The 288,358-nt window shown below is 48.1% G+C and overlaps 1 protein-coding gene across 1 annotated transcript; it reads right to left on the bottom strand.

Moving 5' to 3' along the window:
* Positions 1-82,711: 82,711 nt before the first annotated feature.
* On the bottom strand, positions 82,712-248,463 carry ANGPT4 (angiopoietin 4). The gene is made up of 9 exons (XM_069650935.1): positions 247,263-248,463; positions 178,106-178,261; positions 165,739-165,860; positions 137,969-138,201; positions 93,050-93,162; positions 90,133-90,234; positions 89,057-89,223; positions 87,965-88,095; positions 82,712-86,839 (listed from the first exon to the last, which is right to left on the bottom strand). The coding sequence occupies exons 1-9, from the start codon at positions 247,551-247,553 to the stop codon at positions 86,679-86,681; spliced, it is 1,476 nt and encodes a 491-aa protein (XP_069507036.1). The 5' UTR covers positions 247,554-248,463; the 3' UTR covers positions 82,712-86,678.
* Between the last annotated feature and the right edge of the window lie 39,895 nt (positions 248,464-288,358).

The raw sequence follows: 288,358 nt of genomic DNA, 5'->3' as shown, positions 1-288,358 counted from the left end.
CTGCAGGTGTCAGCATTTCAGATTACAAAAAGAAAAGGCTTTTATTTTTTCTAGTCCCAAATGCTAACACCTGAAGTGAGCCGTGTAACCGAGTAGAGCTTCAGCTAAACCAGCAGGAGGATGACTCTTTATTCAGAAAAAGGAGGAGGCTTACTCGGAAACAAAAGGAGAGGCTGCCGAACCCAGCCCTCCTCCTGTTTCGGAATAAAGAGACATCACGCAGCAAGCAGCCCATTGTATTCAAGGAGCCGTGTGGTTAAAGGGGTGCCTGGGAGGATCAGCGAGCGGCCCCTGCCCCCACACCACCCAACCCCCCCCCTGGCAATTCTTTAACCCAATGCAAGGGGCTGGGAGAGGTTCTTGTTGAGGACTCTTATTGGGGTAGTGCCCCCCTAACGAGAGCCCCCTCAATGTACCACCCCACTTAAAGGTCTATGAGCCTCTTCACAGCAGTGCCTTGCTTCTTCCTGGCAGTTCATTGTCAGTGCTGAAGAATTCCAACAATGTGCGCTTAAGGAGTGCCCCATCTGTGATCCCAGAATCCCCTATTATTGTGTACTTCTTTTAGCGGTGCCCATACACACACGATGCACACGGGGAAGGCTGGGTGCTACACGCGCGAATCAAGCCAGCGCATTGGAGTTCAAGGAAAGAGGCTTTCTCCTGCCACGAACAAAAGAGCTGTGGGCGTTCCGTAGGCTTCAGAACATCACAAGGCAGGGCACATGGGGTTTGCTTTCCCCAACGAAAGCCTGTAAAGTATAACCGTCTAGTACCGGAACATATGCACTGCAGCCAAATCACCCATGCACGCATGTCAGGAAATAGTTAATAGTTAACAGCTCAGCCCTGATGAAGACGAGGCAGGTGGCAAATCGTCGAAACTAGCCAGACACTCCGGCTATATGTGAAATGACATGGGTGGATATTTTTAATGAGGTTGCACAATGAGATATCTGCAAGTTGGCACTGTGGCATGGTGGAAGGGCACGCTGGGCACTTTAGGTCCGCCAATAAAAGGCACTGGCCCTCATTACGACCCTGGCGGAAAGCGACTGACCGGAGCGCCACAGCGTAAATAGCGTTTCCGCCATTGCACGAAGGAGCAAAGTGCGGCCCATTCCGACCCATCGGGCACGAGCACCACGCCACGGCGGAAGTGCAAAGTCCGCGATGGCGGAAATGACCCCAAAACGGCCCACACCGCCGCCGTACGGCGCCCTAGGTGCAATACCGCCACCCCTCTCAGCGGTCACCGCAGTGTGCGCCTACCGTAAAGTACGGGGACCGGAAATATACGGAAACGGAAGTTAAAACATGGGCCCGGAACGGGAAACATCCCGCCGTACACCTATAAAAACACTAAAACCACACAACCACTAAAATTACCACCCTGAAACACACCCCAACCCGTCAACCACCCTAGCGAAACCAAGTAAAATGGGAAAAGCAGCGAAGAAAGCGTGCGACCGCAAGCGGCAGGTCCACTTCTCCCGTGAGGAACTCACCGTGCTAACAGAGACCCTCCAGGAGAATGCTGCCGTCGTCTTCTCCACGCAAATGACCAGAACGGCACTTGCAAACAAGAAGGCCATATGGGCTCTGGTGGCACAGCGGGTAAGTGCGGTGGGGACCGCACCCCGCACCCCACAGCAATGCCGCAAGCGATGGGACGACCTGCGGATACGCGTCCGCAGCATACTCTCTGCCAACCACAACATTGCCACAGCCACCGGGGGAGGTCCTGAATCACCCATCAAGTTGACCCCCTGGGAAGAAATATGTGCCTCCACCATCGGAATGGAGAGCATAGAGGGAGTCGGAGGGATGGAGAAAGGAGTGCAGACATCCGAAGAATCAGGTAGGTGGGCCAGATAAAACAATGCCAAATCCACACAGACCATCCATGTGAAGTACCATGCGTCCACATAGTGCAACAGAAACACATGTCCTGGAGAACGTCCACACACATCGGCCTGATAGCGCACGTTAAAACCCACAATAAATACACAAATAATTAAAAACCCCTAAAACACGCACTACACGTGCAGCAGGCACACCCTAACTGCAGGCTGCCAAACAACTGCACCCTCACTCCACACACAAATCAAGCAACCTCCAAGGCCCCGACCCAAATCACCCTCAGGTACCACCCCAATGCATGTGATACATTGCCATTCCAATTCCCACAGACCCATCAATAACCCTCGCCCTCCTTTACTCCACCACAGGGTCCGATCCAAACGACGAGCTACAGGACACCCCTACCAGCACACCTGCAAAGAGGGCCAAGACCAACGGCCAGAGACCCTCCACCTCAGCTGCACGCATCAAGACACGGCAGCAGCACAAATCAGGTGGCAGCACAGAGGAGGGAACATCAACAGGCACCCCAGCAGCCAGCATGCCCACAACACCACCACCACAGGTCCCCCCAATGGATGCCACAGAAGGCACTGCCTCAGGTGGCAGCAGCACCATAGGTGACACCCCATTGATGGCAGCATGCTCGGACACAGAAAACGGGGATGCCGAAGTCAGATCCATCCATGACCTGTCCCAATCCCCCTGTCTGTCCCATCCCGTACAACCTGAGGATACCACGCAGGGGCACCCACAAGACGACGACTGGCCATCCCCCACAAGCCCTGTGGCAAGGCAACATGAGGACAACAGCCCCTCTGCGACACCCCCGCAAATGGCCATGGCCCAGCAGAGGCAACAGTCCCTCGACCAGTTGATCGAACAACAGCAGCAACTGGCCACACTCCTCAAGGACCATGCCGATGAATGTGGGGGCACTAAGGCAGACATAGAAACATCAACTGAGACACTTAGGGCAGAAATGGAGAGAGGCACAGAGACGCTAAGGGCACAAATTGAGAGAAGCACCGAGAGCCTGAGGGGGGAACTGCATGCGACGTCCAAAGACGTATGTGCCGAACTTGCCGCAGTGCGCCGCGTGCTCACTGAGCTCTCGCAAACCCTTAGGGACATGCATGGACGTGAGCAGGCAGACACATCATCCGTTGCAAGTTCCGTCCAGGGCAGCCCCCAACGTAGATCTGGGAGGAACCTGCGCTCCACAGGCAGGGGTGCCCCTGATACCCGCAGAGGGGGCAAGCAATAGCGACAGCCCACTGACAATGAGCATCTTTGGACACTGGTGTTCGGGGGGGAGGTAGGAGGGTGGAGGGGGTGTGTTGGGCTCACTTGGGTGGCGGGTCGATAGGGTGTTCAACATGACATCACATATGCCATAAAAAGTGCACGATAAACCAATGAGATGTGTGGACATTGATCCTTGTGTACTAGGCCATCATAGGCGTACAGTCCATATTGTGCATGTCCCAGACACACGCAGTGCCACGAGTCCCGTGTCCATGTATCAGCCACCAGGCGTGAGTGCTAGAAGCATACATCAATGAGATGCTGACGAATGTCACGGGCCTCCGGTGCCTCGCAGGCTCCATGAGGTGCTGCCACATCCCCACCCTCATCATGACCATCATCAGGTGCTTGCAGTTCTGCGCCAGGGGGCATGGGCACATTTCTACGTACGCACATGTTGTGGAGCATGACACATGCCATGACCATCTTTGCAACCTTCTCATGGCGGTACAGGAGTGCCCCGCCAGACCTGCTGAGGCAGCGGAAACGAGTCTTCAGTAGGCCGAATGCCTGTTCTATGACTACACGGGTACGTGAGTGGGCATGGTTGTAGTCCTCCTCATGCTGGTCCCGTGGGTTCCGGACTGGTGTGAGGAGCCATCTCTTCAGTGGATATCCAGCATCACCTGTATGTGGACGAGAAACGTATGATGTGGAATGCCATTGATACGTACGCACACCCCCCCGCTTCCTGCCAGTACATTGCAAAATTAACATACCCCACATCATCATGCATGTAATGAGACTCACCGAGTAGCCAGGATCTGTTCCCTGCGTGTCGCTCCATGTAGCGTGGTATTGTAGAGTTCCTCAAGACCATAGAATCATGGGTTGATCCAGGGAATCGGGCACAACAATGTGTAATGATCCTGTTGGAGTCACACACCATTTGTACATTCAGGGAATGAAATTGTTTTCGGTTGCGGTACTGGGCCTCCATGGCATGTGGGACGACCAATTCAACATGGGTGCAGTCGATGGCACCAATGCAACCCGGTATGCCGGCAAGTGCATGGAATCCCACTTTTGTGTTGGTAATTTCCTGCTCCGAGCGTGGTAGGGAGATGTAGTCGTCTGCGTGCTGCAGGAGGGCATCGAGCACTTGCAATAGTGTCCGTGAGAACAGTGGCTGAGAAATGCCATGCAACTGTCCGACTGTGTGCTGGTAGGTGCCTGTGGCCAGGAAGTGGAGTACAGACACCACCTTCAGTAGGGGTGGGATGGCGGTTGGGCTATCTATCATGCTGACAAGGTCAGCCTGTGTCATGTCCACAATGGCGGCTATGGTGTCCCGGTCCAAACGGTAGAGGGTGTGGATCTGCTCATCAGTGAGGTTGAACGGATGTGCTCGGAGGCGTGGGATTGCGGGCTGCCTGCGTGGTGGTAGTGGCTGTGCTGGCGGCCCTTGCTGGCCCTGCCTTGGCCTCCTCCTCCTCCTCCTGCGTCTCCTCCGTGCGGCCGGTTGTAGTTGGCGTTCGTCTTCTTCTTGGAGTCGGAGCACTTGCAGTGCTATCAGGTCCCCCAGGGCCAACATCGCGAGTCCTGCCGGTAGCATTTCGGTGTGGTTGTGGGAGGAGACTGGCTGTGCAATTTATGTGTTTCCAGGCTGTATGGCCTCCACCTGTGGTGATTAATTCCACCTGTGCAAACTGCTCTCCCCTTTGGCCGAGCACGTCCCGCGCACAACGCTGCAAATCGGGGAATGGTATCTTGCTATTGCAATCATGTATTTGTACCCGATGGCCGTGTAAGATTGGTTGATATGTTCATTCTGCTGTGGTCCCATTGTTTCACATACTATCTGTGCAGTCGCGAACAGACTTGTGAAGGGTCAGTGGAACGTAGTATTCGAGTAACGGTGGGCCCTCATGCAGCACTGTACCGAGTTGCAACGACGGGCGGGGCGTCCCATTTGTGGGTGAAGGCAGTTGCCATTTTCACACACAGCCGCACTCGATGGAATAATTAGTGATTTCAAACGGCCACAGGTGCCTTTTCGACGTGATGTTGCAAATGAGGAATTCGAAGGGCGGCGCTTTCGGTTTCCAGCTGGCGAGGAGATGCCCACAGGTCTGACTGCAAATATAACGTTCTCTTGTTCTATGTCCTTGAGACAGGGCCCATGGCGAGGGGGCAATGATTGATATGAATAGTTTGGGATGCGCAATAGCTACGTGGGCGATGAGGCAGGCCGTTCCCAAATACATGTTACTTCACAACACTGGAATTACGGGCTGGGGCACTGTGGATTTAGCAGGCTGCATTACGCACAGACTCAATGGATGTTTCTAATGTTATGTGAGTAATTATTCATGCCTTTTGATCCCGGGATGAGGGAATGATGAATGGATGCATGGGCAGGTGATTTGATACAGGGTTTGCCATGTACAGGGCTTCTTGGGATCTATCCGCCTCCCCTGCGCTATGTGATGCAGGGCTGCCATAGTGGGACCATCGTCTATCTGGCCTTGTTGAGCCCTCCCTGTCTCGACGCGCCCTCAGACACTTGTGTCCATGCACGTTAACATTCCCATCTGATGGATTCTGTTTTGACAGACGCATGCACAGGTACACACGTTTGTGATGGTGTTTGCACCTCGATATAGATGGTCATGAGTCGCAAGTGGTTTTGGGGTGGTGATGGTCCTTTGGAGTGGGCTAGCATGCATATGGCTGTGGATTTCGTGTGATCATTGAAGTGAGTTGATCGAATGTAGTTCTGATGGCCATTCTGTTCTTGTTCTTTTCTTTTGGTTGACAGGTATCTCCTCCCCTTTTGCCACTGCCATCTGTATGCCACTCCTGCAGATGGCTTTTACTCCCGACACCTGCTGCTTCGTGTTAATCAGTGGAGCAGCATTACGATCTTATGGGACGATCGCCAATGGGCCACATGCCCTTACGCAGTACTGGTGGCTCGGAGCAACATTTCGGCCTTTCAGCTGGACTAGTGCCTCCCCATTGGGTCGGCCCTGCGGTTCTGTGCGCTTCCATGTTGCCTTTTCGTACGTGAATGTGGCTCTGTGTACCATGGGGGAACAGGGCGACACACAGGTAGTGGCTGGTCATTTCTTGCGGATGCAGCACACAATGGTGATTAGTGTTTTGGAGTTCATGGCCTGATGGCTGTGTGGGCTTGGTGACTTTGATGTGCATTAAATTTCTATTCTGATTTGGCCCGTGTAGCGTTTTTCTTTGCAAGTGATGTGGCATATGCCTATTTGGGGGGCGATGTATTGTGAGGAGATCTGCATTGGGTTCCTGCTTCGGGGTTTAGTTGCGTGGTACTGTGCTGGGCGCGTTTGCCTACGAAGCCCAGTGAGGTCAGGGATGGGGGCTGGCAATATGACTGTTTGAATGTTGTCATGCTCAGGGGCGGGGGATTGGGTTTTGTGTAACAGATGCCGGTCAGCCAGGTGGACTGGTGGAATGATGTGATTTTCGGAATATTGCTGGTCACAGGTGCCTGTGTTTGCGTGCGTTTCTTGGTGGGGGACTGTGGTCATGTCCATTGGGATGGCTTCTGTATTCGTGCCATCTGTGCCCTGCAGCTCCCATTGGCCCCTCTTGTGGTTCTTTTGTTCGTTGCCATGCAGGGGTGACTTGTACATTTCACTGGTTGCATTGTGACTTCATTGCACCTACGGGGGGTTGTACTTTGTGGGCAGGGAGCGGTGTACAGGCACTCAGTGGGGCCGTTTACGGTTGATTCGCGATGCCGTACTTCTCGCCATGGCGGATTGGTACATTACGCCATGCCTGATGGCGTTAGGTACATGTCCGCTAGGGTCGGAATTGGCGTACCCTTGCGCCATGGTGGTCTTTGCGGTTTGGCATGGCGCGCGCGCGTGCTTGGTGCAGTTAGCGTTGGCGTTCACTACGGTGTCGCTAATGGCTTCGTACTTTCCGGTGACGGGTCATAGTCGCACCGAGCGCTATTCGATGGCGGAATTGCATTTCCGCCATCGTTTTCCCCTTTCCGCCAGGGTCGTAATGAGGGCCACTGTATTGGACAATTCTGATGGGATGATGTGAACTTTTTATATATTCAGGGTTTGTTGTATTTTGTTTGTAGTTTATTGTATGACCAAAAAATATCTAGATGATGTGTGTGTTTGACAAGATCTGTTGCATCAATGTGATTGGTTGACAAGTGAACTGTAGAAATGAATGAAAGAATACAAATTCACTATTAAGAAACGTCCAAGTACAAGGAGATGTTGGAACAAAAGAAAACATTAGGGCTTGTACATAAACTGCATTCCGGATATGAAGTCATGTGTATGGGATACAATAAGACGTGATCACAATTGTGAAGTTCAACTTTTGGTCATATTACCTCCTAAATTCAACTGTCGAGAGTATGTATGGGCGTATGAATGCCAAAGTAATGTGCAACTGAGTCAGTAACCCACGTAGGGTTTGTGAATGTTACACCTTCTGTGCTATGGAGCACAAGCAGTGTCACCGCCTTGGCACTGTTAGGCCATGTTGGTGGTGACTGTTACGGTAAGAAATTAAACTACATATGTACATGTGTATGCATGTGTAAGTGTATTATGTGTGTATGTGTGCATAGGCGTGTGTGCATATGTGTATATATATATGCACATGTCTATACACTAGGCGGGGTAGAGTAAAAGAGCTCTTGCAGGCATCATTGTGCATCCCTAGACCCAGCTTACACATAGCACAGGCCTTTACCAAATGATGTACACTGTCTACTCAGATGCCGGGTTTGCTCAATTTTCAGGGAGTTACAGACATCTTCTATGCATCGCAGATCCCCTGTTGACATGTCTCTGCTGGTTTAGCATGAGACAGGAGGGGCTCTGGATGCATAAAGCAGGGCTGTTTGTGCCCCCGGTGTATCATTTAGCTGTGGCACAATTAAGGAAACCCCCCTCAGGCCCTCACCTAGCAAGGGGACATAGAGACTGCAAACTTGATATTGCAATGTCCATGCTATCCCCCTCCATGCCACCCCCCTTTCTGTTACTGCCAACATACTGCTCTTTACCATAGTGCAGTCGCCACATGCCGGCCCCCACCTTTAGGCCAAGGTGCTGCATTTTTTCAGGAATCCACACTGCCCTTCTTGCGGAGTTGCAGCATCACTCTGATACCGAAGACGAAATGCTACTCCAACATCTGGTGAGTTTTGGCCGTTTGGAGAGGGGGGGATTCCACTTTGATTTTGGTCCCTGTGAAAAGAGTTTGGTGCTTGTGTGAGACAGCAGTGTAGACTTCTGGGAGAAACTGAAAGGGATTCCGGCCCCTGCCCAGACCAATGTCTGACAAACACCTGGCAAAGGCCTGGCCCGGACTCGATGGGCAAATGTCCGAGCAGGCCACTGAGCAGAGCACCTGAGCACGCCCACCGCCCGTGATTGGTTACTGGGCTTCCGGGCCCAGGGTCTAGCGACTCGCGCTGCAAGCGCCCACTGCCTCCTAAAAAATCATCGGCAGGTGAGTGCTTGCGGCCCCCGACCTCCATTTTGCCCTGCTGACCCCCCCTTCCCACCGCATCCCGCATCCCTCCCCGAGCGTGTCCCTGCTCCCTCCCACCTCCCAACCCACCCACCGCCCGTGATTGGTTACTGGGCTTCCGGGCCCAGGGTCTAGCGACCCGCGCTGCAGGCGCCCACTGCCTCCTAAAAAATCATCGGCAGGTGAGTGCTTGCGGCCCCCGACCTCCATTTTGCCCTGCTGACCCCCCCTTCCCACCGCATCCCGCATCCCTCCCCGAGCGTGTCCCTGCTCCCTCCCGCCTCCCAACCCGCCCACCGCCCGTGATTGGTTACTGGGCTTCCGGGCCCAGGGTCTAGCGACCCGCGCTGCAGGCGCCCACTGCCTCCTAAAAAATCATCGGCAGGTGAGTGCTTGCGGCCCCCGACCTCCATTTTGCCCCGCTGACCCCCCCTTCCCACCGCATCCCGCATCCCTCCCCGAGCGTGTCCCTGCTCCCTCCCGCCTCCCAACCCGCCCACCGCCCGTGATTGGTTACTGAGCTTCCGGGCCCAGGGTCTAGCGACCCGCGCTGCAGGCACCCACTGCCTCCTAAAAAAAATCATCGGCAGGTGAGTGCTTGCGGGCCCCCGACCTCCATTTTGCTCTGGTGACCCCCCCTTCCCACTGCATCCCGCATCCCTCCCCGAGCGTGTCCCTGTTCCCTCCCGCCTCCCAACCCGCCCACCGCCCGTGATTGGTTACTGGGCTTCCGGGCCCAGGGTCTAGCGACCCGCGCTGCAGGCGCCCACTGCCTCCTAAAAAATCATCGGCAGGTGAGTGCTTGCGGCCCCCGACCTCCATTTTGCCCTACTGACCCCCCCCTTCCCACCGCATCCCTCATCCCTCCCCGAGCGTGTCCCTGCTCCCTCCCGCCTCCCAACCCGCCCACCGCCCGTGATTGGTTACTAGGCTTCCGGGCCCAGGGTCTAGCGACCCGCGCTGCAGGCGCCCACTGCCTTTCACCAACCAAAGCCCGCAAGGGCGACTCCAACAGAGGCGACTCCAGGAAGTGGCAGCAGGTGTCTGCAGGGGAAGCCACCCCAGTGGCCAGCTGTCAACCAGCGACTACAAGGACCAGTAAGGTAGGAGGGCCGGGGTTGGGAGAGGTACAGCTTTACACCAGATACCTAACCTCGTTGCTCCAAACTGCATTTGATAGAAGGGCTGCCGTGCCCATATTGCATTTTCTTTTCTCCAAACTGCACTGATAGGCTTTTCTCCCACTATACAGGTGTCTCAAACTTAGCAGGGCCACCGCGCCCAAATTGCATTGTCTGTTCTCCAAACTGCATTGATAGAAGGGCCGCCGTGCCCAAATTGCATTGTCTGTTCTCCAAACTGCACTGATAGAAGGGCCGCTGTGCCCAAATTGCATTGTCTGTACTCCAAACTGCACTGATAGGCCACTCCCACACTACACAGGTGTCTCAAACCTAGCAGGGCCGCCGCGCCCAAATTGCATTGTCTGTTCTCCAAACTGCACTGATAGGCTTTTCTCCCACTATACAGGTGTCTCAAACTTAGCAGGGCCGCCGTGCCCAAAGTGTATTGTCTGTTCTCCAAACTGCACGGATAGGCCACTCCCACACTGTACAGGTGTCTCAAACCTAGCAGGGCCGCCATGCCCAAACTGCATTGTCTGTGCTCCAAACTGCACTGATAGGCTTTTCTCCCACTATACAGGTGTCTCAAACTTAGCAGGGCCGCCGTGCCCAAATTGTATTGTCTGTTCTCCAAACTGCACTGATAGGCCACTCCCACACTGTACAGGTGTCTCAAACCTAGCAGGGCCGCCGTGCCCAAATTGCATTGTCTGTTCTCCAAACTGCATTGATAGGCCTCTCTCCCACTATACAGGTGTCTCTCAAACGTAGCAGATAGAAGGGCCGCCGTGCCCAAATTGCATTGTCTGTTCTCCAAACTGCACTGATAGGCCACTCCCACACTATACAGGTGTCTCTCAAACGTAGCAGATAGAAGGCCGCCTTGCCCAAATTGCATTGTCTGTTCTCCAAGCTGCATTGATGGGCCTCTCTCCCACTATACAGGTGTCTCTCAAACTTAGCAGATAGAAGGGCCGCCGTGCCCAAATTGCATTGCCTGTTCTCCAAACTGCACTGATAGGCTTTTCTCCCACTATACAGGTGACGCAAACTTAGCAGGGCCACGGTGCCCAAATTGCATTGTTTGTTCTCCAAACTGCATTGATAGGCCTCTCTCCCTCTATACAGTTGTCTCAAATTTAGCTGAGCCGCCGTGCCCAAAGTGTATTGTTTGTTCTCCAAACTGCACTGATAGGCTTCTCCCACACCGTATAGGTGTCTCAAACTTAGCAGGGCCGCCGTGCCCAAATTGCATTGTCTGTTCTCCAAACTGCACTGATAGGCCACTCCCACACTATACAGGTGTCTCTCAAACGTAGCAGATAGAAGGGCCGCCGTGCCCAAATTGCATTGTCTGTTCTCCAAACTGCACTGATAGGCCACTCCCACACTATACAGGTGTCTCTCAAACGTAGCAGATAGAAGGCCGCCTTGCCCAAATTGCATTGTCTGTTCTCCAAGCTGCATTGATGGGCCTCTCTCCCACTATACAGGTGTCTCTCAAACTTAGCAGATAGAATGGCCGGCGTGCCCAAATTGCATTGCCTGTTCTCCAAACTGCACTGATAGGCTTTTCTCCCACTATACAGGTGACGCAAACTTAGCAGGGCCACGGTGCCCAAATTGCATTGTTTGTTCTCCAAACTGCATTGATAGGCCTCTCTCCCTCTATACAGTTGTCTCAAATTTAGCTGAGCCGCCGTGCCCAAAGTGTATTGTCTGTTCTCCAAACTGCACTGATAGGCTTCTCCCACACCGTATAGGTGTCTCAAACTTAGCAGGGCCGCCGTGCCCAAAGTGTATTGTCTGTTCTCCAAACTGCACTGATAGGCCACCCCCACACTATACAGGTGTCTCAAACCTAGCAGGGCCGCCGTGCACAAATTGCATTGTCTGTTCTCCAAACTGCACTGATAGGCTTTTCTCCCACTATACAGGTGTCTCAAACTTAGCAGGGCCACCGTGCCCAAATGGCATTGTCTGTTCTCCAAACTGCACGGATAGGCTTTTCTCCCACTATACAGGTGTCTCAAACTTAGCAGGGCCACCGTGCCCAAATTACATTGTCTGTCCCCCAAACTGCATTGAGAGGCCTCTCTCCCTCTATACAGTTGTCTCAAATGTAGCTGGGCCGCCGTGCCCAAAGTGTATTGTCTGTTCTCCAAACTGCACTGATAGGCCACTCCCACACTATACAGGTGTCTCAAACCTAGCAGGGCCGCCGTGCCCAAACTGCATTGTCTGTTGTCCAGACTGCTTTGACAGGCCTCTCTCCCACTATACAGGTGTCTCAAACCTAGCAGGGCCGCCGTGCCCAAATTTGCATTGTCGCTAAGGGAGACGGAGACTAAAGAGAGCCACTGTTAGAACCGAACTATATAACTATACAACCCTTAACTCCACCCTTACACCCCGAACAAGACAACAACTAGACTAAAACAACTCGGAATCGTACAATGCCACGCAAACGACCCACCCAGAGGGAAAGAAGAGAAGAAAGAACAAACACCCCGAAACTTCAACTAAGAACCGCAACAACAGAACACACCCCCACAGACAGGTTCAAAGATCGGACCAACACTGAAAGAAGAGACAAATCCCTTTACCTAACTCCATACCTCACTGAGACCTACTCACCAGATCGAACCAACGCGACGCCAAAACCAACTACACTGAACAACCTACCAACATCACGAAGAAGGACAAACCCCACCAGATACAACAAGCACACAACTGAAGCAATAACACCATACATCACCAAAGCAAGAAGAACCCCCAAACCACAACCATGTCCCCTGGAAGACGAACCAGATGAAAACAAAAACCCTAGGCTAAACCTAGAAGTACTACTCGAGAACGCTGACAACCTGAAACCTGCTCCTGAACAAGATCGGAAAACGACCCTAACAAAAAAAGGCAAACCAAGCTACACCTCTAAACTCCACTGCAATCTAATAAATGCAAGATCCATGTCAAAACACTCTACAGAGATCTTCGACCTACTCGACGACAATGGCATCGACATCCTCTTCATCACAGAAACTTGGCTGGACGACAACTACAAAATCACACTCCAAAGCTGCCTTCCAGCAAACTTTAAATGCCTTCAAATAAACAGGAAAAACAAAAAAGAAGGAGGCATCGCAATAGCATTTAAAGAGCAGCTGAAAATAAGAACAGACGAACCACTCAACATCCCCAACTGCGAGTCCATGGTCATACACCTAACAACTAGCCCAAAAACCAACATCACATTCATCCTGGTGTACAGACCCCCAACTTATGATGCATCCTTCGTCGACAACTTCATAGAAGCCATAACCAACATAGCCATCAACCACGAACACCTAATCATACTGGGGGATTTCAACATCTGGTTCGAAGACAGTCATGCCAACTCCCAAAACTCACTGATTGAACAACTCACCACCATGAAACTACGACAACTAGTAAAAGGGGCAACTCACTCGGCAGGACACACCTTGGACGCAATATTCGCAGAGGAAAAACTCATCACCATGGCACCGCCGATACAAATAGTGTGGAGTGACCATCTCATCATCCCATTCGTAATCACTGTGCCTACTCAAGTCTACATCCAACCTCCCAAAATCACAGCCACCACAAAAAGAAACTGGAAAGACGTCAAAAAAGGCAACCTATTCGAACAACTGGAGTTAACCCAGCCCTCAACAACAGAACTAGACCTAGCTGACCTAGACGGGAAAGCAGAGATACTACACAAATGGATTGCAGATACAATCAACAAGATGGCCCCAGAACAACCATTCACACTATCAAAAAAAAGAGCAATGGCAAAATGGTTTACCCCACTACTAAGCACCATGAAAAAAGAAAACAAAAAGATGGAAACGGAATGGAGGAAAGATTACAATCCAGACAAAAAAACAATGTTCCAGAAGCACATTCGTGCATACAAGAAGGAAATTCAAAAGGCAAAGAGAAAGCATTATGATGACAGAATCACAAATGCCACCAACACACAAAAAGAAATGTTCCGTATCATTAAAGAAATGAGAAACCCACCAGGCTGTGACAACACCCCAACCCCCTCAGAGAAACTATGCAACAACCTTGCAGACCACTTCAAAAAGAAAATCAATGACATCCGACAAACCATCCAACAGAGACCAACCAGCAGCGACTTACAACCAAACGAACCTAAATCAGAACCGCAGCACAAACTCAATAACTACCCTCAAATATCAGCAGAGGCATTCGCAATGCTGATAAAACACAGCAAGAAAGCGGGCTCACCGATGGATCCCTGCCCCCCGGACATCTACAAATCAATCCTCAGACAAGGAACACCAGCAGAATATTTCAGAAACCTTCTAAATCTATCACTTGCAACAGGAACAGTACCAAGGACCTTCAAATCGGCTTACATCAAACCACTTCTGAAAAACACAAGCCGGGACGTAGATGACCTCTCCAACTACAGACCAATCTCCAACATCCCCTACCCAGCCAAACTCCTCGAAACCTACGTATACAAACTAACCCAAGAATACGTTGAAGAACACCACCTGCTAGACCAAGCTCAAGTCGGCTTCAGACCCACAAGAGGTACAGAAACAGCACTACTATCCATCTGGGATGACCTAAAAACAAACGCAGACTCCAACACAACATCTGCCCTTATCCTGCTCGACCTCTCTGCAGCCTTCGACACAGTTAGCCATGACACCCTAACCAAAAGACTAGAAGACATAGGCATAACAGACACAGCGCTACGCTGGACTAAATCATTCCTAGCAGACAGAACTGAAACCGTCTGGATCAAACCCTTCATATCCACCCCTCGAGTCAACGACTGTGGAGTACCACAAGGATCCTCACTATCTCCACTGTACTTCAACATCTACCAAACCCCAGTAATCAGAATCTTCAAGAAACACAACATCAAATGCTACAACTATGCAGACGACACTCAAATCATCTACAAGATCGAAGACACCCAAGCCGATCATTCAAACTTAACCGACTGTCTAAAAGAAGCCTTCAACTGGATGAATGCCAACAACCTGAAAATCAACCCAGGAAAAAACGAAATCATGATCATATCCAAAGACCAAGAGAAGGAAACCACCATCCCGTGGCCAACGGAAATGGGATCTACACCATCACCATCTAAGGTAGTAAAAAATCTGGGAGTCCTGATGGACAACACCCTAACCTTAGAACTGCAAATAAACGCAACAGTCAAGAAATGCTTCTTCCTCCTCCACACGGCAAGAAAAATACTACCTTTCCTCTCCTTCACACACAAAACACTCACCATCGTCGACCTCATCATGTCAAGTATCGACTATGCAAACAGCCTCTACCTCGGTATACCGGAATACCTACTGAAGAAGCTACAACGGATCCAAAACACTGCAGCCAGACTACTCCTCAAACTATCCAGAAGAGACCACATCACCCCGGCCCTAAAAACACTACACTGGCTCCCAGTAAAACAGCGTATCATCTTCAAAACAATGTGCATAACGCACAGGGCAATCAGCGGACAAGGAGCAGAATTCCTACAAAAAAAATAACAATCTACAAGCCAACGAGACCGCTCAGGTCAACCAACGAAATCCGACTGGAACAAAAACCTTACATCAAGAAGAAACTCGGAGGCACCGCTTTCTACCACTTAGCCGCGAAAACCTGGAACAACATCCCAAAAGTAATAAGGAACACCAAAGACCACCTTAAATTCAGAAAATTACTAAAAACCTGCCTCTTCAACACCGGAGACTAAAACCGAAACAACAAAAAGACAAACGATTCATCAAAAAAAGGACATTGACAAACCCCTAGAACCGACAGGAGTACCCTGGGCACCAGTAGGGCTGACGCTGGACAAAGGGGTCCACACCCGCGAGACCCAGAGAAACGGATACAACTACTCCAGCCAACCCTTACCATTCCCCACCGCCCGTACAGCCACAACTAGGTTCCACGAGGCTGTGGAACGGACAAGATACCACCAATCACCACACAACCGGGTGTATGGACACTAGCAGCGGCGCTAGTCATGTGGAGGAGGTGAGGAGCATGCAAGGTTATTAAGGGAGCGGGCGGAGGGGACAGCTAGATCCTCAAACGGCCTCGAATGGAAAAACGGGCACGTACCTCCTGAGGGTCGGGTAAGATTACACAAGCCCAACCGGTTCAGTCCAGGATAGAGATGACTAACGAATACCATTAACAATTTCCTTCTCTGCATACACCTCTCAAACTCCAAACCAAACACAACCACAAACCTCTAGCGCAGCAAACCGCACGAACTTCACTACACTGCAACAACAAAACAAAAAAAACACATAGACTCGCACATCAGCACACGACGACTACCGGCCGCATACACCCCAGGCCCAGCCGACGGAACCACCGGGCTGAGGCTGCCAACAGCACATCACTGCAATCTTGCACTTTTCCAGCCTCCACCCACTAACCCACCCTCCCCCCCTCTTTCAGAGCCCCCAGAGCGCCAGGGGACCACTCCGGTGGTGATAGTGCGCGGTACAAATGATCTTTAACATTAACATTAACATTAACACGGTAGACTGTGGTTTTAGGCATCTCCGAGCCTGCAACCAACATACGAAAGTAATTGAAATGGGCGACTGTGGTCCTTGTTGGGGGCGGTTCGGAGCCCCCACGCTATCCCGTAAGCCCCCCCAACCTGAAGGACTCACACGGGCACCAGTCCTTCGTGTTCGGGCTTCCCGGTCTCTCTGCCGCGGCCGGGAATGCCCCCTTTATTTATACACACTGCGGCGGCGTGACACGTCACGCCGCCGCGTAAGCCCGTCATCGGGCAGCGCCACACTCCTCCTTTTCCGGGAGGAACAACAAAACAGATTAACAGTAACTTTATTAACCAGAAAACCACACATCTATCATAAACACTACTGCACACCCAAAACCCCTTTAATATCATCCACCCAGATCCTCTCACCCCAGTTCACTAACCAAGCGTCCCACAACATATTCGCTGAGGTAGGCAGGTTTCCCTCGCCCAGCCCTCTGGGGGTACCTCCTGCCTACCTCCGGCACGTGACGTCCTTCCGCCGCTTCTCCCCGGACTGGGGATTCGGGTACCTCGTCACAGAGGCCTCCGCCAGCAGGCATGTCTAGTGGATCAGGTTCGAGTGGGGTTTCAGTTCGTGGATCACCCAGCTTCTTAAAGAAACTCACATTTCGGGTGACAGCAGATCGTCCATCCGAGGCCGTCACCATGGACCCTTTCACTGCCACTACATCCAATGGCTCCGGTTCATAGGGGAGCGAGAGCTTCCCGTGGGGGTGTCGGTTGCGGATGAGGACCTCATCTCCCGGTTCAAGTCTTTGAGGTCGGAGACCCCTGCGCAGGTTTTCTTGTTCCGTTCGGACTTGCCTTTCAGCCTCCATCCGCTGACTATCAATGACCCCTGGTTCTTTCTCCCCAACCTCCGGCAACAGCCCCCGGGGGCACCTCTTGAATACCGCTTCTGCCGGAGCCACTCCCGTGGCGGCATGTGGGGTGGTGCGGTACACCCGCAGAAACTGATAGAGGGCGCGTTGTAATGATTGCCCCTGCCCCTGAGCAATTCGGAAGGTTTTGTTCAGAGTCCGCATCAGTCTCTCAGCGTCCCCGTTCGCTCGGGGCCACAGTGGGGAGATCTTCCTGTGCTGTATTCCGCAGCTCTCCATCAACTCGGAGAACCGCTCACTTTGGAAGGGCGATCCGTTGTCAGAGCATAGAGTGTGGGGAAAACCATGGGCCGCAAATATTTTCTCCATCGCCACCTGACACCATACGCATGCCGCCACAAAGTCGTCCACCCTTTTCTCCAACTCTGGAAACCAGACTTTCGAACGGAGCCGCGCCTTGGTCTTGGCAGCGCCCTGATGTCCATGGTGGGCGAGACTGATCATATCGCTCACCTTTGACTGTGGAATAACAATCCGGTCACCCCGGAGTAGCAGCCCTGAGTCGGAGAACGACAATCCTCCTTCACCTTCCACAACTGCTCCAGTGCCGTTTTGGCTTCTTGCGTGCGCCCGGACACAGCTCCGAGGATGGACTTCCAAGACCCATTACGCATTGAGTCCTTCAAGATTCGAAAACACTCGTCCTCAGCCGCAGCAGCCTCCAACTCCTCTAGGGACATCGCATTTGGTGTTGCCGCCTCCACCACCATTCGTACATAACTGTCCGCTTCTTCTCCGCAGGTGTCATGTCCCTCTCCCCAACCCACTCCCGGATGACGAGAAAGGTAGTCTGCGGCATTGTTGGCCCCTGGCCTATACACCAGGGTGACGGAATACTCGAGGAGGGCGAGCATCCACCTCTCGATTCTAGCCGGTGGTTTTGACGAGGAACCCACCAGTATCGGAAGCAGTGGTTTGTGGTCAGTTACCACCATCACTGGACGTCCCAAGACATAGAGCCGGAAATGTCTGCAGCCCCACAGCACCGCCAAGGCCTCCCGCTCGATCTGGGAGTACCTCTGTTCCGTTTCGGTGAGCGCTTTGCTAGCATATGCCACAGGTCGAACAATCCCGTTGCAGTCCACTTGAGTCAGCACTGCTCCCAACCCGAAAGGACTTGCATCGACCACAATCTCCGATTCCAAGGCGGGGTCGAAAAACGCCATGGTGTCCCCCGTTGGAGGGCACCCTTAATGTCCTCAAATGCGGCCTGTTCGAGAGGGCCCCAGTGCCATGCTGACTCCTTCTTGGTCAGCGCCCGGAGTGGTTCAGATCTCGAGGCTAAGTTCGGGATGAACCGCCCACAATAGGTTACCATCCCCAGGAAGCTCCTCACGTCCGTCACAGACTCGGGGGCTTTCGCCGCTTTGATGTCCTGGACCTTTTTCGGGTCTGGCGACACCCCCCCTCCTTGAATATGAAGCCAAAGAATTCAATAGAGGGGCACATGAATTCACACTTTTCCCTGTGAAGGGTGAGGCCCAACGATTGAAGTCGTTTCAGAGTCTTATCGAGCCTCTTCATGTGATCCACTTCGGTTTTGCCGAATACCAAAATATCATCGCTAATGTTAAGGACGCCCTCCAGATCTGCTAGGGCGCCCCTGATGATATTTTGGAACACTTCAGCAGCAGACGATACTCCAAAGCTCAACCGCTTGTATCGATACAGTCCCCGATGGGTGGTAAACGTTGTTATGTACCGGGACTCTGGATGAAGGACGACCTGGTGATACCTGGCTCGGAGGTCCAGTTTCGAGAAAACTCGAGCCCCCTGAACATCAGCAATGATATCATCGATCGTTGGTGTAAGATGTCGCTCCCTTTTGATCGCCTTGTTGGGGAGCCTCATGTCCACGCAGATGCGTACCGAGTCGGGTTGCTTGGGCTTTCTGGCCACCACGATCGGAGACACCCAGGGGGTTGGGCCTTCAACCTTCTCGATGATATCCAGGCTCACCAAGTTGTCCAGCTCCTTTTCGACCTGCTCCCTTAAATGGAATGGTACTCAGCGGTGTTTCAATGCGATGGGCTGCACCGACTCATCGATGTGTAGTCGAACCGGTTCCCCAGTCATCTTTCCGATCCCACTAAAGAGTGCAGCATATTTGTCGAGGAGATCATTAATGTCCTCCAGGTGGACGGAGTATGCAAAGCTGACAATACCTAAGGCCTCCGCAGCTGCACAGCTGAGCAAGGTATTACTGCTCACCGGGGTCACATAGAATCGGGCCTTGATTTGTGAGCCATCATGCTCCACATCTGCCACGAAGGCACCGTCTAGCGGTATCGGTTCCTGACCCCCAAAAGCAAATATGCGGGCCTTCGGTGTGACCAGACCTGGGAGGGGTTTGAGAGAGTCATAATGCCCTCTGGCCATCACATTGACTGAGGCGCCTGTGTCAACGAGCACTGGGACTGGGGAGTGGTTGATCTCCACCACACATTTTGGCTGTCTCCTGCTTTTTCCTTTGAGTATTCCCACACTTGAGACGAAAAAGATGTTCTCCTCGTCTTCCTCTTCGGCTCCTTCAGGATGGGACTCGACTTCACCCTGTTCTACCTGGGCAACACTGGGCTGTTGGCTCTGGCGCGGAGTCCACGTCCGTGCCCGACCTCTCGGCACCATCACCGGCATGGCTACACGACATACTCTCGAGAAGTGATCGGCCAGTCCACACCTCCCACAGGTTTTTCCAACCGCCGGGCATTCTGCCATGTGAGGGAGGTCGTACCCGCACTTCTGGCACGACTCCCCGGCTCTTCCTGCCCTGTCTCGGGGTCCTCCACCCGGGCGTCTCACTCCTCGGCCACCTCGCCACACGACACACACCTCCTCCGACCTCACTGACCGAGACCCTGCTTCCATCTTGTTGGCTCGGGCTTCTGCTACCTCGTGGCACCTGCCCAGCTCCAGTATGCGGGGCAGCGTGATGCCCGGCTCTCTCAGGACTTGCCTCCTGAGCTTGCCAGAGGAGCAGGCCTGGATCAGCATCGTGCGTATCATGTCGTCTGCATCCCCCCATGCGCATCCGAGGGAGAGGCGGCGTAGGCGAGCATAAAAAGTGTCCAGTGTCTCCTCTTCCTTCTGCTTAGCCGAGAGCATGACGAATCTCTCATAATCCACATTTGCAAGGGGAAGGAAATGTGCAAGGAGTGCCGCCTTGGCCACATCATAAGAGTTATTGATAGGTGTAAGCGATTCAAATATCTCCTGGACTGCCGGCCCTGCCGAGTACAGCATGGTGGCAATTCTGCTGTCGTCATCCGTCACCTGAGCAGCCCTGAAATACATGTCGAGGCGACTCACCCATCTTCTCCATCGGGGCCCGATGCATCGAACTCCGGGATGGGCTGCAAGGCGGCATGGGCCGCGGGTGCTCGTGCTTGAGCCATGATGGGAAGTCCTGGTTGTCCAGGTGGCGGTCCTGCAGGGGCTTGAATCACCGGAGGTAGGACGGCCTGTTGTTGAGCCGCTGCCTGGCCACGATCGCGGGGGAGTGACGCGGCTGCAACACCACTGTCTGAATCCTCAGAGTCACCCATGGGTTTGAGCGCACAGGCACCCCCACCTACTGTCCTGAGGGCCGCAACTCAAACTCCCACCATCATAGTGCGACTCACCCCTTCCTTTTTCGGGCACACAAACAGTTCAACCAGGGGGAGGCTTCCGGACAGGGCACCAATGGAGGCACAAAAGACTAAGACACCCAGAGCAGCCAAACTTGATGATGAAGGAGACAAAGAAGCCACGGCACTCTGATGATGAAGGGGACAAAGAGAACACTGTGGATCCACCTTGCCGTAATCCAAATGGACCTGGGAGTTCCAAAAATTGAGGTGAGGCGATGGATTGGCCTAGACAAGCCCTGTCATGTAAGTCCTTCTCCTGGCTTTCACACGACGTAGGAGTCCCAAAACTGGGTTAAAAAACACAAACCAGGCATGGGCGTGCAGGGTAGACTTCCTGCTATAAATGTTTCCAAAAATTAGGCCCGTGTTGTCTTCACGCTCCAAACCGGAGCCTCGTGAAGTTTCACGGCCTCCAAGACAAAATGGCCGCCGGCCGCGTGTGCGTCCCGCGACCCGGCCCGACGGCAGGTTTGCAGGTTCGTTTGACCTGTAAGGCCTACTCTCCTCTTCCCCTGACTAACTGACTCCCCCACCCCTAAAATATCCTACCAACTTCCACTACACACAGAAACCCACCACAGACATCTGCCATGGGCCTAGCCATTAGCACATCAACACTAACCGAACCATGTCCAAGCTTTCCTCTTTAGCCCTATCACGCTCTCCCACATCAGCGCCAATCCATACCAACAGCGTTGTAGTCTGTCAGTTCTTGGGTGCTTCCAAATGGATAACATACTCCCACGTTTCTCTGCCAATTCTGTATTAAGCCGATGGGCACTTGGGAACCAGATACTTCGGGCCTGCATTCACCAGCACTACAGGTCACGTCTGCCACTTCCACTGTCCCACTTATGACTGCCCCACCTCTTTAGTTTAATTTAGCGTCACACACAGCAAGGCCACCAATAGTGTCAGAATGATGCTACACAAGACCACTTATTTTCTTCCCATAGGACCACTCTAGTGTGCTCTTTTCCCTGGCACTGCCATGTTTGTACTAATGGAATCCTATGACATGCCAACCGTTTGAGATTCTCCCAGCAGTGTCAAGGCACTGCTATAACATACTTGCAGCATGCGCTTCTTCCAAGCACTGCTCTGTCAGTGCCTGAGATCTGCAGTGTGAGCTTCCTCCAGCAGTTCCCTGGCAGTGCTATTGGGGGTCTAGCATCTGAAATTCTGCCCGTGACCTGTCAGTGCTATTGTACTTCAGGATGCAGTGTGAAATCTCTCCAGGAGTGCCCTGTCAGTGCTATTGGGGGTCTAGCAGTCTGAAATTCTGCCCAACCGTGACCTGTGAATGTTATTGGACTGAAGTTCTGGTGACAGTGACCTGCAAGTGCTATTGAACGCAGTGTGAACTTCCTCCAGCAGTGTCCTGTCAGTGCTACTGGACTTCAAGATGCAGTGTGAACTTCCCCCAGCATTGGCCTGTCAGTGCTATTCGACTTCAGGAAGCCGTGTGAACTTCCTCCAGCAGGGAGCTGCCAGTGCTATTAGAGTTGTGGATGCAGTGTGTACTCCATCCAGTGACCTGGCAGTGCTATTGGACTTCCGGATGCAGTGTGAACTTCCACCAGCAGTGACTCTTCAGTGCTATTGGAATTGTGGATGCAGTGTGAACTTCCTCCAGTGACCTGTTAGTGCTATTGCACTTCAGGATGCAGTGTGAACTTACTCCAGTGGCCTCTCAGTGCCACTGGACTTCAGGATGCAGTGTGAACGTCCTCTAGCAGTGACCTGTCAGTGCTATTGGACTTCAGGATGCAGTGTGAACTTCCTCGAGTGGCCTGTCAGTGCTATTGGACTTCAGGATGCAGTGCGAACTTCCTCCAGCAGTGACCTGCCAGTGCTATTGCACTTCAGGATGCAGTGTGAACTTCCTCCAGTGGCCTGTCAGTGTTATTGGACTTCAGGATGCAGTGTGAACTTCCACCAGCAGTGACCTGTCAGTGCTATTGGACTTCAGGATGCAGTGTGAACTTCCTCCAGCAGTGACCTGTCAGTGCTATTGCACTTCAGGATGCAGTGTGAACTTCCTCCAGTGGCCTGTCAGTGCTATTGGACTTCAGGATGCAGTGTGAACTTCCACCAGCAGTGACCTGTCAGTGCTATTGGACTTCAGGATGCAGTGCGAACTTCCTCCAGCAGTGACCTGCCAGTGCTATTGCACTTCAGGATGCAGTGTGAACTTCCTCCAGTGGCCTGTCAGTGTTATTGGACTTCAGGATGCAGTGTGAACTTCCACCAGCAGTGACCTGTCAGTGCTATTGGACTTCAGGATGCAGTGTGAACTTCCTCCAGCAGTGACCTGTCAGTGCTATTGCACTTCAGGATGCAGTGTGAACTTCCTCCAGTGGCCTGTCAGTGCTATTGGACTTCAGGATGCAGTGTGAACTTCCACCAGCAGTGACCTGTCAGTGCTATTGGACTTCAGGATGCAGTGTGAACTTCCTCCAGCAGTGACCTGCCAGTGCTATTGCACTTCAGGATGCAGTATGAACTTCCTCCAGTGGTCTGTCAGTGTTATTGGACTTCAGGATGCAGTGTGAACTTCCACCAGCAGTGACCTGTCAGTGCTATTGGAATTGTGGATGCAGTGTAAACTTCCTCCAGTGACCTGTTAGTGCTATTGCACTTCAGGATGCAGTGTGAACTTACTCCAGTGGCCTCTCAGTGCCACTGGACTTCAGGATGCAGTGTGAACTTCCTCTAGCAGTGACCTGCCAGTGCTATTGGACTTCAGGATGCTGTGTGAACTTCCACCAGCAGTGACCTGTCAGTGCTATTGGACTTCAGGATGCAGTGTGAACTTCCTCCAGCAGTGACCTGCCAGTGCTATTGCACTTCAGGATGCAGTGTGAACTTCCTCCAGTGGTCTGTCAGTGTTATTGGACTTCAGGATGCAGTGTGAACTTCCACCAGCAGTGACTCTTCAGTGCTATTGGAATTGTGGATGCAGTGTAAACTTCCTCCAGTGACCTGTTAGTGCTATTGCACTTCAGGATGCAGTGTGAACTTACTCCAGTGGCCTCTCAGTGCCACTGGACTTCAGGATGCAGTGTGAACTTCCTCTAGCAGTGACCTGTCAGTGCTATTGGACTTCAGGATGCAGTGTGAACTTCCTCCAGTGGCCTGTCAGTGCTATTGGACTTCAGGATGCAGTGTGAACTTCCACCAGCAGTGACCTGTCAGTGCTATTGGAATTCAGGATGCAGTGCGAACTTCCTCCAGCAGTGACCTGCCAGTGCTATTGCACTTCAGGATGCAGGGTGAACTTCCTCCAGTGGCCTGTCAGTGTTATTGGACTTCAGGATGCAGTGTGAACTTCCACCAGCAGTGACCTGTCAGTGCTATTGGACTTCAGGATGCAGTGTGAACTTCCTCCAGCAGTGACCTGCCAGTGCTATTGCACTTCAGGATGCAGTGTGAACTTCCTCCAGTGGCCTGTCAGTGCTATTGGACTTCAGGATGCAGTGTGAACTTCCACCAGCAGTGACCTGTCAGTGCTATTGGACTTCAGGATGCAGTGTGAACTTCCTCCAGAAGTGACCTGCCAGTGCTATTGCACTTCAGGATGCAGTGTGAACTTCCTCCAGTGGCCTGTCAGTGCTATTGGACTTCAGGATGCAGTGTGAACTTCCACCAGCAGTGACCTGTCAGTGCTATTGGACTTCAGGATGCAGTGTGAACTTCCTCCAGCAATGACCGTCCAGACCCTTTCGCTGCCTGCCTGCCCGCCTTGCTGCTTCCGCTGTCCCCGGGTCTGCGATCAGAAGAGGCACGAGGAAGAACGTGGGGTTCGTTGCACCGGTTTTGGGGTAAGTACGCGGCAAGGTAAGGTGTAAGGTGCAGGGGGTCAGGGGGAGTCAGGGGCGGCCGAGGGGGTGTTTGACCGGCTGCAGAAGTGCTTAGGGTGGTGCTGGAAGTGCGGAGGGGGGCCGGGGGGCGCGACTTTTGGGACGCAGGGATTGTAATTTGTGATAACACTGTAGTTTTCTTTTTTGGGGATGTATTTACTTTGTTCACAGCATTTGGGGCAAGCGTGGGGCGCAAAGGGGGACTGCTACCTGGTGCACTCAAAATAACCCTTGGGGAATGAGTAATTGGCAGAGTGCGTGTTATGGGTGGGGGTTCCTTTGTCTGGTATCCTTGGGGTCGGGGGGGGGGGGGAGTAGTATGGCCATTTGGTGGCAATTTTGGGGGATGGCAAGTGGGGGGGCACAACATCAGGCATGGTGTCCCCCGTCAGGGTCTAATCTGCCACGTGCGGTTGGGCCACAGGTGGTGGGGGGGGGGGGGTTTATGGGAGTGCCCCCAATCCTGGGAGAGGTAGGGAGAAGGACGGGGGCAACCCCAGACAGTTGTGGGGGAGAGGGAAACACAGGTGGGTCATGTGACCTCACTAGCGACCCCTGTGGGAGCTGGGGCCACAGTAAGTCAACCAGTATCTGTGGGAGCAGGGCCACTGTTAGTCAACCAGTATCAGTGGGGGGGGAAGGGCACACCTGGATTAGGCGGGAAACCCGCTTGGGGTGACCAGTGGCCCAGGTGACTAGAGGGCTGGTGGGGGGCACAAGTGGAGCAGCATCACTTTCAGCTGACAGTCCGCCAGGGGGAGGACGGCAGTGACAGCCTCCGCCCGCCCCAGATCGGGCAGCTGCGTCAGGTATGCTTACGTGGCCCGTGTCACAGGACACAAATGAGAACATTTGGCAGGACGAGTACATTGACATGTTTTCCCTGCTAGATTACAGGATGCACAGATGGACTGGGGTACTAGGGCAATGGACCTGTAGGCTAGCTGCACAATAGTGGCACGCTCGACGTCAAGCATGGGGTTGGGAGCTCGGAGAACGGTGCAGTCCTTTCAGAACAGCCCAGGCCCTGGGGACAAGAAGGGTGCTTGCTGGGCCTTTAATAAAACGGCGTGCACAAATCCTGTCTGAAAGTTTAAGCACGTCTGTACTTTTTGCGGGATGTTGCAACACAGAGAAGCCAAGTGTGCAAAACACAGCAAAGAGCATAAATACGGTTAAGACCCTTAGGCAGCCCCCAACGGGCCTGCCTTGCCAGTGAGAGAGATGTGTTGAGAGCTTGGGCAAATGGGTACCATTGGGATGGGGATGCTAAATTGTTGATAGAGGGGTTTTCACAGGGGTTCCGGATTCCCGTTCAGGATTTTATAACTATGCTACTCACAGAGGATATGTTGTCGTCCAGAAACCGACCAGGATTATTGCTGAGCAGGGTTGATAAAGAGTTAATGTTGGGTAGAGTGCCGGGACCGTTCCCGTCCACCCCCTAATGAATTTTGTGTGCTCACTATTGGGCATTGTTCCTAAGAAAGATCCTGGAACGTTCAGATTGATCCACATTTTATTATTCGTTGGGGGGGGGGGGTGGAGTTCTCAGTGAATAATGTGATTGATTACAAATTGTGTTCCGTGAGATACGCTCTTTCGATGGGTCACTCGTACTACTGCAGCAGTTGGGGAGAGGCACATTGTTGGCAAAATCTGATATAGACATCCAATGGGATGCTCTATATCTTGCTCTTATTTTTTGGCTTCCATTACATTCCTGGAGTGGGCAACAAAGAGGGAGTGTAAGGCTGCACAAATGCTCCACTACTTGCATGATTTCCTGTTTGTGTGTAAACAGGGCACAGATCAGTGCGGGAAGGCGCTGCAGGCGTTTTAGAGGGTTGCAGAGGCACTAGGGGTACCCCTCACCACAGAAAAAACAGAGGGTCCAACTACATCTCGGTTTCCTGGGTATTGAGATTGATTCCAAAAGGGGTGTGTGCAGCATCCCGGACGACAAGGTTTGGGAATTTAGGGAGGCAGTAGCCACCTGCTTACGGACCAAGAAGGTAACATTAGGGCAACTAGAGTCTGGTGAGGCAGCATAACTTCGCCCTGCGGATAACCACTATGGGGTGGCCGTTCTCTAGAGCAATTGCAGGTGCCATGTCAGGGTTGGCCAAGACGCACCATAGTACAAGGTTCTACAGGGAGTTAAAGCAAGATCTGGTGATTTGGGAGACCTTCCTGGCTGATTAACAGGGTGCAGGTTTGGCCCACTGAGATGAAGGACAGTGCACAATTTGGGCGCTACATGGACACGGCAGGGAGTGTGGGATTTGGACCCATCTTGGGGAATAAGTGGTGTGGCCAGCGGTGCCCCGCCAACTGGGGGGAGAGCGGGCTGGCCAAAAATAACCTTCATTCACCACTTGGTGCTACTCACCGCTCCGGAAATCGATCACTGCCTGTAGATAGGCGACCTTGGAGACGGTAGTTTCCACAGATATTCACAAGACAGCCTCTGGTAACCCGACACCCCCTGAATTCTAAGATTCAGGCTTCCTCAAGAAGGGCTTTTTTCTGCGATGTGCCTCTCTGCTGTTTCAACCTAAACAGGCAGAATTGCCAATCGCCTAAAAGAGCGGGGAGAACACACACCACTAACCAATGCTGCAAAGGAATACAAAGATGGTTAGAAGAGCCAAGGTATGAAAGGAACGCACGAAAACAATAGTACTAAGGAGTACCTAGGCGGGGTTTGAGGAGTGGAATCTGCTATAGGAGTGCACTTATAAAAGAAATAGAACTATTACCCTATATGTCAATGTAGTAAACCAGATCATCCCAGAAAATGCATAAGTAATTCAAACACAGACCTGAAGGATGAGTTGGCAGGAATGAGTGAAGTCCAAATGGAGGGAAACAACGAAAGGATAAAATAAAAAAAGGAAGGTTAGTACAGGAGAGTAACCCGAGCGGCACGAGGGTCGCACTAGTGACGGGTGAGTGATTCACTGTGCAATGCTGAAGTCCCAAAAGATGCAGCAACCAAGTCCAAAAGTGAATATAAAGGCTAACGGAAGAACCCAGCAGAGAGGGGTTCTCTAGTATGAACAGTTCAGGATAATTGCAGGTGAAAATAGGCTCAAGAAAACAACAAAGAGACCGTGGACGAGTACAGAGGACAACCAAATAGAGCTTATGCTAAACGCAGCTTACCTTGTACAGGGGGGCCGCAGAGCTGTGGCTGTGTCGGCTTCTCACTGGTGTTTAGCCTGTGCGCATGCGTGTCGCATTAACTTGTTGTGGAGGCATTTGAATATGTAATGCTTTATTGAGCCTCCGCAAGTAGCAGTGGCCTAATGGACAGGGTATGCATACGGAATGATGCAGCTTCCATATGGCGTGGAGCTTAATGTAAAGGCCGTGCTGTGTACATGGATGTAAATAAATGTTATGATATATTGATGAGGATGTGGAGTTGTCTGCCGTGGTTGAAGACCAAAATAGTGCATTACAAACTAGTCTATTATGGGACACAATGTTTCATCACAATTGAAATGACGGCATAGTATATTAAATTGTGTTAAAATGTCCTTTTCACAATTGTCATTTTTGGTACTTATAATGGCAAAATTGTTGTAGCCTACTCATCACATAATAGGGCGTTGTACAAACTCATAAATTATGGAAAACAATATTTCATCACAATTGAACAGCCGCATAGTACACTAAGGGGCTGATTCATGGAATTATTTGCACCGAAAACAGGGATTTGTGCGCCATTCTGCCTGCAAATCCCCATTTGTTAAACAGGGATTTGCGGGCAGAATGTCTCACAAATCCCCGTTTTTCGGCGCAAATAATTCCATGAATCAGCCTGTAAATTATGTTGAATGTCCTTTAGACAAATATCATTGTTGGTACTTATAATGGCAAACTTGTTACACCGGACCACACTGTTGTTTGGTTCTTTGTCGTGGTGAAGACTAATCTAGTGCAATACAGACTCATATATTATTCAACACAATGTTTCATCACAATTAAAAAAAACACATAATGTATTGAATTGTGTTACATGTCCTTTTGAACAATGTTGGTATATATATATATATATATATTTTTTTTTTTTATTTGTTTCACAGATTTACACGGTTTTCCTTATTTTAAACCTTTAATCTGTTGTAGACAAAGTTTCAATTTTTTTGTCTACCACCTTTGTGTAGTTCATCCAACTTTGTTATTCGTTCCGTTGTCTGTGTCACTCCGAAGTCCTTCCAATTTTTTAAGTATTAAGATCACCATTCTTACAAGCGCTAAATTGATCTTCATTATTTCTCCTTCTATAAGGATCTTCCACCAGTCTTCCGCGCTCCTTGTGACATAGTTTCTAAGTAAATTGCTCAAACATTGCTCACAAGCTTCTCGTAGTGCTATGCAATAGAGTGTGAGATGTTTCAGGGTTTGTTTTTCTCCTTTGAGCTCACACACTCTACATATTGTGTCTCTGCTCATGACTTTCCTCCTTTGTAATATTTCTCCCGTTGGCAAGATGTTCAGTCTAAATCTTAGGAAGAGAGTTCGAAAGTACCAATTCGGGAAGAAGGTCAAATAGCTCGGAATCTAGTTCAGTTTTCTCGGTTGTGCCCAGAAATAGCCTTTGTATTTGCCGATGGCTTCCTGGGTTTCTATCCAGTCTGCCATGTACAGTTTTTTCTTGGTTTTGTTTGGGTTTATCCACAGATCATCTTCTGATTCGTTTAGGTTCACCAAAATCTCTCGGCACGCTTCTTGCCATTCTGTTAGTGTTGCATCTGTTTTTTCTTTTATTGCTTTGTTCAGCACTTTGAAACCTCCGGTTGCATTTTCTTCCAAGCATTTTCGATAGAAGGTTAGCGTTTTCCATATCACTATGGTTTTAAGCGACGTTAATGCCAACTCTCTCCTTATCAACTCTATTGGCACAGATTTGGGAAGTTGTAGCACTTTTCACCAGAATTGGCCTTCTAGAGTTGACCATGTTTGTGTCGATATGGGTCTTGGTGATTCAACTCCATATGTCAGGGTGGGCACGACTTTCATCCTATAAAAAGTTACCAATGGTGTTAGGTTAAATCTGCAGTATCTTTTCATCAGGATTTTCCCTTGAGTTGTTTGCTTTTCGTTTTAAACCTTCGATTCTTGTTTTTTCACTTTTGGTATTGTTTATGCAAACTCCCAGGTATGTCAGTGCCTCCACTTCCTGAATTTTTTTACCGTTCAGCAGCCAGCCTGACTTACTCATTTTGTTTTTTCTCCCTCCTGGGCGCAGCTTCAGGATCCTCGATTTTCCTGGATTAATTACCATGCTGTTTGTGTCCACGTAATGTTGCAACGCCGTCAGCTGTCTTTGTAGGCCTATTTGGGTCTGGTACATAAGGACGATATCATCCACATATAGTAGTCTCCCTATTGAGGTCCCTGCGATCTTTGGTGGAAAACAGCGTATAAGTTCGAAGGAGTCCTCGATATCCGATGTATACAGGTTATAAAGTTCTGGCGCAAGGGGACACCCTTGTTTTAAACCCGTTCTTATCGGAATTTGATCTGTCAGTGTTCCTGCTTTATCCAACCTGACTCTTATGCTTGTATCTGTGTATAGGTCTTTGATGTTCTCTACCAGTGTCTGCGGGCATTTCCAATTCTACAGTTTATCCCACAATTTGGCTCTTTTTATTGTGTCAAACGCTTTTGACAAATCGATAAAAGCTACACAAATTTCTTCATTTTTGTTCCTTGTAGTTCTTGCTTTCATCAGATTGATCAAAAAAATGTTGAGTCCAGTACCTCTCCCCCTCACAAAACCAGACTGCCAGGGGTCTTGTCGTCCGCTATGCTGTGCCCAGGTGGTCAGTGCTTTCAGCAAGGTTGATGCGAAGACCTTCCCCCCGACATCCAGCAGTGCGATTGGTCTGTAGTTGTCTGCCGAAGTTCAAAGACCCTTTTTGAAAATCGTCACCACTACCGCTGTCCTCCAGGAGTCCCGAATTTTCTCGGTATTTAGCATGTATTCAAACAGGAAGTGTAGGAACTTTGCTCATTCACTGGTATTGCTCTTTAATATTGCATTCGTAAGTCCGTCCGGTCCCGGAGCTCTTGAATCTTTTAATTTCTTTAAGATATTTCCAATTGCGTCAATACTGATGTCTATTATCGCATTTTCCTTCCTTGACACTGGTTTTCACTTAGATGTTGTGTAAGGCTCTTCTTATTGCTGTGTGTAATATTCACACCATGAGGTGGCACTTATTGGATTTGATAGGCTTGTCTCCTGGGGATGGTCTGCTCCATTAATGGTAGCCCATATTTCTGCAGTATTTTTAGTTCTTATTTTTTCTAACATGCTTTCTGCGTCCCGGTTCAGCATAGTTTTCTTATGTAAGTACAGCCAGTTGCGGTACCTCTGTTTTAACTTGTTTATCTCCTTACTCGATTGACTGTTTATTGTTTTTTTCGTCTTTAGTCTCCTGATGTTTCTTCTTAATTCTTTTGTCCTTTTCCTTATCTGGCTGTCATATAGATGTTGGTGGTTCTTGGTAGGATAATTACTTCCAGGTTTCCCTTTTGTCACAAAGGCTCTGAAGAGTGGTGTGTAATCAATCCTTTGTGTTTCTTGTTCCGTTTCGAGCAGTCAGATCATGCCTTTTAGTTTGTTATTTAACTGTTTGATTTTGTCTGGTCTCATCCTTATTTTCTTTCCTCCTTGGACTGTGACAATATCCTGGTTGTAGACAAAAATCTTGTTGTTACTGATGTTGTTGCATGTCAATTTCATCAGATTGTGGTCACTTTCTGTCGTTGTTATGACTTCCAAGGTCTGAATATTCTCTGACAGGTTGCTCGAGATGCAGATGTAATCCAGGATTTCTGCTGATTGAGCCCCTTTCCATGTGGGTTTAGCTGGTACATCGCCTTTCACCTGTCCATTAAGAATAACACAATCTCTTGATTGCAACATGTTGTTCCATCTTATTCCTCTTTTTTCCTTCGCTGTGGCGGTTGTTATCACCTCCTCTATTTGGCTATCTTTGTTCACGCAGGTACAATTTAGATCCTCCACCAGTATATATAGCGGGTCAGTCCCCTTCTCTCTCTGTTCATCTATCAGTTCAGATATTTCCTCCGGTAACCTTTCGCATGCGATGTTAGCTGGGTTCCAGTAAATTTTGATCAATATCAATACTCGCGCAGTATCTTTGTCAAGCTGTATCACTATCATCTGGATAAATGGGGTTGGATTCACTGCCTCCAGCACTTTCCAGTTCAAATCATTTTTTTTTTGTTTATAACTCTGTTTATTGAGTTCAAACAACACAACTTAAAGGAACAAACATGGATGAGACATGAATCATCGATATACATAGGATGAAGGCAGCATGGCAATAATAACAACTAGCATGGGCCCCCTGGGTCAAGGGCCGCGGGACGTCAATAGGCCAAGGCCGGCAAACAGTGCCAACAGTACTACCAATGTACCCCCACCCGCAGGTCTCAGTGAAGATCTAGCCATTTTCCCCATATTTTTTCAAATTTACGGGGGCAGCCCCGCTCTGTGGCTGCGCACCTGTCCAGTTCGTTGCTCTAGCGGTTTAGGCTCAGTGGGTCGGCAGATCCCCAATTGGCTGCGATAAGTCTTTTGCTTGCCCCCAACGCAATTGCCAGAAACAATTTCTCATATTTAGATAGATCTACTTCCCCCCCGATGCCCAAGAGTATCATCTTGGGATCCCTAGGGATTGGTGTCGCCAGAGCGGCTGAGATTGTGTTAATACAGTCCACCCAGAAGGCCTGTATCACCCGGCAGTCCCATATCATATGGTAGAAGGTGGCGAGTTCGTTTTTGCATCGAATGCATGTCCCGTCTTCTATTCCACCCCATCTGGCCATTACGGCGCGTGAGTGGTATGAGCGATGGAGGATCCTCAACTGTATTAGTCTGAGCTTGGATTCTATGCCAATTTCCCTGGGGAACATTAATGCTTCCACCCAATCTTCAGGTTCCAGGGGTCCTATGTCCCTTTCCCACTTTGCTTTGAGCCCGTCAAGCTGTGCCGCCCCGAATGAGTTAAGGGCCTGATAGAGAGTGGAGGTGACCTTAGAGGAGATGCGCTGCGGGAGAACATTGGTCTCAATGGGAGAGCAGGGGGGTATGATCGTCATGTCAGGGAATTGGGTGCGGATGGCGTGGGTCAGTTGCGCATGCCGAAACCGGTCCATGGGTGCAAGGTCGAATTGTTCTCGCATAGTTTCAAAGCCCAGGATGTGCCCCCATTGTATCACATGTGCTAGTGTGTGTATTTCCTTTGCTTGCCAGTGATCAAAGGAGCCCATTTTCACTATTTCCGGGAGGAGCGCATTGTGCCATATGGGTTGTGTCAATGTTGGCTGTCCTTTCCAGCCGATTAGCTTGTGCGCGTCCCGCCTGGCGCGCCGGATGTGGTGGGTCATTTTGGGCAGCGCTGGGAGTTGATCGTGGGTGGCATAGAGGATTTGCAGCAGTGTTAATGGGGCCATGGTCTCCAGTTCGATGCGGGTGTGCGGTAGTGTGTGGTCTGCGTGCATCCAATCATTCACCACCCCTATCTGTGTGGCCAGGTAATAAGTGCGTATGCAGGGTAACCCGATGCCTCCCTCCCATACTGATCTCTGGAGCGTATCAAGGGCGATCCTGGATTGTTTCCCACCCCATAGCAGTGTGCGCAGGTTCTTGTCAATGAGTGCGAAGGTTTCTCGAGGGATGGGAAGTGGGGCATTCTGGAGGACATATAACAGTCTGGGGAGGGTCATCATTTTGAATAGTGCGGCGCGGCCCATTAGCGACAGGGGGAGTGATTGCCAGTGGGGGGTGTCTCTATTAAACCGCTCAATTACTGGTTGAAGGTTAAGTTGAAGGAACCTTTCGAGTGTCGGATCAAGCCGTATACCGAGGTATTTAAGTTCCCTAATAGAGACATGGTATGGACATGTCTCCGGGATCGCAGGCTCGCCACCCTGAATCGGGAAGAAGATGGTTTTGGCATCATTGACCTTTAGGCCCGCAAAGCACTGATATTCTCTGAGGATGAGGGAGACAGCCGGGCACGAGATGCTCGGGTTACTGAGGTATATGACCAGGTCATCCGCATAGAGCGAGAGGCGGTCTTCTCCCCCTCCTGGCCAAGCAAAACCGGTCCAGTTGGTGCTAGCTCTAAGTTCAATTGCTAGCGGTTCGATGGCCAGGAGGAAGAGGAGTAGAGATAGCGGGCATCCCTGTCTCGTACCCCGACCCAAGGGGAACGATTTTGAGGATCTGCCGTTCACCCTCACCGTGGCCTCCGGGGATGCATATAGAAGTTTAACCCATGATGTAAATGTCTGCCCCAGGTTCATCCTAGCCATGATCTCCCACAGGGCATCCCATCCCACAGAGTCAAACGCCTTCTCAAAGTCCACCGCCAGGAGGGCGAGTGGGGCTGGTATTTCCTTTGCCCTGGACAGTGCCAACTGGACTCTGCGTAAGTTAATTCGGGTTGATTTATTGGGCATGAAGCCGCATTGGTCTGGGTGGACGAGGGTCTCAATAACCTGCAGTAGTCTGTTAGCGAGTGTTCTGGCGAGGACCTTTGCTTCACCGTTAATCAGGGATATTGGGCGGTAGGAGGCGCATTCGTCCGGAGGCTTCCCAGGCTTGTGTATAACTACTATGCATGCCTTCCTGAGATCTGGGGGGAGTGCTCCTAGTTCTCTGCTGCGTAGGAACATGCGGTGCATGTGGGTAGTTAGCATGCCACCGAGGTATTTCCATGTCTCTGTCGGGAACCCATTGGGGCCCGGGGTTTTCCCGGGTTGGAGCTGTGCCAGCGCCTCTTGCACCTCGGTATCAGTGATGTCCGCATTCAGGAGATCTGATTGGTGCTGTGGGAGTATCGGGATCTCGATTCGGTCGAGGTATCGTGAGGGTTCAACTGACGGGTTCCCGGTGGGTGGGGAATAGAGATGTTTGTAGTAGGCGGCGAATGCCTCCACTATGTCAGAATCCTCTGTCAACAGTGTTCCATCCTGAGATCTGATAACCCTTACGTGTCCCCTGCTTTGTTCGCGTCTCTCCAACCAGGCCAGAGTCTTGTTAGCTTTGTCGCCCCGTTCATATATTTGGCTTTGGACTAATTGGTGCGCAGTCCGTGCGTTATCTAGTGATAGATTACTAAGAGCGTCTTGCGCCGTGAGCATCGCCTCCTTTGTTTCTTGGCTGCTTTGAATTAGGATTTGTCGTTCACACTCCAAGACGCGTGCTTCTGCTTCTCTGACCTCCCGGACTTGACGTTGTTGGTAGGCGGAGACCGCTGAGATAGCCTCCCCCCGAAGGACTGTCTTGTACGCCTCCCAGATCGAGATCGGGCAGTCCACGGAGCCCTCGTTGAGTTCAAAGTATTCCACAGTCTTTTTTTCCAGCTCCTCAGCAATTTCAGGGAGACGGAGATGATATGTGTTTAGGCGCCAATTACGATCTGGGCGGCGGCAGGAGTTTTTGATGGTTAGAAGGAGCGGAGAGTGGTCTGAAATTCCCCTCGCGAGGAATTCAGCGTCGAGAAGCCTGTGGTCTATGTTGCGGGGGACGAAGGCATAATCAATCCTGGAGAACTATTTATGGACACCCGAATAGAAGGAAAAGCCTGTCTCGTCTCCATGAAGTGAGCGCCATGTGTCCGTCAGTCCCATGGCCTCGGCGAATGCAGCGAGCGGTGTGGAGGTGGGGCGTGTTCCAGATCTCCTATGGGTTCTATCGGCTGCGATGTCCATAACTTCATTAAAGTCCCCTCCAATCACCCACGCATCGGCTTCTTCTGCCAGGAGCAAACACTGCAGTTCGGAGAGCAGTTCTTTCGTCAGCGTGGGGGGGGGCATAAATTGCTGCCAGGCCCCATTTCTCACCCCAGATATCCGCTAGCAACACTACATAGCGGCCCCGGGGGTCTGTCCTGACCTTCCTAACCTGGAGAGGGATACGCTTGTGAATGAGTATCATTGTGCCCCTGGCACCTTTTGTGAATCCGGCATGGTAAGTGTGCGAGTAGTTGGATCTTTTGAAGAAGTTGGTGTTTGTGCCTATCAAGTGTGTTTCATTTAAGAGGGCAATGTCCGGCGAATATCGGTTTAGGTACTGGAGCACCAGTCTGCACTTTATGCTGGAGCCGAGGCCGTTGAGGTTCCAGGACAGTATGGTTACCTTGTTGGGGTGCATCTTATCTGCGTGAGTCCTTCTGGTGGGGCGTCTGGCAGGATGAGTGGCATTTGCACTTTTTTGGGGGCATGTGTCGGTATCTTCTTAGGGGAGACGTCCAGGGGCATCTCCGTACTGAAATGCCTGATGACCGGCAGACCATCACGTCCACGGTCCCGACCAAGGAGAGTGCATGTTTACCTTGCCTGCATTCGTCTGCTTCCAGCCTTCTTGTCTCGTGAATCCGTTTCCTTGGGTCCCCAAAACTCCCCCCACCCTGTACTTCCCCCCCAACTGGGAGCACCTGTCGCCCAAACATTAAACTTATAAGTTGGTGAACTGCAACTTCCTCGGGATGATCCGAACTCGGGTGGTAACCACTGCGGGATCACCCGGACTGCGCTTGGGACTGCGGTGCCTAGACGGTGGCGGCCGCAATAATGTAGTTGCCGTGGTATCCCGTGGCGAGTTCAGTTCTGTGGTGCCCAGACCTCATCCGTTCCCTGTAGTATTTTTGGTGGAATGCTGTGGCGATTCGGTTTCCGAGACTGTCTGAATGTGGGGTGGCGAGTTCTGCCCAGGTCCGGGTTTGCGAACAGACGGTCCAGAGGGCGAGCGTCGGGCCGCAGGCCCATTGAGGATCTGCGTTTCAAGCCAGTCCCATGCTTCTTTGGGGTTGTGAAATAGGTGGGTTGTGCCCTCGTGGTGGACCTTGAGCATCGCCGGGAAGAAGAGAGCGAACTTGATTGATAAGGAGTGGAGTTTCTTCTTGACCGAATCAAACGATTGGCGGGCCTTTTGGACCTCTTTAGTATAGTCCGGGTAGAACCCCACTTTGTAGCCATTGTATGTGATTGGACCGGAGGCCCGTGCCATCTGCAGGATAGCGTCTCGGTCCCGATAGTTGAGGAGACGTGCAATTATTGTTCTGGGCGGGGCTCCTGGGGCTGGTCGCCCGGTGGGTACCCTGTGTGCTCTTTCGATAGAGAAGAATTTCGACAGTTTCCTGGGGGTGAAGATGTGGGTCAGCCAGTCTTCTAAGAAAAGTTCGACACTGGGGCCTTCCTCTTTTTCCGGGATCCCGAGGATCCTGAGATTATTGCAACGTGCCCTGCCCTCACTGTCTTCGGCTCGGTATTCAAGTTGGTTGACTTTTTGGGCAATTATGGCAAGTTGTTGCTCCAACTGGCGGATGTTATCTTCTGTGTCCGACACTCTTTGTTCCGCTTCTCCGACCCTGGACGATAAGTTGCGGAGATCTTGGCGTAGGAGAGATACTTCCGTGGAGACTCCGCCTATTTTGAGTTCCAGCGATGTTCTCGAGTCCCCAATTGCCTTCATTACTTCATTCAAGGAGAGTTGGGGATCCTGAGTTTCTTCCCTGTTGCCTGGTTCCACCAGGCTATGTGTCTCCTGTCGCGAGGGGGCCTCCGCTGTGTAGAGGTCCATTTTACTCTGCAGGGTCTGCCGCTTGGCCTTGTCTTTGCCCATGTCCAGGGCAGTAGTTTGTGTGAGAATTTAGGCCTGGGTGGATCGCGTGGATGTCCCTCAGGGATTGTCGTGGAGGCCAAGTTGGGGTGGGCTTGTCGGGCGTCTATCTGTTGCCCCTCTGTCCTTGATCCTGAGCCCCGGTGATGCTATGTAGGTTGCTGAGAGCCAGTCCCCTGTTCCGGCTGGTCCGGTGTGCTCGATGGAGGGTCCGGAGTTTACTGGGGGGGGGGGGTTGTCTGTAGTTCACAGTGCGTGATCCCTCCAGGAGTTATTCCCCCTTTGTGGGGTCTACGTCCAGTGGTTTATGCCTGTGGGGCGGTATGGGCCTTTGCTCCCTCCGCAATCACGCCCCGAGGACGGTCAGTCCGCTAGGCTTTTGGGGAGTAGGTGCTTATTGGGGAGGGGGGTGTGCTTTCAGTCCCCGCTGCTCCTCACTGTTGTTATCTTGGAGTGTGCCGCCTCCCTCATGCGGGTCTCTGTCCTGCAATTCGCCGGATTAGGGGGGGGAGAGGTTGCCCTATCCTGCTGTTGCTGCTGGGGGAGCACGGCCTCGCGTTGCCTGTGCCTGCGCCGCCACTCCACCCCAGGTGCCGCCGTCTCGCTGATGGGGGGGAAGGGAGGCCGGAGGGGCTCCAGCTCCGCACCCCTTCTCAATTTGTGTGGCCCAGTCCAGCAAGTGTTTTTCCCCTCCGGCAACGGGGAGCGCGCTCAGCCCCCGTATGCCAGCTCCTCCGCGGGTGTACCTGTCGCGCCGCCGGGGGACACTGGAGAGGCACGGGACACTGTCCAGTTGTTCGCGGGGTTGGCGGGGGGGCTGCGCGTACCTTGTGATTTCGCCGCACTGCCCCAGGCCTCTCTCCTTCCCCACTGCGTCCCAGCCTCAGGTGTCGCAGTCTCGCCGCTCGGGGGTGGGGGGAACCTGTTCTGGTGCCCCCGAGAGGCCGCTCCGTGCTGCCAGCTCCCAGCCGCCAGGGGATCAAATCGCGATGGCCGCAGGCGCGGGATGCCAGCCGCTGTCGTGCCGCGATTCGGTGCCGCTTCTGGTCGCCACCTCGGATTCCAACGGTAGTCCGCAGGCGTGCTCTCGCCGATCGTGGTCCAGTGGTGGTTCGCTCCCCGGGGGGCCAAGGCCGCGGCCGTTCGAGGGGTGAGGGGCGGAGCAGCTGCTCACGTCCGTCCGGCAATGGCGGCAAGATTCGCGCCGACGGACTCCGGGGCGTATCTCATGATCCCGGGTCCGATTCTACCCCAGATTGCAGGGTTCGCCGCCTGGATGGGTGCACTGCCTCTGTGTTGCCCGAGGTCGGGTGTTTTCAAGCAATTACGGGCTTTTTTCAGGATATATTGTCGCGGCCACCGGGGGCTGATGCCTTTAGCTCCTCATGCGCGGCTCGCGCATGCGCAGTCCTCTCAAATCATTCTTAATGGCTACAAGTAGACCTGACATCGGTCTACGTCTAGGACCTTTTATAGCCAGATTTAGTAGTACCACGTATCCTTCCAGTGCTGGTTCTTGCCGCAACCATGTTTCCTGTAAGCACAAAACTTTCAGATTCTCCTTGTGTATCTCTCAGTTCGTAAAAAGGTGGTTTGAGCCTCTTGTGTTCCAGCTTCCTAGGCTCCACAAACCTGCACTTTTTAGTGTTTCATGTTATTGAGTGTTCATTTTGTCATCAATGAACCTTTTCAACCATTTCCATCTTGCCACTTCATTTTCTTCTTCTTGTCTTTTGTTTCTATTATCTGGGCTTCGAATGTTTTGTCTAGTGCTTTTTCCTGCTGTCTCTCTATTTGTCTTAGAGTTACCGACATTTTTGTCCATTTTATTGGTCTTTCTTGGTGGGTATTTCTCTACTTTTTCCTGCGTTTTTAAAGTTTCCTCGCTTTCCTGCAAATCAAAACCCATTGGTCTTAGTTGGGGTGCTTCTTCCAGGAGCAATTGTCTCACCAGGTTTGATCTTGTATGCAGGATCACCTTATCGGTGCAGGCCTCATCGACGAACTCCACAATTGCTAAATCGTCCGTATGGATTAGACCTAGTTCTGTAATATGGTGTAAAAGCCTTATTACGTTGGTTCTATTTAGGATTAGCCCGTCGTCATAATGGAGGATTCTTTCCTGGACCAGACCTGATTGCTTTTTAGAGTCTACCGTATAGACTTTGTTGTTCTTTTTCCACCTCATAAGTGTCTGTCCGTTCTTTTTTATCCTCTATCGCCATTCGGTTGTTATTAAGTCTCAGTTCTCTATCCCACCTTGTTCGGATTTGTGAACGCCCTGCTTTGTCACTGTTCTTTCCTAATGTTTGATCGTTCTTCTGTGCCCTCCTTGTTTTTTTTTCTGTCATTTCTGATTGTTCTTGTGGCATTTGGATATTTCGTCTTCTTCCCTTTTCCCCCTGTTTTTCTTGTTCCACAGATGCTTGCGTTACTATTGAAGTATCGCTCTCAGTATCATCAGAACACTCCTCTCTCGTCAATTCGTCTTCCACTTGTTTAATGTTTTCATGTTCTATTGCTTCCTGTTTCTCTTCTACATCTGATACGGTGTATGTCGAGAGGTCTAGCAGATCAACCTCAGAGTATTCATCATCTTCATATTCAGGTGTTGCACATTCTATGGTGTTCAATTCTACTCTCACCTTTTTCTTGTTGTTTATCAACTGTTCCATTATACTCGGTTGTTCTTTAGGTATTGTCAGGTTTTTGATGAACGCCCGAGTTTTACTGCTGGTGGAAGTCTTCGAAAGCGCTTGATTATTTTGTTTTTTTGTTGTGGCTCCTCTCCTCTGACCTCCTCCTATTTTTCTTTCTGCGTTCGCTGTTTGAATGTTGGTATTTACAATGGCAAACTTGTTGTAACATACTCATCACTTAGTAAAGCGGTGTACATTTTTACGAAATGTGATGACCTCAATTTGATAATTCCACATAATCAAATGCTTTGTAATGGCCAAATACATTTGTGGTATCCATCTTAGTAAGACATACCTAGTTAGCAACTTCATTTGACAATCTGTTAGACTATCGTTTCGGTTGGTAAATGAACCAGGTAGTACGCCGGACCACACTGTTGTTTGAGGAGGAGAGAGTATAAGTATTAAAAATGGGTCAAGGCAACTTCTAAACATTCCCCAAAGAATGAAATACAGTAATAGGTCATGTACTTGAATATAATAAGACCAGTGTGTGTCTCTCCTATGGTCATATAAGTTACAATTGGTCGTGGGTTTGTCTATTGTTTACAGTGATTATTGATATTCCCAGTTACTGGTGGGTGAAATTATCTAAAGAAAAGATTCCACTTGACACATTGAGGTCTTGTTTTACTGAATCTAGACGAAAAATCCATTGCTGTTCAAGTTTACGCAGAGCAAGATCTCTATTTCCACCTCTGAAAGGATTGTTGGCTGTTTGGAGAATAAACCTATAAATGTCATTGTGGCTATGCTTTATTTCTTGAAAATGAGCCACCATAGGTTTGTCTGGTATGGTGTTTTTAGTGCATCATCTGTGTTCACAGATCCACTGTCTTATTTCCCGTTTACTCTTGCCTATGTATAGTAGCTTGCATGGACACTGGATAGCGTAAACCCTCCATTTGCTTCTGCAATTTGTGAAGGTGTTGAATGTCCAGGTTTTTCCATTCAGGTACATGGATTTGAGGTCCTTAGTAAGGCTACAGACAGAACAAGCTCTGCACCTGGGGTGGCCTATGACTGGAGGTAGGTTCCACAGTGTTGGTTGTGGATTGGGTGGTGCACTTGGTTTGATGTAGGTGTTCACCAAAAGGTCTTTCAGGTTACTACTGCATTTGAATGCAAATCGAGGTTTAGGTGGTTTGAAGGATTCTGTGTTTAGAGTATCCCAGTGCCGAAGGATGGTTTTCTTGATTGAGTTGCTTAGAGGAGTATAGGTAGTCACACAGGCGATCTTATCTTTGCAATTTTCACGTGGCATTGAGCTAAGACATGTTTCTCTGCTGGTATGTTTTGCTCTCTTTCGAGCTCTATGGATAATGTGTCCGTGATAGCCCCTTGCCTTCAATCTGATGGACAATTCCTGACTTGTACTATCATAGTCCTCCCGGGTGGTACAGTTACTCCTTAAGTGCAGAAATTGGGCAAAAGGTAAGTTTTCTTTTAGACCCGCTGGATGAAAACTATGTAATTCTAGCAGTGTATTTTTTGAGTTTGGTTTCCTATGTAGGGTGGTTGCCAGGGTGTTGGTAGTTGTTTTATAGATAGTGAGATCAAAAAAAGGTATTGATGTTCGATCATACTGCATGGTGAATTGGATGCAGGTGTCTCGGCTATTCAGCCAGGTGAAAAATTCAAATAGCTGTGATTCATTTCATTTCCATATCATTAGAACGTCGTCAATGTAATGCACCCAGCAGCCGATTTGGATTTTGAATGGGTTGGTGGTATCATAGATGGAGTTCGTATCAAAGGAATCCATAAAGAGATTGGCTATATCGGGAGCAAAAGTTGCTCCCATGCTCGTTCCATGGCACCGTTAATAGAATGTTTTTTCAAAAATGAAATAGTTTTCTGTAAGGGCAATCCGGATGCATTCGCGGAGGAATGGTGTTGGTGGTTCCAGAATGGTTCTTTTTTCAAGGTATGAGGAGAGTACTGCTATGCATTCGCGTTGAGGGATACTTGTATAAAGTGATTCTACGTCAAGGGTGACTAGAAAATCATTCTGGTTGATGGTTAGTGTGTCTAATTTCTTGATCGTAGATGTAGTATCTTGAACGTAGGAACGCATCTGGCTGATGAAAGTTCATAGAAAGTGTCCAATGTAGATTGACAGTGGTTCTAAGACTGATCCAATACCGGCCACTATTGGTCTTCCAGGAGGGATTTGTGTGTTTTTGTGGATTTTAGGTAGAAGATAGAAGGCTGGTAACACTGGGGTACGGTTTATGAGGAAAAGTTTCTCGTTGTCGTCAATCCATCCTTCCTGGCACATTAAGCTTTCTATCTCTGAAAGCAATCGTGTTGTTGGATTGGTTTGGATCTGTCTATAGAACTTTGTATTAGAAATTTGTCTTTGTACTTCTGTGCCATAGAGGGTTTTACTCCATAGTATGATTCCTCTACCTTTGTCAGCTGGCTTTATAAGAAAATTGTGGTTACTTTCAAGGGTTTTTAGGGCGAGGCGTTCGCTTCTGCTCAAATTGTCAGGGTATCTGATGCTTTTGTCAAAAAGTTGGCTGGTTTCCATAACAATGCGATTTTCAAACGTTAAGATTTCTGGGCATATCATATGTGACAGTGGAGTGAACATTGAGGGCGGTTTTAGACCTGAGGATGTTGGGTGGTCTTTTTCTGGACTCTCTCTGAAGAAATATTTTTCAACTTCTGTTTTGAATCTATCTGCTGTTGTTGTCGGAATGAAACTGATCCCTTTGCTCAGAATGCTGATTTCATCTGCTGATAAATTGTAGTCACTCAGGTTGAAGATAGGAATAACCAGGTTTGTTTTGCCGGAGGTATCCATTGTTGTGCTCTCATTTGATATTGCCGTTGTTGTCTTGGTCTGCCACTTTTGCCACGTCCTTGAAAAAATTGTTGTTGAGGAGCTTGATTAGAAGTGGAGGGTGCAGAGTTTGTAGAATCAGAATCACTGCTGTTTGAGCTGTTGGAAAAAGTCACAAACTTTTTCTGAAAACAATGTGGATTTTGTCTGTTCTGTTGTGCGTTTTGATTAGCTTGGTTGTAGAAGCCAGGTACAAGGTACGGATATGTTTTTTCTTCTTTATAGACTTTTATATCCTTCTGGAGTTTCCATAGTTTCTTGTCTATGGTAAATTTATGAAACGTTTTTATTTCTTCGTCGATTTTTTTCAAGTTGTGTCTTAATATTTGGAATCACGTTTTCGTTTTTAATTTTTTCTTCCAAAGTTTGAAGTTCTGTTTTTTGGGTTTTAGTTTCTTCCTCTGCAGTTTCAATGACAAGGATGACCCAGTCGCGTGAGCACTTGTTTCCTACTCCACTGAATTTTGTCATAAACCTGGGGTTGTCCAAAAAGACACGTGGGATGTTTTTGACTTGTAACCCTTCTGGGATTACACCCGCTTTAAGGTATTCTAACATTAGTTGTCCATGTGATTCTGTTCTTATACATTTTTTTCTCTTTGCAAACAAAATGTCAAGGTCGTTGGATGCCGGAATTTGGGTCGGCATTTCTGTTGGTGTTTTGTTGCCAAATTGAGATGCTGTATCGAATAGTTTTTTATAAAAGTCATCAGAGAAACTGACGATATTCACGTTCTCCATTAATTAAGGGAGTTGATTGTGCCCAACAACCAATGGGTTGTCCAAGGAATAAGAGATCGGTGGGGCAATGGGGGACCCTCTTTTTTGTTTAAGGGGGGCCTGACTCGAGAGGGTGTGTCATGTAAGAGAGCAAAAGGAGTCAGAAGCTACCCCTGTTTGAAGACGCATTTAAGGGTGGGTATTATTGCTACTAACCCTCACTACAATGTATAGTTTACCATATCTTTGTGTGTGTTTGCCCTCATGGGCTCATGTATTTCTACTTTAAGGCCTTTTTTGAGTTACAGGCCTACCAATTTTAGATGTTTGTCCAAAAATAAATTTTGAATACACTTTGCTCTTTGTTTGACCATGTTTCCTGGCTAGTATTTGTTAAACATAGCTTTTTGCTCCAACTCGGACCCACCCTTAACTGCGTCTTCAAACAGGGGTAGCTTCTGACTTCTTTTGCTCTCTTATGTGCTCTTTTAACAGCCAGAAAGCAGCGTGTCCTATGGTATTGAGGTTATTGAAGAGATTGTTTTCATGTCTGAATGACAATGTGCATTTTCAAGCTAAACACGTGCCAGGCATTCATATCAATGCTGCTGATGCTTTTGTCCCCTCTTAAACTACAGGAGTTCTAGCATTGCCTACCGACAGCAGACCCGGCGATGACGTCTTTTCTCCGAGATACTCTGGGGACTTGATGCCGGACTTAGCCTCACTGATTGAGGGCTCTGTGCCCCAGAAGACCAGAAGAGTTTATGAAAAATCTCTCATGGAGTTGAGGGAGTTGTGAGGGCTGTGAAGGCATCATGAACGAGACACAGACAATGAGATAGAGGTTTAACGTATACACTTTTATTAACCAAAAAGGAGGGTTGGGAAAATGCCTAACTTGTCCTAAGCTAAGGAGGGATTTCCCTACCTAAATTAAACTTATGATAGTCTGTGTCAGGAAGTACAAAGCATATATCTGTCTGTGTCCAACCCCTACACCTGCCCTCACATCTAACTGAATACAATGTGTAGGGATGTCAGCATCCAATGAGAAGTGTTCCAAACAATAGTTCAGAGCTTCTTCCAGCTCTTAGGTGGAAAATGGTTTTCCCTTTCCCATGATTCAAATAGTTCACTTTACAACAAAGCGGTTCCCTTCCCCTGGATTTCAAGTCTTCCAATGTTTCAAAACAACACAACTCCTTGGGATAGTTATTGTTCCAACATAATACAGTTCCTTGTGATACTTCCCCAGCTCTTCAAGTTTGGTTACTTGTCAACAATTTCATGATCAGCTCATTAATCTCAGTTCATGTAGGCTTTCTTTATTTAATTGCTGTGTGGCTTTTCCTTAGGTGGGTGTATTCGGTCTAGGCGCAGTTGTTGGACCACATGGTCCACCCATTACAGAGCACACAACCGACACATCTTGGTTCTGTTTTATAGGTTTCTTGCCACAGTTTCAGCTTCAAAATGAGGCTTGACTCAATGTCCTTTCAACTGCCTTTGAATCCTTATTCTCACAGATTTCATTAACATTCACTTCTCCAGTAGCTTTCAGTTGCAAAACCAACAAATGCTTCACAGTACACTCTCCTTCTAGGAAACGCGGCTGCTGTTATAGTTCAGGTTTCACAATCCATCATATGCTTCCCAGTACACTCTCCTGCTAGGAAACGTATTCTCTTGCATACTAGTTTCGCTACTATTTTAGCTCTTGTGCTTAATTATTCTTGGCTCTTGGCTTGATCATTGAACTCTTAACAATGTTAGCTTACTTGACTATTATTAATGCCGGCTTATTTGATTCTTGTGAACATACGTATGGGTTAGTATCCTTACACTGTGCGCTATGACGACTTAAAAGTGTTATGCAATGGCAAGCTGCTTCACCTATTCCCCAAGGCCAATGCACAAAGGCCTTGATTAGATAGTAATCCCCTTTTGGAGTTAAGTAAGCTTGTGGTTGTTAAAGAAATGAGTCCTATATATCCTTTGAATAATCTTCCAATAAATGTTTTTTTAGCAAAGTAGGGCAGCTGACAAGTGTTTCGACCTTAGTCGTCCTGAAGGCCAATCTGAATCCGACACAAATAAATAGACCAATTATAATTAGCGCCTATACAGACGAGTACAAACTCATCTTAATGCAAACGCAGGCAACCCACATAAGACGTGACATATTAGAATTTGTAACGGTGCTTCAGAGCCAGTTATGGTCTATTTATTTGTGTCAGATTAAGATTGGCCTTGAGGACGACAAAGGTTGAAACACGTGTCGGCTGACCTATTTTGCAAATAAACCATCAATCGGAAGATTATTCAAAGGATATATAGGACTCATTTCTTTATCAACCACAAGCTTACTTAACTCCAAGAGGCAAAGCACGAGACACCCTTTTCCAATCACTCTGTTGTATTATTTGATTCTTGGCAATACTTGTTTTCCATTCACTTTTTCCTTATATTCAATTCAGATATTCAAACCAAATGTCTCTGACTTCAGAAGCGCCCACCCACTGTGTCCGGGCCCTCTTTTCACCCAGTTGTACTCACCGGCTTTCTTATGGTCGAATTTCCCTTTTTCTTGGCTTTTCCAGAGACTCGTCTCGATTTGCGGTCCGCTCATGTTGGTGCCTTCTGGCGTTCGGTATCCTCCACGACTTAATCACTTCACAGCTGCTTACTGCGCAACTGCGGTCCAGGAACCTTTGCTCTGTACCGCAATGCTTTCCCTGCTCTGCCGCAGACTGCCAACGAGACCCTCTCGCTCATTGCACCGGATCACGCTCCATAAACCTCCCAGCGTCTTCGGAAGGTGCCAGCTCGCCACCACAGCTTCTGCCGTGGAACTCTCCGCTGCACTTGCCGTACTTCCCCTGATAACTCTCAGCTGAGCCTGTTTTAAAGATCCCTGCTCCATGGCAGTGAGCCTAACAACTACATTGCTCATGTGTCTTAGTCCAGGGGAATATCAGGTTCATTTGAAAAGAGAAATGGGGGATACCATGTCTCACCCAAGGGTGCCTCATACCCACTCCCCAAGTCTCCTCCACCCATGTAATCCTCCTTGCATATCCAACCCCAGGGTCAGCATCCAAAAGCGACAGCCTTTCCCTGGCCACCTGGGGGGAGGATATATTGGGGAAAGAAGTGAGGACACCCTCGGGTTCATCACAGGGGCCAGAAATGCGAGGCGGACAACTTGGTAAAGGGTTTTCACAATCAGCCATTTTATTAACTTAAAAGGGTATGACAAATGCCTCACTATGCCTAAGCTAAAGAGGATTTCCTAACCTATTAAAAGCAAAACACTCTTAAAAAAGGAATCTTTTACTCATGCTTGTACATACATTAACTCATACAGGTTAGATATGACGTTTCAAGTTTAACATAAACAACAATTGTAATCAACATGAACCTGATAGTAATATATTCTTGTATCTCGGGTTGGATTTCCTTACCCAGGTTCACAGTAGGTTTTTCAACAATAGTTCCTAAGAATAAAGTACCTTTAAATAGCCAAGTTCTATTCATAAAGTTATTCGTACTTCAAAAGTCTTTCACTTGGCATTTAACAAAGTTATCACAAAACAAAAGAAAAGTCTTTATCTTCAAGTTGCAATATTTGTTTTTTCACTCCTTCATGATTTATGATAATGATTTGTCAGAATGGCTTTCTCCTTAGAAAACAAAGCACTGTCACAATTCTTCTGACTTCACATCAACATTTGTACCCAGAAGGTTTATATCACAGTTCATCAAACATCACAGTGGTCTTGCCACTTTCTTTCCTTTTTAACCTTTAACCCCACTACAGTACTTTTAATGTCTTCTTCCTGGTCCAATAACCTGCCAGGACTACCACTAACAATCCCTGTCCTGGTGTACTCCCCTGCCAGGACTAAACCACCTAACAGTGCTACCGGTACTTTGTGGTAAGGTTTTCTTCAACACTCTTAAAGTTCTTGACTTCAAACAATATTAAGATTCACATTTTCTTCAAAACAAACACAACACACATTGGTGTTGTTTGTTCCACTGACTTGTTTGCCACAGGCAATGCAGGTTATAATCCTTTCTTCCTTGATACTTCTTATAAGGACGGTTTCTCTCCTGCCACTCTTTGTTTCCTAATTTCACATCAGACAACTGTTGATAATGTCTCTCTGCCACATTTGCCCTTCCTTGTCGTTGGCAATGCTTACTGGTATAAGACTTAAATATTCCATCCTCCCTACTCTGGGAGTAGTGGTTACAATTCTCTTGTCATACTGTTTTCTGTTTATCTTGCCATTGTGGTCTCTTGGTTTCCAAAATTTTACCCCCTCTTTACATTGCCAATTGTCGTCAAATAATTTCACAATTACCCCTTCTTTGTCTAAGCAATCAAAAGTGTAAACATTTCCTTTCTTGCTTTCTTTTCAACAAAGTATATTGTTCAGGTAACTTTCTTACATTAGTTTGGTATTTAAAATAGTACACAGCGGGCAGCGTTTGACTATGGATCGCTTTCCGGGTTTTTCTATCTTAGGCAAACTTACCGGCTTTTCCACACATATCCGGTCGAGCTACTGCTGCTGTCTCTTCTGTGCTCATCTTAATGTCGGACTGCTTCAGTCTCATTTCCACAGCCCGCGCCACATGGGAAAGGAGCCTGCCTTGATCCTCCTACTCTCCGGTGCTCACGAGCCACCGGGATGAGGAACGATTAAAAAAAGAGCTTCTCTCGCTCACGGGACTGCTTCTTTGGTTACAACTTCCCACTAAGCAATCTCTGCAATTCAGGTTCTCTGCACTGAAGACCCTGTCTGTATTGGACTCTGTATTAACAACAGCGGCTGTTCTGCCGTCTTCTGTCCTCTGCTTCTGCAACTGAAACTTTGACTGGCAATTCCTCCACCCTCCAGTTCTTATAACCTGCACCTGAGGAAGGTTTATATATTCAAAAGTCCTGCTCAGGTGTGGGTCATTAGAACAACTATACTGCACTTTGCAGTTTTTGGAGACTGGGCTCCTCTTCTTTGTCCCACTACCTAAGGCATTGTGGGACTTGAAGTCCCCGATGTTTACCTCACAAATAAAGAGCCTTCAACTTTACTTAATTCACTCTGGGTATTAAATATACCTTTAGGTAAGGATTTTAAATTGGTCGATGATTGGTTGTGATTTAAGGAAGATCTAGCTTTATCAGACATCAAGCTGGTAATGCTCTGATTTCCATATTGATCTTTATAGTTTTCATTACCAACAAGGTGGATGGGTTTAGAGAGAGCTTACTTTGACATCAAGCCATTATATATTGTGGTATCACGTCAAACGTATCTTTTGAAGAAGACAAATACTGTGTCTCTCCTAAGGGAACCCTCCCAATCCCTTGGCCCTTCTCATCCCCAGGGTTAGGATCAGGTAGTGACTGCCTTCAGCTGGCCACCTGGGAGGGGACTTTAGGTAGGGTTTCTGTGAGGATTTAGCAGGGTTCATCACAGAGTTATGTGGGGTGCAGGACCTATTCCACAGGAATGCTGTAATTAAGTTTCTGGGATACATGCGAGTGCAGGGGGTATCCATGAGGGTGGCCAGAACTAAGTTGGCCACCATTGGGTTTGTTGCAGGTTTGGGGGGAAGGGCAAACCCATCCGCCGACTTTGTGGTAAGGAAGGCACTGATTGGCTGGAGGAGGGTGGAGGGCTATCGGGGGGACAACAGGCGGCCATTGGATCCTGAAAAACTGGCCTCTATCACGAGGGGCTTAGGGGGGATTTGTAGGGATGAATGGGAGATAGCCTTGTTCAGGGCAACTTTTGCCACTGCATTCTTTGGAGCCTTTAGGATAGGGGAATTGGTGGGTGCCTTCACAACCAATTGGACAGGAGGATTATCCATGGAGGACCTCTCCTTTGAAGGGGACAGTGTAATGCCCCTTTAGCTAAGAAGGCCTAAAACTGATCAGGAGGGCAAGGCGCTAGTGTTACGGCAATGGTCCATTGCAAACCCGAGATTTGTCTGTTAAGTTTAGTAAGGTTGTTTATGATTCATGGGGTGAGCGGGCGGCCCCGTTTGTCGGCATAATGATGGCTATTGCCTTTCAAGGTTTCAGTTCAGGAGGCTCTTCGAGAAGTCATTGGGTGGGTAGGGCTCAGGGGGGTTCGGGTTCACCCCTCATTGGCAGCCTCCAGCCTCAGACTGGGCTTAACGGCAATAGGGCAATGCCCAAAGAAAAAACCCAAAATGCTTGTGTGGGCCTGTTTTTGTTGGTCAAAGTGGGCCACTTTTTTGGCCCATATGGGGCAGTTTGATAAGTTACTTCATCATCCGGCTAGTAGTCAATATTCTTTAAAATGCACAATCTGCAAAACATTTGATCAAAAACCTCCCCCTTGGGTACTACTCAAACAGTCTGTCACAAAAGAAATGAATACCCATTTGCAACAGTGGGACACTTTTTCATTGGTGCCCGAGACCGTTTTATGCGCCAGTCTGACCCTGGCGATGGAAGTCCCGAGCTTACAACGGTTACATTGGGCCGCACTTATTATGTTGCAGAGCCTCGATCTCAGGGAACAAGTGGGGGGGCGGAGGGGGGGGCAGGTGTATGCATTCAGGTCACCTTCTTTTCTGTGTCTGTGTAGGACAGATGGCGAAGCCAGTGGTGTGGGTTGTGGGCCACTCGTTCATACGGTGAATGGAGCAGAGAGTGCGGCAGCACCCGGGACTGTTGGTGGACACGGCAGCCTTTGACATACACTGGATTGGTTCTGGGGGCTTGCAGGTGTGCCAAGTGTGCCCAGTGTTGGAAGCTCAAAGAAAAAAGAGGGGCTTGCCCAAACCGGATCTGGTGATCTTGCATGTGGGGGCCACGGCTTGGTACAGTTGGAGAGAAGGGTACTGGTTGAATGCTTGTTGTTACTTTTTGGTTGGTTTGGATGTTTCTGCCCGGGGGCATTAATCGCTGTGTCACAAATCATCCAGAGCTTGAACTGGGGGCAACCGTGTCCCGCACGCCCATTGAATATTTTGGCGCAGAAGATGAACAAAGAACTGGCTCGGCTTGCTGCTTTCTACAGGAACCTGCGGATTATAGAGAATGGCCTATTGAGGGGCCCAGGTACTTGTCACCAGGAGGGGGTTCACTTATCCCAATTGGGTACTGAACCTTTGCTACGGAACTTTTTGGCTGTGATTAGAACATTTGAGCAGGTGGGGGTGCCATGGACTGGTGGGTCCGCGCCCATGTGGTTTGTGGGGAGGAACATGTGGACGGAGGATGCCGGAGCTGGAATAGTGTGGAGGGGAGGTCAGAGGACGCCCCCATCATAAATGAACATTGAGGGTTTCCGTCAGGGGAGGTGGCAGGATCAAGGGGCAGTTTGGGCCGGTGACGAAGGGTCTGGCTCCTGGTATCGCCCTCCCAGAGACGGGCATGGTGGGGAGGGGACAGGGCCTCACCACCACGCGCTGCCCCGTGGGTGTGGAGCTCTGGTCCACATGGTTCATCTGTCAGTGTTAAGAACATTATTGTAGGGCATTTAAAAGTCGCATTTTGTGATCTGTCTAATAGAAATGTGTCCATAGTGGCATCCAGAAAGTGTGTCAACTAAGTGTGTTCACTGCCCTGCTGTAGAGCCCACAGCAGTGGCCCGTCAGTGTTACTGGACTTCAGGAGGCAGTGTGAACCTCCACCAGCAGTGGCCCGTCAGTGCTACTGGACTTCAGGAGGCAGTGTGAACTTCCTCCAGCATTGGCCCGTCGGTGTAACTGGACTTCAGGAGGTAGTGTGAACTTCCACCAGCAGTGACCTGTCAGTGCTACTGCACTTCAGGAGGCAGTGTGAACTTCCTCCAGCAGTGGCCCGTCAGTGCTACTGGACTTCAGGAGGCAGTGTGAACATTCACCAGCAGCAGCCCGTCAGTGCTACTGGACTTCAGGAGGCATTGTGAACTTCCTCCAGCAGCGGGCCGTCAGTGCTACTGGACTTCAGGAGGCAGTGTGAACTTCCTCCAGCAGTGGCCCATCAGTGCTACTGGACTTCAGGAGGCAGTGTGAAGTTCCACCAGCAATGACCTGCCAGTGCTACTGGAGTTCGGAGGCAGTGTGAACATCCACCAGCAGTGGCCTGTCAGTGCTACTGGACTTCAGGAGGCAGTGTGAACTTAGACCAGCAGTGACCTGCCAGTGCTACTGGACTTCAGGAGGTAGTGTGATCTTCCACCAGCAGTGGCCTGTCAGTGCTACTGGACTTCAGGAGGCAGTGTGAACATCCACCAGCAGTGACCTGCCAGTGCTATTGGAGTTCAGGAGGCAGTGTGAACTTCCTCCAGCAGTGGCATGTCAGTGCTACTGGACTTCAGGAGGCAGTGTGAACTTCCACCAGCAGTGACCTGCCAGTGCTATTGGACTTCAGGAGGCAGTGTGAACATCCACCAGCAGTAGCCTGTCAGTGCTATTGGACTTCAGGAGGCAGTGTGAACATCCACCAGCAGCGGCCCATCGGTGCTACTGGACTTCAGGAGGCAGTGTGAACTTCCTCCAGCAGTGGCCTGTCGGTGCTACTGGACTTCAGGAGGCAGTGTGTACTTCCACCAGCAGTGACCTGTCGGTGCTATTGGACTTCAGGAGGCAGTGTGAACTTCCACCAGCAGTGGCCCATCAGTGCTACTGGACTTCAGGAGGCAGTGTGAACATCCACCAGCAGTGGCCTGTCAGTGCTATTGGACTTTAAGAGGCAGTGTGAACACCCACCAGCAGAGGCCTGTCAGTGCTACTGGACTTCAGGAGGCAGTGTGAACACCCACCAGCAGTGGCCTGTCAGTGCTACTGGACTTCAGGAGGCAGTGTGAACTTCCACCAGCAGTGACCTGTCAGTGCTACTGGACTTCAGGAGGCAGTGTGAACCTCCTCCAGCAGTGGCCCGTCAGTGCTACTGGACTTCAGGAGGCAGTGTGAACCTCCACCAGCAGTGGCCCGTCAGTGCTACTGGACTTCAGGAGGCAGTGTGAACTTCCTCCAGCATTGGCCCGTCGGTGTAACTGGACTTCAGGAGGCAGTGTGAACTTCCACCAGCAGTGACCTGTCAGTGCTACTGCACTTCAGGAGGCAGTGTGAACTTCCTCCAGCAGTGGCCCGTCAGTGCTACTGGACTTCAGGAGGCAGTGTGAACATCCACCAGCAGCGGCCCGTCAGTGCTACTGGACTTCAGGAGGCAGTGTGAACATCCACCAGCAGTGACCTGCCAGTGCTATTGGAGTTCAGGAGGCAGTGTGAACTTCCTCCAGCAGTGGCATGTCAGTGCTACTGGACTTCAGGAGGCAGTGTGAACTTCCACCAGCAGTGACCTGCCAGTGCTATTGGACTTCAGGAGGCAGTGTGAACATCCACCAGCAGTAGCCTGTCGGTGCTATTGGACTTCAGGAGGCAGTGTGAACATCCACCAGCAGCGGCCCACCGGTGCTACTGGACTTCAGGAGGCAGTGTGAACTTCCTCCAGCAGTGGCCTGCCGGTGCTACTGGACTTCAGGAGGCAGTGTGTACTTCCACCAGCAGTGACCTGTCGGTGCTATTGGACTTCAGGAGGCAGTGTGAACTTCCACCAGCAGTGGCCCGTCAGTGCTACTGGACTTCAGGAGGCAGTGTGAACACCCACCAGCAGTGGCCTGTCAGTGCTACACTTCCACCAGCAGTGGCCCATCAGTGCTACTGGACTTCAGGAGGCAGTGTGAACATCCACCAGCAGTGGCCTGTCAGTGCTATTGGACTTTAAGAGGCCGTGTGAACACCCACCAGCAGAGGCCTGTCAGTGCTACTGGACTTCAGGAGGCAGTGTGAACACCCACCAGCAGTGGCCTGTCAGTGCTACTGGACTTCAGGAGGCAGTGTGAACTTCCACCAGCAGTGACCTGTCAGTGCTACTGGACTTCAGGAGGCAGTGTGAACCTCCTCCAGCAGTGGCCCGTCAGTGCTACTGGACTTCAGGAGGCAGTGTGAACTTCCACCAGCAGTGACCTGCCAGTGCTATTGGAGTTCAGGAGGCAGTGTGAACTTCCTCCAGCAGCGGCCCGTCAATGCTACTTGACTTCAGGACATAGTGTGAACTTCCTCCAGCAGTGGCCCGTCAGTGCTACTGGACTTCAGGAGGCAGTGTGAACATCCACCAGCAGTGGCCTGTCAGTGCTATTGGACTTCAAGAGGCAGTGTGAACTTCCACCAGCAGTGACCAGCCAGTGCAATTGGAGTTCAGGAGGCAGTGTGAACATCCACCAGAAGTGGCCCGTCAGTGCTACTGGACTTCAGGAGGCAGTGTGAACTTCCTCCAGCAGTGGCCCGTCGGTGTAACTGGACTTCAGGAGGCAGTGTGAACTTCCACCAGCAGTGACCTGTCAGAGCTACTGCACTTCAGGAGGCAGTGTGAACATCCTCCAGCAGTGGCCCGTCAGTGCTACTGGACTTCAGGAGGCAGTGTGAACATCCACCAGCAGCGGCCCGTCAGTGCTACTGGACTACAGGAGGCATTGTGAATTTCACCCAGCAGCGGCCCGTCAGTGGTACTGGACTTCAGGAGGCAGTGTGAACGTTCTCCAGTAGTGGCCCGTCAGTGCTACTGGACTTCAGGAGGCAGTGTGAACTTCCACCAGCAATGACCTGCCAGTGCTACTGGAGTTCAGGAGGCAGTGTGAACATCCACCAGCAGTGGCCTGTCAGTGCTACTGGACTTCAGGAGGCAGTGTGAACTTAGACCAGCAGTGACCTGCCAGTGCTACTGGACTTCAGGAGGCAGTGTGAACTTCCACCAGCAGTGGCCTGTCAGTGCTACTGGACTTCAGGAGGCAGTGTGAACTTCCACCAACAGTGACCTGTCAGTGCTACTGGACTTCATGAGGCAGTGTGAACTTCCTCCAGCAGTGGCCCATCAGTGCTACTGGACTTCAGGAGGCAGTGTGAACATCCACCAGCAGCAGCCCGTCGGTGCTACTGGACTTCAGGAGGCAGTGTGAACTTCGTCCAGCAGTGGCCTGCCAGTGCTATTGGAGTTCAGGAGGCAGTGTGAACTTCCACCAACAGTGACCTGTCAGTGCTACTGGACTTCAGGAGGCAGTGTGAACTTCCTCCAGCAGTGGCCCGTCAGTGCTACTGGACTTCAGGAGGCAGTGTGAACTTCCACCAGCAGTGACCTGCCAGTGCTATTGGAGTTCAGGAGGCAGTGTGAACTTCCTCCAGCAGCGGCCCTTCAGTGCTACTTGACTTCAGGACACAGTGTGAACTTCCTCCAGCAGTGGCCCATCAGTGCTACTGGACTTCAGGAGGCAGTGTGAACATCCACCAGCAGTGGCCTGTCAGTGCTATTGGACTTCAAGAGGCAGTGTGAACTTCCACCAGCAATGACCTGCCAGTGCAGTTGGAGTTCAGAAGGCAGTGTGAACATCCTCCAGCAGTGGCCTGTCAGTGCTACTGGACTTCAGCAGGCAGTGTGAACATCCACCAGCAGTGGCCCGTCAGTGCTACTGGACTTCAGGAGGCAGTGTGCACTTCCTCCACCAGTGGCCCGTCGGTGTAACTGGACTTCAGGAGGCAGTGTGAACTTCCACCACCAGTGACCTGTCAGTGCTACTGCACTTCAGGAGGCAGTGTGAACTTCCTCCAGCAGTGGCCCGTCAGTGCTACTGGACTTCAGGAGGCAGTGTGAACATCCACCAGCAGCGGCCTGTCAGTGCTACTGGACTTCAGGAGGCATTGTGAACTTCCTCCAGCAGTGGCCCGTCAGTGCTACTGGACTTCAGGAGGCAGTGTGAACTTCCACCAGCAATGACCTGCCAGTGCTACTGGACTTCAGGAGGCAGTGTGAACTTAGACCAGCAGTGACCTGCCAGTGCTACTGGACTTCAGGAGGCAGTGTGAACTTCCACCAGCAGTGGCCTGTCAGTGCTACTGGACTTCAGGAGGCAGTGTGAACATCCACCAGCAGTGACATGCCAGTGCTATTGGAGTTCAGGAGGCAGTGTGAACTTCCTCCAGCAGTGGCCCTTCCTCCAGCAGTGGCCTGTCAGTGCTACTGGACTTCAGGAGGCAGTGTGAACTTCCACCAGCAGTGACCTGCCAGTGCTATTGGAGTTAAGGAGGCAGTGTGAACATCCACCAGTAGTGGCCTGTCAGTGCTATTGGACTTCAGGAGGCAGTGTGAACATCCACCAGCAGTGGCCCGTCGGTGCTACTGGACTTCAGGAGGCAGTGTGAACTTCCTCCAGCAGCGGCCTGTCACTGCTACTGGACTTCAGGAGGCAGTGTGTACTTCCACCAGCAGTGACCTGTCGGTGCTATTGGACTTCAGGAGGCAGTGTGAACTTCCACCAGCAGTGGCCCGTCAGTGCTACTGGACTTCAGGAGGCAGTGTGAACATCCACCAGCAGTGGCCTGTCAGTGCTATTGGACTTTAAGAGGCAGTGTGAACTGACTCCAGCAGTGGCCCGTCAGTGCTAGTGGACTTCAGGAGGCAGTGTGAATATCCACCAGCAGTGGCCTGTCAGTGCTATTGGACTTTAAAAGGCAGTGTGAACTTCCACCAGCAGTGGCCCATCAGTGCTACTGGACTTCAGGAGGCAGTGTGAACACCCACCAGCAGTGGCCTGTCAGTGCTACACTTCCACCAGCAGTGGCCTGTCAGTGCTACTGGACTTTAGGAGGCAGTGAACACCCACCAGCAGTGGCCTGTCAATTCTACTGGACTTCAGGAGGCAGTGTGAACTTCCACCAGCAGTGACCTGTCAGTGCTACTGGACTTCAGGAGGCAGTGTGAACTTCCACCAGCAGTGACCTGTCAGTGCTACTGGACTTCAGGAGGCAGTGTGAACATCCACCAGCAGTGACATGCCAGTGCTATTGGAGTTCAGGAGGCAGTGTGAACTTCCTCCAGCAGTGGCCCTTCCTCCAGCAGTGGCCTGTCAGTGCTACTGGACTTCAGGAGGCAGTGTGAACTTCCACCAGCAGTGACCTGCCAGTGCTATTGGAGTTAAGGAGGCAGTGTGAACATCCACCAGTAGTGGCCTGTCAGTGCTATTGGACTTCAGGAGGCAGTGTGAACATCCACCAGCAGTGGCCCGTCGGTGCTACTGGACTTCAGGAGGCAGTGTGAACTTCCTCCAGCAGCGGCCTGTCACTGCTACTGGACTTCAGGAGGCAGTGTGTACTTCCACCAGCAGTGACCTGTCGGTGCTATTGGACTTCAGGAGGCAGTGTGAACTTCCACCAGCAGTGGCCCGTCAGTGCTACTGGACTTCAGGAGGCAGTGTGAACATCCACCAGCAGTGGCCTGTCAGTGCTATTGGACTTTAAGAGGCAGTGTGAACTGACTCCAGCAGTGGCCCGTCAGTGCTAGTGGACTTCAGGAGGCAGTGTGAATATCCACCAGCAGTGGCCTGTCAGTGCTATTGGACTTTAAAAGGCAGTGTGAACTTCCACCAGCAGTGGCCCATCAGTGCTACTGGACTTCAGGAGGCAGTGTGAACACCCACCAGCAGTGGCCTGTCAGTGCTACACTTTCACCAGCAGTGGCCTGTCAGTGCTACTGGACTTTAGGAGGCAGTGAACACCCACCAGCAGTGGCCTGTCAATTCTACTGGACTTCAGGAGGCAGTGTGAACTTCCACCAGCAGTGACCTGTCAGTGCTACTGGACTTCAGGAGGCAGTGTGAACTTCCACCAGCAGTGACCTGTCAGTGCTACTGGACTTCAGGAGGCAGTGTGAACATCCACCAGCAGCGGCCCGTCAGTGCTACTGGACTTCAGGAGGCATTGTGAACTTCCTCCAGCAGCGGCCCGTCAGTGCTACTGGACTTCAGGAAGCAGTGTGAACTTCCTCCAGCAGCGGTCCGTCAGTGCTACTGGACTTCAGGAGGCAGTGTGAACTTCCACCAGCAATTACCTGCCAGTGCTACTGGACTTCAGGAGGCAGTGTGCACTTAGACCAGCAGTGACCTGCCAGTGCTACTGGACTTCAGGAAGCAGTGTGAACTTCCACCAGCAGTGACCTGTCAGTGCTACTGGACTTCAGGAGGCAGTGTGAACATCCACCAGCAGTGACCTGCCAGTGCTATTGGAGTTCAGGAGGCAGTGTGAACTTCCTCCAGCAGTGGCCTGTCAGTGCTACTGGACTTCAGGAGGCAGTGTGAACTTCCACCAGCAGTGACCTGCCAATGCTATTGGAGTTCAGGAGGCAGTGTGAACATCCACCAGCAGTGGCCTGTCAGTGCTATTGGACTTCAGGAGGCAGTGTGAACATCCACCAGCAGCGGCCCGTCTGTCCTACTGGACTTCAGGAGGCAGTGTGAACTTCCTCCAGCAGTGGCCTGTCGGTGCTACTGGACTTCAGGAGGCAGTGTGTACTTCCACCAGCAGTGACCTGTCGGTGCTATTGGACTTCAGGAGGCAGTGTGAACTTCCACCAGCAGTGGCCCGTCAGTGCTACTGGACTTCAGGAGGCAGTGTGAACATCCACCAGCAGTGGCCTGTCAGTGCTATTGGACTTTAAGAGGCAGTGTGAACATCCACCAGCAGTGGCCCGTCAGTGCTACTGGACTTCAGGAGGCAGTGTGAACTTCCACCAGCAGTGGCCCGTCAGTGCTACTGGACTTCAGGAGGCAGTGTGAACACCCACCGGCAGTGGCCTATCAGTGCTACACTTCCACCAGCAGTGGCCTGTCAGTGCTACTGGACTTCAGGAGGCAGTGAACACCCACCAGCAGTGGCCTGTCAGTGCTACTGGACTTCAGGAGGCAGTGTGAACACCCACCTGCAGTGGCCTGTCAGTGCTACTGGACTTCAGGAGGCAGTGTGAACTTCCACCAACAGTGACCTGTGAGTGCTACAGAACTTTGGGCTGTGGTGTGAGCTTCCTTATTGCCTTAGAACCCCAGCCATGTGAGCATTCCACTCTTTCAGCAAAGACCTGTTAATGTTGCAGAATTCCAGCAGCGCTCTCTGGTGCTCTAAATGCAGCAATCTGGGAGATTCCCTCAGAAGCACTTTCTCAGTGGTGTAAGTGTCCAGCAATCTGTGAGATTCTCCCAGCAGAGCTTTGAGATTCACCCAACAGCGCTCTCTCAGTGCTGTAAATGTCCAGCAATATGTGCGATTCCACAGCAGAGCTGTGCGATTGCCCCAGCAGCGCTCTCTCTGCAGTGCTGGTGTCCAGCAGTCTGTGCATAGCTGTGCGATTGCCCCAGCAGTGTTCTCTGGGTGCTATAAGTGTGTAGCAAGCTGTGCGATTCCGCCAGCAGTGCGAACGTAATGTGTCCTAGATATTTACAAATGTGCGCAGTGGCGTTTGGAAAGCTGTGAAAACAACTTCTATTTTCTCCTGTCTCTATGTCGCCCCCCAATGGCTAAACCAGTAGCACTGGGTTGGGAGTGCAGCTCTTTAACAAAATATGGCAATTCGCATGACCGGCTGCAGTGGCTGCCAATGTCCAAAAAATACACCCCATTCCGGGACAATCGGACTTCGCCACACCGCCTCTTTTCCAAAATGTGAGCACACACTCTCCTCTCCTCCCGCCAACTCAATCCAATACTGCAGTACCGCTATTCCATTCAGCAAATCCTGACCACTAGCTGTCGCTTTGCATACGGTGGTTTCTCATGGCGGGGGAAGCGGGCGGCTGCCCGAGTAAAGGCACTTTGTTAGGGCTCAAGATGAGCTGTTCCCAAACAGCGCTGGGAGCCTCACTTCTGGGCACAGGTTGGAAAATCGTTGTTCTTGTTTATTTCACTTTGCTTTTTCAAGCACAAAGAACCCGTTTGGCATAATCTGTTCAATATGTGTTAACACATCGTTGTTTCAGCAGAGCATTTAAAAATGGGAAGGGATTGCTGCAGACACAGCAGTGAGTGGGGAACTGAGAGTGCCTATTGTTAGTGGAATGAGCCTTAAGCAGTGGTCGAGGTCTTTGAAAAGAAGTAGTGGAACTATATTCCCTGCTGGCCTGCCCACTCCCCACAAACCCCATTGCCATTCCCCCTACCACACGCATTGCAAACCCCCAAACAAATGTGCCTGCTGTTTAGGGGAACGTTCAGTGCAGTGCACTCAAGTGCACGCTTCAACTGCTTCTTACACTTTTATTTTAAAACAAAACCATTCTGGAACGGTTTCTTTGTAAAAAATACCAGTATAGGAGCAGTAAAATGTAATTTAAAATAGTAGAGGATCACCACTCACTCCCACCCACCCCCGACCACTGGCCGTAAGAAGAGCAAAGGTTGGCTGGTTATAACTAGGAATTGGTAAGAGGTGAATATGCTGTGTGTTACAATGACTGCAAATGGGTGACCTTGTGATTTTATTTGTTTGAGTTTTTGTGTTGTGTTTATAGTATAAAACATACCTTACAGAAATGAACAAACATTAAAATTGCATAACACATTTCATAAATAATTATAAAAAGACCAATCACTATACATCATCTTAAAAAAAAATCACTTGACATTCCGATGGAGACTCAAGTCACGACTTAATGTGCCCTCTCTCCATACTGCACATCCTAATATCAGAAATCATATGTTTAAAAATGCTACTAAAGCAATTACTAAAGAGACTTGTTCACCACTCATTAACCTTTCCCACACACTTTCAGTGATTACCGGTGACAGAGAGGTGACAAATTGCCACTGTTTACTGGACGGTGACTCTCAACTCAGGGAGTTCCTCACCTATGCCCCCAAATCCCCCGATCAAGGTATCGCACAACAAAGCGCTTAGCAGATTCAAATTGGGTTAGGCCTCCAACCTGTATAACACCATTCAGCAGATACCCTCTGTATCACCAATAAGCTAGAAACCAGGCCGGTGTATAGAATATAATAGTGTATATCTATTTAGATTCTACAATGAATAATAAACCAATCACAATAACACAAGCCACCAACTCTGTGGCACAACACAATGAGCACAAATGCAAATTACTTGCATCAATTGACTTACATGTATTCCTTAATAGACTTTCAGTTACCACTACCAACAGACAGGTTGAATATTAAGTCAAAACACACATAGAAGATATTTGCACATTAAAAGAGAGGACACTTTCCAAACACACAGTGATTTGCTTGGTTTATCACAATGCTCCTTTCTCCCAGCAATCCCCCACCCCCAGGCATCAGTTATATATGACTCCTTATTTTGAAAGTAAGGTACGGGGAGTGGGAATATAATGGGAATTTCGTTTAGGCTTTTTATTTGAAAGGCAAGGTTTGGGAAATGAACACAATGAGAAAATTGTTTGGGGAACACATTCAAATGAAATGCCGGGCTTTGGGATTCTGATTTGGGAATGAATGGTAATAAATGGGAAAATCCGTTTTGCACACTCTGCATCACTTGAACGGCATAGTTTTAGGATTTCCTATTTTGGGATTAGAAACACCCCGCTTCTGTAAGGAAGTCAGGAGTTACAGGAAAATAGGGTCACCCAATTATTTTATTGACTATAATAACTGCAACACACTGGGCATGAAATGTGTTAGATTCGAATTGTAACAAAAATCATCCCATGATCTTTTCTATATGGGAATTAATTGAATTAACCTTAATTATATATGCTATGGGTCTACACAGTTTCACCCCCTCACCCACAATTAAACGGAAAGGATTAAGGCAGGTAGTTGCCAACACAATGGATAGCTTTGGGGATATATCTACTTATATACGAGGTCTCTATTCTTAGCTCAGGAGGTCAGTCAGATTTCAGACCCTCTTTTGGGAATAGGTAGGCAGCGCACACCTCTGGTCTGCCACAGCAAGGTTCCTCCAGCCACAGGTCTCTCTCAGATAGGGTTCCCAGCTTCCAGGCCGAAGTCCCCAGCAGATGTCCCATGATCTCCTGTCTATATGCTCTCCTGGGTGTTAGCCTTTCTTTCTGTTGGCTCTCAGTTGTTGTCAGTCTTAGCTTATCCGTCTGCTCTCTTCTTTTTGTCCTTCTTTCCCCTTTTAGATTGAAAGCTGATATCATATAGTGCTGATGACACATATTATGAATATTCCCATGCTATGGATTGGACATCTCTCTTTCTTCCCCTCCCACCAGTCCACCACTGCCAGCTGATAGGGCAAGGAGTTTAGAGGACCGTATTATGGATAACGGGGAGGAGAAAAATGCATAATTTCCAAATGGCATGTTTGAAAAAATGTTGGTTCCCTCAAAATCTCACCCATTGCACCTACCTCCATTTTTCAGATAACTGCATAAACATATATATTTGTGAATTCTACAATTTATGATGAATCGGGGAATACTAATTTTATTTCGGCACAACCTTCCTGGGAGAAGCTGTTGTTTTCCCTGGTTTATACCTGAACTGAAGGAGTTAACAGCACCACATTTCACAAAACAAACACATTTTTCTTTTATCACCTCCCGAAGTTTCTGATTTTTCTGATTATTAGGAGTGTCACAAACCCATTTTAACCTCTAACTTGACTTAAACACAGGGCATATGGTTAATATTTACATAGAACTGACAGGCTTTTGTGATCTTTAATTTGAGTACTGAATGAGTTAATTGCGGCTAATGGTTCTACTGTTTTTTGAAGCCTCAGTTTCACATTTCAGAAAATCCAAGCGGTTTCATTTCTCACAAATCACATGACTTGACCAGCTGCTTATCAGTAAGTTATCAGTAAGATTTCTGGATCACAGTCTTGTGCTGCATTGAAGCCAATGTAACATGCTGCTATCCATCTTTTTAAGTGAAATTGTAGCTTTTCATATGTTATGAAAACAGCATTTGCAGCCACAACGGTCTTTTGCAATGTATTGGGCACTTCAGCAGTTTTCAGTTCTCAGGCCCATTTTCCTTCACTTGAGCGCCTGTCCGTTTTGATGAAGTTTAAAGAGGCCCGTTTTTATTCATTAACTAGGCCTTATGTTGGAAAACATTGTTTGAACAGGCTTTCATATTCCAATGGGTCTCAACATCAGCCAGCTTCATTCTCACAATAGGTGCCTTGTGTGGCCTCTCAGTTTCTGTCACGCTGGGGCTGAACTTGCACCCCAAAAAATCTACCAAGCTGGATTCTCCTCCGATTGGCCATTTCAGCACATTCCAACACCATATGGTATATAGTTTCATAAGAATTCGATTCACACAATCTGCATACCTTCTTATCTTTACGAATGCTTAAACAAGGTCCAATGACCTCTAGTGTAAGCAGACTATTCAACCGAAATTTCATATACCACATTCTGGTCTGATAGGAGTGACATTTCCTTAGATATAATCTCATTTCATTACACATCGTATACCAGTAGGACATATGTTTATATAATCTTACCCTAAGTAAATTGTCACCATCATCCATTTTATTATAGATTTCTAATGGTTGTTTAATCAAACCTATCCGTGGAACTGATAGATGTTCCCAAGTCTAGCATGTATCTTTCAAACCTTTGAATAAACTATTGCATGAATTTGTTGCTTTTAGTACTCATCGTCATCCCCAATTCAGCGCACAGCGCGGAACTCATTCCATTGCTCAATTTCGTGTAAAGACCTATGCACTTCCCTTTATATTTGGACCACCATGATTGTAGTCCCAGTTCTAATCTGATCAAATTAATAGGCCCTGACAATGGTAACTTTCCCTTCCAGTATGTCGAACCATCTTCGATTGTCAAAGGTAATTCGCTCCCATACAGGACCATGGCTGTGACCTTCAATCGATAAAAATCCACCAATGGAATTAGAAAAAATGCACAAAGCCTGCGATGCAGCACTTTCATAAGTGAGATGCATGCCAGCACCATAGCTTCCATTTTTCTTTTTTGCTTTTCTATTCGCTTACTTGTGGTGAATAGTAGGCCAAGATATATAATATTGTCCACCTTTTAATCCCTGCATTGTTTAATGACCACATATATTTGTTACTTTCTCTCTTGTGGGACACATACATTACTCTCAATGTATCTGCATTAATGACAAGTCTGTTTTCGTTTAGAAAATCAGCAGCCCCATTCAGAGACCATTGTAGCCCAACCTGTGTAAAGCCGAGGAGAATTAGAGCATACGCATTGGCAATGCAGGACACACTCAGATCACTCAACCGTGGAAGGCACCCTGGCCACTTTTCACATTCACTTCATAGATTGCACAGTTACAGGTTGAAAAGCGTTGGCGCCAGAATGCAGCCCTGGTGCAGGCCCCTTCCAACCTGCACCACGTCAGATACATTTCCCTCTGCGTCCAACCGCACCCATATCTCATGGTTGGTATGTAGTAGCAGCAACATATTCAACAACCCAGGATCCACCCCCCTCACACTGAGTCCGAAAGCGTCCATGGAACAATTGTAATACCCAGGCTCATTTTAGGCCCCTGTGAACACATATCTGTGCCAATATGTGGTGAAGCGCCTTAATTGCAGATTGGGTTCAAATCTCGTCTTCACCACTTAATCAAGTGGTGCAGTGCTGGGAAAATCATTCGATCTCAGCCTGCCTTATCTGGCAACATTGGGGGTCCCTAAGGTGATTCATTTCACTCTAACACTAAAAAGCCTTACTCTGGGCATAATGGACTATAGTGCAGAATTGACACAGCCAAAAATTATTGTTTGTCAATTATGAAAATGCTTTCTTTGTTGCAACAAATTCACAATACAGAGAAATAGTGGTTGTTTACAAATGTGTGTTGGCCTGAGGATCTTGGCTACAGTAGCTGTGGTGGTTGAGAAGAGTTTCCAAGCATGAAAAATTATGAAACATATTTAAAGTCTTTACTGGTTGAGGAGGGGCTGACAGCTCTAGTTTGTCTTTCAAATTAAAAATCTGGATTAGGCAGCAGCAATAAGCACACTTGCTGCTGCAGAATCTAAGGAAGTGTGCTTTAGACAGTAAACATATACATGAGATGATGAAAGTGAATTACTTTTGGTAATATTGTCTACCTTGCAGTGCCTTTTTATTATTTGTAAGTACTTTAATTACAAGTTAATAAAACACGCTTTTGTTCATATTCCAATGATTTTATAATGTTGAGATCAGTGCATGGTGGGAAGTATGGATGCTTTATTATCCCCCACCCCTCATTCCCCACCCCCAGGCTTTATGCCATGGCTCGGATCCGAATTGGGCCAGCACCGTTCTGCCAATAAACACCATTGCTGATTTACACCATTTTCTGTGATGACTCAATAATAGCACGCATTGACTAGCCAGAGAGTGCCTATTTTTAATCCCATTTGCAGTTTCCATTTCCCCAACTATAGGAATCATTTGACATGTGTACCCTCAACTGCCCAGGTAGGGCCATCATATGCCAGGAACAACCCTACATATGCTCACTCCATTTACAGTGGTGAGTTAGCACCCTTAGGGCCTCATCAGGAGTTCGGCAGTATCTGGGCTGTAATACCGCCCAACTATATAAGCGTTAGCGCCCACCCGTCCGGCAGGTTGGGTGCTAACTGTATGTCCCCATTCTGCATTGGGTCCTTTCAATGGGGAATTTTTGGTGCAATTACCGCACAGTAATACTGCCGGCCGTAAATGCGCCAAAAATGGGAATTTTCTCTGCGTGTTTATCCACAGCTAAATAAGCCAGACTTGTGATGGGGTCAGCCCTTAAACGCAGTGGCAATACTGTTACTGCCGTATTTAAGGGCTAACGCCCATCTCGTGATGAGGCCCTTAGTGTCCGACCCCGTTTTAGAGTATTTTTAATATTTTTGTGAGTTGTAACCCTCTCGTCCAGGCCACTTCCTGCATCTCGATCCCCACGCCAGCCTCCCATCCCACCCTCCGCTCCTGATTGGTCAGGTTAACATGCCTCGGCAGGGCCTGTGTTGTAGGCCTGCATCTGCATTCGGCAGGCACTTTGAAAGCAGCGTTTGCATTGGTGAATGAGCAGCCTTAGTGTCCGACCCCATTTTAGATTATTTTTGTGAGTTTTACTCTTTAATTTAACCTGAATGCCCAATTTGCGCTGTAACCTACTTTATGCATCTCGATCCCTGTGCCAGCCTCAATTCCCGTCCCCCACTCCTGATTGGTCCGTTAGACCCATTTAGGATATTCTCGCAGGGCACCCCATTAAAACTGACCGACCATTCTTATTACCTAACAGCTTGTAGTCCGAATCATGTAGCCCACAGTTGTATGTTAACCATATCTCTCATCTAGACAGACTCTGCTAGCCAGTCATATCTCACATCTAGACAGACTGTGTTAGTCAGCCATATCTCACATCTAGACAGACTGTGTTAGTCAGCCATATCTGGCATTTAGACAGATTGTCTCAGATAGCGATATCTCGCATTTACGCAAATCGTTTTAGTTAACCATAATATGCATTTAGGTCTACTGTCTACTGTGGTACTCCCAGTTAGGCATTTCTCCCCCTATCCAGGTGTCCCAAATCTTGTAGTTACTGTATCTACTGTTGTATCCCCACTTTCTGTGTTTCTCCCACTATCCAGGTGTTCCAAATCATGTAGTTACTGCATTTACTGTTGTCCCCCAATTTTAGGTGTTTCCACCACTATCCAGGTGTCCCAAATCTAGGTTTTACTTTGGCCCCCATTTAAGGCGTTCTCCCTCTACCTGTGTGTCCCAAATCTAGGTGTTACTGCATTTACTGTCTACTGTTGTACCCCCATTTAGGCGCTTCTCCCTCTGTCCAAGTGTCGCCACTCTTGTTGTTACTGCATCTTCTGTGGTACCCCCATTTTAGGTGTTTCTCTCACAATCCAAGCTTCCCAAATGTAGGTGTCACAGCATTTACTCTTCACTGTTGAGCCCCCATTTCATTTATTTATTTCTATAGCGGCGAATGCCTGCAGGCATCAGGGCGCTCAGATTGACAGGAATTGACATTTAAGGCGCTCTCCCTCTACCAAGGTGTCCCCGGGCCGGGGGAGTCTACACCTAACGGTGTCCCCCAGGTGGACGTGCCCCCCTTGATTCAGGTGTCCCAGATCTAGGTCTTTCTGTTTCTATAATTACTGGCCTGGCACATCACCCCTACTCCCACACTTGAACCCAACTGCACCAACCATACGTGTGGGACCTCCCTAGTAGGCCTGATGAGTCCCACCACACCGTAACCCATCTGACTACAACGCACAGCCCAACCCTCCCTCTCGTCTCGCAGCCCCCCTACTCCAAAACTCCAAGGTATACGTCCCTCCTCCATGCTTGTTCAATTCCCTCTTTCTCCCCACTACATCTTCCATGAAGATCTCACTCTGCACAATCAAGAGCAGCATGATGGAGAGTGGGAGTTGAAAACATTGATCCCCGGAACCTACCGCACCAGCCACCGACTCAGGTAAGCCAACCTTCCCACTCCACTACCTATTCACCAGCGCCGCTCTCCTCGCACAACATAGCACCCCACCCCCAACTTGTGCTTCCCTTCTCTTAGCGCAGCAAGAGCAGCCCTGGCCAAAACCCCAACATCCGCAGCTCGCCCCACTCTCACCCACACCCCATGGCCTGCCCGAAATTCAAGGAAAGGCCCCGACCTAGGCCACTTCCGGACCCACTTAACATCACCCATGCTCCAACCCAGACCCCAATCTCTGCCCCTCACTATATGGCTCAAGCCTCCCCATTGGCACCCAACCCGGTCTCAGCCCTTTTCCTCTCCTCCCCCATACCTCCTGGTGCTCCTCCACCCCCCACGCCCTCTTCTGACCACCCCTTCCCCCTACCCACCACAACTATTACCCCAGCCCCAAATGCCTTCCCCTGGCCACACCCTCCCATAACCACCCGCCACCTCCCCCTCCTTCACTCCCTCCCCTTCTATAATCCGCATCCCGACCCATCCAGCACTTGCAAACAAACCCCACTAAATCTCTTGCATCCTCATCAACGCCAGGTCAGTCTCTAAAAGCAAATTCAACATCTTTGACCTTATCACAGAAGAAAACCCAGACATCCTTTTCATCACAGGGACCTGGTTTGCTGATGATTATGAGCCCATTGCGCATGAAGCCTTCCCACCTAGCTACAACCTTACTTTTTGGAACCAATCAGAAACTGGTGGGGGCCTTACGCTACTACACAAACGGCAATTTCCACTACTTATTAAGGACACCTCAGCTACCACCACAGACTATGAATACCTTCTGGTAAAACTCCAATTCTCACCCTCCGCCTCGCACAGCTACCTACTCATTTACAGACCCCCCTGGCAACAACAAAAAGATCTGACTACTAACTTCAATCTACTTCCAACACTTACCCTCCTAGATGATTTCAACATCTGGTTTGACTCCCTTTCTAACCCTATGTCCCGATCCCTCACAGACAACCTAGAAGCCTTCAACTTGACACAACACATCTCCACACCAACCCACACTAGAGGCCACACCCTCAATGTGATCTTCACCACCACAAACATCATATCCCCACTGACTCCACGCCCCCTAACAAGGACAGATTACTCCGCAATCTTCTTCTCCGTATCACTCTCAACTGCAGCCCCTACTCTAGGGCACGCCCTACCACCACCAACCTCCACACCTCTCACACCACTCTGGAACAAAGTTGTTATCACCCATGATCTAGCCAACTCACTCCTCACCTCACTCCCAGCACACTCCATCCAAGAAAGCCCCCCCCCAATCAAACTCTTTGACCTCTAGCTCTCGATCGCCCTTGAACCTGTAGTGGGGCAGTTGCTGGCTAGAAAGCAGGTGCCCCCCTGCCTTCCCCAGAAAACACAGAATTATAAAATCAGAAAGAACACATTTGAAACTGCACTTTAAATCCTCCTAGAAATGCAGCTGGCACAAAGAATAGTTAGCTTTGCTAAACAAGTAGGGACAGATGAGGCACTGGCTTGCACAATTAGTGTGTTTTTTAACTAGAATAGACTAGATGGCAGGAAAGCGCATACACATGTAGGGGCAGCATAACTATAATAGGTAGGATCATGTTGCAGCGTACCCATAGGTAGAAAAATAATGTGTCATGCATGCACTAGGCCTCGGTAGGGAGCAAATAAATACAGAGCAAATGTGTGCTGCAGTAGAAACACGAGATGCCATTTTAAAAATTGCACCAGCAGAGAATTCACCTTTGCAACTTTAAGAAAGGCCTAGTTGAACATGCTTGAACAAATCAGGGAAAATGCTGTAGCCAACTGGATGGTGAATAGCCAAAGGAATGTCGAGGTCAAGCAATATATAATGGTGTTCAGTCAGCTGTCAGATAAATCAAGTTGCAAAGACACAGCAAACTGTTTCAAGTTTATAGCATCCCAGGAAATCCAAAAGAGGTGACAGATTAATGTATTCTGCGCTAGGCATGATGGGAGGACCAAGAAGTGGCATAAGAAAAAACAACATAAATGCTTTGATGGAATCTTAACAGGATGACTCGCAAAATAATTATTCATAAATCTGTCAAGAGCAGGATGGCGATTACATTTTGCGAACAAGACCTTGAGCCTCGGCACTCGTGGCATAGGAGATAAAACATCTGCTATTTGATTTAATTAAAATAAGGCAATGCACTTATCTTACCCGCTCTCTCACCTACACAAATGTGTCATCATGCATCCAGTTCATGGATAGTGTGACAGCATTGTACCCGATTAGCACATGTCTTTTTTCACCGCATAAGTAATTCACGGACTTCCAATTAATTTCCAGATATGATGATGTAGCACTTTTTCAGGGGAAAGACCATGGGCGGGGTTTTAGATAACGATTGTCCAATCCCTGGGTGCATACATATATGTTCCATATGTAGCTTAGTAGAGGGAGCCAATGAGCAGGAGCGATAGGTTTCCACAACTGTGACATCACAACACTCATTTGTACTATATAAACTCCTGTTGTCTGTTCAAATGTTGTAGAATTCTGAAGTGAGAGCTTGGCTTTTACCTTGATTTTTTTCCCCAGTCTATTGCAATAAACTGGTTACCTTGCATTCAAACCCGTCACCCCAACTAAACAGCCCTCTGAGAGATCAGGCCCCACACTCAGGTGGTACACTGTCAACCTCAAATCACTAAAAACCCTCAAGCACCATCTGGAACGGACCTGGAGAACCAAGCCAACCACCCAGAAAACAACTGCCCTAGCAAGACCAACAAGAGCATATAGATTGGAAATCATAAAAACCAAGAAAGCATTCTATGGGAACAGAATCTTACATTCTCGCAACCCGAGCAAGGATCTGCATAAAATCATTTCTGCATTCAATTCTCTATGCTGCTCGAACCCCCCTGCACCCAACTCCCAGTTCCTATGAAACGCCTTATCAGAACACTTCCACAACGTTGCTATCAACAGACACTCCGCCATCATCTCTAAATAAGAAAGAATGCCCCTGCCCCTTACCCCCATCCACAGGCCGAACCCTGTCCAAACCACCTCCAGATACAAACCTTCACCTCTTTCTCTCCAATCTCACACCAGGAGTTCCTCTCGCTCATAGCAGAAAGCCGCCCATCCGCTTCCCCAAGGACCCCCGCCAGCCCATCATCCTCAAAAACATCCTAGCCTCAACTTGTGCAGGCAGTATTACACGCTCACTCCTCAACCACTCCCTAACATCAGGAACCTTCCTGGAAGCCTTAAGAACTGCCTACATCAAACCCCTCCTCAAAAAACCTACACTCAACCCACGCCTCCCCCAGAACTACCGGCTCATCTCCAACTCATGCTTCATGTCCAAATTCATGAACCGCACGGCATACATGCAGCTCGCCCATTTTACGGATGCCAACAACCGCCTGGACCCTGCCCAATCTGGTTTCAGACCGCTCTGAGGAACGGAATGCACCCTACTGGGGCGACCTAAAAAGTACAGCGGATGCAGAAGGTTGCACTGTATTCATTCTCCTTGACCTCTATGCCTCTGTTGATGCCATCCACCACACCATTCTCCTAGGCATGCTACACTCTTTAGGAATCAAAGACACTGCCCTCTCCCGGATCTCCTCTTTCATCTCTAATCGCTCACAAATCATGCTCCTCCACCCTTTCACCGCTACCTCACAACCAGTTCCAAAAGGGGTCCCACAAGGAGCATCCCTATGTCCCCTCCTTTTCAACATCTATCTGAGCCCACTCCCTGCACTCATCCACTCCCACAATTTCACCTGCTACAACTACACAGACGCCCAGATCATCCTTAAAATCCCCAAATTGCCAGGCTCCAACCATCCAGATCTGTCAGCATGCCTCTCGGATATTGACTACTGCATGACGACCATCCACCTCATGCTCAATCCCGGGATAATGGAAATCCTACCCCTCCCTAACCCACCTGCATCCTCCACCTCAGTGAAACATCTCAGATGCACACTGGACATGGATGTATCCCTCTCCCAACACAACAACTGTGCATACTCAGGCCCTGCACATCCGTAACATTGATAATCACTTAGCATTCAGAAAGGCCCTAAAAACCTGGCTCTTCCCTTCCTCCTCTTGAAACCCTCTTGCACTCTATACTATTGATACGTGCACAGAGACAATTACCCAAACCCAACAACACACCTAGCCACCAGATAGCATTTGCAGCGGCACACCGTGATACATTTCTGCACCATCCCTCCCACCCCCTTACTGACAGACGATCGTACACCCCCTGCCCCACCACCACCGCCCCTGCCGGGCCCCTCCCACTGCTCAGACTTTCAATCTAGGGAGAACACAACTGGCGCGAACAACCAATCACGTTGGACCTAGAAAAAAACAACAACATTGAAGATGAACTCCATCCAAGTTTACAGTATGTATACTTTGCACCACGGCCGCATGGCCACCCATCCATGCACTATATAATGCAGCTATTGAAATTCAATTCCAGTCTAGCAGCTCGCATAGCCGTCCACATTGAAACCCCTGACGTACCTCAACACCTCTGCCACTAGTATACAGCGACAATCTACAAAACTTTTCAGTCTAGCTGGACACCTATCGCGTCTCCGGCACTAGTACTCCATCCTAAACCACCACCAGCACCCACCCACGTGCCTGACCTACGGGCTGTTTTCTGGAGCCCAGCCAACACTCCCAAGTCCTAACCTGGCAAAATGCACACTCGCATCTTTAAATTAACTCTTAGAATCTCCCACACATGGACTGCGGTCACCGTGGGCGTTCAACCACAAATCACATTGAGGCCATACAAACGGGGAACGGGCACTATATAAATGATGGATAAAATACAATACAATACATCTTCAACCAGCACATGCTGCATCACAGCTCCATATGCCCACATACAGTCACGAGTGCTAGATACCGCACACCTTCACTCAGAGCAGAGGTTCAACGGGACTACACAACCCACAATGCACTGTGTATACATTTCCTCACCAAAGTTCATGTCCTGCAATGCACTCTTCTCACGCCAGTGCAGAGGCCCTAAAGGACTGAATGTCCCAGAATGTACCCCAGACCTTGCATAGTACAGTAGCCTACCCAAAGCTTCCTGCCTCAGTACAAAGGCATTCACAGGAGTGCAAGGCCCAGAATGCACTCTGGCTCCCTAACTAAAGGTGACTCCACAGAGTTATTACAAATAATGCTCTCTAGCTCCTTCGGTACAGATACCCAAGAAGAACTACATGTCCCACAATGCCACCGTCTTCAGTTAGCACAGTTTACAATGAAGACTGCATTTGCCATCTGATAGTCTTCCCCTTTTTAGAGCAGAATCGCTGAAAGGACTACATACCCAGAACGAACTCGTGCTCGCTCACAGTTACACACATTCCTATATTAAGTGTGTCTCGCTCGCTAAAGATGCAGCCAATGCCAGCAGATCCCGTAAAGCACTTGCCACTTGTTAAATGTGTCCTGTGCCTATGCTAGAACACATATCATCGCGGACAGCAAATGTTGCCACTTTAGTATTCTCATTCCAGCATGGATGACTGGGCTAATGGGACTTCAAAGTTGTCCCCACACTTGCATAATCGCTCCCAAGGCTTGTGATTGTGATGAAGGGGTGGGAAAGACGGAGGGCATCCAGAGGGTCTTGGGGGTGGGGGGGTAGTTCTTCATTTATTTTGGCTCAGGGTGACCCTATAGTTGTCTGTTTCTGGGCGTCAAAATAAGTTAAAATGGCCCTCCCTTAAAAGCGTCAAACACAAACTCACAGGGAGCAGAGGGCGGAAAACAGAGCCTCATCTGCACTCGGTCTCCGCCTGGAGTTTGGTTTACGCGATTAGATCAAATAAAATGATTTCACAAATGCCTGCGCCTTCCTCGTATGCAAATGGAACCTGGGACCAGGGGCAACCATCCTGTTGTGATGTATTTCCCTTGCCTGACTGCAGGATGTTGTATGTTTTTGCTGCAGTGGCCAAGTGCACTCAGAAATCTCATCTCCACATTAGGAGCTCTTTCCCACCAGGAGACCTCGACCACAAAGGAAAGCATTGGGAGCCTCTGCAGAAAGACCATGCTGCTAAAACAAAAACCAGTAAAGCCCAGTAATATCTGCGAAATTCTCAGCTCCGACCCATGCAGGAGGCCTTGACGGGCCATCTGGTGGAAGGGAGGCTTCACCTTTAGTTTTTACAGATGCCATGTATAGGATGCACAGTACCAAACTGCTTGCATGCTTCAAACAATGACTACGAGCAGACTCCTCTCTGTTAGAAGTCTGAAAGAAGAACAGACATGCGTGGGGTAGTTTGCAGAGACCGCAAGTTGTGCCAGGTCTGGTGTGAAAAAATAAAAAGATCCCGGGTTTTAGGTTCTCTCTCATATTGCTCCTTGGCACATGTAGTCCTGCATTTATAATGTGCACACAAATAGGCATCCAGTTAAAATGTCGAAAACATTTTTTCGAATGCAATAATGTTGAAAAAAAGAATGCCGGAAAAAAAATGGAATCTGTTTTTTTTTTTTTATTTGTATGTTATTTTTTGGTTTAGCTAGTAAAGATAAATTGTAAATACAAAAAAAACAGGGGTTGGGGAGGGAACCCCATTAAAAAAAAAAAATCGAAATCATTTTTTTCCCGACATTATGGCATTCGAAAAAATGTCATTCGACATATTCACTATAAACCACACGAATACAGAATGGCACGTGCTAGAAAGCCCATGATTTCTAGGTCATGATTTGAGAACTCGGTCCTAGTAAGGTTTTAAGAAACAGGAGTGTGCATGATGGGGTGATGTTAGTTGAAGGAAAGGGGGTCTTGTTTTTTCTACATTTCCACATTTAGCAGGCATGTGCATTTTCATATTCAGCAGTTACTTTGCATGCATTTTACGGTTCTTGGCCAGAAGAAAGAACATGCGTGTGCTTACATTGTTCCAGGGCCAGCCCTTTCCTTTCTCTTTACACAGTCCAATCAACCCTGTCCCGCCGTGGATCTCTTCAAAGCTTAGCCCAAACCTCACTTACTTGCTAAAGAGGGCGCTCCCCCTGCCCTCTCCCCTTCCTCCCTACCTGACCCAATCACTCCCCTCAGTGCCGCCTAACAATGCAAGTTTATATAATTATAGTGTGCTCTTTTGTTTGAAGCACTTGCCCCCTTATGCTGATGTTGCCTATCTAAGTCACCAGTTTCTCATATATCCTTTTTTCTGTTTCATTTGTTTTGTGCCTGGTATAGGTCACACCTTTTTAAAACACCCCTATAAACTGGCTCACCCCTTGTTCATCATCATTGTGCTATTCTACAGGCACCCATCACGGAAATGCCTCTGCTATCTGTAAATGTGTTATTGCAAGTCATTGCCGATTGACATTGACATCCTAGTTCTTCCAATAAATACAGATAAAATACTAATGCAATTGATTAAATGAATACTGTTGACTCGGGTATTACTAAGATGTATCATGTTAATGTTAAGAAGCTATCAGTACTCACTATGATGATGTGAATTTTACTCCTTTGCATCTGACAATTCATTTTGCTAAGTGTGAATGTTTGGGTTAGTCACACTGCAGTAGATGCAACTGGTTTCAACCCCTTCCCCCATGAACCCCATTAAGTAATCTGATATTTTAAAACAACAAATTAAATCACAAATTAAACCCACTTTCCTTCTTTGTAGCACTTCAATGTTTTGTATAACAACACATACTGTATGCCCTTGTCAAGGACTACAAGCAGGTACCCTTATAACACTGTGTGTGTCTTCAAAATACACTTGTAAAACTCAGGGGAGACTATTTTTTGAGCTGACATTACTTCATGTTTTACGAATATAACAGTGTGCATTTTCATTGAATTGTATCTTTAAACTATTTTAAAGTATTCAGGGATTTGAACATTTCCAACTTTCCCAAATGGGTGAGAGAGATTTCTGCCCTAAAGGATCTCATGAAAACCAAGAGAGTTACTATTGCCTTGGATTTTATTTTTTCAAAATGTCCAGAACACTTTAATGTCCTGAACACGGGCGTCCGAAGCAAAGGGCAGACTAAGAAAAGGGCAATTCCTGTTTGGACCTGTCTGGACCGGGAAGATGCAGGAGCAGAACCACAGCTCCTCTAACATCAGGTAAGCTTCCGCAAATATGTGTTTCACCCGTCTTTCCCAAAAGCCCATCCCTACCATTACCACTCATCGTGAACCACACTGTTCACTACCAACATCAAAGACATTGCATCGCAGCAACCTCACTCGCTTCACCATAGACCCCATCAGCACTCCATCATTCACAACTACAACAAGATTATTGATTGCCAATGTCTGCTCAGCAACCAATCATTAAGCTGGCATCGCCGACCTCATTGCCACACATGACTTAGATGCCGTCTTCATTACTGAGACCGGGAAGACATCCACCTCCACCCATAACCCAGATGTCCTCATTCCCAAAATCTATCGAATTCTACAAATAGACCGTCCAAACAATGTCGGCGGAGGCATTGCCATCACTCACAAGGCAACATGGCCATGCATCCAACTGGACATCCCCACATTGGCTCTTTCAAAAGTCATTCATGCCACTTCCCGCTCTCCCCAAAGGACTGTCACTTTTCACCTCATCTACAGACCACCCAAGCCCAACCCCTCCTTCATCGAAGACTTCACAGACAAGGTCACCAACATGTCTCTCACACATGCCAACAACATATTCCTCTGTGATTTCACCATCCCTGGCAATCCAGCAACCAGGTTAATGAAAGAAAATCTCCACTGCCTATTCAACACTCTGAACGTCACGCAGCACACGAAAGACCTACCTCACAGGAAAGCTAATATCCTCTACTTCATCATCACTGCCCAGCTCACCCTCCATCACAGCTCTCCAATCCAGCTCGACTGGTCAGACCATCTGGCAATCCCCTTTTGACATTAGGCACACTACAACAGTCAAGCAAGCCCATTGGAAACCCAGCAAACATGCCTTCTGATCAAACGAGAATTCCCAGTGGAGGCCCTCACAGAAGACCTCGCCAAACTCTACTTTACATGGGCTGATTTACCCCTGATAAACCAGTACTGCGATTCGCTCCTCCAAGAAGTCAACACCACACCCACAACCAACATCAACCGCCATGCCACTGTGAAGCAATGTACCATCAATCCTAAATCTTCCGCACCCTAGTGGACTCAAGAACTCATCTCCAACAAATTAACCATCAGAAAACAAGAGACTTCGCGAAAATCCTGCAGCGCATCCGACCTCGCCCTGCTCCAGGACCTCTGTGCTACACGGAAATGACTGATCACCACTGACAATGGCAACTAATACCAAAACATCATAGCCAAGGTCAACAATAAAAGCAAATCCCTCTTCAAAACCATCAAGCACTGCATCAACCCTATGCCCTACCAACCCATACCACACTCCATCAAGAAAGCCACCGCCATCACCTCTTTCTATATCAATCAGATCAGCATGAACCACCAACACATAGACACCATCTGAGAGCACATTACACATCACATATCGCCAAACCACAACCAGCTGGACAACTTCCAAAACACTCACTATGGAAGACCTTACTGCCATTCTAGAATCCCTCAAGGCCACATCATGTGCAGCACAACATCCTCCCTTCCTTCATTCTTAAGAAACTTCCAACTGAAGCACTCCTCTGTTACCTGACAATCATCAACAGCTCCCTAACACAAGGCACATTCCCCTTGGCCAAGAACACCGGACAAATTCTCCCGCTTCTCAAGAAACCAACACCGAATTCTGGCAACCTCAGCAAGTGCCACCCTATCACCCATCTTTTCTTCCTACGTAGTATCCTTGAGAAAGCAGTAGCCACACAACTCCTCCAACACATTGAAGCCAACAACCTCCTTCAGTCCGACCAATCTGCCTTTAGACCCAAATGAAGCACAGAAACAGCTACCATCAAGGTGATTAACGATGCACTTAAAATCCTTGATGATGGCCATCCTTGCCTCCTGGTTCTCATAGACCTCTCAGCAGCATTTGACACACTAGACCACCAAACACTCACTGACCATCTACATCGCTGCATGGGGATCAGTGAAATCACCCTCAACCGGTTCAAACCGTACTTTGCTAATTGGCACCAGTTTGTACAGATGGATACCTCCCTATAACCAACTCTACTCATCTTCTGTGGAGTCCCGCAAGGATCCATCCTCTTCCCCCCTGATCTTCGATCTTTACATGGAACCACTTAGAACCCTCCTTGCTCCATTCAACATCCATATCCACCAATACGCAGATGACACACAGCTCTACCTCAAGATATCCTACATCGAAGACATCCACAGGCTCAAGGCCTGCTTCTCATTGATCCAGTCATAGATGTCCAGTGCTTACCTGAAGCTCATCACTTCCAAGACTAAATTCCTACTGCTGATCAAAAACACCAAACACCTGGACATCCATACCTGGCTCTCTACTATTCACCTCGAGGGCTTCACACTACAGCTGGCCACCTGCGCCAAGTCCCTTGGGTTTGACATTGACAGACACCTCTCCTTCAAATAGCAGGTAGCAAGGAAGACACAAACGGCTTGGTACCAACTTTCTCTCCTGTGCAAAATCAAGCCCTTCATCTCAGAAAACAACTTCAGATCTGCTGTCCAAGTCTTGGTCCTATCCACCTGGATTGTGGCAATTACCTTTTGGAAGGCCTTCCAGCAACTACACTGGGCCTCATTACACAGTAGGTGCTAAGGGATTACCGGCACCGGTAAGGTCACTGGTGCCGGTAATCCCTTACCGCCCTACTACGAGGTCCCTCAGCGGGTCCCATCCTTAACGCCTGGTCTGACCAGGCGTTAAGGATGGGACCCGCTGAGGGACTTCAGAGCTAATAACGGTACTGCAAATTGCGGTACCGTTATTAGCTCGTTCCGCATTCCCATTGAGCCCTATGAGGGCTCAAATGGGAATGGGGAATGGTATTTGGAATGGGGACTTACCGGGTCCTCCAGGGTCGGAATGACCCGGTAAGTCCCCATGCCGCCTACCCGGACCCGGACCTGGACCCGGCATGCAGTAAGGGAGTAGCCATGCCGCTAATAGCGGCATGGTTACCTCCTACCGTGTAATGAGGCCCACTGTCTCTCCTGAGATGTGTCCTGCATACTGCAGCGCAATTCATCAAAGGACTCTGCAAATTCGACTACAACAACTCGACCCTCATCTAACTGACTGGCTCCTGCTGTAAGCTTGTATCATTTTCAAATCCTGCTGCATCATCTACAAGGTGGTCATCCTGAAGTCCTAAAGCTACCTCACTGAGAGGCTCTGCATCTCCGGAGGCCTACAATAAACCAGAAGTAAAGACATGAACTTGGCCGGTGCAGGAAGGAAAAAAAACAGAAGACAGGCCTTCTCTGTCCATGCCTCATGTACCCTCCTCCCCATCAACATCCGACTTGCTCCCTCGCTTCTATAATTCAGGAAGGTGCTCAAGACCCACCTCTTCAAAGAATGGCTCCTCCCTAATACCTAGGTCCATACACCGTCCACTCCACCCTTACCTGAGACTGGGTGATCTGATCCCCACTTTTTACTCCCCGGAGTGATTTGTTGTCATGCATTCGCTTTCCTGGTGCTTGTCTGATCGAGATTCTTTCCTGAAACGCTTTCGCGTTGCGCCCCAATCCAAAATGGTGCTCAGACGTTCATACCACGCATTGCGTGTTTTGGAACACCTGCTATCCAGATATAAGTAGAGAGCTCACGGAAGGCTTGCTGCATTGCAATTGTTCTGAATTGCTCTACGCTAGTCTTCCTGCGACATTGTGTCTTACTCGCTCTCTCTCTCTCTTGTTTGTGAAATTCCTGGTCTCCCATTCCTTCGTGCTTCCCTCGTGTTGCGCTTGGCTTCCCTCTTCTGCACGGTTCTGCAGTCCTCTTCCCTGACTTTCCAAGCTTTTCTCACTCTCGTTCTCTCCCCTTTCCTCGCCTTCCTCGGAGCATCCGCTCCATTCATAATTGCTCAGCTTGTCAGCGGAGCTGCCCTTGCCTTCAGCTGGCTGCACTCAGTATCCACTCAGTATTACCCTCTTTGTTGGACCTTCAACAAGACCGGATAACTGGAGTCTTCTTCCCGATTTCTTCAAAGACAAATTCTTGGATTATCAAACTTCCCTGGAACATCTTTTCTGCGCCTTGGGTTTTTCCTCCTCAAGGGTTTGTTTCCGCGGGACCTGGCTCTCGGCGTGGCCGTAGTGCTTACCAGTTATCCTGTAATCAGGTTGCACGATGGATACCTGGAAGGACAGGTCTCACCTCTTCCCAGCAAAGCAGTCCAGAAGCAAAGAGGTAAGGACTGAACCTGACACTTGTAGATCCATTGCTGACTATTTCCCTCCCTCCCCTGTTGTTAGATCCCCACTCCCTTTTCTCTATGTTCCCTAGCCTTATTCTTCCCCCTATGATTGTAAAACGCTCCGTTGCTTCACGCAGCTAAGTCTGCGCTCAATAAATAGCCTAATGATAATAATAATAACCCTTGACTATTGACAGCTGTGTAGTCACTTTTTTCATGGTACTCAAATCCCAGACCTTCTCAGGGCTTCCCCCAACCCCTCTTTGTTGTACAATGAAGGTGTTGAACTTTAACTTGTGTCTCGAGGGGTCTGTTGATCCAACACCATCATACTGGTTATTAAGTCTAAAACCAAAATGCAAAGCCATATTACAGCCAGGGGGCAGGCGGCTATAAGGCGTTGCAGGAGACGGATTGGCCTAGCACCTTGGCCAATGGGAGGGAGTAATGGTGCCGGGCAGGGGTGACTGGAACAGCCCATGTGACTGTCTGATGCAAGCCGGAACACTGAAACGCTCCCAGACCTTCTTGCCACTGATGGGATTGCTACGGATGGACACAAAGCTTGAAAATATGCAATACTCGTTTCCATTCATGTGTGGACTGGTTGCCGAGAATGAAACCCAGTGTTGCTCATTAGCAGGGAGTGGCGGGCCGGGAGCGGGTGAAAAAGCTCTCACAGGTCCTTCTCCCTTTCAGTCCTATTCATTTGCTGGATTTTTCGGATGGCATAATGACATTTACTGGAAGATATTGCAAGCCCTTAAGTTCAATAGATGGAATTGTCTAATTTAAGTGGAGACAAAGCACCGCACCCCCATCAGTTAAATCCATTGACAGCCTTGAGCTGCAGACTTCCACATTGGTTCATTGTATGCTTCTCAAGTTCTACATTGAGCTGGCATTTTGCCAGCATAGTTTACAGGGGCAGCGCTTTGTTTTCTGAGTGTTGGTGAAGCAAGTTTAGTTCGGGAAGGTACTGTCATTCCCAGGGCTGCTGTGGCAGCAGCATTTTCAAGGACTCTGACTAGTTACAGGGGAGTGCCGATTGCTATTACACCCTATCGAAGGCAAAGACCCGGCCATTACCCCATGAGGGCTCAGCTTCCCCCCAACAAACGGCGCTCTCTCAGCCCATGAACACCTGCAGGGGCAGGCGGGTCTCAGACACAAAGGGCTTGGCGGAGTTGTGCCTATTATGGACTTTGGGAAAAAGGGGGAAGTAAGGTTTTGGATACGGAGCAGTCGCTGCACCTTTGGAGCTCTTTCCACTAATGTTTGCTGTGTTTATTATCTGTGAAAATAAATCTGCGGCCTTTTTATGGCAAAAAGAAAACATGTCTCATTCTGCACCTTACTGGAGGGGAAAGGAAGGGGCATAAGCGAATGAGTAAAGGTGATGTAAATTGGCGTAACAAATTGACAAATTCCCAGGTTACAGTGATGCCGGGTTGGGCAGGACGGTGGCGGACAGGGGCAGAGGTGTCTGGTGGCGCCTGGTGGGCGCTGCCCCCAAACTGGTTGCTGATGGGAGGTGCTGGACTTTGGCTGCTGGTGAGTTTGTGGCTGGGGAGTGTGGTGGCATGAACATCTACACAAAAAAGGGGGCCAGAGAGAGGGGTGGGTATCGCCCTTCACCTCTCTGTGGATCTCCGCGCTGCCGTCCTCCCCGCTGCATCGACCCATGCCATCGACCGCCTCAGAGGAATCTTGGACCTTTTCTCCATCCCATCCACCCTGACTTTAGAATTCTGAGTTGGGGAGGGGGCTGGCAGGCTGGGGAGGACCATAGTTACACTGAGCTGCACCTTCCAGGTGACCCCGAGGCTGGAATGGCATAATGAGGAGGGCAAAGGACACCCCCCGCAATGAGAGAAGGGACTGCCAGCAGGGGGTCTGTGTTGTATTGTGCTTGTCTCTGGTGATGTAGCTGGTGATGTCGTCTGGAATGTTTGTGTGTGGATGATAGAATCTTCTTAGGGAGTGTTCCATTCAGTGACAGTTACAGCTGGCTGGCCCTGGGTGATGGGAGCCGGTGTCTGTCCATTATCTATGTCCTTAATGTCTTCATGTGGAACTGTATCTGTTAAGCTGGAATAAACTTACATGAAGTAAACATAAAGAGCATGGAACCTGCTTTTTAACAGTCCCATTGGGGAGGGCCCTGGAGGGGGCGGGATCAGGAGGCAATTTGGGTCAGTGACGAGGGGTGTGCCTCCTGGCTTCGCCCCCTGAGAGGGCATGGTAGAGGCGGGGGCAAAGGCCTCTCCACCACGCACCACCCTGGGGGCGGGAGTCATGGTCCCCCTGGACCACCTGTCAATAGGATATAATGCCATTTTGTGTGATTATGATGTGTTGTTTGGGGGAGTAACATTTTGGGTTTTGAGGTTGATGTTTGGGTTGTTTGAAGTGTTTAGTGTTTTTAATAAATTGTGGCCAGAGTGACATCAATACCCGCGTCGTGTGTGTTCACTTATGCCCCTGGCACTCCCCCCTGCTAAGCCCATTAGTGTATGCCTGTCTGCCTTTCCCTGCTTCCGGACTGTTTCTGTACTGCATGCAGCGGTGTTCGTACAGGCGCTTTATAAATGCCATATCATATAATATGTGTTATCTCTTGACCCCAGCTGATGGCATCAGTACAGATCACGTCGGGAAAGCTACTTCTTAAACCCATCACACTGTTGCCTTTTGCTCCAGCTTCGTCTGCATTAGCACCTGCTTTCAAAGAGTAATTACTAGTGTTACAGCTCTCCACTGCCTGCCTTCATTGTGATAATCTGCAGCGATTAACATCCTCGCTGCATTCCTTTGTATCCATTATTTAAGCACCTCACAAGGGCCTCAGACTGTTTCCCCGAAGTTTAGGCAAGGGGGTCCCCAAACATTAAATTGAAATCGGCCCCCCAGGCGCTGACACATTCTTCAGCCGGCCCTGGCTGTTAGATCATCAATTTTTGACGTAGCAAATACCACACTTTCAGGACCCAATGATCCAACTCGGGGGCATGTGAGGTAGCGGTGATATTAAGTATCACTCTTTGCATCATATTGTACTGGACTAAAGATAGGAGGGAGATAACATGTGAGGAGGAACACACAGCGTGTGGCTGTTTAGTTATTTACTCACCCATTCACCCATTTACTGCCCATGGCCATGCCAATCCCACACACTGTCTACCCCCTGCACTGCACAAAACACACACATCTTCTTTGAATCTCTTTGAGCTGCCTCTATCAAGCAGTAATATCAAACGTTAACCTGCTAGTGTGATTAGTAAGCAGTCTGCTGAGAGTTAATGCTTTAATTATAAAATTACTCTTGACAATAGAAATCTCATGTAATAGAAAGGATACAATATTTACTGTACCGATATGGCAATCAATATTTAAAAAAAGCTGCTGTCTTGTAAGTCTCTTCTTTATTTTTTACATACCAGATAAAGGCAAATATTATTATTTTTTTTTTTGTGGAAATCATAGTCTCAAAGTTGCATTTGTTTGTTTACATCGAAGTAGGAAAATCATGTTGTTTTCCATTTTATCAAAATAACCACAGAGAAAAGAAATCCCCGTCCTTTCTCTAACTCCATGACAAGGAATGTCACCAATATGATATGCTGTGATTGGCTAACATTCTCCAGAATGGAGGATAACATGTTGTTTTCTCTAACTTCAGGAAAAGGGATGTCACGAATAAGATACAATGTGATTTGCTAACATTCTCCAAAATGGAGGCTAACATGGGAGTATGTAAACTCGAACAAAATGGTAGCCACACTAGCTTTTCAGGCATGTTGCCTCCACATTTTACCATTACTAGTTCAATAGTACTGATTTTATCACGTTTAGCAAGATAAAGCGCTGAGTCAGATACATTTGACATATCATTGACTCAGCCCCAAGAGAGGAGGCTTTTCAAAGCTGTTAGCATTTCATTCCTATTTATAATATCCAACTTAATGATACTCTTTTGACTGCCACCTGAAGGAAAAAAGGCTGAGTCAGGTTCACCTGATGTGTGACCAGTTCCGCCCCATCTCTAACAGCCTTCCATAGGTACCAGACCATCATGAAACATCCCTGCTTAATACTGTCCACATCAGTGGTACTCATGTTGCCACACTCCAAAGAGCACAATGCTAAGTCGGGCACGCCTTACACATGGCGGACTGTCCTACACCCGACAGTCTATACAGATACTTGCCTGTAATGGTGTTGTCCCATTCAGCATTGCTCACTTGGCTAGTACTCATTTTACATCTCAAAATCATGAGAGGTACAGTCTGTGCCACAACTCTACTAAGCTTTAACAATGGCTCCCAATTTCATAATATCCACCTCAATGATATTGGTTTTAGAACCCTCAGAAGGCTGAAATAATGAGTCAGGAATGTCTGATATGTGACTGACTTTGGCCCAGCACTACTGACCTCCCAGAGGTGTGGAATTGTTTGAATTCTCTCCATGTTCACATTTCTAATATCAATGGTAGTCCTTTTACAGTTAACCTGCCATGTGTGAGACTGTTCCCCAACCCCACCGACTGTCCAATAGTCCTGCTGTGTCATGCTAGCGCCCGTGTTCATATGAACCCCTGCTGGGCTAGTCTTTATGAACATGAAAGGGCGGAGCAGGCAGATCTGGCAGACACCTGGCTCTGGCTCAGGCCTATTAGCCTTTTGCATGCAGCAGCTGCAGATGAACTCTTCCCACTTGAACATAACCTGCTTCAATTGAACTCATTCTTTTCCACCAGATTGATTACATGGAGAATCAGACACCCCTCATTCATGGCAGACTCCCTCATCCCTGCTGGCCTTTCATGCATATCTACATCGCCCCCCATTCCACCGTTTAATATTGTCCAATGCACGGGCTCTGGCCCAGCCTTAGCAGGGTCTCGGGTGGTCCAGACTGTGTCATTACATCTAGGCATACCATGAGGCCTGCCTCAATCGGCACATGTTGCCACCCACGAGGCATGAATGCCCGCGCCAGGCCCCACCTGCCATGTGACTGCCCCTACCCCCAGCATAGCTTTTCAGTAGTACCAAAAAGTTACAAAATCCCTACATTTCAGATGCATTATCCAAGAATCCCCACTTACCTAGATTCAGCCACATACCAGCCCCCACCAATCCCCCTGCACCTTCTCCTTCCTCCCTCTGTCATGCGTTTCCTACGTGTAGCCCTCCATCGGGCAGGGTGTGTGTGTGTGTATAGACATTTTCAGTATGCAAAAGTCCGTGCAATTGGCTTTGCCAATGCCTGTTTCCAAAGTGGTCTTCTGCAGCGCTAGCATCTGTTTCCTCACAGGGGGTTGCAATGGCTTCTCTCCTCCAGATGAGTGTCTTTGCCGAGTCGCTCGGAGTCATGTCAGAAGGAACTCCCAGCGGTGTTGATGGCGTTTCGGTGGTCGTCGGGTGCGGGTGGCTGTGGATGGGCGTCTAGAGGGCTGCGTGTCGATCAAGGAGTTTCTGGATGGGGTGGATGGCCTTAGCTGGCCAAGGCCACTAACAGAGGCCATGGGACCCATTGATGCGGAGAGCACTGAGACTGGTTAATGGGACTTGAGGGAGAATGGGGAAGGGGAGGGTTGTGGAGGGTGCTTTTGAATACTTGGGCTTTTGGAATGTGTATGAGTTATGAAGTCCAGTGGACTTGGCGGGCAAGATAGTGGTACCTCTCTATTGGAGGGGGTTGAAGTCTGCGGGAGATGGAATGCCCAATGGTAGTATTGTTGGGGAAGATGGGGGGATGGTATTGTACTGTCCTCAGTGCTGTGATCTGCTTTCTTGTCGGCATGACCAAGAGTTACTGGGAGTAGTCAAGTGGGGCAGAGTGTGGCAGTGTGAGTGTGGTGCTAAGTGTCTGTGGGTAGCCCTCAGCTGTCGATGTAAACTTTGGAGCAAGGATATCACTTGGAGTGGATGAGGGAAGTCCTGTGTGGCTGGAAAGGGCCTTGCATGTTTGAATGTGACTCTAGGTGGCTTAAGGAGAATATAAGAGACTATGAAAACCCATATATGACCAAACAAATGGCCTTTGGATCCTAAGCGTGACCAGGAGTTGGCTCAGATGGCCTTTAGAATCTTTGGGGGTCGATGGGTGGCTGAATATGATACTGAGTGGCTGGAAGAGGAATGGCTGGAAGAAGGTCATCTTTGGTGGCTTGTGGTTACAAAGAGTGCCTGAGGATGACCTTTTATGTCTTGAAGGTAGACCTGGGTGTCTGAAGGCAGTCCTGGCTGTCTGAAGGCAGTCCTGGCTGTCTGAAGGCAAACCTGGATATCTGAAGGCAAACCTGGATATCTGAAGGCAGACCTGGATATCTGAAGGCGGACCTGGATGTCGGAAGACAGACCTGGATGTCTAAAGTAAGACCTGGATATCTGAAGCAGACCTGGATGTCTGAAGGCAGACCTGGCTGTCTGAAGGCAAACCTGGATATCTGAAGGCAGACCTGGATGTCTGAAGGCAAACCTGGATATCTGAAGGTAGACCTGGATATCTGAAGACGGGCCTGGATGTCTGAAGGTAGACCTGGATATCTGAAGACGGGCCTGGATGTCTGAAGGTAGACCTGGATATCTGAAAACAGACCTGGATATCTGAAGACGGACCTGGATATCTGAAGGCGGACCTGGATGTCTGAAGACAGACCTGGATGTCTAAAGTAAGACCTGGATGTCTGAAGGTATACCTGGATGTCCTAAGGCAGGCCTGGATATCTGAAGCAGACCTGGATGTCTGAAGGCAGACCTGGATGTCTGAAGGTAGACCTGGATATCGGAAGACAGACCTGATTGTCTGAAGGCAGACGTGAATGTCTGATGCTGGCTCGTGATGCCAATCCAGACTTGACTATTTACAGATGTTTCTGGGTATGTGAGGATGTGTAGAAGAAGCTCTGGGAAGTTTGGAACTGGTGACGTGGCAAAACGGGGCTTATGGAGGATGTGGAGTTGTGACATAGCTGTGACTAGAGGAGCTATCCAGGTGGGGCAGGGAGTAGGTGGTAGCGGTCCCATAAGACTGCTAACAGCAACCGTGTTTTGAAAATGATTTTGGAATAGAGGGAGGGGGTCTTCCAAAATTCAAATGCTGGAGAGGCGTCGGCATGGGTCTTCAGCAGTTATTCATGTCTTGGCACTGGTGTTTCTCTTTTCGTGGGTCTACGCGTCACTGTGGCCAGTTACCTAGTCCTGGCTGACCCCTCAGGGGTGTACCTCTTCCCTAATCCCATCGCCATTAGATGTCCCTTGGACGTATCATCATGCGTGTACCCCTCAAGGAGTAGCTGGGTCCTCGAAAGTAGTGCCACTTGATGCCGTTGAGTTTCCGCAGGTGGTGTCTGGCAGAGTAGTACACGCCGTTCAGGTTGGAAAGTCCACATGCATCAAACCACCAGCCTGTAAACATGCGAAGGAGAACACACGTGTTAACACACAAGGTGGTGGCACCAGCTCTGGGCGCCGGAGCAGGCTGCCTTAACCCAACATGTCCGCCCATCAAAGCCAAGGATTCATTCTCACAATATGAAGTGTCCAAAGACAGACACAGAGCCTCTTCCTGGCGCGGGGTAAGAACTGCGCAACCTCCCTGGAATGAGTGGACAGGTTGGGAAGGGATGGGGGGTTGTGCCCTGGATTCAGAACTAGTGGTGGGGTTTAATGGCTTTGCAATAGAAGGTATGGTGGGGTGTGAAGTCGTAGTGTTACAAAAGGAACATCACCATTATTGGTGATTTATATAGCACTTCGTACCAGATTCCTCCAGCTTCTAAGCACTCAACCGGGCATCAGACCCATGCTGCACGGTATCGTCCTGCCCCTGAGATCATGGTCATTCTCAGTGGAGGGGCTCCCACACTCCTTTTCAATTTTGTAAAACTTGGGCTTTCACCCTAAGTAACCCAGGGTAATCCAGACGTGGACCTCTTGCTCACTGTGCCTTAAAGAGGCTCAGCTTCACCTCACTGAGGAGGCCCAACAAGGCCGAAACACGTGTCTGGGGTTGCTGATGGTACTCTACACAAAGATTAATGTATTGTAATTAACGTCCTTCTGCGGTGGTGGGCAACCTGTGGCCCTCCAAATGTTTTGAGCTACAACAGCCATCAGCACTCGCCAGAAGGGTCAATGGTGAGGGATCTTGGGAGTCACAGGAGAAAACAGCTGAAGGGCCACAGCTTGCCCATCACTACCCAGATGCCTATCATTTCCCAGGTTAGTTTTTCATCAGCAGGTTTGCTGTTTTTTTTTGGTCAAATAAATGAGTAGCATTTACTTCTATAGAAATACCTAATTATGGCAAACATAAGGCCGCAAGTGGCAACTCTGACATTTTTCATCCAGTAAAATGCCCGGTCTCCCCAAAGGCTACCAATATATTTTATTCTGGGTGGGAATAGGATGTAACCCCTGGGAGATGTCTGGGACAGGCTGAGGGTCTCAGGCAATGGGGTCCATTTGGATAAGGCAGGAAGCTAAGCGTGTGGGATCAGACGCACGCACCACAGCAGCGCACGCACTCACCGCCACTGAGCATCTGGGCACACTTGCACAGGCAGTTGTCGTTGTCGGAGTCTCTGGTGCTGAAGTTGGTTTCATGGAGCGCCAGGCTGCTCTGTGGGCCAGCAGTGCCACTGTAATCCCCCAGGAAGAGCCTGCAAGAACATGGTAAGGATCAGAGAACGGACCGGAACCTGAGGAACAGGAAGGCGCACTGAGGACCCATTATCTATGGATAGAGGCAGAGGAACTGCACAGGGTGGTGTTAGAGGCAGAACAAGTTAGGGAAGCCAGGGAAGAAGGGGACACTATTGGAAGAATCGAGGGCGGGGAGGAAAGTACTTGGAAGGTGCAAGGAGTCCAAGCAGACAACAAAGGCACAGGGAGACTGGATCTCAAATTGGAGGCCATCCTCTATAAGTGACAAGGCCTTCAGTATCACCGTACTTCCTTGTTCCTTCAAGATCCACCTGGTTCTAGGATTCTTTGAGAATGCCTTCTGTTTAGCGATTTTTATATGATCAACAGGGGGTTCTGGTAGGATACAAAAGGGTTCACGGTATGCTACAGGATACCAATGGCTTCCACGGTTCTTACAGGATTTACAGTGGGTTCTGGGTTCTCACAGTGGTTTTGGAATTTAGTTCTATGGTTCTTACACAATGGGCAATGGTACAATGTTTCTCGCAGGATGCACCCTGGCTTCATGGCGAATGGCGTGGTTTCTTGGCTCTGCAACAGGGGAGAAAAATTGATAAGGTAGAGAATGGTGACAGAAAGTAGGGGAGGAGGACCCAAGGTTAAGCACAATGGGGGGGTCCACAAACATTGCAGAACTCAAGAAAGGGCACCCTGCATTGCGCTGCCCTCCACTGAGGAGCGTGGATCGCGCCACCATTGTGGGTGAGGTCCACGCTCCTCAGTGGAGGGAAGCGCAACGCCATTGTGCATCTGAAGGCTAGTCATTTGCTGGGATAAGATGGTGTGTAGAAGTAACAGGGCCACTTCAAGGAACTTCGTATGGTGGCCAGGCCTTTGTGGGGAAGAAGATTAGGTGCTTGGAGGCCCAAGAGAACGATGGATGGGAAGTATCAGTGGGTGCCTTCTCTTTCCCACCTGTACAGCTGCCGTTCACTGCCCAGTCGAAATGTCCCATACTGCCCGTAGGCACGGTTGCCGTCCCAGTCCTGGAGTTCCACCCTCAGGCTGTAGGAAGTCTGGCTGGTCAGGAGATGAACCCACTCATTCCCCAACCAGTGCTCACCAGCAGCATCACCAAAGCCCTAGGAAAAAAGGTCAGAGGTCAAACAATATGGCCCTATGGAAGCCAAACCCCAGGCACAATCCCAGCAACGTGTAACTCATATCTTCCTTAATTTTCTCATGCCTTTGTTACTGTTCTACTGCACTCTTTGGTCTTCCACTTACTGGACTTGCTCCATTGAAATCTGTTTTTAATGCCCCTATTTGTGTACTTCTTCATTTGGCTCTAGGCGATTCTAGTTCTTCTGATCTTCTCACTCTTGACTGGCTCTCTTTTCAAGCTCAACTAAAATTCAATTTCTTGTGTCTCGTCTTCAACTCTCTTTATGGTCTTGCACCCGACTATATCCTCTCTGGTTTCGTTCTATACCGCGTCTCGTTCTCTCCGCTCTAGTTTCTCCTTGTAGTTCCTCGTCCTCCATGTGCGCAGTCACGCTTTTGCACATTTTCTCTTCTTGCCCCTTTGCACTGGAATGCTCTTCCTCTTCCTCTACGTTCTATCTCTGTCTAGTCTGTGTTTCGTAAATCGTTGGAATCTCTTCTACTCCAGCATGGTTGGCATAACTGACTGTTTTTGCTAAACTTCATATTATTGTACGGTATTGATGATATGTAGAGCACTTTGGTTTAAGGCGCTATATACATTTCAAATAAATACAAATAACTAAGGACCTCACACTGTAGGTCCTGTCCTCACCCCTGTCCCACCAGAGTCCCTCTGCCCTGCATTGCAAAGGGTCTGTCGCTATTCCTATCACCTCCAGAGCATCCAGTGCCCCACACTACTGGGGTCTACCCAGTCCCTCCACCCACTCCAGAAGGGCCCTTTCCTTGAATCCTTGATGGGGTCTTTCTTACATCGCTCTCCTGTGCTGACCTCTATCCCGTCACCCTCCCCGAAACCCAAAGTGAGCATGCATTGGGCTCACCAGTTTGTATTCTTTCCAGTTCTTCTGGAAGGCCAGACTGCCATTGGATCTCTGTTGTATCACCGTCCAGCCGCCGCCACCAGTCTCCATGTCGCAATACACCTGTGGGAGATCAGAGCAAAGGGATTAGAGGGAGACTACTCTGTCCACCAAACCTGTGATGCCCTTCATGGGGCACCGTTGGCAATCTTGTGTCTCGCACACATGGCCCTGATCCTGGGCATTATTGATTGCTTTCAGCCTGGAGCATGGCTGGATGGCCTGTAGATGTGTTTGGCTGTCACTGGACACGCACACGGGGAGATCCACTGGTTCTTGCCAAGCAGCCTTTGTAGAAGTTGGTCCTTGTTTCGAACTCTATCTTTGCAATCCAGTCTAACTAAGGTTCTTTGGGTTTGTTTCTAGAAGCCAGGTCCCAGGCAGCACATGCTGAACCACCTAGAAAATGGCTACGTTGCTAAGCTTGCTTCTCAGTCTGCAGAGGTGAGGCTATATGATATGATATGATAGGTTATTTATAACGTGCTTAATACCCAGAGGTTTCTAAGTGCGGACCCGATCATCGTCTTGCTTCCTGGCCAAGCACGTTGCCCCTGAGCTATCCTCCTGAGACCCCTGAGCGATCCTCCCAAGACTAAACAATTGGTAGAGGGGGGCTATTGCCAACTTACCTCCTCTGATGGTTTCATGGATAGACAGGACAGATGAACAGATCTGTCAAGAACTCCACCCTGACTTCTACCATTGACTCTAGACTGGTCTGACCAGCAAGAGTGCCCTGGAGAAGAGGGATTTATGGGACATTGGACCTCATTATACATATGGCAATAATTCCATGATTTTCCCACAGAATTACTGTCCAACTTGTTTACAGTTACCACCGCTCAATCCAGCGGATTTAACCCCAGATTGCAAGTGGTGGAAAGTGGAGCTGATCCCTGTTTTTGTAATGCATGGGGATATTTTCAGATTTACCACCAGCGGTAATTCTGCTTGGTAAACCCACTGATTTTAGGAGGTAAAGCGAGGATTTATCTCCAGCCATGTGCTGGAGTTTAACTCTGAACTTCGCCACCAAAATCGGAATTCAGCAGTGTTGGAAAATTGGCAATAAATTCCTGCTAAATAGTACTGCACTGCTGAACGCAGGATGAGGGTTTTACCAGGCAAGGAGTTTGTGTTTGCTCAGGAAATAGCTTTCTGGTTCATAGGGCCTTTCATGTGCAGGAGGTGAAGCTATGGGTTTGCAGAGTATGCCGGGGCTCCTGCCGTGGCGCATGTTGAACCCTGTCCTATTGCACCCTTGTGGCTTCCATCTCAATTTCCACAGCTTTTCCCTCAAGTAAATATTTACACTAACGAAGGCTTAAGTCATGGGTATATGGTCTGGGATTGGAGTTCACATTTACTTTGTAGAGCAGAAATGTAAGAGCATTGTTACAGAAAAAGGTGGAGCCAGAATTACTGCTCAGAGTTTTGCATCAAAGCCGCCGGTGTGAGCAGCGGCAGACTGGAAAGCCGCTCGTGTGAGTAGCGTCCAGACTGGAAAGCCACTGGTGTGGGCAGCGGTCAGACTCGAAAGCCTCTGGTGTGGGCAGCGGTCAGACTCTAAAGCCTCTGGTGTGGGCAGCGGTCAGACTTGAAAGCCGCTGGTGTGAGCAGCGGTCAGACTTGAAAGCCACTGGTGTGAGCAGTGGTCAGACTTGAAAGCCACTGGTGTGAGCAGCGGTCAAACTCGAAAGCCACTGGTGTGTGCAACGTTCAGACTGGAAAGCCACTGGTGTGAGTAGCGTCCAGACTGTAAAGCCACTGGTGTGAGCAGTGGTCAGACTGGAAAACCACTGGTGTGAGCAGCGGTCAGACTGGAAAGTCGCAGGTGTGAGCAGCGGTCAGACTGGAAAGTCGCTGGCGTAAGCAGCATCAGACTGGAAAACCACTGGTGTGAGCAGCGGTCAGACTGGAAAGCCACTGGTGTGAGCAGCATTCAGACTGGAAAGCCACTGGTGTGAGCAGCGGTCATACTCGAAAGCCACTGGTGTGAGCAGCGTTCAGGCTGGAAAGCCACTGGTGTGAGCAGCATTGAGACTGGAAAGCCACTGGTGTGAGTAGCGTCCAGACTGGAAAGCCACTGGTGTGAGCAGCGGTCAGACTCAAAAGCCACTGGTGTGAGCAGCGGTCAGACTGGAAAGCCACTGGTGTGAGCAGCGTCAGACTGGAAAGCCACTGGTGTGAGTGTGTTCAAGCTGGAAAGCCACTGGTGTGAGCAGCATTGAGACTGGAAAGCCACTGGTGTGAGTAGCGTCCAGACTGGAAAGCCACTGGTGTGAGCAGCAGTCAGACTCAAAAGCCACTGGTGTGAGCAGCGGTCAGACTGGAAAGCCACTGGTGTGAGCAGCGTCAGACTGGAAAGCCACTGGTGTGAGTGTGTTCAAGCTGGAAAGCCACTGGTGTGAGCAGCAGTTAGACTGGACATCCACTGGTGTGAGCAGCGGTTAGACTGGAAAGTCACTGGTGTGAGCAGCGGTCAGACTGGACATCCACTGGTGTGAGCTGCGTTCAGACTGGAAAGCCACTGGTGTGAGCAGCGGTCAGACTGGAAAGCTGCTGGTTGACTGGACATCCACTGGTGTGAGCTGCGGTTAGACTGGAAAGTCACTGGTGTGAGCAGCGGTCAGACTGGACATCCACTGGTGTGAGCTGCGTTCAGACTGGAAAGCTGCTGGTTGACTGGACATCCACTGGTGTGAGCTGCGGTATTCCATTGGTAGTTGCTCCTTCCCTGCTGGGGATAACCGGTAATATAGATTGGTGGTCTCCTGCTGCTTATGCTCCTAAATACAGAGTTATTTACATGACCCGATTGCTATCAAAGGCCAAGGAGCCCTGAACATTGCCCCCCCTGCCCTGCGACTCTCACCTTCTTGGGGTCTGTCATGTTCCCCATGTGGATAGTGTACACACCACTGGACTCGTGCCCGGCACGACGCAGCTGGGCGCAGTCCCGAAATGGGCCATCTTTCTTCGTTATCACTGCCAATACAGAGGACACACAATTACTCATGGTGCCATAGTCTGGGAGCGCACATAGGCTGCACTGTATCTTTGATAGTATGGAAACCATGCACACACCCGCAGGAAAAGTGACATCAACACAACCCCTCCCCACCCCCCAACTCCATCCCATGTGCCTGGAATCTACACCCTTCCCTCCTTGTCAGAGGCATCTACACGAAGGTCAGACATGCCACTATCGGCGCGTTCTTCAAACCTCCACTCCGGAGCTTGAGGCCCGAGCACAACGAAGGCCTGTGTCTGGTCCCCGGCGCACAGCAACGCTCTGGCGACAAGGATGACATTGCAGCCCTTTTAATCTCAGATTGAAATCCTTCCGCTGTTCTGATGAGTAGATATGGTTCAAGGTGGCAAACACTTTAATGTTAGGATAAGTGTTCGAAAAATGAATGAGCATCAAGCCTAGTGCACCTAGTAATATACGCACCAAGCCTAGTTATATAAGCAGCAAGTCCAGTGTACTTAGTAATATAAGCACCAAGCCTAGTGTACTTAGTAATATACGCACCAAGCCTAGTGTACTTAGTAATATAAGCACCAAGCCTAGTGTACTTAGTAATATACGCACGAAGCCTAGTGTACTTAGTAATATAAGCACCAAGCCTAGTGTACTTAGTAATATACGCACCAAGCCTAGTGTACCTAGTAATATAAGCAGCAAGTCCAGTGTACTTAGTAATATAAGCACCAAGCCTAGTGTACCTAGTAATATAAGCACCAAGCCTAGTGTACTTAGTAATATACGCACCAAGCCTAGTGTACCTAGTAATATAAGCACCAAGCCTAGTGTACCTAGTAATATACGCACCAAGCCTAGTGTACCTAGTAATATAAGCACCAAGCCTAGTGTACCTAGTAATATACGCACCAAGCCTAGTGTACCTAGTTATATAAGCAGCAAGTCCAGTGTACTTAGTAATATAAGCACCAAGCCTAGTGTACTTAGTAATATACGCAACAAGCCTAGTGTACCTAGTTATATACGCACCAAGCCTAGTGTACCTAGTAATATAAGCAGCAAGTCCAGTGTACTTAGTAATATAAGCACCAAGCCTAGTGTACCTAGTAATATAAGCACCAAGCCAGTGTACTTATTAATGTAAGCATGATTATCTGTTTACTGTAATTGGTTATTTATAACGCTTAATAGCCAGAAGTTTTCTAAGCGCGGACCCGGGGATCGAACTTGTGTTGCTGCGCATCACCTTGATTCTAAGGCGAGCGCGCTGCTCCTCAGCTATCCTCCCGAGACCAATGGTTTGTGAGCACAAAGGTCAATGTGAAATGCAGTGTGCTGGCCACTGATTCGTTCGTTCTAGTTTTGCTGAGCCGGTCTATTTGTTACAGTATGAACAAGCACTAATACTTTACAATACGTAGAAAACAACAAACACAGGGGCAGGCCCTGTAGCCCGGTTTTGGGTCCCTCACCAATCTGTTAGAACCCCGGTACCCGCTGCAGAGCCTACGCCCACCCCCCTTACCTGGCCCCTTTACAGACAATACACCCGCAGTGTGATGGCGACGTTCCTGCAGGTTACATACGTTGATAATATGCATCTTTAAATATCAGCTGAGCCCCTACCTGGGGGGATTGCGCTGTCACTGCTGCCCTCATTTTATTTTTCACCATGAAAAGGACAGAGTTCACCCACCTTGAAGTTATCAATGTGTTTCCTCTGGCCGTGGTGCTGTCAGCAATGACTGGCATAGCCATAGAAAATGGACAGCAAGCAGTATATTAGGTGAAAAGGGGGATGGAGAGGATGGGCGCAGGAGGTCTGCAGAAACCCCCAGCCCCCACAGGGCACCCTAATAAGAACTGCCACTTCAGATTACTGCTATGGATGCCTCGCTCCCTGCACATCTCCCCAAATAGCAGGGCAAAAGAATAGTGCAGTAACACTTTAAGGGCACAACACAACTTGTGTTCAGACAAACAGTTTTGATATTACAAACGTCTTATGCTGACCCCACCCTGGTGCTCCTGAAGGGTAGTCCTACTTTAGTGTTGGCCGCCACTGTTAACGTGTAGTCCTACTGTCATGAAGGTGACGACGGAAAAGCCAAAGGAAAATGGAGGAGGCACCATTGGGCTGCAGAAGTGGCCACGAAAGTTACTAACACACAACGCGATTTATGGGGCTTGCGCACGTGGGTCAGTTCGGTGGAATCAATATAACACCAGTAGTATGTGGCAAAAGGTGGGATAAGTTGTGAGCCAAAAGACAAGTCAGTAGGTACAGTAGCTTCAGGTATAGACTCCACTACTCCGGAGTCGGACCAGCGCCTCTTGGGAGCCTAAAAAACGGCAGGGGCGTCTGGTGGTGGCAACGAGGGCTCCGCTTCCTCGAACAAAATGGCTTTCTCTCAGCCCGAAAACACCTGCAGGGGCAGGGAGGTATCAGGCACGGAGGGTTGAGAGAGTTGTGTCTACGAAGGAGATGGTTGGGCTAGGAACGGAGTCAGACCAGCGCCTCTTGGGAGCCTAGAACGGCAGGGGCGTCTGGTGGTGGCAACGAGGGTTCCGCTTTCCTCGAACAAAGGGCGCTCTCTCAGCCCACAAACACCTGCCGGAGCAGGGGGGGGGTATCATGCGCAGAGGGTTGAGAAAGTGGTGTCTAGGAAGGAGATGGTTGGACAAGGCAAGGAACGGAGTCGGACCAGCGCCTCTTGGGAGCCTAAAACGGCAGGGGCGTCTGGTGGTGGCAACGAGGGCTCCGCTTCCTCGAACAAAGGGCACTCTCTCAGCCCAAAACACCTGCAGGGGCAAAGGGGTATCAGGCACAGAGGGTTGAGAGAGTCGTGTCAACGAAGGAGATGGTTGGGCAAGGAACGGAGTCGGACCAGCGCCTCTTGGGAGCCTAAAAACGGCAGGGGCGTCGGGTGGTGGCAACGAGGGCGCCGCTTCCTCGAACAAATTGCGCTCTCTCAGCCCAAAACACCTGCAGGGGCAGGTGGGTATCAGGCATGGAGGGTTGAGAGAGTTGTGTCTCCAAAGGAGATGGGGTACACAGAACTTCTAGAGCTACTAAAGAGGAAAAGGGGGAGCCACGGTGGGCGCTAACCCACCTTTGGCGTGGCGGTGTTGTGGCGACCAATGATAAGAGACAGACTCCGAATGAGCCATTGCTAAACTGGAAGGGGCTTCGCTCGTTCTGGACAGCGCCTCCTGGGAGCCTAAACGGCGGGGGTGTCTGGCAGTAGCAATGAGGGCTCAGCTTCCCCCCAGCAAACGGCGCTCCCCCAGTCCGCAAATACCTGCAGGGGCAGGCGGTTCTCAGACTCAAAGGTCTTGGGGGAGTTGAGCCTACGATGGACATGGAAAAAAGGGGGAAGCAGGATGGGGAGCAGTCGCCACACCTTTGGAGCTATTTTCAATATCTGTTTGCTGTGGTTGTATATATTTGAAAATAAATCTGCGGCCTTGTTATGCCAAACAAAAGGAAAATGTCTCATGCAGCACCTTACTGGAGGGGAAGGAAAAAGGGGCTTGCAAGAATGAGATATTGATGATGCATATGGCATAGCAAATGGACAAATGCCCAGGTTATGTCGATGGCATGTCGCGGTTTATGATTTTGAAAATCTGGTCACCCTTCACACACAGCCCCGGATCCCCCTCTCAGCGCCTCCTTTTCAAACTTTAGCACCTTTCCTTACCTCACATCGCACACCACACATGATTACTAGAACGCAGAGCGGATCTGCAGACAGGAGCGGCCCTGCTCCCCCAATCACCCTCTCGTGCCCGGGGTGCCTTCATGGAGAGGGGGACAAGTGGGAGCTCATGGAGGATCTCTCACTAAAGCACAGACAGAGGGAGGAGAAGAGACAAGGGGACTGAACGATAGGGGCAGAAGAGAGAGGCACACTGACGGACGGAGTGAGACAGGCAGAGAAAAAACCTAAGTGTACTGACAGAGCTTGTATGTACCAGACTGCACTGACACAGATAACATGTGAGAGCCGGGCCTGCAAGAGCACACTCAACGAGTTAGAGAGTGACGGAGAGAGAGAGAAACAGAGCACAACCAGCAGAGACAGTGAGAGGTTACGAGACCGTGCTGTTGGAGTAAGAGCAAGGAGAGAGCACCTGATAACACGACTCTCGCCCACAGAGAGACAGAAACACAGAGTGAGACAGTAAGTGATAGATAAAGAGTTCAGAGAGGATGAGAGAGAGAGAGAGAGAGAGAGAGAGACAAAGCTATGTAGGCGAATGATTAGCCAGGGCAAATCTAGCTACCTTTAAATGGCACAGCTTGTCAATGGGAAATGTGACTGGCTGGGACATCTGTTACAATATTTGTGTTTTCTTTGCCCCTCTTATACCAATCACTTGGGCTTTCTTTTCAGAAATAAAATGAGGCATCAAATGAAATAAATAATGCATTTCACGTCTCTGTGAGGAGGGTGCCTGGATCCCCAGGAGTGAGCTAAAAGACAATGGGCATCATTCGAAGTCGGCCGGTCTGGTGAAAAAGGGCCGCTATTCATGGATACAAGCACTTTACTGGACCAGGCGACTAGGATTTGCCAGTGGGTCTGCTGGGTTACCTCCAGCTAAAAGCATAAAAAGACATCATTGCCGGACCGGTATTGCCATTGATGGTAATGACGGCGAATTTCCTCATGGAGTCCTAAGGGACTCCATGAATGGGGATTTACACCATCACTCCAGCACCCGTAATCCAGTGGCAATGTCACTGGACTGGGGGCCGGAAACAGTAACTACATTTGCCGGTATCCTGGCAGCTCTACTGCCGGGATACTGGCAATGTTAGAATGAGGCTCAAGGAATCTTGCAGTACCTACGAGACACATGATCAATATTTGTACTATTGTATGGACTCTTATGACACATTTGTAATGTGCTAAATATGCCACATGTGCCTTTTCATGATTAGTAAACAGTGAGGGACAATCAGATTGTTTCAAACGATCTGATTGGCCCTTGCAAGGTCCTTTCCTGCCCAACGCGACTCCGGTCACAGCTGCGTCCATCTGGGTTTCTTCATCAACTGGCCACCATGGAAAGGGAAAAGGGAATATATGTAGTCACTTCTCTCCTTTCCATTGTGGCTAAATTCTTTGCTTACTTGTTTTCTATCTTTTTAATGGCTGCCATGGAAAGGGAGAAGGGACTACATGTAGAAGGAGTCAGACTCTTGGAAGACATTTCCAAACTACTTTTATTTAAAAGATAAGAGAACGGCCTATCTTTTTCTATTCTAAAGGGGTTTCCCTACCTATCTAAAGAAACTATAGTTGCTCGTTTGTCGTCAGGAAGTCCCAAAGAAAGAAAAGTCCTCCGTCCAAATCTAGGTTTACTTAAAACAGTTCCAGGATATTGGCTCGATTCTCCTGATGGTTCTACGTGATTTCGCCGACCTATTTTTGGTCGTGGTACTTTTCATCGCCGGATTTGACATCGCCAGAAACCCTGTTTTTTATTATTTTTTTTATTTTGGGGGGTTCCCCCCCCCAGACCCTCATAATATTATAATAATACCCCAACCCCAACAAAACACCCCCCAAAATAAAAAAATAAAAAAACGGGGTTTCTGGCGATGTAAAGTCCGGCGATGAAAAGTACCACGACCAAAAATAGGTCGGCAAAATGCGTGTATACCCTCCTGATGTACCAGTCTTTTCCGACGGCTTCTTTATACCAATGTCTTTATTCTGGTTGTTATTTATTCAGCAGAATCTTCAGTAATAGACTATCTTTATTTCTTGAATTTACTCTTGTAATTCCTCTACCACATTCTTGGATTTGATATTCTCTTTAACGAAGTATTTAGGCCAACCTTCCTCGTGATGCTTTCTCACTTGTTGATTGTAAGTTTTAGACCTCCCACAGTCTGTAGGTCCAGGTCCTCTCAGCTTGGTTGTGGCTTCTGCCCACTTGATATTTCCAATATAACAGAATATGACCTAACGCATAAACTCCTATACATTTTTACAAATGTATTACTTCTTTCCTTATGTTTGTTTGTTTGTTTATTTTATTTATAAAGCGCTCCAGACCCAGGAGTATATGGGCGCTCAAGAATATGGTTACAAGACAAGGTATATACATTGGAGCAAAAGTGCCACATTTATACAGTTTACAAAAAGACAATTGCTACAGATAGCAATCAGAAATGTAATATGTCGCAATACATATTATAATAAGTACACAAAGAAGCAGAGCTATAGAAGCTGTGTCAATGGGCGTAAGGTGGTAGTGGGTGCGTGCTGGTGTGTATGTGAAGTGTCCTGAAGGTGGTGTTATTTATTCAGTAGCCAGGTGATGACCTGGGTTCTAAATGGTTGAAAGGTAGGGATGGATTTGATGTCCAGTGGAAGTGTGTTCCAAAGTTGGGTGGCTAAAACCGGGAAACTGGTACCGCCGGCTCTTTTTCAGGCATATTTGGGCACCACCAGGCTTAGTGTGTTGGTGGATCTGGTGTTTCTGGTGGTAAGTTTCAAGGTAAATGTATTGGTTAGATAAGGCGGGGCAAGGTGATTTAGGGCTTTGTAAGTGAGGCAGATAGTTTTTAGATCCATTTTTTGTTGAATGGAGAGCCATTTACATGATTTTCTAATAGCAGAGATGTGTTCTCTCCTAGGAATATTAAGAGCAGCTCGGAGTGCGTTATTTTGGAGGACCTGCAATTTGTTGATTACGGATTTGTTTGCACCTGCATATAAGCCATTACAGTAGTCCAGTTTGGACTATGTAAGTGCTCTGGCTAGTGTGAGGCAACTGTTAGTGGATAGCAGAGGTCTACAGGCCCTAATCAGCTTACCTGTGTAGGCAGTGGCTGAGGTAATCATGTTGATTTGTTTGGAGAGGTTAGTGTTGGTGTCTAGATAGAAACCAAGGGTTTTTACACTTTTCGCGATAGGAATAGTATTACCATCAATGGTGAAGTTGGTATAGCTAGGGCTGAGTTTCAGGATGGTGTTAGGGGATCCGATAAGGAGCAATTCAGTCTTATCATCATTCAGGCAGAGGCCATGTGTAGCCATCCATGCCATCCAATGCACAACATTTAGAAGTGCTCCTTTTATAGGGAGTGGGTTCGGGTTGTTGGGGATTGCATACAGGTTGTTGGTTTTGGTGGGCGAGTTGGCTGGAAGGTTCCTATTTTTGTGGACGATTCTGGCACCAAGTTGGGAATGGTGGTGTGTATGTCTGTTTGGACAGTAGATCTAATGGGGCTGCGACCAGGAGTTAGACGTGATGGGTTCGTGCTAGGACTATCAATATTACTTTGGGCTACGGAGTCAGCTGAATGGGCGCTACGGTGGGACGGGCATGTTGGTAGCTTAAAGGGAAGGCTGGTGGGGTGGGCAGGAAGGGTGTAGGGCAGGCGATGGGGTGATTTCTTGGGCAGGCAGGTCTAGCTAAGCCGTTTTTATAGGCTATGTAGCTGTTGCCGCTGCAGGGTACGTTGTTTTGTTTGATACAGAATGGGAAGGTGAGCCAGAGTTGCATAGTGGTGGCAGTGAGGCAAAGGCACAATGCAGAGGTAAGCAATATGGCACCAGTTATCATATGGTCGCATCAGTACAGTGAGACATCAGTGGCGTGGGGGTAGACCAGTACTAAGTAACGGCGAAAGCACAGGGTCAGGCTAGTCACATGTGACAACATGAGCATAGGTAATACCGCAGTAGTAAAGGGACAAGTTAATGCTACTAGAGCACGACAGTGATCAGTTGTAGGCAATACTAGGGGTAATCACAATAATAGGCAGCAATAACAATGTTAGGCAGCAGTAGCAGCAATGAGCAGCTGAGAAGAAGCAGTGCTCAGTTGTGGGCAGTCCTAGGGGTGATTGCAATAATGGGCACCAAGAAAAACAATGCTAGACAGCAACAACAATCGGGTAATTCCTGAGCAGCAGCACTCATTTGTAGGCGGTAATGGGTGGTAGAAGCCCTTGTGGGCATAGACAAAGTTAGATAAGGGTTTCTGCAGTGTTATAATATGCATTTGGATTGAGCCTTTCGAGCGGCATGGTTACCTTTGGCAGGAACCAGCTTAGTGTGTCTGTTGCAGTGTGAGTTAAAGAGTGCTGTTGAGCGCAGCTCATGCAGGGCAGGAGTGAGAAAGGAGTTCAGTTCCGCCAGACTTCAGGGGTTGAGGGGTGTTGCCGGCACGCCCATGCGCAAACAGGGGCAAACAGGGCCTTGCCTCTAGCGGGCCTTCCCAAGAGAGGGCCGGCTTCCGCCTACCGGCGGATACGCTCTACAGAAGTAGAGCACGTTTCTTAGCAACGTGGTAAACAAGATCTTAGGGCGGCCATTTTGGGATGGTCGCCGCGTCGGAGCAGTGCGCCTCGGGCACAGAGGAGCTCAAACAGCCCAGAAATGCCTCTGGTACAGATACTAGGCATATATAATACCTTTGGCAGAAAAAGCACATGGAGGATCGTGCTCACCCAGTGCACAATGGTCTTCTGCAGTGTCGATGCGGTCTGGCACGGCAGGCTGATCCGATGCTGGATCATGGCTGCAGGCAAGGTGGGAGATGGGCTCATGCCCTCTCCAGATGTGCTGATATTATTATTTTTTTTTTTTTTATTTTACTTGTTATAATTTACAAAAAATTTTTACAAGAAAAGAAAAAGAGGGTATGGTACAGTTTTCTACTCCAGTTGTCTCATCACTTCGTCTGTCTGGTAACATCAGTGGTTTTAGGTAGCACATTGCCGGGTCTTTTCCTTTTTCAGGTCACCTACCCCAAATGAATCCACCTTGTATTCAAAGTTTCAAATTCATGAAAAAGTGGGAGACCGCTATTGCGTAGCTGATGTTATCTCCCTCTATTAAGCGATTCCACCAGTCCTCCTCGTTGCACGTCCTTGACTCCTTGAGTAAGTGACCCAAGTGTGCCATTCTCAGCCTTATTAAAGCGCTACACACTAAAAGTAGGTGGCGCAGCGTCTCTGGTTGCGTCTTGGTTTTGCAGAATCTGCAGCTGTTGTCGGATGTTAATTTTCTGATCGCTTTGATCTCATTTGTAGGCAGGAGATTCATTCGCACTCTTAGGAAGGTTTCACGTACCGTTTTACTTGGAAATTTTTTTAAGTAGTTCGGTAGGTCGTTTAAGCCTCTCGTTGTTGGTGGCAAGTGGCTTATCAGTTTGCTTCTTAGGTCCAAGGATGTTGTCTGCATCCAGTCGTGTTCCTGTAGTTTTCGTTTTACTTTATTCGGGTTTAGAATGAGTTCTTCCTCAGAGCTGTTTATTTCCAACAGTTTTTTTTTATGTTCTGTCTTCCAGCACATCAGAATTTTACTTTTCTGTGCTTCTATTTCCATGTGGATAAAAGACATTACATTCGGGCGGGTGCTAGTCAGGGATTTCCTGTATAGCATTAGTGAGTTTCTCGCAACCGTCGATTCCAGTGATTGCAGACACAGTTCCTGGCGTATGGTCTTGGCCGGTGTGGATTGCGGTAGGTTCAGCGTATGTGCTGATATTATGGTGGCAGCAGGAGCAAACAGTGCCTTGCCACTCGCGGGACTTCCCACGAGAGGGCCAGATTCCAGCGTAGGATACTCTCTGCTTCTCCAACGTCTTCCACTTGTCCCAGAAAAGTATGCATGCCTTTTAAAGAGATATTCTCATTTCCTTCTTCATATTGGTAGGTTCAGCATTACCTTCAGCCAAACAGGTATATGGTACATTAGTCTTTGTAGCAATTGGTCCCGTGTATGCTACTAGACAGTGTGGCATAGGGAGTTCCTCACAGGAACAGGAGTTCTTGTCCCTAAAGGGAGAGTCTCTCTCAGAGAGGTCCCACTTGCATAGACCCCTAGGAAAGGTCTTACAGAGCGGGCTCACCTCCCTAACCTAAAAGTGGGAGGCTCCCCCTTGTGTTGAAGGGACGAAAACCTTTGATTCGTTACATTACATAGATACTTGGATCAGCGGTACAAAGTGGCAGTTCTTTTCATGGTTCCACGTGGGGAAGGGGTAATTTCTGCACACCCCTTGCACAGTTTCCTCACCAACACACCAATCCTCGCCTAACACATTCATTCATTGCTCCCTGTTCATTAGAGCGGCTCCAGCCGTTGCTGCTAGCAGCGCAGGCAGAAGAGGGTGGTGGCGGTGCTGTGTTTATTTTAGGTAAAAGTAAGAAAGCAGTTGCGCCAGAGGACTCCCTAGATGTGGGGTGCAGCCTGGAATTTGAGTCTCAGCAACAAATAATGCACACTGGTGAGTATCATATAGTTTCACCAGGACCTCGATATAATGACATCTATCATTTAGAATAAAACCATCATTTGGAATTCGGTTTTCAGAACCCTTGAACATTTGTCAGGAGAGACCTAAGACAGAATAGGTGCATACGAGGAAATGTCTGTAAACAGGAAGTCGTTATGAATATATAACAAAGACAGGGGATCAAAATAATTATGCAGGTACACGTTTTTCAGGTTTCCTCATAACTTTTGTCTGTGAATACATTTTTTACGAGTCTAATCTGAACATATATTGTATCGATAGTACCACTAACTCTAACCCACATAGTATCCCGTGCAGGAACCATGTTGCTACATAGCATAGCAACGCTCAAATTCCTACAACTGCAACATCTGCAGCTACTATTTACCAATTAGAAACATGCAATACGGCTCTTCAATGATATAGGTACTAACCACAAAGCCATCTTCTTTTTAAGACAGAATAACATGTACCATTTTCTATCACAAGTCATACAAGCGTCTAATCAACTCTTTGGGCCTCATTACACGGTAGGCGGTAAGGGTTTGCCGGTTCCGGTAAGGGCACCAGTACTGGTAAACCCTTACCGCCTTACTACGAGTTCCCTTTGCGGGACTGGACCTTAACGGCTGGTTTTACCAGCCGTTAAAGTAGGGTGCCGCAAAGGGACCTCGGTGCTAATTACGGTACCGCAATTTGCGGTACCGTAATTACCACCTTCCCCATTCCCATTATGCCCTATGGGGGCAAAAATGGGAATGGGGAAGGGTCTTGGTGAATGGGGAATTACCGGCCCCGCTCACCTTGGAGTAGGCTGGTAATTCCGCCATCCACCAAGGCGGACACGATAAAATACCAGCGGCAACCATGGCGCCAATAGCGCCATGGTTACCGCACAACTTGTAATGAGGCCCTCTGAGTGCTTAGTTCAATAAGAGAACATGTCACCGGTTACATGGCTTTATAACGACACATTTTATGTAGAATGCACTTATAACGAACATTTTGCAACAACAAACATAACGATTTTCTTTTTGGCGGGGTCCACCCCATATAACTATTTCCCACCCCTAAACACCCACCCCAAACGTTTCCCCACAAGATTTTAACCTTTACCACAACCCCACATACGTTTTCATTATGGTTTGTCGTTGTAAAGTTTAGAGTATATATGCATGTCTTCATAACATTTTCGTTATAAAGACTGCATACCCATGTCAACAGGTGGCCAGAAGGGGGAGTTCAATTAAAAGTAGAGATTATGCTTGACATGATGATATAAATTGTTTCATGCCTATCTGGGTGAAACAGGGAATAGGCTATCATCAGGCTATGAGGGCTAAGTACAATTAGAGCAAATGATAACAGGAAGCCAGAAGGGCAAGTTCAGTGTAAGGTACAGTTCATGTTTAACATGAAGATATGGATTGTTTCATGAATATCTAATGATTAAGTAACACATGATTATTAATCAACAGATGCTTTACTAATACAGGATTTGGAGTGGTGTACTATTGCAATGTTGGCTGATCATTAAGAGTATAACATTTGTCTTGCTTTAATTTGTGGACTCTAAAGCACTAGACGGTGCTTTAATGGATTATACAAAACAAAGTAAACTTCAAGTATTTGCACACTTCTCAGCATATTAGGAAGTACATGTATTTTTCACACTGCCATTAAGACTTTTAATTCTTATTGGTGCAGAGTGAGTGAGATTTTGTAATCCAGTGTTATGTGAAATTAAGCATTGAATTGGTGCTCAAAGAAGACACAGATCCTTGCTTTTAATCAAAGTGTGACCCTTTGCAAGAATGAAGGACATTTTGAGAGATACAATGGTGTGCATCGTTGGCAAAACAAGCTATTAAAAAATACACGTTTTCATTGCTCTTGTATTGTAAACGGTCTCTTTTTAAAATACAACAATGTTCATTTCTAATGATAACTTCTAGTTTATAATGTATTTACAATAACGAAGATCCACTTGTTTTACTGAGCAAAGTACATTATGAATATCTATAATAACCATAAAAATGATTGTACTCTTTCAAAAAACCCTTGTGGATGAAGAGAAGTGAACAAATAGTACCAATAAGGGTCCCTGGCTGTATTGCATAACATCAAAGTGCATTTTAGGAACATTAAGAATTTAACCCCTATATTTACATTTAACAAATATGTCTATGCTAAAATGGCTGAATGATTGAATCACTAAGTACATAATTTACATGAATTGTTCACAACACTCACCCTAACATTAAAATGTTTGTAATCATTCGCCATATATACTCGTATGAATAACATCAGAATTCGGATGCGATGATAAAATGTCTTCATCACCTGTCTCTCTGTTGGAGTTTGAGCTGGCAGGTAGCTGAATTTAGAAAGAGATTCGGCTGAGGGGGGAAACATGTCTCAGGATAAGGGGGTGTCTGTACAGTATAAAACTGTGTGCAGGCGGACTACAAGAAAGGGGTACCAAATAGCACTTTAAAACTGTTACTTTTGTGCCATTTAAAGGTCTGTTACCAGATTAAGCACTAAAATAAAGCCAAGGGATTAGTGAGGGTATCAGTCCCCCCCGCCCCCCAAATTAACAGAAAAGCTGCAGAGCGGATTCAAGGGTTTAGGGACAGCAGACTGCAGGCAGCAGACCCTAACCTGAGAATGCCCTTCCTGTCACCCACCTTTGACTATGCTGGCTCTATCTAATGCGTTATCAAATCGAAAACAGCATTTCAACTGTGGTTGAAATGTACAAAAAGAAGTAGAGGAACTATTTTCCCTAATGGCCTGCCCCCACTCACCACAAACTCCATTGCCACGCCCCCTCCCACGCACAATACAAATCCCCAAACACATGTGCCTGCTGTTTAAGGGAACGTTCGGTGCAGTGCACTGAAAGTGTACGTTTCAACTTCTTCCCACACTTTTATTTGAACATGAAACCATCCCTGAACGATTTATTTTTAAAATAAAGTATAGGGACAGTAAAGCTTAATTTTAAAAAGTCGAGGAGCACCGCTCCCAACTGCTCCCACCGACTTCGACCACTGATATTTCAGCATTCTTACAGGGCCTCAGAATTCGTAGTCTCGGAGGTGTCATGTTAGCGTTTTATAAAACAACCAAAGAAATCAACAGAACTATCTCCCAGCAATATTCTTGTCACGTTAATCTACACACAAAACCTCCCCATATCCCGACACCAACATTCCCTGGCATAATATCGACAGGAGGAGAATTATGCAAACTCGCCGTCATACAGGCCCCATTCATTCGAGGTCTGGGTTACATTTCCTCTCTGATTACCGTCCTCGGATAGTTGTGTGGTGGATGAGCTGGATTGTGAATGTGGCCAATTCTTTTCCTGTAGATATGTTATGCTACACAATACTTCTGTATAAAGTGTGTTGCGAGGTAAAGTGTGTGTGCCCTTTAAGGGGCACTGTGACAGAGGAGAAAGAGGAGGGACCTCAAGGGCAGAAGAGACAGACTGTTAGTTTAATAAAGAATATTGAAGCATCGAGACAGGTTTCTGTGTCATCCTTGGGTTGAGGCCAACTGTTAACAACTGGCGACGAGGATAAATCTAGTCACGAATGGAACAGCATCAAAAACAAGCCGATCCGCTAGTTCCTGTGCCGGCGTGGCCGCACAGATAGCTGTCCTTCCCTGCCATGGGGCAGGTACTCCTTCAGGCGACGGCGCATAATTACAGCGACTGAGTCGCTGGCTCCTATCCCAGCAGTCCGGCGAAGGCAGCTGTCCTTCTCCGCGTGGAGCAGAAACTCCTTCACGGCCAGGGGACACCCGGCAAACCACAGTGAGGTGCAGCCCAACGAGTGGTGGCCTCGCAGGCTGCAAGAATAAATAAAGAACAAAAAACAACAGCAACAAATTCAAACACACTGCTAACGGAAGGCACACCTGCACCAAAGTGCCTGGGCACATCAACAAAATGAAAAAGGTGGGTGGCACATCGCAGCCACCCACAGGCAGCACACCGTGCCTCAAAAAGAAAGTAGGAGCGGCATTGCGCACACCTCAGTCCAGAGACGCCAGAGCCCTACACGGACATGCAAGGTTGCCCCTACAAACAGCAAGAAGGGTGATAAGCCACACACCATGCCAAACAGAAGGGCCAACCAAGAGCTGCCACGATGGGGGACCAAGAGGGTGACCAGCTAGGGGGGCAGAATGGCACTCCTGCGAAAGCCTGGCCCATTCAACCTACTGCCGCAGCCTGATAGAGGCCTGAGATGGGCCGAGTGGGTCGAGGATGTTGACACATTCATCGCAGCAACAGGGGAGGACAAATCACCAGTTCTGAGGGACATCTTCACCAACCTTCCTGGGAAGGAGATCAAAAACATCCTTAAAACAATACCGGCAGGTGAGAGGACCACGCACGATGACCTAGTGACTGCCCTCAATAAGAAACTTAGAATTGAACCGAACAGAGACTATGAGAGGTACATCTTTAATCAGTGCCAGCAGGTGGCACACGAGACGGTGGAAGAGTTCATCACCTGCCTACACCGGAAACTCATTTACTGTCAATTCTCAGCATTCTCGGACAACAGAGCTATCAGCCTTCGTGTTATCGAGGGATGCACACCTTCCTTGTTACGTAAACAGCTTCTAAGGAAACCTCTCACTATCGATGAGGTGATCGGCATGGCCAGGGTACATGAGAGGAGGGAGATCCAAGCCTCCAGCAAAGAGTCACGAAGAATAAGGTTGAGAAAGACGACTCAGTTGCGGCACTCTCACATGTCAGAGATACAGGAAGGAGTGCCCACGGCAACGCACCCATGTTGAGGAGTCCACAAAAGGAGGGTTATGGGCACACGTGGACTGGTTTTCGGCCACCCAAACTATGGTACAGATGTGGCCAGAACTTTCCGCACCAAGGACCCTGCCAGGCCATGACCCAACGGTGCAATAGGTGTGGGAGAGAAGGACACTTTCAGGCAGTCTGCAGGGAGAGAAGACAGTTTCCTCGGGACGTCAGCCCCTGTCGACTCCCACGACCTGGCGACAGCCCTACAGACCCAACTCACAATCACCACTGTGGAGACATCTACAATCCTACCCTCAACAACCACGTAGGATGATCAGAGCCATGGAACTAGGGTCCGACTACGGAGAGACGTTTGGCGACGGCCAACTACCAACCAGCGACTACTACCAAGACCAATATGCCTACCCAGGTGACCCATATGCCTACTATGATGACTACGCTCAGGGACAAGACCTGGAATTCCCAGATGAGTTTGTCAACCTGATGCAAGGCGACTCAGAGTGCAGTGAAGCCCCAAAAATATTGGTGCAGATGGGAAAAGTGAATTACCTGTTGCTGATAGATAACGTGGCTATGGTCAACATCATGGGGAGCAGGAATTCCAGTTGACAGGAAACACTGACGACCTGTCACCATCCAGAGCGAGAATATTTCAGTGGGGAACCAAGACTCCACTGCCATCTCTAGGCCAGTTCAGAAAGACACTCTCATACAAAGGGAAGACTACTGACACCACCATCCACAGTAAGCTCAAGGGAGGGTCGATACCCCTAGAACTTTGGGGATATAAAGATGTGCTCCATGTACTGAGTTTCAATAGACCTCTTGACCCGCGGAACTATTGGTCACTTCTGATCTAAAAAAAAGTTTGGGTGGTCTACAGCTGCATGATGCTTCTTATTGGATCCCTTGAATGTAATTATGTCTGATGACCAGATTTATGAATTTATGTTCTTTCAACACTTATTCCATACCAGATGTTCTGGATTTGAATATGCATTAATGTTGTGGTATAGTTTTACCTTGTCGTTTTAATTTTCTGGATTCCAATATGTGTTGAGGGTTGGGGAGGGTAATGCCTTGCCTAAACACCTAATACATGGTGGTCTGAATTGGGAAGTATAGCAATCCCTGCAAACACCGGGGGAAAAAGGGTGAGGTTTATTCAAGTGTATCAACATGCACGCTATTATGCTTGATATGCAGTCATGAGTACATGATTTTTAAACGTAACAGTATTTAATGTCTAATGTTTATTACAATCATCACATGCCGTGGAAGTACCTACATACATGTCATGTTAAATGCACACCACAGGACTACTGCAAGGTCGACACTAGAAGGATGAGGGACTATGAGATCCAATTGTCCAATTACGTCAGCAATAGTATTAACGTACGAGTACCATACGGGGCATAGGCACCTACTTGCCTCGGCTGTTGCCTGCTGCCGCGATTATGACGGACACAACATGCGCAATCATGAACTGCACAGGGATAAGGGCACCCGACCGACATTGTTCGGATACGGGCCCCGCCCCCTGTCACCAGTAACAAAACTTCTACTTTTACATACCCTCTGCAGGTTTGGATCTTAGGGGCCTCCAGAATCGAGTCTGGAACTATACGCACTAGGATCTGTACTGCCCATATGTTAGCGTGGGACGTTGTCATACCAACGTTACCACACCAAGATGGATGCCTTGGGCTGAACCGTGCAGGCGCGGGCGTCACTCGGCAACCAACGCATATACATTCTTACCCGCTAGCAAACGCCAGCTCGGCAACTGCGGACAAGCGGCGTACGCGCTGAGAAGGTAAGCCCGGTTCCTACATGGGGAACGGTTTTATAAAGAATCATGTTCTTAAAATCCCATCAGCCTTACAGCAATACGTACAAGTAACACGGGGCAGCCTTAGTGCGGGTCAGCCGCATTCGCACATTAGCGATAACGCCACGCATGACCTACACAGCGCTAGTAACACCCTCTATTTGTTTTAGGTGAATCCCGGACCGATTACGATCGCTCCTTCCCTCGCTCTGCAGCTACATGCAGAGTGCAGTCACCCCATTAAGATCTTGTAGCCAGCAACACCAACAGGCTGTCTTGTGTTTGGATACATACACATGTACTGGCCACCGAGATCCTGAGGTCAGTAATGCTCTCATAAAATATTCAATTATACACAATAAATTGTATGCAAGATACTAAGAGGCTCTACATTATTATTTTTAGGTCTTATGGAGTAAATGCACCAAGAACAGAACTGACTTTTGCAAGGAACAATAGGAACTTACCCCTGAAGATGGATTTTATCCGAAACGTGTCGGCAACCACATACCATCTTGAGGAGCCTATTAGGATCAGACTTTAAATGTAGATTAAGTTGATGATTACATCTCTGTGTGAAACTAACACAATTACACAATTATGTACCTCACCACTGTGATTTAAATTGGGTCTGTATAAATTTCAAATAGAGAAATTGTTTGTCAATGGTGTTTTGTAATTGACGTTCCTCTCTCATGTATAATTTTTCCACTTATGATCAGTAAAGAATAATGTGAAATATGACTAGTGTGGCTCAATTTTGTTGCAAGGCACTCTGACACCCATATGGTCATACACAAAATTGACTAAAACAATTAATTGAAATTCCCTGCTTAATTTGAAGGCATGTTGAATGTGACTATTAAGTTTATGTAACTTTAACACTGTTTTTTGGGCCATTTACCTCACGGTAGTGGTACATCCCAGAACACCGGTGTGATAATTAACATGGGATTTGTTATATCCCTATAGGAGTGCAGCAGTGGGCCTCCTGTTAGCAATTAACATGTTTTGTTTTCCCTGGCTCTTCTCTCCAGTTTTAGGTGGCCCTGAGACTGGTTGACCCATTTGCACCTGAAATTATCTACTGATTGTATCTACATCCAAGGACTGAATTAGTACTTCTTATACTAAAAAACAACGTATCTACCTATCACGTTGTGTCCCCCTACCCCCACTGTCTCTTTTTACCACCATCCACATACTCATAGGAGCCCGAACAGCAGTAAATGCCTGCTCAGCTACTGCACCGCAAGCGAACTAGGCCTGATTGGCATCCACTTCCAAAACGGAGATGTGATCCAATGCAATTCAAAAGGAGACGGTGAAGGCCATGTTTCCTGAACTGTTCCAGGGCTTGGGGAAGCTAAAAGGCACCATGACCAAACATCAAACTGGTCCTGCAACAACCCAGAAGAGTTGGGTTCCATCTGCAGGAAGTGGTATCGCGAAAGCTGAACCACCTCCTAGCGAACGATATCATCGAGCAAGCGAAAGGCCCAATGCCATGGATCTCACCCCTCGTGGTAGTCCCCAAAGACAGAAACAAAATTCGGCTGTGTGTCGACATGTGGGTTTCCAACACCACCATTGAGAGAGAGAGACATACCCAAGACCTAAAATGGAGGACATGATCGTACAGCTGACCCATGCCACAAAGTTCTCCAAACTGGACTTTAACCAGGGGTACCACCAGCTGGAGGTCCACAACAAATCCCAAGGAATCACAACTTTTGCTACCCATGAAGGGTTTGTATGATCGGACAAAAAACAAAAGGCCCGACCGTACAAAAAGACCGAAAAATGCTACCACCAAAGGTTCGAACACCAAAAGTTCGAACCTTTGGTGGTAGCAGTGTAGGTAAGTATAAAAATTTAAAAAAGACTACGGGTGTTGCAGGGGTGTCCCCCACAACACCCTGCTCACTATACTTTACAGTATACTGAGCAGGGGTTGCGGGGGAACCCCTGCAGCTCCTTAAAAAAAAAAAGGACCCTGAGGCACCGGTTCCCGATCACGGAAGTTTCAAGGGAACTGGCGCTGCATGGGAAGTGAAAGGGAACTGGCGCTGCAGGGACACAGCACGACGCAAGGACAGGTAAGTGGGGTGTGGGTATGTTGGGGGTGTGGGTGGGGGTGTGTAAGGGGTGTCGTGGGTGTGTCGTGGGTGTGGATGGAGGTGTGAGTTTGTAGGGGTTATGAACGTGTTTTCACATGGGAAATGTACAAACCTTTTGTGGTTTGTACATTTCACATGCAAACATTTTGGCCGCAGCCAAATCAGCCACGGTCGGATCACGTAGATCCCCCTTGGAGGCCTATTTCGTTATAAACTTATAAACGTTTAAACTTTGGAATCTCCTGTGCCGCGGAAGCCTTTTAGGAGACCATTAGACATCTGGTACTCCCTGTCAAATCAGCATTTAATTATTCGGACGACATCCTGTTGTTTGGCACATCCCAAGAAGAACATGACTTAGCCCTGCTGGAAGTATGCAAGATACTAAAAGAGGCAGGACTCACCCTGTACTATGATAAATGCAACATGAGCAAAGACTGACTACGTTTATATGGCCACATCTTCTCGAGCAAAGGCATGCGACCTGACCTGGACAAGGTCCGGACCATCAGTGGCGACAGGAGCCCATACACGTGAGGGAGGTCAGATCATTCCTGGGCATGTCGGGATACTGTGCCCGGTACATACTGAGGTACGCAATCACCACTGAACCACTACGGAGACTGCTATCGAAGGAAACACCATTCCAGTGGCAGCCAGAATGCCAGAGAGCCTTCAACACCATCAAATGTGAGCTCACCAATGCGACGCACCTCGCCTCCTTTAACCCGACATGGCACACCAAAATAGTGGTTGACACGAGCCTGGTGGGCCTGGGAGCCACCCTGGTGCAACGTGAAGAACCGGGAGCACCGGCCAGCTATGTTGTGGCATACGCAAGCAGATCCCTGTCCCTGACAGAGAACGCACACTCACAGGCGGAGAAGGAGAGTTTGACTGCAGTATGGGCTTGCATATATTTCCATCATTACGTGATCAACAAGAGATTCACCCTTGTGACTGACCATCAGGCCCTCCTATCACTGTTCAGGAATCTGAGGACCAAAATGCCACAGAGGATCAAGAGGTGGAGCAAATCCGCCTCCAGGAGTATGACTATATAATCATGCACAGACCGGGAGGGAACAGCAACCCAGCCGACTACATATCGCAACACCCATACCCTACGGCTCAGTCGCCGTGGAAGGGGTACATGGACTATCTTTATTATGTCACATAACAGACCATGCACCCGGCTCTAACCATGGAAGACCTGGCGCAAGCAACGGAGGACGATCATTCCATCAGATGGGCCAAGGAACTGACACTATTCACCAAGTGGAGAGACTGCAAAAGGTCCCTACACCAGCATGATGGAGTGAACAGGAGGGAACTGGAGCGGCTGGCAAAAGTCAGTGGGGAACTAGCCGTCTCGGAGGAAGGAATATTGCTGATGGGGTGTTGCATTGTGATTCCATCGTCCTTGAGGAGGGGGCTGGTGAAGACTGCAGATGAGGAACACTGGGAAATAGAGGCGACCAAAAGACTGTTGAGGCAAACAGCCTGGTTTCCGCTCATGGACGTCATAGTAGAAGAGGCGATCCAGAGCTGCCGGCGATGCCATGTATGGCCATAAGTGATCTGCCACTCCCGCTACAACCCACCAGAATCCCAGTCAATGTGTGGCAAGAAGTTGCAATGGACTTTTATGGCCCTTTGGAGTCCGGCGACCACCTGCTGGTCATCATCGATGAATTCTCGAGATTCCCAATCGTGAAGCAGATGTCACCTACGGCATCCGCCCAAGTAGCAGGAATTGTGGATTATGTCTTCAGTGAGTGGGGGATTCCCAAGACAGTGAAAATGGACAATGGACCCCCTTTTAACGGTCAAGACTTCCACAGACTGGCCAGGCACCTGGGGATCACGCATCAGAGAATAACCCTGCTGTGGCCTCAGGTGAATGGCATGGCAGAAAGGTGTATGTCATCCATCAAGGGGAACTATCCAAAATGCAAGGATCGAAGGGATACCAACACAACAGGCCCTGTGCTGCATACTTCGCGACTGTAGAAACACGCCACACTCGGTGATGGGGTTGCCAGCCGGTGACTTAATGAGAGCATATCACACCAGGACATGGATTCCCCAAGCGACAGAAAACCCTGAGCGCCCGCCAGAAGAGATAGCGCTCTTAGAAGCAGAGGTGAGAGAGAGAGATGCCCACACAACAGATGCAGTCAAAGCTAGAACTGACTGGACTCAAAAGGCACGGATATAAGAGTTTGTGGAAGGGGACAAGGTACTTGTGAAACAATGGGTGCAGCAGAAGACGGACGGCAGATACAATGATACCCCCTCAAAGTGACAGGGGTAAAAGGGACGATGGTCCTGGCCACCAACCCAGAGGAGGTCACCAGGAATGCATACTTCTTCAAGCACTGCATCACCGACCGGGATCATGATGGCGAGGAACAATGGCAGAGAAGACTGCAGATGGGAGAAGATGTCAGTCCACAGGAGCCGCCCCTGCCAGCCGAGAGAGGAGCAGAAGCTGACCTGGAGCTCCGCCAGAGGCGGGCCATCAAGAAGCCGTGTCGGCTGATTGAAGAAATGTGAGATGGACATAAGGAGATATGTGAGCAGAGATATGTGAGCAGGAGGTGTTGTGAGGGAAAGTGTGTGTGCCCTTTAAGAGGCGCTGTGATGGAGGAGGAAGAGGAGGGGCATTAAGGGAGGAAGAGGCAGGCTGTTAATTTAATAAAGAATATTGAATCATTGAGACGGGTCGCTGTGTCGTCCTTGGGTTGAGGCCAACTGTAAACAAAGGGCAAACATACACACTTGTAAGAGCGCCTTGGAGCTGAGAATCAAGCTGAGAGCAATGTGTTGTGAGTTGCATGAAAATCAAGGTGCAGCTTCACTCAAACATCTTCGAAATTATTACCAGTTGCTTTTGAGCCTCGGTTTCAAGGGGAATTCATTCCAGAGAGAGGGTGCTTGTACAGAAAATGTTCCACCTCCCCATCTTCTCCTCTGAAGAGCGCTGGTTATTAAGTGCAACTCAAGGTTACTGCCATGATTTTCCCATAAGGATTGTGGTACGAGGAGATTTCTGTATGTCAGTGATTATTGGGAATTCTAGGATCCTGCACTTTAGCTGGAAGACTTTATGATATGACAGGATAGGTTATTTATAACGCACTTAATACTTAGAGGTTTCTAAGTGCGGATCCACGGATCGAACCTGTGTTGCTCCGTGTCATCTTGCTTCCAAGGCGAGCACGCTGCCCCGAGCTATCCTCCCGATACGAGACTTTGCTTAATGAAGTTATATCTTGGCTGTCCAGACATTCCAGTTTCGCCAGGAATGTCTGGGTATCCCGGGCTCCCGCGACTTTTTAAAGTTTAAAAACCCAGCCCTAGGATTTGGGGATTGGATGGATACCATCCTATTTTTTTGCCAGAATGATTGAAAAATCATGACGTGAGGCCAGCTACCACTGTCCCCACTCGCATTACACCCCCTCCCACATACCTTCCACCTGGTCCTCCATCCTCCAAACAACGTTCTGTGCCTCCAACATGATCCGGGACAGGCCACCAACATAAATATAGGACTACTGTTTTATTAGCATCCTCTTTGTATTTGAGTCCTTCTCTTGTTTTTATCACCGCTGCAACTGTTGTCCTACTTCAAATCTGGTCACCCCGGTTATATCACACTGCTAGACTCCCACAGCACTGCTGAGATGAGAGATGGATTCACTGCTAGAATCAAGTATTTCTGATGGAAGAACAGTTCAGAAGAAAACGCATCTACCTACATCAGAGATCAAGAGTCAACGTGTGTGCATGAACCCTTTTCTATGCTGCTGCTCAGAATTTTTCTTGCTTATTGTGTGATGAGGACAGAGGGAGGATGGCCCCCTTTTTTCATGAGATTGTGAGGTCATGCAAAACATGTAAGGAGGGAACAGGCGGCCAAGGAAGACCCTTTGATGGGGATATTGTCAGTGTGAGGATGAAAGGTTGCAGGAAGGGCTGAGAACACACATGAATTGCACTCAAGAACAATGCCATGAAAGCTGCCTGGGAGTGTCCTATAAGTTGTGGTGAAGTTTCAAAGGATCTCCTTCAGTGACTCAAATGACTCACGAAGTTACAACACACAGACAAAGGCTATCCGCAAGCATTAGGCTGCAGAAAGCACACGCACGCACACTTCTACCATTGAAACATCCTATTCTGTCTTGTCACAGGCTTCTCCCGGGAGGAGGGAAGGGGAGCTTGCTATTGCAACATAGGAAATGCAGCATTTCCATACAGTAATCTTTATTACTCCGAGTCCCACTCTTCATCGTGTCGTCACATTCACTACTCATTGAAGGATGTCCGATCCATATGACTGGAATTTTACCTGTATCCCAGGATACTTCTCCCAAGTGCTCGGCTATGTACATAAATGTGTAATTAGGATGTTAATACGCTCCTATGTAATTTTTCCGCTTTCTGAAGGTCGCACATAAAAAAGACTGATTTATTCCGTATGATTTTGTGCGGCCCCCAAAAAGCGGCAAACGGACATGACCAAGGTTTTTTAAATTTGTATTCAGTGGTTTTAACCCCCAAGCTTCCCTTTGTCCCTCGCCACCCCACACCCCTATGCTCCCGCTGCATACATCCACCGTTTCTTACAAACAGACACGCACACAGAGACACACACTTACCCAAAGCTCCTGTGTCTCCTCTTCCGGTCTTGGTGCCCATCAGCCCCTGCGTGTACTGGTGTGTGTCACAGGGGCTGACAGTTCGATTTAGAAAGACCGCTCTGTGCGATCACAGAGTGGCCTTTCTAAATTGATATTTTTTTCACTCATTTTTTAAAAAAACTATTATTTTACTTGGGACCAATAATACATGCCCTTAGCAGTTATGGGGCTGCATCAAAACCTAGCCTCCAAAGACCCTACTCTGTAACCCCTCGGCTTTTAAGAGACCCTCCCACGTTGTGCACATCTACGTAACCAAGCTTTCTTCCAGAAGTGGCTTGATGACCATACTACGATAGGGGGTGGTCAGACGGGATGTCAGGATTATGACAAGGAAGAGTAGGACTGGGAGTAATGAATACGACTACACATCGGATCCTATTCCAGTCAGCCATATCTGTAAAGTGAACATGCAAGCCATGGCTGCAGACAAAAGATTCGCCCCCACAGGTGAACCTCACCCTAATCGTAAAACCGAAATAAGCCGAAGGGAGCAGAGTCTCGCCCAAAGCATGTCCTTGATCAAGTCCTCGGGCTGCTAATCCCCTGGTAGATCCTTGTACCCTGAAGGACAGGGAGACCTGAGCAAGCCTGGCCATTGGCCAACCTTGTCCACACCCTGTCAATGGGACTCACAAGACAAACTCTAGTAAGTCACCTATGACATCATGTAGACAGGCTGCTTCCATGTGCTTCATAAATAGCCATTTGTGGTAGGTACTTGGTCTATATATCGTGGAAGAGTGACGGCCCGTATCGCAGCGACTGAGGTTATGCATCCTGGTTGCATGGCCATATTCCGTCCCAGAGAAGAGAACATTGCGATTAAGCTACCTATCGTCTTTCAAACAACAATAACTGTGGATCTAACATGCCGTGTATGTAAAATCAAGGCCAATGTGGAGACCCCACCTCACATTTTAACTGAATGCCGTCCAAATGGTCTCCTCCACATGACCTTATTGGGCTCTTTTGTGAGCAATTATGAAAGCATAAAAGGTGATGCATTCAGGGGTTAATGTTTGAACACCCCATATAAATCGTTGCACATAGCACTTTATCGCATACGGTTACCGATAGTACCAGTACTAAATGAAAGAGTACCCAAGATACCTAGTATGCACCTATGATTGACATCTAATTGTGGTCTAAGGCGTGAAAGTAATTTTGTTTGATCTTTTAATACTTGTATTGCTATATGCGCATTTTCTATATGATATATGGGTCACTTTTGTTTAATATTTTTGTGTTTACTTTTATGTAGATAATGTAAAATGTTCTATGCACCCTCACCTACCAGCAATGAATCAGGGAATCGAGAATTCAGTAATACGAGGGGCGTTGGAAGGTGGGGAAGGGGGTGCAGGAAGGCACGTTCTGGCCAACATGACATGACATCACCATCCAAGCACGGTTGTCCACAATGTACACGTCAGAGAAGAAAAAAGAGTTGAAAAATAAATACTTGTGCCACAGAGATGACAAGAAGATGTAATCCCCACGAGGAATATCACTATCCTGGGAAACTCACACAGAACACATTCTCTCGCAAGGCTAATGGTGAGTACTGGTGCGCTTTGAGCACCGACACTAAATCCCAGCAATGCGGAATGGTCCAACAATGTGGATTCTCAAGCTCCAAATTGTGCAAGATGTTACATACATAAATAAGATGAAGTAGGAATGAATGACGAGATCGAATGGTTGTCCCTTTAGTCCTGCAGAGCACTAACCCCTTGGGTAATTTCCTGGGAGTCAGTGATCCATTTTCTAACAAGACCTACACATCTACAATGTTCTGCAGACAAAGCATTATCCATGTGACCGGAGAGTTGGATATAGGATAACTCTAGCAGCGCAATCTATCATTCTACATCTAGCATGTAGAATCTTAGTTGCGCTAAATTAACACATACTGATTGAATGCAAGGTTTTTAAATGTGGCTACACTTAGAACCTACTGTGAAACAACTTTCTGGGTGGAGAGGAATGAGTTGGACGCCGTTTGTCACTTAACATGTAAAATGGTTAAAGCAGGTTATTTGTGTTCCATTATTAACAACACTAACATTGGATAGTCGTAGGTCTTATGCATGAGGTGAACTACATTTCCCATCATTCCCTATGCCGGGTAACCCACAATCCTTTTAAGATGAACGCTGCTGAGAATGGAGGCGACGACGGAAAAATATGGAGGAGGCGCCCAGATAACATGGGCAGGGTCCTCCTCCCTCCCCCATGGGTAAGGGGAGGGCTATGTAAGCAAGTGTGCCAAACTCAGGCAAAAGCCTGCAAAGGGCAACGATAGAAGGGGGCGTGCCAAGCGGCATATAAGCCGGCGGACGTCCTGCTGCAGGAGTATCCAGCCTCGAGCAGAAGGACACCCGCCGCACCGGAGGACTTGTATTCGTTTTCCACCCACCCACTCTGCATAAGGAATGGCGGTATGGCAAAGCCTGGCCGCTGACGTGGACTGGCGAGGCTGTGTTTTGGTGACCAGTGGCAAGATACAGACTCCGAATGTGCTGTGGGAAAGCCAGAAGGGTCTTCGCTCTTCCGGGACCGGTACTTCTTGGGGGCCTAAGCGGCAAGGGGGCCTGGTGGTAGCAATGAGGGCTCAGCTTCCCCCAAATAAACGGCACTCCCCCAACCCAGGGACACCTGCAAGGGCAGGCAGGGCTCAGACACGAAGGGTTGAGGGAACTGGGCCTACTGTGGACTTCGTTGGGAAAAGGGGGAAGCAGATTTTGGATACAGAGCAGTCGTTGCACCTTCAGAACTATTTTCAGAAAGTTTGTTTGCTGTGTTTTGATTATGTTGTGAAAATAAATCTGCGGCCTTTTTATGCCAAAAAGAAGACTTGTCTCATTCTGCACTTTACTGGGAGGGAAAGGAAAGGGGCAAAGAGAATAAGCAAACATGATGGTACAAAGATGGACAAATGCCCAGGTTATGCGGGTTAGCACTCCAAAAGCAGAGCACGGCCGCTGCTCGCTACGAGGTAAGGGCTGACGGAGTAGCCTCCTCTTTAGAAGGCAGAGTAAAGAGGATACTCCCCTTATATTCTGTTTTTTACATTTGTATAAAGCCGAGCAGCTTAATGAGACTCGAAACAAGAACAGAGCGCATTTCTAAAATCTCTCGTTGCCTTAAAACAGAAAGTGGTTAGTGATTTATTCAGAACGTCAGGGATTTCCTGAAAACCTTGCATCCACAAATAGACGTGAGTACCTGACAGGGATCGGTTATGGGGTTAATTATAGTAGCAAACGTTTCACTATAAAGAAATACAGTACCTATAATGGAGGCACACTATTTGCCTCCGGCTAGGTCACACGAAGGTACAATATACGCAGATGCCGCGAGAAGTATAACGAGTTGGGGAATAGCGTTCCCATTGGTGGGCGACATTAGCGCATACCTGCCTACGTTTCCAAAAAGAAAACCCGGAGATTTGTGTCACACGACGCCCCGCCCACCGCCACGCCCACTTTGCCAACACGCCCCGCCCACTTTAAGGGAGTGTTCAATGCCTCAGAGGGCACATTCACATTACTTGAGAAAACACACAGCGTCTTCACTGCAGCCATGGGCGTAATTTTAGGGGGGTACGGGGGTGTTTGACCCCCCAACTTTCAGGGCACACTATTTTGTCCGCATTCATTTGAATGGGGTACCTTTTTTTCAGAGGTTATGTCCCCCCCAACATTTTCAGCAAAGTTTCTCCACTGACTGCAGCTCTCAGTTAACCTTTAACATTGTCTGTCACGTGAAAAGAAGTGCAAGATCACTCCGATTTTACAGACTCAAGGGGCCTTTCACCAAACATCTGAAAACCCCAGAGACTCCATGCTCTTCCCTGGAGACCTGGAGAAGAGCGTGGAAACCCTGAGTCTCCGGAGACCCGGAGAAGAGTGTGGAAACCCTGAGTCTCCGGAGACCCGGAGAAGAGCGTGGAATCCTTGAGTCTCCGGAGACCCGGAGAAGAGCGTGGAATCCCTGAGTCTCCGGAGACCCCGAGAAGAGTGTGGAATCCCTGAGTCTCCGGAGATCCGGAGAAGAGCGTGGAAACCCTGAGTATCCGGAGACCCGGAGAAGAGCGTGGAATCCTTGAGTCTCCGGAGACCCGGAGAAGAGCGTGGAAACCCTGAGTCTCCGGAGATCTGGAGAAGAGCGTGGAAACCCTAAGTCTCCGGAGACCCAGAGAAGAGTGTGGAATCCCTGAGTGTCCGGGGTCTCCGGAGACCCAGAGAAGAGCGTAAAAACCCTGAGTCTCCGGAGACCCGGAGAAGAGCGTGGAAACCCTGAGTCTCCGGAGACCTGGAGAAGAGCGTGGAATCCTTGAGTCTCCGGAGACCCGGAGAAGAGCGTGGAAACCCTGAGTATCCGGAGACCCGGAGAAGAGTGTGGAAACCCTGAGTCTCCGGAGACCCGGAGAAGAGCGTGGAAACCCTGAGTCTCCGGAGACCCGGAGAAGAGCGTGGAATCCTTGAGTCTCCGGAGACCCGGAGAAGAGCGTGGAATCCCTGAGTCTCCGGAGACCCAGAGAAGAGTGTGGAATCCCTGAGTCTCCGGAGAGCCGGAGAAGAGCATGGAAACCCTAAGTCTCCGGAGACCCAGAGAAGAGCGTGGAAACCCTGAGTCTCCGGAGACCCGGAGAAGAGCGTGGAATCCTTGAGTCTCCGGAGACCCAGAGAAGAGTGTGGAATCCCTGAGTCTCCGGAGACCCAGAGAAGAGTGTGGAATCCCTGAGTCTCCGGAGATCCGGAGAAGAGCATGGAAACCCTGAGTCTCCGGAGACCCGGAGAAGAGCGTGGAAACCCTGAGTCTCCGGAGACCCCGAGAAGAGCGTGGAAACCCTGAGTCTCCGGAGACTCGGAGAAGAGCGTGAAATCCTTGAGTCTCCGGAGACCCGGAGAAGAGCGTGGAAACCCTGAGTCTCCGGAGACCCGGAGAAGAGTGTGGAAACCCTGAGTCTCCGGAGACCCGGAGAAGAGCGTGGAAACCCTGAGTCTCCGGAGAAGAGCGTGGAAACCCTGAGTCTCCAGGCTAAACCCGGAGACTAGGCAGGTATGCATTAGAGTCCTCCTTGATTTGCATGTTATTCTGTTATCAGAGACCACCAGGGGGCACGGACCAGCATAGCTGCACTCTAGAGGAGCTCCGTACACCACCATCCCCCTTGGCGGCTTGAGAGTGAACGAAAGGCATACGGTTGACAACCCTCACTGTATAACCAGCTGCTGAGGTTATAGCTTCATGGAGCAGTAATTTTAGGGAAGCGGAGCTGCATCTGAGGGCTGTGCAGTGCCGGCACTCTGGGTGATGGCCTGGCAGCAGGCGAGTAGGCTGCGGCTCCCCTGGCGCCGTGTGACCCCGCATGGAGATGGAGCCCGGAATGGGCTTCGCAGATGAGGCGGGCCAAAGGCGGGGGGGGGGGATCTTGCTCCCCATTGAGCGGTAAGGCTCTTGGTGCACCCGTTTTGAGCAGTGGCGTCGCCAGGAATCAAATTTAGGAGGGGCACAGAAGGGGCCAAAAACAAAAGTAGGGTTGCCACAGACAAAAGTGGGAGGGGGCCGCCTATGAAAGGTAATGTGTGACGTCACAAGCTCCAAGATCACTGCTAGCTTTGAGGCAAAAGGAGAGTATTTGCCGTGTGATATGCAGACTTTTGCCTTAGTGAGTGTCACAAAAAACACGACGAACAGAGAACACAGTCACTGCTCATCTTAGTTTGGGGGTGGGGAAAGGGTGGGGCCAGGATTTCAGACGGGCCCCCCAGACCTCCCCAAGTGACGCCAATGGTTCTGAGTGCGGTGAGACCCAGTGGGGAGATAAGGGAGCGCCATGGTGACAGGTGGCGCCTTCCCGCAGTGGAGTTGTGGCACAGGCCCAATACCGTGGAAAACAGGGCGTAGCCCCTGCAGTGAAGTCATCTAAGATTTGGGCCTGGCCCGAAACACAGGGGCCAGTGGCGTGGCGCAGTAGAGTGCTGGGGGTCTGCGCTCTGGCCCCGTTCCCAGGAGAGGTCTTGCAGTGCTGCACTTGGGCCTGATGTTGCAGGACAGGGGGCTCTGCTCCTGAAGTGGGCTCTTCTTGTATTTTCTCACTGCGGGGGTCTAGGTTCCAGGCCCCTGGAGGTGCATCATTGAGTTTGGCCTTGCAGGGAGCTCATGGAGGCTGGCATAGATGGTGGGTGGCCCGGGCCTGGTGGTGGGCGCTCTGCAGACCTGAGACTTGTGGGGCTTTGACATGGGAGGCAGACGGGGTTTAACTGATTGGATTGGTTGAGTGTGGGGGAGCTGGATCTCGATCCTCCCTCTGTGACTTTTTCTTGATTGATGTGGATCAGGGGTGGGGGGCCTCCCGCATATAGGGCCTCTGTGGACTCGTGTACTGCTGATATGCCTCTGCAGTATGTACACAATGGGTGGTCCTGTCCTCAGGAGCTTTTGGGTACTGCACGTGGTTTAAGGCAGTAAATTCTTTTACCTTCCTAGGTTACCCCTGTAAGGCTCAATTGATCCCTAACATGAGGGGAGAAAGCAACCGTAAACAATTAGTAGGTTTTTTATGGTAGCCTTTTTATTTCTAAAGTGGCTTTTTTTCCTTATTAAACATTTTTTAAGAAAAAATCAAGCATTCAATTCAAATCCAAAATTAAAGTGACCATGTACAGTGAGGTGCCAGGATTTGACATTTACATAATTCAGTCAAAAGTCTGGTCTAGAACCGTGTTTTTAAGAACAAAAGAGGAGGTATACAATTTCCAATTTCAACCTTACATAGATCGGTATACAGAGTGTGTCCCAACTTCTTGTGTTTTTAGAAAAAGTCGGTAGGAGATGTGTACATTGTTATTTCGTAGCAAAACAAAACGTATCCTCCTAGTAGCATTGTTGTGGAGTTTTATATTAGAATACAATTTCTTAGCATACAATACTTTTTTTAAAAAGAATGACATTTTCTGTGTTGAGGTAGTACAGAGAAGTACAGAGATAGTACTGGTGGCCAGCTAAGGCTGGTCCAAGACCGAGAGAGACTGGTCCGACGTCTGTTAGTAAAATAAAGAGAGTTCAGTGTGTTTCTATGCTGTGGTTTTACAACAAATTGCCACTAGAAACACTGACGTTTCGATTGATAGAAAGTTTCAATCTTCATCTGGGGCCTTTGTATGTTCAGGTCTCCCTGTCCCCTGGAGCAGTGTGGAACCTCCTGTGGCTCCAGAGGTGGGTGGGGGTACAGTGTTCAATAAAGGAATGCTGGGGAAGTCCAGTATAGATGCTGGTTTAAATAGGCAGCCTTGTATGGATCCGGGTGCCTGGTGGGTAACCATCTGTAATTAGGGGCTAGAGTACAGCTCGGGCGCCGTCGCCCTAGTCGTGGTATAATGGCTGGAGTCCACGATGCGCTTCTGCAGTGCTCAGAGTTGCCCGGGGGAGTTGGACAACTACAAACATCAGCAGCGGAGGGACCGGGCGGTACTGGTGGCCCTTGGAGTGGCAGTATAAATGACTGGAGGACTGCGGGGCATGGGTTTGAGGTGTGGATGGCCAGTCGCGCCTGTGTCACAGACATGAAATATTGGGACGAGGTCTGTTCTGCTGTTTGACTATTCATCGAGCTGCAGTGCCAGGCCCTCAAAGGGCCTTGACCAAGCGTTGGACTAAGAGACAGAGGGCTTGCCAACTATAGAGTCCTTAATGTGAGAGGCAAGCTTTCACATCTGAGGGGTACCAGGCGGGGGTAAACACTGGCGGCAAAGGTCAAAGGAGGTATTCCCAGTTTGCAGCAGTACCAGAAACCAGCAGCAATGGAGGGAGCAGGCATTGACGGACCGCCACCGCCTGAGGTTGGGAGTAACATCCAGGCACCATCTACAAAGGAGGGCATAAAAGACATATAGCAGGAGGTCAGGCCATTGTGAGGTGAACTACAGGCCTCAGTCCTTGATCTCTGAGGTAGGGTCGCCGTCCTCGAGAATCAATTTGAAGATATGGAGAATAATTACCTTAGTGCAGACCTTGTAGAAATGAAGTTTGAAAGGAGAATATCGGATCAGGAGACCAGAGATGAGAATTATCGATTGAATATGGATAACCTCAAAAATAGGGAGTGCAGGAAAAACCTTTGTATGTTTGGTCTCCAAGAGAGGAAGGGGAGTCTGCTAGTGATATGGTGAAGACAGTGAAAACTCTGGTGAATGTCCTGTTCTCTAATGAGGGTGGAATGGAGGTGGAGATTGAACAGGTGTATCGTGGAGGAATGGCCAGGGTCAGAGATCCGAGATCTGTGGTAGTGAAGTTCTTGAGGTATACAGAGAAATCTGCAGGACTGGAAAGGGCGAAACACCTACGTAATATTCAGTATGAAGGAGACACTATATACATCTATAAGGAGTAAGGGCAAGTGCAAGATGATGAGCAAGGGGGGTTTAGGGGAGACCAAATGCAGGGGTAGACTGGATGGGGGGCTGGTGTCCTGTATGACTCTGAAGGAGCCAGCCAGGCTGCCAGGGGGAAATTAGTAGGGGAGAGGGAAGGAAGAGGAGAAAAGCAAGGTCTTGAGGAGCTTCCAGAACTTAAGGAGATCTGAATGGGCAGGGAGGCCATTCCAGAGTGAGGCACATGTGGTGGAGAGCGATCTAGCCCCCACTCTCTGCTTGGAAAAACATCTGATCTGCATAGAGTTAGACGACCGACGGGAGGAATTACAGGAGAGAGAGAGTTGGATGTAGTGGAGTCCAAGGCCCCAGAAAGCCTTGTGGATGATGCAGAGGTTCTTGAACGTAATCCTTGCAGCAACCGAGAGCCAGTGGAGAGACTTAAGGGCTGTAGAGATACAGTCCCTGGGCTACATGCCTAGGATCAGTATCGCAGCACTATTTGGGATTAGTTGAAGGGGGCACAGGGAGGAGTTAAGCAGCATGAGGAAGAGGCTGTTGCAGTAGTCTAGCCTGGAAACAACCAGATTTCTGGAGACATTGGGGGTCATAATGACCCTGGCGGTAGCTGTGCCGGTAAATACTGGCACGGCTGCAGCTGGAGTCATGAATTTTTCAGCACCCGGCAATGGGGACGTACCGGGGCATTACAGGCCCGGTGGTCCTGGTAATTCCCCATTGCCGGGTGCCGGAAAATATTACTCCCTGTTCCCATTCGAGTCCCATTGGACTCAATGGGAATGGGGAGGGCGGATGCACCGGCACCATTCATGAATGGTGCTGGTGCATCCGTGGAGGTCTGCGCGCGGGTGCCGTTCCGCCCGCCAGATCATACCTGGCGGGCTGAAAGGCACCCGTGCGCAGAACTCATAGTTTGCCGGTCTGGAAACAACGGTACCGGCAAGCTTACTGGTACCGTTGTTTCTGGACCGGCAAACTTATAATGAGGCCCATTGAGTTTCTGGGGGAAGGTGGGGAAATGGAAAATTCCTCTGAGGAGGTGTAGCTGAAAGTGGGCCTTCTTGGCAAGGTCTGAGATGTGAGGGGAGAACTAAAGGGAGGGGTTGAAGATGACACCAAGGTTTTTTGCTTCACAGGAGTGTGAGGGACGGGGGCCCATGGAGGGTGGCCAAAGTGTGGGAGGAAAAGAGGGATCAGGGCTCCCAATGAGAAGAATCTCTGTCTTACTGGCATTAAGGCAGAGATCATTGGGAGGGCAGCATTCCTAAATAGGGGAGAGGCTTTCATAAATGAGCGAGGAAGAGAACGAGGAAGAGGAGGGTAGTTTGAAGGAGAGCTGTGTGTCATCTGCATAACACTCGAAGGTAGAACACAAAGTTGAGATCAAATGGGCTAGAGGGGCCAAGTAGATAATAAAGAGCCAGGGAGAGAGGATAGAGGCCTGGGGGACACCACAGGTAGAGAGTGAGATGGAGGAGAGAAAAGGGCCCAGTTGAACCTGGGAAGGTCGGTCAGAGGGGAAGGAGGTCAACCAACCCAGAGCTAAGTCCATGAGGGAGTCGATTTATCAGGGTAGCATGATTTACTGTGTTGAAGACAGAGGAAAGGTCAAGAAGGAAAATAACGGAAGGAGAGCTGGAGTCGAGATTAGAAAGCAAGTCTTCACAGGTGTTCAGGAGACCAGTTTCTGTGCCTCTGGCAGCTCTGAACCAGACTGGTGGTCTTGGAGGCAACCAACAGATTCAGAGTGGTGCTTAAGCTGAGAGATGGCCTGCTTCTCCAAGAGTCTGGCCATGAAGGAGGTAAGAGAGATAGGGCGGTAGTTAGCCAGACGGGAAGGGTCAGCCGAAGGCTTTTTAGGAGGGTGTGATCAAAGGAGTGCATTAGGAGGGAGGGTAGGACCCAGTGGCAAAGGATCAATTGCAGAAATAGGCCAAGGCTGGAGCAAGGGAAATAATGTTGTCCTTGATAGCTCTGGAGAGGCAAGGGAGCACTTGTTTGGATGAGACTTTCATAGAGGGGACTTGTCTAGAAAACACATCAGGTGTTATGGGAGAACAAGAGGGCAGTGGGAGTGGGGCATGAGGGGCAAGGGTTGCCTGGGAGAGGGGTGTGAAGTAGAGGAGAGAGAGAAGAGGATCTCCTGAGTTTTGGCCATGAAGTGAAAGGCCAGAGCAGTGCTGAGGACCTGGGAGGGCAAGGGAGAAGTGGAAACTGCAATAGGGTTTGCGATTTCCTTGCAGATTTTGAAAAGTTCCACTGAGTTGTTAGAGGCCACGGAGATGCGGGCTTGGATAGCAGCTCTCTTCTTAGAATGGATGGAGAGTCTGTATTGCCTTTGGAGTAGGCGGCATGCCAGTTTGTTAGAGGATGTGTTTTAAGCCTACCATTTCCGCTCAGCCACTCTACACTTGTGCTTCAGAGCGGCCAGGGCAGAGTCGTACAAGGAGTTGCACTTAGAGGCCAGTTTCATGGGGATCCTCATGGCAGGGGCAAGGATCCAGAGTCCTGGAAATGGCGATATGAAGGTTAGTGAGGGATGTGTCAGGGTGAGAGACAGTGGCAGGAATAGGAGGGGCGTGAAGGTGGCGGCTAAAGCAGCAACTGACACTCGCTTCCTCAGTTGCATGAAGGAGAAGTGGGCTGGCAGTGTGGGTGGAGGCTTAGCCGGGGGATCAAGGAGGTCCAGGCGAGAAGAGAGGAGTGCATGATCAGACCAGGTGAGAGGAGTAATGAGAGGATTGGAGATGAGAGCATCCAGGGTGTGACCGGCAGAGTGCGTAGGACGGGAGGGAAGAACGGAAAGTGAAAGAGTCGCAGAGGTTGCGGAAGTGCCCAGAGGCTAAATTAGGGGAGTGGAGGTGAATATTAAGTCTGCAAGGAGGAGACGCTTGGAGGAAGAGGTCAGGAGAGAAGAGGTGAGGTCAGCCCATGCAGAGAGGAAGAGGGAGACCTGGCCAGGTGGCCTATATATGGTGGTCAGAGAGAGGCCAGGGGAATATTAAGTCTGCAAGGAGGAGACGCTTGGAGGAGGAGGTCAGGAGAGAAGAGGTGAGGTCAGCCCATTCAGAGAGGAAGAGGGAGACCTGGCCAGGTGGCCTATATATGGTGGTCAGAGAGAGGCCAGGGGAGACATCAATCCTGCAGACAAGACATTCAAGCGAGGAGTAGGTCTGAGTGGGTATGATAGTAGCAGGGACCCATACAGACAAGATCAGGCCACTTCGCCTCTGGACTGGGTTTAGAGTGGATCTTTTAGCCCTCAGGGAGGAGTGTCAAAACTCATGACAGAGCTTGCAGTGAACCATTTCTGAAGGAGTTGGCAGATGTCAGAGTAGCATTTGACAGCAAAGTGAGAGTTGAGGGTAGCTAAGTGGAGCAAGTTGCCACTTTTGAAGGTCTTCTGAGGAGGGGTACAGGGGCATGGTACACATGCCGGGGTGGCAGAGGAGTCAGAGGGAAGACAGCAGAAGGAGTTGCAGGAGAGGGGAGGAAGTTGATGAGAGATGGGCGATGTCTATCAAGAAGGAGGAGGCTGAGCTGAGAGCCCTGGGCCATGACAGTGCCATTTAAGTAGACATTAATGATGACCCTGGAGGAGAGGAACAATGCCAAGAGTACCGCCCAGAGGCTTCCACCATTAATGGGAGAGGAAGAGAAAGGGGAGAACGCAGAGACCAAGTGGAGAGTCCAAAGGGCCAGTGAAGGGACGACAAAGAGGATGTCAGTGACAGTCTGTCTTGAAGAAGCATTGACAGAGGTGTCAACGATGGGGAGGCCTGGGTTGGGGACCAGGAGGTCCATCTTGAACTTTTTCCTTCCAGACTTAGAAAGGGGGGTAGGAAAAGTGATAGAATAGCAATTAGAGAAGATAGGTGAGATAGAGAGCACCACTGGGGGAAAGAGGAGAGAAAGCAGGGTGTGGAGAGGGGGAACTGCAGAACACGACCCAAATACACACACCAAAGCAATAATCAAACAAAGTGTGAAAGGAAGGATATAACATACAGCAGAAAAACACAGTTGTAAGACAGGCACATTTGAATTTTCAGAAGGGTGGAAAAAAGCAAACAATTTAAACAGGGCTGTGTTTAAGCTGAGGCCAGTTCCTTTAAGAGCCATTGGGTCACAGGTAACAGTAGGGCTGGGACAGCAACAGTCGAGGGGCAGGGAAAATTAAAAATAGACTGGAAAAAAGTAGGGTGTGGACTAGAAGAGATAAGAATGAGTAGGGTTAGAGATGATATAGATGTGTGCATATATAGTGTAGATTTGTGGGCAAAAATAGGTTTTTAAGATTTGTACAATTTTTTTTTTAAATGTATTTTTAATAGAATGAAGCAATATGTTGTATATAGTAGCAAAGTGATTTTGGACTGACATTGAACATATTAGAATGTTTGTGATTATGTATTTTGAAAACATTTATTTTTAAAACAGAGCTTTAAGTGTGGTAGGGGCTCGGTGCCACTCTCATTGGGAAAGTATTTTAAAGCCAGGACTCATTAAATTGACTTTCATTTTTAAGGTTTAATAATGGGATACATCAGTAATAATGGTGTTTTTTTTAGTAGAGGATGTCAGTTTTAGTTTGATTTAACAACAACAGCTGAAGAAATTTGAGATTGGATGGTTTTTAACGGCAGTAGGGGGGTGGGACGTCCTGCAGAGGCCTTCGGCTGCTCCTCTATAATACTACCGGAGGAAGCTCACACTGCTATAGTCCTATGGCACTGCTGGAGGAGGCTCACAGTGCAAGAATATTATGGCACTGCTGGAGGAGGCTCATAGTGCTAGAATCCTATGTGGCCGTTGGGGGAGGCTCACACTGCTAGAATATTATGACACTGTTGGAGGAAGCTCACACTGCTATAGTCCTATGGCACTGCTGAAGGAGGCTCACACTGCTAGAATCCTACGGGACTGCGGGAGGATGCTCACACTGCTATAGTCATATGGCACTGCTGGAGGAGGCTCACAGTGCAAGAATATTATGGCACTGCTGGAGGAGGCTCATAGTGCTAGAATCCTATGTGGCCGTTGGGGGAGGCTCACACTGCTAGAATATTATGACACTGTTGGAGGAAGCTCACACTGCTATAGTCCTATGGCACTGCTGAAGGAGGCTCACACTGCTAGAATCCTACGGGACTGCGGGAGGAGGCTCACACTGCTAGAATTGTATGGCACTGCTAGAGGAGACTCACACCGCTAGAATCCTATGGCACTGCTGGAGGAGTTGATTAAAAATAAAGATAAAGAAATAGAAAATGTCATAAAAAGAGCAAACAAAATAAGGCAATGTTTCTGTTTTTTATTTTTTGTGTAAACTGTAATATAAATGGTACGAAAATATGTGGTGTCAAGGTTGATTTTGCAGACTGTATTTCACAATGAGTAATCAAGATTGGGTGGAAAAGCATGAACACGGCGATTTCAACACTGAAAACTTGAACAATTAAAAGAAAAAAGGGCATTTGCCAATTACAATCCTTGTATTACAATGTGGACATAATTTGGGCAACAAGGACTAAAGTGTGCCTTAGGTTGTATGTTGTCCAGGGAAGATGCCTGGCCCTTCATAAATTACGGTTCCCTCTTTTCCTGTTTACATTACTCGGAGGAAGGTCACACTGCATGGATGAAATTCAAACTGCTGGTAGGAAAGTCACACTTCAGGGAGGAAAGTCACCCTGCCTGAAGGAAGGCCACACTGCTGGGAGGAATGTCACACTGCTGGGAGGAAAGTCACACTGCTGGGAGGAATGCCACCCTGCCTGGAGGAAGGCCACACTGCTGGGAGGGAAGTCACACTGATGGGAGGAAAGTCACACTGCTGAGAGGAAAGCCACACTGCTGAGAGGAAAGTTATACACTTAGAGGAATGTCACGGGAAAGTCATACTGTTTTGATGAAGGCCACATTACTAGGAGTAAAGTCACACTGCCTGGAGGACGGCCACACTACTAATAGTAAAGTCACACTGCCTGGAGGGAGGTCACACTGCTGGGAGGTAGGTCATACTGCTTGGAGGAAGGTCACAGTGCTGGGAGGAAAGTCATACTGCTTGGAGGAAGATCCCATTACTGAACGAAAGGTCATACTGCTTGGAGGCAGGTCCAACTGCTGGGGGGATAGTCACACTCCTTGGAGGAAAGTCACATTACTGGGAGGAAAGTCATACTGCTTGGAGGAAGGTTCCACTGCTGAGAGAAAGGTCCAACTTCTTGGAGGAAGGACCCACTGCTGAGATGAAAGTCACACTGCTGGGAGGAAAGTCACATTACTGGGAGGAAAGTCATACTGCGTGCAGGAAGGTCCTACTGCTGGGAGGAAAGTCATACTACTTAGAGGAAAGTCATACTGCTTTGAGGAAGGCCACACTACTGGGAGTAAAGTCACTGCCTAGAGGAAGGTCATACTGCTCGGGGTAAAGTCACATTACTGGGAGGAAAGTCACAATGATGGGAGGAAGGTCATACTGCTTGGAGGGCGGTCCCACTGCTGATATGAAAGTCACAGTGCTGGGAGGAAAGTCACATTACTGCGAGGAAGGTCCTACTGCTGGGAGGAAAGCTATACTACTTAGAGGAAAGTCACAGGAAAGTCATACTGCTTTGAGGAAGGCCACAATACTGGTAGTAAAGTCACTGCCTGGAGGAAGGTGACAAGGCTGGGAGGAAAGTCATACTGCTTGGAGGAAGGTCACATTACTGGCAGGAAAATCACAATGATGGGAAGAAAGTCATACTGTTTTGATGAAGGCCACACTGCTGGGAAGAAAGTAACACTGCCTGGAGGAAGGTCACACTGCTGGGAGGAAAGTCATACTGCTTGGAGGAAGATCACACTGCTGGGAGGAAAGTTGCATTACCGGGAGGAAAGCCATAATGCTTAGGGGAAAGTCACACCCCTGTGAGGAAGGTCACACTGCTGGGAGGAAAGTCACATTATTGGGAGGAAAGCCATACTGCTTGGAGGAAGGTCCTACTGCTGGGAGGAAAGTGATACTACTTAGAGGAAAGTCACAGGAAAGTCATACTGCTTGGAGGAAGGTCACACTGCTTGGGGGAAAGTCACATTACTGGGAGGAATATCACAATGATGGAAAGAAAGTCATACTGTTTTGATGAAGGCCACACTGCTGGGAAGAAAGTAACACTGCCTGGAGGAAGATCACACTGCTGGGAGGAAAGTCATACTGCTTGGAGGAAGATCACACTGCTGGGAGGAACGTTGCATTACCGGGAAGGAAGCCATAATGCTTAGGGGAAAGTCACACTGCTGTGAGGAAGGTCACACTGTTGGGAGGAAAGTTACATTTCTGGGAGGAAATCCATACTGCTTGGAGGAAGGTCCTACTGCTGGGAGGAAAGTAATACTACTTAGAGGAAAGTCACAGGAAAGTCATACTGCTTTGAGGAAGGCCATGCTACTGGGAGTAAAGTCACTGCCTGGAGGAAGGTCACACAGCTGGGAGGAAAGTCATACTGCTTGGAGGAAGGTCACACTGCTCGGGGGGAAAGTCACATTACTGGGAGGAAAGTCACAATGATGGGAGGAGAGTCATACTGCTTGGAGGAAGGTCCCACCGCTGAGATTTAAGTCACACTGCTAGGAGGAAAGTCACATTACTGGGAGGAAAGTCATACTGCTTGGAGGAAGGTCCTACTGCTGGGAGAAAAGTTATACTACTTAGAAGAAAGGCACGGGAAAGTCATGCTGCTTTGAGGAAGGCCACACTACTGAGAGTAAAGTCACTGCCTGGAGGAAGGTCACACGGCTGGAAGGAAAGTCATACTGCTTGGAGGAAGGTCACACTGCTCGGGGGAAAGGCACATTACTGGGAGGAAAGTCACAATGATGGGAGGAAAGTCATACTGCTTTGATGAAGACCACACGTCTGGGAAGAAAGTCACACTGCCTGGAGGAAGGTCACACTGCTGGGAGGAAAGTCATACTGCTTGGGGAAGATCACACTGCTGGGAGGAAAGTTGCATTACCAGGAGGAAAGCTATAATGATTAGGGGAAAGTCACACTGCTATGAGGAAGGTCACACTGCTGTTAGGAAAGTCACAATGATGGGAGGATAGTCATACTTCCTGGATGAAGGTCACGCTGCTCGAAGGATACCATAATGCTGGGAGGAAAGTCACACTGCTAGGGGGAAAGTTATACTACTGTCACATCCCGTTCTTGTTGGAAATTGCCATGGCGTTTATATGAGCGCTCTTCAACACACAGAACCCACTAAACTACAATTCCCATCTTCCTACTATGTTAGTCACGTGACACGCACGCACCACGTTGTCGTGTCTTCTGAAGACTGTATTTAATACTGTCTGTTCGAGTGCCCAGCACTCCTAAACTGTGTTAGTTTCGAGCGTTGACTCCTGTTTGATCTTGAATCCTGTGCTGAATCCAAGCCTTCGCCCCTGCCCTTTCCTTCCTGTTTCCGACGCCCGCCCCTCTTCGACTGATTTCCCCGGAATCCTTGAACTCGGCTTGCATCTCGACCTCCACTTGTTAAAGTCCTCTGGCTGTGACGCTTTTTTCACTCGAGCACGATAATACAGAAACTAGCGTGAAGTAACGCTTGTTTCCTTTGCCCTTAATTTTGTTTACTTCAACAATCATTTTTTCAGACACTGTTGAATTTGGACGCTTTGCTGAATTCTCTTTAAGTTATTTCTGGGTATTTTTTGGACGCTTTGCTGAATCTACTATTGGATTGCTTTGGACATATTGGGACGCTTTGCTGAATCGATTTGAATCACTTTGGGATATTCTTTGGGACGCTTTGCTGAGTCTACTTTTGAACTCTGTGGATATCTTCTTGGGACGCTTTACAGCACTGAGGTCCTGAGGCACTGGCGCACTCCTCCTTCACCGTGGATATAAGAATTCTCCTCTTTGTCCATTACTAGTAGGTTACTGGTACATTTTTGCTACGGAACCGGTAAGAGTGGGTACTTGGGGGGTGTTGTTTGCTGTTAATTCGGCAATACCTGGCTGCGTTCTGAACGTCTGCTCTGTTCTTCCCTCCTTTAGCTCTGCTGAGTCTGCTCCTGCCTTTTCACTCAAGCCCTCAGCCTGACAGGTGGAATAGATTCATTGTAGGCTGAGCTCTTGGGGGGGAAGTCTTTGGCATATCACTTTAGAGACTTTCATGTTCGAAGACAGAAGGATACTTTTCCATAACTGGGAGAGTAGTATCTGTGGCAACTGGGATACCATACCTAGGCTGTGACAACTACTTAGAGGAAAGTCAGGGGAATGACATACTGCTTTGATGAAGGCCACACTACTGGGAGTAAAGTCACTGCCTGCAGGAAGGTCATAATGCTGGGAGAAAAGTTTTACTGCTTGGAGGGAGGTCACACTCCTGGGAGGACAGTCACACACCTGGTAGGAAAGTCACATTACTGGGAGGAAAGTCATACTGCTTGAATGAAGGTCCCACTGCTGGGAAAAAAGTCACACTGCCTGGAGGAAGGTCACAATGCTGGGAGGAAAGTCATACTGCTTGAAACCAAAACATATAGGAAACCAACGAAGGTCAACTCTGTACTTTATGCACGAAGCAGTCACCGGAGATCTACGATAGACAATATTCCAGCGGGAGAATTTTATCGTGCAAGAAGAAACTGCAGTCTAGATGAGGACTATCTCAGGAAGACCGACCTACTTAAAGATAGATTCATAGAGAGAGGATATAATCAGAGATGTATAAAGAAAGCGTCAGACAAGTATAAAGAGCCAAAGCAAGAACTGGGAAAGACCATATTTCTATAATCACTAAATTTTCACAGGACTCTTCTTTACTCTATAAAATGTTTTCTAAATACTGGCACATTCTTAGATTAGACAAAGATCTGTCTCCATTCTTGACTGAGAAACCAAAGTTTACTTTTACAAGGGCTAATACTATCAAACAAAAATTGAGTCCATCTTTCCTGAATGTTAAGGAAGATAACACCAAAGAAACTTGGCTAAAAGGAAAAAAGGGATTTTTCAAATGTGGAAATTGTAATCAGTGTAAATATGCCTACGCTAATTGTGATTCTTTTACTGATGCAAATGGAATGAAAATTGAGATTAAGAGTTTATTAACTGCAAAACATGCTATGTAATATATGCGATTATTTGTAAATGTGGTAAGCTGTATATTGGTAGCACCATACGGCAACTAAGAATACGAATAAGAGAGCATTTAGCGTGTTTAAGAAATGCTGACCCGAAGTCACCATTGGCCATACACTGGCAACAATATCATCAGCTTGATAATCAAGAAGATTTAAGATTTATTGGACTCATGCAAGTCAAGCTGGGGAAATGAGGTGGCAATCTTAGGCTTAAACTCAGACAACAAGAATGCAAATTAATTTGTTATTTAAGGAGCACCATAGTGGGACTTAATCAGGACCATGAGATGCATATATTCTTATAGAATATTTGTAAACAATACCAATTGGCAAAGCTTTAAACAATCACAACTTGTGATTCCATTCCAGCCCTACCCACAATGGAGAAAGACACAGTAACTTTCTGTCTAATTCCACCCACAAACCTAGTATAAGGTTCAAATACGTGATTAGATCATCAATTTAGTAATGATCATATATTGAGTTGTATCGCATGGGAGATATATAAATAGACATGGAGATGCACTGGAGTGTAATGCATAATGCATATGGAGATACTTGAAATAAGGATATCAGACACGATACTAGTATATATCAGTAAATCAAAAAAATCTTTTTTCGGGATTCCCGAGTGACAAATAGTGTTCTTTTAACTTATAGCGCTTTGTTTACATTACATGCACGTGTGGCGTCGCTGCGTTCGCGCCCGTGTGACATCATCGCGTTATATACGGGTGACGTCATCGCGTATGCGTGCGCGGGACGTCATTGTGATGCGGTTCTCACTCCTGAATGCCTTTGGTGTTTATAAAGTCAGCATAGTTTCGTGTGACTCCCCCTTGGAGCACTTATTAAAAGAATTGGATCTGGGATTGAGCCCGTGATGAGGTGAGTTCATATCATTTTTGATTCTCTATGGGACAAAGTTAGCCTGTTATGGTTCAATTTGCTAACGGGAAACTGAAGAATATAAAATGACATGGGACAATGGTAACTTACATAACAAGATTCAAAGAAAGATGGGAATACTTAGTTAAGGAGAAATTTATTTTCTATTATCTTGAATGGATACAATTTTATATATGACTTTACTAAGATAAAATTATTATTTTATAGTTGGTCCAGGAACTTTGGAGTACTAAAAATAATTTACTGATACAATACTAGAACATAATCATCTGTCCAGGTTAGTGAAAAATCTTTTTTCAACTATACAAGAACCGACCCATGGAACTATAGATGCTGCTCATAATGTTATATAATATATCATCGTTTTTCTATATAGGTTTGAGAAGAATTGTCAAATGAAATTGTCGGGTATTGATAACCAAAATCAAAAAAGATATAGGGAGAACACTTGGGGTAAGCATAAATCTTATAAAACCCTTAAATTCTGAATTTAACATATCAATATGTTATTTGAATATATTTCTAGTTTATAATCAGGTACTCACAATGTGGGTCTGCTGGAATGGGTCACATGGAGTGTGGGACATAAATTGACAAATAAATAAAAATTAACCATATATAAGGCTTATATAATGCTGTTTATTTGAACCTAAATCCAACACTAATTTAAGGTTTTATTTTGTTTTTCTTTGAAAATGGAAATTATTTACTTGAATATGACGTGACTTTCCCATCATCATGCCCTGGTATGTGACACTGTATGGTATGGATTATAATTTTACTTATTATCAATTTTTTGTTTTTATAAAAAAACGTACACAAATGTATATACGTGGTGAATATGTAACTTGGTACAGCCTTGAAGACGACCTGAGGTCGAAACACGTGTCGGCTGTGTGTTTGCTCGAAGAATAAAATCACTAATTTTGGAGAAATATTATGCCAGCGGTTTTTTGGATTGACTTGGAAATAATATATGGATAATAAAGGGATGGATTTATAAAAATAATAATTTCTGAAACTAAAGTTAAAAAAACATATGGTCAGAGCGCAAGATATCCGCCCGAACTTTGTATCCTAATTTTACACTTTTACAAGCTTTGTGGGAAGTTTGAGGGTAGGATATAACCTGCAGCCAACCTGTTCATTACGAGTTTTTGAGTGGGAACGAGTGCACACAGGTCTTTAGCGATCCCACATTTTTGACAGTCTGCTTGGAGGGAGGTCACACTGTTGGGAGAACAGTCACACTCCTGGGAGAAAGGTCACACTGCTTGGAGGAAGGTCCCACTGCTGGGAAGTAAGTCACACTGCTGTGAGGAAAGTCATACTGCTTGAAAGACGGTCCCACTGCTTGGAAGAAAGTCACACTGTCTGGAGGAAGGTCACACGGCTGGGATGAAAGTCACACTGCTGGGAGGAAGGTCACTTTACCGGGAGAAAAGTCATACTGCTTGGAGGAAGGTCCCATTGCTGAGGAAGGTCCCACTGCTGAAAGGTCTCTCCCACTGATACAGGAAGCCCATACTGCAGGATACCAGCCCATGGTAGCGCCCTCTTGGTGCTAGACTGATTGCCCCCAGCCCGGGGATATGCTTACCTTTGCCCTGGGAGAGCTGCTGCACCAGGCTTTGCACAGAGTCCACCAGCTGGAGGTGTTGCCGCTGCATCTGCATTGCATGGCTGCTGACCGCCTGCAGGGTGCGCTCCAGGCCACTGACAGTGCTGCTCTGCGTCACCACGAAGCGCTGCAGCTCCTGCCTGTCCGCCTGCATCCCCTCCATCTCGGATCTGTGTTTCTGCTCCAGGTCCCGGACCCGAGACTCCAAGGCACTGCACAGGATAGATAGAAAGGAGAAGTGATGGACACATCAGTGTGCACGAGTAGTTCACCTCCAGAGAATACTCACTCATCATGCTGGTGGTAAACTGCCACAACTACTTCTCCAGCTGCACCGGGTGCCCACCCATCTGACCCCCATGCGCATCTCTCACCCCGAGCCTGTAGCCGCCCATGGGTGTATGGAGTGGTCTGAGGATGCCTGAAGAGTGACAGCTCCCTCGGCACTAGCAATGCTGGGGGCGAGACTGGTGGCCACCATTTTGGAGTTCCCATGAGGACAGCACAGTGAGGCGAGTAAAGGCCGAGTGGGAGGGGAAGGACCTTGCACACATAGGGCCCTCTGTGGAGGGGGAGCCTTCGTGCCCATCTGAGTGCACACATGGGGGACTCACCCTAGCGTGAGTGCAGGGGAAGGCGCTCTCCGTGTGTCAGTGAAGCGGGAGTGGGCACTCTGCATGGGAATGAGAGACATGTGTGTGTGTGTTCCTCCTTCAGTATGAAGATCGGATTGACATTGGATCAGGGGAAGTCCTTAGGCGCAGGCTGTCATGAAGATGTCTATGTTTTTTTGTCCCAACATGGCAGAACCCAACTCTAAAACCCGGGCACCCTCCAAACGTCCTTCAGCCGGATCCCACACGTACTATTCCCTCAGTCTCTCTCGATTCAAGAAACCGCCCTTCGTTGCCTTCGAGGGACAACAACCCGGCGCTGTTGTCTCCGCTCATGGGAGGGTGGAGGTTTCTTACACTGTTGCAAGTGTCTCAGGAGTTGTTTGTGTCTGTAGTCTTGAAGCTACTTCTACGCAAGTGTGGGGTTCTTGTGATCTCCATTGACGCGAGTAACCCTGGAAGAAGCTGTGCTGAAGAACAGATGTGGAGAAGACATCTGGAATATACTGCCTCCTTGCTGTGGTGCCTGCCCCTTTAAGGGCACACACGCGGGGAGTGACGCCACTCGTGCCATCCGTGGCTGGAGCAGGCGTCCCGCAAGATCTAGGGGCAAGGCTGACGAGCGTGACTTGGTGATCAGGGGATAAGGCGCACGCACCAGCCGTCATTCGGGGAAGGGACGGGGCCACCTTGTCTGGCAGTTGTCTGGTAGACCGCCTACACCGATACTCTATGGCAACAGAAGAAGGAAGCTAGGAAAGGTTCTTGGGTGAGGGCCAATCAGTGCCAAGCAGTATTGTGGAGACCATTGGAGGTACCAGACTCCAAAGAGAGCCCAATAGAGGGGGGAGAAGTGCTGTGGAAGAAATCAGAAAAGATTGGAAGGCTGGACATAGGCAGATGCAGAAGGGGGGCACTTGGAGGAACGCAAAGCGTTTCCCCCCCGGGGTGTATTTTGGCGCTGCACATGGCCAGCGAGATGGCCTGCGGGGAGAGCGCCTCCGGGGGGTATTTAAGGGGTCAGGGAAGGTTCGGGAAGCAGGCGACGGTTGGAAAAGAGATTGATCAGTCCTGGTCGCCTGCTCCCGAGCCTTTCCTCACTTAGGCCTGGTTAGGGGTTTTTGTGGTTGTGAGGAGAGGAGTGGTTAGTGTAGTAGTGGGTGGTTAGGCAGTTAGTATTTGCATAATATAAAAAAAAAAAAAGTTAGTCGGAGGTACCGTAAATAAGATACCTCCACTTAATTTGTGCAGGGCGGCGTCGCCTGCGGGACGATTACGTTTGGATTTGGTAGGCATTTTCGAGTCCGGTGTGTGATTTCATATATTTTCTCCAGTTTTGTTCAGGCTGTTGTGTGGGCGTTTATTGGAGCATCTGCTGTCAGCCGCAGATCTCTTGTGCGCTTCTGGTCGGGGGGCGGCCGTGGGACCAGTCGCTAGGGGAAGGGGTGCTAAGTGCCCTATTAAGGCGCTCCTGTTGCAGCTCACACTGCTGCTTTTAGGGATTTCGCTTCATGGTGCGGGCTGCAACGCTGTGCTTTTCACTTCCTGGTGCGGGCTGCGATGCTGTGCTTCAGCGCGGTAGCCGGCGTTCGTCAGAGGGGGCACTGCAGTTCCCTTAAAGGGATCGCATTATTTTTCTGTGCCAGTGCGGTGCGGCCTGCGAGCCGCCAGGGGGCAGTGTGCTATTTTCGATTTTGGCCCCTTTTGATCGTGGGCTTCTGGTTTTTTGGATTTTTCTTCTCTGGGGACAGGTTATGAGCTAAAGGTGGGGGCTTCGTAGGGCAGGGGTATTATTGAAAGGGGGGTATATAAAAAAAAATCTGTATATCTTGAATTTATAGAGTTTAAGTGACTCTTTTTAGGGATATTAGTTTTTATAACCCAATTTGCTTCACTGGGTTTCCCATTCCTTGGGGTCTTGGTCCACGGGTAGGTGCTGGCTCGGGGATTTAGTGTAGCTAGTTGAGCTGCAAGGGGCATATTTGCAGTGCACGTTCAGATTATTGGTGCACGATGGTTGGCCAGGGAGCCAGTCAGAAGGGTCTGGTGGAGGCTAGGGCTCTGAGGGAGGCCCTGGAAATTATTACCAGGGCATCTAAGGCCCAATTGTAAGGGGCGGCAGGGGAAGTAACGGGAGAGGGGGAGGTAGGAGGGGATAGGCCGCAGCGGAGAGCAGCGGCAGATGGGGCTCTCGCAGCAGTGGTGGCTTGCACCCCCTCGGCGGGGAGAGGGGAGGTGTGGGAATCCCGGGGCAGGAAGATGAGGAGGGAGATTGACAGGAGAGCGTCCAGGGGAGAAATTATTTCGGGTGGGGAGCCAGAGAGGGATGGAGTTAATAATGACCAGGGGGAATTAGCGGAGGTGAGGAATGTTCAAAAAGGGGTGGGTCAAGGGAGCCACAGAGAGGGGGTGAGGTGGCACAGAAGGGGGCGACAAGGCAGAGGGGAAAAGGGGGTAAATACCTGCGGAAGAGTGCAAGTGGACGCTGCGCAGCCCCTGCTGTTCCAGAGGATGAATATGGAGAGGGTTTAGGAAGGCCCCTCCTGGGTCGGCGCGAGGAGAGTCAGGAGGGCGCAGCACGGCCCCTAGCGATGAGGATCACAGGGTGGAGGAGTGCACGCCTCGCCCGAGAGAAGAGGACCAAGAAGGTGTTTCTGCGGCCCTGCCGAGAAGACATCAAAGGAGTGGTGGGGCGGATGCCACGGGCTCGCAAGAAGAGGATTGACTCAACCCGAGCATGAACTTGCAACAACAATGGTATTTCAGGGGTGATGAAGCAGGGATGGAGGATTATGTGGGGCAGTGTGAGGAATAAGGTTATAGGGCGGTAAGGAGGAGGGGGGAGGAGAGGAGTTTGAGGTGGGATTGGGAGAGACAGGAGCAGGGCGGTCGGGGGGCAAGAGGTCGGGGAAACAATTGGCTGGGTGAGACTGCTGACATGTTCTGTCCCCGCAGTAGGAGCCCGTTAAGAAAAGAGATGAGGAGCATCGGAGTGGAGGCCAGACCGCAGACAGTCAGTCTGGAAAGAGGTGAGCGGGAAAGTGAATGGTCAACTGCATGGCAGGGGGGGAAACAAGAACGGGGGCAGGGAATGAAGGGTCTGGTTTGCAAAGGGTAAGGAGAGAGGTTGGTGTAATGAAAGCCTTGGTGGATGAAAAGGACAATTGCTCGGTGGAGGTTCAAACGGATAAGGTGGTGGAGCCATTGGCGCTCGAGGTACAGGTCTCAAAAGAAAAGGAGGTTGAGGTGAAGGGTAAGGAGAAAAAACTACTGTACATGGGTATCACGAAACCTTTGGGGGCGCACTTGATGGCAGCGACCAGGGATAAGATTCAGGCGAGGGAATTTGTGGATGTTTTTAAGCTGCTCCATAGGGAAGTGAGAGCAAAGGAGGGGTCTAAGGAAGAAGAGAGAGAACTGGCTTCGCGCCCAAGGGTCCCAATGACAATTGAGAATTGGACGTCAGCATTTATTATTTACGCCAGTGTCGATTGTGAGAAATTTCCGGAGCGATGCGTGGCTCTGCTAAAATATATGGATGTAATTAAGAAGGCATTTACGAGTTTTGGGGGCTTTGCGTGGGTGTGTTACGATGAGGAATTCAGAGCAAGAATGGCTGAGGACAGTCAGGCTGTCTGGGGGGAAATAGACATGGATCTATGGCTGCAATGGATGGCTCCAACAAGCCCTGCACCGACATTGCACACAGCAAGTGTTCTGCCTGTGCCTTTCCGGGCCTTTCTTGGTCGCCCCGCCCATGAGGGGGTGGGGGAGGAGGCAGAGTGCAGTCCTCAGCCGCAGCACATCACATCCCCCTTTGGAGGAGCAGGAGCTCCCTAACACTGCAGGAGCAGTGCCTCAGATGCCGCGAGTAAGCAGCTGCAAGGTAAGCCTCCGGGCTGTATTGCACTCGTCTGTGCAGCTACCAGATGCCACTTGCAGCGACACGGCGGAACGCCGTGATTGAGAAGCATATTTACTTGTAATCCGCAATAATATATGCCGATGCCCTTAGAACGATGATTAACATACTTTGAACAAAATGTTTGCTGGAGCCACAATTATTTTTCACGAGGTCGGCAAGTTCAAGATGGCCGCCCGTATGCTGTAAGGTGTACCTTCTTCCACCTTTTTTTGCCAAGCTCACCCTGAGTCCCTGATTGGTAGCCGGGTGTTCTTCTTGCACCTATCGTGAGCCGGCAGGTGAAATTGAGCCGGCCCACATCACGAAGGCACACCATCACAAAGGCTGCCCTCTGCCTGTCTCGAGCCTGTCATGGGCCATCAAGCCATCGGCCAGAACCCCTGCTCGAACAGACTATTGCTCGTCAACACGGTAACATTGTCGACTCTTTGGTGCCTTTGAACCTTTATTCACAGTGATATTGCCTCCCACCCAATGCTCATATACTACGTGCCAACCGCGCTCACATGCACACGTCCCCTATTCCACTCGAACACTAGGTGCCGCATAATCATGCCTAGTTCGAGCCAGGTACCGTTACGATCATAGGTGCGATCAACTTGTATACCCTTGCTGTTGATGTCTCTGGTACATAACGTATAGTTGGATACACCCTGACCTATAACCATTTGTGTATTGCTGTACGGTACGCTGTTTTATTCATGTGCTGTACTGTTACTGCTGCATACATGTTACATGGTACACCCATACTGGCTGACAACCGCTGTATCTACTCTACCATTTCACTGCTGAAATCGTACCGTCTCATTCCCGCATCTTTCAGCTGTGCTGCCCAAAACTGCTGTTTTAGGGACCCGATGCCTAATTGACACATGCGTATTGTTTCACTCATGTGTGCTACCGAGAGTGTTGCATCTTTAAGCCTCATGATCAATAGAAGACCACATTTATGTTGTGCTTCTTATGACCACACTTACCATTGTGTTGTGCCTTTTGGTCGCCTATCTGACCACATTTGCCATTGTGTTGTGCTTTTTGGTCGCCTATTAGACCACATCTATCATTGTGCTGTGCCTTTGGTCACCTATCTGACCACATTTGCCATTGTGTTGTGCTTTTTGGTCGCCTATTAGACCACATCTATCATTGTGTTGTGCCTTTGGTCACCTACCTGACCACATTTACCATTGTGTTGTGCCTTTTGGTCGCCTATCTGACCACATTTGCCATTGTGTTGTGCCTTTTGGTCGCCTATTAGACCACATCTATCATTGTGTTGTGCCTTGGTCACCTATCTGACCACATTTGCCATTGTGTTGTGCTTTTTGGTCGCCTATTAGACCACATCTATCATTGTGTTGTGCCTTGGTCACCTATCTGACCACATTTACCATTGTGTTGTGCCTTTTGGTCGCCTATTAGACCACATCTATCATTGTGTTGTGCCTTGGTCACCTATCTGACCACATTTGCCATTGTGTTGTGCTTTTTGGTCGCCTATTAGACCACATCTATCATTGTGTTGTGCCTTTGGTCACCTATCTGACCACATTTACCATTGTGTTGTGCCTTTTGGTCGCTAATGGACCACCCCCGTCACCTTGTGTACTAGTATCATCTTAAACATCATGTATTGGTACCTATCAACGCTCATACACCTACTGTACACCTACAGTAGCTATTGGTCCAGCCAGCCTGACCTACACTCTAAACCATACACATCCACTAGATTAGGCATGGCACCCACCACCTCCTCCCTGAGGCCTAGCACCATGACACCCACAAATCTATACTTGAATGATCCAGCACTCTGGATACAACACTTTGCCTCCAAACCTACACCCAACCAACCCTGTACTATCACCATCAGAAATTCTAGACTGAACTCCAGAACTAGACCACATACCCACCCAGGCTCGTACCACTCTAGCTTACTGAAGAGAAATACCAGTCTGAACATCCGAACCAATTCACCTACCTACCCATATTCTCATCACCCTAGCTTCTTAAGCAGGAACTCCAGACTAAGAGCCCGTACCATAAAACACTCGCATCGTGCCCATAATCACGCTGCTCCCCCCTTTGACATCAACAACCTAGCCGACAATCCACCTCCAACACTTAAAAAAAAACTTCAAAAAAGATAAACTCATCAAAGCAGCACTAGTGAATGCCAGGTCTCTTCCTGCCCACGCTCTCGACATTGCTGACTTTATAACCTATGAAAACCTTGATATCCTCGCAGTCACTGAAACCTGGCTCAATACCGCATCCGGCCCATCTCTTGCCCTCGCAATACCTAATGATTATGCCATCATAAGATCTGACAGAAACACTACTCAAACAAAGGGAGGTGGACTTGCCTTCATATACCGAAATACCTTCGACATCAAAATCATCCAAGATGCGCAAATCTCGTCTGCCGAATCCTTGTCAATTAAGCTACCCCTCTCACCCAACCACACGGCCACCGTGCACCTCATTTATCGACCACCAGGACCCATCGCTTCTTTCACAGAGGACATTGCATCACTTATATCCATAAACACCAAACCCAACTCGCAAACTATCCTACTTGGGGACTTTAACCTCGGCCTCAACGATCCTAAAGACACCAATGCCCTTGATTTAGCCAATTCATTATCTGATTTGGGTCACAAGCACATCATCCATGAACCTACCCATATTAAAGGCAGAACTTTAGACTGGCTCTCACACATCAACTGCTCGATTGACCTCCTATCTAATGACCCATGCATCTGGTCTGACCACCACAAACTAACCTTTGCTATCAAAGCTAACAATACTCACTCAGCGCCCACCATCGCCCCTGCCATCCGCACGAGAAACAAGAAAGACATTACTCCCGACAAACTCCTACCTCTACTACTCCCCATATTGAATAACATTGATCCAGATGCAGACCCCACAGCTCTAGTGGACACCTACAACCAGGCTATACTTAAAGCTTTGGACTCCATTGCCCCGCTAAAACTGCGGAAACCAAAACCACAGCGTCACCTCAACACATGGTTCACGCCACAGTTAAGAGAACTACGTAAAGCCGAAAGAACCGCTGAGGCACTTTGGAAAAAACATCCCACAGCACTGAACAAAGCTGATTCCGAGTTCTTGGAGGACTGCGATTATCGTGCCAATATTCAAGAAGGGCAATAGGGACAACCCGGCCAATTATCGCCCTATTGCTCTCTTGGATATCATAGGCAAAATCTTTGCCACTTGTCTACAACACAAACTCACCAAATGGGCCTCTTCTAACAATCTATTAGATAAGCGACAAACAGGCTTTACTAAAGATGTGGGAACAGAAATTAATCTTTTCATTGTAAATATACTTAAGCTTGATATAATGAAAAATAAGGGGAAAATGTTTGTAGCTTTTATAGATATGCGGCAGGCGATTGACCAAATTAATCGCACAATTCTATGGAAGAAATTAATATCATGGTCATGTCCTGCGAACATCCTCCACCCACTCATGGCTTTATTTACAGGAACTTCAATAAAAGTCTGCACTGACAACAGAGGCACCATGACGAAAGAAATTCCAACTACCCAGGGAGTGAAGCAGGGTTGCCCCTTGGCAGCTCTACTGTTTAAGTTATATATTGCTGACTTACCGGATGCGTTTGTGAACATTCGCTGTTTCCCACCGAAAGTAAACAACCAACCAATCAGTTATGCGATATATGCTGACGACATTGTATTATTCGATCAAACCGAAATTGGACTACAACGTCTACTTCAAGCGTTGGTTTTGTATCTGCAAACCAATGGTCTGGAAATTAATGCCGGAAAATCAAAGATAATGTCCTTTGGGTCATTACAAAAAAGATCGGTGGAGAATTTCAGTTGGTACGCATCGGGAGAAAAGATTGAGTCTGTCCAAACCATACGATATCTTGGGACACAAATAAATAACTCGATCAGAGAACAAGCCTGGATCGTAGATCTGAAGCATCGTATGATAGCTTTTACTCTCCAAGGTAAACGCCTACACAATGAATTTGGCAAATTCACCCTGATTCCGGTTATGACCTTCTATCGTCAAAAAGTCATTCCTGCCTTGACCTACGGAGCAGAGGCAGGATTAAATATCGATAATCGCATCTGGGCAGCTCTGGAAGGCCAATTCTGGAGAGGAGTTCTAGCCCTTCCAACCTCTGTTTCCATTGTGGCAATAAGGCATGAACTAGGCCTTGATCCTTTGGATGGCCTGATTCTATGGAAGTCCATCGCCTTGCTACGCAAAATGAACTTAAACACAGTCGCTCCAGCATATGAAATCCTAAAAGAAATAGAGGCCTCACAGTATCCTGGAATGTTACATATCTTGGCGACGAAAATCAGAAAGTCTCTGGCAGTCATGGACATCTCCTGGGATACTGTATGTAATACACCACAGATTGCCAAAAGAAAATTGAGATCTTGGTATTGGATAAAAAATGGAGAATTGCGTGGGGCGATGTCTTCATCACTTAACCTAGGCATGACCTGCAACAGCCTAGATAAGCTACCTAAATACTTATCAAGATTTCCTTCAAGATATCATCGTAACAAGTTTTTAAGATTTCGGCTAAACTTATACAAAACCAAAGAGATGATGTACTTGAGACACTATAAAGAAATAGTTGACAACAAATGTAGGTTCTGTAAAAATGAATCAGAAACACTTAAACATCTAGTCACTGAATGTGGCTATGTGGCGACCCAGCGTTCATTTTTTCTTCAACATTTAACATCGATTTCCCAACAAACTGATGATCTATGGCACATGCTGGTAGCTGGAAATAATGTTAAATCAGTCTGTGCCTTGGTAGACTTTCTTGATGACATCTTGGAGGAAGACTTATGTTATGTTAAAAAATAAGCCTTTTATCGGAAAAAAACTGCAGGAGAATGATGAACTTGTATAACAGTGGAGAAATGACAAAGATATAAGATAAGATGAAGACGTTGTCTTAATTTTGTAATTAAAGTTGTGTAAACAACTAATTGTTACAATAAAAAAAAAAAAAAAAAAAAAAAAAAACAATACTCACTCAGCGCCCACCATCGCCCCTGCCATCCGCACGAGAAACAAGAAAGACATTACTCCCGACAAACTCCTACCTCTACTACTCCCCATATTGAATAACATTGATCCAGATGCAGACCCCACAGCTCTAGTGGACACCTACAACCAGGCTATACTTAAAGCTTTGGACTCCATTGCCCCGCTAAAACTGCGGAAACCAAAACCACAGCGTCACCTCAACACATGGTTCACGCCACAGTTAAGAGAACTACGTAAAGCCAAAAGAACCGCTGAGGCACTTTGGAAAAAACATCCCACAGCACTGAACAAATTTGAACTAACCTTAGCATCATCTAGCTACAAAGAAGCCATACTCCTAGCCAAAAAAGACTCCTATAACAAAAGGATTACACAAGCGGAATCCAATACTAAAGAACTCTTCAAAATACTCAAAGAATTAGAATCCCCTATTGCCCCGACTGACAAAGGCATTACTGACGCACTATGGTGCAGCAACATCCAGAAAGCCTTATTAGATAAAATAGCTTGTCTACAATCCAAAATTAACGCAAAAAAATCTATGCTATCTGTAGACCCTAACCACAAACAACTGCCTAACATACCCCCAACCTCCCAAACGACTTGTAAACCTTTCAGTTTCTCTCCCCTTTCAACGTGGGAAGTAGAAAACATCATCAGGAAACTGAAACCTTCAAACTGCCAAGGCGATGCCTGCCCGGCCCCGATTGTTAAAGCAGCTGCACACGATCTGGCGCCATTTATTACCACTCTTATCAATGCCTCTTTCAAATCTGGAATAGTTCCCGACAATCTTAAAGACGCTTGGGTCATTCCACTCCTCAAAAAACCCACGCTTGACCCAGCTAACCCGTCTAATTACAGACCTATAACCACGGTACCTTTCCTATTAAAAATACTGGACAGAGCAGCCTACTTACAAATACAGGCTTATCTAGAAGCCAACAACCTCTTAGGGCTCAGGCAATCAGGCTTCCGACCAAGACACGGTACGGAAACTGCACTTATTGACCTCACCACCCAGATCCAAACCTTGAAAGACCATGGCAAACTTGCACTCCTTTTATTGCTTGATCTATCAGCAGCGTTTGATCTGGTTAACCATCAAACACTCTGCCAACACCTGAAATCTGCAGCCCACTTCTCAGAAGCAGCCACGGCATGGATCAGCTCCTTCCTGGCTAACAGAACCATGAGGGTCTTCTCTCCTACAGATTCCGCCGAGCCGGCCCCTGTACCTTGTGGTGTACCGCAAGGCTCATGCGTGTCCCCGACACTTTATAACATATACACGAAACCCCTCTTCGATATCTTAGACTATCTGGGTGTCACGTACACCAACTACGCGGACGACACCCAGATACTCTTTCCTATCACAGGTGACTACGAAATAGACAGTACGACCCTTAATGAAATCTACTCAGTTATACAAGCATGGATGGCACACCATGGCTTATGTCTCAATGGCGACAAAACCGAGCTGATTATCCTGGGCACACATGCCAAACTCAAAAATCTCAACCCCACATTCAAAGCATTTACCATAGATGGCAATCTCATCTCAGTCTCTAATAACACTAAAACCCTTGGTATATACATTGATGCTACCTTATCTCTCTCTAAACAAACCAACGCAGTAGCGTCATCAGCTGCTTACACTTGCAAGCTTATCACTGCATGCAGACCATTCATCTCCGCACCCAACTGTATCACTCTAGCGAGAGCTCTAGTCCTCTCCAAAATAGACTACTGTAACGCCCTCTACTTGGGCACCAGCCAAAGAAATATTAATAAACTACAAGTAATCCAAAACAATGCAATCAGAGCTGCCCTAAACATCCCCAAAAAAGCACACATATCTGAGACCAGACGTAACCTACACTGGCTACCTGTCAAGCACAGAATATCCCTGAAAACACTTGCCCTCACACACAAAGTCAGGGCTAACCTTGCTCCAGCATACCTTACTAACCACTTCACACCACATTCCGCCTCGAGACCTCTTAGAGTCGCCCAAACTAACACCTTGACCATACCGAGATTTAAACTCCTCAACTCTGGTGGAGTTAGCTTCCCGGTACAAGCATCCAAACTATGGAATACTATCCCCTCACATCTACGCGCAGAACCGTCATTCAACCGGTTCAAACATAGTACGAAATGTTGGCTCCATAACACGGACTCCTGACAGCTTATCTTCTGCGCATGCACTTGTTTATTATGTCAGTTCCTACATGTAACTATTTGGAACTTGGTCAATTGCATTGTTCTGATGGCATATTTATGTAACTGTATCTTTCCTGTATCTGTAACGTAACTCTGTTTAACTCTGTAACCAGCTCCTCTACCTTATGCGCCCATATGCCCCAGGGCCTGGCTGCGCTTTATAAATAAACTAAAAATGTGGGGCATTTAATAAGGACAGCTGCACAAGGAACTTATGTAGGTTCAGGCATGAGTGTAGCAAATGTGCAGGGAAACACCCTCTCACTCAGTGTTTCCAACAGGGAGACGGGGAGGGGGAGAGGATCCAGAAGAGGGGTTGTGGGCAAAAGCTTTTACTCCAATTAAATTGGATGTGCTGGAGAAGTGGTTGCAATTTTATCTGGATAGGGAGGGGACTAAAATTTTGAGTGAGGGGTTTTGTCAGGGTTTCAGGCTGGGTTATCAGGGCCAAAGGGTGTGTCGGTGGGCGGAAAACTTGAAGTCAGCTAAGGAAAATGTTGAGGTGGTAAGACAAAAATTTGGTAAAGAAATAGTGGCAGGGAGGACAGTAGGGCCATTTGATGATCTGCCGGGTGATTTAGTTATATCCCCACTGGGGGTGGTGCCCAAGAAAGCCCCGGGGGAGTTCAGATTGATACACCACTTGTCATGGCCCGAGGGCATGTCGGTCAATGATTTCATTGCCCCTGAAGAATGTGGGGTTGTATATGCAAGTGTGGACCAGGCGGTGGATTTGGTGAGGAAAGAAGGGCGGGGGGCCTTCATGGCCAAGTGTGACATTAAGGCGGCTTTCAGGTTGTTGCCGGTGCAGCTGGAGGATTTTTGGCTGTTAGGTTTGCAATTTGAGGACCACATATACATAGACAAAGCTTTGCCAATGGGGTGCGCAATTTCCAGTGCTTTGTTTGAGCGTTTCAGTTCCTTCTTACAGTGGGTTTTTTCATACAGCTCGGGTTGGGAAAGTGTTCTGCATTACCTGGATGATTTTCTGTTCATTAGCGGGGCAGAAAGAAAGAGAGAGTGCAAGGAGATCCTAAAGTTGTTTCAGGAGTTGATGGGAGAGATGGGGGTGCCTCTAGCGGAAGACAAAACAGAAGGGCCGGCAGTGGTGTTGACATTTCTAGGAATTGAACTGGATTCAGTGGCCATGACCTCACGCTTGCCGCACGACAAGGTGAGCAAATTGGTAGGAATGCTGGAGAAAACGGTGGGGGCCAAGAGAATGATGCTAGTTGAAATGCAGAGATTGTTGGGGCATTTGAATTTTGCATGCAAGGTGGTGGCCCCAGGGCGGACTTTTTGTAGAAACATGGCGCAGTCTATGGCGGGAGCTAAGTGCCCACATCATCGGATAAGAGTATCAGGTGCAGTGCAGGAAGATTGTAGAATTTGGCTGCATTTTTTGGAGAGCTTTAACGAAGTGTCCATGTGGTTGCAGGGAGATCCGGTGTCATGGGAGGTGCAGATATTCTCGGATGCAGCAGGAGAGGGAGGTTTTGGAGTTTTCTGGGGAGGAAAGTGGTGTGCTGAGAAGTGGCCATCACTTTGGTTGAAAGAAGGAAGGAGTATAGCATTCCTAGAATTTTTCCCTTTGCTGGTTGTATTGGGACTGTGGGGGAAGGATTTGCAAAATAAGAAAGTGAATTTCAACATTGACAACAAATGCGTGGTTCATGTAGTGAACAGGCAGTCAGCAAGGGATCAGAGGGTGGCGAGATTGATGAGAGAGTTTGTTCTGCGTTGCATGGAATGGAATGTGGTGCTTAAGGCAACACATGTGCCAGGGAAGGATAATGACATCGCTGCTGCATTATCTTGTTTTCAATGGCAGAGATTCCCTGGATTGGCTCCAGATGCGGATCAGGAGGGGCAGCAGATTCCGGAGGAGCTGTGGAAAATAGGAAGCTGAGAGCACTTGCATTGGTGGAAGGTTCCCTTGGCCCAACATCTAGAGAGGCATACAGGAGGGCTTAGGAGGATTTTATAGCAGGGGGGAGCTTGGTGTTAGAAGGGAAGGTGGGATGCGGAAGTGTGGAGAAGGGATGATGTTACTAATTTCCTCTTGAGGTGCATGGATAGTGGCTGGTCTAGGGCAACTATAACGGGGAAATTGGCAGGGATTGCTTTCTACGGGAAATGGTTTTGCGGTTTTCAGCCGTGTGGTGGAGAAATGGCAAACAGGATGTTGGAAGGCTGGGCAAGGGAAAGTAAGAGGGATAAGGATAAGAAGAGACCGGCATCGGCGGAATTGCTAAAGAGGTTGTGTCAGGCTGTGGGGGGGTTGCTGGTCGGCATGGGAAGGGGAGCTGTTTGTGAATTGTTTTACTTGGCTGTTCTTTGGGGCTTTTAGGGTTTCTGAGCTGGTGGGGAGAAAGAGTGGGATAGGGGGACTGCAATGGGAAGATGTCCAATGTACAGAGTTAGGTTTGGACATCAGAATCAAGAGGTCTAAGACAGATCAAAAAGGAAAGGGCTCTTGGGTTTTGCTGGGTCGAGGGAGCAAGGATTTATGCCCGGTTAAGACAGGTTTGGTGTGAAAGGAGAGTTGTGGGGGGAGGACAGGTTTGGTTTTTCAGCATGAGGATGGGGCGCCGGTATCAGCGGCACAGGTTCTGGGGGTATTGCGATAGCGGTACGGTAGGGGAAAAGGCGGAGGAGTTTGGAACACATTCCTTTAGGATGGGTGCAGCATCTGAGGGTAGTAGGCTGGGCTTTTCGGAGGATAAGGCGAAAAGCTTGGGGCGTTGGAGGTCCGAGAGATACAAGGGGTATGTGAGGGATTTGGGTAAAGGGGATGTTTGAAGGAAGGCTTCAGGGAACTTAAGGAGACTGGTATGTGGTAGGATGGTTTAATTTGTAAGTGATTTTGTAATTTCTTTTTCAGATGCTGCTCGAAAGTCGGGGGAGATGGCGCAAATCTAGATTGTCGGCCATTCAATTGATAAGTGGGCAGGGAAGGAAGCAGAGAAAAGGGTTTTTGGCAGGCAATTGGGTTGCAGCTATAAAGATATTTTGATAAAATGGTCCGGTTTAGGGGGGCATGGCTGGGATCAGTTACTTCCTATGTTGGCTGGGTTGAGGGAACGCTATGGGTCTCCAGATGGGGTGATTATTCATGCTGGGGAAAATGACCTGGTAAGGGATACGGGTGTGGCTCTTCTTAAGAAAATGAAAAGGGATTTGTTATGGGTCCGAGAAATGTGGCCTCAAGCATGTGTAGTTTAGACCAAGTTGTTGCCGCAGAGAGTTTGGAAGCGGGTGAGAAGTGAGGGAGCAATAGAGCGGGCGAGGAAGGAGATAAACAGAGAAATGGTGAAATTTTGTGCCTCAGCGGCGGTGCAGGTTTTGGACCACATAGACATAGTTTATGAAGGATTCATGATATTTAGAGAGGATGGTGTTCATTTGTCAGCTATTGGAAATACTTATTATCGGAATTGATCTGGTTGGTGAGAGATATGCTAAAGAGTTGGAAGTAGGAACGAATGTGGGGGGCTGGGGCAGAAAGAACACCTTGGGGGAGGGTTTTTCTGGTGCCGGGGGCATGGCCCCTTTAGATGTGGGGGGAGGGAAGCACAATGGGGGAATGGCGCGGGAAAGGATGGGGTGGTGCTGTTTGCACAAGCGGGCTACCCCGGGGGAACAGGTATTGAACCTGGAGGGGCATGGCCCCGGGGAGAAAGCGGGATGCCTGGAGAAGTGGTAAGGAGACGGTAGGGTCCAAGGGATAGTTAGGGAGGAAGTGGAATTATTTAATTATTTAATTGTTGGGGAAAATGAAAATGTTGAATTATTAATTGGTTGTTTAAAATATTTTGTTAGTCTGTAAGGCCATGGAGCCAGGAAAGCAGTTAATTGTAAGCTTTGGCCTGTCACATTAAAGCGACCTTTTCTACTTTAAATGAGTCTGGGTTTTTGTGCAGTAAGCCAAAAGTGGTGCAGTGTGGCCAATGGGCGATCTTGCAAATCCAGTCTGCGAAAGCACAACTGACTAAGGCAAGGGAGACTTTGGGTGTCTGAGAGACGGACTCAACCCAGACGAGTCAGAGAGGAGAATGGTGAACCCAAGAGACGGGGAGAAGTCATGTGATGATGCGGGGCAGCCCAGAAACCAGGAGACATCATGCCAGAATCCTTTCACTCCAGGATGGGGAGTGAACGGCCAGTGAGTGGACTCTGGGAGTGGAGTCCAGTCACCGAGCATCACATTTGAGACAAAGGAGACAGTGTTGACAGAAGGAGAGAGAATTCTCTGAGATGGTTGATGCATTGGAAATAGTGCATTATGGGAATCTTAGCCCTGTCTTGGTCCGAGAGAAGTGTCAGAAGTGAAGCAACAGAGCCACCGAGTTCTGGGTAAGAGAAGCAAAGGACAACAAAACACTCTACTCCAGTGCAGTGGAGGGAACAAGTACAGTTCCAGATGTAAATCACCCTCAATGATGCATTCTGGGAAACAGAGTTCAAACCCAAAGCATCCCAAGGAAAAGAAATGAAAACACTGTGCTCTGGTGACATGAAAGAATATACTGCCGGAGGTAAAGCACACTCAGTGCTGAACTCTGGGAAACAGAGGCCAAAGCCAAAGCATCCCAAGGAAAAGAAAATTAAAACACTGCTCTGGAGAGTGATAGAATACAGTGCAAGAGGTAAAGTGTTAAGGGAATAAGGACAGAGCCCCTTTAAGGGAAAGGGCTCAGGACCAGAGGAGGGGAGCAGGAGGCGGGAGGAAAGGGAGGGGCAAGGGAAGAGGGAAGTTAGTTGTGTAATGGGGGAATAAAGGGAAGGCTCAGATGGAGACTGGCTCCTGCGTCCTCATTTAATGTGCATGGCCCGGCCCAAGATAGGGGCCAACAACTGCGTGTAGCAGGCGGTATGGAGGGGTGAAGAACACCCAGCAGAACGGGGAGCCAGCAGAGTCCAGCTGCAGAAACCACGTCAGGCAATGAGCCCAGCAGGAGGAGCTACACCAGAGCCCAGCAGCAGACGGGCGTGAAATGCCCAGCAAAGGACAAGAATAGCCGACCAAGTATACCTTGTGGCCCACGGAAGAAAGCCGGCAGCAGAAACATAGCCCAGCAATGAAGGGGAACATATATCTCTGCCAAAGTAGGGCCTGCGTGCCCAGCAGTGATGGTGCGGGACGAAGGTGCCCTGCAACAGGACGGCGGGCTGCACGCCCATCAGAGACCCGACGAGCGACACCGGCACCAAAGGGACGGTGCCACCCGCTGCACGCCACACCAACAGAACAGAGAACAGGCGCCCAGCAATATGAGGAACGTGACGGACGCCGCCAAGGAGGAGCCCGGTGTTCGGAGGAGTACAACGGTAACAGCCTCCAGCAAGACGGTGCTAGGACGCACAAGACCTGCCCAGCTGGAAGACGAGCCCAGCAGGCATCCAGAGGACCGGAGGCAGGAAGGCCAGCAGCCCGCACACGTGAAGGAAGCCGCGGGCGTAACTCTCCAAGAGGACCGAAGACGCCGAATCCGGCAGCCCATGCCGGCAGGAAAAGAAGAGAGGAAGGTGCCCAGAAGCCCGCGCAGAAGCGTGGAGGTCGCTGAGAAGAGCCTGCCAGCCCAAGCCGTAGCACGATGGATCCCAGAAGAGCTCAGCAGCCCGCCACGATGAGCTCTGAAGCTCAGCAGCTGCAGCTCATACGGGAAACAGGCACACTGGTAAGAAGACCCACGCCCTTGGAGCAATGGCCAAGTTGTATCTAACGCTAGTGGCACATCGAACTCTCCCAGGAGCGCCATGTGATATTTAGAGGACCCAGACCTAGAGAGCCACCAGCCCACAGGCCTGCAGGGCAAAACCTACACCTCCACGAACTCCAGCGTGAACCTCAACCCAAAAGAAACAGTGGGGCACACTTGTAGGTCCCACCACACCAGCCAGCCGCAGTCAGAGGCCTCCAAAGAGAGGAAAGAGGCCCACACCCACGGCCCTGCCAAGCAGACCCATAAGCACTGTGGCCCACCCCGACAGGACCCACCCGACCAGGCCGCAAACCAGCTCACCAGTCATACCACGCACATCACAGCTGCCGCGCCGAGCAGTTCAAACAATTGCAGAGGAAATAAAGCCCATGTGGGAAAACACCAAAGCCTAACCAGAGAACCATCAGCCTCACTGCACAGCACCTTAAGGCAGCTGCATCTACCCAGCCACTGAGATACGAAGCTCACCCACATGAAAGTGCGCCAAAACCTCCCAGCACGCAAACGAGAGCAGCACGGCACATACAAAGCATCTGCACATCAGCAGCCCCGATACAGGAGTGGCAACAATTGCTACCATAGAGACCCTTCCGCTACGGGAAGCAAGGGTGACACCCCACCACACAACAGACCACACTACGCAAGGACAGACCACTGCAGAGAGTGAACAGCAAATCCGTGCGCAGACCTAACGCACAATGGAACATCCACCACAACCTACCCACAGCTGGACCACGACCGCGCCATAGGAGGCTAGCAAGATGACAGACAATGCCATTGCAAGGGCCCCTGCCACAACACCCCACCATCATGGTCGACCAAGCACATGTGGCTGCAGACGGAGGAGCACCTGCCCTGGTCAATCTGGGACCTGCATCATATGCCACCCTTATGCGACGGCCCAATCCATTCACATTGAACCCGCATCACGATCAGGGACAAAGATGGGAAGACTGGGTCGAGGAGTTCGAGGACTTCCTAGGAGCCATCGTGGGGCAAGATTAACCCAACAAAATGAACATTTTCACCAACGTGGCAGGAAAAGAAATAAGAGGCATTATCAAGACGATTCCAGCACAAGACAGGACCACGTACCAACGTCTGCTCACTGCAGTCAACGACAGACTAGTAGGCTCCAACAAAGACTATGAATGATTTGCATTCAATCAACACATGCAGCTTCCTCATGAGTCCATCGGAGAGTTCGTCATCCGTCTCCAACAGAAAATACTGCACTGCGACTTTGCCAACTTCAATGACGAGGAGGCTATACGGCTGAGGATCATAGAAGGGTGCACCTCATCAACTCTCAGAAAACAAATTCTCTTAAAGCCCCTGCCCCTAACGAAAATACTCACTCTGGCAAAAACGTACAAGTGGATCGACGCACAGGTAGCCACCATTGAAAGCAAAAACGAACGTGACTCCATTGCGGCCCTTACGGCAGGGCAGCCAGAATACCTCAAGCCCACATGACTCTGGCGGCAGCGAAGACCTAGAAGCCACCGGCAACAAACCCTGAGCAACACGCAGTGCCACAGGTGCGGGTAGGAGGTCCCGCACAGATGACTATGCCTGGCCATCGGACGGAGATGCCGGCGGTGTGGCCAAGAAAGCCACTTTCAGGCGATGTTCAGAGTGAGACCACCTACAAACCCTGCATGCCGTCCTACACCACCACCAAGCCTGGGTGGCCCGAACCCCTGGTCAATACACGGAAGGATCCAGGCACCGCCACCGCAAGAGAGGAACCTGGTACCACAAGTGGCACAGACCACCGTCATGAGAGCCAACCCACCCAGACATGAGCACCCACCCGGAGTTAAGCCACCGAGGACCTTACAAGATGCCAAAACAGGGGGGGGGGGCGCGGAAGCCACAATCAACATCAGCAATGAACAAGCATACTCCCTGTGCAAGTCCCATGTCCATAGATTCCAGTGGGGAACAGCATAGCCGACACAGCCAAAGGGACAGTTATCCGCGACCCAACTCGGGAAGACCATAGAAGACCTGCTGCCATCCACATGGCACGAGTCCCGCCACAGGGCACAACCGTCTCATTCATCGGACGGCACTACAGCGCGCCCTCATCAACACCCACTATAGATCTTTCGAAGTCACCCAAGTAAAGAACCACACGCCTGAAAAAGATATGGGAGGGACAATGAAAGCTAAAGAAAGGACATACCGCGCAGTCCCCCTCCGAGTTACAGGGGCGGAAGAACCAGTGATAACCACGATAAAGGACCAGGAAGGAATGACACCAAAGGCCTCCCTCCTCCACGAGCTATACCTGTAGGAACCTCAACCAACGAAAGAGGCAGCGATCAGGAGGGAAGGAGTAGAGAGCGGGGAGACACACGAACCACCGCAACGAGGAAATGTGGGTAAGACCCACAAGCCATCGAGCAGGGCTCGTCGAACCATAAGGAGACCCCAACGGCTGATTGAACAAATGTAGCCTGGGAAGTCTCATGTTAAGTGGGGGGGAGAAGTTGTGAGGGAATGAGGATAGAGCCCTTTTAAGGGAAAGGGCTCAGGACCAGGGGAGGGGACCAGGAGGCGTGAGGAAAGGGAGGGGCAAGGGAAGAGGGAATTTAGTTGTGGAATTCAGGAATAAAGGGAAGGTTGAGATGGAGACTGGCTCCGGCTTCCAAAGCCCAGAGCATCGCAAGGGAAAGGAAATCAAAACATTGTGCTCTGGTGAGTGATAGAATACAGTGCAAGAGGTATAGGATGCTCAATGCTGCATTCTGGGAAAGAGAGACAAAGAGAGAAAGGAGCTGGGGCGGCTACGGCGATCAGTGGTGATACTCGGAAGGCGAGCGATCCGAATACGGAACTCGTGTTGGTACGTGAATAGTACGGTCACCGCTAATGAACAGATCTACCCGAAGAGGACAATTGACTTGTTGATTGCCGCATTGCGGATACCAGTAGATATACACGTGTGGCAAAATGCCTAAAAGCCAGAGAAATTGAGTTGTCCGACATAGGTGTTGTGGCTCTCCCCTAGAACCGTGGTCAAGAGACTGTGAATTGTGATACACGGTCGAGAGTTGTGCGTAGTAAAGTTAGACTTTACTTAACCAACAGTACATTGAGTTGTGTTGCGTATAGTGTTTAGTCACCCTAGCAATAAGATAGATGGAAGAAGGGTACATATGGTCCCCCTGATGAAGTTCAGAAGAGTTGTGGAAAGCAATATTGTGTTGAACGAAACATGTTGGGTTGTTAAGATATAGTATTGTGAGTTGTTAACAATACGGTAGATTAACATATTTAGTTGGAATAAACCCCAGGGTAGCAATAAATGGGGATGAATATTACTCTGATCATGGTAAGATATATATGAGGTATCCTAAATAGAAAGGAACCCACGAGCTACCGACCATTGTGTTCCTTTATGTATAACTAATGTGGTGTCCATAAAGGTGTCTTACATCATATAGTTTTGTATAGGCAGGGTGTCACAGGGTCTAGCACATTATACGTTTTTGTTGAAAAAAAACTATAATAATTTCTATTTTTTCTACGATTGGTGATATACTTAATTTTAGGAATATTTTGTAAAGGTTTTAGAAATATATGACATTTTAGACATTTTTTTATTCAATTGTATGAAATTGGTGTATGAGTGATTGTGGTGTAATTTATATGAAATAAAATTGTGAATATTTATTTGTGTCATGGTTAATGTGGATTGACTTAGTACTTATTTGGTCAACGTACTACGTTGTTGAGACCTGGGAAACAACAAAAGGGAGAATCAGGTGGACATTTTTGATCTTTTGTTTAGTGATTGTCCAGAATTTGGTTAAAGGAGCATGATCTAAAATAGCTTCATGTCTCAGAGCATCACAAGGGAAAGGAAATGAAAACACTGTGCTCTGGTGGAGTGATAGAATACAGTGCAAGAGGTAAAGCACGCTCAATGCTGCATTCTGGGAAAGAGAAGCAAAGTGCAGTGGGTCACAAGGAAAAAAGATAACAAACGGCTGTACTTTGGTGGAGTTAGAGTACAGCACCAGAAGGGAAGCGACCCCAACACTGCATTCTATAACCGAGAGGCAAGGCCTAGAGCATAACAAGGGAAGTTCCATTTGAATGATTCAATTCTGGTTGAGAGGGAGTCCGATGGAAGCCTGAGTAAGGTGGACACCAGAAAGAGATGAAGAGCAGAGGCAGGGATGTGTTCCAAAGAGATATAAAGGGCCGCATTGGCAGTATCGATGGGTGGTAAAAATGGCGTTAAAATGCTGAAACTTTGTCCACGCATTACCGCACTGGGATCCTGCAGGTTTGGAGGTAAATCCTCCACTTTATGCCCAAAAATCAGCAGGTTTACCGTGCAGTATTAACGCTCACTGTAAATCTGTTGAACATCCCCACGGATTCACATGAACTCCAAAAATGGCGATTTACAGCTGCTTCCGAGTAAATCCTAGGACGGCTGTTCTAGGAAAGCAAATGGCTTCCTGGCTCTTTGAGCAGTGTTGGTTGGGCACGCGGCTTGGCTTCCTAGGACGGCTCTCCTGGGATGAACTCTGGGGGACTCATTGCCCCAGTGTTGAGGGTCTTTCTGTGTAGGGCTCCCGTACTCCCTAATGCACATTTTAAGACTACCGCTTGTTTCAGAGAGGGGTGGGACCCACCTGTTCTCATGTTTGATTTACACCACCTTGCCACCACTCATGGTCCGGTGGTAATGCCATGGGACCAAGGGGTGGTTACGGTAACCGAGTTTGGCGGCAATTCGACAGATTTATCTGGACCGTGATCCCAGCCAACAGTTACTTCAATAGGTCTTTCAAAGGGTGGATTTTAAGTGTTGCTTTGTTATTTTTGGGGAACCCACCACATCAGGTTATCCACAAGTTTCAGGTTTGGGGAGAATCCCAGCCACCAATAGTTTGAAGGCCAGCACCCCGCTCCCGGTGGACCCCCCCCCCGGGGGGGCTAGTCCCACTACTTCTTTCCGTACACTTCGACCACTCTTCTCCGCAGGTCCGGTGCTTGTGTCTTTGTACACCCACCCTTTCATTCCTTCCCCCCTCTGTGCCCGAATTGCTGCTGTGTAAGAATCAGGGTGATTCCTTGCGGTGCCCGGTGCTTGCCCAGCTGCTGTTTCCTGGTGGGCTGGTGGCCCACTAGTCCTGTTCCTGGCCTGGGGGGATGCATGAATTCCCCTCCCTGCTGAGCTAGCGCTGAGCCCTGCTTAGCCCTCCAGTTCCCTATCTACCTCCACATGACCCCCTTTTGGTGAATTCCTCCTGGGTGTGGCTCTTGTGTCTGGTGAGCTGGTGGCCCACTAGTCATGTTCCTGGCCTGGGGGGATGCATGAATTCCCCTCCCTGCTGAGCTAGCCCTGAGCCCTGATTAGCCCCCCCCAGTTCCCTATTTACCTCCACATGACCCCCTTTTGGTGAATTCCTCCTGGGTGTGGCTCTTGTGTCTGGTGAGCTGGTGGCCCACTAGTCATGTTCCTGGCCTGGGGGGATGCATGAATTCCCCTCCCTGCTGAGCTAGCCCTGAGCCCTGATTAGCCCCCCCAGTTCCCTATTTATCTCCACATGACCCCCTTTTGGTGAATTCCTCCTGGGTGTGGCTCTTGTGTCTGGTGAGCTGGTGGCCCACTAGTCATGTTCCTGGCCTGGGGGGATGCATGAATTCCCCTCCCTGCTGAGCTAGCCCTGAGCCCTGATTAGCCCCCCCCCCCAGTTCCCTATTTACCTCCACATGACCCCCTTTTGGTGAATTCTTCCTGGGTGTGGCTCTTGTGTCTGGTGAGCTGGTGGCCCACTAGTCATGTTCCTGGCCTGGGGGGATGCATGAATTCCCCTCCCTGCTGAGCTAGCCCTGAGCCCTGATTACCCCCCCCCCCAGTTCCCTATTTACCTCCACATGACCCCCTTTTGGTGAATTCCTCCTGAGTGTGGCTCTTGTGTCTGGTGAGCTGGTGGCCCACTAGTCATGTTCCTGGCCTGGGGGGATGCATGAATTCCCCTCCCTGCTGAGCTAGCCCTGAGCCCTGATTAGCCCCCCCAGTTCCCTATTTACCTCCACATGACCCCCTTTTGGTGAATTCCTCCTGGGTGTGGCTCTTGTGTCTGGTGAGCTGGTGGCCCACTAGTCATGTTCCTGGCCTGGGGGGATGCATGAATTCCCCTCCCTGCTGAGCTAGCCCTGAGCCCTGATTAGCCCCCCCAGTTCCCTAATTACCTCCACATGACCCCCTTTTGGTGAATTCCTCCTGGGTGTGGCTCTTGTGTCTGGTGAGCTGGTGGCCCACTAGTCATGTTCCTGGCCTGGGGGGATGCATGAATTCCCCTCCCTGCTGAGCTAGCCCTGAGCCCTGATTAGCCCCCCCCAGTTCCCTATTTACCTCCACATGACCCCCTTTTGGTGAATTCCTCCTGGGTGTGGCTCTTGTGTCTGGTGAGCTGGTGGCCCACTAGTCATGTTCCTGGCCTGGGGGGATGCATGAATTCCCCTCCCTGCTGAGCTAGCCCTGAGCCCTGATTAGCCCCCCCAGTTCCCTATTTACCTCCACATGACCCCCTTTTGGTGAATTCCTCCTGGGTGTGGCTCTTGTGTCTGGTGAGCTGGTGGCCCACTAGTCATGTTCCTGGCCTGGGGGGATGCATGAATTCCCCTCCCTGCTGAGCTAGCCCTGAGCCCTGACTAGCCCCCCCCCAGTTCCCTATTTACCTCCACATGACCCCCTTTTGGTGAATTCCTCCTGGGTGTGGCTCTTGTGTCTGGTGAGCTGGTGGCCCACTAGTCATGTTCCTGGCCTGGGGGGATGCATGAATTCCCCTCCCTGCTGAGCTAGCCCTGAGCCCTGACTAGCCCCCCCAGTTCCCTATTTACCTCCACATGACCCCTTTTGGTGAATTCCTCCTGGGTGTGGCTCTTGTGTCTGGTGAGCTGGCTTATTTCCACGCCGCCACTCCTGGAACACAGAAGGCCCTTCTCTGCAGACGCCCTGGCTGGCTTGCAGCAGGGGCATGCGAGTACTCCATGGAAAGGCACAGGGGGCAAACCATGAAGGCCAGGTGATGGGCACTTGTGCCACTAGACCCCTCTGCGTGCCGGCACTGCGAAGGACCAAGGGCACCGTGTGAGTGCCCTGCTCAGGTGTGGCTCAGCCTGGCTGCTAAACCAGCAGTTTACAAATGAGCGGGAAGGGAGTTGCTGGTCCTGTGATGGACAAAAGCCCTTGGATCTCACTTGTCTGCCGGTGCTTCCGCGTGCTTCTACGTCATTCCATCGCAGGAGACCCCCGCAGTGCACCCCACATCCCTAAACCCCCTCTACTCTTTTTATAACCCTAAACCACACCCCACAAACATTTGTGGCAAAACTCGATTAAAAAAATGTGTTGAATTCTCCTTCGACGGAGAACGCGCATATTTCTGACACTATCGATTACCTGACCCCAGAGGATCTACAAGACTTCAATGGGGCACTACTGGGGGTGTAAGGGTGACTTTAAACAATATTCCTCTTTGCAGCACTATAAAGGTGGGGCACGAGATTCCAAGTTACTGTCTATACGAGTTCCCCAGGAGGGGTGATCTGGCATAGCCCCTTCGTGTGGCAGAAGTCTGCTAGGTCAGTCGCTATAGGAAGGGCGTAGACCTTTGATCTAGTAACAGTCTTTGCCGCAGCGTTCTCTGATTGTAAGGGTACACCACCCTGGGAAGGGCTCCCCTCAATACAGCAAGCGCCTTCGTGGAATGCGGCGTCTCCCTGGTCTGAGCGTTGGTGACGCTGTCTCCCCCACGATGGGCGCTAGGCACTATGAACTGAAGGCGCTGCAAGGCTCTGGGGATTTTTGCACCAGAATGCGAGATGCCCCCCTCGACAGCCCCCACCCACCCCCAATTGCAGGGCTATAATAACGATGATTCTGGGCTAAAGCGCTGCCCGCCGTATGTTACAGGGGGTGGGTATGTATTCCTTATAATACATGGCCATTCACTGTCACCCTCTTTAGTAACTGGCCTTTAGTTTATGGAAACGTAGGACACCCTCCACACGTATGATACATTGAATCCATGTAGAATAACAACAACAAACTAACATGCAGCTTCTAATGAGTTGCAGTAAAATAGCTTACACTGTTTAATAAATGCATCTAAAAAACGTTTTGAAGTGTGCTTTAAAAGAAGTAATAGCATTCCCGATTCTTGACCTCGCGTGTCAGCGCACAAGAACCACACCACTGGGAACAGTTCCTTATCCGTGAATGGCTGTAAAGCGTCAGAGGAAGAGATTTACAAGACAATCATTAGTATAGCGTGCCACAGCTTCTCACAAGGGCTGCGGTGGCAGCTGCAATTCTAGCAGGCACTGTGACGTCACAAGCGAAGCGTAAGCGTTGATTACAGAGCAGCAGTGATGCCATTCTGGTATTACAGGCTAGTGGTGATGTCACGACTAGCCTGTAATAAGAGCATTATTCATAGGCGGTTATACAGGTATTGTAGGCTGCCATACATCTGGCGCCCGTTTTGTTGGCCTCAGTGCACGTGGCTCTGTAAGAGAAGAGGGGGTTGTTAGGTGGGATGGTGAGAGGTGCAGATGTGAAACCACTGGTGCAGGTGAAGGTCAGAGGCGCCTGGTTTCTGCGGGGGGCGCTTCTAAGGGAATGGCAGAGTCATGTGGGAGCAGAGGCGTAGCTAGGGGGGAGGCTGAGGGGGCTATAGACGCTGGTCTTTTGGTTGTAGCCCCAGATATAATCTCAGGGTCTGCAACCAAAAGGCTATAGCTAGCCCCCCGTCCCGACAGTCCCAGCATTAACTTAGCCACGGACCTTTTCCAGACCTAACAACACCCCTGTTTGGGAGGATGCTATCCCAGTGAGGGCCAGATCCATGTCGGGTTTTCAGGATACCTCTCATTAATATACATGAGGTACATTTGCGTACAATGATTCGAAATTTATGCACATTTGTCTTCATGAATATTAATGAGAGATATCCTGAAAACCCATCGGGATCCCATCGGGATCCCAGCCATCGAGACCTGGAGTTGGACAACCCTGGCTTAGAGCATGGTTGTCCAACTCCAGGCCGTGAGAGCCAGATCCATGTCGGGTTTTCAGGATACCTCTCATTAATATACATGAGGTACATTTGCGTACGATTCGAAATGTATGCACATTTGTCTTCATGAATATTAATGAGAGATATCCAGAAAACCCATCGGGATCCCAGCCATCGAGACCTGGAGTTGGACAACCCTGGTTTAGAGCATGGCTGTCCAACTCCAGGCCGTGAGGGCCAGATCCATGTCGGGTTTTCAGGATACCTCTCATTAATATACATGAGGTACATTTGCGTACAATGATTCGAAATGTATGCACATTTGTCTTCATGAATATTAATGAGAGATATCCTGAAAACCCATCGGGATCCTAGCCATCTAGACCTGGAGTTGGATAGCCCTGGCTTAGAGCGAGGTTGCCTGCTAGAGTAGAGCAGCGTGGTAGAGGTGACGACAAAAAGAGAAATCAAGGATGGGGGGAGGGTGGGGAGAAGGGAAGAGGTAACACCCCTTGCTTGAATGCGCAGATTTCCATGTGCTAATGCCAGCGTGTGAATTCCAGGGGTGGACTGGCCCATAGGGAACTCTGGAGATTTCCCGGTGGGCCTCTGCACCCTGGGCTTCTTTTCTGTGGTATTTCCAAATTTTCTCATAGGAAAAGCATTGGGCTTGCTGAAAAGGTGTCATACAGGGCCACTTTGAACTTTATTTCCAGGGCCTCTTTTGGTCCCCAGTAATTATTTCCAGGGCCTCTTTTAGTTCCCAGTCCAGCCCTGGTGAATTCCAGTGGAATTCCCCTTTTCTTGTTGACAGGTGAGTACTACTTTGTCCACCACTTACCCCCCTTCCCCACTATCTAAATGCGTTCCACTTGCGCCATGTACGTGGGGGAAAGGGGTGTGTTTTTACCACTGGCGTTCACACAGCAACAGTGCTCTTAAACGGTGTGCAGTGGGCACTGGTGTGATGTGGTGTGTGTGTGTGTGCGCATGTAAATATGCGTTGCATGGGTGAATGGGGGCGGGGGCGCTACCTGTGTGAGAGATGCACATGTGTAATCCCCTTGCCTGTGTGCCATTCACTCAATTCATGACTGGGTTGAGGACAGCCCTCCCTTGCTCTACCTGTTCCAGTTGTGCAGCCAGTGGATGTCCTTCAGCTGGGACAGGAGCTGCTCTTCCAGCTTGTTTGTGGAGAGGGACGTTTCCAAAAGCTGGGCCTTGATCCTCGATGTCTGATTTAGGACCTGCGTGAAAAGAGAGTCGCGTCACTTGTTGAATGCAGCATTGTGTCGCTTGTTGAATGCAGCGTATGAGAGAAGCACGGCACTCCGATCACAGTGGGAAACTTTTCTGGGTCAAGCGTTGAGTGATGGTCAATGGGATAACGCTATGATTTGTAAAAAAGGTCTCACGCAATGCCAGGTTTTGTCTTCTCCAGCTTAACTTGTTGCACAGGACATGTATGACTCCAAGCAGAGTAGCTAAAATAGACGCTAGAGTATCGCCCAACTGCCCATGGTGTGGAAACGATAATGCGAACATCGCACATATGTTTTGGTATTGCCCGAAGGTCTGCGCCTTTTGGCATCAGATAGAGGTGGCATGCACGGGTGCTGGAGTTGACATCTATCAGTGGTCCCTGATGGAAGTTTTGCTGGGAGTACACCCAAGACCAGAGAAGAAACTACACATGGTCAATTTCATGGACTTATACTGTGTTCTGGCCAAAACAAGAATAGCTAATGCATGGAAGCTGAAAGGGGGCCCGCAATATCAGCTCTGGCGCAGCGACCTTAAGACCTGGAGCACACCTGAAACCGTGTCTTGGTACAGGGCCATTAGACGGGGGATCCGTGAACCCATTGAAAACATGACAGCTTGGAATAAACTCATACTGGTAATGTTCCACCCATCTGACGATAGATGCCCCTGAGCACTTGGATGCTCTTTTACATAGATACTGGAACTACAATCGGGGCGGTAATGGTCTACTTGGAACTGAAATATGGACTAGCTGGTACTGGAACTGGGAAGACGGCCCCCTCCTGCCCCTGGATAACTGAGCTGCGGCTCTAACCGCATGTGTCACCTCTATCGGAAATCTTTATCTTATATAACATTGGTTGCCCTTTTTGTTCTGTTTTTTTTGTTGTTGCTTGTTATTGCTTGTTGTCAATCTGGTACTCTTATATCTTCCCAGCGGCTTGTCCAGCTGTTAAGTATACTTGCCAATAAGCAGATTTAAAAAGAAAAATCAATGGGGAGAGGACCTAACAGAGAAAGAAGCCTGGGAGATCCGAAGCAGCTGTGAAGGCGGAGCTGAAAGAAACCGGCAAGCACAGCTTCCGAGGCTGGAGGGACGATGGTGTGCAAGGCCAGAAAACTGACCTTGAGGAAAGCCGGAAAGCCAAGAAGCCAAAGGAAGACTTCACTAACAAGAAGTGATCGAGTGAGAATTGGTGGCGTGACCAGAGACCGGTGGATTGAGGAGTCCCTAAACAATGCCTAAACCACATACTAGAGGGCACCACAGAATGTTCCGAGTGAGGAGGAAACAAAGAGTGGAAAAGGCAACCTGACAAGTATTGAAGAAGACCTTGAGAAGACCGCAAACCCAGTGACGCGATCCCTGTCTAAAGAAGTTAACAGGGAGAGTGGGAGACCCGGGTGGGGACCCAATAATACTGAAAGGAAGGCTCATACTCAACACAGCAAGAACGAAGTGTTTTAGCAGAGTGGAAATCATTACTGGAACACTCATTCTCGTCCCAGTAAAAACAAAGTGCTTGAGAAGAGTGGAAATCCTTATTGGAACACTCTACTCGTCCCAGTAAGAAAGAAGTGCTTGAGAAGAGCGGAAATCATAAATGGAACACTCATACTCATCTCAGCAATAACGTGTTTGAGAAAAGTGGAAATCGTTACTGGAACAGTCCTACTCATCCTAGTAAGGGAGAAGTGTCGAAAGTACTGAAGAAGAGCGAGAGTTTTAATTGGAAGAGCCCTATTGTTACTAATCAAGAAAAAAATGGAAGAACCAGTGGAAGAATCTCCAAGGTTTGAGAATACTAGAGTTGTCCCAAGGAAAGAAAGGGATAAAAACAAATCAAACCACAAGAGAGAAGAAGAAAATGGAGAGGGAGAAACACAGTGTAAAATAAACTGTGCAAATGTTGAAAAGCCCAATATATGAATCATACGACTGGATGGAAGTAATTGCCAAGAACTATCTGTGAATACTTAACTAAAATGACTTTGCCAAAAAGCCAATCATAGCAGAAGGGAGTCATTTTCCTGTGTCTTAGTTGTTTTGATAAGTGCAAAAATAGATTAGATTAGTTTTGGACAGTGGACAGATCTTCCTTTTGGACTGACTGACTACTGACGAGCATCCTGGTTAGATTTGTTAGGCACGGAAATCCATAGCTTTGGGAAAGTTAGGAATGTTTACTTTTCTTTGAATAAAGAGTATCCAAAAATCAAAAAGCTCAGACTCCTTGTCCTTCTTCTGATCTGCCACAGTTTGTAACCATTTGACGGTAATATTTTCAAATATTAATTATGAGATCTCTTACCTTCTAATAAAGCATAATTTGTCAAATAGTCCAGGCCAGTCATTCAACTTTCAGTACCTTTTTTAAAGTCCTTATATTTTTCTAATACAGCCATTTTGATTTTAGTGTATCTAAGAAATCTTTACTCTCCAGGCCATGCCAAGCACCTACTTTCATAGAATATTAAAATACGATCTGGCATTTAGATATCAGGACGTTCTGAGGAGAAGGGGCTTGTTCTTTTGCCCCTGCTGAGGGCCAGATAGCCAGAGAATTCTACTTACTTAGATAGATCAGACATTTCACACCTTGAAAATTCATTCAAATCCCACTAGACCTGCAGGTTGGGTTCCTTAGTTTAAATACCCGACCTAACAGAAATGCACTTCCCGCAGGGTAACAGGTGACAAAATACGTACCTGGGTTTTCTGTAAAATTGTGCATATGGCCATAGGCATACTTCAGATTTGGTACAATGCTGCCACAAAAATGCAGCCATGCACAGTGAAATGTTTATTTGCCATTTACTGTAAACAAAGTTGGTTTTGCAGTAAATGTCAGATAAAAGTATCAAACATCCCCATACTCCTCAGCAATGTCCAGTACCATGGAAATGGTACTGACCCTTTATAAAATCTACTCACCAATGCGAGTAGATTTTGCAAGACCTGCATTTGATCTGTGATGGACAATGCGTCAAGTGGGTGAGAAGCGTTCACCATTGGCAGGTTAAGCGAGCAGTGGGAGAGAGGGATATGAAATTCCTCTCCTGAAGGTAAATGAAGAGAGCCTCGAGTGTAGGACATAGGCGCACTTAGATATACGTTGTACAAGCACACCTGCACAGTTCTGACAGAAGATTCAGAATTGATCCAGCCAAACCTGTCTCAATTGAAAACAAGCATTGGCAAAGCCAACAGTTGTGACTTTCCTACTGGGAATCATGAACCCCTATATCACATATGTCTAAAATAAAGCTTTTGTAAACTTCAATTTTCTACATATGATCCCCATAAAATGTACAACACATGAATACAGGTCTTTACCTTTACTTTTATAAAAACAATAATTCCACACTATTTCTTGGCTTTTCTCCTTCTATACAAAAGAAAATATGGACAAAATAAGTAATTGAATCCAGGTCTCTGTGCTGATATTCTGTACTACTTAAAAATCAAGTGTCTGCAAGCACACTTAGTCAAGAAGGTGTATTACACTAGATGCTGCTTGGTAGATACAATTAACCCAATATCTTTCAGGCAAACGCATTTGGAAGCAGAAATGCATGTCTAAAATCACATAAAAGGGACACAATGCGATATAAGGTTCAGCTGAATGGCTGAAATTAATTCATTACCCTTTACTGTTTCTGAGGGCAGAAATTACAGTTTTAAACACCTAAATGTCACATGATTATAACACAGAGAATTTGCTACTGGTCATATGTGTCCAACGATTCTTCAAGAAACGTTCAAATCCCACATATACTTTATATACCAAAAGTTCTTTTTTCCCTCATACATCTGTCTATTGTGTACTCTATGAGCCAAAATTGAACCATTATTTTTTTAAATTTTTTTAAAATGTTGTAGTTTTATTAAAAAACGTTTCATTTATCCATAACATCATACAATACTGAAATTCACAATAATAAAAAAAAAAAAAAGAAAAAGCAGGGTTTTAGCACACAGATTTTCCCATTATCCATCCTCTCCAAAGCATCTTTTGGTCATTTTCTTACTACATTGAAAACTGCTATGAGTGGTAAGGTTAAGTCCTCTTCATCATGATTATATGGTTCCAAAATTGAATTATAACCGTAGTAAGGCTCCTGTTGTTCCCTGACAGTATTAGATTCCATCTGTCCTGGCAAGTGAGTTCATGCCCGGGTTTTGTTATCATTTCTCGAAACCAATTTCTTTTTTCGGCTAATGCAGGGCAAATCATGATGATATGATGGATAGTTTCGAGCATCTGTTTATTCTCACAGAATCGACAGAATGCTTCCTCTTTCAGCATTTGTCTGTTATTTGCCATCAATTCCCGGGTAGGTAGTTGGTTTAATCGTAGTCTAGTAAATGTGTCCCTAATTTGCCTATCTGGAAATTGCTTCAAATACGCAGGTAAAACATTGATAGCGCGATTGTCCAAGTCACAGTGCAAGTTTATCTGATAACTTGATTTCTCTGTTAGAGTAGCTATCCAATCATTTCGCTGTAGTCTTTGTTTGGCACATTGAGGGCGATTCACAAGCATCTCCGTTGTTATACTGTTTACTGCCATCACGCGTTCCATTGCATCCTTCCATAATGCTAATGCCGTGTTCGCCACCGTAATGTTTCTTCGTTGGAATAGTTTGTATGCTGGAATTTCATCCTCATTGATCATTTTTCTGAACAGATCGAGTTTTTTCCACTCGACTATTGATCTTAATGATTGTGTTGCAATCTCATGTCTAATTCTTTTAATCGGGAATGAGTTCGATAGTCCAAGGATTTTCCTCCAAAAGAGGCCTTCCAAGATATCCCAGATAGATTGATCAAGATTAATCATAGTCTCGCTCCCGTAGCACAGGATCGCGATCACTTTTTGGCAGTAAAATATGAGAATTGGTTGCAAAGAGAATTTTCTAAATTTTCTATGTATGAAAAGCCCTTGTCTCGCCAATGAGGCTGTTTTTGTTCTCAGATGCGTTATCCAAGGAGTTTCTACTGCTGATTGGTTCACTAGGACTCCTAAATATTTAATTTCAGTTACCATGATCAGTTTTTGTTCATTCATTTGGAACTGAAAGGGTTGTTGTTTTCTTTTCTGTCCTTTCTTTGCTGAAAGTGGCATGATTCTTGTTTTTGCAGTGTTTATTTCTAAGACATTTTCCAACATGTAAGTTTCCAAGTCCCAGAGACTTCTTTGTAGCCCTAGCTCAATTTTGTCTACAATGACAATGTCATCTGCATACATCAAGTGGTGAATCTGCTGGTTATTTAATTTGGGTGGATTTGCCTTCTGAAAGCGAGGGGGCTCAGAAAGATCCATGGTGTACATCTTAAACAACCTTGCTGCAAGGGGACACCCCTGTTTGAGCCCATTTTCTGCTTCAATGGGTGCCGACAATTGTCCTTGTTGTGATAATCTGATTCTTAGCGTGGTATTGGTGTATAGTTGTTTGATGGGTGCCAATAGCGTCGGTGGGCAATTCCACTTCTTTAGTTTTCCCCACAGTGTTGTCCTGTTAACCATATCAAAGGCCATGTGCAGGTCTATGAATGCTGCATATGTCGTGTGGTTGTTGACCAATGCCTCCTGTTTCAATAGATTCAAGATCATCAGGTTTACATGTGTACCAGTACTTTTAGTAAATCTCGTCTGCTTGATATCAAATTGCTCATTTTCTTTGATCCATAAGTTAAGTTTGTTGAGGAGGAGCATTGCAAAGATCTTTCCAATCGGATCCAAGAGAACAATTGGTCTGTAATTTATCGGCTGTTGTCTATCACCTGCTTTGTATATTGGTATCAGAATAGCTGTTGTCCATGTAATCGGGATTTGTTTTGCTTTCTCAATTGCCGCAAATAAATGGACACAGAATTTAGCCCAATTCTCTGGATGTTTCTTAATGAGTATATTACTTAGGCCATCTGGCCCTGAGGCCCTTGATGAATTGAGCTTCTTTATAATTGGTAGTATGTCCTCCAATGTCCAAGAGTTTGTCCAAGGAATCGATTCACTCTGCTCCATTCTGATAGGTTGATTTTTCACTGTTCGTTCATAAATGGATTTAAAATGGTTAATCCATGCAGCTTCTTCAATCCCTTGGATTAGTTTGTGTTGGTTGTCCATTTGCGGATTTAGTAGGTTCCACAATCCTCTTGTATTGTTATTTTTCAAAAGGGCTAGGATTGCTTCTGCATCTTGTTGGGAGAGCAATGCTTTTGCATTCTTTATCCAATTTCTGTAGCCTTGTTTTGCTTGTCGAATGGCGTTCCACGTGTTGCCCTTGTTCTTTCTTTTAGTTTCCATGAGCGTTCTCCTCAGTTCTTTTTTTTTGTTAACTACTTGGATATTGTATGCATGTGGATGACTTTTCTTCGAGGATTCTTGTTTGTGGATTTTTCGTAGAAACGATAAGAGTATCCATTCATAGTTTATTTGTTCCATGCCAGTCACCTCAGGATTGATGTAAGTGCTTACTAAGCTCTTCATTTGATTGTCTCTAATACGTAGTCGAGTGACTGCAGAATTAGTTTCCATAGAAGGTAAGTACACTTTACTACCTTCACAATACGGTGCTTTCCATGTAATACTGAGTATTTGATGATCACTATTTTCTGATCTTGTAATGTCTTGTGTCGTTACTAGTGACAGTAAAGTTGATGACATGCATATGTAATCTAGAGTCGCTGACACTTTCCCATTGGACCAAGTAATACTGTTTGTGCTGTGGTTCATTTGATTGGTACAGTAAAGCTGTCGCCATGTGGTTTCTTTAATCCAATTTTTCGCTCTTGCTGAGAGGAGTTTTTTCTCCATCGCTGTTCCTTGTCGGTCGAATAGATGAATATTGAGATCGCCACATAGAATTATTTCAGTGTCCTTATCGTCCAGCATTACATCATCTACAGCTGAGAAAAAAGTGTCAATGAATTCTTCCATCTGAATTGCTGCTTGATTCCAATAAATGTTAAATATCGCTAATTTCTGCGCCGGTACTTGTCCCAGAGTTCCAGATGTCATCTTGGTACTCCTGATTTCTACTTTTGTTACTTGAATCCACGGTGAAATGTTAGTGAAGTTTGTCACTTGGATATTCTCTTCCATTTTAATCAGCGTTAATAGGCCAGCTGATGGGCGTCCTTTTGTACGGGATATTGCAGGATTCATGATCACAGTGTAACCGTCACATCGCGGCATGATGTCAATCCATGTTTCTTGTAAACATATAAACTTATGTTTACATAGGTCATCCGAATTTAAACGAAAGAGATGAGAGAATCCTCAAGTGTTCCAACTACAGAGAGACAGTGTAGTTTTAGCTTTTTTAGTTGATGGTTATGAATTGGTTTTTCTCATCGCTGTCGTCCTCTTATTTGGCGTTTCCTCGTCTCTCCAGAAAGGCGGGTTGTTGAAGTTTACTTGCTTGTATCTGTTTATCACTCTTTCTGCAGAGCTGTGCATTCTGTTTTTTGAAGTATTCCTCGGAGAATGTACACCATCATTCCCCTCTCTCTCCTGTTTTATTGTTCTCTTCACATGATGCTGATAATCCCGTAAGGGTTTTCTCGTACTTGTTGATACAGCAGTACATGAAAATCCTAATTTCGAGAAGAGGGGAGCCTCATTGGTGATCTTTTCAATATTCTCTGTATTGTGAAAATGTACAAGAATCGTATCTGGGTTCTTTTCATCCATAAATTCTACTACTTATATGTGTCCTGTGTTGATCCATCTAAGCGCCGGTATTGCATGCATCAAGCACAAAGTATTAGTTCTGTTTAAGATCAGCTCATGTTGATAGTTGTCACTTTCCATTTGCTCAATTTTTAATTTAGCATTTTGCTGAGTTTCCATAGGATTAGTAAACACAGGTTGCTGCAGTTTGGCTCTCAGATCTGTATCTAGACTATTTTCTGATCGGTTGGAGCTTTGACTCCTCTCCGAATATTGCGATGTAAAGTCTTCGCCGTCTGATATTGATTCCGTACTAAATCTCGACATCTCCAGTTCTGAATCCGAGATGTCTTCACAGATAAGATCTGTATGAATAGATTCTATCGTAAAGCCTTCTTCGTAGCAGTCGACAATAATTAGAGATTGATTATTCATTGATGCTTGCGAGTCCCAATTCCTTTCTTGCTCTTCTTCAGAATAAGTTGAGAGGTTCAACAAGGCTTCTTGGCTGAGGACATCTTTTTGCTGATGCTCTATAATTGGATCCGGTATCACATCTTCCACCGTAGTCAGATCTATGTATGTCGGTTCACTGCTCTCAACTCTTTGTGGCTCCATTGACTTACTTTCCATTCCAGATTTTTTTCCTCCTTGTTGTGTAATTTTGTTCCCTTTCGGAGTAGTCAAATTTCGTAGGAAGGCTCTTGAGCCATTTGTTTTCTTTTTCTTAGGTAGTTTATTAGTTTTATTCTGTGTTTGTTGAGGCATGTTGATATTGTTCTTGCTGTTGTGGAAGATGGCAAAGTTTTCCATATGCTTTTCGGATAAGGAGGTTGGGGCCTCCATAATTTCATTTGTATTCCCGTCTCGTTGGGTAATATCCATCGTCAGTGTGTCAATTTTGCCCTGCACACTTCCCACCTGTGCATGTGCTATTACTTCTGACGTGGATTCCCTTTGAGCAATTTCATTTTGTAATTTTGCACTCTGCGGCTGGTGGCCCTTTGCTATAATTTCCGTCATTCCTGCCGTCAATGTTATCTTTTCTTCGCGATCTCTTCTCACTATTTCAAATAGCCTCGACTGCCATTGGGCACTTGTTTCAGCCTCCTGGTTAAGACGGTTGTGTATAGTGTTTATGAAGGATTCCACAAAAATCTGCTTTGAGTGGATGAGAGCCAGCAAGGTCGCTTGATCTTTTTGCACATCACGGTTACTTTCTAAAAGTTTCATAAACGGTATCATCGCTTGAGACGTTACAGCTAGATGCAGATTTTGCAAGTCTATCATTGTTGTAGGGATCGCCTCTGTTATCTTGGTCAGAAGCGCCTGCAAGTGGCACTGACAGTATTGCTTGCTGTTTGGATTGTTACCTGATAATAGAGAGCTGTCTCCAGAATGTCTGCTATTGTCTGCTATAGTGGCGGTCTGATACTCCTTTGTCGTAACAGGCGGAATTAATGCTCGTGGTGTTGAGGCTAACCAAGACGGCTCTCCCTTTATTTTTGACTGCAGATTGAATACTTCCTTTCGTTTGCTCTGATTAGTCATCAGATCCTCAATTTCTGTAATATCCATCAAGAGGCGGGCTTGCCTATTGGTTTTCCTCTGTGGAATCAGGTGCCGGACATCTTCTATTAACTTGGTCTTTGTATATGCCAATTCCCAACTTTTTTTTGCAGCGATGGCTTTTTCCTTTTGAGACAAAACTGGCTCATGCAACGCTGATTGGACCTTTGGTACTAGAATTGGGGTTGTGTCTGTCGTTGGTGGAACTTTATCTGGGTATATCAACTCATTGGTAGTCTCGGAGTGGTTGTTACTTCCTTGCTTCAAGTCAACCACGCTTTTTGCTGGTATCACTAGATCTCCTTCTGTCAACATGACTTGTGCGGTCTCACCAGAAATACTGCCTTCATAATGGTTGAGTTCAGGGGATCGCATTTCCTCCATTGCACCCAGTTTGTTTTTTGATCTCGTTGAAGGTCTTGTTCCAGTCGCCATTAGGAAGGTGTTTATGGGCAGGTTTTCTCAAATGCGAAATGAACCTTTGGCTCTGCTTGACACCCACCAGTTTAAGCTGTTGGAACGGGTTTTCCCAAACACCGTTCCAGGTGTACTCTGTGGTAGATATGGGGCAACTCGCCCGCAGGATCAAAGGACCCGGTCCCACAGTCTCCTGTGTCTATTGGCCCGCTACCATCACACGACCAAGGTTCCCAATAGGGATTTGCAAATAATTGCTTGCGCGTAATATCAGTAAAGCAGGTGTATTGTGCCGCAGACCAATTCAAAAGCAGGATCAAAGGACACCGTCTCCTGCTTCTGAAGGCCCACACCAGACCTACAGTTCGTCCACTGAATTCTATCAGCAAGACACAGGTACAATTAAGGGATACACTCCCACAATCACGTCCTTGGTGATGCACGAGAAAAAAAAAAATATATATATTAATTATTATCCTGTGTTCTGGTGTTCTGGTAGACGAACCGACTGATATACGGTTCCTACTGTGTCCTTAGTGTGCAGGAAGACACACGCTATCTGCCTAGTTGTACAAACAGTGTATAACGCACTCAGTTTTCCAGAGTTGGCTGCAGGGGAGCGTCCGCTCCTGTGTCTGCAGTTTTCTCAGCGTCTCCACGTCTCCTCACCGGGCAGCAGCAGCAGCCCTGCAAGCAAGCAGCTCCAAGCGCGACCCAACCGCGGAAAGGTAAGGACAGGGCAAGGAGGGTCTGCGCAGAGTCTGAACTGGGAGGGAGATGGACTATCGACCCAGCAACAAAGGACGATGGACAGTGGGTGCAACAAGGCGGCAACAAGGTGGCCCAGCCCGGCCGGCCTCAGATCTTGGAAATGTTGCCGTGTGTCGGCACTCGAGACAGAATCTCGTATCCTGGTACTATAAGGGGGTTTTCTCATGGGGTGCCTGGGGCGCCTCCCGCGGACGAACAGGCAGCAGAACTGCAGTCCCAACGCCCAGGTTGGACACACAAGTCGTGTTTATCAGCTCCCGTGCCTCTCCTCACCTCTCGGCACCTCACGGCACGACAGGCGAGCTCTGAGCACTACCACTGCCACTGCCTGAGTCTGTAATTCCCAGGCACACGCTGTCTACCAGGCCCACAAGTGCTCAGGCTCAGGCTTGGGCTGGAACTAAACAAAGCCAAGCCACACGTTCACTCACTCAATGCCCTACGTGCAGCAGGAAAAGTACCGTATAGTCAGTAGACACGAGCAGGCTCAGGAAAACTCTCCAGGGTAACACGGGTAGTGCAGGGGGCACACAAGGCACTGCTTGATCCGCTCGATCCGCTTGATCCGCTCACAGCCCCAATTCACAACTCTTAGCCTGCGCGCCACCCAAAGAAGGCTAGAGGAAAGGACCTAATGACCGTCAAGCTGCACCAGCCCTGGGAAACACCTCGAACGTCACTGCTGGCCGCTTCGGACAATCCACTATTACCTCACTATTCCAGCCACCCGCTGAACCATTATAAAACTAAGTACTTCAATTCATTGCTGTGGGCTAATAAGATATGCTGCTAAGAAATCAAGTGATTGAACGCACACTTGGTTAAGACATTTTACTAGGCTGAGTTGCTTAATAGCTGCAATTAACATTACTTTCAGACAGCTGTTATTATTGCTAAAAATGTTTCAGAGTGGAAGTACCTAAGACCGAAGTTCTCTCAGGATAAGAAGCATACGGGAAAGAATGAACAGGCAAGTGTGTTGCAAATGCTTGTCATCAGCCGTCAAGTCCATGCAATTGCAAAATGAAAGCTATTCCCTAAGGATGGACTCTCCCCTGAGCCAGAAAAACCCAAGACTATGGATCCATTCTCCCTCCACTGCCCTTAGTCTTTTTCACATCTCACCACCTTCCTCCTTTTTAAAGCCATACGTGAAATTCAACATGTTTATTATATGTTTTTTTGTTGTTATTGTTTTCATAATTGTGCATGAAATGCCAGATCTACTACATCTTACTGCACAGGACATTTTGCCGCATTTTACCACAGCATTTCTTAATAGGTGCCAGTCCCCTCCCGAAAGTGCCCCCGTTATAATCCCTCCTCACCTCCTTACTCATCCTCCTTCCCCAACCCCTATTTTATCACCCCACCCTTCTAAATGTCCCTAAGTTTACCACAGTAAAAATGAAGTAAAATGTTCTACCACAAAATGCAGTCAGTCGGCTGCGGTCAGATGGGGAGATACTGAAAATCCTTTGGGCCTAAAATTTGAATAGATCAAAGGATGCTGGATATTTGGGGCAGAGGAAGAGAGGCCTATGAAGAAATCATAAGAGTTCCCTAGGGCTCACATTCTTGTACACTGTTGGTAGGTATGGGGTTGTCAGGTGTGCCTTTCAGACGCACCACTCTGTCGGGTGATATACATATTTACTGGTCAGTCAGTCCCCCACTGAGCCAGCAGTGAATCTCCAAACAGCACCCTAAGATCTGGACTGATACCTTGTTGCCTTGCATTCCAGTTTCCCCACATCATTCCCTCCGTGCCCCATATGTCTCCACCATACCTGGCTTTCCACGTCTGTCACTTTCCTTGACTGCTCTGCAGTTTGCTGGAGGAGATTGGCGCCGATCTCCAGGATAGCGACTGTGTGCCCAGTGTCAGATTTTCGGCCTGTATGCAGCCAATCAGGAGGTGGTTTCTGCAGGACGGATCCCTCGAGCTGTGGTTTCAAAATAAGACACATCTGTTACTAAACAAGGAAGCGATATTGTGATGAATCCTGCAGAGTCATCACTGGACCCCAGCAAAAAACCTCCTCCCATGTAGCATGTGGAAGGCAGTCACTACCTGATCCTGACCTTGGAGGTGGCATCATGAGGGAGGATCACCTGGGAGGAGATGGCTGCCACAGGGAAGTGGTGACTCCCTTCGGAGGGACATGGTATTCATCTTCTTGCGAGGAGGAAAGTCCTATCATTCCCGAATATCTAATGGCATGTTGTCATTACACAAGTCCCTCCCATGAGAAAACCCAAAGACCATTCTATGAAAAGTCACATAGACAGAATACGTTTTATACTTCTGGAATTCATTAATCAAATGTGACATCCTCTAATTATCTTGAGTATGTTTTAGGTAAAAGTCCCAACCCCAACACGAAATCATATAACATTCATATAACCCAGCTCTGATTATATTCAGTTCACAAATCAATCAGAACTAAAGAGAGATGAAAGAGCCACAAGCCACAAACATTATGGACTTCAACATAACGCCTGTGGTTCTGGGATGAGGAAGACGGAGACATAGTTAATGAGGATCAAAGGTGCTACAGAAAGGACTGTGGAGTCTAGCTGTTTAAAGTTGAGGCACCTGAGCAAGATATTTAAACCTGAGAATGAGCCACATCTGAAGGAAGCAATAGCAGAGGCAGAAGCAGACAGGAGAGAGGTTGAAGCAGGAGTGAGAGCTTGGGAAGAGACGGCATGCGGTTTTGCTGAGTATGCGCAGCAGGAACCAGAGTCGTGGTTCGCAGAGAGGAGAGAAGCCCAGCTGTGTGGGAGATGTGCTCCCAGCACGAGTCAATCAGCAGTGCTGGAGGATGCAGAGACCCAACAGACCTGGTGGCACTCCCAGGAAGGGCTGTGGATGCGGTGGCCGGTACAGGAGACATGTCAACTGGATTGCTGATCCACAGAAGGTCCACTTCAGCAGCAAGCAGTGACGCTGAGCCACTGAGAGAAGCCAGTGAGTTGGCCTGCAGAAACAGATAACTCTGGGGCACTCCGAACTGAACATTCACTAATACCAGATCATTTTGAATACGAAGCAAGCATTATTAAAAGGCAAAAAAGGCACAATTCCCCTTTTATGAAATGCCAACTTGGGGAAATTTGTAACTCACATTGCCAACAGCCAAGAGGCTTTAAAGAAGAAGTAAGAAGGCAAAAAGGGCACAATTCTCTTTTTATGAAATGTCAACTTGGGGAAATTTGTATCCCACATTGCCAACAGCCAAGAGGCCATAAAGAAGAAGGCAAAAAGGGAGCAATTCTCCTTTTATGAGGTGCCAACTTGGGGAAATCTGTAACCCACATTGTCAAAAGCCAAGAGACTACAACAAGGATACAAAAGGGCAACACAAGTGCAATTCTTCTTTCCTGAGACACCAGTTTGGGGAAATCTGTAACCCATGTTGCCAGCAGTCAAGAGACTTTAAAAATAGGAAATCATTGTTCACCCCTCCTCACATGGGACACTGGTGTGGAGAATCCTGAAACAAATATTGCCACTAACAGAGGAGACCAATTGTAGTAGGGGGACTTTTTTCTTCCTGGCAAGTGAGTAAACCAGGAAAGGGACCATTTGTATTTAGTCCTGGCAGGTGAGTATACCAGGAAAGAAACAGTTATTTTGAAGAAATGTGGTTGTGGTAAAATAAAGTGTTGTGGAAAGAACCTGCTAACTTTATCATCCTGACAAACTGTTACATTACAAAAGAAGGGGTAATCCCCTTTAGCGTCAGAAGTGGCCTCTGTTATGAGTCTCACAGTGCATAGTACGGCTCACGTGAGGCTTTCGTGAGGTGCGGCTTGACGCGAGAGTGAGCGAGAAACGGCTGCAGGTCCTTTCCTCGGATCCTCCGATCCTGACGCAGGTTGTGTGATGGGGCCTGGAGTGTGGAGCACCTGCGGCTGGGCAGCGGGCGAGTGAGGCTGTCGGCTAATTTTGGTTCCTGCACGGGCTGCCCAAGGCGTGTCGCGCCCTGGTGTGGAGCGACGGCAGCGGTGGAGACAGTTGGAGAGAGAGGCCGCCAGCTGACTTCCAGCAGGCTGCGGATCGTGAGAGTAAGGTGTGCGGCCCCGCTGAATCTGCCAGCGAGAAGGTACTGGCGGTAAGCAGGCAGGCTGTGGGCTACCAAGGCTGCTGGTGGCTGCTGGTGGCGGGTGTCTGCAGATGAGTGGTACTCTCAGCGTGATCTGAGAGGAGTTGTGGGTGAACCCGGCTGCCTCGCGGAGCTTGCGAGCGGGTTGAGATCTTTGTGCGCCACGGCGGTGTACATTGGAGTACATTGGAGTGCCTTGGGGTTGGCTCTCCAGCTGGCGGAGTTGGTTGGCGGTGTAGAGCCTCGGTGGGGTTCTTTTGGAGTCTTGTTGCCTTTCCTCTTGATATTTGTGTTAAGAGGTGGAGGAGATAAGGAGACAAATAGTTTGTTGAGTCTTTACTGAGAAGGAACACTGTGCCACCCATGAATTCAAACAGAGGGCTACATATACAGATGGTCTAACCCATATAGGCAAAGTACCTATAGTTGCAATATCTCCACCAGGAGACTGTCGGCCTTGTTCTTTTGATCCTGGTGTGGACTGAAAACTATTGCCATAACAAAAAGAGATCAACAACTTCCTGCCTTAATGCAAGCAGGAATAGAACGGGAACAAACCCCATATAACCTAAGGAAACCTAAGGTGAAAATCACAAACCAGACCCTTGCCAATAAGGAGGCTGTAATGGAAAAAATTAGGTCAAAAAAGAAAGCAAGGAAGACGCCTCCCATAAAACAAGGTGTGATTACGGAATTCTTTCCATTGAATGTAGTTGGTGAAATCAACTCCACTGCTATTGAAGAAGATATACCAGCTCATTGTGATAATGAGGCTTTAACATCGATAGACTTCGAGGACATTGGCCCTCATTACAACTCAGGCGTTAAGGGTTTAACGGCGCCATCGGCGCCGTTAAACCCTTAACACCTGATTCCCATTTTAACGCCTGCTTTTAGCAGGCGTTAAAATGCAAGGCGCTAAGCCGCCTTGGTGCTAATTACGGCACCGTAATTTACGGTGCCGTAATTAGCGCCTTCCCCACTCCCATTATGCCCTATGGGGCAAAAATGGGAATGGGGAAGGGGCCATGGTGAATGGGGATTTACCGCCCCACTCACCTTGGAATGGGGCGGTAAATCCGCCATCCACCATGGTGTAAACATAGTTTACACCATGGTGGTAAAGTTGGCGTACTTACCGCCTGGGTCGTAATGACCCCCATAGACAACAACTCATTATTAGATCTATGTTTAAACATTCAAAAAAGTATGACACCTCATCCGGTTAGTAGGAGTATCAACAGTGGCATACAAATGGATAGAACCACAACCTCACCTCTAGGATCAACTGTGGTGGGCCCCGGCTCAGACAGGCTGTCAATTTCACCTAATCTAGCAATGGTTTCCACAGAGGATGTCCCCGATGTGGAAGTTGAGTCCCAGGACAAGCCCTTTCCAGGGGCCTCAGAAATAGCGGAAATCCAGGCGTCAGTAGCATCATTACAGTTTGCGCTTAAGATTCTGCTTAAAATGTCCGGTCGAATATTGGCTAATACGGAGTCGACTGCTATGGAAAATAAAGGAAGACAGATGGCAGTCGAAGAGGCTGAAGCCAATTTATTAGAAGCAATTTTTATTGCCAATGAAACTGAAGAGCAAGATATCCTGGAAGCTGAGCAGGACGTGCCTAGCCCTAACCCTCTTTTTTCACGAAAACAACAGAGATTAGCTAAAAGGGCTGGAAAGGGCAAAAGAGGTGGTACTAGGGCACGCCCGGTGCAAGAACAGGGAGAGACGGGACTACTTACCAAAAAAAGCAGGAAAAGAGTGGCAAGAGCCAAGAAACGGAAGGCGACCAAAGAGGGTTATCTTACCAGCTGGCTGCTTCCCGCACAAGTGGCTGACAAGGAGTCTGAAGTGGAGATAATGAGTATAGAGTTAGATGAGGAATACAATGGAGAGCCTGAATTAGAGGAAGTAACGGAAATGCCTAAGGACTCAGAAAACCTGGAAATATCCGCAGCGGCTGCCATGGAAACCAAAGGGGAGACAAGGGGAAACAGGATATGTTTGATTAAGAATTTATACCATAGCAAAAATAGTAAATGGCTATCGCGTTCAGACTTTTTGACAAGATTAGACTCTGTCCCACAATTGCGGGTCCTTAAATCTGACGATTTTGCATTTGTCGAACCCTTAAAAGGCCCTAACTCCAAAGTATCTGCGTTACACTGCAAGTTCCTGGCTACAGCAGATTTGTTAAGGAACTATAAAGAGGAGCTAAAAGCAGTAGATGTCGAAATTGATGCTGATCTTAATGAAGTTGAGCCAGATTGGCCTATAGTAGAAGAAGATATGGTCCCAGTAACAGCCGATTATCCAAGCTTATCTAAGGGAAAGAAGATTGTGGCATCTGAAGTTCAACAAGTCCTAAAATGGTTAGCTGCGGCGCTTCCTGAGATCATTACTAATCAATGAGATCTAACGATACTGTCTTGGAACTGCAGTGGCTTTACTCATCTGCTATCCCCGGAGGGTTCAATAAAGTTACTGGATAAATGCAATTGTTTTTGTTCACAAGAGACATGGGCCATAGATCCCTTATTTTTGGATGGCTATGTGTTATATCATGCAGCAGCAAAGAGGGGTGAAAAAGGTAGGCCCTATGGTGGTTTGACCATAGGGGTGGCCAACACTATGGGTTCGGGTCAGATTGACTGCAATTTTGAATGCAATATGATAGCAGTCGAAGTAATTCCGGATCTCAAGAACCCCAGGGGCTCTTTTTTGCTGGTGAGTCTATATAACCCTCCTGGGGCAAAGTTAAGCGAACAACTACAGGACTCACTCCAAGAGCTATTGGCAGAGTGGCTGTATACATCTAGAGACTCGGGAGTACTTGTTGTTGGTGACTTCAATTGCCATATGTCAGGTTATGTGAGTAAAATGTCGAATCCCAGACTAGAAAAAAGAGGTGTTATGATACACAATAAAAGAGACCCTGAGGGGGGGGGGGGCTTGGGATTATTTGTTTGAGTCCTGGGACATGGAAATGCTCAATGGTAGAACAGCTAACGATTACCCTGGTCACCACACATGGTCAAATGGGATCTCATATAGTACATTGGATTATATGTTTGTGTGCCCTAGGCGCCAACAATTGGTGATGGACATGACAGTGATCACTAATGAATGGAGCGATCATGCCGCATTGAAATGTGAGATTAGTATTCCCAGAGAGTTGCCTCCGCCTAGTAATATAGGCATGGTAAAAACTAATAAATCCGGTACTAGGATCTCTTGGTCTGATAAAAATATCTCTCTGGCAACTGAGGCCCTGGGGATGGCAGATGACAGAAAGCTGCCTAATTTTAAAGAGCTATCAATCGAAGACATAGAGGATTGGGTTCTGGCTTTTTCAGAAAGGCATGCATCATCATCAGTGGGGATAATGATAAGAACGGAAGGTAAAAAAATGCCCTATGACAAAGCAATTAGAGATATGAAAAGAGCGCTAAGAGCTGAGCTCCGTAAGGCAAAAAAAGATATGGCCCATGGGGAAAGATATTATGTAACAGTCAGAGGGATTAAAAACAGATACAGAGCGGCTATTAAAGCCAAAAGAAGAGCAGACCGATTACTGGCCTGGCAAAAAACAGTGAAGACCATATGTGAAGGGAATACTCGTGGCATCTGGTCCCTGTTGAATGAGGCACGTGACCCACAAAAGGGGACACTGACCAATCCCATCAAAACCAGAGTCTGGGAAAAGTTCTTGGAAAACCGGAAGGCGGAGGACAATAACTTACCAGTATTGGATAGTCCTCCAACAGTAGCTCGGTTTGATATATCATATGAATCTATTTTTAATAAAATAAAAGAGATAAAATCATCACGAGCACCAGGACCTAATGGACTATCCAATATTGTTATTAAATCGCATCCCGCTTTTTGGGCCAGCCTATTGAGTACACTATTCGAGAAAATTCTAAAAACTGGTAAAATACCTAGTTCTTGGCAAAAGGCAATATTGATCCCCGTGTTTAAAAAGGGAAATAGACTTGACCCTGGTAATTACAGATTGCTCTCAATGCTAGATGCCACAGGGAAAATATTTGCCTCATTATTATTAAAAGAACTACAAACATGGGCTGAGGATTCTGGTGTATTGTCCAAATTCCAGAGTGGGTTTAGACAGGGTTATTCGACCTCCCAAAATATTATGATCATGGATATCCTACGAACTAGAGCCTTAAGAACGGGGGCCCCTCCTCTATATGCTTTATACATAGACTTTGCGGCAGCCTTTGATTCTATTCCCAGAAGCCGTCTATGGTGGAAATTAAATCTAATGGGCTGTACGAAAGGTCTTATATACTATCTGAGACTACTACATCAAAATAATACAGTAAAATTGAAACTAGATCAAGAAGGGCATACGACTGCCAACATCACACAAAATAAGGGTGTTAAGCAAGGCTGTGTTACAGCGCCCCTAATATACAATCTATATGTGTTTGACATTCCCGAAGTAATAGCCGCCGTAAACAATTGCCCGCCCAAAATTGGCAAAGTCTCCTGCCCTGTCCTGGCTTATGCCGACGATCTGGTGATTTTCGACTATACCATCAGTGGAATATGCAGATCTGCGGCGGCCCTCTGGGAGTATGCAGAGGTGAATGGCCTGAGCGTTAATTTGGGGAAAACAAAGGTTATGAGATACACAAAAAAGAGAGTATCACGTGTATCACTTAAGGTAGGTTTGGTGAATATTCCCTACATTCCCCAATATCGGTACTTGGGTATAGACTTTGAAACAACTGGCGATTATGTGGCCTGTAAACAGGTGCGCATAATTAGAGCGGCCCAATTGACGGCCCTGTTCCACAGGTTCACCATTAAGCAGTGTGGTTTTACGCTGTGGGGTATTCGGCAGCTGTATGTACAGGCTTTCTCTCCGGCCATAATCTATGGCTTAGAATCCCTATCGGAGATGGATCTAGGCTGGCTACAGGTGATCGAAGGGAAATTTTGGCGTAGTATCCTCGGCTTTGCCCCTTGTATACCAATGGCTATAATAAGATTAGAATTGGGCTTGATTTCTCTTAAGGCACTCGTACTGAAGAAGCGAGCATCAATTCATTTAAAAATGACTCGTGATACCAGTAATGGACTACTAACAGCAGTCCATCAAGAAATGGCCAGGGAAAAATCGAGTACCACAACTATTGACCAAATGCTAAATTGTATTCCGAAATTGGGTGGCAAAATAAGGAGGGGGGTTACTCAGAGAAAGCTCAAAGGGCTCTGTGTAAACGTATAGATCTCTGGGACTGGATTGAGAATTTTGAGCATCTAGGGAAGTTGAGAAGCTACAAATTTGTGCAACATAGACTTTATGATTTTAAGAAACCACAGAGATACCTCAACATATGTTCTTCAGTCAGACCTCAACGGTTTATCTTGTTACTTAGATTGGATCAACTGCCTACGCTGACTGTTAAGGGAAGAAAGGCCAAGATAGCTATTACTTTGCGATCATGCCGTTTATGTAAAGTTCTTGATTTGTTGGAAACGGCACAGCATCTTCTAACCGAATGCACTGAGATGGCCAGCACATTCAAACCCCTGTTGGATAAATATGTCTTTGACAATGAGTATATTAAGGATGATCTTTTTTGGAACCATTGTATTAATTCTAACAGCATGCGTTTGACAGCATTGTATACTATCTGGCTGAGGATTGAAGTCAGACTGGAGATAACACTCTAAATAATTGCAGGGACTGAACAATTGTATATTAATATCTGTATTATAGATAACTGTATGGTCTATATTGGATTCATGAAGATGATATTTTATGTTTGTTTTTTACTGTATATTCTAATTTTATGATATTTATTTATTTTGCTTTGTGTAAAGTTTATAATTTAAACTATATCACAATAAATAAATAAATAAATTACAAAAGAACATTGCTGTGCTATCCTGACAATGGGATTCTGTTGGAAGAATAATTGTGATATCCTAATATTTGCATTACATCCTGGGAAGGATACCAGGATACTGTGTGGAAGAAACAATTATTTCCTTTATGTACTAGTGAAATTTACCTTACCAGGAAGGATAGTGTGTGGAAAAAAACAATTGCTTTGGTATTTTAATACATTTTCTGTGAAAGAGACATATTTACTTTACCAAGTGGAATGACACATTGGTTGGAAAAGACATTTTGTGTTGAACTTAACAGAACTTTGTTGAATCAGAACCTTTTCAAGGGTTTACCTGAATTGATCGAGGAGAAGGGAGTCAAATCCTGGTCGCAAGTAGTACTTTGTAAGAACTATACGTTTAAACTTTTTGCACTGTTTGATTGAACTCAAGCCAGATATATTTACCCAATACACCTTGGTTATATGTATAAGTGTGAGGTCAGATACCTTTGAACATTGGGTTATCTTTCTTTAGTTTTAGTTTGCTAGGTAGGGACATCCTCGTTAGGATAGGGAAAGAGGTGTTTATCTCATCCTTTTTTATTTTCATAAATGGCAAACTTTGAGAAAGCTCAAACTTTGTGTCTGTCTCACATTTCTGACCCCTCACAGTATGCCAGCATCACAGAATAGTAGGACCAGTTTTAAGCTGTTGCACTGCTAATCATTCTGTTGTCTTATTCTATTTCCCTGCAAAACCCCTATCCCGATAGGCACATATTTGCCACAATCACTATAAGTCTCTGCAGAGATGTTGGTTAGAATGGGCATGGAAGTTAAACAACCCAAACACACTGCTCTGAAATCTGAAGGTGCACTTGTGGGTGGTATGAGATGTTAGGTCTAGTGGACAGTGTGAGGAATGGGCACCAATGAGCAATGGGAGAAGCTAGCACCAATGGGTAGTGTGCAGAGCAGTGGGACGAAATGTGATAAGATGGCACTGGTGACGATTGGGAGAAGCTGCCTGTGGTGGGTAGTGGGAATAGCAGGCACTAGTGAGCAGTGTGAGCAGATGGTTCTTGTGGGCAACAAGAGAATCTGTAATATGTAGGGATCGTGAGAAGCTGGCACTAGTTGGCAGTGTGTCAAGCTTACATTGCTTTGGAAGTTATCATGCTCTAGTGTCCTGAGTCTGGCCCCTTTTTTCTTTTTCCCATCCACACCCTAATTTCACACTAGTGCCTAGAAGCAGTTAGGTTTGTAGTGTGGGCTAGCTAACAAAAGACTCACCAGGCACAATTCAGGAAAGAGGATCACACCTGAAGGTGGACTGGCGGGCTAAGCCACCCTGCCATATATAACAACCTCCAATTTCAACCCCCTGTATCTCACCATGTGCCTCCAGTATGCCCCAGGCCATGGCAACCCCTGCCCAAGGATGTATATTCCTTTTAAGACTCAACCAAAGCACTTACAGTTCATCACCTCTCGCAGGATCCTAGGCTCCATCTTGCCTCTTCTAGACTTGGGGTAACCAACTGTCCAGTATTTCGTACTGTCCCAAATGTATAGGTTATGTCCCTGTGAGGAATTGCCATCTGTCTTTTTGTATTGTTATTAATTAATAAAATAATACAGGTAATTCCATCTCAGAAAGGGTGATCTGCTAAGCAGATCTCCTTTGCATTAAATCCATGCCATACGCATAGTGTGCACCTGTGCCCTGCTGAATCAGTATCATGATCTGCAGCACCTGATCTCCAGTGGCACAGAGAAGGTTCAGGGGAGACAGGTACCCTTCGACAGCTGCTGTAACAGCCACATCACTTTAGCACAGAGGCTGCATTTAAAGTCTGCAGCCCTGTTCCAAAACAACATAGTCATGAGGAACTATTATTCTGGTCGCAGTTTAATCTTTAAACATAAAGCTATACATGAATTTACGATATGGTAGATAGTAATTCACATAACTATAAGAAGCCACATCTGATTTATATCAACATGTGTCAGCACTGTGAGCTCAGGCCAGCTGTGAAAGGACGGTGTATTCTGGTCAGACATCCTGGCCCTGACAGCCTGCAGAGCAGCAGCCTGAATGGATGTGCCTCTCCTTTGAATGTTTGTGAGGCTGGATAACACCTCTATAAAGGGAGAAAGCCCCTCAGCAGGAGTTGTCCTTGGAAGCCAGCATCAAAGGGCACAAAATGATGAACCTCACACCAGGGTGTTGCACACTAAAGGGCATTTTATGCTGTTGATGCAGGTTATGTGTTGATTGTCTGTTGAAGTACATGCGGATTGCTGTGAGGAGAAGTGGTTGTGTGGGTTTCTGTATGAGAAGTGTATGGGGAAAGCTGAGGTTTTATCGGGTTAGTGGGTTTTTTGGGTTTTCCCTTATCACTTAGTCTTTGCGTTTCTTTGTTCCACATCTATGGTTATCCTGTGCGTTTGGTCTTGTAGTTTGTCTGTCTAGTTGGGAAGTATGTTGGGGTGGCAATTTTCCTCTGTGCTTCTTTAGTGGTTTGTGTACATGGTTGAAGCAGGCTTGTTCCCTCACCCTGGTGTTTGCGATTTATAGTTTACAGGATTCAGCTCCCTTCCGGCCCATTTCCATGTTGGTTAGTCCTTACCTGCCTATGTTTCCTCTGTGAACTAGCGGCATGTGGATATGGCATTCTCCCCCTGCCCTTCTGGTCCCTCCTTGCCCATTCCCAAGTGAGATCCTAACCTACCTACTTTGCCTCTTTGGCGTAGTGGTGTGTGGTAATGGCATCCACCCCCACCCTGCAGTTAGGTAAGATAAGTTAGGAAGTTAGGGAGGATGGATTCTCTCTCTGGAATTCTTGTTTCCTGCTGCGTATTTGCTTCATAGTCGTTTCCTTCTGGTTTTGGGGCAAAGAGCGAAGTTTTGAGTAGTTTTCTGAATTGAAGATGATCTCATGTGTTACGTATGTTTTTTGGTAGCTCATTCCAGGTAATTAGTGCCAGGTGAGAGAAAGATGATCCTCCAAATGTTCTTTTTTTGTATGGTTTTGGTTCTAGGTAGATGTCGTTGCTTGATCTGAGTGGTCTTGCTGGGTGGTGGCGTTTATTTTCTCTTTTAGCAACCCTGCTCTTTGGCTGTGGATTGCTCTTTGCGTTATGCACATTGATTTGAACTTTATTTGTTGTTTTATTGGTAGCCAGTGTAGCATATTCAGTGCTCGTGCAAAATGTTCTCTTTGTGCTAGTTTGAGCAGGAGTATGGCTGTAGCATTTTGGATGCGTTGGGAGTTTTTGTAGGGGTAGTTTTGTTATTCCTACGTATAGGCTATTGGAGTAATCTACTCTGGACATAATGAGAGTGATGATAGTGAGCGTTTTGTGGGTGAAAGAGAGTGGTGGTAGCATCCTTTATACTGCGCGTACGAGGAAGAGGCATTTGTTGATTATAGTGTTTACTTGTGGCTCTAGCATTAGTTCGTTGTCCATCAAAAGTCCCAGGTTCTTTACTATCGTCGATGGAGCTGGCGCTGTACCAAGTTCCGTCTGCCATGGGATGTAGTGATTGTTTGCTCCGCTTTTGGATATGATCATTATTTCTGTTTTGCCTGAGTCTGCCACATTCAAACCACAGGACCCGCCGGTGCTGCCTTTGGCACTCAACCAAACTCTTCGAACACCATACTTGCAACTTCGAAACAGCTCGATGAAACATCGTACCATGCAGAGCCAGTCACCTGCTCGGCTTAAATGAACTTCTCATCGCAGGTTCTCAATGCGAACCGCTGAAGCGTCAATCGCTGATCCTAACCAGCAGTTACTGAGCGACTCAAACCGTCTCAACCCCAATTCACTGCCTCGTCGAACCGCACTCCTGAATATCAGGACCACAGTTTCAAGCCACCACCAGACCTCGGCTTGAACCGCTGGAGCATCTCTTGCTGACCCTAACCAGCGGTTACTATGCATCTCAAACTGGCCCGACTCTGAACTGATCCTAGTGAACTGACCTGCATCGCTTGTGCGCCACCTTCAAACTGCTTTGAGCCACTGCATTCGAACCAAATCAATGACCACTCGCTGCTGGAACCAACACGACTTGCCACTCCCAAGCTTGGTTTGATCATCTTGCACAACAGTTCAAAGCCTGGTTAGACGCTGCTGAACTGCCAAGAACAGCAAGAAAGTATTATCGATTGCTAACTGCCCCCCCCCCGTCTCTTTGTGCCCTAGAGACTGGTTAGGTAATCCCTTACTCTAACACAAGAACATGTTCTTTAGAAACATTGTGGGGATTGATTGCCTTTCACCCCTCTTTCATTACCTAGAGTGATGCCTCTTCCTATCGTTTGCCTATTCTGTGTTCTTTCCACAGGGGTGGGCTTTAATATAGTGTTTTTGATATATTGTGCATTTATTGAAAGTATACATTTTTATAGAACCTTGATTGGACATTCGTTTATTTTGCACTATTGTACTTTTCTGTTTGGGTTGCTACTGGATCACATTCACACCCCTTCTGAGAGTACCGCCTTCCCTCAGCCCATGTCACCACAAATGGCAATGGTGGTATATCTCAGCTGCGCCCGTTTCACCTTTATGACTGGGATCATTGCTGTTTTGTAGAGTGTAAGGGCTGAGTAGGCGGTTTAGTCACTAATCGTCCTTGTCCTTCTGCTGGAAGAAGTCATTTCATCACAGACCCCACACGCTCTGTTTTTAGCAGAAAAAGCTTGAGGAGACGACGCTGCCAAGCATTGCAACGTAGGGTGGCCAACTTTTCCTGTATTGGGCGGGACTCCCCAAATTCATAGGTTGTGTCCCCCATCCTGCACACGCCCTCTTCGGAATCAAACCCTTCTCAGCTCTCAATCACACTTTGGTGCAGAAGTTGAAGACGAGGACAGCAAAGGGGCTCTACCATGAGGGTCTGTGAAACTGCTTAACATGTTGCTGTGTACCAAAAGAGCATTGCAATGGCAGCAATTAGACATTGGTGGCCTCAGAGATAGCAAGGAGGGGCTGTGTCCCACGAGAAGTGTGAATGGCAGGTGATGATAAATAGGAAGGCTGCACAATGCTGCGTGCTGCGTGAAATAACGACTCGTTTTAAAACACGAGGGAGGTTTGTTTGGGCTCTCATTAATTTGCATGATTCTACTGTGACCGTGTATTCAGGATGGGGAAAGTTAAATGGACGCCATATCTATTATTGGCCCAGCATGTTTCTTTGACGGTCTCCATAGTGGAAGATTAGTGTATTATTTAAGGGGACTTTATTTTGTAATGTGTGTTCTTTGCAAGGTATTTATATCAGCTAAACCTGAGAAGCTATGCAGTAAGGTGCATACATTTCCTGCTACCTGGTTTCACCAGTTAACCCAAAGTGTGTGATCTTGGGTAAATCATTTGATCTCCCTGTGTCTCATCTGGAGATCCTGTAAGTGATGCAGTTCACAGTTTGTTATTATATATGTGATAATAAGAAATTGCTCACTCATTGTTTACTTGGCTATAGAGCAGTCCCATATATAATAATTCTGAACATTCCCGTATTTCACACCAAAGGTTATCTCTCAGATTACTCATGGCAGCTTCTTTTAATGTCACTTCCGCTGGTGCCTCTAAGATCAAGGACTGATGACGCTACTTGCAATGACCTTTCCTGGGATATCAATACTGTTGGTGTTAATATATATGCAAATAAGAAGGCTTGCACCTGCATTGCCCCACGGTGGCTGGACAGAGAGCTCTAACAGGCAAGTGTCCCGCAGGACAGATAGCCGGACAGTGTTGCTCTTTTTTAGCTGTGTTTGTGTCAAATAACATCTGCCACTGATATTACCAAAAAAGCTGATCGTGGAGGAGAGATTGGCGTCGGCTCTGAGGCGTGCAAACACACTGTATTTGGCTGTGGTGCTGGGAATGCATTGTCAGTGAGAGACACTCCCAGCTCAGAGGCGTGCAGCCACACTCCATTGTGCTTTGGTGCTGGGAATGGTTTGTCAGTGAGAGACGATCCCAGCTCTAAGGCGTGCAGACACACTGCATTGGACTTTGGTGCTGGGAATGGTTTGTCAGTGAGAGACGATCCCAGCTCTGAGGCATGCAGACACACTGCATTGTGTTGTGGTGGTGGGTATGCTTTGTCAGTGAGAGACACTCCCAGCTCTGAGGCGTGCAGATACACTGCATCGGGCTGTGGTGGTGGAAATGCTTTGTCAGCTAGAGACACTCCCAGCTCTGAGGCGTACAGACACACTGCATTGTGTTGTGGTGGTGGATATGTTTTGTCAGTGAGAGACACTCCCAGCTCTGAGGTGTGCAGACACACTGTATTTGGCTGGGGTGCTGGGAATGCACTGTCAATGAGAGACGCTCCCAGCTCTGAGGCGTGCAGACACACTGCATTGTGCTGTGATGCTGGGAAAGCTTTGTCATTGAGAGACACTCCCAGCTCTGAGGTGTGCAGACACACTGCATTGGGCTGTGGTGGTGGGAATGCTTTGTCAGTGAGAGATGCTCCCAGCTCTGAGGTGTGTGAGAGACGCTCCCAGCTCTGAGGCGTGCAGACACACTGCATTGGGCTGTGGTGCTGGGAATGTATTGTCAGTGAGAGACGATCCGAGCTCTGAGGCATGCAGACACACTGCATTGTGTTGTGGTGGTGGGTATGCTTTGTCAGTGAGAGACACTCCCAGCTCTGAGGTGTGCAGACACACTGCATTGGGCTGTAGTGCTGGGAATGCTTTGACGGTGAGAGATGCTCCCAGCTCTGAGGTGTGTGAGAGACGCTCCCAGCTCTGAGGCTTGCAGACACACTGCATTGGGCTGTGGTGGTGGGAATGGTTTGTCAGTGAGAGACACTCCCAGCTCTGAGGCGTGCAGACACACTGCATTGGGCTGTGGTGGTGGTTATGTTTTGTCAGTGAGAGACGCTCCCAGCTCTGAGGCGTGCAGACACACTGCATTGTGTTATGGTGGTGGTTATGTTTTGTCAGTGAGCGACGCTCCCAGCTCTGAGGTGTGCAGACACACTGCATTGGACTGTGGTGGTGGGAATGAAATGTCAGTGAGAGACGCTCCCAGCTCTGAGGTGTGCAGACACACTGCATTGTGTTGTGATGCTGGGAAGGCTTTGTCAGTGAGAGACGCTCCCAGCTCTGAGGCGTGCAGCCACACTGTATTTGGCTGTGGTGCTGGGAATGCTTTGTCAGTGAGAGACGCTCCCAGCTCTGAGTTGTGCAGACACACTCCATTGCGCTGTGATGCTGGGAATGCTTTGTCAGTGAGAGACGCTCCCAGCTCTGAGGCATGCAGACACACTGCATTCGGTTGTGGTGGTGGGAATGCTTTGTCAGCGAGAGACGCTCCCAGCTCTGAGGTGTGCAGACACACTGCATTGGGCTGTGGTGCTGTAATTGTAATGGGTTATTTATAACGCACTTAATACCCAGAGGTTTCTAAGCGCGAACCCGGGGAACGAACCTGTGTTTCTCAGCGTTGTGTTCCTTCCGAGGGATGCACGTTGCCCCAGAGCTATCCTCCAGAGACTGGGAATGCTTTGTCAGTGAAAGACTCTACCAGCTCTGAGGCATGCAGACACACTGCATTTGGTTGTGGTGGTGGGAATGCTTTGTCAGCGAGAGACACTCCCAGCTCTGAGGCGTGCAACACACTGCATTGTGTTGTGGTGGTGGGTATGTTTTGTCAGTGAGAGACGCTCCCAGCTCTGAGGTGTGCAGACAAACTGCATTGTGTTGTGTTGGTGGGTATGTTTTGTCAGTGAGAGATGCTCCCAGCTCTAAGACGTGCAGACACACTGTATTGGGCTGTCGTGGTGGGAATGTTTTGTAAGTGAGAGACTCTCCCAGCTCTGAGGTGTGCAGACACACTGCATTGGGTTGTGGTGGTGGGAATGTTTTGTCAGTGAGGGACACTCCCAGCTCTGAGGCGTGCAGACACACTGCATTGCGCTGTATTGCTGAGAATGGTCTGTCAGTGAGAGGTGCTCCCAGCTCTGAGGCATGCAGACACACTGCATTGGTCTGTGGTGGTGGGAATTCTCCGTCAGTGAGAGACATCCCAGCTCTGAGGCATTCAGACACACTGCATTGGGCTGTGGTGGTGGGAATTCTCTGTCAGTGAGAGACTGACCCAGCTCTGAGGCGTGCAGACACACTGCATTGGACTTTGGTGCTTGCAATGGTTTGTCAGTGGGAGACGATCCCAGCTCTGAGGCATGCAGACACACTGCATTGCGCTGTGGTGGTGGGAATGCTCTGTCAGTGAGAGATGCTCCCAGCTCTCAGGCGTGCATGCACACTGCATTGGGCTGTGATGCTGGGAATGCTTTGTCAGTGAGAGATGCTCCCAGCTCTGAGGCGTGCAGGCACACTGTATTGGGTTGTGGAGCTGGGAATGCTTCCTTAGCAAGAGAAACCCTTGCCTTTGAGACATGCAGACACACTGCATTGGGCTGCGGTGCTGGAGATGCATTGTTATCGAGAGATGCTCCCAGCACTGAGGCGTGCAGGCACACTGCAAATGGATGTGGTGCTGGGGATGCTATGTTAGCAAGAGATGCTCCCAGCTCTGAGGCTGCAGACACACTGCATTGGACTGTGATGCTCGGAATGTTTCCTTAGCAAGAGAAACTCTTGCCTCTGAGGCGTACAGACACACTGCATTGGGCTGTGGTGCTGGGGATGCATTGTTAGCGAGAGATGCTCCCAGCTCTGGAGCATGCAGACACACTCCATTGGGCTGTGGTGCTCGGAATGTTTCCTAATGCTTCCTTAGCAAGAGACACTCTTGCCTCTGAGGCATGCAGAGACACTGCATTGGTCTGTGGTGCTGGGAATGCTTTGTTAGCGAGAGACACTCCCAGCTCTGAGGCGTGCAGACACACTGCATTGGACTGTGGTGCTCCGAATGTTTCCTTAGCGAGAGAAACTCTTGCCTCTGAGGCGTACAAACACACTGCATTGGGCTCTGGTGCTGGGGATGCATTGTTAGCGAGAGATGCTCCCAGCTCTGGAGCGTGCAGACACACTGCATTGGGCTGTGGTGCTGGGAATGTTTCCTAATGCTTCCTTAGCAAGAGACACTCTTGCCTCTGAGGCATGCAGAGACACTGCGTTGGTCTGTGGTGCTGGGAATGCTTTGTAAGCGAGAGATACTCCCAGCTCTGAGGCGTGCAGACACACTGCATTCGGTTGTGGTGCTGGGAATGCTTTGTCAGCGAGAGCCACTCCCAGATCTGAGGCTTGCAGACACACTGCATTGGGCTGTGGTGGTGGGAATTCACTGTCAGTGAGAGACTGACCCAGCACTGAGGAGTGCAAACTCACTGCATTGGGCTTTGGTGCTGGCAATGGTTTGTCAGTGAGAGACGATCCCAGCTCTGAGGCATGCAGACACACTGCATTGGGCTGTGGTGGTGGGAATGCTATGTCAGTGAGAGACACTCCCAGCTCTGAGGCGTGCATACACACTGCATTGGGCTGTGATGCTGGGAATGCTTTGTCAGTGAGAGATGCTCCCAGCACTGAGGCGTGCAGGCACACTGCAATGAGATGTGGTGCTGGGGATGCTATGTTAGCGAGAGACGCTCCCACCTCTGAGGCATGCAGACACGCTGCATTGGACTGTGGTGCTGGGAATGTTTCCTTAGCAAGAGAAACTCTTGCCTGTGAGACGTGCAGACACACTACATTGGGTTGTGGTGCTGGGAATGCTTCCTTAGCAAGAGAAACCCTTGCCTTTGAGACATGCAGACACACTGCATTGGGATGCGGTGCTGGGGATGCATTGTTAGCCAGAGATGCACCCAGCACTGAGGCGTGCAGGCACCCTGCAAATGGATGTGGTGCTGGGGATGCTATGTTAGCAAGAGACGCTCCCAACTCTGAGGCATGCAGACACACTGTATTGGACTGTGGTGCTCGGAATGTTTCCTTAGCAAGAGAAACTCTTGCCTCTGAGGCGTACAGGCACACTGCATTGGGTTGTGGTGCTGGGAATGCTTCCTTAGCAAGAGAAACTCTTGCCTATGAGACATGCAGACACACTGCATTGGGCTGCGGTGCTGGGGATGCATTGTTAGCGAGAGATGCTCCCAGCTCTGGAGCGTGCAGACACATTGCATTGGAATGTGGTGCTGGGAATGTTTCCTAATGCTTCCTTAGCAAGAGACACTCTTGCCTCTGAGGCATGCAGAGACACTGCATTGGTCTGTGGTGCTGGGAATGCTTTGTTAGCGAGAGACACTCCCAGCTCTGAGGCATGCAGACACACTGCATTGGGATGTGGTGCTGGGGATGCTTTTTAGTGAGAGACTCTCCTAGCTCTGAGGCATGCAGGCACACTGCATTGGGATGTTGGTCCTGGGAATGCTTTGTCAGTGAGAGATGCTCCCAGCTCTGAGGCGTGCAGACACACTGCATTCGGTTGTGGTGGTGGGAATAATTTGTCAGCGAGAGACACTCCCAGCTCTGAGGCATGCAACACACTGCATTGTGTTGTGGTGGAGGGTATGTTTTGTCAGTGAGAGACGCTCCCAGCTCTGAGGTGTGCAGACACACTGCATTGTGTTGTGGTGGTGGATATGTTTTGTCAGTGAGAGATGCTCCCAGCTCTGAGACGTGCAGACACACTGTATTGGGCTGTGGTATTGGGAATGCTTTGTCAGTGAGAGACGTCCCCAGCTCTGAGGCTGTCAAACGGGGAAATTATATCGTGCCTCCTATTGTAATGAATATATGTATATTGGCCAACGCCAAGCTGCTTGTAAACCACTTGCGAAAAAATCCGTGTTACAAGTTCCCGACCTTAGAATCAATATAAGCCGTCATTTTTGGTCAAACCGCCATTTTAGGTTCTCTCTGCAAAGTCACCGTGTGAGCTAAAATGGTGGACAGTGTCATTCCGAAAATGTAACATGGCCGTCTTGACCTCTATGTATAAACTAATGTGTAACTTGCCTTGTCAAACTAGAAATTATATCGTGCCTCCTATTGCTATGAATATATGTATATTGGCCTACGCCAAGCTGCTAACAAGCTGCTTATAAACTACATGTGAATAAACTCGCATTGCAAGGTCCTGACCTTAGAAACCATGTAAACTGTCCTTTTGGGTCAAGCCGCCATTTTAGGTTTTCTTGCTCTATAAAGTCACCATGTGAGCTAAAATGGTAGCCTATGTTATTCAGAACAGAACTTGATTGTCATGACCTCTGTACAGCTAATGTATAACTTGCCTGCAGGCCACTTGTTAGGGTCATGAGCTGAGACCTTGTCCTTCTGCTGACCTGTGTGCAATGGATTACCTGTATCACCGAAACTGATCTATAATTGAATGAGAACACCTGCTTAACTACATTGTATAAACTAAGTCCTGCATTGTAATGTTAGGCCTAGAGCATACATTATTACCATTTCTTCTTGTTAATGTATAAACCTAAGATGAACTAGATTTGACCTGGCAAGGGACCCTAGAGCAGTAACTTATTTATGGAATGGTTAACCTGCAGAAAGGCTGGACAACAGGCTGGAGAAATGTATAAAAGCCTGACTGTTTCAATGAATATTTGCACTCACTGAGCACACCGAACCACGCCGGAGTTCGCTGTGTTGTACTGAGGGTTGATAGCTATCTGAATTTTGTTCTGTTCTTTTGTAACTGGATTCAGTATAAAATAAAGTGCTTTGTATGTTCCTTTGTAACCTGTGTTTGGTGTGTTTCCTTTTTGGTTACCCTGCCTCATATTATTTCCTTGTTTTCACAGTTGGTGCACGAATAGGGACCCTCAAGATTGATGCCGGATTATTGAAGGTTGACGCACGCTATCGGACCGGGATCGGACGGTGTGACATAACGGGCCCGACTGAATGAGACGCGACACCTCAACAGCGCTGCACGATCCGTTCCCTGGACGATAGCCGTGTGGTCTGAGACGGCATCTTGACGAGGGTCAATTTTTTGAGGCAGGCAGATTTGCCAAAATCACCATACACAAGGTAAAATTTGTTAGGAACATGGAGGGAAGAATAGGCCATGCGGTTACTACTCTTCCGCCCTTGATCCTGTTGCATGCGCTTTGCCAAGATGTTTGCGCGCTGTCGCTGCTGCTACTGCATCTGTAAAACAGAGTGAGGGAATGGTCCTAGGCCATGATTTAACCCTGATGGTGCCTCACTCTGTAGATATTCTATTGAACAAAACCCAAACGCAACACCTCACTTCCGCACGACTGACAAGATATGAATTAATCTTGTTTGCTCCCCACATTCAAATTAGGAGGTGCTGCGTTCTTAATCCGGCTGAACTCCTACCTTTCCCGCAAAATACTGTTTGCGGTGACGAAGAGTCACATGACTGCCTGTATACTACTGAACAAGATACAAAAGGCAGAGTTGATTTGAGGGACACTCCTTTGGATAACCCACAAGGGGAGCTGTTTTGTGATGGCTCCTGCTTCAAACTACTGGATGGTACATCCACAGCTGCTTATGCTGTCACTACATTGAGTACGGTTGTGGAGACCAAGAGAATTACGCATAACTCTGCGCAGGCCGCAGAGATTATAGCATTGACTCGAGCTTGTGAGCTTTCCGAAGGGCTAACAGTAAACATATATACTGATAGCCAGTATGCCTTTGGGGTGGCTCACAACTTTGGGAGACTTTGGTCAGAGAGAGGGTTTTTAACTTCACATGGCACCAAGATCCAACATGGCTCCCTGATAGTACAATTGCTTTCAGCGCTTGCGCTCCCTAGTCAGTTAGCAATCATTAAGTGCGCAGCACATCGCAAGATTATAGATGATGTAGGGAAAGGGAATGCTTTCGCTGATCAAATAGCTAGACAAACTGCCTCTGATCTCTTCACGGAGATGTATGTTTCAAGGGACACTGTAGATGCCTATGCAATGGATGAGGGTGTTGGGTCTGTACGGGATATCCAAGCCGATGCCACATTAGAAGAATCCAAGAGGTGGGCTGAGGGCTTGGGGAAACTCGATGATGATGGGTGTTGGGTGGACATGGTTGAAGGGAAATGGTTGCTTCCTAATGCCTATATAGTAATGATGGTTACCATGGCACACGGTCCCACACATGTGTGCGCTCAACAGATCACGAGAATGTTAGAGAAAGTCTGGGTAAATGATAAGATTTCAAAAATTGCCCAGCATTATGTCCAAAATTGCATGATTTGCCTACAACACAATGTGGGAAAGGGGACAGCAACTCCAAGAGGTAGCTTTGGGCCTCTGTAACGCTCACCTGATTCCCGCAGAGGCGCCGGTCTTGACTGGGTGAATGCCGTATCTTCAAAGGTGATGTGTAACACACGGTTGGCTCTTTGGGCTGGACCTCTGTGCACTGTATGTCTGACTCGAAGAGTAAGATGTCTGCAGATAGAAAATATGGGATTAATGAACTGGGGTTATTGGGTGCCTCTCTCCTCTTCCCTTTCTCTTCTCCTGTAGAACCCCAAAGGTTAACGCCCTCACCTTAGGTAAGTGAACGCCGAGCTCTCCATCTGCCTCGGGCAGGGTGCCGTAACCAGTTTCTTCACTGGATAAGGGTGCAGGCCTCTTGACCTCAGAGGACTGCTGTCCGTCGTTAACTGCACGAACGGTAAGTTCTGGGCACTTCAAATGTCTTAAAAGTCTTTTGTAATGATATCTCTTGTTTTGCAGGGGTCCGGCGATGGCGGATGGCGGGCTGATGAGAGTTGAGGATCGAACCCGCGTGAGGAATAGAAGCGCCTGGAAGCACGTAAGTAAGCGCTTGTAGCCTGCTTCACGATGCGCACTAACTGTCCCTTTTATCTTGCAGGTACAAGTTCGGAGCTTTAGAGAAGCTGAAGGGTGCTGGAATGCCCACTGGATTCGGCGTGGGAAGGAGTAATGGCACGTGAGTAATAAAGTTGCCCAATGTCTTTAAACGCACCTTCTTTTGTCTTTCAGATGCGGGATGCAGCGCTGAAGGCCTCCGGAGCGTGCGAAGAGCTGGTAAGCTTTTGTCTTTCAGATGCCGGAATGCAGTGCGAAGACCTCCGGAGCATGCGAAGAGTAGGTAAGCCTTTGTCTTCAGATGCCGGAATGCAGCGCAAGGCGTTGGTGACAGCCGATGGACCAGGTAAGAGATGCGCTGCCACTGAAGACCGTAGTGCTAACCTGTTCTTTCTTTGTCTTTACAGGTGCTGCTGAAGACTGGATTCCAGGATGGTAAGCCTTTGTTCCCTTAGGCCCAGGATCAGAAGCAGAAGACACGATGAGCGTTCTGCTGCAGAGAATGCAGAATAACACAAAGCAAGATTCATCCATCGGGTGTGGTTTAAATAGCCTCCTGTAGTGCTTAGGTGTCTCCTTCCACAGCCACGCCTAGGTAAGAAAAGAGTTCCTGCTTTCCAGAAGAGTTCCAGTGTTCTGAACCTAGGGAGTGGCTCCTGCCCCACCCAACAGGAAAAGTAGTCCCAAACAGAAGAGGATCAGGGGTTCAACTGGCAGGTAAGTAAGCAGCATGGTCTGCTGCAGGTAAGTCCACCAAAGCATTATGAGCCCGGCGCTTCCAGCGCTGGGACTGGGCATCTTTATGAGCCTGGTGCCACTGGCGCCAGGACAGGGTCCAAAAGGCCCCAATTGGGACTGGCTGGCACTCGGAACCGGGGTTATGGGTCTGCTTCCAAGGGAGTCGGGCAAGTCCTGATATTTTGGAAGCAGAGATCATGACACTCCTTCTGTCCCGTTTGAAGTGATTCACTTTGACTTTATTGAAATGAAGCGATGTAACAATCTAAAATGTGTCCTTGTGGTCATTTGCGCCTTTAGTAAGTGGGTCGAGGCTTTCCCTGTTAAAGACGCTACAGCCATGACCACTGCAAAGACCATGTTAAAGGAATTCTTCCCACGGTTCGGTTTGCCGAGAGTTATCTGGTTGGATAATGGTCCGCATTTTATCGCTGCTGTAATTCTACAGATATGTACGGCATTGCAAATTGACAAACGATTCCATTCGGCCAGACATGCTCAGAGCGCCAAGGTATCATAAAAACAAGCTCGCTAAGACGTGTGCCGGCACCAAACTAAAATAGCCGGACGCCTTACCGATCGTGTTACTTTCAATGCGGACAACCCCTCAAACTAAGACTGGGCTCTCTCCCTTTGAGGTGGTAATGGGGAGACCTGCTAATATTTGGGGTTTGCCTAAAAGCTGCGCATTGCGCGATGTAGAAAATGTACTTCTCTCCGACTATTGTAACCAATTGACTAAAAACCTGTTTTCAATTTATCACCAGGTGCGAGAGGCATTGCCGGTGAGGTACGAGGGCCCCGGTCACAGTCTACGACCAGGGGATTGGATCCTCGTTAAATTCTTCGATAGAGCGTCTTGCCTCGCACCACGTTGGAGGGGCCCCTACCAGGTGCTCCTGGTCACTCAGACTGCGGTGCGGGTAGGAGGACGTCGCCACTGGATCCACGGCAGCCACACCAAACGGATCCCACACCCAGTGCCATACGATACAGAAGACGCAGAACCCCTTTCCGACATTGAAACCAACGTACCCGAAACGGCAGACGGTGGAGAGAGAGTATCGGAGGCCGTTCCGGAAGTTGTAAGGCCCGACAAAACGGCCATCTTGCCTCCTTGCTCTCCCACTGCATCGTTTGTGGATCATCCATCTTCTGATCCAACTTCCGTTCACTCGCCACCTCCTGTGGGAAGTGACGACATCCTGTCTGCTGATTCTTTTGCACCGGAAACTGTGAAGTAAAATCTATGCCTAAGGAGATAGGTTTGCAATACGGCTCTTGCTGTACAATTGAAAGAATTTGAGGGCTTGCCTTTTTTTGGCCCAATTGCATAAAGGGTTCTGCTGGCTAAGGGTTGTGGGAAAAGACATTAAGAAGACGCGCAACCGGAGTCGCCAGCAAACAAACAATTGGTGTTTCTCGATTGAAGACGACAATGCCCGCATCCGCTACCGTTCGTACTGAACTTTTGGACAAAAATGTGACTAGCAGAGACAATGAGCAGATATGTATGGGGGCCCCGAAAATGTTTTGTTGTCTACTGGTGATAATCACGGGACTTTTAGTAACTGTTGGTTGTGGGTTTTGGTATTTGGAGAGAATGTACCCTTTGAATGATTTCCTACCTGTTGAAAATATAACTGTTGTTCCCACTCCTTCTGTGCAACTACATACCTTGTCACCTAGAGATCTTTTGCATAGACGGAATTATCAAAATAACACTCTACTTCTAATTATGAATGCTACCCATGCAATCTTTAACAGAACCAATTGTTGGATCTGCTCGCATTTATCGCAACATGGGGATAAGGGGCTAGGTTGGTATATTCACCCTTTACCTTTGACAACTGCTTGTTATGCTTCACTTATAGCACTGTTCTTTGGCCGATGGAACGATAGCATCTCGGGGAACTTTGATGGCACTAATTTGAATAGTTTTGAGAAACGTGTTCTGACTCCCCTGGGATGCTCGCTTTTCGTAAATAGGAGTAAGCTCAATATTGCTTCTATTAGGCCTTCTGATAGACTGTCTCGTCCTTTCCAATCTTTGATTTCCTTTAAAATGGCTCCGATAGGCAATAAGGATGCCGTGCCTCCTTCTTATACTGTTAACCATAGCCCCGATTCAGTTTCTTTCTGCATCCAGAGGAATGGCACCCGGTCAATGGGAGATTTTAAAGGTTGTGCCAACGTTGCAAATTTGACTGGGGGAGACAGACCTTTGTATGTAGGCGAACCTATCTATTTTGTTTGCGGTAATGTAGCATTTCCATGGTTGCCCAGGGATTGGCAGGGAACTTGTCATCTAGGAATCCTGTTACCTGGGGTGTTTATAGCAAGTACTGTAGAGGTTTCGAAGGCTCGTCCACGGCGGGACGAGAATGGCGACACTCCAGCACAGGTTTTAGGAGATGTAGCGAAATCATTCCTTTCATTCTTTGGGCAGATAGCGAATTCCGAGGATATCAGGAAACTAGCGAGAGTACTGGAGAGAACCATCAACCGGACCACAGATATACTCTATAATATGACTTTAGAGCAGAAAGCGATCAGATTGGTAGCGCTTCGGAACCGGATGGCATTAGATGTCATTCTGGCTGAACGTGGTGGAGTATGTAAACTAGTGGGGTCCGCTTGCTGTGTTTTCGTACCGTATTCCTCCCCAACTATTTTTAAGGCAATACAGAATCTGCACATTCTTAGTTCAGAAGTGCATGTTCCCGAGGGAAATTGGGATCTTAGAGCTTGGTTCTGGGACTTCTTGCGGTCTTGGGGTTGGAAAGTGCTTTCAGTCTTGCTGATTATTTTGGGAATTCTGCTATTTCTTTGTTGTTGTATCCAATGTCTACCAAGTATATTTTCAATGCTAGGGGGATGTTGCGCTCAGTCGATAGGTACAATAGGACATAAAGTGTATGCCCCGGATAAAACCTCTAAGGAGTATGTACTGAAAGAGATCTTAGTAAAAGATCTAATGGCGATAGATATTTCTGACAGCTATTCAGGGTGTATGGACGATGACACATGGAGTTATTTGCAGGGAGATCAGAAGTAGTTTAGCACTTGGCCAAAAGGAAGGTTTGTCAAACTAGAAATTATATCGTGCCTCCTATTGCTATGAATATATGTATATTGGCCTACGCCAAGCTGCTAACAAGCTGCTTATTAACTACATGTGAATAAACTCGCATTGCAAGGTCCTGACCTTAGAAACCATGTAAACTGTCATTTTGGGTCAAGCCGCCATTTTAGGTTTTCTTGCTCTATAAAGTCACCATGTGAGCTAAAATGGTAGCCTATGTTATTCAGAACAGAACTTTATTGTCATGACCTCTGTACAGCTAATGTATAACTTGCCTGCAGGCCACTTCTTAGGGTCATGAGCTGAGACCTTGTCCTTCTGCTGACCTGTGTGCAATGGATTACCTGTATCACCGAAACTGATCTATAATTGAATGAGAACACCTGCTTAACTACATTGTATAAACTAAGTCCTGCATTGTAATGTTAGGCCTAGCGCATACATTATTACCATTTCTTCTTGTTAATGTATAAACCTAAGATGAACTAGATTTGACCTGGCAAGGGACCCTAGAGCAGTAACTTATTTATGGAATGGTTAACCTGCAGAAAGGCTGGACAACAGGCTGGAGAAATGTATAAAAGCCTGACTGTTTCAATGAATATTTGCACTCACTGAGCACACCGAACCACGCCGGAGTTCGCTGTGTTGTACTGAGGGTCGATAGCTATCTGAATTTTGTTCTGTTCTTTTGTAACTGGATTCAGTATAAAATAAAGTGCTTTGTATGTTCCTTTGTAACTTGTGTTTGGTGTGTTTCCTTTTTGGTTACCCTGCCTCATATTATTTCCTTGTTTTCACAGCCTGCAGGCCACTTGTTAGGGTCATGAACTGAGACCTTGTCCTTCGTTGACCTGTGCGTAAAGGTTTACTCATGTCAATGAAGCTAATCCGCGAGCATATGTTAGGAACAATGTATTCAAATACTGAAATGTGAACACTTGTTTGACTACATTGTATAGATGTTTAAGAAGGCTCAACACAAGATCCTAAAATACACTGTTACTATTAAAGCTTGTTGGTGAATACATTAAAAGTAAACCCTAAACGTATAGATGTGTGAACTGGCACGAACCCTAGATGCGTAATGTATTAACGAATATTAACCCACAGTAGGGTTGGACATCATGTTTTCAAAGGTATATAAGGTACGACTATTCTAATGTACAGTCCCGCTCACTGAGCACACTGAACCACGCTGGAGTTCGCTGTGTTGTACTGAGGGCCAATAACTATATGTTGTTTTGTCCTTTGAAACTGTTCAGTATAAAATAAAGATCTTTGTATGTTCCTTTGTAACCCGTGTTCGGTGTAGTTCCTTTTGGGGTACTCAGGCTCGATATTTTCTATTTGTTTTCACAAGGTGTGCAGACACACTGCATTGGGTTGTGGTGGTGGGAATGTTTTGTCAGTGAGGGACACTCCCAGCTCTGAGGCGTGCAGACACACTGCATTGGGGTGTATTGCTGGGAATGCTCTGTCAGTGAGAAATTCTCCCAGCTCTGAGGCATGCAGACACACTGCATGGTCTGTGGTGGTGGGAATTCTCTGTCAGTGAGAGACACTCCCAGCTCTGAGGCATGCAAAAACACTGCATTGGGCTGTGGTGGTGGGAATGGTTTGTCAGTGAGAGACACTCCCAGCTATGAGGCGTGCAGACACACTGCATTGGGCTGTGGTGGTGGGAGTTCTCTGTCAGTGAGAGACGCTCCCAGCTCTGAGGCGTGCAGACAAACTGTATTGTGTTGTGGTGGTGGGTATGTTTTGTCAGTGAGAGACGCTCCCAGCTCTGAGGTGTGCAGACACACTCCATTGTGCTGTGATGCTGGGAATGCTTTGTCAGTGAGAGACACTCCCAGCTCTGAGGTGTGCAGACACACTGTATTTGGCTGTGGTGCTGGGAATGCATTGTCAGTGAGAGACGCTCCCAGCTCTGAAGCGTGCAGACACACTGCATTGTGGTGTGATGCTGGGAATGCTTTGTCAGTGAGAGACACTCCCAGCTCTGAGGTGTGCAGACACACTGCATTGGGCTGTGGTGGTGGGAATGCTTTGTCAGGGAGAGATGCTCCCAGCTCTGAGGCATGCAGACACACTGCATTGTGTTGTGGTGGTGGGTATGTTTTGTCAGTGAGGGACACTCCCAGCTCTGAGGCCTGCAGACACACTTCATTGGGCTGTGGTAGTGGGAATGGTTTGTCAGTGAGAGACGCTCACAGCTCTGCGGCGTGCAGACACACTGCATTGGGTTTTGGTGCTGGGAATGGTTTGTCAGTGAGAGACACTCCCAGCTCTGAGGCATGCAGACATACTGCATTGGGCTGTGGTGGTGGGAATGCTTTGTCAGCGAGAGACACTCCCAACTCTGAGGTGTGCAGACACACTGCATTGTGTTGTGGTGGTGGTTATGTTTTGTCAGTGAGAGACGCTCCCAGCTCTGAGGCATGCAGACACACTGCATTGTGTTGTGGTGGTGGGAATGCTTTGCCAGTGAGAGACGCTCCGAGCTCTGAGGTGTGCAGACACACTGCATTGGGCTGTGGTGCTGTAATTGTAATGGGTTATTTATAATGCACTTAATACCCAGAGGTTTCTAAGCGCGAACCCGGGGAACAAACCTGTGTTTCTCAGCACCGTGTTCCTTCCGAGGCGTGTGCGTTGCCCCTGAGCTATCCTCCAGAGACTAGGAATTCTTTGTCAGTGAGAGACGCTCCCACCTCTGAAGCGTGCAGACACACTGCATTGGGCAGTGGTGCTGGGAATACTTTGTCAGTGAGAGACTCTACCAGCTCTGAGGCGTGCAGACACACTACATTTGGTTGTGGTGGTGGGAATGCTTTGTCAGCGAGAGACATTCCAGCTCTGAGGCATGCAACAGACTGCATTGTGTTGTGCTGGTGGGTATGTTTTGTCAGTGAGAGACGCTCCCAGCTCTGAGGTGTGCAGGCACACTGCATTGTGTTGTGGTGGTGGGTATGTTTTGTCAGTGAGAGATGCTCCCAGCTCTGAGACGTGCAGACACACTGTATTGGGCTATCGTGGTGGGAATGTTTTGTCAGTGAGGGACACTCCCAGCTCTGAGGCGTGCAGACACACTGCATTGGGCTGTATTGCTGGGAATGCTCTGTCAGTGAGAGATGCTCCCAGCTCTGAGGCATGCAGACACACTGCATTGGTCTGTGGTGGTGGGAATTCTCTGTCAGTGAGAGACACTCCCAGCTCTGAGGCATTCAGACACACTGCATTGGGCTGTGGTGGTTGGAATTCTCTGTCAATGAGAGACTGACCCAGCTCTGAGGCGTGCAGTCACACTGCATTGGACTTTGGTGCTGGCAATGGTTTGTCAGTGAGAGACGATCCCAGCTCTGAGGCATGCAGACACACTACATTGGGCTGTGGTGGTGGGAATGCTCCGTCAGTGAGAGATGTTCCCAGCTCTGAGGCGTGTATACACACTGCATTGGGCTGTGATGCTTGGAATGCTTTGTCAGTGAGAGATGCTCCCAGCACTGAGGGGTGCAGGCACACTACAATGGGATGTGGTGCTGGGGATGCTATGTTAGCGAGAGACGCTCCCACCTCTGACTCATGCAGACACACTGCATTGGACTGTGGTGCTGAGAATGTTTCCTTAGCAAGAGAAACTCTTGACTCTGAGACATGCAGACACGCTGCATTGGGTTGTGGTGCTGGGAATGCTTCCTTAGCAAGAGAAACCTTTGCCTTTGAGACATGCAGACACACTGCATTGGGCTGCGGTGCTGGGGATGCATTGTTAGCGAGAGATGCTCGCAGCACTGAGGCGTGCAGGCACACTGCATTGGGCTGCGGTGCTGGGGATGCTATGTTAGCAAGAGACGCTCCCAGTGTTCACAGTTGCAGAAGTGCTGAGATTGAAAGCGGACCTACTTATTTCATCTTATCTGGCACTGCGAGCTCTCTCCCAGACTCTTGCCAGCAACGACCATTGCAATGCGCTTCCTGGAGGAGGCGGGGCATCGTTTGGACACGTGATCTGATCACGTGATCTGGGGCGAACTCAAAGGACGGAGTCTGCCGCCCGTATCGTTGTGTTCTCAGTTGCAAAAGTGCTGAGATTGAAAGCTGACCTACTTATTTCATCTTATCTGGCACTGCGAGCTCTCTCCCAGACTCTTGCCAGCAACGACCATTGCAACGCACTTCCTGGAGGAGGCGGGGCATCGTTTGGACACGTGATCTGATCACGTGATCTGGGGCGAACTCAAAGGACGGAGTATACCACCCTCGTGGCGTTAAGCCCGGCAGCAGACAAGCCCATTGGCTGTTTTGCGGCTGTTTGGCGGTCTGAGGCGTATCAAACAGGTAAATAAACTTTGTGTTTTGCGCGCATTAACACCATCAAACAATAACCGCTACACCCGTAATGAGACTGCGCAGCTCACCTCTTGAGGAAGATATGGATGCACAAGATGGGTCTTATCTAGAGGCAGGGTGCGAGTCAGGGAGGGGGGCTTCTATTGTCTCAGACTCAGACCCAGCAACCTCACAGGAGACTCTAACCCATATAGACGCACAACAAACTCCAGCGGGAAGATTCCCCAATCTCAACATCCAAAAAATATGGAAAAGAGGGCTAGAGTATACTCTGACAACTGAAAAAATCCAGACAAGAATCAACGACCACTTCCCTAGGAAAAGGAACAAGAGTACCAACGACCTAGAGGACATGATATACACTACCTGGCAACTATCAACACACAAACACAATACTCCGGCCAGAAATACACCTACAGAGGGGTCAGAAGTAATTACTACTTCAACAAACAAAACTCAAGGAATTATGGCAATCTCACCGAGCAACCGTAATCAACAAGAAGAGCCATTGGCCACCCCACCAGAAGGGCTTCCAATGGCATCCGAAAACACACTGGCAGCCCTGAGCTATGTTCTCAATTCTCTGGTTTCAGTGTTTGAACTTCTAAGAAAAGAGGTGCAAACACAAGCAGGCCATCTATTGGAAATGTCGCAGGAAATCGCTAAAAACGAATCAGCTATGGTTGCAGTAAATAATATCATGAATAGCATTCTGATTCCAATTCTAAAGGAAACACAAATAGAGGGCATTAAACAGGGGCTAGACATCGCCCAAATTCAAAGCCTATTGAAAGAGGGGGCAAAAAGCAATATCACTACCCATGAACTTTTAAAGATAATACCCTCGGAAATTCAAAATTTGCAAAACCAGAACAAGACTCTAAACGAAGAAGGGCCAAAAGATTTTTTCGATGACACACCACTCTCAGACTCAATCCTGGAAGAATTTCGAAGGCTGGCAAATGTTGAAGTCGACTATATAGAAGAAATCAACAACAGCCCTCAAAAAACCCAAGAGGAGGAAGAAAAAGAAAATTCGACCGACAGTTTAAGTCAGAATTTCGAGGTACCACAGAGATTGAGAAGGAAAAAGGGTCACAAAAGGAACAAAAGGGTCAAACAAATAGAGGCTACCGTTTTTCAATCATCAGGTAGAATGATGAAGAAACCCAAAAATCAGAAAAACAAGGCAAAAAAGAAAACAGGGACAAACACCTTCCTGAAAAATCTGACTACTCCCACAGCTGAAAAGGCAGTTGATTCCATCGCTACTGCATCTCCAGCAATTAACTCTCCACAAACCTCCAAGGTACATGATGCCCTTGCAAGCAAGCGTGCCTCTGAGGAAAACCGGGGCAAAAAGACATGCTCAACGGGCAGGGAGAGTCCTAGTAAAATTAAGGTCCAAACTTTAAACTTCGGCATGCAAACGGATCTTATATTCCCATTACCTGCAGCTTCTAACAACCAAAAAAGTAAACTGGCCCCTACAAATATTAAGATTGCCCCAATATTCTTAAAACAAAATCTACACAAAGAACCAAGAAAGGGACTTAGCACGGAGCCCAGGCAAGCCCCTATAAAAATGGCCCCCATTTTTTTAAAACCGTCAGGCAAAAAGGCTCCTGCACCACAAGAAAAAAATACATTTCCCGTGCCAGCCATCAAAGATGTGATATCACCAAGCCTCTTATTCAGTGAAGTAGACTGTTGGAATGGGACCGGGAAATTTAAAAACCTTGAAATGTGTCCTCAATATGGAGGAAGAGAGAAAAGTGAACAAAAACAACAAACCCCTACCGCAAGAAAAGAGGAAGTAGTGGCATTAAATTTCACAATCCCAAGATTGTGGCTTAGACTAGAGAAACAGAGCAAAAAGACATCACTCTGTAGATCTGTCTTATTGTCAGAAATCCAAAAGAACTACAATCTTTTTCTTTTCGCTTCAGAGGACATTGAGTACTTAGCCTTCCCACTCAGGGAGGATAAATTCTTTGTGGAGATAGCTCTCACCTCAAGAAAGGCTCAACAGGCACTCATTATCAATAAAGACGATCTGGCCAAAGAAGGACTCCGGGTTTACGAATCAGAGGAAGAAGGCAAGTCTGGAAATCGCTCGTGGCATAAACGGACAGGAGAGGAATCCGTACCCACCGCTGTGGGCACTGCCGGAACTGCTAGAGGGCTCCAAAGCAACGCAACAAGTGGTCTCAGATTAAAAGATGATTTGATAACTAAACTCCCAGAAATTATCTCGCAAGTCCTCCAGAAATTGGGTGAGGAGCAGAACAATCTTTAGTCGGAGGGGCCTTAGACTAGTCTCCTGGAACACCAGAGGCCCAAACTTCTTGAGGAAAAAACAACTCAAAAACAACCTCTTAGAGCGCAATGATATCCTATTGCTCCAGGAGACATGGTTAACCAACCCCATCGAGATAGAGGGTTTCACAGTGCAAAATCTCAAGGCCTCTCAAAAAGCTAAAGGAAGACCAGCAGGAGGTATGATAATAGCAACTAAAAACTCCGCCATTAAAAATCTTGTAACGCTCTGCAATAATCCAGTGGGTATCCAGGCCTGTAAAGCAGAGATAGGACAGAGCGACTGCCGGGCCATTCTCATTCTGGCAAATATCTATTGGAACCCAGCTAGCTCCAAACTCCGAGACTACATAGAAACTTTAAATGAACTACTCTCCACGGTTAAGATTAATCACATAGGAGCACAGATTGTCGTAGCAGGGGACCTGAACACAGATCTTATTAGTGTAGGAAATAGGGGAAATAACTTACCTAAAAACAGCACCACACAGAAAGGTAAACAATGGCGGGACTTCTTTCAATCATGGGATCTTGACATGATATCTGAAGAAGATAGCAGTACGGGCAATCCCGGACCAACATGGCGCCAGGGAAGGCTGCAATCAATAATAGACTACATCTTTGCCTCACCATCACTTACCCTGCACCCACCTTATCTCACCTTAGATTGGGAAGGGGGAAGTGATCATGCGAGGTTGGAACTCTACTTTCCTGAAACTCAGTGTTCTACAAACCCACGCACCAGACAGGACTTGGAGGGCTCAAAGGGGAAATTGAAAGTAGTCAAGTACAAACATGGGGGGGAAAACTTGAACGATCGTTTAGCAGTAGTTCATCCCTCAACATTGGCCGAAGAGTGCCATCCAGAAAGATTCGGAAAGTTTGTATAGTCCATTTGCCAACCAAGTGAAGTACAAATGGCGGGGAAACAGACACATCTCCATCACTTTGATGAGGAAACTTTCAAAAGGAAAAGAATCCTGCGACAAACATTGCGAAGTATAAGACAGACCAGAGCAGAAGATCCTCTAGGCTGTATCCAAAAGCTTAAAAAGACCAAACACATTTACCGAAACTGGTCCAAGAACCATAAGCATTTAAAAATACAAGAGGATGGGGAGAGAATGCTTCTGCTTCTTAGTGCAAATAATTGCAGAAATTTTTGGGCAGTATTAAATCAACTTGAAACCGGCCAAAATAGCTCTCTCTGCAACTTAGTCCCGGAACACAAGTGGGTAGACTATCTGGCCAAGAACTTCGAAGCAACAGGCTCAAGAGACATTAGTTTCTGCAACATCACCTGGTCTCTGGAATTTACTGAAGAGGATATCGAAGAACTCATAACATCATCCTCTACCTCAAAAGCGGCAGGTCCGAACGGCCTCACATATCAGGTGTTAAAAAACCAGCCAAAACTATGGTCAAAACTGCTATTTCATCTCTATCAAGGAATCCTGAGGGAAAAAACTTTCCCACCGTCGTGGAAGAACGCAGTTATTATTCCATTCTTCAAGGGAGGTGATAGGCTAAGTCCAACATGCTATCGACACATAGCCCTCTTGGATATAGACAGTAAAATATTCATGAGAATACTATTGAGGGAACTTTCTCTATGGGTGGACTCAAATGAGATTCTCCCCCCGCATCAAATAGGTTTCAGGAAGGGTCTCTCTACCAGCCTTAATGGACTTATACTGAACCTGCTGAGCGAAAGCTCAAATGAGAAAGAAGGCTCTCCACTGTTTGGGGCATGGGTAGATCTGTCCAAGGCATTTGACCTCGTGGACAGAACACTCCTTTGGCAGAAACTGAACAACTGGGGAATTCCAGCCCCCCTGCTGGCTATGCTCATCGAACTACACAAAAATACCACGATTAGAGTGAGGCTGGATGACGTTGGCAACCTTTCAGAAGCAATCCAGGTCCTTAAAGGGGTACGACAAGGATGCTTGGGTGCACCATTGTTTTTTAACCTATTTCTATCAGATATTGGAGACTTTCTGGCCTCAGCGTCGCTCATCTGTCCCAGGATTAACAGCAGAAGACTACACTGGCTGGCCTACGCGGACGATCTAGTTCTTTTGGATGGATCAGCATTAGGACTGCAACATCTTTTGTCCAAACTCAATGAATATGCCAAGTTAAACGGCCTAATAATCAACCCACTAAAATCCAAGGTCCTGATTTTCAAACATCCAAGAAAAAAGGTAACATCAAGGATCTGGGTGTTGGACAATAAGGCAATTCCCCGAGTGGATGAGCTCACATACCTGGGATATGAAGTCTTAGCCCATCCAACTGCAAATAAGGTGATTTCATCAATTCTCAGCAAGACCTCGAAAATCATCGCACAAATGAAAAACCTGAACGGAAAATTTTGTAAATTTTCATTGTCCCCACTCAAGAAATTCTACGTAGGCAAAGCAGTTCCTGTCCTCCTCTATGGATTAGAGGCAAAACCTCTGCTGTGGAACTACGATTGGAACAAAATTGAGGGACTCATTTGGAAATCGTCCATTTCCCTACCAATGTGCACTTCGTCAGTCAGCCTGAGATTCGAACTAGGCCTGACCTCCTTGAGCTGCCGTGCAGAGTGGAAACTTCTGTCGCTTTATCGCAATATAATCACAGCCAGCAGGTCCACTCTTTTTTTCGATATAAACCAACATCTAAAGAAAGCAAAATCAAATCAACTATCGAGCTTAGAAGAAAAGATTGGACAGATTCTACACAGGCTTGATTTACCTACAGAAATCCTTCTGCAAAACCCCTTGAAAGTAAAAAAAAAAATTAAAAGTGGCTGACTGGATCGAAACAATCACAGGAGTTAGAAACCTAAAAACACTAAACTCCTTCTTGACAGTAGATAGGAAACTTGGCACTATGCCACGTTACCTGGAAAAATTCCCAGATCGAGAGATAAGAAACAGTTTTCTCAGACTGAGATTGAACCTAGCCCATACAGGAGAAATATTGGCTCAAAGAAACCAGGGAGAGAAGGCAACAAAATTCTGTGAAATTTGCAAAACTTCGAATCTCCAAACATTGAAACATCTACTGCTGGAGTGCGAAGGCACATGGGCCATAAGAGTGTCTTTACTGAGGAGATTTGTAAACAGAGAAGTGAGCCTAAACCAAAATGCATTCTGGAACAGACTGATCTCCGGTCAGGAAATCACGCTCACTGCAGCGATAGTAAAAGTCTCAGAGAAACTTACCATAATAACAAAGTATCAAAAGACGACACGGTTTAGCGAGCCTCCTGGTTGACATTTTTTGGACCTTCCAGTTATTCCCTGGTTTCCGAGATCCCATTCCAATTTTATCTTTGGAAAGGTATTATTCTTTTGTAAAGGTTTTTCTTTTAAAACCAAAAACAAATAAATAAAATAAGACGATCCCAGCTCTGAGGCATGCAGACACACTGCATTGGACTGTGGTGCTCGGAATGTTTCCTTCGCATGAGAAACTCTTGCCTCTGAGGTGTACAGACACACTGCATTGGGCTGTGGTGCTGGGATGCATTGTTAGCGAGAGATTCTCCCACCTCTGGAGCGTGCAGACACACTGCATTGGGTTCTGGTGCTGGGAATATTTCCTAATGCTTCCTTAGCAAGAGACACTCTTACCTCTGAGGCATGCAGAGACACTGCATTGGTCTGTGGTACTGGGAATGCTTTGTAAGCGAGAGACACTCCCAGCTCTGAGGCGTGCAGACACACTGCATTCGGTTGTGGTGGTGGGAATGCTTTGTCAGCGAGAGACACTCCCAGCTTTGAGGCGTGCAGAGACACTGCGTTGTGTTGTGGTGGTGGGAATGCTTTGTCAGTGAGAGACGCTCCCAGCTCTGAGGCGTGCAGACACACTGCATTGGGTTGTGGTGGTGGGAATGTTTTGTCAGTGAGGGACACTCACAGTTCTGAGGCGTGCAGACAAACTGCATTGGGCTGTATTGCTGGGAATGCTCTGTCAGTGAGAGATGCTTCCAGCTCTGAGGCTTGCAGACACACTGCATTGGGCTGTGGTGGTGGGAATTCTCTGTCAGTGAGAGACACTCCCAGCTCTGAGGCTTGCAGACACACTGCATTGGGCTGTGGTGGTAGGAATTGTCTGTCAGTGAGAGACACTCCCAGCTCTGAGGCGTGCAGACACACTGCATTGGGCTGTGGTGGTGGGAATTCTCTGTCAGTGAGAGACTGACCCAGCTCTGAGGCGTGCAGACTCACCGCATTGGGCTTTGGTGCTGGCAATGGTTTGTCAGTGAGAGACAATCCCAGCTCTGAGGCATGCAGACACACTGCATTGGGATGTGGTGCTGGGGATGCTATGTTAGCGAGAGACGCTCCCACCTCTCAGGCATGCAGACACACTGCATTGGACTGTGGTGCTGGGAATGTTTCCTTAGCAAGAGAAACTCTTGCCTCTGAGACGTGCAGACACACTGCATTGGGCTGCGGTGCTGGGGATGCATTGTTAGCGAGAGATGCTCCCAGCTCTGGAGCGTGCAGGCACACTGCATTGGAATGTGTTGCTGGGAATGTTTCCTAATGCTTCCTTAGCAAGAGAAACCCTTGCCTCTGAGGCGTGCAGAAACACTGCATTGGGCTGAGGTGCTGGGAATGCTTCCTTAGCAAGAGAAACTCTTGCATCTGAGGCGTGCAGACACACTGCATTGGTTTGTGGTGCTGGGGATGCTTTGTTAGCGAGAGACGCTCCTATCTCTGGGGCGTGCAGACACACTGCATTGGGCTCTGGTGCTGGACATGTGTCCTAATGCTTCCTTAGCAAGAGACACTCTTTCCTCTGAGGCGTGCAGACACACTGCATTTGGCTGTGGTGCTGGGAATGCTGTGTTAGCGACCGAGGATCCCAGCTCTGAAGCGTGCAGGCACACTGCATTGTGTTGTGGTGTCGAGAATGCCTTTGTAGCGAGAGTCGCTCCCCACTCTGAGATGTACAGCTGCAATGCATTGGGTTGTGGGGCTGAGGATGCTTTGTTAGTGAGAGACGCTCCCAGCTCTGAGGCGAGAGGATACACTGCATTGGGCTGTGGTGCCGGGGATGCTTTGGTAGTGAGAGTATCTCCCCACACTGAGATGTACAGCCACACTGCATTGTGCTGGTTCTTGGTCCTCTTCGTTGGTGGGAGACCTGGAACGGAGTTGTGCAGACACACTGCATTGGGTTGTGGTGCTGGGAATGTTTCCAAATGCTTCCTTAGTAAGATAAACTCTTGCCTCTGAGCTGTGCAGACACAATGCATTGGGATCTGCCCCTGGGATCGGTGGCTAGTGGAAATTGCTCCCTTCTCTAAGTAGGACACAGCTGCCATCGGTTTTGGTGCTGACAAGGATGTGTTGTTAGTAAGTCCAAGCCTCTCAGGTGTGTAGATACACAATGGGGAAGAGAGCTGCCAGTACAGAGGCCGCTGCATAGAGGGAGAGAGATGACTGACATGAGATTAGTGCCAAGACTATATGAGGTCTTGCATCAGTGAAGACAAGCTTGCCCCCTTGCACAAAGAGACATGCAGTTCCCCAGCCAGCATTTCAAATGTGCTATGCGAAGCTGGGGAAGTAAATGCCACCAGCATTGCATTTCTCATTGAGCTTGCAAGGGTGGGGAAATATAACTGGGAAAGGGAAACAAAGTTTCCCTTTCAGTTAAGAGCACTCCCTCAGCTGAAAAAAAAACAGCTGAGGGAGTGCTCATATTTCAATGGGCTGGCTCCTCCATAATGGGTGAGAGAGAGCCAAGACCCGGTGGGTTGACGCCCTCTTGCATAACCCTAAATTTCAGCTTGATATATGTATCTGTAGAGGAAGGAAAATTGGTGGGGTGATATGTCAAACCTATAGAGTTTTTTTTTTACCACCTGTCTGTTTGGCCCCATCTCCCTTGAGCAAGACAGACTGGTTGTCCCAAGCATCTGATTTTGCAATAGACACCTACCCCTCTCCAGACATCCCACTTGACACAGAATCACATCCTTAGGCGAGTAGGAAATTGCAATAAGTATTAGAACCTCCCCTAAGCAAAGACAGCCGAACTGGGGTGCAACCAGAGACGTCACGGACATACAACAGTTAAATGAATAACGTAACTTTCGTAATGTCCTTTCTGATAGATACAATCTGTTTCCATCAAAGACTCTTCATTTTTAGTTTTAGCTATTAGTGCCACGTACAAGCCAGAACTATTGCATTGGAGTACAGCTAGGGAAGGGATGGGATATGAGGAGGGGGCACAAAGTCTGAAGGTGTTGGTTTTTTTACCCACCCATTGACTGTACATGGCCATTCCCATCCACTTCCTGCCCCTCCCAGCCCAAAGCACATCCTCCTGGAAACACTTCAAGCTAGCTTCATGAAGCAATAACATCAAACGTTTTACCCAAAGTACCTGCCAGTGTTATTTCAAAGTAGTCTTCTAAGAGTTAATTGGCCTCATTACAACGAGTGCAGCCACGGTATGAATGGTGATGGTAAGGGACCAGCACCGTTCATACCAGGCCGCCTCTTTCCGAGTTCTGCAGCAGGTCCCGTGCTGGAAGCCTGGCCAGACCAGACCAGACGTGCAGAGCGGGACCCGCTAGCAGACCAGGATGCTAACAATGGGCCGTCATTAACAGGCCCGTTGCTAGCATCCTCCCCATTCCCATTGAGCCCTCCATGGTCGGAATGGCCCGGTAAGTCCCCTTTTGCAGGACCCAGACCTGGTGCCCAGTTTGGGGGTAGCCCTGCCGCAAAAAAATGGCATGGCTACCTCCAAACTCGTAATGAGGCCCAATGGGCCTCATTATGAGTATGCCAGTGTGGAAATAACGTGCCGGCAATTCCATTTACCAGCACGTTTCCACACTGGCATACTCCAAGTTTGCAGGTGGGATGACCGGAATTACCTCCAGGAAAGAGCTGAGGGTAACTCTGCCACCCCACCAGCAAATATTGCCAGTATTACCGGCACCGGTGTTACCAGTGCCGGTAATACCGGCAACTCCTCACATGGAGTCCTATGGGACTGCATGGAATGGGGAGTAACTGCCCTCACCGGCCCTTGTAATTTCTGGTAATTCCGGCAGACCAAGTGCCGGTAACAGTAAAACGTTTGGTGGTATCCCACCGGATTTACCAGCAGGATACCACCAAACCTGTAATGAGGCCCAATAGCCTAATTGGAGCTGTAAATGCGCTAGTGGTGTAAAGAAAATTGTGCCTTCACCCACTTGATTTATGACCAGTATGCGCCTTTCCCTGAAATACTGTTAAAAACAAGCATTGGTGGAGGCATTAGATTGGCATTTGCCAGGCACTCCTATTAGATGCCCAGGTACGTGCATCACTTGCAGCTGTTACCATTAAAGGATAGTTCCGGGACTTTTTTTTTATTGTCCCTACGGGTCGGCCATGTGTTTGTAAGCATAAATCGGTAGATCGTAGGAAACTTTCCTATGGACCTTACCCGACTTTTCGCCCATTATCGCACTCGAAATCAGCCTCCATTTTGTGATAATCCTATCATTCCGCCGCATCGACCTGGCTCACCTGCCTTTGCGGCACTAAATCAAATCCCCCGCCCCTGAAACAGACTTTATCAAAACATTCATATTCCCCGCCTCTATCCGTGACGTGACTGTGCTGCGTAGGCAAACGCGCCCAGGCGTCTTCTACGCGACTCCACACAGACCCCGGAAATCAACACAGATCAGCTCACAATACAGCGCACCACAATTCGGAATATGAAACTGTACTTTGAAATCAAACCGCAAGATTGTAAATGTGGTAAAGTACATTTATTTGACATCAAATGTTTAGAGAATATTCAGCGATTTGCATTTTTATTTGCTCATGTTCCAAAAAGTTCGTATTGAGGAACGCGATGGTCCTTTGCTGTACACAGGGTCTTAGAGCATCTCACAATACAGCACCACAATTCGGAATGTGAAACCGTGGTTTAAAAGCAAACGGCAAGATTGTACATTTGGCAAAGTACGTTTATTGGACATCAAATGTTTAGAGAATATTCAGCGATTTGCATTTTTATTTGCTCATGTTCCAAAAAGTTCGTATTGAGGAACGCGATGGTCCTTTGCTGTACACAGGGTCTTAGAGCATCTCACAATACAGCACCACAATTCGGAATGTGAAACCGTGGTTTAAAAGCAAACGGCAAGATTGTACATTTGGCAAAGTACGTTTATTGGACATCAAATGTTTAGAGAATATTCAGCGATTTGCATTTTTATTTGCTCTCGATCCAAATTAGTTCGTCTTGAGGGAAGCGATGTTCGTGTGCAGTACACAGGGTGTTGGTTTACGATAAAAATAAGCTCTTCTGTCGCACTGATAATCGCATGGCTGTTCCAACAACGAGGCACTAGGCCACCACAACGGTAGGTATGTTGCATCTAACCGTTAGTACCGCGTAAGGGCATACTTGTACTTGGCGATCGTCCCATAAAATGGTCAGGGTGGTAACGTTGTTCACGCGGAGAAGCAACTGGCGGCTGTAGAAGCCGTCCGCCGGTGTCTGGTACTCGTGACACAGACAGTAGTGAATGATGTACCTAAAAACATAAAAAATGAAATTAGTCTCACCATCAGATCCTTATTAAAATTATTCATTTCATAGCGAGGACAGCGCTACTGGGTGTACACAAGTGTTTAAAGGCGTGGCGAGGCATGGAGGGGGGGGAGTGGAGTACAAGGTAAGTAGCATAAAATAATAAATAAATAGGGCCAGCTGGTGGCAAGTGCAAGGTAAGTGCAGAACAAGTGCTGGGAAGGGGGGGCTGTAGGATACTGAGACAGTCCCCCAGTGCAGGGGTTGACAGGGAGGCAGTGCAGGTGGAGAGTGGAAGGGCCCAGGACCGAGGTCGCAGACAGTGGACCAGTTGTAGCAGGGGAGAGGGAGAGAGAAAGCAGAAGCAAAGAGGAAGGTTTTGAGGTGCTTCAGTAAAAGAAGATGGTTCTGCTCCAGATAGTGCGCGGTAGAAAACACTATGCCACATAGAACGAACAAGTACAACTGAACCCGTCTTTAAAGCCACTGTATAGTAATGAAATTGCGGTATAAACTCATCAAAAGTTACTTACATTATATTTGCATTTTCCATTGTGTCTCTGTGTAGGGCAGACCCGAAACACCACTCCTTCTTTGCCGACGTTACTTCTTCTAATGAACGTGGCTCATCGTTTCGTTTCTGAAATTTTATTCATTATCTTTTCTTAGTCTTTCAGGATGGTCCCGGCCTGTCAAGGTCAAATCACAATAGAACCTTATATTGGGTCGTGGGCCTTTCCGCCACCCGAGCAAAACATCAAAGCAGCTGACCTTCACTTTGAGCGAGCACACATTTCTAGTTAGCTCCAGTTAGTGTAAGGGCATCTTGTCTGCGTGCCTTTTTTTTTATTGTCCCTATGGGTCGGCCATGTGTTTGTAATACGGAAACATTCTATAATTTTTGTAAACATGATTTATATTACTGTTTGGTTTAATTGCAATGGGCCTGCAACATGAGGAGACTCGAGAGAACAGACAATCGAATTACAATCATTTAAACCGTGATGTGTATTTCTCAATGAGCTCTGCTTTAGGTGGACATGGAACAGAGGCAATGTTGGGTGGCAATGCAGTTGTCCCCTGCATAGGTTCGTTCACCACTCCATGTATGTGCCTATCGAGGACATCTACGATAAGTCTCTCAATAAACTCATATTGCATATCCTCAAACACTGGTTTGATCACCCATTGTTTACTTCTTTTAGTGAAGGCCTTATTGTAGCGAAGCGTCCCTAAAGTTCCGGTCGTCCTACTTTGTTGACGGCCAACATTATGGTTATGTGCCAAGACCGCTAGAAGAGTCCGATTTATCATGCCTTCCATGCCAAAATGCAATCTTTTGGGCCTGTACTTTAGGCACATATTGTGGAACACCTCCAAATCTCCTGTGTGGCAGAATTCCGTGAGTCCCCTCAAATCTCTTGTTATAGTTTTATCAAATACAATCTTTTCAATGGCCTTGTGAGTGGGTGATGAAGGAATCAACCACTTCTTCTTCCGTGCCTCCTCTGTGGACAAATGGCCATGTTCACATTTGTGGAAATGCTCATTTGTCGACCATCGATGTACGTTGCTACAGTGCAACATTACTGACCGCCATTTTTCCAGTAGAATTTCCAACGACCCTTCACATGTTTTTGAGCTCCACCAAAGATGGTTGCTGATTGACTTGGACCACTGTGAAATACCTTGCATATCTTTTTTTTTTCCTGCAGCCGACAATTTTTTATTGATTGATTTTGCAAGATGCCAAACGTCAAATTGGTGATTTATATTTTTGTACTGTTCTCTCATTGTCTTGGCAATTGAAACGTGTCTGTCCGTGGCTATCAGGTCGATCACCATTCCCCGCGATTGTAGTTCTTGCAATGATGCTACAAAGCCAACTTTCTCCATGGCCACTGAGGATGTACTTTGTGACACCTGCACGACCACCGAACTCACAATTTTCTTACTTTCCATGTCCTGAAAGTGGTAGGTGCAGTACTTGGCTGAAAATCCTGGACTGTCGCATTGTCCATCACCGGCTAGCCTGAAGCGTTTGCCCGCGAATGTACTTTCCATTGACATTTTTTCCATTCTCCAAGCTTCGCTGATGGCTGGAAATAGATAATCGGTTTGGTATTTGTAGAACTGACTTTTCGCAATGAAATGGATTCCCACAAACTGAAAGAAATACTGTAACTTTTTAAAACTTGAACCACTAAAAAGTGCGGCCGCTGCACAAAGTAGATTGCCTGCTGGCAGTTGCCCCAGCATGGGTTGTGCAGACCATGCGAACGGATGATATTGTGTACAGGTGGCATGTATTTTAAGGTTAGTGCCTCGAATTGCACGAGTCACATTAATCAATGGCTCCCCACATACTTCCCCACCAACCCAATGCCCACATTTCATCATCATAATAATATCCATCAAACAGCTATCGAATACAATGAATTTGGCCTCTTTCCTTATACTGTCACTCTGCATCCCAGCTGGTTCGGCCTGTAACGTTGAGGACATGTCACTCGCATGAAAGGTAAAATCTCTGATATCGTCTTCCGCTATGCTGAGTGATATTGATGGTGTTTCATTGTCGCCCACTTCATTCTCTTCCATCGCAACATCTGTTCCTTGTCCGGAGATGGGAGAAAAAAACAATGTCTTCAACTTTCGCGTGCTCTTATTTTTTGCGGGTGTGGATTCTGTGAATTGATCTACGACTGCATCCAAACTACCAGGAGGACATTCACTATCAATGGCTGGTGGTGGTATAGCTCCGTTGTCAATCACTTCATATTCTTCCCATTGGCACGATGCATCTCCAGTCTCAAGTCCCTGCCAAAAGGTTTGACAAGCAACATCTCTCGTTCGCTTCACTGTCTGTGTAGATCTAGTTCTTACACCCACTCGCAACTAGAGGACAGATTAGAAAAGGGATGTTCAGTTTAAACACAACTTACAGTATTGAACTATTGACAGTGAAAGACAACATAATATAGTGAACAGGACACTAACCTTCTTTTGCTTTCTTTTCTTTGAAACTTTCTTTCCTCGAACTTCAACATCTGGACGCTGTTGCTCCGACTCGTGTGTGCATGTCTCCACTTCCTCTCGCGCTGCAACGACTATACTTTCATGATAAGCACATCCATCACTCACTGAGGCTCCATCGACTCGCTGAAACATAGAACTTTCATTAGTATGTATAATAATATTGAAAACACAAAATGTACTTGGGGACCAATACCCATACGTACATCTCAATAGCAAAACACGAATGAACGCATTGTGTAGAACATTCAAACGACAATAGTTCACGCATTGTTGATCTAGTTAGATTGAACTGTCAAGATCCATACCTCGGGCTCCGCATAGACTTCCATTGATGATATTATTGAAGATGACGCTTCAGCAACTCCCTGAAACACAGTAATTGCATTAGTATGGTTTTCTATTTTGTTTAAAAGAACATAAACTTTCTGCAGGCGTCAACGGCTCATCTAAATAGACCTGCACAAATGATCAGTTGTCTAAAATAAATAATGGATATCCAAATATGATTCGATTTGCTCCATCGTTGGAAGTGTCACCACCCAGAGATCTGCATCAACTACTAGGGGTGATGTTCTTGTTGAAGAAGCTCCGTCAGCTCCCTGAAACATAGTACTTGCGTTAATAAAGAAGGAAGTATAGCGGATGTAATCACGTCATTTGATCTCGCATGATTGATCTGTCAGTATCCATACCTCGAAATGCATAAGAACATCAAGGGACGCTGTAACTGCGGTGCACACTTCTGCAAGCTGTTGCGCCGACCCGTAACTGCATGCTCCCCCTTCCTCTTGGACTAATGCTCCATCGACTCCCTGAAACATAGGACTTTCATTAGTAATGAACACAATATTGAAAAAAGAAGACACATAGGAGGGCGACGACAGAAGGACATACCAATGGCTAAAAACGAAAGAAACATTGTGTGTAACAATCACGCTACAAGAATGCAAGATCTGATGATCTCCATCGATGGAACTGTCCGGAAACGTACCTCGAGCATCTGAGTGACATCTACGGTTGTCGTCAATGCGTTGGACTCCTCAGCATCTCCCTGAAAGACAGTACTTGCATTATTTTGGATAACAATAATTATAACTGAAAACAAAGACTAGAGGACGAGTACTGTGGTGTACCATTAGGTAAAATAATTACACGATCAATTAAAACTATTGATTTACATGCCTAAAACAAGTCAGTGTCAGAATAGCTAAGTAAGATTACCCGATAGGCGCTTGAAGTGGCTGATGACTGCAATAACGACACGGATGGAGAATCTTCAGCCTTCATATTGAGTGGATACATAAATGGGGAAATTATTGTTAGCTAATGCTACACACTACCGCAATGCCGAGAGATAAATACGTAAACTTGACTCACCAGTGGAGGGATGTGGACGAATAGAGTGGGAATAGCGGTTGAGAGCAATTTTCGCCTCGCTCGCGGTGTTTTCGTCCTTATTAGCAATGATGTGGAGTACATGTCTGGGCTAAAGTGCCTGCTGCAGATGCGGTATCGATCACCCCTCTTGTCCGCAAAGACTTCTAGGACTCTACTTTCTATCTCAGAGGCTGGATATCCGCAATATCGGACCCATTCTCTTATCTGATCTATTGTCTTAGGGAAAACATGCATTATAGTACCTTCAGATTTGTTATGGGTCTTCGAAGGGCAACCGCCAATGGAACAGGCAGGCATTATGGAAAGTTCTGAAAAGTAAAGATCAACAATTCTCTATGAATACCAATGTGTTAAAACATTAAATGACACATAAAAGGTTCAATGCAAGGTCCGTTTTGGTTCTTGGAACTATACATGTTATTCACATGCGGATAAGTATTTCAATAACTTTCAAAAAATAGAAAAAGTAATTTGACTAAACTCAGAACATGTGACTAGTTCCTTGCATGTACTGTCGTGAACGAAAAGAAAACATGGATGCAATTTGATGACTACTAGCAAATAGATATAAATTAAAAAATTGGACGCAAAATGATTATGGTACATGGACTTACCTTGACGAACAAACAGTTAGATGCAGGGATCAGAGTAGTTTCTTGTCGTAGAACAGGGAGCAGTTCACAGGTTGCAAACTGACGAGTTTGCTCAAAGTGGTCACGGAAGTTCACAGAGACGAAGAGCAGATAACCAGCACCTTCACGGGTTGACTAGCAAAGCGCAAAGAAGTTCTCATTAGAAATATGAAGTGGGTTATAAAGAATTCGAAACAGGGGTGTGTTTGTGAATGAATGACGTGTATATGTCGTGGCATTATGCGGTCTGCAGGGGGCCGTCCAGCGTGAGGGGGGATGCTTGGCAGGAGACACGGGGTCTGGAGGTAGACATGGGAACAACAACCCATGCTCTATAGACCACTTTGAAGTGTACATGGTCTTTGGCACCTCTTGGCCTTTATCGCTCCCTGACAGCTCCACTTGCCAGCACAAGTACCCCGGTGCGAACTGCCTTTGATAGGGCGGGGGGTGGATCGGGGCGGTGGTCGTGCAGACAAGACACAGGAAGACTCGTGAATGGAGACACACTTATGTGGATTGCAGGGGGCCGTCCAGCGTGAGGGGGGATGCTTGGCAGGAGACACGGGGTCTGGAGGTAGACATGGGAACAACAACCCATGCTCTATAGACCACTTTGAAGTGTACATGGTCTTTGGCACCTCTTGGCCTTTATCGCTCCCTGACAGCTCCACTTGCCAGCACAAGTACCCCGGTGCGAACTGCCTTTGATAGGGCGGGGGGTGGATCGGGGCGGTGGTCGTGCAGACAAGACACAGGAAGACTCGTGAATGGAGACACACTTATGTGGATTGCAGGGGGCCGTCCAGCGTGAGGGGGGATGCTTGGCAGGAGACACGGGGTCTGGAGGTAGACATGGGAACAACAACCCATGCTCTATAGACCACTTTGAAGTGTACATGGTCTTTGGCACCTCTTGGCCTTTATCGCTCCCTGACAGCTCCACTTGCCAGCACAAGTACCCCGGTGCGAACTGCCTTTGATAGGGCGGGGGGTGGATCGGGGCGGTGGTCGTGCAGACAAGACCCGTTTGCCGCAGGGCCTCACCAAGGAGAGGCCATCTAACTGAATGTAAGAGGATGGCTGCAGGATCTACTACATGGAATGCAGGGGGGTGAGTTTATAAATACCTCACCCTCCCAGGAGAATATACACTAGATTCATTTAAAAAATCAAAACAACCATTGTTAAAATATATGTTGGGCTTTATTTTAGATTTTAATTAAACATAAATAATAAACATTACACATTGTAAAGTTGAGGTTGCAGCACATCGAGGGAAAATCCGCGGTATTGTCCACTGTCACTGGGGAAATGTTGTCTAATGGCAAGTACCGCACAGGCAGGTATTACTCTCCGAACGCGGTGTCCGAGCCTCCCGTGAAGCCACCAAGTGAAGCAACGATAGGCCACCATCCTGTACCACCTGTGAAAAAAAAAGATGCAAACTGTATTAAACTGACCAAACTTTCTTATCAATGTCGATTCAGGTAACACATGTCATTTTTCTTAGAAAAAAATTATATCTAGAAAATGCACTATATGGAACAAATTTACATGCGTTCGAATGATATGTAAATGTAATTTTATATGTGGGAGACGACCATGAAATAGTGGTGGCATCACTGACATCACAAACAGAGTATACTTACTCGTTACTCGGATTACGCGGACGAACAGTGCCGCGAAGTTCGTGCATAAGCACCATCATCATCCTCAACACGGTCCGTGAGAGGCAGGCTTCCCTGAACTCTGGCAGCTCGGTGATGCATTGCGGACTTTGCTCGCCTTCCTGCAGACTTTGCTCGCTTTCCGAAATGTAGGCCAAGCACCCGGAATTTTCACGGCAGCAGCAGTTCTCCTCCTCAGTTGGCATTAGCTCGCACCGATTGCACGTGCACCAGGTGGAGACGCCGTCCATGCGACATGGTCCAGGCTCTTCATCCGTTGACTGGTCCTCCCAACTGCCGTCCGAATCCCCATCGTTTTCGCGTGCTTGACTTTCCAGTAGTTCTTCCTCGGTGTACTCGGGCTCGTACATATACGGCATTATTGTGGCCATTGTGCGGTAAAGATAGTAAAATAATTTACAGAGATGGTACAGGTGTTCACACGGGCTACAAGCGGCGAAGGTAGCTGACCAGAGCACTGAAACGAGTCACAGAATACTCAAAGTAACACAGAGAGAGGAATGGAATCGAAAATCTGCTGCTGAGTGTTGTGAAACGGTCTGTTTATACTTATTGGGGAAAGAGGCGTCCTGCCATTTCCATGGCAACACGTCAATAGCTGAGGCGCAGCGATTGTTGACACGAGACGTGCTTGAAATGGGCAGTACGCGTCTGCTGATGTCAGGCTCAGGGGCGGGGGATTTGATTTAGTGCCGCAAAGGCAGGTGAGCCAGGTCGATGCGGCGGAATGATAGGATTATCACAAAATGGAGGCTGATTTCGAGTGCGATAATGGGCGAAAAGTCGGGTAAGGTCCATAGGAAAGTTTCCTACGATCTACCGATTTATGCTTACAAACACATGGCCGACCCGTAGGGACAATAAAAAAAAAGTCCCGGAACTATCCTTTAAAGGCCAGTTACCACCATTATGGCAGTGCCTGGCAAATGCCTACCCCATGCCTGCAGAAAAGCCAAAACTGTTTCCATTGTCAATTCGTATTTAAATAGTTAAAGACTTGGGGCCTCATTACTTTAATGACAGGCCCGTTGTTAGCATGCTGGTCCCCTCGCAGGACCCGCAAAGGACGTCTGGTCTGACCAGACGTCCAGAGCGGGTCCCGCGAGGGGACCTTGTAATGAGGCAGTACGGGGTTAACGGCGCCGGCACCTTTACCGGCTTCATTAACCCCTTACCGCCTCACTTGTAATGAGGCCCTTAGTCTGGTTTTGGAAATCGGTCAACAGCCACCAGGAGGCATACATGTGAATCCATGTCCAGCTCTGTTATTTCATCATGGCCGCCACTAGTGCCAGATGCAAAGTATTTGCCATATATGTGTTGAACCACACATGGCCTAATTCCTGGGTCCCACACAATGTCCCACATCCCACAAAGCCGAAAAGGAAAACTGCCCTAATAATTGCACAGCGCAGGTTGCACATAGTCAGATGAGGTGCAGTTGGAAGGGCGAGAAGGCGAAAAGAAAGATCATATCCATCAGCGAGGATATTACTGAAGATACATAGTTTGTTCTTTGAATAACCATCTTCTTCCCACAGATTCTTCCTCTTTGAAAGACTCCCAAAATATCTCCATAATACTGTTTGGTGGACTATGCATGATGAGGAATTGATACTTTAAGTAAGAAACTGGTTTGGATTGGTGGTCTCTAAGCGGTGGTCCTCCCCATGCCAAGGAATCCAGGCAGGAATGCCTGGCAAAAGATGCACAGATTGCCAAGTGGCACCCTTCCAGATGTGCAGGAAGTAAACATCCCTCCGCAGAGTGAAAGTCGTCTGCCTCACTCACTGCTAGCTGAATGACCCAGAACTTCCTTGTTTAGCAGCTCATCGCAGTTCTTGATGCACAAGAAAATCCAGTGATAGAGGATCTATTTAGTAATGGCACTAAATTCCTGGAGGCCATGAACTCCAACAACAAATGAAGACTTTGAAGAGCATGAGGAGGAAAGAACCGTGTAAGCTGAATCTTGTGAGCGAGAGATGAAACTCAGAGACTATTATCGAAGGCAAGGAAGGTGTTGTGCTCTGGGTTATTTTTCCCTTTCAAAACACTAGAAAAGGAGGATCCACATCGAGGAACTGCACCTCTGTCACATTGCATGCAGAAGTGGATAGGTGCCGCAGAGAATAGGAATGCATAGGCTCAAAAGGGGCCACCATCGAGAAAGTCAATATCAGAGTAAAGTCCCAGGAAAGTAGGCCAAACGGATTAAGCAACTCTCAACAACGGCATGAGAATTGGAACTGCAAGTAGTCCCCCTCCTCAGCGGTCCACTTGATTACAGATGTAGACGTTAAATCGCCCTTACCCAATGCTATGTTGAGGCCACTCTGAGCCAATAGCAAAAGAAACTCTAAAACACCAGCTGGTGGGCACCACAGCATGCTGAGACCCTTAGCACGTCTCCAACTGGACCAGGTGTTCAACCTACTGGCATAGAATGCATTAGTCGGTTGCCTACAGCCTGACATCACGCCCGGGACACCTCTGCATCCCAATAGCCTAGAAATAAGGTTCAATCTGGCCAGGCATTGATGAAGAATCAGAACCCCCACACCCTGATGAGCCAGAGGATACCTGTTTAGAGTGTGGAGGAAAGTTTGGAATTATGTTATGTGCTCCCCTTGCACATTACTGCATTATAATATTGAGGAGATACTGCAAACTGCTATGTTTAAACCACTGTTTCTTGCTTGTGCGAGATGAGGCTTTAGGCTTTACTGCGCATGACTTGGCAATGAAGGTTCTTCACCTAGCGTGTAGCAATGCTCGCCTCCACATCTCTCACTTCTGACGTGTTTCCTTTTTGGCATATGTAAGCATGTTTTGGACTCCCACTTACTTAGGAAAAGCAACATTAGCAGGCGGAAGTCATCTAAGCATCCTCGCCTGCCTCAGAGCATTTGTGAAACTTTGAGGAGTATACTCAACTTCGCTAAATGTATCACGTTATGCTGTCCTCCCTGATAACACTGTCTAACATGTAAGAATGCAGCTGGTATCGAAGACTTGTATAGTCAGGCTTTGTTCCCTGCTTCCGATATTGTTTCATTATGATTCCTTGCCATGTCTGAACCACCTCTTTCATTGAAATACATGTGCTCCTTTAGGTGTAAGAGAACGGTGCACGGAGGGATGGGGGTTCTTACGTGTGCAGAGGTTTTGTGCTGTAGTTGGTTTGTTGTGTCCTGTTGTTTGCTTTTTTACTAATAAATTGATCACCAATCCACTGCAATAGTTAGTGGTCATTTTTTTCCACGACTAGTTAGATGCTCAACGAAGAAAAAATCAACAGAGGAGCTTGGGGTCCCATGTCTATGTTGCCCCGTCTGAAGCCATGAGGGTCATGGTTGTCCTTTAACACCAGAACCAATGAAGACCGACAGGAATCTGAGGAAGAGGAGGGAAGGCATCAACATGAATGAAGTGCAGCTCCAGAAACCAGAGCATCCTGCTCATGCAGTGGTAGAAGTGTAACAAAAAAGCAGTGGAACTGTGATCTGGACGGGGAGCAGCGTGCAGCACATTTTTCAAGGGTTGCGGTCATGCTGCTTGACAGGCAATTGAGGAGAAACAGATTTCAGTTTTGCTGTAACTTCTATTGGGGGGTAAAGTGGAGAAGTGTGCTTTAACTTTACAAATAACAGTTCCGGAATGGTGAAAATTGTTGTAAAAAATAGTGGAACTGTTAACAGTAAAAAAGAAAAGTACTGGAACTCCGCTCCCGACAGTTCCCGCTCACTTCAACCACTGGTTATATGTACATTTAATTTTCAAGGTTTTCACTGTGCCACCAAACCTTTTCCACGATTAAGAAAATCCTGGTACTGACGCTGGCCCCTTGGTTGCCTAAAATATTGGAAATAGATGCCAAAGCGCTATATATTGCTCCTTCTATCAAAGCTACGTGCAGAAGGCATATGGGGTCATTTAAAAAAATGGAAATTGAATGCAGAGGTGCAGCCTACGTTTGCACTTACGTGCTGTGGTATCCCCTGCATGCAATTTCCATCACTCTCAAAGCGGAGAGCAAAATTAAAGAGTAGAACTAGGCGAAATCCCTGTTACTCTTCAGCTTTACTCTCCGCTTTGATGAACATGGAACACAGCCGCATTGTCATTGATCACAATGGAATCCGCCTGCTCATTAGCAGGTGCTAATGTGAGGCGGAATCCATTTGTTTTACGTGTGCATGAAAATCTCGTGCAGGCGTAAAACACAGTGCTCTCCTGAGACGGAGGAGGAAAGCAAAGCAGAGATGCTATCTGTGCTTTACTGCCCTCCTATGCTCCCGGGAAGCAGGAACATGAGATGGAGCAGAAAAGTAGAGAGTGAAAGCAATGCTAAGCTTTAATTTTCCGCTCTGCTCACTGTAAAAGGGCGCCCATACTGTGCGCAGTCGTTACACATATTGCTGTTTAAGTGTGTTTGTGAGTTTCATGAGACTGTCTGAGGTAATAACACGGGTTACCGGCCAGAGCCCTTTGGGAACATCTGGCTATCACCTGCCAGGAAGTTGTTGTGGCGGAGGTTGGGCCTGGGCCCTGCGCAAGCACATACAAATAGACGGACACAGAGCCAGTGCTCAAACATCCTCTTTATTTCTCTTCTCTAACATTGTGCCCCGCCCCACCACCTGCCTTGTCACTTCCCATTTCCTTGCATCACTTCCCTTCTCCCAACGCCCGCCCCTCAGAACTACGAAACGTCAACGTGACATCTCCCCCCTTTTTAAACAGTCACTAGGGTATTCACAACAGGTGAACGTCTCCGGTGGGTTGCTAGCCCATTTCTTCAATCCAGCGGCGCGGCTTGTTCCGAGCTCGCTGCGGGTGTGAACTCATGAGCTCTGGCGGATTTCCACTGATCTCACACTCCGCAGGCTCTTCCTGATCTGAATCATCCATGTCTCCATGATCTCCCTGATAGTGGTCATCCAAGGCATAGTCAATGGGAATGACCACGCGTCCAGTTAGTCTGTGTGTTCCCGGCGAGAGGATGCACTTGAAATGCGACCATTTCCGAGTGATGGAGCCCCCCAAGCCTTGTGCTGTGATCATGGAGCACTTCTTCTGCATGACCAGCAACAGTTCCTCTTGGAAGATGGAGGTGTGCTTGTGGGTCTGTGGCTGCATCATGGCTACGACATTTCCCACTTCGATCTGGGGGATTTGCGCCCCTCTCCATCTGTCTGCATAGTCCTTCATGCGTTCCTTTGCTTCTTCATCTCGTTCTCTCTGATCTTTATCCAGATCCGCCCACGGCTCCCTGGGCGTGACTTGAGGAAGCCTTGTCTGAATGTCTCTCCCAAACATTACCTCCAAGGGGGTTCGCCCGGTGGTGCTGTGGAGAGAGCTTCGATAGTTCCTCATTAGTGGTTCAGTACTTTTTCATATGGCTGCCCTGTCAGCTTGGCTATCTGGAGCACCCTTTTTAGGTTAGCCATAAAGCGCTCTATCATCCCATTAGCTTAAGGCCACAAAGGTGTTATCTTGCGATGTTGGAAACCCAGATAGGTTGCAAAGTGGGTGAATTGTTTTCCATTGAACGGGGGCCCATTGTCTGTCTTGAGCAATCTCAGAATGCCATAAGCAGAGAATATGCGGTCTAAGGCGGGGATGACGTGATGGGCATCTGTCGATGATATGAGTTGCCGCCAGCAAGCATTTACCTCGTTCAATGGGCCCGAAGAAGTCAGCCGCCACTGCTTCACATATTCCTTGTGGTAGTTCTGACATCAATGGTTCTGAGTGACGGTTTGGCATGATGAGGCTGCATGTGGGGCATGCCTTCAAAGATTCATCCACCATGCAGTCCATGTTGGGAAAGCAGACCTTCTGGCGCAGCATGCGTTTGGTCGGCACCATTCCTCTGGGATTCTCATGAGCCAGCTCGATGATTTTTTCTCTTAGGGATTATGGAATGAGCAATTTGCATTCTTTGATAAGCAGGTGATCACCTGATAGCGCCAGTTCGTCTTTGACCTGCACCAGCCGTTCAACTTCGGAATGTACCGCGTCCCCGGCCGCTCTTCCCCTCTCTCTGGCCCTTCTCCACATGCCCGATTTAAGGCCTTCACAAATGATTTGACAAGCCGGGTCACTTTTGGTTTCTCATGCTATCATTCCAATGTCTATCCCTTCAGGGGTGGATTGGTGTATGAGGTACCGAAGATACCTGTCCGCCACTGAGGGTTCTGGTATGCACCCCTCGCGGGGTCTTCTGGACAAGAAGTCAGCTGGGTTGTCCCCTTTGCCTGGTCTATGTACAATTTCAAAGGCATAGTCCTGCAGCCGCAGCCCCCAGGGGGCTATTCGAGGTGGCATCTTCACTTGGGGGTTCCCATATAGGAACAATAGCGCTTGGTGGTAAATGATAACCCGGAAGGGTTTGCCATATAAGAAGAGATGGAAATGTTTGCACGCCCAAACTACAGCGAGACCTTCCTTCTCTGGCTGGGAGTAGGCCTGTTCAGTGGCAGAGAGACTCCAGCTAGCATATGCAACTACATGTGTCCTCGAGGGTTCACTGGGGTCCACTTAAGCCAGTATGGCCCACAGACCAACTGGGCTGGCATCCACCGTGAGTTCTGTTCGGCGACTAGGGTTGTAATAAAACGTATTCTCGGCTTTGGCGACTCTTTCCCTGATGATTTCGCACCCCTTTTGACACTCCTCTGCCCAGTTGAAGGTGGTATCTTGTCTGGTTAGCAGTCTCAGGGGTTCGCTTACAGTCGCAAAGTCCTTGACATAGCGCGTGCAGTAGCTTGCAAGCCCTAGGAAGGAGTGCAGTTCCAAGACGTTGGCTGGGGGTGCTCTGTCATTCAGTGCAGCCACTTTGTCGGAGTCCGGGGTCATCCCTGACTCCGAGAATATGCGCCCGAAGAATTTCAGCGTGCTCTTCCAGAATTCGCACTTGTCGTGTTTTAGGGTGAGGTTTGCTGCTTCCAGGGCCTTGCACACCTTTATCAGGGCCTCATCGTGTTTGTTGACATCGGCACCATAGACTAAGATGTCGTCACTGTAATTAAGGCAGTTCGGTACGTGCTTGATAACCTTGTGCACCTCAGCTTGAAATATTTCTGCAGCCGAGGACACACAGAAACTTAACCTTTTGTACTGGAAAAGGCCTAAGCGGGTGACAAACGTGGTGATGTTCCTGCTTTCGGGGCTTAGCACCAACTGATGATAGCCTTTCTGCAGGTCCAGTTTCGAGAACACTTTGGCCCCATTCAGGAGGTGGATCATGTCATTGATGCATGGGGCCAAGTGTCTCTCCCGCTGTATGGCTTGATTTGGGTGCCTCATGTCCACGCAGATTCCCTTTTTTGGAACTGTCCACGCAGATTCCCTTTTTTGGAACTGGCACTATCAGGGACACCCAGGTGATAGGGCCTGTGGCTGGCTCGATGATGTCCTGCTCGAGTAGCTTGTGTAGTTCATTCTACACTTTCTTCTGGATATTGACAGGGATTCCCCGGTAGTGTTGGGCCACTGGGCGTATGGATTTGTCAATGTGCAGTTTTATGGGTCTGTTCTTTAGTTTTCCAATACACCGGAATATGCGTGGGTAGAAGCTGTTGATCATTTCCACGGGGTCAATGTATTTATGGACCATAATGTTATACAGGATGTGGATGAGTCCCATGCCGGCTGCTGTTTTGAAGCTCAGAACACATCCACTATCTGTTTCGGTGGCCAGCACATGGATCGGTATCCTACTCTCATGTCCCTTATATCGACACATGCCCTCGAACTGTCTTAGGCACTTGAGGGGTGTCTTGGCACCATAGGCACATATGTCTACAGTGGCGGGCCCAGTTTCGGTTTCATGGGCAATTCCTTGAAGACGGTTTCACTGACAACGTTCACCGTGGTGCCTGTGTCGATCAGGAATTCGGTGGGTTGTTCGTTTAGTTTAATGATCAGAGTGGGGCTGTGTGCGGTGGCCATGGGATTCCCCAAGGCATATACATATGCTTTCTTCTTCTGGTCGCTTCCCGAGGAGCTGGGGTCTGAGTCGGATGGTGATTGCTCTACTAAGTAACGTACGTGACGCCTTGATCGCCACTAGCGTCTCACTCGCGTTACATATCTCCTTCGGTCTATCCTCTCTCTTCTTTGATTGTCCTCCCCTGAGTCTCATTCTCAAGAGTCTAGGGGTGCCTGACTTGACGAGCCTTGGGAGGAGACACTAGGATGGCTCCCTCAGGCAGAGTGGGGTTTTGTTTTTGGTCTGTATGGTGTCTCTCTGGTGCAATCTTTTCCTTGGTCTCTGAAGAGTCTGCACACCAATTTGAAATGGCCTTCTTCGCCACACGTGGCACAGCGCTGACTGATCACAGGACAGACCCCTTCATGAGGATACTCAAACCCACACTTATAGCAAAAGAGTTCTTCCGATGTTCTCTCCGGCTACAGTCTGTGGATGCTTTGCCCTTGTGTGGGGCTATTGAAGCTCTAGACCGGCGAGTCTACGGCTCTTTCGGCATGGGCCAGTGTGTGTATCTCATCCAGGGTGCATTGTTTCTGGAGCAGCTTCCTCCTAAATGTCTGAGATTCCCACCCTGCTATGATTTGGGACCTTAACGCTTAGGTGTTTGAGTAGTTGGCAAAGTCGCAATGTTTCATCTTTGTGCGAAGTCGCATGACATAGGCATCCATGGTCTCACCTTTATTTTGTTTGGTGCTGTGGAACAGGTGCCTCTCATAGTCCACGTTGGTGTGTGGCATGAAGTACGCAGCTAGAACGTCCTTTAGGTCCTGAATAGAGTCTATGGAGTCAGGAGGCATCTCGTCGATGAAGTCGCGAGTGGCCAAGCCCACCGCCAGCTTCAAAGGGCACATTTGGCGAGTCTTCTATGGGCCCTGTGGCCCCCATGTATAGGTCAAAGTCTCTGATCCACTTGTTCCATTTGGGGCCCATATTGCTGGTATCGGTAACATCAAATGCCCCTGGCATCTGGGCCACCAGCGTGTCTGGTAGCCTGTATGGGACCTGATCTACTGCTGGGGGCCCTGGTCCCGACTGTCCCTGGCCTTGCGCTCCTTGGGCTTGCACCCCTTGGTCATTGTCCTGACCTGACATTGTGTCTTCTTGGGCCACCCTTTGGATCCTGTGACAATGTGGAAGGTTCTCTTACCCAGATTCCTTACTTGCCCTTATTCTTAGAGATGGCCGCCACTCCTGTGCACGGGCACCATCCCTAGCAGGGCCTCCTGTCCTTGGGAGTGTCAATAGTATAATGGGAAGTCTTACAGTACACTTCCAGGCTTCCAGTCTACTGGGATGGCTGCCTCTAGTAGGCACGAGCACCATCAGTGGCCCCTATGCTCCTGGTGGGCTTCCTGCCTGGGGCATGTCCCTTTGTCCTCCTACCATGTGGCTGGTGGCTCCTCCTTTGTATTGGCTGGTGGCTCCTCCTTTCTACTTGAGGCTCCCACCGGCTTGTTGGAGCTGTTCTCGCCTTGAAGATCACCACTGTGGCCCGGGAATGGAGTGTTTGGGTCCCCGACACTCTCTCTCCCCCCCAGGCGGTGCCTGTGTCAGTTTCAGGGCTTCCGCCGGCTTAAAAGTGACTGCCGCGGCCCGGGAACAGAATATTTGTGTCTCTGTGAGCGGAGGCCTTCCCTACGCCACTGCGTGGGAGGCGGACCGTAGTGCGTCCTGCATTCGTCCTTGCCGCAGCTTCCGCTCCTTGTGTGCCCTGCAGGAGGCTACCTGCCTCGTCGCCAGTGTTGCAGCGTAGGTTGGGCCTGGGCGGACACACACAAATAGACGGACACGGAGCCAGTGCTCAAACGTCCTCTTTATTTCTCTTCTCTAACATTGTGCCCCGCCCCACCTCCCGCCTCATCACTTCCCATTTCCCCGCATCACTTCCCTTCTCCCAAAGCCCGCCCCCCAGAACTACGAAATGTCAACGTGACAGAAGTGTCAGTTACATCACGTCACTGGGTCTTGCTCACATGCATCTTTTGCCGTTTGTAAGGCCTTTCGGCGCTTTGGGTGTAGCCAGTGGCCGAAATGAGCGGGAGCAGTTGGGAGCGATGCTCCTCTACGTTTTAAAATTACGTTTTAATGTTCCTATACTTTTATTTTAAAAAGAAACCATTCCAGAATGGCTTCATTTTAAAATAAAAGTGTAGGAAGAAGTTGAAACTTGCACTTTCAGTGCACTATATTTAATGTTCCCTTAAAAAGCATGTGCATGTGTTCGGGTGTTGGTATTGTGTTGGCAGAGCGTGGGGATGGGGTTTACCAGGCCCGCGACCTCGAGGCGGAGGAAGCACGGATAAGAAGGTGAACGGTATAGCACCAGATATTGTGCTGCAGGCGAAGGAGGTGGCTGGCACACGCCGTGTCGGATCCAGCGCGGCCTGCGGAGGGGGCCGGCGGCAGAGCATGCGGATGGAGGAGAGAGACCAGAGGAGCGACGGTAACAGCAGGACGGCTGTCGGAGGAACACTCTAACTGCCGCAGAGTGAGGAGGAACTCCGACAAGTGAGCAAGGAGGGTAGCCCAGGCACCTAATATGGCACATGCCGAGAGGCACACCGCCACGTGGGAGGAACCACTGACCGCAGCTTTCAGTGGTAAAGACACAGTGCAGCTGACCGCCGCCGCACTCGCTACACGTGCGGGCGGTACAGCTATTCCCACTAGAACGCAAGGATTGAAATGTATCAAAGGGGCCACGAGCCACACAATTAGCCAATAAAACCCACTCGAACGCGAGGACCACAACATTTATAACGTGCCACTTACTACACGGCCAAATGTCTACCGAAACCCACTAGAAAACAAGGATTTAAAATTTATAAACATGTCACGCACATATGGACAAATCCCTTGTAAACCCACTTGAAAGCGAGGATCTCACCATTCTAAAGGTGTGGACCACCACTGGCTGTATGTGGTGCACCAAACCAGTACCCACCCATCTGGAGCCCACAGGCAGGGCATACCAAGTACCCCAAATCACCAGGCAGCCCATAGGCATACACAGCCTACGCAGAGGCGCCATGCCAGCAGGTGAACCCACATGCTATAGAGCCAGGCGCACGTCATCCACGACTCCAGCACGTGCACAGGCACATACGGGAAATCCTGGGAAAAGAAGAAAGAGCGCCAAAGACGTTCCAGCACCTAAGTAAAAGGGACTCCGGCTCGGCAACCAACGCACATGACAGGAAGAGGCAGAGACGTCCCAAGCAGGGGCTGTAGCAGCGGATGCAGCTATGCAAATCATAGCGGGTGTAGCCCCCACCAACCCGGTATCCTTTCTACTCCACCCAAACCGTTTCACCTTAGAGCCACAAGAAGATCAAGGCCAAACATGGCAGGAATGGATGGACGAGTTCGAGGAATTCATGAGGGCAGTGGGAAACCAAGATGCACCCAACAAACTCAACATCTTCACAAACCTAGTAGGCAAAGAGATGAAAAGTGTCATTAAGACCATTCCTCCCCAAGAAAAGTCTACCTACCAACTTCTCATCACTGCAATCAATGGACGATTGGTAGACCTACCCAACAGAGACTATGAACGGTACACATTCAATCAATGCACCCAGGCACCCCATGAGATAATCGGACAGTTCATACTTTGTCTCCAGAGGAAAATCACATATTGTGACTTTGCAAACTTTAATGATGTTGAAGCCATCAGACTGAGGGTGATAGAGGGGTGTGTATCCTCACAATTTAGGAAACACCTGCTAAAGGAACCTCTCACACTGCTGGAAATAGCTGAACTAGCAAGGGTCTACGAACGGGTTGATCTACAGGCGGCCTAGATAAAGAACCTGAAGAAAGCAGACAAAATTGCTGCCATAAGCAACAACCCGCAAGGGCAGGTCGGACAAGTGGTAGCACAGTCCGGAGAGGACACCTGGAATACCACCCGCCGAGCTCGGCCTGAAAGACAATGCTATAGATCCGGGTTTGAATTCCCACACAAGGACCAATGCCCCGCCATCAGCCAAATGTGCATGAGGTGCGGCCAGGAGAACCATTTTCAAATCATGTGCCGGGAAAGGGTCCCACCACTCCCGGCATACAGACCACAGCCACAAGTGACTCCCCCCAGGAGATATGACCTGACGAGAGCAGCCAACATACGACCATACCCGGAGAGAGACAGAGCAAGGATAGGCTTCAACAGGAACACAGCAGCGTATGCGACACACCCTGGACTCATCCGAGCTGTGGGGAACCTACAAGTCGACATGCCAGACCGAGTCTTTGACAACCCGGAGCACCCCTTTCGCACACAACTGTGCAAAAAGGGAAGACCATCGAGGAGAACTCTCCACAGACGACCCCTATGAGAACCCGCCAACAGAAGAAGAGTCACCAAGTGCAGAACCGTACTATGAATATGACCGGTACAGTAAGGAATATGTCATGCTCATATACAATAACTCCGATGACAGTACGGCGCTGAAGGTGATGGTCCACCTGGGAGGACTCCACACTCCTTTCCTCATCGACACAGGCACCACCGTCAACGTGATGAATGAGAAAACATACGAGAGCATGGCAGGCACGTACCCACTACAACCATCACAGGCTCGCATTTTCCAGTGGGGAGCACCCCTACTGCTACAATCCAAAGGACAATTATTCTGCAACCTGATACACAGGGGGTAACGAGTACCTGTCATGATTTATGTCATTCACAGTCCAATAACTGGAAGGTGTCTCCTCTGTTACGAGACGGCCACCGCCCTACGACTCATTGACATCCAGTATGACCAATCTGAGATGATCCAGGGCCTCCTTCCACAATCCCAAACTATACACACCCTGGCACAAAAAACACTGGACAAACTAAAAATGGTGTTCCTCAACCTATCCAAGGGTGTAGGCGTGGTGAAGGATACAGTCATCCGACTGCACATTGATCCCACGGTACGACCTGTCCCACAGCACCCGCATAGGATAGGGTTCCATTTACAAGCCAAAGTGATGCTTGAGCTACAACTCCTGATGGACAATGAAATCATCGAGAGAGTCAGAGGACCCACCCTCTGGGTGTATGCCTTGGTGGTGGTTCCCAAGTCGGATGGACGCCTCCGCCTCTGCGTCGACATGAGGATTCCCAATACTGCAATCCAGAGGTAGAGACATCTGGGACCTAACATTGAGGACATGCTGGTATGACTCAACCGGGCCACCCGGTTCTCGAAGTTGGACCTGAACCAAGGCTGCCATCAGCTGGTCATTGACCCCACCTCAAGGCCGATAACAACCTTCTCGACCCACAAAGGCCTCTTTCGCTACAATCGGCTTAACTTGGGAATATCCTCGGCAGCCGAGATATTCCAGGAGACAATACGCATGTTGATAGCACCAGTCACCAACACATTCAACTATAGTGATGATATCTTGGTGTTTGGAGTCACTCAAGAACATCATGACGATGCACTATGACAGGTGTGCACTATTCTCCATGAGGCAGGCCTCCCCCTTAATGGCCCAAAATGCACCGTTAACAAGCACAGCCTGTGCTTCTTTGGACATATCTTCTCAGACCAAGGCATCAGGGCAGACCCAGATAAAATCAGCACCATTGTCGACCTGGACCCCCCGAAGGGCATGTCTGAACTACAATGCTTCCTCGGGATGGCGGGTTACTGTGCCCGGTACCTAACTCACTATGCAGCACTGACCAGCCCGCTCATACAGCTCCTCAAGAAAGCCCTTCCCTTTACGTGGGACGAACAGTGTCAAGATGCCTTCTGCATGATCACAAATGAACTAGCGAACAACCGCCAGCTCGCATATTTCAGCCCCGAGTGGGATACCAAAATTACAGTAGACGCCAGCCCAGTCGGACTAGGTGCCATCCTAGCTCAGACTAGCCCACACCGGAAGTCAGACACGCGCATAGTAGCATATGCTAGCCGAGTGTTCACCTCCATTGAGCAGTCCTACTCCTAAGCCAAATGTGAGAGCCTGGCCGCGGTCTGGGCGTGCAAATAGTTTCACCATTTCATCATCGGTGAATTTTTGTCCTCATAACTGACCACCAAGCACTCCGGTCGCTCTTCGGGAATCCCAAAATCAAGATGCCGCCATGCACAGAACAGTGGGGCATTCGCCTCCAGGAGTATGACTACACCATTGTCCACAAGCCGGGTGGCAAAGCCAACCTGGCAGACTACTTGTCGAGGCACCCCGGCAGTGCTCTGGACACTGATATGCAGCTAGAGGCAGAATCATACATTGCATATCTGTCCCTGAATGCTCTGCCTCCCGCCATCATGAAGGAGCAATTTGCCGAGAAGTGCAGGGCTGACCCCACCATTCGGGTAGCTGTCCAACTCACGAACACCAACAGATGGTGCCATGTGTCCACGGAATGCTTTGAAATGGGGGAGGTGGACAGGAGAGACCTGCCGAGAATGGCAAGGATACACAGAGAACTGGCCACAACAGAACAAGGGACACTCCTGAGAGGAAACCGACTGGTGTCCACCAAGAGTCTCAGGAAAGCCCTCGTCATCATTGCGCATGAAGGACACAGGGGCATAGCCAATACGAAGAAGATCCTACACAATCAAGTGTGGTTCCCCTACATGGACACCATATTCGAGGACACACAGAGACACTGCACACCATGTCAGGGGACGGTGGCAACCACACTGCCATGCCCGCTCCCAACAGTTCCTCTACCAGAAGGACCCTGACAAAGAGTGGCAATGGACTTTTACGGGCCCCTGGAAGAAGGGGGTCATCTCCTAGTGGCCATCAATGAATATTCCTGATTTCCTCTGGTGAAACATGTCCCGTCCAAAGCATTCCAGCAGGTAGTGGCAGTAGTGGTCGAACTATTCAGTGAATGGGGTGTCCCCAACATTGTCGAAATGGACAACGGAGTTCCACACACCTGGGATTCCAACATCAAAGGATCACCCCACTGTGGCCGCAGGCCAATGGCATGATGGAGCGCTTCATGGCAACCGCAAAGAGAACGCGCCAGAAAGCTGCTGCAGACCTGACATGCATGCCTCAAGCCATATTCCAGATGCTGAGGAGCTACAGAAATACCCCCCATGAGGCAACCGGCAAAACCCCGGCAGAACTCATGATCAAATACAAGCCACGAACATGACTGCGGAAGCTGGAAGACTAGGGAGGCCGAGAGGAGAAAGAAGGATCAGAAGCGGAAGGCCAAAGAACACCAAATCCCGGTACGCGAGGTCATACTGGTCAGACAGAAGCAACAGAGGAAAACAGACTCTAGATACAGACCCAAACCCCTCGTGGTCACTGATGTCAAAGGGCCCATGATTACGGCCACCGCAGAGAGCAGAGGCATAACAAGAAACGCATCATTCTTTCGCAAGTTATTCCAAGAGGATCAGGAAGAAGAGATGCCTGCGACGGAAGAAGAAACGGGTGAAGCCGAACCCCAGCCAGAACCCCCTGAGGACCTGCCGCCAAAGGCACCAGATGACGACGCCAGTGGCCCGCCTGGCCAACCCCAGCGAAGTGTACGCAGGCCGCCCCCTCATCGAGCAGATGTAGGCCACAAACTCCTGTGATAAGTAAAGGGAAGATGTTGTGGGCTAATGGGACACTGTCTCCTTAAGGGAGACTGAACAAGGGACTGGGGGGGGGACCAGGGGCAGAGGAGGGGCTGCACGTGAGGGAGTTAGTTAATGTATGGCAATAAATGGAGTTAGACGTGGAGCATGTGTCTGTGGTTTTATTCATCGCAGGCCCAGAGTGCAGGACGCAACACAGGCCAGCAGGGAGTATAGTTCCACTGCTTCTTGGGTGGGTTAGTGGGAGTAGCGGGAGCAGAGTACAGGTTGCTATTAGATCGTCTGTGGAAGGCAGGTGTATGGATGCTTTGTGTGTGCTGCGTGTTAGGGTTTTGCTGGGTGTTGGGGCGCAGCATGAATCCCCCGCTGGAGGCGGGGAGTATCTTTCATCTAAGCTGGGGGTGACCTGCAGGTGTAAGGAGACGCATAGGTGGTCCCCCAGAGCTCTGCCTGCACAGAAGCACTTTCAGAAGTGAAGCCCCCTTGCCACACCCACTGCATGAGGGGTGGGATTTGCTGGTAAAGAAGCTCCCTGCCTCTAAAATGCGCAGACACACATTGTGGAGGCTGTCTGCATTAATGGAAATAGGTATGTTTGCCCGATAGAGACAAGAGGGCCGCCCTACTTATTGGTGGCCTTAAGAGGCCTGACAGACCAAGGAGCGGAGAGGATGCGCAGTGAGTGGGGTGGATGGAAGAGCAAGGAAAAAGACAACAGTGTCAGAGATTTCAAGTGAAAAAAACGGCATCAAATCTGGGAACACTGGATCCTGTCTTTGCCACCTGAAAAACAACCTGAATGTAAACACCTTGCACGGCGCCCACCCACACCACGCATGGTAATAGTTAGTTGGGGGAAAGCAGGGACATGGACAGTGGGTCTTCCTTGTCATGAGTAGCGTCTTGCAAGCGGTAGGGGATCCCTGGTAAAGCTGGAGACCAAGTACGATCAGCACTCGGCAAAGGCTTCGAAAAGAGGCGGGGCTGTCTGGACCTATCATGGTTCAAGTCTCCCCTCATTCCATGGCTCTGGCACTGCACCTCTCTGTCCTCGCGCGGGCTACATGCATCACAGTAGTTTCTCCAGCCTCCCTCGTTATCATGCTGTGGCTGGCAGTCCTATGTTGACTGTGCGGCGGACGCTGGGTAAAGTCAGCCAATCAGGAGCCAGGCTATTTCTGAGCTTGATGCAGGCACTTGTGACCACTGCAAGCAGATGTCAGGTCAAAGGCCGAGAACAACTCCGAGAAAGCAGTGTAAAAATAGCATTGCCTTTCACCCCACACATTCCCACTGCGGCTACCAGAGAGCACCCCGGAAAAGCTACCAGGGAGCACACACATAGGAAAACCAGAGCATCCCCCAGACTCCCACAGAGAGGCCATCTGCTCCCAGAGATTACCTCTGACGTGGTTCTAAGAAGCACCACCCACAGAGCGTCACCCTCCTAGCAGAGGGAACCTGCCAGAGAGAAGCACTCTATCACCAGAGAGCACCCCCAAGAGATACTAGGGGGCACCCACAGAAGGACACTAGTGCCGCTCCCATAGAGGACCCATGTGCTCACTGAGATCACCTCTAAAGCGCTTACTAGGGAGCACCACCCAAAGAAAATCCCTCTCCTAGCAGAGAGAAGCTGCCAGAAAGAAGCACTCAACTATCCGAGAGCACCCAATGAGAGATACCAGAACATCTCCCATATAGAAGCCATCTGCAAGCAGAGATTCCCTCGAGAGTAGCACTAGCGCGCAGCACCAGAAAAAGAGAAGCCCCTCCTAGCAGAGAGAAGCTGCCAGAAAGAAGCACTCAACTATACGAGAGCACCCAATGAGAGATGCCAGAGCATCTCCCACATAGAAGCCATCTGCAAGCAGAGATTACCTCGAGAGTAGTACTAGCGCGCACCACCAGAAGAAGAGAAGCCCACTCCTAGCAGAGAGAAGCTGCCAGAAAGAAGCACTCAACTAGCCGAGAGCACCCAATGAGAGATACCAGAGCATCTCCCACATAGAAGCCATATGCAAGCAGAGATTACCTCGAGAGTAGCACTAGCGCGCAGCACCAGAAGAAGAGAAGCCCCCTCCTAGCAGAGAGAAGCTGCCTGAAAGAAGCACTCAACTACCCAAAAGCACCCAATGAGAGATACCAGAGCATCTCCCACATAGAAGCCATCTGCAAGCAGAGATTACCTCAAGAGTAGTTCTAGCACGCACCACCAGAAGAACAGAAGCCCACTCCTAGCAGAGAGAAGCTGCCAGAAAGAAGCACTCAACTACCCGAGAGCACCCAATGAGAGATACCAGAGAATCTCCCACATAGAAGCCATCTGCAAGCAGAGATTACCTTGAGAGTAGTACTAGCACGCAGCACCAGAAGAAGAGAAGCCCCTCCTAGCAGAAAGAAGCTGCCAGGAAGAAGCATTCTAATACCCGAGAGCATGCAATGAGAGATACCAGAGTATCTCCCACATTGAAGCCATCTGCAAGCAGAGATTACCTCGAGAGTAGCACTAGTGTGCACCACCAGAAGAAGAGAATCCCCCACCTGACAGAGAGAACCTGCCAGGAAGAAGTACTTACCTACATGTGAGCCCCCAATGAGAGATCCCAGAGCATCTCCAACATAGAAGCCATCTTCAAGCAGAGATTACCTCGAGAGTAGCACTACCATGCACCACAAGAAGAGAAGCCCCCTCCTAGCAGAGAGAAGCTGCCAGAAAGAAGCAGTCAAGTACCCAAGAGCACCCAATGAGAGATCCCAGAGCACCTCCCACACAGAAGCCATCTGCAAGCAGAGATTACCTCGAGAGTAGCACTAGTGTGCAGCACCAGGAGAAGAGAAGCCCACTCCTAGCAGAGAGAAGCTACCAGAAAGAAGCACTCAACTAGCCGAGAGCACCCAATGAGAGAAACCAGAGCATCTCCCACATAGAAGCCATCTGCAAGCAAAGATTACCTCGAGAGTAGCACTAGTGTGCAGCACCAGGAGAAGAGAAGCCCCTCCGAGCAGAGAGAAGCAGCCAGAAAGAAGCACTCAACTACCCGAGTGCACCCAATGAGAGATACCAGTGAATCGCCCACATAGAAGCCATCTGCAAGCAGAGATTACCTTGAGAGTAGTACTAGCACGCAGCACCAGAAGAAGAGAAGCCTCCTCCTCACAGAGAGAACCTGCCAGAAAGAAGTACTTACCTGCATGTGAGCCCCCAATGAGAGATCCCAGAGCAACTCCCACTTAGAAGCTATCTGCAAGCAGAGATTACCTCGATAGTAGCACTAGCGTGCAGCACCAGAAGAAGAGAAGCCCCTTCCTAGCAGAGAGAACCTGCCAGAAAGAAGCACTCAACTACCCGAGAACACCTAATGAGAGATACCAGAGTATCTCCCACATTGAAGCCATCTGCAAGCAGAAAGCACCTCTTGAGTGGTTGTAGGGAAGATCTCCCAAAGAGAAGAACTTGCCTACCAGAGATCACCTGGCCGAGAGCTCCCACAAGAGATAGCATAGAGCGCCCATAGAAAGACACTAGTGACTCGCCCACGGTTAAAGCATTGGTTACTGGAGAGCACCTCTATGATGGTAATAGTGAGGACCTTCTATAGTGAAGAACTCTTGTAGAAGAGGTCATTTGCAACAAAGCTCCCATAGAGAGAAGCAAGTTCCTACCTGCGAGCAGCCATGAGTGATATTAGAGAGCCTCCGCAGGGGGACACCAGAGCATTTTCCACTTCAAAACCAGATGCATCCAGATAGCCCCTAGAGTGGCACTGAGGATGACCTCCCAGAGAGAAGAACTGACTTACCCGTGTCCCCTTGCCTGAGAGCTCCAACAAGACACGCGCTAGAAAACCATCTACTACCGAAGAGGCCCACCTTGATATATATTTATAGAGAGAGAGAGAGAGAGAGAGAGAGAGAGAGAGAGAGAGAGAGAGAGAGAGAGAGAAGCTTAGCAAACAACACCCCTGAGTGAAGCACTCGGCTAACTAACTAATCTGCTAACAAAGAACACCCCAGGGAGATATCCTCTTCTAGCAGAGACCACCCCGGGGAGAAGAACTCTGCTAACAAATTCACCCGGACTGATACATTCTGCCAACAGAGAACAACCAAGAGATAAGTACTCTGCTAACTACACACTCTGCCAGCAGATAACACCCTAGAAAGAAGCACTTGCCTAAAGAACAGCACCCCAGGGAGAAGCACTCTGCTAACAAAGACCACACTGACAGATACACTCTGCCAGCAGATAACACCTGAGAAAGAAGCACTCGGTTAAAGAACAGCACCCCAGGGAGAAGCACTCGGCTAATGACAGAAGAACCCTGCTGACAGAGAGCACCTCAGAGAGAACCAATCTGCTAACAAAGAACACTCCAGGGAGATGCACTCTTCTAGCAGAGACTATCCCAAGGAAAAGCACTCGGCTAACAGAGGCCACTCCCTGGGGAAGCACTCTGCTAACAGAGATCACCCCAGGGAGAAGCACTCTGCAAACAAAGTACACCCCAGAAAGTCACACTTTGCAAACAGAGAACACAACAAAGAGAAATACTCTGCTAAAAAAAGAACACTCTAGAGATAACCAATCTGCTAACAGGGACCACCCCAGGGGGAAACCCCTGTTAACAGATAACGCCCCAGAGAGAATTAGTCTGGGAACAAACAATACTCCAAGGAGACACCTTTGGCTAAGAAAGACCACCCAAGAGAGAAGGCATCGGGTGTTCTTTGTTAGCAGAGGGTGTCTCACTGGGGGTTGCTGTTGCCAGGATTGGGGTAATGGACCTGTCATCAAGATTGGGATGAGGTTATGAGGGCACCTTTGCCCTCTGTGGATTTGGGATTAATGGGGCAATGCCAACATGTTTTGCATGGGATGACCAGGTGTCACACTTAGATTGTTAAATTAACCCTTCGTATGACTAGAAAGAATTGTGTAGTTTAGCCATGCGTCATATTAGATGGAATTGTGTAGATTAGCCACATAGAAGAATTTAGAGAGTAGCCAATGTACTAACCACCCCACTCCTGCTCACCTCCCACACACCACCCAAGTACTATACATGCCCGCCCACTGGGCTACCCAGACTATACACCAACACACACCCAACATAAGTAACACTCGCATAGAACAAACAACCCCAGACACTGGACCTTAACCATACGGATACAAGCCAGTGCGCACAATCTTAAATACCAACCAATCTACACATAACACACAGACACTCCCCAACATAATAAACATTTACATAGAAACACAACCCAGGCATTGGGTCTTATCCATATGGATACAACAAGCCAGTGCACACAATCAACCATCTGCAAGCCAACCCACACAGACGCCAATTTCTCCTGGTTCTGGACCTATCCTGTCACTCTTCCCTCACTAACCAATCCGTCTCTTTCTTGAAGAGTCAAGTGAGCGCCTGGAGACTGCCTCTGAGTGGTAGCGGTTTGCAGTATAAATCAACATAACATGAATAAGGGTCATGTTGTGCTGGGTGTGGTTTGGGATCATGGGGTTTTGTTGACATGGGTTCTTATTGCAATAGCTTGGTGGAGGAGGTAAGAAGGAGGGCAGGCCTTTTCCCGTGAGATGCTGCAGGAGTGCAGGGCAGCCATACTGCTGTCGGCTGGTACATGAGGATGAGTGGGGCTGTAACATGGTGCCATACACAGGTGCTTTTGTTAGGTGATTTGGCCCAAAGGGCTGCCCGGCTGGCATGGGTCCTGGGGATACTATATTGCAATGTGTGGGTGTAGGATGGAGCTGCACCAGCACTCACCTTGAGCAGCCACTGGGTGGCATTCTCGAGGGCACTCTCGAGCTCTTGCAGTCTCTCCCTGGACTCGTCATCCCCAAGTGATGGAGAGTCTCGCTGCATGGGCTGGGCCGCCCCTGTTCCTCCGCTGGGCTGGCAATGGTCTGACTCTGGCAGGACAAAGGTGTAGGTGCAGGGCCCACGCGAGCCCCCGCTGGGGCCCTCAGATGCCCTCCGGTGGGCACCCCTGCCAGGATCCGCAGAGAAGGCGGTGGCAACACAGAGCAGAGTCCCGAGGATCACTGCAGCGCCCATGACCTTGTCTCTCGTCAGGGAAGTTGGATCCACAGCTGGGAATCCACCGGTTACTGGGGTAAAGGTTGATCTGCACCTGTCTAGTCAAGTGAAGCTCCACCAGCTTCTGAAATCTCAGGACTTAAGTGTCTCGCTTCCCCAGTAAAGCGATATTCACAGGCCACTTTAGAGAGATGGCATCCACGCCTCCCAAACCAAGTGGTATTCCACAGAACCCTCCAGGGCTTCTTGGACAGAGGCGTAAGTCCCACCTGACCTGCGTGCACCGTGACCTCGCGCTAGCATCCTTTGCGAGGCCTACAGACCAAGAGTGCACGAGGCAAGCCTAAGGAAGCCACCCAGGAACTCGTGCCACTCACCACCACCTCTTCCTGGTTTCCCCACCTTTGCCTGTACTGTCACTATCGGCACTCCAGGTTTGCCTTATCCCTTTTCATGTTTTCCAGTCCCTCTCCCCTCTTTTCTCTGCTTCTTTCACTGACTTTCTCTGTGCACCTTCTGAGTTCCTTCTGTCCCTCCCTGCTACTCTGTTTCCCTTTCTTTCTTCTTTCCCGAGCTCTCCCTGTCCAACTCTTTCCCAGCACTCTCTTGAAGAATGCCTTTCTGATTCGAGCTCCAATCCCTTCGCCTTCGTCTTCTCTCTTTGCTTTCGCGTCCCAGTTCACTCCCTTACACTGTCACGTTCTCGCACTGTCCCCCTCTCTCTCCCTCTCTCTGCCTCCCCACCCCCTACCTCTCCCTCTCTCTTCCTCACTCTGTCTATCTCCCTCTCTCGCCCTCGCTCTCTACGGTTCTGTCTCGAGCTCTCCCATGCCTTGTGTGCTTCTCCTAAGATGTCGCCTCCATGTTCCCCAGCGCTGGAGCTCTGCTGCTGCCAAACTCTGCTGCCAAATGTTTTGTTTAAAAACCGAAGATTGTACTGTTCCTGTCCCTCCCCCACCCCGTGTCCAGAGCTCAAATTTCACACGAGGTCTGCCTGTGCCCTGCGCTCCCCCGGCAGCACCCCTTCTGCTCTCCCTTAGGCTGCTCACCCCTCCTCTGCCCCTCACACCAGACCACACAGTCTCCAGCGCCGGGGTTGCTCTCGCTCGCTCAATCCCATTCACTATATTTCATATTTGTATAAGAGTGATGCGGGCCAGACACGAGGCCCCGATGGGAGCATATGAATGCATCACTGGTAAAAGTGTTAGCAGAATGCCTTAACAACAAGCATTCTTATAGCCAACTGTTGTGGCGTTTGTGTAGGCATGGGATAGGCATTTGCCAGGTAGCGCTGTACTGGTACGTACTACTTGCCCATAAAATGGCAAAATGGTGTGATTATCTGAGCATATGAGAGCAGTGCCAGGCAAATGCTTCTCTCATATCTGCAATCAAACAAAACATGTTGGCTTTATCAATGTTTATTTTTAACAGGACTACAGTGAAAGTCACAAACAGATCTATGTGATGTTACCGAATTGGAATTTCAAAGAATACTTTTTTACCAAACCTTTTTTTACCGAAACAATATTGTATAGTATTATTTTTATTTTCATTTGGGGGGGGGGGAGTCTCCCCAAACCGCCTGTTTCCCTGTGCTTCTAGAACCTCTCCCAACCCCTTCCCGATCCCTTTTTACCCCTTTACTCCACTCCCCATATACATTTTAATTACAAATTCAATATTTTTTCAGTATTTCCATTTCAGCAAACATTTTATTCTCTGTTTTCTATTTGATAACATCACTGGCTACCTATAAATCAAGCGATGGAGGCACACTTGGTTAAGACATTTTTATTACATCAGTAGCATTTACAACTGCAATTAAGCCATTAACTCTTACGTTATTATTTGGTAGATATAGCTCAAAGAGATCGCAGGAGGATGTGTTTTTGGCAGGGGGTGGGGAGGACAGGTAGCGGGTGGGAATGGCCAATTGCCTTAGGATGGCCATCGGCATTCAATGGGTGGGTAAATAACCAAACAACACCCATAAACTGTGCGTCCCACCTCACTCACCCTCTTCTTTCTTAACCCCAGAGTCCCAGACCAGGGTCTGGTGACAGCCTGGCAGGGTCACAATACACCACCTCTTGGACAAGGTCAGACACCACAATCTACCGCATAGTGGCACTCCAATACAATGCTTTCAGCTTATAGGCGGCACTTATGCCACTTATGCTGGCGAAGCGTTCGATGATGTTAGCCTCAAACTAACCAGTAGAGTTATCTTGGTAGCGAGGATGGAGAGGTCAACATCAGGTTCCCTGAGCATAGGTGCAATTATAGCCGATTTGAGGGATTGCAGTTGCAACCCTGAAGGAAGAGATGTATTGCATATGGCTGTACGGAGGTCACTGCGATGAAATGACTACTACTCCGCAGGGGGCAAGTCCTAAAAATAAAAGTGGGGGGACTCATTAACATACACGATGAGATGTGGCAGTAACCAGAAATTAGCATATCAAGGTGAAATATGCACATTACATTCAATTGGCTTCACAGCTGCACAAATTGCACAGGACAACATGGGCATTTCACTTTCATATAATCAACATACGCAAAACACTGAGAGGATATTTTCTTCTAAGTGTGAAACCTTCTGGTTGAGTTGGGCTATCCTGGGGCTGTCATGTAGGCTAGCATTGATCACCATGCCCAGATACACAAAGGAGGTGGTCACGGCTATTTGCTTTCTGCTTGAACACCATACTGCCTAACTTTTTTCCTACCCACCACAGACTCCAGGATTAGAATTTTTGTCTTAGGGACATTAATCCTAAATTTGTTGATTTTCACGTATTCCTGTAGCTCTCTCAGCTGACGTTGGAGGCCAATGGGTGTTAGGTCAATTAGACCAACCCATCTGCATAGAGCCCCACTCGACGTCCATTAAGCCTTGGTGGGAACAATCTTACCTTGTCCAATGCTGATATAAAAAAGTTGAACAGTTCTGGGGCCAGTGGGCAACCCTGCTTAAGACAGCACCTTGTGACTTCGACTCCGAGAGGCGACCCCTAGCACCTAGCCTTACTCTCAGGCTTGTCCCAGAGTAGAGGAACTCTATGGCTCATAGCAGACCATCCGGGCAGCCACCTTTCCTTAACTTGTCCCATAGCATTGTACGGTCTACCGAATCGAAGGCCTGTTCACGTTCTGTGAACGAGAGGTATATAGTTTTTTTGTTTGCCAAGACCCCAGCCTTCAGAATATTCAACAGGAATACATTTGACCATGTTCCCGCTGCTTGACAAAGCTTGATTGATGGAGGTCGAAGCTTGCTGAGTCTGGAATCCATTGCCTCAAACTCTTCAGCACTAGTGCTGCAGAGATTTTTCCAATGACATCTAGCAAGGCGATGGGCCGATAGTTGGTGGGCTTGTCATAAGAACCCTTTTTAAAGATCGGTACTATTATAGAGGTTTTCCAGGAATCCGGAACCTTTTTCCAGTTTCCCAATCTTTCAAGAAAGGATCTCAAGGAAGTCATCCCAAGGTCCCGATTCCGCCTTAAGCATGACATTAGTCAGGCCGTCGGGACCCAGAGCTCTGGAATTACTCGCCTGGGATATTAAGTTGAGTATGTCATCCCTGTCAAATCCCAATGTCCATCAGTTTGTGTCGAGTGATTAGGGCATCCCAATACCCTCGCACTGAGTCCCAAAAAGGGCGTTGAAGTGATCCACCCACCTGTGCTCGGGTACCGCGTTTACCTGGATCGCTCTAGGGTCTGACCCCCCATCATTGATCAACTTTCACATCACAGCAATGTTTTTGTTTCCCATCTGGGCTAACATGAATTCGGAATCAGCCTGGTTCAACCTCCATTTTTATGATCTAAGACAATTGCGATATTGTTGGCGCCGTTTTTGCAGCTTCACTCCGATAAAGTAACCGTTTGCCAATCGAATGTGTCTGAGATCGGTTTAAAGGGACCTCTTTTCGTTCATGATGTCCCCATTGTATGTATGTTTGGGAACAAATTCGATCTTGGAGGCCCTACCCACCACAGAGAAGAAATCTAACAAAAATCTAGGATACTTAATGTCCTCACCAGAGGTCAAACCTCTCTCATTCCTCCATAGTTTTATGTGGAAGGTCTTGATTTTTTTTACGGCCCTGATTGACCTCCAAAGCGGGGTCAAAGATTTCTTTACGTGGAGCCATGTTGGTAACCCATCGTAGACATAAAACATTGTGATCACTTCTTTCCGTTTCCCTGACTACGAAGCCTCTAACATGTTTCAGAAGCCTCTCAGTCACAAACACATAATCAGTTGTGCTATGCTTCCCATTACCTTTCAATGTAGTTTTCCCTGGGATATCACCCTTCACCTGGCCATTCAATTTGTGGAGGTTTCTCTCTTGGGTTTCTTGTGCGTGCCCACAGCCCCCTCTTTGAACCCACAGCCATCCCTTTGCTCAACCCTATCTCAAGATCCGCAATGTTGAAATCACCACACACTATGATTTTGGAACCGGGATGGATTGCCAAGCATTTGTTTAAGGTGCCGGCGAAGGACTGCAAAAATAACTCTGCGCCCTTCTCACCTGGTTTACAATAATGGTTGCAAACTATATAGGCATGCTTCCCCTAGTTATTGGCCACTTCAATAGAAACCATCTGTATGTAAGGATCCAGATGTTCAAACCCCAGCACCGAGAGGCTGCCACCCAACTCTGCTGCCATCAGTAAGCTCGATGATGGTCTCCCTTTTGGACCCTTTAAGGCTGCGTTCAAGGTGACAGAGTAACCCTCCATTAGGGGAGGGTCAGATATCCAGGTTTCCTGTAAGCATATAATGGAGGCTTTACTAGCATGGGGGATTCCTAGGCCAAAAAGGTGCTTAAAGCACTGGCTGTTCCATGATATGAGGGTCATTTCCCCCTCAATAATTGACATTTCATGCTACCTCATTGATTTTCTGACCACCAGTGCCTCAGAGAGCCATGCCCAAGAGGTCTGACCCTCAAGATCTCTAGTTAACTTATCTCCAGCGGTGACCTTCCTCTGTTGCTTCTGTGGACCCTCAATAGTTATGACTAGATCTCCAAGTTGGGCCTCTGTTTCAGGGAGAGTTTTATGATGGCTGTTTCCCATCAAGGGCCCACACCAATGTGGTTCCTCTATGCTCTCCCTCCTGAGCTCCTCCCTCTTGGTGGGGGCTAAGGGTCCTCTGGTTAGTGACATCCCCTCTAGTCCTTGGGCCCCCTTTCTCTCCATCCCCTCTAATACAACATCACTCCCCGAATAGTCAGATTTGTAAGGTCAGAGCCCAGTGTGAGGAGCCCCACAGCCTCATCTAGTAGCAGCCCCTTTTCATTGCTAGATGACAGGTATGTGTACACTTTATCTGCACAGTTTTCGAATGGGAAGGCCACCAATTCACTGTCCCAGGTTTCAATGGGCCTCAGTTTCGGAATTCAATGGAAGAGTCTTAGTATATTGTGCCTATTCAAAATCAAGCCATGCGGCACAGTGAGCAGGCGTTCCAAACGAATACCGTTCTTAAGTTCCTTTGCTGCCTTAGATTGCGTACCACTGAGGCCCCCTCCACGTCGGGGCGATGTGCACACCTTTTTCTCTCAATCAGTGATCGAACGGCCCTCCTGTTGTGGGGGGACTATAAACTTTTGCAGGTTTGGTTGGTTTCCTGGTGTCCTTGTTTCTAAGGCACTACCAGTGGACCCCAGTAAACCACCCGAAAAAAGCCCTCCGCTCTTGGAGCTGGTTGAGTTCAGCTCTTCCGCTTGGGCGTCTGATCTGGAGCCAATATGGGATTGCTTTGGTAACCCAACTTTGTATCTCAATATGCATTACGCTTTTGTTCCAATATCAGGAAGGGTTACCTAGGACTCTGTGGGGTATTTAAAAGGCCATTTTGCCCGTTTGTTCCATTCCTGTTCTGTTCACTGTTTCCGTTTGTGGAGCGGCATTGCCCCCTTCAGCCTGTACTGTGGACGTGTCCACACATGCCACGTCACAGCTCGTCTCCGTTGTCACCTTTGTGGTTTGTGGTGCTCGTTCGTTCTGCTGAAATTGCGTTGATCTGGTTTGCCCAGTCAGTTCAACTTCCTGCGCCTGATCCTTCCACGAAGTGTGAGATGAACTCAGGAGGAGTTTGACAGAGGCTGATGGAGACACCTCTCCATCTGAAATGTCTACCCCCCTGTTGGACGTCAGTCAGAGATCTTTCTGGCATGCCATCTTTGATGTACAAGCCGCTCACTGACTGTGTGCTCTTCCGACTTTGCTCTGGGGAGCTTGGAAGAGATAAGATTCCTTAAGAATTTTCTTGCTCCATTTGATCTCTTTTTTTTACCCGGGGATTCATTTTTTGGCTTATTTGGTATGTGGGATTGAGGGTGCCTCAAGATCTGCTTTTTCAACTTTTTCCTTCCGAAAATAGGGTATTCTTTGTGTGAAGGATCCGTCACTTTCACCCCAAAGTGGTTTAGTGACTTCTCGACGCCTGAGGTGTTACATAAGACTAGCACTTCAGCTGTATGAGAGGCAGAACAGTCCAAGCAGTCCGGCCAACCCTTTTGGGGTCCCCCAGATTTTTGTACCTCCGTCGATGTACCCACAGTTAGGCCCTGAGTTGTCAGAGGAGACACGTCCACACTCGGGCACGTTTCAGCGGTTACTTCGTCCCCCGCCAGGGGTTTTATACATCCAGGCTCTGTTCCCTCACCTATTACCTTCTTGGCTTGAGGGAGGGTGCCAGTTTCCCTAAGCTCCTTTTTTACTGGTTTCCTACTGTTACGTTCCTCGATCATGGATTCCAAAGTCGATTTTAGGGTACTGGCATTAGCCTCCAAATTATTTCATATGCTGTTTGGGCCGACATCACAAAGCCTTCCAGAAAAATTAACTTGGTGTGCATCATGGCCAGCATTGTAGAATGATCCTCTAGGCGGTCATTCAGTGAATCATCTAATTTTAAAAAGGGAGCCTGTGAAATGTTTAGAGTGACCTCATTATCGGATCCAGCTGACCAACTCCATGTCCTCTTTTTGGTAGAACTTGACATGATTGAAGTTAAACCTCCTTTTTTTCCTTCTGCGGGCCTCTGCCCCAGAGATGGTGTAACCTTCTGGGGTCCTGAACTTTCTGAGAAAGTAGACAAAGAGGGTGGTTGTTGCAATGGCATCGGGCTTTGAGTCATCACGTCTGTCAGGCTTCCCAATGACCATCTACAGGTCAGCTGGTCAGCCAACAAGTCCACCTGAGGACTTCTTTCGTCTGGGAGTTGGGATGTTACCGGGTGAGCCCTCTTTCCTGCCATCTTCTGAAGGGCTACCAGCTTCCTCACGAGGATCATTCCGTGTGGAATGCAGCTTCGAAACATCCTTGAGGGGGATGGCTGTCCGCAGAGGACCTGTAGAACGTCACGTGGAGAAGGGGCTCCTCTGGAACCCTACTCACCGAAGTAGGTTTACGGCGGTCCATCAACGTGTTACCACAGTCTTAAGACTGCTAACTTCTGACATCAGGCACCGAAACTGCACTCATAGACCTTAAGGCACAGATAGATGAGCTGAGAGATCAAGGTATGACTGCACTACTGCTACTTCTTGATCTCTCAGCTGCCTTTGACCTGGTCGACCACAAGATCTTATGTGACCACCTTCAAAAACCAGCCCACTTCTCTCAAGAGGCCACTGACTGGATCCAATCCTTTTTAAATAACCGCACGATGAGAGTCTTCTCCCTACTAGCAGCAGCTGACCCAACGCCTATCACCTGTGGTGTGCCCCAGGGATCATGCGTTTCCCCGACATTGTACAACATATTCACAAAGCCCCTTTTTGATGATCTAGATGGTCTGGGTATCACCTATACTAATTATGCCGATGATACCCAGATCCTCATCCCGCTGACTGGGGATTATGACAAGGATTTGGCCTTCGTCAATAGAGTGCACCTCATCATTCAGGCATGGATGGCCTCACACGGTCTATGCCTGAATGATGACAAAACAGAACTCCTCATTCTAGGATCCTCACATAACCTTAGCAAATTGGACCAAAACTACTCCTCTTTCATAATTGACAACAATAAGATTACGGTAGCCAAGGAGGTCAAAACCCTCGGCTTCTACCTAGACTCAACTCTCACCTTCAAAAAACAAGTTAAGGCTATGGATTCCACCACATCTTACACATGCAAACTTATCAGAGCAGCTAAACCTTTTCTCTCTCCATCCAATTGCATCACACTAGCCAGGGCGTTGATCCTATCCAAGTTGGACTATTGCAACGCACTATATGTAGGCTGTAACAAATATATCACTAACAAAATACAGATCCTCCAAAATAATGCCCTTAGAGCGGCCCTCAGTATCCCAAAGAAAGCCCACATTTCTGACTCCAGAAGATCCGTCAACTGGCTTTCCACTAAAGACAAAATATTCCTTAAATCGGTCTCCCTGACTCATAAATGCCTCCACCAAGCAGCCCCTCAATACCTTATCACTAGATTCTCCAGACCAACTTGCTCTCGCCCCTCTAGAATAGCCAACTCTAACCTCCTCCTGGTGCCTAGGTTTAAACGCACAATGTCTGGAGGGAACAGCATCCCAGTAAAAGCAGCACAATTCTGGAACTCCCTTCCTCCTACTTGCAGAAAGGACCTTCCCTACTGCCAATTCAGATCCAAGACCATCCTCTTGCTCAAGGCCCACGATACACAACGACCGCCTGTTCTCTTTCTACCCGGATGCCCCACACCACTATGTTTGTAAATTATGTACATTTAGGTTTTCAACTGCGCGGCGCAGATACCTTTCACGAGACAACCGGCATCGTGTATATAATATCGTTTATATTGTTTATCGCTGTAACTTATGCCTCTTCAGCGCGTACTGTTTCTTTATGACGCGTCCAGCACTGTAACCACAGCTGGACCTCATACCCCTGTATGTAACCAAGCTTTGCAATCCTCATGATGCTTCTGCGCCTTGCTACCTCTGGGTTAGGTGCGCAATATAAGTAAATAAAATACAAATACAAATACAAAATCAGTGGGAGGGGGGTCCTGTTGGACTAACACTCAATCCGACAACAGATTTGAAGGATTGTTCCTGTGTTCAAGCCATTTAGAGTCTCCTGGCCGTTGATCACCCCTTATCGTAGAGAGGCGACTTAAGTCACAGTTCGGCGGAAAAGGATGTACCTTATTTGAATTCTGATGCATTTCCATAGTGCTATCTATCTCCAGGATCCTCTTCTCCAGTGCTTGGTACAAATCCTGCTCGACTGTTGCTGCTGCCTCCAAGAATAACCGCTCGGCTATCTCGTTGGCCACAAACTACTCCTGGTTCCCAAAAGGTTTCCTGAAAAAGAAACGTTTCCTCTTCATCCAGTCACTTTCCCCCTCTGAGAGGGCCAGGAATTTTCTCTTCAACTGTGCAGTCTGACAGAGAGACTCCGTTTTCTCCCCAGGCCACACGTTCTGACATCTGTTTCCTTTTTCGAATTCACCTGCACCCCCTTTTGTCTCTTTAAGCCCCCTTTCCAAGTCACCCTTGACTAAACCAGGTTTTAAGAGTACTGTCAGCTGTACCGGGGTGGCAGAACGTGAGGTTATGGGCACCACCATCACCTCCGGGTCACCTGAGGAGCAGGGGCTACACACAAGTCAAGTCTTAAAGGAGGCTCAGGGGCTAGCGTTCCAAGCTTGACCTCATTTACATTAATAGACCGTGCTACTTGGACAGCGACAACTCTCCTGGGGTGGGTCAAAAGAAAGCCCTACCTGGGGTACCACTCGTTTGCCCCGCCCTGCTTTCACCTTCCGGCTGCAGGTCACGCGGCACTGAACTAGACGTTAGTGTTAAGGGCAGAATTAAAGTTGGAGGTGATGTTACTTTATGCAAGTTCTCAGCCCTTACATCCAGGAGTTTTTTATCAGATCCCCATCCAAGTTTTTTTGCAAGTGTCAAATCACCCAAGAGGCAGAGCTTTCCTCTTGTGCACAGGGGTCATCAGAGTCCATTGTCCAAGCGCCGGGTTTGCAGAAGAGGTGTGGATTCGCCCTCAGAGTCTGTGTACACCCTTCACCCGCTCCACCAGCGGACTACAGCAGACCACCTTCCGCACACCTTCCGCTCCGCGTTCCATGGGGTGTGTGTGTGTTTTGGAGGCCTCAGTAGAACGGTTCCAGCCAAAGACACGCCTCCTGAAGAAAGCACAGTGGAAAGACTCTGCCACATCAAGCAGCAGACCACCTTTCACACACATTCCTCTCCGCGTTCCATGGGGTGTGTGTGTTTTAGAGGCTTCAGCAGAACGGCTGCAGCCAAAGACACGCCTCCTGAAGAAAGGACAGTGGAAAGACTCTCCCACAGCAAGCAGCAGACCACCTTTCGCACACCTTCCTCTCCGCGTTCCATGGGGTTTGTGTGTTTTAGAGGCTTCAGCAGAACGGCTCCAGCCAAAGACACGCCCTCTGCAGAAACCACAGTGGAAAGACTCTGCCACAGCAAGCAGCAGACCACCTTTTGCACACCTTCCGCTCAGCGTTCCAAAGGGTGTGTGTGTTTTAGAGGCTTCAGCAGAATGGCTCCAGCCAAAGACATGCCTCCTGAAGAAAGCAGAGTGGAAAGACTCTCCCACAGCAAGCAGCAGACCACCTTTCGCACACCTTCCGCTCCATGTTCCCGTAGTGAATAAACCTCCTACTCAGCTCCTCCCTTATTCTAACTCAGCAGTGATTGCAACCAAACAGGCGAAAGAGGCACATCTCGACAGGCATTCCTCCTTTGTGGGATGAGGGCAGGCTACTCTACAACACAGTACAAACACTGTAATCAAAAACATTATAACCCACCCGTGTAAAGGAAAACACTATGCAGACTTGTAAAGAAAGGGGGCACCCAGGGTCACAAGGCAGGGTGCACAGGCAATCATTTCAGCAGCAACGTCATTTAATTCTTAGAAAAATGTAGAGAGTGGTGCCTTATTAAAGACTAGAGCCATTTAAAGCGGACCTGGGGACCAAAACCACTTCAAATACCTTTCTTTTAATGCATAATCTTGTTGCCCAACAGTGTCGAGCCAGTTTTGTCACTTTCAATGGATCGAGTCACATGAAGACATTTCTACTTGGTGGTTCCCAAACCATCATGGCCGTCAGGACAGTCGAGTCAGCTGGAAACAGTCCAGTGATGCAGTGTGGTCCTGAAGCAGTGATCGGCTCAATTGTGATGTAGAATCTATGCATCCAATGGTATAGTTGGTGTCTCAAATCAGTTAAGTTTGCTCCAAAAGGTCCAACAGTGTGATGTGGTTGCTCAGTACGCTCAGTAGTGATGGGCTCAAAAACAGCTGAGCAGAGGCAGGCAATGGGTTGGGTCAGTGAAGCAGCAGCTTGACAGTGGATCAAGAAGTGGCGAGTGCCAAAGCCAGCACTGACTGCTTGAAGTGGCTCAAGAAGTTTCTCAAAGCAGTCAAGCTGGCTTGAAAACAGATCAAAGCTGGAAAACAGGTTTCAGGGCTGCTTCTTGACTTCTGGGTGCAGTGGGGCCCTTTCTAGGGTCTCCAGGGGCAAGGTAAGTCCATTTTCTGTACTTCTCAGCCAGAAAGGTTTTAGAGTTCACTTGCAGATTTCTGTCACCTCAATTGAGCAGGTTCATGGATACTAGTGGTCTGGGCTGCAATAGGCACTGTACAGCCAGCAGATTACTCAAATATTCCTTTGGGATGGTTGAGGGAAAGGCTTGCCCTTTTCATGGAGGTCTCTTTTTCCACCTCTATGGAAGAGGGCTTTGGAGCAGAAGGTTCTCCCAAGAGAGTTCCAGATGTAATCCTTTTTCAGATGTCTAAAGATAGATCAACATAGGGTGGTTTCACCCCCTTAAAGCAATATTCTAAAGTGTGTTGTCTCTCTCTAGTCCTCTGTAAGTGTTTCAATACGGGCTGCTGTTCTTCCTGGTGATGTCATATCCAGATTGCCTAGTATCAAGGAAGTGGGAAGGCTAGGTATAGGATGTTTGAGAACTTTGGAAACCTTCTGTGGACTGATGCTTCTCTCCTGGCTACTTTTACTCTGCCCTCTCCTCCTGTCTGCTACATCAAAGAGTTTCTGTTACTCATTGGCCTGACTGACTCTCTCCGTGAAACACTGGCAAATGGAAAGAGTTCCGGTCTACCTGTGAGGTGACAACCCTCTAAAGTCAAGAGAAAGGCTTTTGCTGCAACATAGCCCAAATGGTCTGTTTTGGATGAAACTCAATACCAGAGATTGAGCACACAGGAGGCATTGAAAGGAAGGTCACTAGCAATCGGCTGACAATAAAATGACACGAAAAGACTTATAATTGTGGATTCCCAGAGACCACCATGTCATAACCAGACATGGCTTTGTTGGGGGAGTTTTACTAAAGTCCACTTGAGGTAAGCGTTCATAAAACTATCCCAATGGCATACAGGCCCCCAACTCTTAGTATCAGTCTGTACTACACGTGGAAACTTGGTAGAGTGGTAGTGTGGTTAGGCTTATCAGAAGAGGAAGATGTGAGCTGTAGGTAAGTACAATGAACACAGTTAGTACAGTAGTCCAAAGAAACATTTACACCAATACATTCATATTAAAATAGATATTTTTTATTTACACAAGAAATGCGTTAAAATACTTAGATCCCTTAACCAACACACATAGCATTACTTATAAATATTTTCAAGGCTACTGCTTAGTGGGTAGTTGCTCGTGTTACAATTGTTACAGAGATTGACACTAATGACAGTTCTACGGTATTATCGGTATGACCGTGCACTCGCGCACAGACAAAGATATATAGTAATTGTATTTAGTTAGCAAAACCACATAAGATAAAGTCTTTTAGGAAAGAAAAAGGTTGGTTAGTCAAACATTAGCAGAGCTTAAGGTTCTAGAGGTGTTTTCTCGGCAAACTAAAATTTTAAAAGTCTGATCCCTAACTCTATACAAAAGTCAGTTCGGAGCAGGCTCAAAGTCATACGAAGCAGCAGAACAGCAAAAGTTCCAGTGGATACTTTCAGTCTTTAGTTAAGGATGCTAGAAGAATTAACACAATGTTGGAGACCTTGTTAAATGACTCAAAAAAAGTGGCACACGCCGACAGCTTGGGTCAGAGGTAAGAGTGGACACCCTGGACACCTCTTTGTGCCTCCTACACTCTGGAGCGACTTCTTTGCTTAAGGTAAGCAATACATTTTCACCCACAGTACCTTAGGTTAGAAGAAATGTTCGTGGCTGAATTCTTCTCTGTGCAGCAGCAACGGACCCGGTCTCCAGATTCCTTGTTCTGGTGACGAAAGGCAGGACAAAGAACGGGATGTCTCAGCAGCAGTCTTGAGAGAGGACCTCTGGCACGGATTTCTTCAGCTTCTCTGGTCAATCTGCGTTTTTTGTGCCTTTTCTGCAGCACCAACAAAGGACATGATTCGCTCGGTCAATCTTCTTCGATTCCTGAAGTCCTGCACTCTGGTGAGGGGACTTGGATGAGTCAGATTGTGTCTCTGGACGCTTCACCTGGAGCTCAGCAAAGACTTGGATGGATTTGGCCTCAGCAAGACGATGCACTACGATTGGGTCGGAGGTCTCCTGGTATTCATGGTCTGCAGCTCTGGAAAGGTGCAGCACCTCAGGAGATGGCTCCGATTGTAGTTTGTCTCAGGGGTGATTGGTCCCACCAGCCAAAGGGAACAAGTCATCCTCGTCAGTGCTTCTTTGCTGCATAGAAAACAGGGTCACGACAGTAGTGGTCGCTTCACAGTGTTGCAAAGGGTCTGCAGGCGTCTCTGGCTGTCTTCTTCTTCGGTTACTTCAAGTTCCAGTGGTCGCTTTGCCTTTCACCTCATGAACCTCACCTTTTATTCAATTTCAGCACACACGCCTTTGCAATCTCTCTCAGCAGTTTACAGAAAGGGCCGGGTGGCTGTCCAATCAGGACAGCCAGACTCCCAGTGGGCACTCGTACCATTCAGGCACTCAGGTAGACAAAGGGCAGGGGAGTGAAACCCCCCCCCCACTTCCTGCCTGCCGAGATACACTGTAGCCTAGGCGGTTTCACCCAAGGGTTCCCACCAAAGGCAAAACACACACACACACACACACAAAGACCTTCCCCTCCCAGAATGGTAGAAGAAGAGCTAACAAAGACAAAAGACACTAGAAAAGGTGAAAAAAAGAAGCCATCATGTTAGTACATAGGTGATCCAATTGTACATAACCGAGACTGTGAATACAGTCTAAGGTAAAAATAGCACAATAGTTGGTAGAACATGTCCACTGCCACCAGCCATAACTAGAGGGTTGTCTATGTGACTAAAAAGTCACAGGAACCGATAGAAGGGGGATACTAGGTATCCCCTTGACACTCCATATAAAGTGGCGTGTGCCAATCTCTCAGAACAGTTAAAAATAGGTGGAGGAAGGGGGGCTTGTAAAAAAGAATTTCGATTACTTATTTTGGAAAAATGTTTTCATAAAAACACCCATCATAAAAATGACTGTCGATTATATGACATAGAACCATACTATGTTCTTCCTAGGTAGGGCTGAACACTGCAATGTCATCCAAGTATGCCACGCAGAAGTTCTCCAACCCATTCAGAACATGACTAACCATTCTCTGAAAAGTGGCAGGTGCATTTTTTAATCCAAAGGGCCCTTAAACTGGTACAAGCCTTCTGGGTTGACAATGTGGTTTTCTCCTTGGCATGGTCAGTCATGGCAATCTTCCAATAACCACTTGTCAATTCAAATGTACTGAGGAATTCTGCTGAGCCCAGTTTATCCACCAGTTCATTTGTCCTTGGCAAAGGATGGGCATCAGTCTTAGTCACTGAATTCAAGGCACTATGGTCCCCACAGAACCAAAGTTCTTTGATACCTGCTTTTGGCACTAACACAACTGGTCTAGCTCATGGACATGTGGAATGTTCAATCACTCCAAGGTCAAGTATCTTGTTGACCTCCTCTTTAATGTGGTTTTGTTAGGAAATATTTCCCTCCATTTATGGACCCCCCAAATGTTTTGCTTTTTTCTTGGCTTACCTAACCTGACTTTTCCAGAGGAACACAGCCTTCAGCTGCACTCATCTGGGCTTTTGCACATTTGTTATGGGAAACTGACTCATCCTTAAGGCTGTCAGTACTGGGAAACTATGTTTCCCTTAGTCTTCAACTATGTTGTCATTTCTTGGTAACTTTTTATCAATGTGCGAAATACCTTACAGTACTGCACATGGGGTCCTTTTGTTGTATGGCCCTAGCCACACTCTAAGGATTTTTTGTTGTTTTGTCAAGTGTGCCTAGGACAAACTGGTGGCATCAGTTTACTTTTAAAGTATTTTTACTTTGTTTTTATGAACCATACCGCGTTTACCGCTTTTGGCCCAAGATTGTGGCCAGTGTGAAAATGGCCATGCCACAAAGTCTTTTGTTCTGTCCTTTGGCCATTTTGTCCCTTTGCCTTCCCCCAGGTTGAGAGGCCCGGGTATTCCTTATTTGGGCATGCAGCCTGCCGCGAAAACCGCATCTTTCGCAGGCTCCTGCATGTCACGTGTGCTGGTGCCCAGAAAGAGGGTTGGGATTGTCTGGTCCCAATCCACACTACTCATGCCAGTATGTCTGGTAGACCTGAATGACTGGAACCACTATGGGCCACGATTGGCCCATGCCTGGCATGCATGCAAGAGAGCAGATCTTCCATCGGCTATCTCAGATGTGAACGTGAAGCGAATCTTGGTTAAGAGAAGGGACTCTGCATCCATTCCAGGTCAATCACCTGAAGTTCACACCAAACCACAGAAGGAGCCAAGTATTCTGAAACGAAAGAGCAGACCTGTGGAACTGCCAGAGACATGCTGGCTGGAAGGTTTGGCACCCTGATCCTGCTGTTGTCCCGTTGGACCCCTGCTTTTCTGTCATACCAAGAAGGCCTGCAAGGGCACTTCAACCCTTTGGAGTAGTGGGACCAACTACACTTGGCACCTCCTGCTTACCCTCACAAAGAGCCTTTTCGGAAGTGTTCCTGGGCCATCCAACGAACTGACCAGCTCGAAGCCGGGGTATCGTATAGGAATGCCACCGTCCCCAGTTGATACTTGAGACTTTGGGAATCGCTTACTTGTGGTCCTGGGCTCTCTCCCTCCAAAACTCGTTGTCCTAGCTCCCCACGGTCACGATTTATGCGAGTGCGCCACACCGCAAGCATTTGTGGTCCCTGTGTCACCTCGCTGTGGTGACTGTTGCTGTAAGTGCCTGCAGACATGCCCAACTGTGCCCTGAGATGTGCAGCATTGGAACTGTCTTCCTTTCTTCTTCGAGAGCAGAGAAAAATCTACTGTTCTGCCACAGATGTTCGGCCCATCTCGCAGCCGTTGAGAGTCGGAGGGACATGTAACTGCAGGGGTTAAACCTACAAGCGACCTAGACTAGACTGACAATGTTTGGCCAGATTGTGTCGAGGGTTGGTGAGTACTTGCATTACTTACTGGTGAGCCCTGGCACAGCCAATTGTTTTTACGCACAAGAATCCCCAAATATATACTCACATTAGCTGGGCTAGCCTGCACACCCCAGATATTCCGAACTTTGAAAGTCGCTCTACCTGCAAGGTTAGACCCTCCTAGAAGATTAGGGGTTTATTCTTCATCACCTCAACCCCCTTCCTGAACTGCTACAGTTCCTGCAAAAGGACCCGCTTTCGCTCTTACGCACAACCGCGTGTTGTTAACGTACTAGTGTACTTTTGCGCACAAGACTCCCCACTTTGTAGGGCTGGACTGCATTAGCTAGGGATCGTTTTGAAGAACTGCATACTGTGATAATTGTGTTTTGCTCACCTCTTCTGTTGCAGGTTGTGGTTGTGTTCTCCCCCTTTATCTGCATTAGGCTAAACACATTTTGTATATATGTTACATAGTGAAAAGCGTGTGTGGTAACTGTTTTATTATTACTGTGGTTTATTTGTGTTGAGTTATAAAGGCCTATAATAAATGTTTTTTTTATATATATACACTTGTCTAAGGGTATTCTGTGGAGTTTTACTGTGTGTGCTCATTGTGGGCTCCCGATCACTCACCCCTCCTAAGGCTTAGTCTTGACCGCCTGCCAACCTACTGGTGATTGGTTTTGTTTGTCCAGAAGGTTGCCCTGTTCCACTAAACTAGGTGGCCTCCTAAACCTCTGCCCACCAGGTCAAAATTTAGAAATGCATCTTAACAGGTTTCTCACATTATCTGACATGCTGTAGCCCCTGCTTTTAACAGTTTAACAGGTACACTATCACCATTGTCAATATCAGGCTGGCCCCAAGGGGTCAAGCCTTGTGTAAGTAAAAACAGAGGGGCAATCTGATTTAACAGAGTGTTGCACTCCTCTTGTTGTTCCAGAGTCAGATTAGAAGAGAGTTTAATTCCTTCTATAGACCCATCTGAAGGGTGTCCCTGAGAAGATCTGGGAGAGGCTCACTCTCCTCTTCTTGATCAGAAGCAAAGAGCAAAGCTCCTATCTCTGGCCTGGAAACATAAGCCTTCAGGTGGACAGTATAGTAGAAGCCTCCTTGGGATTGGCCAAGTCTACCAAATAACTCACCTCTCCAGGTTTGCCTACAACCTTGAAGGGTCCTGTTAATTTTTCCTGTAAGACCCTCTGGGCCTCATTACAAGCCTGGCGTTAAGGGGTTAACAGCGCAGTAAAAGGCTGCGGCGCTGTTAAAAGCTTAACGCCAGATTCACACTTTAACGCCTGCTTTTTGCAGGCGTTAAAGTCCAACCCGCTAAGGGACCTTGGTGCTAATTACGGCACCGTAATTTACGGTGCCGTAATTAGCGCCTTCCCCATTCCCATTGAGCCCTATGGGCCAAAAATGGGAATGGGGAAGGGGCCATGGTGAATAGGGATTTACCGCCCCGCCAACCTTGGAATGGGGCAGTAAATCCGCCATCCACCATGGCGGAATCCGGCATGGACCATGGTGCTAGTAGCACCATGGTCCAACGCCAGGGTTGTAATGCGGTCCTCTGTCTTACTGGACCCATGATAAGAACTTGTTGGTCTGGAGTAAACTCTGCCCTGTTAGCCTTCTGGTTATACCATTGCTTGACCAGAGATTGACTAGCATTCAAGACCTCAAAAGCCTCTGTCATCATCTGTGCCATTCTCTGTTTGGGGGCTAGCACATAGTCAGTAATCCTCACTGGCTTGAGGATTGGAACACTCTCCAGATCCTCCTTAATCAGGGCCAAAGGGCCTCTGACAGGATGACCATACGTAACTCAAAGGGAATAAAGCCCTCTCTAGCTTGAGGAACTTCTCTATAGTCAAACAGAAGGCATGGAAGAAGAAGGTCCCACTTTCTTCTAAGTGGTTCTTCCAAAGCTGCAATCTTGTTCTTCATAGTCTTGTTAAACCTTGCTACCAACCCATTTGTTTGAATGTGTTAGGATGTGGAAGACTTGTAGGTGACCCCACAGGTTTTTCACATGACCTTCATGTAGTGGGACATAAAATTGGACCCCCTGTCAGATATGTTATCTGTATCACACGTTTACCCTTATCCATCCTGTCCCTCTATATACGTATCCGCTATGCATGCCCCCTGTCCTGCTCTCGTGCTTGGTTGCAGGCGCTGTACTGATAACCACCATATCACACTACTATGCTTACTCTTTCCTATACACCATCATTCAACTAGAACACAGCTATACTATGACACATTCCGCCTAGCTGTCCTCATACTAACATGACCCGATGAACGCCCCGTCATCCTAATAAAACACAGCTAGCTGAGCACATTCTGGCTAGTTTAGGCGTCTCCTCAGGCCTAACGCAGCCAGAACTCAGTCTGGGTGTCCACCCTCCAGACTGAACACATCCAAAGGATTCCTCAGCACCACACCTACCGCTAAGAAGCAGCTATCATCCAACAACCACACCAGCTGCACACAAATCCGGTGCGCCCACGCATCATACAACACTCCCTCTCTCTACTGACTTGAACTGTGGTTTCCGAGGGCGTTCAACCTACCAGCACTTTGAGATCATACCAATGATACATAAGACGCTATATAAATGTCAAGTAACATAACATAACAAAACATAACCTCCGTATGAGATCCTACTCTGGTAAAAATACCAGGTAGGACCTTAGGCACTGCCTGATCAGAAACAGTTCTCATTGCAATAGATTCTGGGTACCTATTGGCATGATCCACTACAACCAATATAAATTGGTTGCCTGAAGAAGTTGTAGGGTCTCGGGGACCAACAATGTCAATCCCCACCCTCTCAAGAGGAACTCCAACAATTGGGAGAGGTACTAAAGGTGCCACAATCTTGGCTTCACTTTTACCAGATAACTGGCAAGTGTGACAACTCCTACAATGTTTCTCAGCCTCTGCACCCATTCTGGGCCAGTAGACCGACAATGATGTCCTCTCCTTGGTCCCCTTTGAGCTCAAATGACCAGCCAGGGGCACTTCTTGTGCTAATTATAGGAATTTGGATTTCAATTCTTGGGGTACCACCAGTCTCCTGAGGGCCCCTAGAATAGATTCCATAGGTTCACTGTAGAGGGTTCCATACTCCCAGTAAAGTCTATGCTTCCCAGGTTCTTGCCCTTCACTCTGGGAAGCTGCCTGCTGACACAGACCTTCTAGAGAGGGATCCCCCCTCTGTCACCTACTGAAATCTCTCCTTGAGGGTCTACCTTCTGCAAGCAAAGTTTGCATCTCAGGATGGTTTCTAGGATCCAGATCTTCCAGGCAGGGTTGAATCTCCTCCACCTCTGACTCATCAGAAGATGGTTCTTCTGGGGATTCTTCTGGCACCAACTCGGCCTCAGCTGGTGTTGGGGTCACAGGCGTGACCTTGAGTTTCTCTTCTACAGGAACACTCTTCTTTGAGGAGGTTTTGGGCTTGGTGCCCTTCTTTCCTTTTGGAGACTCTAGATTTCCTCTTAAGGTTGCCTCCCTTACTTTCCTTGCCAGCTACCTTCCCTTTTTAGAAGGAGGCTTTGGGTGCTAGAAAACACACCCAGGGCCTTCAAGGCTTTGAGTACCCTACCTGGCACTTCATACTGGACACTCCCAGTGATTTTAACAGTCATGTCATTACATTTAATAATAGCGCATGACAGTATGGGACACATTTGGTCTGGACCACCTGCTAACTTGGTAAGCCTTTTGGGAGCCTTAGCAACTTCCTCAGGTTGAAAGAAACTTTCATCTACCACAGGTATACTGGCCCCAGTGTCTCTAATGGCAGCGATATCCTGACCATTAAGTACACTGTCTGTATAATACTCTTTAGTATTATCAGTAATGGAATTATAGACTTCAATGTTCTGTTGTTCCCATAGTCCCATAGATACTATAGCTACTCTAGCTTGAACACCAATGGCTCTTAAGCTGGAGTGTGACAGCTAGCACCTGTCATTGGTATATCCAAATCATGTGTGAATGCTAAGCTGACAGATGGGATCCCTGAAGGTTTGAAGTTTGGAGTTTAGTTTATTTGTAAAGCGCAAACCAGGCCCAGGGGCAACCGGGCGCATACTCTTGAAAACAGGTTACAATGGTCAGTAAAAACACAATAAATTACACAAATATACAATCATGTACAGAGAAGTACCAATAGCGGAATATAATACAAGTACAATAAAGGAGCTGTATACACTCATAATCTATGATAAACGTGTAAGGCAGGACTGAGTGAGGAGCTTCAAACATCATGAGTGAACAGCCAAGATTTGGCGTTGTTCTTGAAGGTTTGGAACGAAGATTGAGTTCTGATGGGAGTAGGCAAAGCAGGGGTGCACAACTGATTTTGACAGAGGGCCGAAAGTACCTTACATGAGGGCTATAGTGGGCCGAAAAGTTAAAGTGGGCGGGGCGGTAGGCGGGACATGTCAGGAGGCTTTTTCAACCCCCAATTTGTATTAAACACATGGAAAAAGAATATGTTTTTGAGGGGTAACGATTTTTATTGCATTTCAAACTTACATTTTGTACTACACCTTTTCCATTGTTATCATTTATTTCAATGTAGTTATTGTATATCGTCTGTTTAAATTATATATATTTTATTGACCCTTGATTGGACATTCCGTTATTTTGGACTGCTATACTTTGCTGTTTGGGTTGCCCAAGAGGAGTATGGCCTTTGTTGAGTCAGGTTTCCTCAAAAAAGCAAAAGATGTACATCTCCTAACTGTGCCTGTTTTAGCTTTATTATTGAGTTCACTCTTGGAGTGCAACACTATGCCCCATGGCTCCCACCCCCAACCAAACACTATGCCCCATGGCCCCCTCACCCCCAACCAAACACTATGCCCCATGGCTCCCACCCCAACCAAACACTATGGCCCTTGTCCCTCACCTCCCAAGCAAACACTATGCCCCCTGTCCCTCAACCCCAACCAAAGACTATGCCCTATGGCTCCCACCCCCAACCAAACATTATGCCCCATGGCCCCCTCACCCCCAACCAAACACTATGCCCCATGGCTCCCTTACCCCCAACCAAACACTATGCCCCATGGCTCCCACCCCCAACCAAATACTATGCCCCCTGTGCCTCACCCCCCAAGCAAACACAATGCCCCATGGCTCCCACCCCCAACCAAACACTATGCCCCATGGCTCCCACCCCCAACCAAACACTATGCCCCCTGTCCCTCACCCCCCAAGCAAACACTATGCCCCATGGCCCCCTCACCCCCAACCAAACACTATGCCCCATGGCCCCCTCACCCCCAACCAAACACTATGCCCCATGGCCCCCTCACCCCCAACCAAACACTGTGCCCCAAACACACTCAAGCATGCACCCATACAGACCCAAACCCCCCAACTCAGCACACAAACTCTGAAGCATGTACCCATACATGCATCTGAACATAGACAACACAAACATACAAAAACAAACATTCATGCACACCCGAAACCCCCAACCCCCCCAACTCAGCACACACACTCTCAAGCATACACCATGCACCCATTCAGACCCGAACCCCCCACCCCCCAACTCACCACACACACTCTCAAACATGCACCCATACAGACCAGAACCCCCCACCCCCCAAATCAGCACACTCTCAAACATGCACCCCTACAGACCCAAACCCCCCAACTCAGCACACAAACTCTGAAGCATGCACCCATACATGCATCTCAACATACACAACACGAACATTCAAAAACAAACATTCATACACATCCAACACGCTCCCCACCCCCCATCTCAACATACACAACACAAATACTCAAAAACAAACATTCATACACATCCGACACACCCCCCCATCTCAACATACACAACACAAACACTCAAAAACAAACATTCATACACATCCGACACGCCCCCCATCTCAACATACACAACACAAACACTCAAAAACAAACATTCACACACATCCGACACGCCCCCCCACCCCTCCATCTCAACATACACAATTCAAACACTCAAAAACAAACATTCATACACATCCGACATGCCCCCCCACCCCCATCTCAGCATACACAACACAAACACTCAAAATCAAACATTCATACACATCCGACACGCCCCCCACCCCCCATCTCAACATACACAACACAAACACTCAAAAACAAACATTCATACACATCCGACACGCTCCCCCACCCCCCATCTCAACATACACAACACAAACACTCAAAAACAAACATTCATACACATCCGACACGCCCCCCACCCCCCATCTCAACATACACAACACAAACACTCAAAATTAAACATTCATACACATCCGACCCCCCCATCTCAACATACACAACACAAACATACAGCAGAACAGACCCGACACACAAACACAAACACACAGACCACTTACCGGAGACGTGCTGGAAGGCAGGTAAGCTGGAACGCTGGCGAGGTAAGTGGAATCGTACTATGGCTGGCGTGGCAAGCAAGGCTGAAATGCCTTCCGGCATCAAGCCTTACTGGCCACGCCAGCCGTAGTGCTGGCCCTCCATTGGTGCAGCACACACGCACTACGTGGCTCGTAGGAGCGACATGGTGCGTGTGTGCAGAGCCAATGACGGCCAGTGTTTTGTCCGGCCCGGAAGACAACAAAGACTTTCCTAATGGAGAGCGGCCGATGCTGCTTGCAGGCCTCCCTCCATTAGGAAAGTCTTTGTGCCTCGCGGGCTGGAAAAAACAGCATGGCGGGCCGCAACTGGCCCGCGGGCCGTATGTTGTGCACCCATGAGGCAGAGTGTTCCAGAGTTTGGAGGCTAGGACAGGGAAGCTCACACCAACCGCTTTTTGGAGTTTGAATCTAGGCAGGATGAGGGTGTGAGTTTGAGCTGATCTAGTGGGTCGAGAGGAGATGTGGAGTGTGAGACGAGAGGAGAGGTAGGGAGGGGCATTGTTATTCAGGCATTTGTGAGTCAAGGCTAGAGTTTTCAGGGCAATTCTTTGTTTTACCGGGAGCCAACGTAAGTCAGATCTGACGGTGGATATATGTGAACGTCTCGGGATGTTTAAGGCTGCCCTTATGGCATTGTTTTGTACAGTTTGCAATTTATTGAGGTTGGACTGACTGGTCCCTAGGTAAAGAGCACTGCAGTAGTCAATTTTAGCCATAATGAGTGTTCTGGCGAGGATGATGCAGTTGGGAGAGTTTAGAAAGGGTCTGCAGGCGGTGATAAGTTTACACGTATAGGCTGATGCCGACCTTACTGCATTTGTTTGTCTGTTCAGGGAGAGCATGGAATCGAGATATATGCCTAAAGTTCTTGTGTCTCTAGAGACCTTAATATCATTGCCGTCGATGGTGAAGGACTTGTACTTTTGATCTAGTTTGTTGAGATGATGGCTTGATCCTAGGAGTAAGAGCTTGGTCTTATCGTCGTTGAGGCAAAGTTCGTGATGTGCCAGCCTGGCCTGAATGACCAGGTAGACATCATTCAAGGCTTTAGTGCCTTACATCTGGGATACCCTTTCACATGGTCACCAGACCCAAAAGCCACACATTTCCCAAATGTCTTCTGGAATGGGGGTTTCTGGTAACCCCCCTCTGGTTTGGGCCCAGATGTTTCACTAGCCCTATAAGGTTATTTAGGGGGATATTTACCCTTGTTATGTGTGTGGCCCTCCTTTGGTGGGGGATTTTTGGAATGAACCTTCTCATCTTTCTTATACTTCTTCTCATCCTCGCTCTTGTGAGGAGCCCCAGAATCCTTGTGAGTAGCCCTGTTGGCCACCCACAAGTCAGCAGCTAATGCTAGCTTCTTGGGATCCAGTTCCTTAGAGTCAGCAAGGTGATGTCTCAGCTCTGGGGAACAGGTATCAAAAATACTTTCTAGCATGACAAGAAATCTCATACCATCATAAGTGCTCACCTTGTAGCCCTAATCCACACATCTACGTTCTTCAGGCTTTCACACACCCAAGTGGCCCACAAGTTATCACCTCTCTTCTTGTGGTCCCTAAACCTTTTCAGCTATTGGGAAGGGGGTCTTCCCAAACCTGGCTATGAGATTAGTTTTTACCATCTGGTAATCTTGTCTATCAGCATCATTCAACTCCATCACAACATCACAGCTATTCTGGTGGAGCCTAGAGATTACAGATGGAACAAACTCATGTTCACATAAACCTTGTACTTTGCATGTAAACACAAATGTACCCAGCCAATCCACAATATCTGTTTTAGCATCATATACACTCACCAAATCCTTGGGGAGACGAGTCTTCCTGAACCCGGGGGTGTCAGACATAGAAGACTCTGAAACTGAAGTGGAGTCAAGAGACAACTTTTCATATCATACTTGTGCTGCATCTCTTTTTCTCCGAGTTGCATTTCCTTCCATTATTCTTTTTCTTGTGTTTCTGGTGGAACCTCTAGCATTATGTATTCAAGTTGCAGTTTCAATTTTTCTAATTCAAGAACCAGCTCTGCTGACATGTTAGACGTAGGTAGGGGTGAGGTTAGGTGGTTTGGTGGTGGAACAACAATTACATTAGTATCCACATCATCATCTACCTCACTTTCTAGAATATGAGGGCTAAGAGTTAAACTTGTCCATCAATATTATCCAGATCAATTCTGGGAGTATGAGTTACAGGCCTACTAACCGTTTTGTGATCCCACACATTGTGGATTAACTCAGCTTTCTTTCCTTTTGTACTAAGGCATTTCTCTTCAGTTTTTCAACAGTAAGATTAATAAGAGCTCCTGCCTTATATGTTTCCTTAGAGGACATGATTTAGTACTTTACAGTATAGTAACTAGCCTTAGGGATGGATTCCTTGAACAGAAAACAACCAGGAGTCAATGTAATCCAACCCACACAAATCCGGCCAGCTATAACACCAGTGTTAGGGGAGGTTTCCTAAAGTCCACTTGAGGTAAGACCTCCTAAAATGATCCCAATTGCATACAGGTTCCCAACTCTTAGTATCAGTCTGCACTACTCAGGGAACCTTGGTAGAGTGGCAGAGCAGTCAGGTGTATCATAAGAGAAAGATGTGAGCTGTAGCTATGTACACTGAACCCAGTTAGTACAGTAGTCCAAAGGAAGACCTACACCAATACATTTATATTAAAATACATATTTATTATTTACACAAGGAATGTCTTAAAATACTTAGATCTCTTAACCAACACACATAGGATTACTTATAAATACTTTCAAAGGCTACTGCTTAGTGGGTAGTTGCTCGCGGTACAATTGTATCAGAGTTTGACACTAATGACAGTTCTACTGTAATATCGGTACTACCAAGCACTCGCGCACAGCCAAAGATATACAGTACCTGTATTTAGTTAGCGAAACCACATAAGATACAGTATTTTAGGAAGGAAAAAGGTTGGTTAGTCAAACATTAGCAGAGCTTAAGGTTTTAGAGGCTTTTTCTCAGCAAACTAAAGCTTTAAAAATCTGATCCCTAACTCTATGCAAAAGTCAGTTCGGAGAGGGCTCAAAGTCTTACGAAGCAACAGAACAGCAAACGTTCCAGTGGATACATTCAGTTTCTAGTTAAGGATGCTAGAAGAATTAACTCAAGATTGGAGGACTCAAAAAAGGGACACAAGCTGACAGCTTGGGTCAGAGGTAAGAGTGGACACCCTGGACACCTCTTTGTGCCTCCTACACTCTGGAGCGACTTCTTTGCTTAAGGTAAGCAATACTTTTTCACCCCACAGTACCTCAGGTTAGAAGAAATGTGTACTGGTTCTATTCTCCTCTGTGCAGCAGCGACAGACCCATTCTCCAGATTCCTTGGTCTGATGACGAATGGCAGGACAATGAACGGGATGTCTCAGCAGCAGTCTTGAGAGAGGACCTCTGGCATGGATTCCTTCAGCTTCTCCAGTCAGTCTGCGGCTTTGGCGTCTTCTTCTGCAGCACCATCAAAGGACATGATTCGGCTGGTCCATCTTCTTCAATTCCTGAAGTCCTGTATTCTGGTGAGGGGACTTGGATGAGTCAGATTGTGTCTTTGGAGGTTCACCTGGAGCTCAGCCAAGACTTGGATGGATTCGGCCTTGGCAAGACGATGGACTACGATTCGGTCGGAAGTCTTCTGGTATTCGCGGTCTGCAGCTCTGGACGGCACAGTACCTCAGGAGATGGCTCAGATTGAAGTTCATCTCAGGGATAGTTGTTCCCACCAGCCAAACGGAGGGAGTCATCCTCTTCAGAGCTCCTCCGTCACATAGAAAGAAGGGTCAGGACAGTTGCTTCATGGTGTTGCAAAGAGTCTGCAGGTGTCTCTGGTCATCTTCTTCTTTAGTTGCTACATGTTCCAGTGGTCGACTTGCCTTCCACCTCAGAAATCTCATCTTGTATTCAGTTTCAGCACACACTCCTCTCCAATCCCTCCCAGTGGTTTAGAGAAAGGGGCGAGAGTGGCTGTCCAATCAGGACACCCAGACCCCCAGTGGGCACTGATTCCATTCAGATACTCAAGCAGACAAAGGGCAGGGGAGTGAAAAACTCCTCCCCCACTTCCTGCCTGCCCAGACACACTAGAGCTTAGGCGGGGACACCAAAGGGGTCCCGCCAAAGGCTAAACATACACACAGACCTCCCCTCCCAGAATGGTAGAAGAAGGGCTAACACAGAACAACCATGCTAGAAATGGCGAAAAAATAAAGGAGCCCCCATGTTAGTACATCAGTGACCCTATTGTGCACAACGGGACTGGGAATACAGTCTGAGGTAAAATAACAGCACAATAGTTGGTAGAACATGTCCGCTGCCACCAGCCATAACTAGAGGGTTGTCTATGTGACTAGAAAGTCACAGGAGCAGAGAGAAGGGGGGTCCTAGGTATCCCCTTGGCACTCCATATAAGGTGGTGTGTGCCAATCTCTCAGAGTAGTACGTTATAGGAGAGATACAAAGTATCCCTCTATCCTTAAAAACAGTGGTAAGTAAGGATAAAGAAAGAAACTCAAAGGAGAACCCAAAGGGTTCTCAGCTACACTGCCCATAAGGAGCTGTGTGCTACAAAAGTAAAACACAGATGCATTAAAAGAGATATGGAGTAAAGTAGGCTCCACAGAAAAAGTAAAACACAGATAACAGAGTTCAAAAAGATAGAGCCCATATGAATGAATGAGTGAAAAAAGGCTCCACTCACTCAGGATAGAAAGAAAAAGGTCCAGAAGTCCAGGGAAATGTGTTGGGGGTCTCACTAGGAGAGGGGGTGTAGACGAAAAATGATAACTCTCCCTTACAGGCTTATATGTAGATTTGCCACCAGGTTCTGGGAGCACACGGTTATATGAAGTAATTTAGGATCACAATGGCCTATGGTTAAAGGTAGATACTGGCTGTTGGAGCTTTGGGCTTCACCAGGCCTTTTGGCAGGAATGTACAAGTCACTTTTTACTGAAATGTTGCCAAACCACACGGCAGCTGCTGAGAGGTGTCAGTAGACAGGCCCAGGAGAGTTACAAGCTTGCACTATGCTTTTCAGCATCGAGCATTTTGGAAGGGGGTCCTATTAGTAATTATCACTTTCAGAGACAGATCTACCCACATAATTTTGTTAATACAAATTAAAAAGGCTCAGGCTATTCTGCCACAGTGACATGAGATGAAGATACAGACTTTCATCAAGGAAGAAGAACTTTGTGTAGATTGACTTTGGCAGGTTTCAATCCTGCTGGTGGTTTTTAGCATGTCTGTCAGAGTGGTAATAGTACATTTGGAGAAGGAGGTGGTCTGTTTAATCTTTCACAGTTGCCTGGGAGGTGGCATAGTTGATTATTTAAATGTAGGTAAATCACCTTTTGTTAAAAAAAAGGCGTCTAGCCTTTTATTTAGATGTCGGGTTGTTTAGATTAGAGAGCTGTCATGGATAGGTTTGGGGGGCTCCTTGTAGACAATAACACAGTCGGTGGTTTTGTTCTATGCTTTCTCTTCCCTGTGGGGAAAGTAGCCTGTTTTATTGTTTTGGATAGTAAACCTGTAATTCCTTACTTGCTGGATACATTTCATTTTATGATCAGGGTTTTGTGACATATTCCAGAGCTTTTCAAGTTTGCAGCATTCACCTTTAATGATTGAAAACTGGTGATCTAACCGGCCATGTCAACCCAGTTCCTAGTGGGTGGAACCCATACTATTGCATTGTGGAATGATATGGGTTGCTTGAGTGTCCACATTCCAGGGTATCAGTTTGCTGCAGAGAGAGCTGAGGAAGGCTAGCCTGGGTGGTGGTGCCAGTTACTATATGTACCATCTGCCTACCTGTGATGCAATCTATTCAATAAAGTGGACTCACCTTGTATCCTGACGTTCCTGTTTCCACCTTTCAACCCACAACAGACTCCCCTTCACCCCATGACACAGAGTCCTCCAGATCCTCTGCAGATGACGGGAACAAGCATTCCTGGCTGCTGCAGTCAGCTGTAGGCCTCGTCCCCTGGACCAAAAGATTACATGTAATAAAATGTATTTTCTTTAAATGTGTGTGCATGCATTTAAGTGTGTGCATATGTATGTCTATAATGTAATGTGCATGGATGCGTGAGTGCATGATGTATGGGTGGCTGCCTGGGCATGTCTGTGTGAGTGTATGGTGAAAGGGTGCACACTTAAATGTATGGGTGGCTGTCTGGGTGTGCATGCATGGTGATAGGGTGCACACTTAAATATATGGGTGGTTGCATGGGTGTGCCTGTATGGTGAAAGGGTACACACCTAAATGTATGGTTGTGCATGTGTGTGTATGGTGAATGTGTGTGCTTGGGTTCAAGAGCGCAACAAAACCTAAATTTCAGGGGGGTGGGAGGCTAACTGTTCAAATTTTTGGAAAGGTGCTAACTTCACTGGCAGTGGGGGAGGTGAAAACTTATTTGTGTGGGGGCATCTAACTTCTTTACGCATTGTAATGAGACTATTCTAGTACCGCTTCAATGTTACAAGCAGTTAACTCTCTCGAGTCTGAAAGCAACCACTTATGGACTGCTGTGAGAATGAACGGTCTCCTGTCCCCATTCTACCTTTCCAATCACTTCCCTGGCATACAAGTACAAAACACACATCTCGATTTGAATTGCCTAAAAAATTATGCATTTGAATGCAGGTACTAACAGTGAAATGCTTTACGTTAGTAATTTTCAGGCCTTGTGCCGTTTAACATCTGTGTCCTGTTCTGTCCGGAAACGGCTCTGCAGACCAGCCTAGTCGAGTCAACATAGAGCAAAATTTCAGGGAGGGGGGAGAGAGCTGAAGCCCAGTTGGAACAATCGTATTGCGCCACTGCTTGTGTTTAATGCGATGATTACTTATTGGCAATCTTCATTACTCCTGACCATATTCTTCCTCGTCCCAGTACTTGTGTATGAGCCACTCTGCCTCATACACAAGTACTGGGATGAGGACATGGAGGTAATGTCTGGCTTAGTTACCTGTAATCTTCATCACTCCTCATTCCACTCTTCCTTGTCCCAGTACTTACCTATGAAGCAAAGTGCCTCATACGTAAGCACTGGGACAAGGAAGAGGGACGTGGAGGTAATTCTGGGCCAAGGGGCTGATGTTGGGGTTTGGGGCAGTGGGTGGGAGGGAGAGGGGATGTGTGGGTTGGGGTGGGGATTGTGCAATAAATCATAATGGTCATCCATGTCCAAGCTAAGTGGCATGATTTGTCGTTTTAGTGGCTAGAGAGGCATTTTGATGCAGCCAGTGTAGTCATTTCTTAGTTTGGCTTGACTTTTTTTTAACTGGGCATCTCTGAACATGCAGTTCTGTTAGTGCAATTACCTGGCTAGACTGGCATTTGGGTGCTGTCAGTCTAGCACTTTGTCACTGTGACGTATATTTTTCTCGGTATCTGTGATAAAACAAACATGATAAGTGTTATTGGTTCAACTGGCTTTTTGGTGCAACCAGTCCAGTTATGTCTAAATGTGGCATGGCATGCTTTACTGTAATAAGTTATTACGTGTCTAGACTGGTCTACATTGTGCAGCCAGTTGGACATGCTTTCATTGTGGCATGGCATTGGAGCCGGCATCTCCAATGCCTGTCTTGGCCTGTCTAGGCTGTGGATGGGCCCCGGCATTCACCCACCACCCTGGCCCAACACCATTCATTCTACTATCTCCGCGGCCGGTATGGCAGCACTCGACAGGTAAGCCAGCCTCCTGGCATCATTTCCCTTCACCGATCACGGATGGTGATAGATCGCTATAACAGAGCGTGCGTTGTTGCTCCTGCTGGGCGCATGTTCATCCTGTCATCTCACATGTTTATTCTATGTCTAAAATGTGTACGAGCAACCGACCTCTCCCCCATTCATGCTGGCCAAGGTTCGGACAACTCGCACTGTTTTCTACACCGACCTCTGCAAAATGATCCCTTGCTTGCTACTCCCCACGCCTGCAAGCCTTATGCTGCATTCATAATGTGCCTGCAACTTACCAAAAATATCTGTCTAGCTGAGTTTGTTTTGTGCCTGCAACCAACCCGCTTCACATTCTGAACCCACAGCGTACCTATTTGGAACTTTTCCTGCCATGTGCTGAGCACTGTACCTGCCTGCACATGTTTCTTGACCCGTGCTGTTGGTGCCCCATGATCCTACTGAGAACTCCCCTGACTTTATACTGCAGGACTGCGCTGGACCCATCCGCATCGTGCTTGACTGGCCAATAGCCCTTTCTGATCTGCTATCCTCTTATTCTGAATATCTATTACTCTGCAACTTCTTGCGGCGACATGCCTGTACTCAGCCAACTTCCATAACTGTAATTTGTCTGTAATATGCCTTGCCTCTGCGCTCCCAGCCAGTCATTCATGTCTGCTTACGTACCTGAAGTAGCCCCCTGTACCCTGAGGCGAGGCTTTGCCAGTATTTGCATTCACACTTTATTATGTCATTCATGTTTGCTTACTTACAGATGTAGCCCCCGTACCATGAGGCGAGGCTTTGCCAGTATGTGCAGTCACACTTTATTATGTCATTCATGTTTGTTTACTTACCGATGTCGCCCCGTACCATGAGGCGAGGCTTTGCCAGTATGTGCAGTCACACTTTATTATGTCATTCATGTTTGCTTACTTACCGATGTCGCACCCGTACCATGAGGCGAGGCTCTGCCAATATGTGCATTCACACTTTATTATGTCATTCATGTTTGCTTACTTACCGACGTAGCCCCCGTACCATGAGGCGAGGCTCTGCCAGTGTGTGTATTCACACTTTATTATGTCATTCATGTTTGCTTACTTACCGATGTAGCCCCTTGTACCATGAGACAAGGCTTTGCCAGTATGTGCATTTACACTTCATTATTTCATTTATGTTTGCTTACTTACCCATGTAGTCCCCGGTACCATGAGGCGAGGCTTTGCCAGTATGTGCAGTCACACTTTATTATGTCATTCATGTTTGCTTACTTACCGATGTAGCCCCCATACCATGAGGCGAGGCTCTGCCAATATGTGCATTCACACTTTATTATGTCATTCATGTTTGCTTACTTACCGATGTAACCCCCGTACCATGAGGCGAGGCTTTGCCAGTAGGTGCAGTGACACTTTATTATGTCATTCATGTTGGCTTACTTACCAATGTAGCCCCCATACCATGAGACGAGGCTCTGCCAGTATGTGCATTCACACTTTATTATGTCATTCATGTTTGCTTACTTACCGATGTAGCCCCTGTACCATGAGGCGAGGCTTTGCCAGTATGTGCATTCACGCTTTATTATGTCATTCATGTTTGCTTACTTACCGATGTAGCCCCCGTACCATGAGGCGAGGCTCTGCCAGTATGTGCATTCACACTTTATTATGTCATTCATGTTGGCTTACTTACCGATGTAGCCCCCATACCATGAGGCGAGGCTCTGCCAGTATGTGCATTCACGCTTTATTATGTCATTCATGTTTGCTTACTTACCGATGTAGCCCCCGTACCATGAGGCGAGGCTTTGCCAGTATGTGCATTCACACTTTAATATGCCATTCATGTTGGCTTTCTTACCGATGTAGCCCCCATACCATGAGGCGAGGCTCTGCCAGTATGTGCATTCACACTTTATTATGTCATTCATGTTTGCTTACTTACCGATGTAGCCCCCGTACCCTGAGGCGAGGCTCTGCCAGTGTGTGTATTCACACTTTATTATGTCATTCATGTTTGCTTACTTACCGATGTAGCCCCTTGTACCATGAGACAAGGCTTTGCCAGTATGTGCATTCACACTTCATTATTTCATTTATGTTTGCTTACTTACCCATGTAGCCCCCCGTACCGTGAGGCGAGGCTTTGCCAGTATGTGCAGTCACACTTTATTATGTCATTCATGTTTGTTTACTTACCGATGTCACCCCGTACCATGAGGCGAGGCTTTGCCAGTATGTGCAGTCACACTTTATTATGTCATTCATGTTTGCTTACTTACAGATGTAGCCCCCATGCCATGAGGCGAGGCTCTGCCAGTATGTGCATTCACACTTTATTATGTCATTCATGTTTGCTTACTTACCGATGTAGCCCGCGTACCCTGAGGCGAGGCTCTGCCAGTATGTGCATTCACACTTTATTATGTCATTCATGTTTGCTTACTTACCGATGTAGCCCCCGTACCATGAGGCGAGGCTCTGCCAGTATGTGCATTCACACTTTATTATGTCATTCATGTTGGCTTACTTACCGATGTAGCCCCCATACCATGAGGCGAGGCTCTGCCAGTATGTGCATTCACGCTTTATTATGTCATTCATGTTTGCTTACTTACCGATGTAGCCCCCGTACCATGAGGCGAGGCTTTGCCAGTATGTGCATTCACACTTTAATATGTCATTCATGTTGGCTTACTTACCGATGTAGCCCCCATACCATGAGGCGAGGCTCTGCCAGTATGTGCATTCACACTTTATTATGTCATTCATGTTTGCTTACTTACCGATGTAGCCCCCGTACACTGAGGCGAGGCTCTGCCAGTGTGTGTATTCACACTTTATTATGTCATTCATGTTTGCTTACTTACCGATGTAGCCCCTTGTACCATGAGACAAGGCTTTGCCAGTATGTGCATTCACACTTCATTATTTCATTTATGTTTGCTTACTTACCCATGTAGCCCCCCGTACCATGAGGCGAGGCTTTGCCAGTATATGCAGTCACACTTTATTATGTCATTCATGTTTGTTTACTTACCGATGTCGCCCCGTGCCATGAGGTGAGGCTTTGCCAGTATGTGCAGTCACACTTTATTATGTCATTCATGTTTGCTTACTTACCGATGTAGCCCCCATGCCATGAGGCGAGGCTCTGCCAGTATGTGCATTGACACTTTATTATGTCATTCATGTTTGCTTACTTACCGATGTAGCCCGCGTACCCTGAGGCGAGGCTCTGCCAGTATGTGCATTCACACTTTATTATGTCATTCATGTTTGCTTACTTACCGATGTAGCCCCCCATACCATGAGGCGAAGTTTTACCATTAAGTTGTAAGGAACTTATGGTGGCAACAGTAAAGACAAACACAAGTGATCACAGTTCAAGGGTGTTTATTGAACTGTATAATGGGTGAGATAAACACCTAATCTAAACTTAAATCTAAGATGTGAACAAGCTACAAACATCAAATAATAATAAGGTAGTTCTAGTGGCATCTTGTCAAATAAAAAGAGCCTATACTAAAAAAAAAATGATTGCCAATTCTTACCACTAAGTTTACAAAAAGAGTGTGGGATAATGTTCACCAGAAAAGAAAGAAGTGTTCACAAAATGATAAGTCAGGATGGTATGGCTGGATCTCCCTTCCCCACGTTTTCAGCACGGGACAAGGCAGAGCTTCTGAGCACAGCACACTCCTGGGCCTCTCCAGCACGAGGTTTACAATTCAAGTACAAAGTCTCTTGGCTTACAAGGCTTGCTGGATCAAAACAACAAAGAAATAAAAGTTCCTTTGGTAATCTTGCACGTTGGGCGATTGATCTTCCCCCTTGGATCTCCCTCTGTCGGGCTCAAATCCTTCTTGCAACTTGGGCCTGCCTCCATCAGGTTCACTATGCCTTTCACACAATGAAGCTTTCAATATTCAGGAGCCTTAAATGTTCTTTCAAACTACTTCCCACTGTGGACAACCCTCGACTGGGTTCACTCTTGTCAACACAATGTTCACGGGTGTATTACTCTTCCCAACTCGCAAGCATCTCTCCGCCGGGTTCACATTTGCCAATTTCACAGTTCACTTTGCTTTATCATGAAACAGGATTTTGCTTGTCTTGGTTTTCCCCTTGGCCTCCCTCTGTTGGGTTCACATAGCCATCTTTAACACAGTTCATGGTTTACTCATCTCATCAGAAAAGCTGGGTTCCGTTCTCCTAGCTTTCACTTGGCATCCCTCTGTCAGTTTTGCACTTGCCTTGTTTTACAGTATTCACAGTTTCATCAGCAAGCAGGGTTCCCTTCCGCTAGCTTTCTTTCGGCATCCCTGTATCAGGTTCACACTTGCCTCAGTTCATCAAATGTTCTCTTCAGAAAGCAGGGTCTCCCTTCCCCAAGCTTTCTTTTGGCAGTGGGTCAGAGACTTTCTAGTATACAAGGGATTTGACGTGACCCTTGTAGGACCACTTCGACACCTCACGCCGCCCTTTCCCTAGGGCCTTCTGGTACTTGTAGGTTCGACACAAAAGGGGCCAGTGAGAGGCCTTCAAATGAGCACTCCTGTCGTTCCTGACCACTCTGCAGCTGGCACTTCTCTGGGCTTTCTCATAAGTTCACAATACACACAGCTCTTTGTTCTCAAGCTCTTGCGTTCATCTAATGTTCCCACTTGCTACCTTGGATTCAATACAGTTCGCTTTGATATCAGCTTCCTCCGACTCACCAATTGCACTGAGTCCGCTGGCTTGGCTTGCCTCTGGAGTCAAGGACGGTACCACGGTAGCCAGCGTGCCTCCCTTACTGTGCTATCCATGCAAGAGGCCCCTGTGCACCATTGCCGCCTGTCTCCTCTGTTTGAACTGCTGATTCAGTGTTGCTGTTTCCTCGTGCTTTTGGCCTTACTCGTAGTGTGCTCTCGTGACCCACCTTTTATCCCTGTGGGAGAGGTAAAGGGCCGTCAGGTGTGCGCGGTTAGTTTCAATTGCCAGACTCTGCCTGACCCTTGTGTTGGGACATGTCAGGTAAACGTCTCTGGTGTTGGTCCGTTAACTGTTACGGTGTAAGAAAGTGTTTGTGTTGGAAAAGCGGTGGGGTAGATCTTCCAAGTATCCTACAGGATAGGATGGGGAAAAGGTTTTACAAGGAAGGGGGTACCACGTCTCAACCTTCTGTGTCCCACTTCCACTCCCAAAGACCCCTCATCGAGGTGATCCTTCCCCACTGGTCCACCCCCAGGAACTGGATCCAATAGCGATGGCCATGTCCTGGCCACCTGGATGACAGATCTCCGGGGACCCGCGGATGTGACACCTTCAGGTTTCTCACAATGTGCATTCACACTTTATTATGTCATTCATGTTTGCTTATTTAATGATCCAACCCCGGTACCATGAGGCGAGCCTCTGCCTGTATGTGCATTCACACTTTATTATGTCACTCATGTTTGCTTACTTACCGATGTAGCCCCCGTACCATGAGACAAGGCTTTGCCAGTATGTGCATTCACACTTTATTTTATCACTTATGCATGCTCACTTACCTGTAGTGGCCCTCCCCCAACCATGCAGCAGGACATCACCACAGTGTGTGCCTTGAGCTCACCCCCATGTTGGGGACGCTTGCATTATCTCATTCCTGTTGGGTTATGCTCTGCACTTACTGTATTTATTCATTGCATTAACAATACTATCGGTTCTTAACTATCAACTCTCACAACTCATAAACAAGCGCTGTGATACCTACGGGTCTGGGCGGTATGTAAATGTAATAAATACATAAAAAATAAATTGTTAATAGCAAAGCATTACATTAATTAAAGCATTAATGTTCCTGTGTACTGTTGGTGATTTCCATGTATTGGATTTTTGGATTGGTGTTACCCTACAAAACAATTGCAAACGCTCTTGTTTTTTTAGCCAATCCTTCTAAGAAAGTGTGCTGTATAATGCATTAAAAACACACATATATATATATTTCTCCTAGTGCAGTCTGTGGCGTACCCCTGCAGCAGCACGTTTGTGCGTATTGCGCAAGCATGGTAATCTAGGCTGGCCCAGAGTGTGGCGCGACCCACAATTTGTTGCTGAGATGGGGGGGGGAGTCCCCTCAGCATGGCTCGCAGGGGGGCCCCCACATTTTGTGCTACACCATTGCATCATTGGACATCATAATGCAATGTCTTGGTGAAGGGCACCACCTGGATGTATTCTGGATTCAACCTCGCATCAGTAGTTAGATGCCCAAGATTGTTTGCAGTGGGAGAACGCTGAAGATAAACTAGGAATCAGAATCTGCAACAGCCAGAGAGGAGCAAAAGAAAGGATCAATGCCATGTGAACCAATGTAGACTAACTAACAATAGAAAGACAAGCAGGGCGGCAGCAATGAATCCTACAAGGCAAGCAGTGCGGCAGAAAAGAATCCTACAAGGCAAGCAGGGCGGCAGCAAGGAATCCTACGAGGCAAGCAGGGTGGCTGCAAGGAACCCTATGAGGCAAGCAGGGCGGCAGCAAGGAATGCGACGAGGCAAGCAGGGCAGCAGCAAGGAATCTTATGAGGCAAGCAGGGCAGCAGCAAGGAATCCTATGAGACAAGCAGCGGGGCAGGAGGGAATCCTACGAGGAAAGCAGGGCGGCATCAAGGAATCCTACGAGGCAAGCAGGGTGGCAGCAGGGAATCCTACGAGGCAAGCAGGGCGGCAGCAAGGAATCCTATGAGGCAAGCAGGGCGGCAGCAGTGAATCCTATGAGGCGAACAGGGCAGCAGCAAGGAATCCTATGAGGCGAGCAGGGCGGCAGCAAGAAATCCTATGAGGCGAGCATGGCGGCAGCAAGGAATCCTATGAGGCAAGCAGGGCAGCAGCAAGGAATCCTATGAGACAAGCAGGGCATCAACAAGGAATCCAACGAGACATGCAGGGCGGCAGCAAGGAATCCAAGAGGCAAGCAGGGCAGCAGCAAGGAATCCCACGAGGCAAGCAGGGCAGCAGCAAGGAATCCAATGAGGCAAGCAGGGTGGCAGCAAGGAATCCTATGAGGCAAGCAGCGCAGCAGCAAGGAATCCTATCAGACAAGCAGGGCTGAAGCATGGTATCCTATGAGGCAAGCAGGGCAGCAGCAAGGAATCCTATGAAGTGAGCAGGGCGGCAGCAAGTAATCCTATGAGGTGAGCAGTGTGGCAGCAAGGAATCCTATGAGGTGAGCAGGGCGGCAGCAAGGAATCCTACTAGGTGAGCAGGGCAGCAGCAAGGAATCCTACGAGGCGAGCAGGGCGGCAGCAAGGAATCCTACGAAGTGCATCGGGTGGCAGCAAGGAATCCTACGAGGCAGGCACGGCAGCAGCAAGAAATCCTATGAGGCAAGCAGGGCGGCAGCAGGGAATCCTATGGGGCAAACAGGGTGACAGCAAGGAATCCTACGAGGCAAGCAGGGTCGCAGCAAGGAATCCTATCAGGCAAGCAGGGTGGCAGCAAATAACCTTTGAGGCAAGCAGGGTGGCAGGAAGGAGTCCTATAAGGCGAGCAGGGCGGCAGCAAAGAATCCTATGTGGTGAGCAGGGCAGCAGCAAGGAATCAGATGAGGCACACAGGGCGGTAGCAAGGAATCCTGCGAGGCAAGCAGGGTGGCAGCAAAGAATCCTACGAGGCAAGCAGGGCAGCCGCAAGGAATCGTACAAGGCAAGCCGGGCGACAACCAGGAATCCTACGAGGCAAGCAGGGCAGCAGCAAGGAATCCTACGAGGCAAGCAAGGCAGCAACAAGGAATCCTACGAGGCCAACTAGATGGCAGCAAAGATCCTACAAGGCAAGCAGGGCTGCAGCAAGGATTCCTATGAGGCAAGCAGGGCAGCAGCAAGGAATCCTATGAGACAAGCAAGGCAGCAGGAAGGAATCCTATGAGGCAAGCAGGGCAGCAGCAAGGAATCCAACGAGGCAAGCAGGGCGGCAGCAAGGAATCCTATGAGGCAAGCAGGGCGGCATCAAGGAATCCTACAAGGTGAGCAGCGGGGCAGCAAGGAATCCTACGAGGTGAGCAGAGTGGCAGGAAGGAATCCAATGAGGCGAGCAGGGCAGCAGCAAGGAATTGTATGAGGCAAACAGGGTGGCAGCAAGAAATCCTACAAGGTGAGCAGGGTGGCAGCAAGGAATACTACAAGGTAAGCAGGGCAGCAGCAAGGAATCCTATGAGGCAGGCACAGCAGCAGCAAGGAATTCTACGAGGCACGCAGGGAGGCAGCACGGAATCCTTTGAGGCAAGCAGGGTGGCAGCAAGGAATCCTTTGAGGCAAGCAGGGCGGCAGCAATTAATCCTTTGAGGCAAGCAGGGCAGCAGCAACGAATCCTAGAAGGCAAGCATGGCGGCAACAAGGAATCCTACGAGGCAAGCAAGGCAGCAGCAAGGAATCCTATGAGGCGAGCAGGGTGGCAGTAAGGAATCCTACGAGGCGAGCAGGGCGGCAGCAAGGAATCAGATGAGGCAAGCAGGGCAGCAGCAAGGAATCCTAAGAGGCAAGCAGGGCGGCAGCAAAGAATCCTACGAGGCAAGCAGAGCAGCAGCCAGGAATCCTATGAGCCAAGCAGGGCGGCGGCAAGGAATCCGACGGAAGGCTTCCATTCAGTAGAGCTTGGAACACATTCAATTCATCCAAAGAGAATGCTAAGATTTTGCACTCTGTAAAGAAGCCATTGGTGGGGGCTCATTGTTTCCTGCCAGACGGTCAGAGCCAGATTAGCCAGTGCAAAATGATGCAGACATTTCACAGCAGATATGCCCCAACGCCCCACTTGTGCCATTTGTTATTAATTATAGGAGTTATGAACAATCTCTGCACCTGCTACTCCTTGTTCTTGTTGGTGTTTCATGGAGCGACGTCCGTCAGACTTGACGATGTGCACCCTCTCGTGCCCGTTGTTCTATATGCCATCTACTTTCTCTGTCTCCAAGATAAATGGCAGCAGAACCTTATCTTGTTTTATCTTGTACTTGTTTGGTCCTCCATCCTTAAAACATCAATTATTGTTGTCAAACGTACCCCTAAGTTTATCAAGGCTTGGAACAATGTCATTCTTTGGGACCCCATATAGTGGGAAGCCCGTCATTTGATGTGGTGCTGTTTCATGTTCTCAGCAGCATGCATGCTTTCCATCCTTGGGGCACCTGGCTTGATGTCATGTGCAGGTAGGGCTGGGAGTGTAGTTGACATCAGGCCCAGATTCCTGGTCAGTTTCGCTGCACTCTTGATCTGAGACCAGAGGCTGGGTTTTGTCATATCGTCTTCTCTTGCTGCTTTGCTCCCACTGCTCCCGCTCACCATAAGTGAAATATTGAATGGCTTGTACTCGGCAGGATGCTTAGATCGGCCACCTATCTCCCTTTGCTGCTGAGTCTGCTGCTTTGTTGCCTATAATCAGATCGCCACTTTTTTGGAGCAAAACCAGTTCTATCATAAATATCAATCAGGGTTCCGCCTGAATCATGGTACGGAGACGGCCTTTTTAGTCCTCAAATCCCATCTCCTTCAAAGGATGGCTGGAGGTCACATCTCACTCCTCATGATTCTGGATTTGTCGGCTGCCTTTGACCTGGTGGACCATACCATATTGTCCACCAGGCTAAAGAGGAATGCCAACTTCTCTGATGAAGCGACAAACTGGGTCATCTCCTTTTTGAAGGACAGACAAAACAGAGTGGCCAGTGACACTGCTGAAGCAAAACCGACCGTGCTCACGTATGGTGTCCCGCAAGGAGCCCGTGTGTCGCCTTGCTTTTATAATATATTCATGATCCCCTTTTTCCAGATGTTGGAGAAAGAGGGGATCATATTTGCAAACTATGCGGATGACACTCAATGTGTCATCCCCATATCTGGATCCCATGTGGAAGATGAACGCAGAATTAATTAAATGTATTAAAAAATTCAGGACTGGATGGTGTTGAATGGCTTAGCCATTAATAGCTCCAAAACAGAGCTTCTACTTATTGGCTCTGAGTCCAAACTAGAGAAGTTAGGCCCCAGCTACAAGTCATTCCGTATAGATAGCTGCCACATCGAGGTTATGAGCAAAGTGAAAACTCTCAGCATTTATCTTAATAAAAACCTGAACATGAATGCCCAAGTGAACAGTCTTGTTTCTTCGGCCTCATACTTCCTTAAATTGTTTTGTTGCCTTAGACCTTTTATTTCAGAAACAAACTCCGAAACACTGGCAAGGG

The sequence above is a fragment of the Ambystoma mexicanum genome, chromosome 3p (assembly GCF_040938575.1).
Source record: "Ambystoma mexicanum isolate Mex_15411 chromosome 3p, UKY_AmexF1_1, whole genome shotgun sequence".
Taxonomy (NCBI): domain Eukaryota; kingdom Metazoa; phylum Chordata; class Amphibia; order Caudata; family Ambystomatidae; genus Ambystoma; species Ambystoma mexicanum.
The sequence above is the reverse complement of the archived record's forward strand: the minus strand, read 5'-3'. Positions and strand labels throughout refer to the sequence as shown.

Bases quoted from the DNA above. Each gene is read 5' to 3' on its own strand.
- ANGPT4 (XM_069650935.1), bottom strand. From the start codon at position 247,553: ATGGGCGCTGCAGTGATCCTCGGGACTCTGCTCTGTGTTGCCACCGCC. The intron at 90,235-93,049 runs GTGAGAGTCGCA...GATCTCCCACAG, and splicing joins ACATGACAGACCCCAAGAAG to GTGTATTGCGACATGGAGAC. The intron at 86,840-87,964 runs GTGAGTGCGTGC...GCATGTTTACAG, and splicing joins TGCCCAGATGCTCAGTGGCG to GCTGGTGGTTTGATGCATGT.